Source organism: Panthera onca, chromosome D2, assembly GCF_046562875.1.
Source record: "Panthera onca isolate mPanOnc1 chromosome D2, mPanOnc1 haplotype 2, whole genome shotgun sequence".
Taxonomy (NCBI): Eukaryota; Metazoa; Chordata; class Mammalia; order Carnivora; family Felidae; genus Panthera; species Panthera onca.
Window position 1 is genome coordinate 44,635,462 of NC_138349.1, and position 266,967 is coordinate 44,902,428.

General features: G+C 37.9%; 1 protein-coding gene and 1 non-coding gene across 12 annotated transcripts; one reads left to right on the forward strand and one right to left on the reverse strand.

Annotated features, from left to right (window-relative positions):
- Nucleotides 1-55,124: 55,124 nt before the first annotated feature.
- Nucleotides 55,125-243,000, reverse strand: CCSER2 (coiled-coil serine rich protein 2). 11 transcript variants are annotated; one of them, XM_060642299.3, is made up of 12 exons: nucleotides 242,754-242,989; nucleotides 187,307-188,756; nucleotides 185,901-186,097; nucleotides 147,674-147,764; nucleotides 139,386-139,548; nucleotides 123,487-123,682; nucleotides 102,012-102,095; nucleotides 96,347-96,433; nucleotides 83,570-83,659; nucleotides 68,553-68,637; nucleotides 62,555-62,594; nucleotides 55,892-56,078 (listed from the first exon to the last, which is right to left on the reverse strand). In XM_060642299.3, exons 2-12 carry the CDS (start codon nucleotides 188,715-188,717, stop codon nucleotides 56,015-56,017), a joined length of 2,508 nt encoding a protein of 835 aa, XP_060498282.1. In that variant the 5' UTR covers nucleotides 188,718-188,756; nucleotides 242,754-242,989; the 3' UTR covers nucleotides 55,892-56,014. The 11 variants fall into 11 exon arrangements, 10 of the variants coding, with proteins under 10 accessions (XP_060498279.1, XP_060498285.1, XP_060498286.1 ...); XM_060642297.3 differs by having other exon boundaries at nucleotides 68,505-68,637; XM_060642300.3 differs by lacking the exon at nucleotides 62,555-62,594 and having other exon boundaries at nucleotides 55,876-56,078; nucleotides 242,754-242,988.
- A 20,804-nt stretch (nucleotides 243,001-263,804) lies between these two features.
- On the forward strand, nucleotides 263,805-263,911 carry LOC132685708 (U6 spliceosomal RNA). Its single transcript, XR_009613277.1, has one exon. It is a non-coding gene; the product is annotated as a U6 spliceosomal RNA (small nuclear RNA).
- Nucleotides 263,912-266,967: the final 3,056 nt, after the last annotated feature.

A 266,967-nucleotide genomic window follows, 5' to 3' on the forward strand; every position in this document is an offset into this window, starting at 1 on the left:
GCACGTTTCCGTGGGTTTAGTATATTCATAGAGTTGTACAGCCATCACCACTATCCAATATTAGAATATTGTCATCACCCCAAAAAAGAAACCCTGTATCCATTACCAGTCACTACCCAGTGAACCTTCCCCCAAGCTCCAGTAAACATTAATCTATCATTTTGTTTCAGTGGATTTGCCTCTTCTTGGTATTTCATCTAGATGGAATATACAATATGTGGTCTTTTGTGACTGCCTTCTGTCAATTAGAATAAGATTTTCAGGGTTCATCCATTTAAAGTGTATATTAGTACTTCTTTTTTTGCTAATAATATTCTGTTGTGTGGATATACAACGTTTTGTTTACCCATTCATCAATTCATTGCCGTTTGCTCTTTGCATATTATGAATAATGCTGCCATGAACACTCCTGTGCAAGGTTTTGTGTGGGCATATGTTTTCATTTCTCTTGAGTACATATGAGTGGAATTTGTGGATCATATGGGAACTCCATACTTAACTTTTTGAGGAACTTTTGAACTGTTTTCCAAAGTGATTGCACCATCTTACACTCTTACCAGCAATGTATGAGGGTGATAGCCAGGGGTGTGGCTGACTTAGCCACTCCCCCTCCAGCAGCAGTGTGAGAAGGTAGGTGATGAGCAGACAAAGGAGTCATCAGGTCACTAATGCTTATAGTGGAGTGAAGTGAAAAAATACAAACAATATTAAAGAATAAATAATCTTACTGAGCATCTCAGATTTGCCTCTTGACAAGTAAAGATATTTGTGTTTTAAAAAAGGGAGTGCAAGGAATGCCTGGATGGCTCAGTTGGTTAAGCATCTGACCTCACCTCAGGACATGATCTCACAGTTTGTGAGTTTGAGCCCCTCATCAGGTTCTGCACTGACAGTGTGAAGCCTGCTTCAGATCTTCTGTCTTCCTCTCTCTCTCTCTGCCCTTCCCCAGCTTGCTCTCTCTCTCTCTCTCAAAAATAAATAAACATGAAAAAAAGGGGGGGGGGGCATGCATGCATATTCATTACTGTTGAAGACAAAGACCAACCACATGCCAGCCCCCCTGCCTGGGCAAACACAGTCGTGGCTCTCCATGAAGTGTTTCCCCAACTGGAGTGGGACAATGTGCTGGACATTGTCAGTGGAGAACAAGTCCACTGAATAGTTCCTTCTTCTCCACCCTTTTCTCAGCTACCAAGTGGCATGAGAAAAATGGCCTCCACCTTCCTCCATATTCTTTCTAGTCATATGCTAGTTATAGCATAGTCTAGCATAGCATATTCTTTCTAGTCAAGTCTGTACCTTGCTCCACTTGGGTTTGCACTTTTGAATCTTAAAAGCCTATTTGGGGAATTATATAGTTGAAATTTGACTGTTTCTTGCTGGTTTTCTTCCTACTTATCTTATTCATCTTGAAGACCACTTGAGTGTCTTTACTGACTAGAGATGGGGACCAGGAAATGTGTACAAAGAAATGGCAGGGGAAAGCAATATGAATAATGTTTCAAATTATTATTATACACACAAAACAGGTACCTGAAAAATATTCATATGGAAAAAACCTGCAATAGACTTATGTGTATTTAAGTGTGGTTTGGGGCAGTTCCATCTTAGAGAGGAAAAATAAATATGTTAGGTAATCCCCAGTGACTTGTCTCAAAGACACAGTATCTTTGCCTCTGTTCCTTAAATTTGTTCTTCTCCTTCAGAGCCAAACTCACAGTCAGCTGGTTCAAGTCCATTGAGTATCTGATTCAGGTAAGAGATGTATTACTTTTGGCATGTCTAATGATTTCAGTCCTTGATTCTACTGTCTTAAATGTATGAAACCTACACTTCTTATCTGCATTTGCATTTTTCCCCATCTTCCCCTCATTTTTATATAAGAGGCGTAAAGGTACACTCAAGTACTTGCATAAAGCTATTTGCAAATAAAGTAGCTATTTGCTACTGCATAAAGAAGTTGTGCTGTGGTCAAAACTAGACCATTGGCAGGTGGGCCACAAGTACAGCTGAAAGGGTCATTTATCAGCTAGTGGGAAAATGTGTAAGTTCAATAATGCGAGGTTTCTTCCCTTTCTTAAATATCATAATAGAAATGTTTAATTGGCAGAGGTGGGCACCTGGATGGCTCAGTCGGTTAAGCAACTGACTCAATTTCAGCTCGGGTCATGATCTCACAGTTCGTGGGATCGAACCCTGCGTCAGGCTGTGCACTGAGAGCACACAGCCTGTTTGGGATTCTCTCTTTCTTCTCTCTCTGCCTCTTCTGCTGCTGTCTCTCTCTCTCTCTCTTTCTCTCAAACAAAATAAATAAACATTAAAAAAAGAAATGCTTAATTTTGTAGAAGTGCTATATGATCATTGTAAAAAGTTAAACAATAGAGTTGTATAAAGAAAACATTAATTCTCTTGCTCTCCCCCATGCCCCTTCACCTCCAGTGTCATATCTATAGATAACCAAGGTTAACTGCATGGTGTGTTTCCATCTTTATCTACACAAACAAAAATGCCTGTAAACATATGCATGCAAACATTATTTTATGCTTTGTTGTATTATTTTTAATCTCGATGGATTCATACTAAGGACATTATCTTGCAACCTGCTTTTTTAGCCAATAGGATACAATGGATTTCTTTCTAGACCTATCTCTGCATAGTGATGGAGTTAATTTTTACCTTATGCATAATATTTCATATTATGGATTTTTCAAAATTTATTTATCCATTCCCCAAGATGAACCTTCAGATTAGTTTCAGCTTTTTGACACCATAATAAATTTCCTTGAACATTTACAGAAAAATAAACAACCCTACAATTTCTGTAAGAAAGGTAGCCAAAATTGGTTTTACTAAGTCAAAGGATTTGTGTTATTTATATTACTAGATATCATCTTACTTTCCCTGAAGTTACAGAAATTCACACTCCCACCAGCAACGTTTAAAAGCATTTATTTCTATTAAGGTATGTCATCAATTGTTTTAACATTTGCCGATTAGATGAAGAATAGTATGTCGTTGCTTTCATTTACCTTTACCTGCTTCATTAGTAAGATTAAGCATCTCTTCAAATGTTAATTGGATAATTCTATGAACTGTCTATTCATATCCTTTGCTGTTTTTCTGTTGAACTATTTGTCTTTTTCTTACTGTATAGTTTTCGATTGCTGCCATAACAAATTACCACAAAACTGGTAATTACACAACACAAGCTCATTATCTTATAGTTATGGAGGTCAGGAGTGAAAAATGCGTCTCATTGAGCTAAAATCAAGATGGTGACCACATTGCGTTCCTCTGGAAGTTCGAGAACAGAATCTTTTCTTTGCCTTTTCCAACTTCTAGAGGTAATCCACATTTCTTGGCTTGTGGCCCTTCGTCTTCAAAGCTTCCAATGACAACCAAGTCCTTCTCACACTGCCATCTCCCTGGTTCTCTGCAGCTAGGAAAGATTCTTTGCTTTTAAGGATTCACTAGATCGAGTCCATCTGGATGATCCAGGCATAACTCTCCATCTCAAGGTTCATTAATCACATCTGCAAAGCCCTATCGTATTACTTTCCCTAAAGTTACAGAAATTCACACCCCCACCAGCAACATTTAAAAGCATTTATTTCTATTAAGGTGTGTCATCAATTGTTTTAACATTTGCCAATTGGAGGAGGAATGGTATGTCATTGTAAATAGCAAAGCTATTCACAGGTTCAGGGGATTACAGCATGGGTATCTTGGGGAGCCATGAGTGTGCCTACTACACTTAACAATGTAAGGAAGTACTGCACTTAACTATAGAGAACAAATTGATGGCTACCAGAGGGGAGGTGAATAGGGGGAATGGGTGAAATAGGTGATAGGGATTAAAAATACACTCATCATGATAAGCAATGAATAATGTATAGAATTGTTGAATCACATTGTACACCTGAAATTGATATAATACCCTATGTTAATTATACTGGAATTAAAATAAAAGTTTTTTTAATTGAAAAAAAAAGTATTAGCCATGGGTGCCTGGGTGGTTCAGTCAGTTGAGTATCTGACTCTTGATTTCGGTTCAGGTCATAATCTCACAGTTCGTGGGTTCAAGCCCAGCGTCAGGCTCCATACTGACAGTGCAGTGCCTACTTGGGATTCTCGCTCTCTCCCTTTCTGTCTGCCCCTCCCCTGCTTGTACTCTCTCTCTCAAAATGAACAAACAATAAAAAAATAAAAAGGTGCTAACCACTCTCAGAATAAATGTTGCACACATTCTTTAACCTACTGTTTGTTTTTTGATATTGTCTATGACTCTGCTCACCTCAGACTTACAAATAACTTCCCATGTCATCCAATTTAAGGCTGTGTAATTGTTCTGAGATAAGCAATAGTCTCCCACAGTTTCCTGATTCAAAGCATCAGAAGCTTGAAGAGCCAGAATCACAATGTAAGTTAAATTCACACCCTTACTAGGTCTCTTATGGGAAAGTCAGGGTACTAACAGTGGTGCACTAGAGTGCCTGGTGGCTCCGTTGGTTAAGCATCCGACTTCAGCCCAGGTCATGATCTTGTGGTTTGCGGGTTTGAGCCCCACATCAGGCTTTGTACTGACTGTGAGGAGCCCAGAGCCTGCTTCAGATTCTGTGTCTCCTTCTCTCTCTACCCCTCCCCAGCTCATGCTCCCCAAAATAAATAAATATTAAAAAATTAAAAAAAAGAAAAGAAAAGAAAAAAACAGTGATGCATCCTGAGACTGGGGTAATTTGGGTAGACTTGGATTCATCTGAACACCTGAAATTCCCAAATCCTTCCCAGTCATCCTTTGCCAAGAGAAGGCTTCCTTCTCCCCTCAATGACCATGCAGACTCTGCCTTGTTTAAAGACTCTTGACCTTACTTGGGATGAAGAGGATTCTAATTGCAAGTCTCATTCTCCTTAATATCTATTCCCCACCACTCCTTCTCATCTGAATACCCATTACTAGGATCAGATCCCAGCATAACCCAGGGGTATGCATCTAAATATGACAAAATGTGGAGTTCTAATGGTTTCAAACTCATAATTACAAAGGGAGACATTATTCTACCAGAGACAGCTGGAAATGGAGATTCCCACATGGCACTTTTGAGCTCCACGTGCCATTAAAGCAGCATGCAGTAAGGAGAACCAATTGTACAAACTGGGCTACCTGATTCTGATTAGCAAGGGGAAATAGGATTGCTGCTCCCCAGTGGGAACAAGAGGAGGATGTCCAAAATAATGAAATGATACATGTAAAGTACTAACGCAAGCTAACACTAAGAATTTTGCACCAGAATGAAAATCCTTTCTTTCAAAATAAAGACAAAATAAATTTTTTCAGATAATCAAGAACTAAACAAAGCTGCATTGGAGGAAACACTATAGGAAGTCATAATTCTAGGGATGCCTGAGTGGCTCAATTGGTTAAGCATCCAACTCTTTATTTTGGTTCAGGTCATGATCTCACGGTTCATGATATTGAGTCTTGCATCTCATGCTCTCAGTATGGAGCCTGCCTGGGATTCCCTCTCTCCCTCTTTCTCTGCCCCACCCTACTCTCAAAATAAATAAATAAACTTTTGAAAAAAGAAGAAAAATAATTCTAGATGGAAGCACAGATTTCCAGAAATAAATGAAGAGAATTACACACATACAGAAAGACAGCTCTCAGTGAATACTGACTGTATAAAATGACGATAATAATGATACCATGTGGGGTTATAAATATACATGCAGGGCACCTGGGTGGCTCCACCAGTGAGGCATCCCACTCTTGATTTTGGCTCAGTCATGATCTCACAGTTTGTGAGATTGAGCGTCATGTTGGGCTCTGCGCTGACAGCCCCAGCCTGCTTGGGATTCTCTCTCCCTCTCTTTGCTCCTCCCCCACCCCCACTCCCCCTCTCTTGCAAGAAAAATTAAAAACACTAAAAAAAGCCTTAAAATATGTGTATATATATATATATATATATATATATATGCAAAAAACACATGCAATTAAGACATAAAGAAAATGGTACAAAAGTCAAAAGGCATATTAAGGTAAAATACTCTAAAGCCCTTGACTAATTAGAACGTGAAAGACAATTTCTTAGACTTTAATAAATTAAGGATGCCGACTGTAATGTCTCTGGTAACAATTTAAAAAACTATAAAAGAGGGGTGCCTGGATGGCTCAGTTGGTTAAGCATCCGACTTCAGCTCAGGTCATAATCTCATCATTCGTGAGTTTAAGCCCCTCATCAGGTTGTCTTCTGTCAGCATGGAGCCTGCTTTAGATCCTCTGTCCCCCTCTCTCTGTGCCCCTCCCTCTCTGTCTCTCCCTCAAAATAAATAAACATTAAAAAAATAAAAATAAAAAACTGTAAAAGAATATAAAGACATCATGGGGTGCCTGGGTGGCCAGTCAGTTGAGTGTCCAACTCTTGATTTTGGCTCAGGTCATGATCTCCCAGTTTGTGGGTTTGAGCCCCACATCCAGCTCTGTGCTAACAGTGCAGAATCTGCTTGGGATTCTCTCTCTCTCTCTCTCTCTCTCTGCCCCTACCCTGCTCACACTCTCTAAATAAATGAATAAATAAATAAATAAATAAACATTTAAAAATATATATAAAGCCATCAAACTAATAGAAAAGAAGGAAAAAATAAAAACTTTGTGATGAATCTATAAGAAAGGACGAAAGGGAAGGAACACAGAATTGCTAGAATCAATAGAAAAATGCCACTAAGGTAAGAGATTTAAATCCAAATATATTACAATTATGTTAAAATAAATTAATTAAATACTCGGATTAAAAGATAAAGATTATCATATGAATTAAGATTCAACCATTTTATGCTTCTTACAAGACATATACTCAAACAATATGCATAGAGAAAGGATTAAAGTAAAAGGGAAAAAATGTACCATACAAACACTAACTGAAAGAAAGCTGGTGTAGCTATAGTAATATCAGAAAAAAATAAACTTCAGGGCTAACACATTATAAATGATAACGTGGGATATTTCATAATGATAAAAGAATAAACAATTAGTAAGATTGGAAAACGTCTAAAACTGTCTGCACCTACTGACGTAGCATCAAAATATATAATTCAATAATTGAAAAGCCTAATGGAAAAACCATGAATCCACTATTTTAGTGTGAAAAAGATTTTTTTATTTAAAGCTTTTTTTAGGCCTATTTATTTCTTTTGAGAGAGACAGAGATAGCGTAAGTGGGGAAGGGGCAGAGAGGGAGAGAGACAATCCCAGGCAGGCTCTGTGCTACAGCACAGAGCCTGACATGGGGTTCAAACCCACAAAACTGCAAGATCATGACCTGAGCTGAAACCAAGAGTCGGATGCTTAAATGACTGAGCCATCCAGGTGCCCCAGTATGAAAAATTTTAATACATCTCTCTCCATAACTGAAAGAATAAGTAGACAAAAATTCAGAAATAGAGAATACTTAACCTTCTTTAGCACACTTTACCTAATTGACATATTAAACACTATCACAAACCGCAAAATGTACGATTATTTTCAGGGACCGCCTGGGTAGCACAGTCAGGTAAGCATCCAACTCTTGATTTCGGCTCAGGTGATGATCCCTTTGTCCATGGGATCAAGCTCTGACTTGGGCTCTGCACTGACAGCATAGAGCCTTCTTGGGATTCTCTCTCTTCTGTCTCTGCCCCTCTCCCTGTTCATGCTTTTTCAAAATATATCAAAAAACATTTAAATATATATAATATATAATATATTAATATATTCACATATAGTAATGTATAATATTAATATATTATATATTAATATATTCACATATATTAATGTATAATATTAATATATTATATATTAATATATTCACATATATTAATGTATAATATTAATATATTATACATTAATATATAAAAATATAGTTATATATTATTATGTCATTATTTTCAAGTGCACATAGAAAATTTACCAAGATCAACCATATATTGTCATAAAGCAGGATTGACAAATTTTAAGAGATTAAAGGCTCAGAGTATATTCATTGAATATAATGAAAGTTAAGCTAAAACTCAGTAATGAAAAAATGACAAGAAATTTCTCAAATATTTAGGAATTAAGCAGTATACTTCTAAATAGTCCATAAGGGAAAGAAAAAGTTACAGTGGAAATTAGAAAATATTTGGAACTGAATGGCAGTGAGAACATGGCATATCAAAATGTATTGCAATTCAGTAGAAACTCTCAATAGAAGGAATTGCTTACCATTAAATGTACACATGAGACAAGATAAAATATCAAAAGACAAGGATCTAAACATCCATCTTAAGAAGCTAAAAAGAGGAACAGCAAATTAAACTCAAAGAATGTGGAAGAAAATAACAGAGCAGAAATTAATAAAAAAAAGAAACAAGGAACAGAGAAAAATCAACAAAGCTTAACACAAAGCTTTGATGGCTTTTGCTCTTTGAAGGCACTAATAAAATGTATCAATCCCTTGGAAGACTAAACATGAAGGAGAAAGAGAAGGCACAATAAATCGGTATCAGGAATTAAGAGGGGGTATGCCTACACATCTGCCCAGCATTAAAAAGAAAATAAGTGGAAATAATGAGAAAAAAATCTTCAGCCAATTAATTTAAATATTTAGATGCAAAGGATACATTTGTTTAAAAAAACACAACAAAATAGAAAATTTTAGTTGGACTATGCCTTTTTAAAGAAATTAAATCCATAAAGAAAAACCTTTCCTCAAAGAAAACTTTTGGCCCTGAGAGCTACACTGGTAAGGTCTTCTACACATTTAAAGAAGAAATAATGTCTGTCGCACCAAAAGTCTTCCAGAAAATAAATAGCAGATAGGAAACACTTCCCTATTGTTTTTTTTTTAACATTTATTTATTTTTGAGAGAGACAGAGACAGAGCATGAACGGAGGAGGGGCAACAAGAGAGGGAGACACAGAATCCAAAACAGGCTCCAGGCTCTGAGCTGTCAGCACAGAGCCCCACGCAGGGCTCGAACCCAGGAACCATGAGATGATGACCTGAGCCGAAGTCGGACACTTAACCGACTAAGCCACCCAAGCACCCTAACCTCCTTGTTCTATGTAGCAAGTACAGTCTTTGATTCCAAAATGTAACAAGGTCATTGCAGGAAAATCACAAATTAATCTCTCTTACATACACAGAATCAAAAACTGTACAAATCTAGCAATATATAAAAATAATAATACATCATAACCAAGATGTGTTTATTCCAGGAATAGGAGGAAATTGAACATTAGAAAACCAAGTAATATAATTTACCACATAAATGGAATAGGGGAGAAAAATCATGTAAGAATTTAATAAATAAAGATAAGTCAGTTGATAAATTCAATACCTACTAATAATAAAAACTCTCAGCAAACTGGAATTAACAGGGGATCTTCTTCATCTATTATAGGTACAAAAAAAACCTACAACTAACATTGCACTTAGTGGAATCCTAAAAGCTTTCCCTCTGAAGTTGGAAATGAGGCAAGAATGTTTGCTGTCACAACTCCTATTCAACATTATATGAGACATCTTAACAGTGCAATTAAGCAAGAACAATAAATCAAAGATTTAAGGATTGAAAAGAAAGCTGTAAAAGTCATAACAAACTACTACATAGACTACACAGTATATAATAGAATATACAAAAATCTATAAACAAACCAGTAAAATTAATAAATAAATTTAGCAAAAGCACTGGGTACAATATCCATACACAATGTACGATACACACACAACAAAAGTAGCTGTAGGAGCATCTGCATGGCTCAGTCGGTTAAGCGTCTGACTCTTGATTTCCACTCAGGTCATGATCTCACGTTTTGTGAGATCAAGCCCCTCATGGCGTTGGGCTCCAGGCTGACAGTGTGGAGCCTGTTTGGGATTCTCTCCCTTTCTCTCTGCCTCACCCCCACTTACGCTCTCTCTCTCTAAATAAATAAACTTTAAAAAAAAAGTAGCTGTAGCTTTATATTGCAATGAACAAGTAGAAAATGAAAGTGTAAAATATTCTAATTACAGTATTATAAAAACACAATAAAATATAAAAATAAAACAATAAATTTAAAAAAGAAGTTACAAGAACTCTATGCAGAAAACTACCAAATATTGTGAGAAAATAAAGATGACTTAAATTTATGGAAGGACGCACCATATATATGGACCACAAGACAATCTTATATAGATGTTAATTTCTCTTCAAATTAATCTATATATTCAATACAACTTCCATCAAAATTACAGCAGGATCTTCCAATTCAGTTTGGAAGTTGTTAAGCTGATTTTTAAATTTATATGGAAATGCAAAGGTCCTAGGAGAGTGAAAACCTCTTAAAGTAGAACTATGTGGGATAATATGAGCTACACAATATAAAACTTAGAATGTCAAATTAAGGCAGTAATTAAACCAGCAGAACAGAATATGGAGTCCAGAAACAGGCCCATTCAATGTGACTACTGGTTTAAAACAAAGTTTTAACATTCCTTTCTATGTCAGAGGGGAGAACGATGGCATTTTAATGAATGTGGTTCTGAGTAAGTTGGAAAAACACTTAGAAAAAATTGAATCTTGAACTCTACTTTACACCAGCCACAAAAATTCAACGTATTTGTTGTATATTTAAATACACATATAAAATAATAAAACATCTACTTAGTAATATGGAGAAATTTTGTCGCTATCTTGAGTAAAGAAAGATTTCTTAAACAGGACCCAAAGGCACCAACTTCAAAAGATGCAATTGCTGGGGTGCCTGGGTGGCTCCGTCAGTTAAGCCTCTAACTTCAGGTCATGAGCTCAGGGTTCCTGGGTTCAAGCCCTGGGTCGGGCTCTGTGCTGACAACGCAGATTGTGCTTCAGATCCTCCATCTCCCTCTCTCTCTCTGCCCCTCCTCTGCTTGTGTGTTCTCTTTCAAAAATAAATAAACATTTTTAAAAACTAAAAATAATAAAGGAAGTACTTGCTAAATTGGACCTGATTAAAATTGAGAACTCATTTTCCAAAAGATACTATTATGGAGGAGCCTGGGTGGCTCAGACGTTAAGCATCCGACTTCGGCTCAGGTCATGATCTCACGGTTCGTGGGTTCGAGCCCCGCATCGGGCTCTCTGCTGACAGCTTGGAGCTTGGAGCCTGAAGCCTGCTTCTAATTCTGTGTCTCCCTCTCTCTCTGCCCCTCCCCTACTCACGCTCTGTCTCTCTCTGTCTCTCAAATAAAAAAAAAATAAAATAAATGTAAAAAAAATTTTTTTTAAAGATACTCCTATGAGAATCAAAAACAAAAACAAACAAAAAATAAAATAAAAAATAGACCATAGAATGAGAGAACTTCTGCAATATACATACATTAGTAACAAAAGACTTTAATCCAGAATATATAAAGATCTAAACGAGTAAGTGGGAATAAGACAATGCAATAAAAAGGTACTTTATTAAAAAGTATAGAAAAATGCCCAATAAACAAATGAAAACTTACTCAACTTCATTAGTGATCAAGAAATTATACATTAAAACCACAATGAAATATGATTTCACACCCACCAGAATGACTAACTTAAAAAGATTAGCAATACCAAACATTGTCAGGTGTAGCAAATGGAACTCTCATATACATTCAAATAAATTATGGTTCAATAGATCCACACAATGAAATACTCAGTTTTTTAGAAAGAATGAGGTATTTATATGTACGTACATGGAAAGAACTTCAATTCATATTTTTAAAAGAGAAGACGGAAAGAAAAAACAGCATATTATCTTATATGTATTTAAAAAATGAAAGGATACAAGTATGTATATATATTTACATGTATTAATATACTTATAATGATGTAAACATTTTTGTAATGTTTATTTTTGAGAGAGAGAGACAGAGACAGAGTGAGAGTGGGGCGGGGCATAGAGAGAGGGAGACACAGAATCTGAAGCAGGCTCCAGGGTCTGAGCTGTCAGCACACAGCCCGACATGGGGCTCGAACTCACGAACTGTGAGATCATGACCTGAGCCAAAGTTGGACACTTAACCAACTAAGCCACCCAGGTGTTCCTATAAACTGTTATGTAAATATACACAAGAAAGTGTTAGTAGTAGTTTCTCTTAAGGAATAGGACTAAGGATAGAGGGAAGCTTTTATAATTCATAGTGTATGAATTTAACATATGCATATGTTTCTTCATGTGTGTTTGTGTATGTACATATTCATATACACAATACACACGTACACACACACATATTCATACAAACATTCTTTGCTTAAATATCTAAATCTTTTTTTAAAGTTACTATAAACTTTTAAATGTTGGCAGATGTTTTATTAAAGAAATAATTTGGGTTTTAGAATATCAATCTAATGCTCTAATTCTCGCAATGATTAGATAATAGCCCAATCTGCCTCTGAGGACAGGCTTAGTTCAGGGCAATAAAACATTTCATCCATTCAAAAGCATAGTCCGGCCACAAGCAGGTCACCAAGGTAACTGCACAGTGGAGAGTCAAAGCAGAAGTCTGGTCCTATAGAGGGAGTGAGGGTTCAGCTTAGTAAGCTTCTGGATGCCTATGATTTGCCCAAATAATTTGTACACTATTCTACTGATAGTTAATAGAAGTAATCCAGAAAAATTCCAGATCCATCATTTTCTATCACCTACTACTCCCTTGTTTTGATCTTAACCTTACTCATGATCTATCCCAGTCCTTCCTGGTTCCTCACTCTGGGTTCACTTCCTTAGCTTTATCTCTACTTTCACCTAACTTTTATTATTTCAACACTGTTTCTTTGGTTTTCCCTTTATTATATCTAAAGACTTTGGTTGCTTCAACTTTTAGCTGACTTGGGTAGGTAATCATTCTCTACTGTTTAAGACCCAAATTACAGTCCTGATGCCCTTGGCTACCACCAAGCTGTGTCTGCATAGCAACCACGAGGGAGTTTTAGTACTGATTATGTCTGGGCAAGAACTAGCTGTATCCTAGACCACAGCATCCCTACTCTGCTCACAGGACAACCTTGAGCAAAGGCATATGGAAGCGTAGGATTTGCAGCCAGTTCAGCAGACCTCAGGAATGTAACTGGGCTAATTCTACCACCTGTTCTTTCATTAACTGCATTACTTAGGGAAACCCCCAAAATTATCTAAATGTATATACAAAGTAACAGTATTCTTTGATAATCAAAAAACTTTATTTTTAAAATACTATTATGATGAACAGGTGGGTGTGATATGGTGACTAAATACAAGATAATTATAGAAAGATCAGTAGACTGTTTTGTTATGCTTTTTTTCCCCTGAAGCAGTCAGAATTCTTAAATGTACACAACCAACTTGGGCTACTTTAAACAGAAAAGAAATGTATTAAAAGATATGAAATCTCTTAGAGGGCAGAGAATCAAGCTTGGCATTTAGTCAGAGTCAAATTACTTCACAGAACTGGAGCAGTAGAGTCACCATTGCTAGAAAAACCATTACAGCTTGCATCATCAACCTCACGGATACGAGGCACAGTCTGTCACAACTAGAAAATCTGCTTCTGCAAACTTTGTGTAGCTGCTTTAAACCATGCCAGAATTCTTCAGTACATCTTTCTATGTCATGAGCTTCTGACTCAAAGTCTATGAAAGTATAACTCAGTGCCAAAGCCAGAGTCAAATGCCTGAGTCTTGGCTACAAGGGAGGCAGGGAAATTTCCGTATAGGAGATGGTCTGCCTCCCACCAAGACGCATGAAGCGGGAAGTTTCTCAAAGACAGAAAATATTTTCAGTGCTCCTAGGTAGCCAGAGAGAATGAGAAATGTCTGTTGTAGTCTACTCTTTAACTGTCCAACATCAACATATGACTTTCTTCCTTAATCTTCCAAATCACATCAACAATGGTCCCACCTAAAATGATAAAACTATCTGCCCTAGAAAAATGTACTCATGTTCTTCTCTAAAACAGAGATAATACAAAGTCTTATTAGATGCTTCACCAGACCCCTTATCTAGGCTTACAGAATGATGCCCATTCCTCCTCTAGTTCTGTGATCATCATGTATGGATATTCTGTAAATCATAGACTAAATGTCCTCCCAAGGCTAACCTCCCCAAAAAGGGATGACCCAAAGCCCATAAGTTACTGAATCCCTATTCAGGTTATATTTATTCATTATATTATTTCATCTCAATTCCTTTTTTTCTCTTCTGGGTAGCCCAAAACTATACGATTAACTCCAACTAACACACATAATACTAGTATGGAGAGAAGAGAGGGAAAATTGATCAATATATGAAAATATACACATACCAACATAAAGAGGAATATGTATGGACACTACAATCCTCAGTTCTACAACTAGATATGAGGCCATATGTAGTGATTACAATTTTCTGCTTCCACTATCCACCCTTCACTTTTAGCCAGTCTTTTAGCTCATCATAGTTTTTTTTCCCTAGGTATTTCCCAGCCCAGCCTAACTCTGTCCAGCAGTACTCAGCAAGTGCTTACAGAATGCTCTCTGGGAAAGAAGTCGTCAGCTTGTGGGGAAGTATGAGGCTGAGCAGGTAAGATGAGGGAGATCATCTCTGCCTCCTGCTTGCACCAGCCTTCTCAGGGCCCAGTCCTTCCTGTCTAAGGCCTACAAATACCTGGAAGGACCCACTGGCCTACGATGAGGTCTGGTGACAATATGTGACTGCACACAAGCTCTATGAAGCAGAAAACAGGTGTGCTTGGTCTGTTCCCAGAACCCAGTTCAATGTTGGAATCATTGTGAGAGGGCCAGATGAAGTTTGAGTCCAAAGCATAGGTCTAGGACCAGAGCTAGATGTGAAAACAATCTGGGAGTCTTGTTAGCTTTGTGAATTTGTGCAAAAGAATCTCTGAGCCTCAACTCTTTGTAAAATGATTAAGTGAGATAACGCACACAAATACTTAGCATGGCTATGGGACATAATGAACACTCAATATATTCAAGGTAATATATATTTTTTTGCCATAGAGGTACACAACAGATTTTTTTTACTCAACTCATGAACCTACATTCGGGGAGCCTGGGGTCCCTATAGGTCAGCCTGGTGTGCCAGGGCTATCCCCAGATCACTGACAATTATGTTTTGCTTCTAATAGGAGACCTGGGGCTGAAGAGGATCCTTCCCCAGAGCCCTGCCTATTTTCTTGGGCTCAGGCCACCTCCTCCAAGCTGTTGCAAGTCCCAGTCTTGGCAGTATCTGGGTCTGGCATCCTTCTAAGGATGCCTCCAGGAACAGAGAACCACTACTGACTTAATCATCAATCCTGCCATCACCCGGAAACTCAGCCTGTTGAGCCCTGATGCCCACCCCCAGGACTCCCTGCCCAACCCTAGCTGAGCTATAGATGCTACATTGAAAGCTTCCTCAGCCCCTTGTTCTCTATGGATGGATGGATGGATGGATGGCCTCTCCCAGTTGGCTCATCTCACTTGAGTCTCAGTGTACCTGAAGGCTAAGGCCATATTCAGGAAGAAGATAGACTAAGATAGACTAATCAGTTTGCCAAAGCCAATTTGTAAGTGATTGAGCCACCAACTTGTTAAGAATTGTTTTAGTTTCATCATAGCTTTCTTGCAGCCATTTAACCACAGGGCAGCGTGCTCAGGTCAAGTGAATATGAAATCCTCTTGGGTTTCACAGTTCAAAGGCAGAACACTACTTAAATGAAGGGCATCTAACTAGAAGCAGCTGGACGTTCCCTTTGGTTCAGGTTCCTATCTTCTTTGTTTGTTTTAAAATTGTTTAATGTTTATTTTTGAGAAAGAGAGACAGAGCATGAGCAGGAAAGGGGCAGAAAGCGAAGGAGACACAGAATCCGAAGCAGGCTCCAGGCTCTGAGCACAGAGCCCGATGTGGGGCTTGAACCCACAAACCGTGAGATCATGACCTGAGCTGAAGTCCAACACTTCACTGACTGAGCCACCCAGCTGCCCCTAAGTTCCTATCTTCTTTATTTTTAAGTATCTTTGCCTAACCCTTACCTTTACTTTTGAGTCTCCTCTCCAGGTGCTTCTTGCTCTGATAGCACAACGTCTGCAGCCAGTCATCCAAAACACAGTTGATGGTATTCAGTGAATTGGTTAGTAAGTTATTTAATGATTCAGCAAATTTATTTTCAGCAAAGAAACTTTTGGTGAATTGGCAATTAGCCATTCAATAAATTAGCTTTCATTGAGTTGACCTAGTTCCACTGGCAATCTAAATTCCCAAGTGGTATTTTAGAACAAAATGTCAACTGGTAGCAAAGAAAGAATCACATTTTTCTTACACTCTAAGAGAACTAGGGCTCGCTAACCTAATCAATGTGTGTGCCAAAATGTGGATGCACACACACACACACACACACACACACACACTCTTTTAACAATGGATGCAGTTGCCACATTACAGCAACTAGAGGCTATCTGAATGGATCTGGCAGTCCTCAAGAGAAAGGAGGTAAAGAGGATGGGATGAGGCCACTTGGCATGTTGCCACCCAGAAACAAGGGATTGTGGGAGCATGGATATATTCAAGAGTTGGTTGCTAAAAAGTAAACAAACTACCTGGTTGACAATCAAGTTCAGTGGCTTCGCCTTGATGACTGGGTCTGATGATTACAATAACCAACATATATTGAGTACATTATAAACACAGGCATCATCCTAGTCCTTCCATCAATTCTGAAAGGTAAGTATTCTTGTCATCCCCCAACACAGATGAGAAAACCAAAGAACAGAGAAGCGAAGAAACTGGCTCAATGTCACACAGCTAATGAGTGGTGGAACCTGCATTTAAATCCAGAGCTCAAAACACACTGTTTCTCTGGTGCTGGTCAAAGCTTTGTCTCAGCTCAGATGGAGTCTTGGGAAAGATGGCATCAGGGCCACAATCCAACAGTGTGGCACAAAGACATGACTCAGGAGTAGGAATAGGAGACCAGAAGGGGGAGAGAAGAGAGATAAGAGGAATGGAAAGGCACTGAGATGCAGCTCTGTGCTAGGAATTGTGGCCAGCACTTTCCTCCCCATAGCCCTGACCCTGAGGCTGTGTCCCTGTTGCACAGAGAAGGAAACACAAGTCCAGAGAATTGTTCAGGGCCCACAGCCTCAAAGTGGTGGAGTCAAGCTTAGCATTCAGATAGGTCTGACTCTAGAGCCAGAATTTCTTGAGCAGAAATTGGGCTCAAATTTGGGTCTGAGCAGGCTGAGGAGAGAAGACAGAAAATGGAAACATTACCTGTGTCTGAGGCAGGCAGAATCTGGTCCCATCAGAAGGACCACCTCTTTTCATAGAGGCCACATTCGAGGAAAACCCAAGACCAGAAAGTAATCACTTGACTCTTTGAAGTGTTTCCCAAGGAGTGGAAAGATGTTCTAAGGACAGCCCCTGCCTCCTGGAGGCCACCAGGCACTTGCTGTCCTTGTATAAACTCCCTCCAAGCTGTCACATGCAGCCCACCGAGCCATTTAATTTGGCAGAGCAAACATTGGTTATCAGTTAGAATGCTTATCAAATGTCAATTAGTACTTTGCGGTAATTGATGTCTAATTAACATACCGTCGCCTGTTGTTGGATGCCAATTAAATGCCTAAACAGTCCTTTCTATTTTATTGCACCAACAAGACAGTAATTGTACATTTCTCAGTTCAGTAACTTTGGAGTTAATTTTACTGTGAGCCTTTTGGAATATGGAAACCCAGAGAGAACTCTTAGGCAGATATTTAATTGATATGCTGCTCTGATATCGCTAAAGTCTACCTTACGTTCCTTACCTTCCTGAGAAATCAAATTATTCCTTTCTGTAAAGGTCAAACTCCACTGGAGGTGTCGGTGCCACGCTTGGGCGAACACATGTGACAGAAAGGAGCCAGACAGGCTGGGGAGGGGAGGGAGAAAAGCCTGGACTGGGCTTCCCTCCCTCCCCGCCCAGACCGGAAGTCTCCAGGAAGGGGCTTGTTAACTGCAGGGACTCAGCCGAACACAGGGTCTGGGGCACCCAGGAGTGCCAGGCTGTCTCGGCCCCTTCATGACCTCGGTTTGGAGAGAGATCTTGGCACTTGGCAATCTGCATCCCATGGAAGTGTAACAATGGCGATGTGGAAACTGAGGCATTGCAGGGCTCACTGCGGGGCACCGCAGCCGAGCAGAGCCCACCTGGGTAAGGGGCATGTCCTGAGGTGTGAGACAAGGCCTTAGCCTTGGCCATGAGATAATGTGGCAGTTATTAAGTACATGGTCTTTCAGCTCCAAGCCCACCCTTCTATCTCAGCTGTGTGATGCTGAAGCAGGAACCCTGAAAAGCCACATGCAGGCTTTTGACAGCATCCCCATTAGACTCTGCCAGTAGAGGGCGCTGGGGAGACCGTGAGGCTGAAGGAGGGAGGCTGGCTTGCTCCATCCTGTTTGCCTCCCTTTCCTGTGAGGGTCACCCCGGCGTGGGCATCGTGTCTTCACCCTGGCAGAGGCAGTTCCTTCCTGTACCAGGAGTTGAATTTGTCTGCAGGGTTTTCCCCCCAACTCTACCTGCCCCACCAGCCATGCAGGGACGCGGCTGTGCCCCCCCTCTGCAATCTGAGTTCCAGCTCCAAGATTTTTGAGTCTTAATAATTCCATTCTCTTCCTGTTTTATTATTTTTTTTTTCTAATTTTATTTGAGAGAGAGAGCACACGCGATCAGGGGAGGGGGCAGTGGGAGAGAGAGAATCCCAAGCAGCCTTCTGCTGTCAGCGCAGAGCCCAATGTGGGGCTCAATCCCATGATCCTGGGATCATGACCTGAGCCGAAATCAAGAGTCAGATGCTCAACATGCAGGAGCCCTTCCAGTCTCTTCCCTCATTGCTCCAACCCTAGGAATGGTGTGGCTTCTTTCGGTCACTTCCTCTGGGACCCCTTAGTGTCCTCTGGCCCTTTAAGTCATGCAGTGAACAACTTTCTACCCAGGGAGATTCCTTTGTATCCAATGCTCTCTGCTCCAGTGGCTGATGTGGTTTCTGTCTCCCAACAGGCTCCTGACTGATACAGAAGGATTGGACCAGAAGCAGAAGGAGGCCTTACACAGAGGCCTGTGAGAAACACCTGTACCAAGAGGAGAAGAACCTCATTTGAAGGGTGAGGGATGGGGGTTAGGGAGCCCACCTGCTCCGGTGTGGTGGGGAGGTTTTGCCTGTGGGGTTGAATCGGCTCCACCTCCTGTTCTCTGTGTGGCCTTGCACAAGTTGCTCTCTATGCCTCAGCTTACTCATCTGTAGGACAGAGGCAACAGCAGTCCCTGCCACATAAATTTGCTTTGCAGATTTAATGATATATTGAGTGAAAGCTTTTGGCAGAGCGCCTGGGATAGCGGTGTGCAGTCCTCGCTGCCTGTTATTGTGATGATGCTCCTCAGGATCCTCACCACAAGTCAGTTGGAAGGAGTGAGGCAAATGACGCGCGGATAGTACGACAGCTTGGCCAAGACCACACTGCCAGCACCTGCCAGCTCTTGCATTGAGAGGAAGCGATCTTCTCAGCTTGCCTGACCCTGAGGCCCGCTAGCAGGGGAGCATGCTGGGCCATGTCCGTGCATAGTCCTGGCAAGGGCTCCTAACGCCCCCACCCCCAACCTGGGAGGTTCCCTCTCGCTGCCCAGCTGAACTCCCTGTCCTGGGGGTGCAGGGCTGCGTCTGTGGCTCGCCCCCTCATCCTCAGGCTCCTCCAGCACACTTTCCACTTGGAACAGAGCCCTTGGGCAGAGACACCTCCTGAACACCCACCCGAAGAAGCTGAGGCGAGGGGACCACTCGGCTGGCCAACGTGGAAGTATATCCGGACAAAGGACAAGGACAAGTCTTTCAAATGCCTTGGAAGGGGCCACAAAGCGGTGGGGGCAGGGGGTCTGTGGACATGACCCCTGCAGGGGACCCCAGCTCTGGGCCATGTGGCTTCCAGTCAAGGGGAACCCTTGGCAAACAATGCCTAAGTGACCCGGGGAAGGGAGTGGGAGTGGTCGTGGATGGTTTCCTGTATGAAACCATGTGGGGACACATGAGCTCACGTAAGCAGCACAGCACCTGGCACGCATAACGGGTGAGCAGTTAGTAACTGGCAGCTCTCTTTCCCTGAACTTCTGGGCATCACCACCCTTCTGAGAAAAGCCTGCTCCTCCCTCCAGGGCCTGCTTGGTGGTTCTCAGCCTTGGCTGCACCTTACACTCACCTGGGAGTGAAAAAAACCACCTATGCCGTGCCTGATCTCAAAACTAAATTCGAACTTCTAGGGGCCAAGTCCAGGCTTTAATGCTCCGTCTCTGTCAGCACTCCCCTCCACCCCAAATAGTTGCATATTCAGCCAGGTCTGGGGGCCGTGGACACAGGGCTGTGATTTCCAATGCAGGCTGAAACATTAGAATCACCTGGAGAGCTTTACAAAAATCCTAGCTTCGGGGCGCCTGGGTGGCTCAGTCAGCTGAGCGTCTGACTTCAGCTCAGGTCACGATCTCATGGTTGGTTCCTGAGTTGCAGCCTGCATCGGGCTCTGTGCTGTCCAAGCCCGCTTTGGATCTTCTGTTCCCCTCTCTCTCAGCCCCTGCCCCCACCCTCAAAAACAAACAAACAATAAAAAAAATCCTAGCTTCTGGGTCCTCCTCACAGGATCTGCTCATACCCAGCTCCTCTGGCAAGGGAGGAGGTGGCCCCAGCTGCCTCAGCCACAGAACGTCCTGAGGGGGACTTGTTACATAAATTGGTCCAAGATGGACCCTGTGTATTGGCTTCTAGGTTGTTTCTTCACTGTAGGCTGAGACCTCTTACTTAGTTTGAAAGCCTGCAGGTGCCAAACTCAAATATGTACATGTCCAATTATCTTAAAAATAGTCCAAACAAGCCAATTTTTTAGCCGTTTAGAGATTGCTTGCTTTGCGTACCCCTCCTCACCCAACAGCTGTTACCTATTGATAAGATTCGGCTCGGCAGCTAGATGGCATCTGCACAGTTCAGACTCCCGGCCATGTCATGCTCCTCAGCACCTCACCAGACACGAGTGCCCCCTTTCGGACTTTCTCTCTCGCCTGCAGAGTCCCCTCTGAGTAGTGACCCCGAGCTACCACAGCCTCTAGCAGATTCCTGCTGCCGCAATGGGCTTCTTTCCAGATATGCAACCCTGTCAAAGCGTCACCCACAAAGCTCACTGTGTGCTACTGTATCCTTTTCCTTGATGAGTCCCCCACTCCCTCACACCCCGACAAGACTGCAGCCTCCTGAGCAGAAAGAGAGGTGTGGACCCCTGGAGGGACATCCATCCTTTCAGGCCGAGGAAGGGGGGACGGCTCAACACCCCTCTATCTAGAGGGCTGGAGGCGAGGAGCAATTTAGCCAGCCTGACTGGAATTGGAAATGCACTCTAGAAAAGATGCCCCCTGGGACTTGTAGCTTATTTTTGTGCATGGGATGAAGCCAAGATTTAAATGTTTTTGTTTTCAAAATATTTTGCCAGAGGTTGCAACATTACCAGTTAGATAATAGTTTTTCCCACTGTATTGAAATGCCATTTTTAGTATGAAGTAAATTCTGATATTGCTTGAGTAAATTTCTGCATTTTAATATTGCCCACGAATATATCCATTTCTCTACCAGTACCATATTCTTTCAATTATTGTCCCTTTATAATAGGTTTAATATTTGGAGAAAGCTTAATATCTGAAAAATTTTCATCTCAGAAGTTTCTTGGCTGGTCTGTGTTATTTTAAATGTTAAAAAATAAAAGAAGGCTCCAGTAATACTTTAATTGAACTGGGATTCTACCTATAGACCACTCTGGGAGAATTGCCACCTTTAGAGTGTCGAGTGTTCTGGCCCTTCATTCACTGACTGAATAAATTCATTACTGAGGCTCCTACGAGCCAGGTGTAATGTAGGTAGTGGGACACGGGGCAATGTCAGCTATGATTCCTGTCCCCCCAGAGCTTATTTTGGACATTATATTTATTTAAAGAATTAGCCACACATAGGAAAGAGTTGAATTCTGGCTGTGAGTACAAGTGGATCTGGGCTAATAAAGGACATGATCAGGACTCACAACTCCATTCCCCACTTCTCCTACGGTGAACACAGGAAGAGAGGGCTGTTAGCTTACGGTCCCTGAGGAGCACCCTGGAGCTGCCCTTCCTTGAGCGTGTGATCAAATGGAGAGAGCACAGAAGCCTGTTTAATGACTCCAAACAGTAGGAAGAAAGGAAGAAATTGGAAATGAAATGTCTAAATCTGAGTCCTGAGGGCCACTGCCAATGAGTTCACCTTGGGAAGGGGATTGAGATCCCGGCTTGTCCTGACACATTTCTTACTGCCTCCCAAAGCACATAGGGAGGCCTCTGGGACAGCCTGCAAACCCAGTCAGCAAGACCCAGAGACTCTTCATAGAGGGTTAAACTGTGAAGGGCCACTAGTTTCAGCAGCCTCCCCACCTCTTGTCTTGGCCTCTGGGAGCTGCGGCCTCATTTCTCGCCTCATTTCTCACCGGTGCAGCCCCTGCTCAGTCCCTCAGGCCTCTCCTCCCCCACCCGCTCCTCCAGGCTTTCTTTTTAACATTTATTTATTTTTGAGACAGAGAGAGACAGAGCATGAATGGGGGAGGGTCAGAGAGAGAGGGAGACACAGAATCTGAAACAGGCTCCAGGCTCTGAGCGGTCAGCACAGAGCCCGACGTGGGGCTCGAACTCGCACACCGCCAGATCGTGACCTGAGCCGAAGTCGGACGCTTAACTGACTGAGCCACCCAGGCACCCCTCCAGGCTTTCTTTAAAGCACAGCCTTTAACCCTTGGCCCAAATGCCTTCTTGGGGCATCCACTTTCATCCTCCTGCCATGTCTGGCTATTACCTCCTAGTATTTACTCAAATTCTAGTCCCTCCCCTGGTTTGCAGGCAGACCCACCTCCTAAGCAGGTCCTATGCGCATGCCTGCTACCCCTCCCCCCACACAGTGAGGCTATTAGCTTTTTGGGCCCAGGGTCTCACCTCTTTCATCTTTCCTGTGAAAATTAATAAAAGAAAACCTCATTGAAATAGAATCCAGAGGCTAGAAGGGGGAGCCAAACCACTCAATGTCAATTACAGGAAACACTGTCAATTTTAGACTCTAACAGAAGAATCCTCAACTGGAAAGAACCATCAATTTTAGGTCCCAGCAAGGAAGGATGTCCACTGCTTGTGCTGCATGAAATCGACAATCCTTGCAACCCAGCCGATGAGAAACTGTCATCACCCGCAAGACCCCTTTTCTACAATGGATTTCCATTCAAAACCACCCCTCCCAACTTCCTCCTTCTTTATAAAGTAACATTCTTCTCCTTTGTTCCTTGGACTTGTTTATGGTTTTGCCACAGCCTGCATGTTCCAAATTGAAATTACCTCCTATTCCCAAATAAATACATTTTTGCTGGTAAAATAACCATTTTAAAGGTTAGTATTCCTTTCCTAGCAGATATTAGCGAATGGCTGACCCTGTGTCTGGCACTGAGGGAGATGCGGGGGTGCAATGATGGATAAGATAGGGTTGTGTGTAACAGACAAAGGAGTCAGCTTCAGGAGATTCTTGGAACCACAAACAAGCCATTAGGAAAACCAGCAATTCACAGAAGACAACTCGAGTGACCGAGAAACATAAGAAAGAGACTCAGCTTTGTAAGTCATGAGGAAGTGCAAATGAAACAAAACATCATTGTCTTCTAGTCAGAGTGACAAAAATTTAAGTCTCACAACAGTATGTATTGGTGAGGTTTGAGGAACTAAAATCCCTTGGGATGCATATAAACAGGTAGAACACCCTGGCAAGGACTCAGGCAATGTTTATTAAAGTTGGGCATGCACAGACCCTACATAGGTACAAGCCAGCAATTCCACCCCTCCTGTATCTGGGGATGCCTTCTTGCCTATGAGCCCAGGAGACCATGCAAGAACATTCACTATAGCAGATTTGTAATGTTGAAATATCAAAGGCAAATCTATTCTTTGGGAAGAGAAAGGATAAGGAAACTCAGGTTTATCTTTAAAATCAAAAGCACTCAGAGGGTACCTAGGTGGCTCAGTCAGTTGGGCGTCCTACTTTGGCTTAGGTCATGATCTCACAGTCCTTGCATTCAAGCCCCGCATCAGGCTCTGTGCTGACAGCTCAGCGCCTGGAGCCTGCTTCGGATTCTGTGTCTCCCTCTCTCTCTGACCCTCCCATACTTATGCTCTCTCTCTCTCTCTGTCTCAAAAATAAATAAACATTTTTTAAAAAATTTTAAATCAAAAGCACTCTGTTGTTGTACAAAGGAACAAAACATTTACATAAATCAACACAGATAATTCTCAAGAGTGTGACGTTGAATGGAGGTTCCATCCAATTTTAGGAGCCTGGGAGCAGAGGGAAAAGGAGCAGGGGATTGGGGTTTTAGTTATATTTTCTAATTTTGATTTCTTCAAAGAGAAAGATAAAACAAATGTGGCAAGCTGTTGTTATCTATTAAATCTGGGTTGAGAATACATATTTGTTATTTTCTGTGGTTTCCTAATGTTTGAAATGTTTCATAATAAAACATTTAAAAGAATATTTTATAACACAGTCCTTAAGAAGTTTCCAGACTCCTGGGGACATGAGATAAGGAGGCAACTATTAAAACTGATAAATAAAGGGCCAGCACAGAGAGCCAGAGCACAGATAAGACAACTGCCTGGGATCACAGGCAAGGGGCATCACAGAAGGGGCAAGACAATTTGGGTCCTGAAGGATACGGAGAAGTTTTCTAGCTGGCGGGAGGTGGGGGGAAGGGATGGCTGAACACTTCGGGCAGATACAAGGGCAAAGCCCAAGCACGGGAAAAGCATGATGTTTAGGGGACCTAAGATTGGTCCAGGGAGACTGGAGATGGCAACAGAGGCCTAACTAAGAAGGCTCTGTTGACAGCCTAATGTCCTTGGGCCTCATCTTATGGAGTGGGAGCCACTGGGGTATCCAAAGGGGAGTGGAACGCTCAGATTTTGTGTTCCTCAAAGGTTTCTCAGACAACAATGATTCCAGAGGGAAATAAAAGAGGGGAGCCAAAATAGCAAGCAGAAGAGAGGACAAACCTGAGAGCTATATGGAAGGGAACCCCACATCTGTGGGATCCATGCTGCTGCCTTCCTAAAACACTCCAGTGGGTTCTGGGCCTGACCCTACTTCACCCAGCCTTCTTCCCTGTCATTGAGCATTGTCGGCAAGTACGATTCACCAGACTTCCAGCAGTGACTCATGGAGGACCGCCCTTTGGGAACCATGTGATTCAGGGGGAGTCTAAGGCCCCGGCCTGGCTAAGCACAGCAAGTATTTTGACTGGAACAGGGGTTGTTTCAGGGATGAGCACATGGCCCAATCAGTGTCAAAGGTAGGCAATGACACTTCTACTGGATGCTTAGAGAGGGAGGCTCTCTGTGACCCCAGAGTCTGACAGGATATGAGTGCATTGTCAGGGTTAGGAGCCTGACCAGGACAGGGAGCCAACATGGAACAAAAAGAAGTGCAAAAAAGGAAAAATGAGAACTGGCCCCCTCTGGCTTTCTGTAGGCTTAAATCAAGCCATGCCTGAAACCCTTCTTTTTAAGTCAGTTAGGATCTAGTTTTCTGCCATCTATTTGAGTGAATCCCATGACTTCATCCCTTACTCTGCCCAGAGTCAGCTTCTCTGTATTCGATGTCCAGGCCCTGGCTTGGCCCCTAAGGCCATGACCCATCTCCTCCTTGGCCTGATGGTGCCCAGACTGGTGACCTGTAGTTTGCGTCTCTCTAGGACCCTGCTTGGGTCATCGCCAGAAACCCTTGCCGCTACAGGCCTAGATGGCCAGACGCCTGCTGAGCGAAAACCAGAATGATTGCCTGAAAGACTCCAGGGGAAGGGACACAAAAGGGCACAAAGCCCCTCTTCTCCAGGAAACACACAAGTCATGTGCTGCCTGTTCACCTTATTGAATGGGCTTTCCACCATGGCTGCTTTCAACAGGCATATTTAACATCACCCCTTTCAATCTGTGACAGACGTTTCCGCATTCTCTTCTCATTGCCATTAACATAGAAATAGCTCTATAATGACACCAAGGCTTACTGAGTATCACTATCCGTTTATCTCATTATAAATGAAACTATCTTGTTATCTGGGTAAACTGGAAACAGAAACGTTCTGTGTTAGATGTCATGGGGCAATTGTCTCATTATCTCATTGTACCTAGAGAAGCTGGAGTGGCTGTGAAAATCTGCTCCTGTTTTTAAGTTTTAGAAGCAACATATCAAAGTAAAATCTTGGCCATCACATGCAGTGAATCTTATGGGGCCTCTGCATAAGGATACATTTTCTGATGACATCTCCCTGGTATTTATTGTCTTTGCACAGAACAATGCCCAAGGAAGACACGGTAGAGGGGTAAGGAGAGGCCTGGGGAGGGGTCCAGAGATGGCCAGAAATTCCCCCAAATCACCCACTGTGTCCAGGTTAGCAGTGAGGTTGAAGGGGAGCCCGCAGTGATGGCCAAAGGCCAGCTGTGAACAGCCCGCATGAAGCCTATGGAGGTCTACCGACCCATCAAACCAGAGGGAGGCATCTTAGGCACCGCCTTGCCTCCTGTTTTTTCTGCATTCTACCAGCAAATCTGCACAGGATGTGGCCTGTCCACCACACCTTGGCCCACTGCTCACGTAATGGCTTTTCCTGGCTGGTGGCTAATTGCCGTGGAATACTTGCACTAGGCCCTCAGGTCCCTGTCCACAGTGCTTTATGGCTATCAGAAAGGAAACCACTTACCTGGTATGTAAACTCAAGGCAAATTGGAATCTTTAGAACACAATGTTTATACTTAAATCACAGGAGTACCAGAAGTTCATAATACTTGGAAACACTGATCTAACTGGCAGCAGTAACTTCTGTGACCTCTGAATGGAGACAGGACTACTGCCCCACCTCCACCCAACAGAGGAAAGAAAACAAAATCAGAATCTCCCTACGGGGCCAATCATTCCATAAGTGGAAGGCTACAGGACTGAGAAAGGACTAATGCTGCTGCAGGACTCTGTAAAGTCCATGAGGGATCCCATGCCAGGTGATGTTGGGTAGGAACCTGGCTCCTCACCTTGGACTGGTGTATAGGCCATTTGCCTGAGCCCTAACTACCTAAACACACACACACACACACACACACACATCACACACATCACACACACACACACACATCATACATTCACACCATACACACTATAAACACCTGACATACTGCCCCCCAACACACACACACCACATATCACACATGCCACACATCACACATTCAGACCATACATGCCCCCCCCCACACATCACATACACACACACACCACACATATATACACACATCACATATACATGCTATACATACACACACATACACACACCAAATATACACAAACAAGGCTCCTCTCCTAGGTAGGACAACAGCAATGTGGCTTGCATAAGCTTTAAAGTATTATTGTCCCTGCAATGTCCTTTATATCATGAAATTGGACTGTAAAGCATTCAGGCCTGACCCAAAGAAGGACACTGGTCACTTGGCTTCACTTGGACAACCACCACTTGGACAACCCGGGGTGTTTGGCAATCAGAATCTATCCTCATGCTTATGAATGTGGCCCTCAGGCTTGCTGGCCACACTGGACTCAGCGGGTTAGCTCCACTGCAGGTGTCTCTCCCCATGGTAGGCTCAGGCCTGTTCTACTACATGTGCTCATTCTAGGGCCCAGCATCTACTTGGGGAAGCTAGTCTCATGTGTGATCCCCAGAGTGCAAGAGGGCAAAGCCATTCTGCCTAGCACATTACAAAGACTCTGCTAACCTTACTCCTGCTAACATTCCAAAGTCATATGGTCAAGGCCAAAGTCTCAGGCCAGGAAGTACAATGGAGTAACTTCTCAGGGATTTTATGGGTGAGATTTTCAGATTTCTAAGCACTTAGTTGGCAACTAAGTACTTTCACAAGAACACGGGAGTTTAAAGCTAGGAACAATGCAGAAAATCAACTCTTTAGTTGGGTACCTGTCTGGGGACTTGGGCTAAAGAACTCAGACCCAGGAAACCTTTTCCACAATGGGTCATGACAGGGCTATGGAGGGCATAGACGGCACAGGTTGTGAGTGAAGATGTGGGAGACAATAGAGATGCTCCGACCAGCCCTGGGAGTCTGGACACATACACACTCCCTCAGTCAACCTAAAAGAGGGAGGAGGGACTCAAGCAAGTCTAGCTTCCCCAGTTGTTGACTTGTGTGTCTGTGTGGAAGGGGAAGGGGCAGAGCAGGGTCTACCCTTGGTGGGGTGTGGACAGGCCTATCTAAATGGGGATCTGGGTCAGGTGGAGGCAAGGGAAGGAGTGAAGGGGTTAATCCAGACTTGCCTGATCCATCCAAGCTGACTGCAGACTGCTCAGGACTGCACCTTTAACCCCCAGTGAGGAACCTTAGTTGGGAGGTAAGGACATGGGATGAATGGGATGGACAGGGATGGATCCCAGCTCTGTTGCTGCTGTAACTGAATGCTTGTGTCCCCTTAAAATTACTTATGTTGAATCCTAAACCCTGATGGGACGGTATTTGGAGGGGGGGCCTTTGGGAGGTGATTACACTATGTGGCTAGAACCCTTGTGAATTGGATTTATGCCTCATAAAAGAGACCTCAGAGAGTGCCCCTGCCCCTTTGGCCAAGTGAGATTACAGGGAGAAGCCACCAGCATTCAGTGAGGAGCCCAGCTGTGCTGACTGGCACCCTCATCTCAGACTTCAGCCTCCAGACTGAAGGTGAGAGGTGAGAAGTAACCTTCTGTTGTTTACAAGCCAGTCTGCAGTCTGTGGCATTCTGTGATAGCTGCCCAAAGGGACTAGGTCACCCCATGTGAACCCCCCACCCCCAAAAAAGAAAAACATGGCTCAAGATGGTGAAACAGCAGGGAAGTTTTTTGTGTGTCTCATGTCCGTGAAATACAACCAGATCAACACTAAACCATCCTGCACACCTAGAAAACTGATCTGAGGATTAACACAACAATCTGCACAACCTGAACCACAGAACTCAACGGGTATGCAGCACGGAGGGGTGAACTGGGGGAGGGAGAAGCTGTGAAAAGCAGGGAGCTGTTTTTGTGGGCAGAGAGAGGATGGAGACAGGCGGGGTGGGGGGGAGAATACGGGAAAAGCACCCCCCCCAAAAGCAGCTGGAGAGAAAGTGGATAAGTGGAAACAGCCGCAGGGACTGAACTAAAAAGGGATAAAGGAGAAAGGAGAGGGTTCAAATTCCATTAAAACTCTATAAACAGGGGGAGTGCAGAGTGTGAAATGCTGCAGCTCGATACCTGGCAATGCGCTGGTGAGAAGGGCAAATCCCCAGGAGCAGAGTGAAGTTTGGGGTTCTTCAGGCCACACAGAAGAGGCAGTTCCCCTGCTGGGAGGACATCTGGTAGAAGCTGCCATAGGCAAAGGCCCCAGTGGAACCAGGAGAACAATCACATTCACTGGTGCTGAAACAAGGTCATTAAAGGTGAAGCCTGGTACCAGATGTGTGTTGTGATTTTCCATGATCCCTGAAATGCTGCTGCTACACGATCACACAAACTTTTTCTGGGGCGGGTTGGCACCCAGCTACAGTCTCTGGGCATCAGCAGCAGCACAGTCTCCCGAACGTTCCTGGGTGCAGCCAGCACCAGGCCATTGCTCGGTGAGACCCTCCCTCAAAAGGGCCGAACGGGTCAAAGCCACAGTCCCTCAGAAGTAAGGGGTTGGGGAAAACAGCCGCCTCTGAGATAAAACTTAGGAGGGAGGTGCTTAGGAGGGAGGCATGGTCACGGACAGTGTAAAAGCAGGGAGTGTACGGACACCGAAGACAAAGGAGGAGTGCTCAATTGCTGATCAGGGAAAACAGAGTTCTGATTCTAGAGACTGGGTAGCTGAGTGACACAATTTCACTGCTCCCCACGCATGCGCATACACACCTACAAGCCCCACAACAATCCACCCCAGTAAGCTAAGCAGCGCCATCTAGTGGAGAACAGAGCCATTACACTAAGCTCCGCCCAACTGGGCTAACCTTGTTCTTCAGGAACACAAGTCTCTTGGCCTGCTTAGTTTATGGGCTATAAAGTGCTTCATAGTTAGACTTCTGGGAGAAAACAAAGTAATTTCAATACTATTTCAGTCTGTTCGCCAGTCCATCTATTAAATTTTCTTTTTTTTTCTTTTTTTCCTCTTTTTCATTTCTTTTTTTTTCTTGAATACAAAAAGAGAAAAAATTTATTTTTATTTTCAATTTTTATTAAAAATATTTTCTTTAATTTTCTTCAACTATATTTTTTACTTTTGTGTAATTTTTTTTCAAATTCTATTTTACTTCCATCATTTCATTTTATTCTACTTGAGTGTATTCATTTTTTCAAATTTTCAAATGATTTCCTTTTTTTTCTTTCTTTCCCCTTTTTTCTCTAATCCGTCAAGCCCCTTTCAACATCCAGACCAAAACACACCGAGGATCTAGCATCATTTGATTTTGTGTGTGTGTGTGTGTTGTTTTTAATTTTATTTTTTTAATTTTAATTTTTTAAATTTTAATATTTTTTACCTCATTAATTTTTTTCTCCCTTCAAAATGATGAAATGAAGGAATTCACCCAAAAGAAAGAGCAGGAAGAAACGACAGCCAGGGACTTAACCAACACAGACATAAGCAAGATGTCTGAACCAGAATTTAGAATCACGATAATAAGAATACCAGCTGGAGTCAAAAATAGATTAGAATCCCTTTCTGTGGAGATAAAAGAAGTAAAACCTAGTCAGGATGAAATAAAAAATGTTATAACTGAGTTGCAATCTCAAAATGCCACAGCAGCAGGGATGGATGAGGCAGAACTGAGAATCAGTGATATAGAGGACAAACTTACAGAGAATAATGAAACAGAAAAAAAGAAGGAGACTAAGGCAAAAGAGCACGATTTAAGAATTAGAGACATCAGTGACTCATTAAAAAGGAACAACATCAGAATCCTAGGGGTCCCAGAAGATGAAGAGAGAGAAATAGGGGTAGAAGCATTATGTGAGCAAATCATAGCAGAAAACTTTCCTAACCTGGGAAAGACACAGACACCAAAATCCAGGAAGCACAGAGGACTCCCATTATATTCAACAAAAACAGACCATCAACAAGGCATATCATAGTCAAATTCACAAAATACTCAGGCAAGGAAAGAATCATGAGAACAGCAAGGGAAAAAAAAGTCCTTAGCCTAAAGGGAAGACAGATCAGGTTCACAGCAGATCTATCCACAGAAACTTGGCAGGCCAGGAAGGAGTGGCAGGATATATTCAATGTGCTCAATCAGAAAAATATGCAGCCAAGAATTCTTTATCCAGCAAGACTGTCATTCAAAATATGAGAGATTAAAAGTTTCCCAGACAAACAAAAATTAAAGGAGTTTGTGACCACTAAACCAGCCCTGAAAGAAATTTTAAGGGGAACTCTCTGAGAAGAGAAAAGATGAAAAAAATATATATATACATATATATATACACATCTGTATATATATATACACGTATGTATACACATATGTATATATAAATGTATATATATAATGTATAAATGTATATATATGTATATATATAAATGTATACACATATGTATATATATAAATAAATACCAAAAGCAACAAAGAGTAGAAAGGACCAGAGAACGCCACCAGAAACTCTAACTCTACAAGCAACATAATGGCAATAAATTCCTACCTTTCAGTACTCACGCTAAATATCAATGGACTAAATGCTCCAATCAAAAAACATAGGGTAACAGAATGGATAAGAAAACAAGATCCATCTATATGTTGTTTACAAGAGACCCACTTTAGATCTAAAGACACCTTCAGATTGAAAGTAAGGGGATGGAGAACCATCTATCATGCTAATGGTCAACAAAGAAAGCCAGAGGAGCCATAATTATATCAGACAATCTAGATTTTAAAATAAAGACTGTATCAAGAGATGAAGGGCATAATATCATAAATAAGGGGTCTATCCACCAAGAAGATCTAACAACTGTACACATTTATGCTCCAAATATGGAAGAACCCAAATATATAAATCAATTAATCACAAACATAAAGAAACTCATTGATAATAATACCATAATAGTAGGGGACTTCAGTACCCCACTTACAACAATGGACAAATCATCTAATCAGAAAATCAGCAAGGAAACAATGGCTTTGAATGACACACTGGACCAGATGGACTTAACAGATATATTCAGAACATTTCATCCTAAAGCAGCGAAATATACATTCTTCTCCAGTGCACATGGAATGTCTTCCAGAATAGACCACATACTGGGACACAAATCAGCCCTCAACAAGTACAAAAAGATCTAGATCATACCGTGCATATTTTCAGACCACAACACTATGAAACTCGAAATCAACCACAAGAAAAAACTTGGAAAGTAACAAATACTTGGAGACTAAAGAACATCCTACTAAAGAACGAATGGGCTAACCAAGCAGTTAAAGAGGAAATTAAAAAGTACATGGAAACCAATGAAAATGATAACACCACAACCCAAAACCTCTGGGACACAGCAAAGGCAGTCATAAGAGGAAAGTATATAGCAACTCAGGCCTTCCTAAAGAAGGAAGAAAGTTCTCAGATACACAACCTAACCTTACATCTTAAAGAGCTTGAAAAACAACAGCAAATAAAACCCAAAAACAGCAGAAGAGAAGAGAGGAAATAATAAAGATTAGAGCAGAAATTAATGCTATTGAAACCCAAAGAACAACAACAACAACAAAACCCAGTAGAACAGATCAATGAAACCAGAAGCTGGTTCTTGAAAGAATTAACAAAATTGATAAACCCCGAGCCAGTTTGATCAAAAAGAAAAAGGAAAGGAACCAAATAAATAAAATCAAGAATGAAAGAGGACAGATCACAACAAATACAGCAGAAATACAAACAATAATAACAGAATATTATGAGCAATTATATGCCAATAAATATGCCCAAATTCCTAGAAACATATACACAACCAAAACTGAAACAGGAAGAAATAGAAAATTTGAACAGACCCATAACCATGAAAGAAATCGAATTAGTAATCAAAAATCTCTCAAAAAAAAAAAAAAAAAAAAAACCAGTGTAAACAGTGTCCAGGGCCAGATGGCTTTCCAGGAGAATTCTACCAAACATTTAAGGAAGAGTTAACACCTATTCTCTTGACACTGTTCCAAAAAATAGAAATGGAAGGAAAACTTCCAAACTCTTTCTATGAGGCCAGTATTACCTTGATTCCAAAACCAGACAGGGACCCCACTAAAAAGGAGAACTATAGACCAATTTCCCTGATGAACATGGATGCAAAAATCCTTAACAAGATACTAGCCAACTGGATCCAACAATACATTAAAAAAATTATTCGCCACGACCTGGGATGCAGGGCTGGTTCAAGAACTGTACAACAATCAATGTGATTCATCACATCAATAAAAGAAAGGACAAGAATCATATGATCCTCTGAATAGATGCAGAGAAAGCATTTGACAAAATACAGCATCCTTTCTTGATAAAAACCCTCAAGAAAGTAGGGATAGAAGGATCATAAAAGCCATATATGAAAAAACCAATGCTAATATCATCCTCAATGGAGAAAAACTGAGAGTTTTCTCCCTAAGGTTAGGAACAAGACAGGGTTGTCCACTCTCACCACTGTTATTCAACGTAGTATTGTAAGTCTTAGCCTCAGCTATCAGACAACACAAAGAAATAAAAGGCATCCAAATTGGCCAGGAGGAGGTCAAACTTTCACTCTTCGCAGATGACATGATACCCTATATGGAAAACCCAAAACTTCCACCAAAAAACTGCTAGAACTGATCCATGAATTCAGCAATGTTGCAGGATATAAAATCAACGCACAGAAATCGGTTGTATTCCTATACACCAACAATGAAGCAACAGAAAGAGAAATCAAGGAATCGATCCCATTTACGATTGCACCAAAAACCATAAAATACCTAGGAATAAATCTCACCAAAGAGGTGAAAAATCTATACACTGAAAACTATAGAAAGCTTATGAAAGAAATTGAAGAAGACACAAAAAAATGGAAAAATGTTCCATGCTCCTGGATAGGAAGAACAAATATTATTAAAATGTCGATACTACCCAAAGCAATCTACATATTCAATGCAATCCCTATCAAAATAACACCAGCATTCTTCACAGAACTAGAACAAACAATCCTAAAATTTGTATGGAACCAGAAAAGACCACGAACAGCCAAATCGATCTTGCAAAAGAAAACAAAAGCAGGAGGCGTCACAATCCCAGACTTCAAGATGTATTACAAAGCTGCAATCATCAAGACAGTATGGTACTCAAAACCTAGCACTGTCTCCCTTCCAAGCTGGCACTCTGGCTGCCCAGACAGGCTTTGCCCCTGTCCTTAAGCCAACAGAAAATAAGACAAGGGCTATTCCTGACTGGGAGCGCTAAGGGCTGAGTGGCAGAAAGCCACCCAGACTAAGGGCCAGAGGAAGCCCAGAAGTTGCTGCATGGGACTAGATGTCCCAGTGCCAGGCTTAAGGGCCAGACCAGATCCTTGCCCCTTTATCCTACTTGGCACAGGGAGGGAGGGCTGGGGTGGGCTTAGGATTCTTTTCTCTCCTTTTGCTTCCAGCAGTGGACAAGTGGGTGCCGATGCCACACGAATGGGCACCAAAGTGGGTCAGCTTAGCCTGAGTGCTGGCTCTGTGTCCCACCCTTGCCCCCACCCTTCACATTGAGGTCCTGGAAAGGACAAAGCAGCCAGCAGCATTGGCACCGGGGCTGGGCACCCTCCACCCCTTTTAGTCCTCAGGCCAAGACAGGCAGGTGAGAACCCTGAGGCTGAGAAGCTCCTGACCTCAGGCAAAATGATGAACAGAGCCTGACACACTGTGCCCCTGCTGAGGGCCTAGGCTCATACATGCATGTATATCATGTATACACAGAGAGAACACAGGTGCATACACAATAACACTTAAAAATACACACACAGAAACATATGCATACACACAAAACGACACATGTACATGCATAAACACTCATACACAGAAACACATATGAATACTAACACAGAACACATACAGAAAACATGTAAACACACACAGAAAAAAAAACACACACGCACACACTCCCACATATACCCCAAGGCTCCATCTCCTAATCTTCACAGTCCAGAAGCCTTGGTCTGCTCACATCTAACAATATGCGTGGACCCCACAGGGCGCGTGAGTCCCCAGATGGGTGAAGCAGGCAGTCAGCATGGAGGAAGGGCCTTCTGGGCAGCTCAGAGGCCACCCGTGCTGATATCACACGGGTGAAGCTGGTTCCTGCTTATAAAAACCAGGCGCTATGCCCTCATTCCAGTGCTGCAGGCAGTGAGGTGGGGGAGGCCTTTGATGTCAGTCTGGGAAAGGAAAACATAGGAAGTTTCTGGAGCTTATAGAATTGGAGGAAAACGCCACAGGAACTTCACAATATGGACGCTGGAAAGTCCACCATGACGGGCTGGCCTACAGCCTGGCAGCTGGTCTGCCATGTGGCAGAGTGAGGCCGAGGGGAAGCCAGGGGCAGGCCCCGGCACTGGGTGCCCATCAGAGAGGGGGGCTTCCCCGAGCAGAGCCCTGGAATGAGAACTGGGAGGAGGAGGTTCTGGAGGAAGGGTAAAGGGTGAAAGTTACCTGCAGAGACACAGCGATGCAAGGCCCAGAGACATTGTCCGATAGTAGGGGAAAGGGAGGCAGATGGGGTCCAGGACATTTCCTGAGCTCTCCTTTCTGTTCACTTTATTCTTGTTACTATTACAGCACTATAGAGGCCCAGAGAGGTTAAGTAATTGCTCAAGGTCACACAATAGGTTTGAACTGGTCTTTCAGACCACATCACTCTAAATCACATACCCATGACTCCAGTCTGGAGTGAGGCTTGGGGGACCCTCCGAGCCTGGGGCCCAGGTTAGGCTGCCAGCCAAACGCTCAGCCTTTGTAGGAATGCAACTTCATTCCACAGGCCATCAGAGGTTGTCCAGGGGTCACAGATGGGGAGGCAGGCAGAGGCCCAGGAGGGTGGCAGGTCTCCCAAGGTCACTGGGCAGCACGGTGACCAACCTTCCAGGTTTTCCTGGGACTGAGGGGACCTCACTGGTGGTCAAACTGTCAGCCCTAGAGCTAGGCCAAATCAGGACAAGATGACCAACCTCTGGGTGGTCAACAGAGGACTGGACGCCTGGACTGTAGTCACACGTAGGGCTGGTGTAGCCACCTCTCAAGGAGATGGAGAGAACAGTGCTGGCAGGGAGACCTTTTGGGGCCACCACAGGCTGACCTCTTACAGGTGCATCCACCAGAGACCTAAAGAGTTCCTGAAGCAGGACCCTGGGGGCACACACCCCTGTCTGAGGGCCTCGTAGCTGCCTCCTCAGCACAATAGCTGGCAGAACTTCTAATGCTTTTAAATGAAACACTTTTTGAAGGTCAAATTCAAGCATCTCTGCCTGCTATGCAAAGTTTTAAATTCTGAGCATCAAAGAGTCAAATAAAACAATTATAGCCAGCTACTGGTCTCAAAAACATTCACTTTTTGTAGAGTTTCTTGTCTCCACATCCCTGGCCTTGTTTTTGCAAGAACTGCTGCCTGTGGGGCCTTCGAGATCGTGACCCATCATTTTCCTACAGATGCAGCACTGAGGATCCTGGGGACCCCTCCTTATGTATCCTGTACCAGGGCTAATAAACGGTGCTTCTCCAGCACCTGCAGCCTCGGGTCAGAGGATGCAGTCACTGGCTCACCACTGCACAGTCCTCGGGGATCAAGTAAAATGGCACCTTCTCAGTGGAGCCTTCCCTGACCTCCCAATCACACACATGTTCCTCTCCTGTCCTGCTTCTCCTCTGTAGCACACATCACCATGGAAAGGTCTATTTATTGTACTTGTTTTCTCTCTTTCCCACCAGAATGCAAGTTTCATGAAGGTAGGGATTTGTGTTTTTGCCCCCTGCCACGCTGGTGCACCCCTAACACCCAGAACTGGATCCAACATAAATACCTTATAAATATTTGTTGAATAAATGAACTCCAGAACTTTCACTTCTAAAACACAGAAAAATCCTCTGGGAGTTAAGAAACACCTCCCTGGAACTCCGTGCCCTGAGTCCGTGAGCTCTTGGCAAGCTGCCTGCGGGCTCACTGGAAAAACTACTTCCTGAAGGTCTACTCTGGGCTTGGACCTGCCCTATCTGACTGTCAAGAAACTCATTTCACCCCAACAGTGATGGAAGGTGTAGGCGGTGTTAGACAAGGATGCTGACCGCAGGTAGGAAAACTGAGTGGCTGCTGGCTACTGGGAGAACAGGGATTCAACCCTGGGGTGAGTCCCTGTCCTGAGAGGCACACTGCAGTGGTTAAGGTCCCTACAGCACCCGCTACAGTCGGGCAGCTGTGGGCAAGCGTTTTCAAAGCTCACGGTGCTTCTACTTCCTCAGCTGTGAAACGGGGACCGGGAGCGCCTACGTCCCTGGGCAATGGTGGGGTTAAGTGAGGTATCACTGCAGGCATAGAGTGCCAGCCTGTAGGAAGTACTGGGCGCCGGAGCTGTCGTTGTGTGGGCCCCAGGCTCTCCTGTGAGAGTCTGGGGGCAGATTCCCTACATCACTTGGGGCGGGACTGAAGCTCAGAAACCCTTGTTTCAGGTGTCAACTACTCAGCCAGCCCATTTGTCTCACCGTGGAGGCTCCCCAGCTACACAGCCTTGGGACCTGCGAACTTCACACAGACAGGTCCATGCCCTGGGGGGTGTGGCCAGCAGAGCCAAGACTGCAGAAGGTCCCTGATGGAGCCCCGTGCCTGGCTGTGGTTCTCGATCCTCGTCAGAGCCCAGCCCACGCCACCTCTGGAGGACCCCCTCCCCAGCTGGCAACTTCTGCTCTGAAGCAGACCCCTTGCATCCTCCCTGCACTAGAGAAGGACTAAGCATGTCTTATTAGCTAGTGCAACCGTTCATCTGTCAACAGCCCGGCAGGGAGGGTGCTGCCATCATGGTTTCTGGATTACAGGCCAGAATTCTGAGCTGCACTGCGGATCGGTGCCTGTAGAGGCCAAGGGCAGGCAGCCCAAAATGTACCCCAATGGCATAGTGATTATTTTGAATTGAAGCTACTTGGGAAACAGCAGATTCAAGGACACTGAATCCCTCCTCTGTTCCCCTGAAAGCAGGAAGCAAATCTTCCACATGAAAGGTACCCTCCCCATGCTAAGAAGTAAAAAGATATCCTTATCCTCAGATAGGAACTTTAAAAAAACTTTTTCAAGATTGTATTTTTTTTAAGACTTTATTTTTAAGCAACCTCTGACACTCCGTGTGGGGTTCCAACTCACAACCCTGAGGTTGCATCACATGCTCTTCTGACCGAGCCAGCCAGGAGCTCCCAGGTAGGAACTTTAAAGCCAAGAAAGCTGTAGAAACAAACCTTGTCACTTTTTACTAATCTGTTTACTACCTCAGCCCAAATTCCACCTAAAACTCCTCACTAATTAAAGCTCTCAAACACCTGTTTTCTTTCTCCTGTCAATCCCTCACAAATTTATTATCAATTGCTCTAAAAAGCATAAAAACTGCCTGCCTTGCTCATTTCTCTGGGTCCCAGTTTCATTACCAGGCCTCCATGCACACATATAAACCTGGTGGGGTTTTTTGTTTTTTTTTTCTCCAGTTAATGTTTCACGTAAATTTAATTCTTAATCCAGTTGGAAGACCTTGAAGGGTAAAGGAGGAATGTTCCACGCTCTGGCCGCAGAGCACTCCCCACCGGCGTGCGTTTGCCATCCTTGGAAACGAAGTCGGAAGAGAACTCCGGCGCAGTGACCTGGCCCCCTGGATGCTCAAGGAGAGATCCCGCCCTCAGACAGGGCTCCCGTGAACCTGGAACCCAACTCATCCTCTCCACCCCGCCTCCTCCAATCCTGCTACGCCTTTCTCCTTCCTCTCCCCATCCAGGCCTAAAATGAAGCTGCTCCTGAGAGGGAGCCTTGAGCCCCCTTGTGGCCATACCTGGGAACGCAGATCCCGGAAAGCCGCCACCCCTGGCTCAGGGCCCCTGGAGCCCCTCTCCAAGTGGAAGGCACTTGAAAGATCTCTTCAGATAGCCCCCGGCACCGTGAGGAGCGTTCCCCTGACGGCAGGGCTGCCGGGTGTCACAGCTCCCACCGCTGCGTCCCAAGGTTCCTCTGCCCCAAGGACATGACCTTCCCGTGACAGATTTAGCCTGGGCGAGGTACAGGCCCCCTCCAGGGCTTCCCTGAAAAGTTAAGGGCAGCTCAAAAGAAATGGCCCAGAGTAACAGGCAACAGGACAGAGGGCTTCCTTCATCCATCCGCGGGACGTACTGAGCACCCTCCTGGTCAAAAAGACATACTACAAGCTTTCAAATCTACCCACTGAAATTCTGACTCACCAGAGGGCCAAAGCCCCACCGTGAGTCCTGTGTGTCTCAGAGGGGGGCTTCTCATCGCTCCCTTCCCAGCTTTGAGCCCCAGGGGAAGGCCTCATGCACCTCTGATGTGGTGACTCATATTTAAGAAAGAGTTATGTGGGCGGCACACACAGCCCTCTGATCATTCGAACGGGTCCCATTCCTACGCAAATCTTCCTTAAGAGCTGATGTGCAACCTTAGATGCACAAGAAGTAAACCAGAAAGTTTGAAAAAGCCGTTGCAGACAAGTTGCCTTCACATGTTGGCCGGTGTGCTCAGGATACACAGAAGAGCCTGGTGCCATCCATCTTTTAGAATTTGCGAAAGAGTCCCACATCTGTGATCTGTTGTGCTCCAACAAGTCTCTAAAAGAATTTTGTTTCTTTTGCTAATTATGCAAACATAGTGCACTGGGATCTGTTGACATTCACTTGATGCGAATGTGAGAGTTTGCTTTTCACATAATTGGCGGGGACAGAGAAAAGCTACTAAACCTTCTGGGAAATTGACTCTTAATATTGTAACACATGATGCAGAAAAAGCTGGAATCACAGCAATGATGAGCTCATGACTGGGGACTTGCAGTTCCTGCATGGTTGAAAATGTCTCCACTTGGGACTTTGATAGTTTACAAAAGTTGTGTGCTGGAATCTGCTCACCTCCAGACTTTTTAAAATCCAAAGGAAATTTGCAGAGATTGGCCTCTGAAAGTTATAACTGATGTAATAGCAAATCCGAGCCTGCCTCAGCTGGTACTGTGCAAACCCTGGCCCCCCGAACTAGACCCTGCAGAGGACTGAGCAATATACACCTGGAGACTGGGGAACCAGTCTTTACAAAAGAGAGACCCACTTAAGGTACACAGGATTGTTCATTCTGGACTCTGGAAAAAACAAACCTGCTTTCCCCTTCCCCCTTTCTCATTGCTGGCAACACCCTCCACCCCCAGGACTGCGCAGGCACAGAGAACCAGATGCCCCAAATGACAGAGCAAAGGTGTGTGGAAGAACTGGACATTTTAGCCAGATTCTCTAACTCTAACCCAGCTTTGTTGTGGTTTCTATCAGGGTCTTGAAAATCCCCTTCTGGAACCACCTTGTGTTTGGAGGACAAGGACAAAGTTCCTCCCCTTGATGGCACAGAAAATTCTTAGGGGTCCTGGGCATTGCACAGGACAGCTCCAGTGCCTCGTCTGCCTGGCTTCTGGTAGGAGCCAGGAAGAGGAGGGTAAATGGTCTGGACCTGCTCTGTTTCACAGAAATACAATGCCAGCCACGTAGGTTAATTTAAAACTTTTTAGAAGCTACATTTAAAAATTTAAAAAGAAGTGAAATTAACTTTAACAGCATGTTTTATTTAACCCAATATGAAATAATTTATTTCAAAATGTAATGGGTATAAAATTATTAATATTTTATCTTTTTCAGTGTGAAATCTGGTGTGGATTTTATATTTACAGGACATCTCTGTTCAGTCTAACCACATTTCAAATGCTCAGCAGCTGTATGTGGCTCATGGCCACCTTACTGAACTGTGCAGCTTGGGAGTCCAACTCTGAGAGCCCAGGGCACAACTGAGCAACATCACTGCCCTCCTCCAAAGTCCTAACCAGGGTGTCAGGTCCACGGTGCTGCTTGAACATAACTAAGCCTAAAGTATTGAAATGTGGGAGACTGGAGCTGAAAGCCCCAGTGGATACAGTTTGCCTAAGCCTTCTCAGGGCATCCCCATCCTGGGAGCGATTGCCCAGGGCAGGGCTGCTATGTAAAAATCAGGCATGCCTGTTACACTGAGACTCTAGGTTAACTTTTCCAAGTGAATCAATGTTCACATGGAGGGTTTTTTTTTTTGTTGTTTTTTTTTTGTTTTTTTTTGAGAGAGAGAGAGAGAGAGTGAGCAGGGGAGGGGCAGAGAGAGATGGAGACACAGAATCCAAAGCAGACTCCAAGCTCTGGGCTGTCAGCACAGACCCTGATGTGGGGCTTGAACCCATGAACCACGAGATCATGACCTGAGCTGAAATTGGATGCTCAACTGACTGAGCCACTCAGGCACCCCACATGCAGGGTGGAGGGTGGTTTTTAGTACTGTTTTTGCTGAATTACTGATGAGGTCCAAGATAAATTTGTGATTGATCTACTTTTTTGGGCAGCAAGAGCAATGAAACACGTAAATTTCCTTCTTTGCCTTAGCTGCTAGGAAACTCAAAATCCAGTCTGTTCTCAGTGCAAAGATACTGCTTCAGTAATACCTCCATTATTATCTAGTTGTGTTTTCACTCTTATTTTAATACTTTGGGGATTTTGCAGGGTTTCTGTCTTCTGAAATTTTAAAGAAACCTTGACGTCCTTTGGAAATGGGTAGGGTATGAATGTGTAAGGAAGTTTCCATATTTTACCACTAGGTGGCAGCATTGTGCAATAGAAGATACTGGTTTCGGCCCCATCAGGGCCTATTCTGCCACTTAGTAACTGAATTCTGGCAAGTGACTTTTAATACCCCAAGTCTCAGTTTATCACATGAGAAGGGAGGGGCTATTGTGAAAATGAACTGCTGAGATGAAATAAAGCTTGAGAAGTGGCAATAGCCTCGTGATTAGTTGCATGAACTCTGAACCAGATGGCCTGCTTTCAAATTCTGTTGTGCCATTTAATAGCCGTGAGGTCTCAGGTAGGTTATTTAACTTCTCTGAGCCTCAGCTTCTTCTCTGTAAAACGGAGATACTATTGCCTGCTTGTTCTGAGAATTAAATGTCACTGTACAAGGTGCTTAGAACAATGGCACACACAAAACATCAGGGTTATTAACTATTATCATTGTAATTAACACATAAAGCAGCCATGCAAGTGCTTGGCACAGTGCAGATTTAGACACCAAGGTTTAGAATACTGTGCCTTTGAATATGTAAGATGTTTGAAATGGGGCCACCATTTGACCTACAGGCTCTTCTGTGTGCGAAGCTGTAGGATTGTCTCTACCAGCTGAACTGCAGAAGCCCCCGAATTCCATGTTTCCTTTGAGACTCAGTGTATCTTCTGCAGTTTTCAGTAACAAAGATGACTTTGTTGAATTTACTTTGTTTATATTGCAGCAAAAGAAGTTCACGTTTAGAAAACAAAATTCAATTTATAGAATTGAATATTCTTTCTTTAAAGTGTACTCCTGGGGCGCCTGCGTGGTTCATTGGTTCAGTGTCCGACTTAGGCTCAGGTCATGATCTCACAGTTCATGAGTTCGAGCCCTCACAGCCTGGAGCCTGCTTCAGATTCTGTGTCTCCCTCTCTCTCTGCCCCTCCCCCGCTCATGCTCTGTCTCTTTCTCAAAAATAAACATTAAAAAAATAATTAAAAAAAATAAAGTGCTCCCCTGTCAGACATTGTAATTTACCACCCTGAAGGCAGCTTAATCTTCTCTGAAGCTTCTTGGTTCCCATGAAAAGTAGTCTCCTTTGAGAGGACTAACCTCCTATTCCTCATCTCTATACATTTTGCTGTGCTAAAATACATACATATATATATCAGACCTGAGGCTCTACATTCAGTTTGGGGTGAATATATCTAAAACCAGAGGCCCTACAGTCTGGCACGCTCTGTTTCCCAAATTCCTCTATGCTTTATTTCTAAACATAAGCATAAGCATATTCAAAGCATAACCTTACTTCTAAGGTTCCTGATGTTTCAATAAGGGAAAATATAAAATGAATTTTATTAAAACAATTTAGGACCACCATTTGGGGCCTAGGCAGTCAGAACCTGCTGCCATGTGTGTTTGAAGGAATGATATAGAAATAAAATACTTAAAACCTTCAGTGGGGTCTCAGAACCAGGAGATCCCAAACTCGGGACTCTAGAGGCCCCACATACTTTATGTGCTTCCTGGCTACATAGGCCTATGTGACAGGCCTCTGACAAAATGAACATGGGCTTTACCCTCTGTGCCCCCTAAAGTTTAAAGGCTGTGTTGATTCACTGCTGCTATCCCCCAGGCCACTAAAAAGCACGGCAGTAGTTTGTGGCCACAAGGAGTCTCTCAACTGTGTCCCACATCAGCAGCATCAGCCTCAAGAGGGCCATGCAATCAGACAAGGAAAAGAAGGAAAAAGGAATCCACATTGGAAAGAAGTAAAACTGTATTTTTCTTGCAGATGACATGACCCTCTATGTAGAAAATCCCATGGACCCCACAAAAACTCTATTAGAACTAATACATAAGAACAGCAAGCTGCAGGGTACCAGATACAAAAATCAATTCTATTTCTATAGATGAACAATGAATGAATAATCTAAAGAATAAATTAAGAATATAATCCTTTTCACAATAGTATCAAAAAGAATAAAATACTTATGAATAAATTTAATAAAAGAAGTATAAGACATACACACTGTTAATTATAAAACCTTGCTGAGGGAAATTAAAAAAGATCTAAATAAATGAAGAGATATTTCGTGTTCATGGATTATAAGACTTGGTGGTGTTAAGATGATTATTCTACCCAAGTTGAATAGATTGCATGTAACCCCTATCAAAATGCCACATGCAGAATTTGCCAAAATGATCCTAAAATATATACGGAATTATAAAAGACCATGAATGGTCAAAATAATCCTAAAAAAAGGAGAACAAATTTGAAGCACTTTAACTTCCTAATTTCAAAACTTGCTATAAAGCTGTAATTAGTGAAAACAAGGTTCTCATAAAAGGACAGACATGTGGATCCATAGAACAGAGCTGACTGTCCAGAAAAAAAGCTCTTCACATTTATAGTCAATTTATTTTCAACAAAAGTGCCAAGACAAATCTACTGCTTTTAAACAAATGGTTCTGGGACAATTGGATATCCATATGTAAAGATGAACTTAAACCCTTAACTCACACCTCACTCAAAAATTAATGCAAAATGAATCACAGAATTAAATAGAAGAGCTAAAACAATAAAACTTTTAGAAGAAGACATAGGGAAAAACCTTCAAGCCTTTAAATTAGGCCAAGACTTCTTAGATATGATACCAAAAGTACAGTATATTTTTAAAAAATGACAACGTTGATCTCATCAAAATTAAAAACTTTCATGTTTCAAAAAACATTACTCTGAAATGAAGACAAGTAGCAGATTGGGAGAAAATATCTGCAAAACATGTTTCTGATAAATGACTTGTGTCTAGAATATAAATAGATTCCTTATATTTTAATAGTAAGACAAGGAAGCCCACCAAATAAAATGGACAAAAGATTTAAATTTGAAAGACATTTTACTAAAGAAGATCTGTGAATGGTGAATAAGTGCACAAAAAGATTCTCAGCATGGCAGTCTTTAGGAAACCACAAAGCAAAACCACAATGAGATACCAGTTCACATCCAGTAGAATGGCTATAAAAAAGACACATAATAACAGATGTTGTCAAGGATGTGGAGAAATAAGAAACTTGTCCGTTGTTGGTAGGGACATAAAATGTTATAGCAACTTTGAAAACACCTTGGCAGTTTAAACAAAAATTTGTCCTATGACCCAGCAATTCCACTGTTTAATAAAGATACCTACCAAAGAGAGAGGTTCCTGGGTGGCTCAGTCAGTTAAGTGTCTGTCTCTTGATTTCAGCTCAGGTCATGATCTCACAGTTTGTGGGATTGAGCCCCATGTTGGGCTCTGCACTGACAATGCAGAGCCTGCTTGGGATTCTCTCTCTCTCTCTCTCTCTCTCTCTCTCTCTGCCCCTACCCTGCATACACTCTGTCTCTCCCTTAAAATAAATAGATATTAAAAAAAAAAGTATCTACCAAAGAGAGATGAAAACATATGTCCACACAATGACTTACCCATGACTGTTGTTAGCAACATTATTCACAATAATCCCAAAATGGAAACAACCTAAATGTCTGTCAACTGCTGAATATGGTATTTCCATGCAATGGAGTATTGTTTAGCAATAAAAAGGAATGAACTGATTCATGCTAGGACTTGGATGAACGTTGGAACATTATGTATGCTAAGTGGAAGAAAATATACCCAAGAGACTACATCTTATTTGATTTCATTCATAGAAACAGTCCAGAAAAGGCAAATTTATAGAGACAGAAAGTAGAATAGTGATGCCTGGGACAGTTAAGGGGCCGGAAGTAATGTTAAATGAGCATATGGGATCTCACTGAGGAGAGGAAAATGTTCTAAAATTGATATATGCTGAGGGTTGCACAACCTGGTAGATGTAACTAAAAAATAAAAATCATTGAGTTGTATGATTGGAGTGGGTGGACTGTTCTTCAGCTCGCCCAAATTTGGCCAAGACAGGAGACAGCAGGGCCAGAGCTGAACAAACCGGATGAGTTCTTAAGTCTGTAACCAAAGGTTGCCCAGACAAAGCCCTGAGAATTGTCTGTTCTGGTTTCTAGCGTCACTGAGCCATACTTTAAAAATCTATACAATTTCATGATGCATTATGCCAGACCTGAATGTCCAGTGATATATATGAAGAGTTGACATTCCACAGCAAATGGCCCTAATGATGCAGCAGGACCCAGGAAAGGATCAATCAATCCATACAGATTTTCATTTATAGCACTTCCATTTGAGAGGTCGTAAATAAAACTAGTAAGGAAATACTCCAGGGAGAAGCGCTGGTGTAAGTTTAAGATGACTATCTCCAGGCCCAGTCAGTACATGCTAAGGGTGTATGGGAGAAATACATGTTGTCTCGGATGGTGGCCCTATCTCTCATGCAACCCCAATTACCTGAATGCAAAATGGAGTAAAACAATGATGCTGATAACAAATGACTACATTTGGTGTCAGGTAGATCTGCCATTAGCAGCATCTTTGCATAAGTGATTTAAAATTTGCTGACACGCCATCTTATAACAGGATATTGTGAACAAAGACCGGTCACTACTCAGTGTCTGTACCCCTGTACCCAGAGACTGCTGGGCCTGGGGACCCTGCAGGGAGATGAAGGAGACTCAGGACACATGTATTCCTGCTCCAGAGAAGAGCAGTAGAGCCCAGGAGACAGGGAACAAGCAATCATAGGAAGGATACAGGTGCAGGCAGGTAGATGTAAACAGGTTGGTGAGAAGGAATTGGCTCTAATGGATACTGATAGATATGCAGATAGGATACTGATGGTCATGTCTGCACAACAGGCCCAGAGGCTGGGAAAGGGAGGCTTCCAAAGCTCCTGCCATTTTCTTCTGTTTCTCTCTCTACATATAAGGATCATCGCTACCTGTCTCATCTTTTTTTTTTTTTTTTTTTAAATGTTTATGTATTTTTGAGAGACAGAGAGAGACAGCGCGTGAGCAGGGTGGGGCAGAGGGAGAGGGAGACACAGAATCCAAAGCAGGCGCCAGGCTCTGCGCTGTCAGCACAGTGTGGGCTTGAACTCACAAACCGCAAGATCATGACCGGAGCCGAAGTTGGACGCTTAACCAACTGAGCCACCCAGGCACCCCTCATCTGTCTTTTGAGTGCCTTCTTTTTGGGGGTTTTAACGTTTTGTTGAATGGGTCAACGTGGTTAATAAAGCTAACCATTAAAGAAAAGGCAACAATTTTTGTGTGCCACGGATTTTAATAACATTGCCAGTTCCTGTCAAATAGCCCCTAGGCATACGTCCTTGCTCCAGGTAAGTCTGGTGGGGCACAAGAATACAATTTTCCCGAGGCCAGTTTGACCCTGTTGTGACCTACTGGTGACATTTCACATCCTGTTATATAATGTTAGAAAGCCAAATATCTTCCATTTCAAATGTTTTAACTTGCTGGTGTGAGTTAATAAGAGAAATTTTATTTTTTAAAGTTTGAGAGAGAGAGAGAGAGAGAGAGGGAAGGAGACAGAGAGTGTGAGCAGGGGAAGGGCAGAGAGAGAGAGAGGGAGAGAGAGAATCCCCAGCTGGCTCTGCCCTGTCACCATGCAGCGTGATGTGGGGGCTCTATCACACAGTGAAATCATGGACCTGAGCTGAAATCAAGAGTTGGACGCTTAACTGACGGAGCCACCCAGGGGCCTCACTAAGAGAAATTTTAAAGATGTGAAGTGCTCCCACTGCATCCCTCACCCTCTTTCCCAACTTCAGCTTAATTGGTTAGGGGTTTTCAAATTCATGGTCACTTTTTCTGCAGGTCCTATCTTGACCTTCCATTTGTCCACTCATGTAACAATGTGCCAGTAACCAGACAGAGAGGTGTGAAGGTCAGTCCTAGAAGAGTGAGGTCTTGGTGGGGAGGACCAGCTCCCTCCAGGGTGTTGAGGGCTCCCACTGAGGAGGCTGCTTCCAGGTACTGTGCAAACCCAGTGGAACCAGAAAAAGCTGGACAAGAAGATGGAATCCTGAAGGACAAGTAAAAGTTCAAAGGCAGACAAGGCAGCACCAGGAACTTGGAGGAAGCCTGGCTGCACTGAAGGTTCCTGTGGCTTTACTGGCCATCCCCTTAAATTTTACTAAGTCATAGTCCAAGTCAGCTATGCTCAGGGAAGGCTCCAGGTCTACTTCTGGGTCCCAGACTTAAATGAAGGCTACAGGATTATGGTGATAGCCTTGAGTAAAGTCAGAAATCCCTAAGGACAAGGTGAGCCAACTCTCTCTTTCCATAGGCTCAAAATAGTGTAGTGTGTGTTCGAGAGGAAGTAGAGGTGTGGAGAAGGGGATCAATTATTGAATGCCTTTGTGCCAGGTACTTTACAAATGTTGCCTAGGCAACAGAAATGACCTTGCTATTTTAAACAAACAACACAACAACAAAAACAGCAAAAACAACAACAAAAAAACTCCAAACTCTTTTCCGATTATAAGAACACAGTCTCTTAATTTAGAAAAAATAGAAAAACATAATATGAAGATAAAAAATAAAACCACCCATAATTCTATCACCATTCTTAACTATTGCTCTTTGATCTAGGTATTTATAAGCACATACATATTGGGATTGGGTTGCATTCCCAGCTTTGTTATTTTGCTTTTGTCCCAGTTATGGGGTGAATACTTTGAGTTAATGCTGTTATGATGTGAACATTCTGGGTAAACAGTCTTAAGACATTGAGTGACTACAGAATAATTTTCATAATGGATTTTCATATGGGAATAATTTAATCATTCCCCTGTCAGCAATTTATTTTCCATTCTTTTAAATAGCTTTTTGCATACAAAAGTATATAAATGGCCTGTCATTCTCTACTACTACATTGCTCTACTAGCAAAGGTCAAGTTTTCATGTCTTATTGTACTTTTGTATGTCTGTGGTTGGTCCATTCTGCAACTTAATGCTTTTTGCAACATTCACAAATGATTATAAGTCCATGGTCTCCTCTGCTTCTTCCTGAAATTCCTGAGGAGATCTCATAGGCAAGGAGACCACTGTGCTCTACTCCTCTCCCCTCAGCCCAAGCCCCTTTTAGAATGAGAGCAGTCACACCAAGGTCTAGGCTTCTCAAGGGGTCCGGAGATGAGCTGTTCAGCTCAGGCCCAAACCCATTCTCAGACATTTCAAAGCTCTGTCTAGCCCTAGAACTTGGAACCTGACTGAGATAGCAAGGTGTTTGGAGTGCATGTCTTTGCATCTTAGCATTAGTCTAGAACAAAACTTAAGAAAAAGCATGAACTAATAATTTGTCAAAGATCCTAGTTTTTTTCATTACAATTCATATTTGCATTTAAACTACCTTCAGTTTGTATTACATAAATGCAACGTTTCAACTAAAACTTCTCATGAAAATCCCCTAGAACTCAAAAGTATTTTGAACTAACCACGTGCTTAAAAATGTCTCAGGTTGGTTGAATGTATCACTACCTACTACAGATTATGTGATAACGATCTAATTTTTGTTTAGTTGAAATTAAAAAAAAAATTCTAACACCAATACACATTTGCCAAGGGCGGATGGTTTTGGAGGTAACCCTCTCACAGTTTATTGTTTGGGGATCTGTCTGTCCTGCTGGAATTCTATCTGTTCCATGGCAGAAATGGTCTCATCTTCCCCTACCACAAGATCAAATCCAGGGTTTGGCACACAACATGCATTTTAACAATATTTATTGAGGAGTGAAAGAAAAACAGGTATCTTTAATTTTAGCAGATGAACATTTGAGAAGTACTTTTGCAGAAAATTATTGGTCACCTAAAGTATTACCAAAGAGGCATTATTCATACTCAAAATGAATGCCTGAATAAATTTATACATGGATTAGATCAGGTAACAGGTTATGTTCCAAAATCTGGAAAATAAGCAATACCGTTTTTACAGCTGGGAAATCAGAGAAATGTCTGTAACTGTTTCTTTCTCTCTTTTTAAAATGTGGATGCTAATTTGAGGGGTTCTTTTGGGGGGCGCAGGGGATTAATGAATGAGGAAAAGGCTCCTCCAGATGACTTGAATTTCTCATCACAGATTACGTAGCAAAAAATGGCAGGTAGCCAAAATTATCAAGTAGGCCATACTATATTAGAATGGGATAAAGAAAACAAAGCCTAGACATAAACTGAATGTTAAAGGGAGACTTCAGAAAATGAGATCTTATGGGTCAAGGTCTAAAAGGGAAGGTGACTTAGGATAGTTGAGAAGTCTCAAAATTAAACCCTGACTAATGACCTAAGAAAGAAAAGGCAGAGAATTTAAGAATATCCGACATGGCTAAAGAATTCTTGAATCATATCAGATTGTAAAAGGGAAATGAAGGCACGTAACCAATAATTTATACAGAAGCAAAGATGAGAATAGTAAAAGGCAGTTAAAGCCCAGAATGGAATGAAATGAGATGAAAAGGAGTTTTACTGTTATGTTCTAAACATGATGATGAAAAGGGCATTCCTAACTGGATGGCATGATGTTGAAACCACCCGCGGCTCCTTAAACTCCATGAGGCAGGGACCATGTCATGTGTTTTTCATCTCAGTACACCCAGCAGCTAGCACAGTGACTCACATCCATAAGACATCCACAAAAATTACTTAAGCCCCATTAACAGAAGTCTGTATCAACTTATACTTGTCTTTTCTGTGGGAAACAAAAAAGATTTTCAGAATAGAAAATACAGAATGAACATGAGAGACAAATGAAATTACTACACTTGATTACAGACTAAAGAAAAATTTGGAGTCAAGTCTAAGAAAATAACTTGCTATTAACGAGGGCCTTAAAACTGATACAGATGTCTTAAGAGGTGGTAAATGCCATTATCAAATTTAGTAGTAATGAAATTCCCTTCATTCTTTTTCCAGCATTTATATAACCATTTTGGATTAATAATCACTGTCGACTTTTTATATCCTATTATATAATGACTATCACAGACTGTTAAATTGGAAAATAAATTATAAATGCCCTGTTCCTTTTTGTCCTAAAAACTATGTACAATTTCATGAAATGCTTTGTTGCTTCAAGCTATTTTGTATAGGTGTTAAAAAAATAATTAAAATTACAATGTCTTCCTCTTGTAGGCAGCATTCTCACTCAGGGTGCTAATATTTTTTAAGTAAAAATTATCCATTATTGCAATATTTTCCTAAGATAAATCAGACATTTGATTAAAATGCAAACTGATATATCCGATAATTTACAGAGTCTGCGGTAGCACTCAACTATTTATTGTTCAACTCCTACTCAACCAGGGCTCGGAGTGTGATGTGAGTGTAGAGGGGAGTATTGTGAAATGACACAGAGTTTGAAAAAAAAAAAAAAAAACAACCAAAAGAACAGCATTTTGGATCTCTGTGGAAAAAAAGATATCTGAGACAAAGTACACTATGAAAGGCAGTGTTGAGAAGGACAAGAAAGATTTTATAATTATGAACTTTATTTTTATTTACTATGCCAACATTTTCAGGAAAGAGACTTTACATCCAGTTTTTATAATTCATTTTACAAGCAAATTCTAATATACAGTATTTACTCTGAACTTTGTTTTTAAAATCAACGGGAAAAACAATACTGCAGATATTCAAGACTGTGATGTTTTTGTTTTTAGTTAGCAATGACTTAGAGACTTTAAATTCTTAGGGTCAGTATTATCTTGTTATGGTGATGCTCTAACAAGGAGAAAGTGGGTAGCTTTTCCCCAAGACAGTTAAAATATATGATGTATCTTTAATTAATAGCATAGTTGTAGATTGGCGCCCACCATTAGAATCATTCATCCAAACGTATCCTTTCAAACTGCTGCAGCAGAAAAATTGAAGGGAGGTGTGGAAAGAAAATTAGAAAATATAATAATTCAAGCATCAGAATTAAGAAAAATAGCAATGCCATCATCCTCAAGGAAAAACATCAGGTATTTGTATTACAGCTATAATTAATTTTCAAATGTGTGCATTAGCATGCAAACATAACCACCCGAACTAATTTATAAACACGAAAACTATTGTGTAAGATGAAAAGTAAACTGAACTATGCTGCAGTCTTACTGAATTTCATTGTAGACCTAGTTGGTGACTCCAAATTACATCTTCAGTGCCCCAGAGACCAGGAAACCATCATGACAACTCTGCTCAGAACTGAAAAGTGCACTTCTGTGTCTGTAACAACCATCTGTGTTACAGGAAGACACAGAAGTGACAGCTATGGGTTGGGTGTTCTCTTTGATGTACTGAGTAAAATACTTAAGGGTACCATGAAACATTCAAAGAACTTAGTGCTTTAATGAGTAAAGTGACATGCTGAGGATATAATTCTGTGAAAGGCTGTACTTCAAACAGCAACAATTATAGAGAAATTCATTTCAACAAAGAAAGCCACGCCCAATAGGAGGCATTTCGATATTTCAGGCACAACTCCAAGCAATTAAGCTCATTTAAAGTGCAAATCTGATACTTTCTCTCATTATTCAGATTTTTACTTGTTAAAATACTTAGTAAGTTCCCTAACATCTATATAAATACAATGAACAGTAGTCTATATGCCTGAAAATATTGCACAAATTAAAATGAGACTCCAAAAGAAAATGCTAGAGGGTCTCAGTTATTAGAAACATTCTAAATGATATAACTATATAATCCTTTGTTTAATGCCTTAAAATCATCTGCACCTGTACTGATTAACTCCTTAGGCTAAGCTTTCTCTAAAGAATTTGATATGCATCCCATCAACAGCCAAATGTCTAATTCTACATGCTCTATTTTCTCTTTCACAAATGTGAAACTTAACCAACCCCCATAAAACTTTTTCTTTAGGATTTACAACTCATATACTGCAGCCATCTTCACCAAAATCGTAAGAACTCAGAGAAAAAGTAATCTGAGTTCCCACGGAGGAGGATTTGGCACAGAGCTGACTTAGAGAAGCACTAAACAGAGATCAAGCCAAATCTGAGAATGATCCCTGATTATTCAGGTGAGTTACATCCTCACCTCATTTCTGACTTAACATTTACCAATAAGGAGCAGTTTTTAAAGAAATATTCATGCAGTTTTTAAAAGAAAACTGCAGGCAAAACTTGTTTTGTACAAGCATCCTAGATTTTTTTCCTCTTAAATCTATTATGCTTCATAATGATATTGATGAGCCAAGACTGAGGCTCAACAAAAGTTCAGAGAAACTGATAAACGGATGGATTAATTTTTATGTATATTCATCAGAGAGAAAAAATAGAGCAGGAAAAAGACTGGAATTAACAAATTGCAGGAGTCAACACTTTTATGTAACAAAGAGATTTCCCTCAGACTAGGGGGTTAAAAATAAAGTGAAAGTTTTAAACTTTCCCCTTAAAGATAAAGGCCTACTTGTAAATGTTTCACAAGAGTCTACACCAACTTCTAAATAAACCAAAACCAATTCCTCAGTGTTTTACTTTAGAAAAATATAGTGTAATAACATCCTATTTGCAATATATGAGATCAGTTTTCTTTCCCCTTCAAGATAAAACACCACATGTACCTACTTACAGCTGTCAGCCATTGCTTCTCGTCTCTGTCAACAAAGAGCTTTGCTGATACCTCTAAGTACTTTACACTAACAATATCTGGACTATGTGAAAACCTTCCTGAACTTTAGTGCTTCTCTGACAGAAGTGCTGTCAAAGGCTGCTCACCTGTTACCAAGTTCAAGAATGGTTTTTGTATCCAGTGAACGGCAAATTCACTTGAATGGTCCTCTGATAGGTAAATGACAGTTAACAGCTCGTTTGAAATTTCCACTAAAGCACTTGCTGTTGTTTTTCTTAAAAAGGGCAATTTCACCAGTGTATGTTTTTTTAACAAAGTCCCCAGAACTTTGAGTGACTTTTTGATCATAATGCCTTGAGATACATTTTTGGTCAGCTGATCACAACAAAAATTGACTTTGTAAAAGTCTGTCTGAAAGACATTAATTCTAATTAAAGCAGCAATAGGTGAACAGCCTAAAGATGACATGATTTGGGAGAACAGAGGGCAAATTTACTGAGCCATCTGACGAGTAGCCCGCAGCATGATTAGGTTAGTGCATATGGTCCCTTGGCGGTTCCACAGCTACCTTCCTAGAACATTAAAAAAGCTTTTAACACCTTTTAGTAAAACACAGTGTCCCCTCTCCAATTCCATTTTTCATCCCAAATCTACTTTTCAAGAAACTGCCACTCAAACATGCCAACATAAAAGGGAAACCTGGAAAGCTCAGGAAAAAACAACAACAACAACAACAACAACAACAAAACTATTAAGAATTCCAGCTTTCTCAAGATAGTCTTACTTAAGTTTATAATTACTCTCAAAATATTTTAACTGTTTTGTTATAGAAAATAGTTTCAATCCCTATCTGTGGTGTATTTATATCTCATCAAAGGTTTGTGCAAACATTTCAAGTCCATTATTCCAGTCTTCAGATAATAGCAGAAAGTCAATAAATATAATTATTATAATAAAGACTTAATTTAAAATATAGACTGTGGAACCTTAAATCAGCTATCATGGATCCATAACCCTATAGGATTCAAAACTGAATTACCAGCAAAACTCTCTAGCACCAACACATGTTACAAAATGAATGTCTTTAGGTATAGGCTTCAAGATGTAACCCAAGCTTTCCAAAATTTACGAGTAGCAAAAACAAACACAAATGGTGTGTATGTGTATATGTGTGTATATGTAAAACAAGATGCTAATGCAAAATATAATTGATTTTTACAGCATATGAAACGTTTTTAACCAGGGGCATTTGGTAAATAAATAAATAATGAGACTAGCTGGCTGATCCTAGCAAGGAAAAATAAAACTTACATAGACTTTCCATTAAAAGCCTGATCTCTTTTATTCATCACAAAGCTTTTGCATAGACCTTTTGAATATACAAATCACTGGCCAGAATTTTACTTACAGACTACCATCTTCAGTTATCACTGTATCATTAGTTAAAACAGTAACCATATTCACAAGAGGGACAAATGAAAAAGGGTGAGGCTCCGAGAACCACAATTAATACAGACCTTAGAAGGACTAAATGAACAAAGCACATTTCTTGCCTGCTAAGTGGAATATTATGAACTTTCTGATGTGCAGAGGGATAGATAACATGATTAGAGCCTTCTGTAGGCCTCTGAAATGGGTAAGCAAACTTTTGTGTTTACCTGAGACAAATATGCTCAAATGCTGTGTACTTCAACCAGGACATAAAATGGAAGAGCCAAACTATTAGAAACTTCCACGTTTTAATTTTTTAAGATTTGCAAGCTTTCAATGGAACCTCCATCATAGTAGCAAATTACATGTAAAGCTATACAGAACAGATTGTTTTTAAAAACAAATTGGCAGGTGATGGCTATGCACTTAATGTATCTTTGGTTTAGGAAGACGGGAATATCGGTTAGAGGCCAAACAATCCCCAGAATTCAAACTGCCATTCAGATTCTGCATGATTTCTTTTCTTCTTGTTAGTGGCCTTGGGATGCTTGTCTTGGCCTGGAAGTTTTGAGGCTCTGGTTGGGAGTTGCTTATTTGTTTTTGTCTAAAAGAGCCGGAAGGGGGGCGGAGCTTAGATGCTTTTGGATTTGAATTACTTGCAAGATTTGTTTGACTAGATGTTGGCTGCAGTTTTGATGAATTGCATGGTGTGATTATTGGTGACTTTTTACAAGTGGGAGTTCTACTTGAAGATGATTCAGAAACTGGAGGAGGTACCAAAGAATTTGAGATGGACGGCTTAAAAAGCGGTAAGGACTTGGGCTGGGATGTGTAGCCCTCCAGTGAAGACAGATTTCTTCCAACTCTTGTAGCCTGGTCTACTGTACTTGACTGGGGAAGTGTCTGAAGAGAAGTGGGTACAGATTGCATGTCACTAATTTGATTATTGGTCGAATGATAAGGCTCTTGAGCATTCATGGTCATGTTCAAGTCTGCTTCAGAAGGTGTAATCTTAGCCACATCCTCAGTGAACTGTGGGCTTGACGAAAAAGGCCGGTCTTCCAGACTATAGTTGTTTTCTTGTTGTAAGCCATGTGTAAAGCTTTCATCCAGATGTGCAACAACCTGATGTATGCCCTGGCTTGTGCATTCACTGTGGGCCTCGATATGTTGCGGCTTTATTAGTTTTCCCTGGGCGTGGTCTGTGGGTCTGGGAAGGCTGCTGGAAGGCTGTAGTACTTGAGGCTATTAAAAGTAAAAACAACATTAAGCAACAATTCAATTTACAAATGCCACCCAGAATTAACAGAAGTTCCAATTAGACTGTGTTGATACTTATGTTTTAATATGAGAAGTATGTGGGTTTTTTAAATTGAAAAATAAATTGCAATATTCAAGTGAATTCATGAGACACATACAAGAGTGATAATGCAAACAAAAAATGATACAGGCAGTCAACACTAAACAAGATTTGAAGTCAAACAGGGGTAAAGAAAAATCTTAAAGTATGTATTTATTATAGAAAAAAGATTCCTGTCTTGATTCATTAGTATTTAAAACTTTATATGTAAGATAGCTCGACAGAATGATTTCTATAGCACTTTGTGATTATAGTCTATACAAATCAGAGGAAACATGTAATTTTTATTACTTTTGGGAAGAGCCTACTGGTCATGTCCTATTACAGGGGAGGTTATCATCAATGTATAAACACGATACACATAGCTTTCTATTAAATGATGTAGGCTGAAAATGAAAAAAAGTTTGCCAAAGGGCTATGAAACATATTTAAAGGATCAGTTTTTACAAATAAAATAACTTTTTTTTTTTAACTGCACTAATCCACGAATAAATCTACATAGTATGTCTAATTTCTCTGACAGAGCAGGGAAATCTATTTATACTGCATCATTTGTGTTTGGTCACTTTCTTCACATCCCTGACCAGTACTGGATGATGGCTGCCAGGGCCAGCAGTCAGGTAGATCACGGCAGGGTTACAGATGACTGAGAACAAAGTTCAATGACAAGTAGAGGGACGGTTGGCCAGGATGATATATGGCCAACTTTCTACTTAAAAAAGTAGTAAAACCAAGACAATGACTACCCCAAATTCATAGAGAACATGTTACATTAATCTCTTATTTTAGAATGTTTAAAACAAATAAGTCATCTCAGTTTCTGCTTCAAGCTAAATGCCCTAGACTTTAAGGTCACTGGGCATTTTCACAATAAATGACCACAGAGATGAAAACCGTCCTTCTAGAAGGAACGTACTAAAATCACCAGGTAATTACAATCAATTCAACAGACTCTCTTTGGGATTCCCTAGAAAAAAATGACCATGCCAAAGTGATCATACATTTTAAAAAGATTAGTAAAAATATAGAGGACCATATTAAGCAAACAAAAATCTACCAAAAGGGAAAAAAAGCAACCCAAGAAAGGTGCAGCATCAAATGGTTGATGGAAATGGGATGTGCCTTCCCTTTTCACTTCTTTTGACCTTCAAAAATATCAAAAGATATTTTCATCTTGAGTTAAAAATCTTAAAGCAACTTAAGACCTTTGAAAATTTAAATTTAAAAATTTTAAAATGACTTTATTGCAATATGCCTTTTGCTAGTAAGAAAAAAAGATATAACATATGAGATCAGCTCAAAGCATAAAAAAGTATGATTTCCTAAACATAAACTTGTATTTAAGATAACCAAACCTCCTGAAAAGGGGACCTGTAAACTGTAGATAATTACTCATTTGCTCTATTCTGATTATAGTAGGTTCCCTTATCCACAGGAATATATTCCAAGACCCCCAGTGGACGCCTGAAACCGCAGATAGTAACGAACCCTATATTTTCTATGATTTTCCCTAGACGTACATACCTATGATAAAGTTTAATTTGTAAGTCAGACACAATAAGAGATTAACAACAATAATAAAAGAGGACAATTATAACAATTACTTTGGTAAAAGTTATGTAGATGTGGTCTCTCTCTCAAAATACCTTATTGTACTGTGTTCACCCTTCTTCTTGTGATGTGAGAAAAAATGCCTACGTAATGAAATGAAGTGAGATGAATGATATTGGGATTGTGACATAGCATTAGACTACTATCCTCTAACAATACATCAAAAAGGACAATCATCTGCTTCCAGATGGCAGCCAACAGCAGGTAACTGAACATACAGGAAGCAAAACCATGGATAAGAAGGGACTACTGTACTTTTATTACCCAACTGACTACTGCTTATCAGAGAACTAAATGGAAGTAGAGCAGGAAGATGTGCTGCTTATATTAAATGCAATAAAGCTCCATACAAAATATTAAAGAATTAGAAATAATCAGGCTTTTAAGAATAATAAAATTTTGAGTCTTCTGAGAGGAATTAGATTGAACAATTACATAAAAGGTACCTATCACTTAATTTACAGTGAATAAATTAGTGGTTTCCAAATGCTTTATAAACAGATTTGTATTTTTATTCAAAGTTCATTTTAGTGGTGTGATCTAGTTTCCCTATCCCCAAATAAATGTCTTGTTTTATTATTTATTTGAAAACTAGTTTGGAAATCAATTCTACTACCATAATAAAAAAGTCTCTCTCGAAGATGTGACTACAGCGAGGACCAAGGAAATGACTTGCTCCTAAATGTGGAAGATTGTGTAGAACTGGTTACCCACTAAACTGTCATTAACTACCTACTGCTGAGTTAAACAAGCTGCCTCTTAACCTCAAGCAAACAGAGCAGAGATGTATTCTGACACTTATTGATGGCAGCACAACTTCCCCCAAATTCTAAACACTCAGTGGTATAGCATAAAGGCAAGATGTTAACAATTCATCCTGCCCACATTCATTACTGCTTCTATGCCCTCAGACATCTTTAGAATGAATTCTAAATATTAAAAAAAATCCCATATTCTAATGGATAATAAGACTGAATAAATAGGAACATCAAAGACCATTCTTTTTTTTAATGTCTGTGATATACATTGTACTAGGTATAGAAAAATACGGAGCTGAATACAATGCTGTTCCTATTGTTGAGAGACCTGGTGAGGGAGATAGGTAAACAAATGATGGGGCGCCTGGGTGGCTCAGTTGGTTAAGCATCCAACTTCAGCTCAGGTCATTATCCCAAGGCTTGTGGGTTCGGGCCCCGTGTCGGGCTCTGCGCTGATAGCTTGGAGCCTGGAGCCTGCTTCGGTTTCTGTGTCTCCCTCTCTCTCTGCCCCTCCCTCATGCACACTCTGTCTCTCTCTCCCTCAAGAATAAATGAACATTAAAAAATAAATAAACAAATGATGAGACCATGCCTCAAGCATAACAACATAGGAGAACAAAAGAAAAAAATATGCCTGATTATAGGGGTCATAGAATCCAAGAATCACAAACATCTCAACTGAATTTTACAAAGAGTAAGAGTTTGCCAAGTAGACAAGAAGGGAAGAACATTCAGGGTGGAGCGCCAGTACATGCTAAGCACCGAAGCAAAAAAAGAACATGGTATGTTCTAGTAACTTAAAATTGTTAGACTGAATTTGGAAAGCACAGTGCTGGTGGGAAAGCCACAGGCAAGGGCCAGCTCATGAAGAAACTCCTGTCAGGCTGTGGTTCCGACTTTATGCAACAGGTGATGGGAAACACTGATAAATTTTAAACAGAGGAATAGTAAGATACAATGTTTATTTTACAATGTCACTTTGGTGGAATTAGTGGGGAACATACAGAAGGACTGACTGTAAGCAGAACAGCCAGGTAGTATGCTACTGCTAATAGCCCAGGTGAGAAACTATAAGGGTCTAAAACTAATATACTGAAAGCAAAACTGGAAAAGATTTAAAGAGATTTTAAAGGTGGTCAGGTAAGCAGCTGTTTGGAAAAAAATTAAGATGAGTTCCAGGTTTCTGGCTTTGGTGATACATGATGAGGTACTACTAATCTGTATACAAAAAACAAAAACAAATAAATAAATAAAATGCCTCTGGGGAAGTTGCCCACCAGCCCATTCATTTCGTAGCTTCAGCAACCCAAAACTCAGAGGGCAGCCTTCACGAAACTCCCTGTTGTCACAAATAAGTAGAGCTTTTAGTACTTCATCCTTGCAACTTACAGAATGGTTGGTTACTGAAGCTTCAAAATGTGGAACCATCCCCAGACTTAAAGGGCTAGGTGCTTCTAACTAGACTCAGCAACTTCAAGTCTTACTTTAGTTAGATACATCTAACTTGGCATACCATCCTGAGAATTCTCAGAAGCAACGGTTACAGGTATCAAGGTCAAGAGTGCCAGAGCCACTACTAGATAACTACAAGGGATTGACAGTATCTTCAATGATCATCTTAAATGTTTAATTTGGGCTGCTTACAAAGATAACCAGAGATATGAGCTCCTTACAGGCACGTACCATGCTTTATTTGTTGTTGTTGCAGTTGGTATCCCTAGTACTTGGCACATAGTATGGATTAAATATATATTTTCTAGATAAATTAATAAATATTAGGAAGTGATATATTCCAGAATTGCTTCTTTGGTAATAAATAATCAAAATAGTTCCCTATTAGGTCAATGATACAGCACTAATAACCAAATAAACACAAGTTTAAAAAAAAAAAAACTGATGAAAAAGAAATCATAGAACAGAAAAAAAATGTTTTCCCTAAATGAACATAATGGCTAATGTCTAGAAGGACAGCAGGAAGAATTACAAGTTAATAGGAACTCAGCACGTCCCATAATGACCTACCAGCTAAGCCACAAGTATTTTTTACTTGTATATTTCTGAATGAAGTTAAGTACGGAAAACTGTCTTAACAAGCATTACATTATTTTCCATTTCTAATCCTAATAATTAAACATGATTATACATATAAAAACACCTAGCACAGGACCGCCTACCACATCAAAAGTGCTCAAAGAAACATCACCTATGATTATTAAAAGGTGTGAGAATGATGAATTCAAGCTATGGATCTTTTGTTAATGGGTTTTGGGGGGAAAAAGGCAAGTTTTTATAGCAGCATAATAAACTAGTTGCCATAGAATAAGAGGTTTCTAGGCTTCAAATAAATATTTTGGTAATGTCAGTTATATCTAAGTGTGTTAAATCCATAGCAGGCATATCTGATATGACACAGAAGTAAAGTTCCTTAAGTGCCTTCCTGAAGGTAAAATAGAGCTAGGAGATACAAGGCACTTTAAAGTATAGAAAGAATAGGGGCGCCTGGGTGGCTCAGTAAGTTGGGCGGCTGACTTTGGCTCACGTCATGATCTCATGGCTTGTGAGTTTGAGCCCCATGTCGGGCTTTGTGTGACAGCTCGGAGCCTGGAGACTGTTACAGATTCTGTGTCTCCCTTGCTCTCTGCCCTTCCCCTGCTCACACTCTGTCTCTCTCTCTCAAAAATAAACAAACATTAAAAACTAAAAAAAAAAAAAAAGTCTAGAAAGAATTTATATACAGCTATACAGAGGTCCTAATACAACACAATACTGAGTCATTTAGCTTTTGGAGTCAGACTGATCTAGGTTTGAGTTTCTGCCTCCATCACTTACTATCGGTGAGATATTGGGTAAATTATCTTACTATTCTGAGATGGAATTTCATAATTTATACAATGAGGATAATAATGGATTTTACACTTCATTGAATTATTGTAAATAATAAATGATAACAAGCATACAAAGTGCTTAGTATAGTGGTTGACACATTACAAATACCTGAGAAATGCTATATTCTGGGCTATGAGAGAACAGTTTCCCTTCTTTCCAGGGATAAATAATCAAACACTAAGTTTGCATGCATGATCTCTACTTATCACAAGACCATCAGTGGAAAGTACAGTCTTATTTTTGTAGATGAGTAAACTGAGGTTAAAAGAAATTAAGTAACACTGAAATTCACACATTTTAGCAAATGGCCAAGCCAGAATTTGAACCGAGGAAATTTAAAATGTAGCACTAAAACTGTATTATTCTGTTATTTGTGTAATTCCAATGAGTTCACAAACTTTCAGAATATGTGGTATAGCCAGAAGATTATTTAAAAAGTAGACAGAAGTTTATTTTAAAAACTTTATAGGCAAATTCAATACCGACATTCAGATACTAACTTTCCTGGGTAATGCCCTACTTTCTTTCTTAACTGATCTATCCTACACAGGAGACGTCTCAGACACCAAACTCAAGCCACACTATGTAGCAGTATTTTTGGAAAAAAGTGGTTGCAAGTGACCTACTGGTGGAAATAAACTGAATAAAAGGAAAGGCAAATTAGCATTCATCACAGAGAAAAACTTCACCTTCACTGTTTCATACCACTTCAAAGATTTCTAGCATTAGCATAAGAAAAAATACTCCTATCAGTTTCTGTAAACATTTTGTGCTAGAGTTACCAACGATAAGATGGCAGCTAGAAACATCAAGTCCTGACTGAGAAAAATATGTCCAGGTGTTATAAGGTAGAAAGCAGGAAGTGTTCTAAAGTGTAACAATGCATAGCAGACACAGGAATTACCTAAAATTATTTTCTTGTTACATACAAGTTTATTATTACTAAATACATTTTAAAGAATAAAAGGAAGATGGAAATGGACCCATCTGTAACATGCCTGTATTTTCATGCAGGCTCTGACATGCATCATGCAAACTGGAAAAAACAAAAACAAAAGAGTGACTATGAGGAAGGTGGTAGGAAAAAATCTGAAATTGTACTGTACCACGCTTTGTCAGAGAAGTAATGGACTAACTTCTCAACTCCTTGCCAATGGCATAATGGGAGAGCAGAGACAAGAAAAAGACAGGACAATGGTGTCAGAGACCACACATAACACCAAGGAATTGCCATGACTGGGTATAGCAGCCAACAGTATTTGCTTTGCTTTTGTTGTGTTTTCCTAGGCAGTATTATTTTACTTAGTATATTTGTATAAAATAAAAACATTTTTAATAAATTTATACTTTCTTGCTAAAGAGGTTTGCAAGTTAATGTAAATATTCATAACCACATAACAATATTATGTAAAACTTCTCACACTTAAAAGGAATCATTTGAAGAATCTTACCAGTTAAAATACAGATAGAATTTTGATACAACTTAATATTCATACTCCGTAGATCTAAAATGGTTCAGCCACATGTATCCCTTACAAAGCAAGTAGAAATTATTTCTTTAATAGTTTCAGAGTCTTGCACATTGTAAACTAAATACAATTCAATATTAGTTTTTTACTTTTATTACTGTTGCTACATTAAAGACCAATTCAAGTATAATCTGATCTTCATGTCTTAAATGTGATGTTCTAAATTAATAAGCAAGGTCTCCACACATCACTATAAAGATGGAAGACATGACCGGATTCCTAGCCTAACATAACTAGATTCAAAGAATTCTGTTCTATAATTCACATGAAACTTTCGAAAGTTTCTTGGGAACCAGGAATGCTCTTATTCATAACTCTAGATCTCATAATGGTGCCTCTAGATCTCAGAGAATTTAGAGTAGATAAGTGATTAATAAATAGAAATTATATATAAACAAATTCTGAGATAAGGAGTTCCATAGCTTTTGTAAGTTGATCAGTGAACTTCTTTAAAAACTATTAACTGATTATTGACTTAAGTAAGCATTTACTACACAGGCACAATCAATTTGAGATGCTTAATTTTCATGGGTCTTTATCTCTAAGACACAGAACCTATTAGCATTTACCTCTGGGATTCAGAGTTCAGAAAATAAAACTAAACATCATAATAGTACAAGTCCATTGGTGTGACCAGTAAGCATGGTATATTTATCCAGAGTAAGATACTGCAGGCATTATGATACAACAAATATGACTAACAAAACAATCCCACAATCTACAGAGCAGGTTGTTTTAAAAAGCTTATACAGAAAACAGCAATTGCTGGGTTTCTTCATACGGGAAAGTTCCCAGAGAAACTAGTTTATGGGACAGCCTCCTGGACCATGAGTTTGATGCACATTTCTAGTCAATTAACCAAAGACTAATCTAAACAGCACTTGAAAATAAATAAACAGCACTTGAAATTAGCTGCAAAAAAGGACAGAGTGCCATATTCTATTTGTTCAGTTTTTACTGAGTTACTCTAGTTACCAATTCACTGAAAAATATTTTATTTTTATGAAAAGTCACTCCCAGAGCTAATTTCTCATTAAAGCACTGAAGCTAACGCTGCACTTACATATAAAATTGATGACAGTCACATGGTAGAGCCAGATTAAGCCATGTTAATGTATACTCTATGAACACGTTTAGCAATTCAACAATATACATCAAGTGTTTCTACAAAGTGCACACACCCTTTGTTTAAGTAACACCCTTCCAGTAATCTACATAAGAGAGATGATGATATTGATCTATACACAAGAATAAACTGCACTGTAAGAATATATTTCATAGGGAAAATTGGAAACAACATCAGTGTTCAATAATATTAATTAAAATGATTAGTCATTAATTAAATTAATATTAATGAAAATTATAGTATATCCACATAATGTATTATCATGTATCCATTAAAATGATGTTTTCAAGAAATATTTACTATATGAAGAATGTTCATGTAATGATGCTATGTGAAAAAAAGCAAAACCAAAAATTGGGAGGAAAATGAGAATATTATATGTTCTAAGAGCAAGTACTATTTCATACAACTTTTATCTGAATTTTAAATACACACACGTGTGTTGGGTTGTAAATACATAATTTCATTTAGTAAATATATACTGGGTTGTTGATATAAAATGAATTTGTAAGTGTCATTTGTCAAAAAGGTTTGTGAAATATCCTCTGAGGGTTATAAAAGGAAGAAGAGGAGGAGGATATAAGACAATGTAATCATCATTATTAATGTTATTCTGGGCAGAATACAGTTAGTTATTATACTATAAATTTAGAAATCAGGCAATACTAACACTACATCAAGAAACTGCTGAGCTATGAAGACACATGTATATAAACTTACGTTATTTTTGTTATTTAAAATCAAATTTGCCTCATCTAAGTTATTGCATGTGGAAGGTTAGGTCGATAAGATTTGTAAATTCTTTCAAGCCAAGATATTACAGAGCTAATTCAACAGTCTTTTAAGGCATGACAATAAATAGACATTATTTCAAAACATACTTCTTGAAAAGCCAAGTATTCCTAAAAGCATATGCTCTGGCAAGAAGTGCTACTTGAGATTATCATTAAGGCTTTCTACTCGCTAAAAGCAATTTTTTAAATTAAATTTTCCTACTATGAGGTGGGTTATTTATCATTTTAATTTTACACAATTGGCAATTAAAAAGACTAAACCAGTATTAGTTAAAATATTTGGACAAAAGCTGAATGAAGTTAAGACAATAAGAAGACCCCTTCTATGTCTAAGTGTAGATATCTTCTACTAACCCAGAGAAAAATTTAATTTGAAATTGGAAGAGAAGCATCATCCAGTTGAGATTAGTAATATACTCAAGAAAAGAAATAGAAGTCAAAATTTCCTGAGAAAGAAAATATATATATATATATGTGTGTGTGTGTGTGTATGTATATATATATATATATATATATATATATATATATATATATATATACCAGGATTTTCTTAGACTTATCCTTAAATTCAGCAAGAACATCCTTGGCCAATGCAGCTCTCTGGAGTCACCAGAGCTAAACATTCCCTGTAAACATTAATTATTTCACTCTCCACATATCCAGAACAGGTTATCTCATTATGCTGGAAGGTCTACTATTCTTAATTAAAAACAAAAAGAAAACCAGTTTGTCCTTCCTGAGACTAACAGCCAAGCTTGCCTTGCTTCTGCATTTAGAAAAAAAGGCAGTTTACTTATATTGATGCTCAAGAGGGCCTTGGAAAGAACTTGCTAATGAAAGAGATTATAATAAAGGAGAACTCTCTCAACTATCTACCATCACTTACAGAATTAGTCTCTTCAAAATTCAGCCCTAGGAATCATATACTGACTGACACAGAGACAAACATTATTTCAATAAATGTAAGTTTAGTGAAGGAAGGGGGAGATCTATTCCAAAACCTGATAAAAACCACTGTATTCCATACCCTTCTCCTTTTCTATATTAAAAAAAGAATTTAATATTCTAAAATTTCTAAAAAAATTTAAAATTCTGTATTTTATCATTTATAATTTACATAATTCTATATTTCATATTCTACAGAAATTCTATACTTTAAAGACATTTAAAATATTCTTAAAATTTTAAATTAATAATATTTTATTAATAAGCTGCTTTAGTTTTCAGAGGAAATCCAAAACAGTGTAGTAGTTTAGAACATATTTTTCCTCTAAAGGAACCTTCCCAGCTCAGTAAGAAATATCGAAAAGCCATGAACAAGTCCTCTAATTATTACTTTCCACAAATAGGGTCTTACAAGTCTCAATGATCAAGTTTCAGGGCTAGTTCTCTTAGCTATGTAAGCTGTGAGAACTTACCCAAGAAAAAACTCCAATATTGGTGTATTATCCTCTAGGTGGCTAACCAAAACTTTCTTCTTACTAATTTGAAGATGCAGAGAAAGAAGGTTTGATCTAGAAAAGGCAGAAAGACAGAATTTTGATAGTGTTGATAGACAGTGCTGCTTCATAGTCAGAAAATAAAAGGTAGCTTTTGACCCAAGAGGAAAGGAAGAAGCATTTGAAAACGGAGGACTAATAAATGACTCAACAGAGGGACAAGAAAATTCTAAAGCTATACAAGTAAGAAACTAGTGAAATGAGTGTTTCTGAGAAACATGTTTTGAAAACAAATGTAAACCTCTGTTTGCAATACAGAATAATTAACCTTAAATTTCAATTCCATATTATAGCTAGTTGAAGGGAAGGAGAATGAGGGAGAAAAATGGTGGGAGGAAAGGAGAACTACAAGGGGTTAAATTCAAGGCAGAAATGTTAATCTGAGGTAAATCTGTCAAAGCATGCAATTTACTGGCTGCAGGCCTAAAAATATATTATCATGTTATAGTTGCCCTTTGAAATTCAGATTCGTTTACTAGCATTTTAATGTAATTTCTTATGTGCTAGTGGTATCAAAATAGAGGAGAGAGGAAAGGAAAGTACTTAAAGAGAAGAAAAAGGAGGGCTACAGAGGTGGTGGGAGATGGAAAAGGAGGAAGATGAGGAGGAGGAAAAATCCCTTTTCTTGGTGCTTCAATTAAACAAATTAACTTGGTAATAAATAATTTGATATAAAAGCCTATTTTTCTACATGCTCATTTTAATTTTTATTTATTTATTTTTTTAAGTATGCTCCACACCAGCACGGAGCCCAAGGCAGGGCTGGAACTCACAACCCTGGGACCAAGAACGAGATCAAGAGTTGCACACTCAACCCACTGAGCCACCCACAAGTTCCAATCCTATTTTTCTTTAAAACAGAAAGCACAGGGGCGCCTGGGTGGTTCAGTCAGTTAAGCTTCCGACTTCGGCTCAGGTCATGATCTCACGGTTCATGGGTTCGAGCCCACATCAGGCTCTGTGCTGACAGCTCAGAGCCTGGACCCTGCTTCAGATAATGTGTCTCCCTCTGTCTCTGCCCTTCCCCTGTTCACGCTCTGTCTCTCGAAAGTAAATAAATGTAAAAAAAAATTAAAAAGAAATAAGTAAAATAAAACAGAAAACACAGAAGGGAGGGCGATGTTAATAGCCAAAAAATAAGCTTCAAACTTTGCCTCAAATTCATGCTGATACCTCATAATTTTCCAAATTCCCATAAATGAATTTTTATTTGAATAAATCCCATTTCCTAATTTTAACTGCTTAAAATTTCTCCCTTTTGGACCTTTCATACTTCGCATGGATAAAGATAATTTATGAAAAAATTGATGTGAATCAAAAATCAGGGCAAATCCATGGAGAAGGCATAAAAGTGACTGATTGACAATATTATTATCTCTTTTTCATTAATATTAGCTTTTTTTGGGTGACTTTTCAAAAAAGATAAAATATAACCAACTTACCAGGTGTACTTAAGTACATAATATAACATAAACACTGTTTAGGAAAGCAGATTTAATGTAAACAAAAATTTTCTTAAGTCAATTACTAAATCATTAGAAATGTTAGTAAATCATGCATATTCAAAAGCCATTTTCTTCTGTACTGTAAAGCAATTGGATGAATTATAAAACCATATTAGTTGTTAAAAAATACCCTTGAAGAATGATTAAAAAGACTTCTTTTAGATGACAGTGAAATGCAATCAAAGTTTTTTGATTAGGAAATATTTAAAGAAATGTGCAATGGTCTAGTAAGCCTGCTCCCTCAATAGTATGCATCTGGCCATATCACTGTAGGAACTGTGTACTTTTTTTTTTTTAACATAACTAGATTAAAAAAATTGTTATTCATATATCTCAAGGTCACTAAAAAAGAAAATACATTAAAGGCAGATGCATGTCAGCAGGTCTAGGGTCACTGGCAATAGGTTTAAACAGTATTAGAATGAAATTAACTTCAGGTAGTTTTCCTAAGGCTCTAAGTAGATGTCTATTCACATGCAGTCAAAGGAAAAGTTAATTAAGAGAAGAGAGCCCAGGGAGTGCTGATTTAGCACATGCCTGCAGGTCACTCTGGACAGGAGAGAGGGTGCTGGGGAAGGGATAGGTCATGCAGAAGGGCAATACCATGAAGGGGAAGCCAGAGCAGGATAGGAGTGAGAGACACAGACTCACTCTGTCTGCGGTGCGGCGGAACAGTCCGTGGGATCCCCTGGAAGGAGCCCTGCCAAGGAGAGAAGGAGGGAGCAGAATACCCACCCTGTGCAGAGAGAGATGGGGTGGGGAGGTATAATAAAAAAGGGAACCGAAAAATAGAGAAACCAAAGTCATACTTTAAAAAAAAAAAATAACAATAGTGTTAATAAGAAGACAGATTTCATTTTTTTAAATATAGGTAGTTCAAATGATTAAAATACATCATAATCGAAAATTAGGTATTTTTCATATATTAAAAAATTATTTTCCCCTAATATTTATAGTTAACACATAAGAAATAAAAAATATATATTCTTCCTGGTATACATTACATTTATCATTATAGCTTTTTTTACAACAGCAGATTCCAGTCTTTTGCAAAATTTGAAAGCATTTAAAAGGGGAGATACACTTTTAAGTATTAAACACAGAAATTGCATCAATTATATAAATCAGGCAGCAAAAAAAACTATCATACAAAAAATGTTTACTTCTTTTTAAATCATAGGTTTTCAGAAGATTAACAGGTAAAATAAAGAACACTGGTTGAAGATAGCAGAACCAACACAGCATTAAAAAGACTGAGAATGTTTTGAGAGTGAGTACCGTCAAGAATGTGACATACAGGCCACAGGTTAAACATGCATGCTTTTTTTTTTTTTAATTTATTTTTTCAAATTTACATTCCAGTTAGTTATCATATAGTGCAACAATGATTTCAGGAGAGGATTCCTTAAAGCCCCTTACCCATTTAGCCCATCCCCCCCTCCCACAACCCCTCCAGCAACCCTCTGTTCTCCATATTTAAGAGTCTCTTCTGTTTTGTCCCCCTCCCTGTTTTTATATTATTTTTGCTCCCCTTCCCTTATGTTCATCTGTTTTCCATCTTAAAGTCCTCATATAAGTGAAGTCATATGATATTTGTCTTTCTCTGACTAATTTCACTTAGCATAATACCCTCTAGTTCCATCCACATAGTTACAAATGGCAAGATTTCATTCTTTTTGATTGCCTAGTAATACTCCATTGTATATATATATACCATATCTTCTTTATCCATTCATCCATCGATGGACATTTGGGCTCTTTCCATACTTTGGCTATTGTTGATAGTGCTGCTATAAACATGGTGGGGAGCATGTGTCCCTTCGAAACAGCATACCTGTATTCCTTGGATAAATACCTAGTAGTGCAATTGCTGGGTTGTAGGGTAGTTCTATTTTTAATCTTTTCAGGAACCTCCATACTGTTTTCTAGAGTGCAGGCATGCTTTTTAAAATGAATAATTTATGGCTTCTTAGATTTACTTAATAACAGATTATCAGAATTGGAATACACCTGCAATGGCATTTACTTCAGTCTCCTCACTTGGGTCATCAAGCAAGAAAAAATTTATTCAATGTCCCACAAATAGGACAAAATTGGGTCTCAGGTCTGTTCCTGGCCTCCTCACCAACTGAAATACATCCACAAATAAAACTATTAAAACACTAACAAATCATCAAGGAAAATGAGCTGTAAATCATTATACCCAGTTCAATTTGCAAAAGAAAGTATACATAATTTTTAGACCAATTAATTGGACAGAGAAATAATTTATTAGAAGATTACTAACATAGTTTATTGGTGTTCACAGTTTTCATAAACACTAGTCCAAATAAATTTTTTCCCACTTGTTTATCAATATTTCTTGGCTCAGTTCAATATAATCAGGTATTCCTTTAAATTTAAGAGTAATCGTAACTACACTGCTCATATAAAACAAAAACAAAATGATCCACTTTCTATGTTAATGAAGAGGAAAAACAGCTCCAAGGAACCACATGGAATTAATGATCTTTAGAATATCCTAGTTAAATAAGATCCTACCTTTTGAAATTATCTTTTCTCCACTAACTTGGCCATAGATGTTTGCAAAAATAGCTTACAAACTATTTAATAGGGTGATGATCCCCAGTGCTCTCCAAAAATATTACCTGATACAATTCTATTTTGCTGTTTCAGAAATGTTTTGGTTCAAAACCTTTACACAAAACAAGTCCTCAACCAAGAAGGGACATGCACTTTTCCTATGAGTATCACCAAGGCCAGCCACTGCTCTGGGTAAAGACACTTTCAGATAGGGATTTTGTACATAAGCTAAACTAGCAGTCAGGGATTCCTTTTCAAAGAAATAAATTCTCTCTGGGGTTCTGTGAATATAGTACTAACTGGGAGCCAGGGGAACTGTGTTTTTCTTTGGATCTTCCTTAAGTCCTGCAACCTTGAAAAAGTCACTGATTTTTCTGAGCCTCAGTTTCATCATTTGTAAGATGAAAGACTGGAATGTGCTATAGAATGAATTATTTGTGTTCCCCCAAAATTTGATGTTGAGATGTATTTCCCCAGTGTGACGGTATTTGGAGGTAGGGACTTTGGGAGGTGATTAAGGCATGGGGGTGGAACCCTCATGAATGGAATTAGTGCCCTTATTAAAAAAAACAACAGCAGCAGCAACAACAACAACACAGAAAGCTCCCTAGTCCCATCTACCATGAGAAGACATGATGAGATGACTGTCTATTATGAAGGCCCTCACCAGAAACTGAATCTGCCAGTGTCTTTGATCCTCGGCCTCTCAGCCCCCAAATCCATGGGAGATGGATTTCTATTGTTTATAAGCCACCCAATCTATGGTATTCTGTTATAGCTTCCCAAGCAGACTAAGACAGAATAGTTTATCTCTAAGAAACTTCTCACTTTTAGTTCTTATCAGTTACTCACATACCTGTCCTAATCCCTACTCCAGTCATTTTTATCCTTTAATTGTATAATTCTACATATATGGCATTTGAAACAACTTTGTATCAAATGGTCTCTCATGATAATTATTTCTTTGAAATACTTTTAGTGTAAGTATCTGTCATGATACCTAAAAATCTGACAGGAGTTTTTTTGGTTTTTTGTTTTTAATTTTTTAATGTTTCTTTATTTTTTGAGAGAGAGACAGACAGACAGAGCATGAGCCAGGGAAAGGCACAGAGAGAGGGAGACATAGAATCCAAAGCAAGCTCCAGGCTCCGAGCTGTTATGACAGTACAGTGCCCCATGAGGGGCTTGATCCATGGACCATGAGATCATGGACTGAGCCCAAGTCAGAAGCTTAACTGACTGAGCCACCCCGGCACCCCAAACCTGGCAGGAGTTTTAAAGGATGTTAAATGTCCTACCTTCTTTACCTGGCACACAGCAGGCTCTTAGTAACTGTTTATGGATTTAAACTGCATTAAATGAAGTTACTGTATTTACCTAGAGATGAAGCTATAATATTAGGCCTGAATGCATATTACAAGCACCTAAGAATCTTAGAAATAAAACTGATGACACCCATCTTCACTCACCCAAGAGAAACAAACCATCATCTATGGGGCAAGGTTTGAGCATGAGAGGGAAAGAGAGACAACCTTGTGAAATAAACACATAAATAGCTCTGCCTGCTACTGCCAAGGGGCACCCATTTAATAAACTGTTTGAACAGTTGTCATTTGAATTTATGACTAGAAAGGCAAAAAATATTACTCATTTTACTTACTTCACTTTTCCACTTTTCCACCTCCATCTGCCCAATTCCTATCCAGCCTTCCAAGCCCATTTCAAATCCATTCTCTAGAAGCTTTTCCGGATTCTACCTAAATTAACTATGATCACTCTCGTTTATAAACACCCACATCATTTGGTGGTACTTGTCTCAGGGAATTTTTCTTCTGCTTTTCATTATATTGATTTGAATATTTCTATTATTCTTCTATTAAATATAAGCATCTTGAGAGTAATAATAGCTTTCTTACTTTCCTTGGTGTCAATCATAGTTTCATTAAGAGATGTTCACAGAAAAAGCAAGAGTGGCTATATTAATATCAAATAAAGGAAGATTCAGGGAAAACTTCCAGGCATAAAAAATTACCTTATAAAATGATAAAAGGGTCAATCTACCAAAAAGACATAGTGATCCTAAACATATATGCACCAAACTACAGAACTGTGTAACACATGAAACAAAAACTGACGGCCAAATCCACAATTACAGCTGGAGAATCTAACACCCCTCTCTTAATAATTGATAAAACAACTAGACAATAAAATCGACAGTGATACCGAGGACTCAAGGACATCATCAACAATCAGGATCTAATCAATGTTTATAGAATACTCCATCCAGCAACAGCAAAATATGCATTCTTTTTAAGAGTCCATAGATCACTTATCACCTTTACCAGTCTAGGCGATAAAACAAACCACAACAACTAAAAGACAAACTGCACAAAAGGTGTTTTTTTAATATAAAGGGGATATTTAAAAAAAAGTTTATTAATATATTTATTTAGAGAGAAAGAGCATGAAAGTGAGTGGAGGAGGAGCAGAGAGAGAGAGCAAATCTCAAGCAGGCTCCGTGCTATCAGTGCCAGCACAGAACCTGTCATGGAGCTCGAACCCATGAACCATGAGATCATGACCTGAGCTGAAATCAAGAGTCAGATGCTTAACGGACTGATCAACTCAGGTGTCCCACACAGAATGTGTGTGTGTTTTAAAGGAATGAAGTTCTTTGTTTTTTAAAGTTTATATACTCATTTTCAGAGAGACAGAGAGAGAGAGAGAGACTGAGAGACAGAGAAAAAATGGAGAAGGGGTAGAAAGAGAGGGAGGAGAGAATCCTAAGCAGGCTCCATGCTCAGCATGGAGCCCAACGTGGGGCTCAATCCCACCACCCTGGGATCGTGACCTGAGCTGAAATCAAGAGTCAGATGCTTAACTGATTGAGCCACCCAGGCGCCTCCAGAATGTGTTTTTGACCACCATGGAATCAAATTAGAAATCCAAAACAGAAAAATGACAGAAAAACTTCTGAACACTTGGTTACTCAACAATTCATGGATTAAAGAAATCTCAAGGGAAATTAAACACACATGCGTGCGCACATGCACACACGCTGAATACAAAAGAAACACATACTGAAAGTTATGGAACACAGCTACAGTAGTGACAGAAAAGAGAAAAAAAAAACCCACAAATCAACAAGCTGCACTGCCACCTTAAGAAACTGGGGGAAAAAAAAAAACAAAATAAACCAAAAATGAGTAGAAAGAAGGGGGCGCCTGGGTGGCTCAGTCGGTTAAGTGTCCGACTTCAGCTCAGGTCACGATCTCGCAGTCCGTGAGTTCGAGCCCCGCGTGGGGCTCTGGGCTAATGGCTCAGAGCCTGGAGCCTGTTTCAGATTCTGTGTTTCCCTCTCTTTCTGCCCCTCCCCCGTTCATGCTCTGTCTCTCTCTGTCTCAAAAATAAATAAACGTTAAAAAAAAAAAAAAAGAAAAAAATGAGTAGAAAGAAGGATACAATGAAGAGCAGAAACTACTGAAACTGAACACAGAAAAACAGAGGTAATCAAAGATAAAAAGTTGGTTCTTTGAAAAGTTCAACAAAATTGACAGATCACTGCAAATGATAAAGAATATTGAAGAGAAGACTTAAATTAGCAAAATTAGGAATGAAACAGGGTATCAATACAGATCCTCCAGCCATTAAAAAGATGGCAAGACAATACTATGAACAACTTTATAGTCATAAATTTGACAAAAGAAGATATGAATGAATTCATCAAAACCACAAACTATGAAAACTCATCTGAGTTGAAAGAAATCACTTGAATAGGTCTATAACAATTAAAAAACTCCCCCAGGGGCACCTGGGTGGCTCAGTCAGTTGAGCATTTGTTCGACTCTTGATCTCACCTTAGGTCATGATCTGACAGCTTGTGATATCGAGCCTGCTTGGGATTCTCTCTCTCCCTCTCTTTCTGCCCCTTCCCAGCTCATGCTCTTTTTCTCTCTCTCTCTCAAAATAAATAATAAATAAACTTAAACCCTGCCCTCCGCAAAAGAAATCTCCAGGCCTAGGTGGTTCACTGGATAATTCCACCAAGTGTTTAAACAATTAATACCAATTCTACACAATCTCTTCCAGAAAACGTAACTAGAGGAAAAAATACTTTCCCACTCATTTATGAGGCTAGAATTAACCTAAAACAAAGCCAGACAAAGATAGTACACCCCCACCCCAAAACAACAATTACTCCTCACAAATATAAACGTAAACAATCCTTAATACCACTGAATAATTCAGAAATACATAAAAGAATTATATACCATGACTAAATGGGGTTTAGGTCCACAAGATTGATTCAAAAACAATGAATGCAATCAGTAGGCTAAAGCAAAAAACAAACAAACAAACAACAAAACATATGTTCGTATATATTAGTATAGCAAAAGCATTTAACAACATCAACACACATTCATGATGAAAACTCTCAGCAAACGAAGAATAGAAAGGAAGTTCCTCAACTAGCATCTTTCAAATATCTATAGCTAACATTCATTTAACGGTGAAAGACTGAATGCTTTTCCCCGTAAATCAGGAACATGGCAAGAATGCCCACCTTCATAATTCTTATTCAACTTACTACTGGAAGTTCTAACCAGTGGCATAATGCAAGCAAAGAAAAGATATATAGATCAAAAAGTAAAAACACTGTTCATATTTGCAGATGACAGGATAGTCCATGTAGAAAATCCAGATTTACAGGAAAAACGCCCAGAACTTGTGGGTTTAATAAGTTCATAGGATACAAGATCCATATACAAAAATCAATTGTATTTCTAAATACCAGCAATGAACACATGAAACTTAAATTTAAAAGACAATGCCATTTATAATAACTCAAATTGATGAAATACATAATAAATCTAAGCATATGAAGAACTTGTATTCTAAAAACTAGAAAATGTTGGTTAAAGAAATAAAAAATGATTTAAATTAATGGGGAGCTATACCTTATTCATGGATGGGAAGACTCAACATATATTAAAGATGTTAACTCCAAAATGATATTTAAGTATAACATATTTTCTGTCAAAATCCTGGCAAGAATTTTTGTAGATAAACACACGCTAATTCTAAAATTATGTGGAAAAGCAAATTAGAATATATAAACGATTATGAAAAAGAAAAAGTAGGAGGAATCACTCAAGACTTTTTATATAGTTACAGCAATCAAGACAGTGAGGTATTGGTGGAGGGGTAGATACATAGATAAATGGAACAGAGAAATCAGAAGCAGATCCCCACAAGTATATAGTTCACTGATTTTTGACAAAAACACAAAAGTAATCCAACAGAGAAAGGGCAGTATGCATGTATGTACGTATGTATGTGTGAATGTATTTATTTATTTTAGGTAGGCTTCATACCCAGTGCAGAGTTCAATGCAAGTTCAAACTCAGGACCCCAAGATCAAGACTTGAGCTGAGATCAAGAGTTGGATGCTTAACTGACTGAACCACCCAGGTGCCCCATAGAAAGTATAGTCTTTTTTAACAAATGGTGCAAAGCAACTGGATACTGGAAGGAAAATAATGAACCTTGACCTAAACCTCATATCCTACATAAAAATTAAGTCAAGATGGATCACAGATTCAAATGTAGAATGTAGAAGTATAAACATCCTCGACGGAAACAAACTTTTCAACGTCTTGGCCTTGGTGAAACATTTAGGCATAACACAAAAAGCACAATCCATAAAAGACAAAAAATATTCATAAATTGGACTTCATCAAAATTAAGATATTTTACTCTTGAATTACTAGGTGAGGAAGATTTCCCCAATAAGGGGAAAATTCTTGCAAACCACATACTTTACTCTTATGTAAGGACTTGGATAATATATCAAGAACTCTCAAAATTCAACATTAAAAAAATTAAAAATCGAGTTACAAAATGGGAAGACAGGAAGATGTATTTCAAGAAGAAAATGGCAAGTTAAATACACAAAAGACATTAGCGCCATTAGCCATTATGGAAATAGAAATTAAAACCACACTGATATATCACTAGACACTTAGCCGAATGGCTAAAATTAAAAAAATAACACTACTAAATACTAATAAAGATGTAGAGAAACCAGGGGCACCTGGGAGGCTGTCAGTTAAGTGTCTGACTCTTGATTTTGGCTCAGGTCATGATCCCACAGTTTCGTGAGTTCAAGCCCCATGTTGGGCTCTGCACAGACAGTGCAGAGCCTGCTTGGGATTCTCTCTCTCCCTTTCTCTGCCCCTCCCCCACTCGTACTGTCTCTCTCTCAAAAATAAATAGATAAATTTAAAAAAATATGCAGAGAAACTGTATCTCTCATACAATGTTGATGAGAATCTGTTCCAGCAGTTGTTCTGATAAGCAGTTTGGGAGTTTCTTTGAGAACTAAATACAGAGTTACCATGTGACCCAGAATGCACACTCTGGGCATTTATCCCAGAGAAATGAAAATTTCCTCTACACAAATACTCGCAGCAGCTTTATTTGTAATAGCCCAAAACTGGAAATGATCAAAATGTCTTTCAATAGATAAAGTGGTTAAACAAACTATAGAACATCCATATCATGGAATACTACTTGGCAATAAAAAGGAGCAAATTACTGATAGACACAACTTCTTGGATGAATTTCCTTATGCTGAGTGAAAAAAGTCAATCTCAGGGTGCCTGGGTGGCTCAGCTGGTTGAGCATCTGACTTTGGCTCAGTTCATGATCTTCATGGGTTCAAGCCCCATATCAGGCTCTGTGCTGACAGCTCAGAGCCTGAAGTCTGCTTTGAATTCTGTGTTTCCCCCTTTCTCTGCCCCTCCCCTACTCGTGCTCTGTCTCTCAAAAAATAAAATAATATGTTTAAAAAATTTTTTAAAAATCCAATCTCAAAAGGTCACACACTATATAATATCACTTACATAAAATTCTTGAAATCACCAAATTAAAGGTATGGAAAAACAGATAGTGGCTGCCAGGAGTTAGGAATGGTAGAGGAAGGGAATGGTCCTGACTCTTAAAAGGTAGCACACAAGGCAAAACTTCATAGTGGCACAATAATTCTGTATCTTAAATATGGTGGTTGTTGCTGGAATCTAAGCAGTAATAAAATGGCATAGAACTACAAAAATACTAATGTCAGTTTCCTGGGTTTGATATTGTATTGTAACTACATAAAGTGTAACCATTGTGGGATAATGGGTGAACCATACAAGGGATCTTTCTGTACTATTTTTGCAACTTTTTATAATCTGTGAGTATTTAAAATAAAAAGTAAAAAAAAAGAGAAGAATGAAACCATAATGCACTTTAGAGTAATACAGAGGAAAACTATTTAAAATGCTGATTACATTGGTAGGGAGAGAAAGAAAACATGTTTAAAGATATTCTCATCTCTATAAAGGTAATTTCCCTGAGTATGAAAATAAGAAAGACTATGTACTCCTTTTAACAGTAAACAACTGAATTAGCTATAAAATAAATACACGACTAACTAAACCTTGAGATCAGGCAACTTCAGAAACAACAGATATCTGAGCAACACTAAGCAGCAGTACTAAGAGTAGGCACTGGCTCCCCATGATTCTATATCTATTAGTAGTGTTTCCACAACAAAAGAGAACTTGTAGAGAAGAACCTAACTTAGAAACTTAGAAGATTTAGGATTTATAAGATGTAAGGAAAGGGTGAGAGACCTGATCTTCAGCAAAAAGACAGCAGAAGCAAAGCAAGTTCCCAAATGCATGGAGCTGTTCCAGCAGTGAGTGCTGGAACACACTACATCCCTGAACTGAAGTCTGCCGTTAGTCATGGCAATTCTATGATGGAGTTGAAAGCCAGAAGGTCTAGTCCCCAAATCTGGAACACATGTCCACCATCCTCTGGTCCAGAAAGAAGAGCCTCATTCTCCTGTCCTCTTAGGTGTCCTTTGCTATCTGCTCACGAATATCATAAACTAAGAATCAGGCAATGTCTTTGATTTAGCATCCAAAACCCTTAGCACACTGGGACTGAAATACAGAACAAACTAATCAAAGTTCACTGAATGAATGAATAAATGGCTCTATGGTTTAAAAGCTGAAGGAATGTACTATTTATTTATTTATTTATTTATTTATTTGGTCAATTCCTGCTACTTAGTTCAGGTTTAAAGCCTAATCCAATGACCTCCACACAGAACTGAATTATGGCTGGTCTGAAAGGAAATGTACTCTAAATGCAAAATACCCCCCAAATGTCAAAGACTTAGTACCAGTAAAAAATAAAAAATCAGAATGTAAAATATCTCAATATCTTCTTTATATTGCTTTCATGCTCAAATAGTACTCTTGGGTTAATAAAATGTTTTATTAAAGTTAATTCCACAGGGGGCCTGGGTGGCTCAGTTGGTTAGGTGTATGACTCTTGATTTCAGCTCAGGTCATGATCTCACAGTTTTGTGAGGTTGAACCCCGCATTAATAGCGTCCCTGTGGCAGTGTGGAGTCTGCTTGGGATTGTCTCTCTCTCCTCTCTCTGCCCTTCCCCTCATGCCTCTCATGTGTGCGCTCTCTCTCTCTCTCTCAAAATAAATAAATAAACTTAAAAAAATTAAATCTGCTTGTCCCGTTTTCACTCTAATTTGGATACTAGGACATTTACAAATGTAGGTCACAGTATATTTCTACTGGAGCACTAATCTAGAAGGCAGCAAGTGCATAATTCTGTCTTAGTTGATGCCATGAAGTCATGAAGTTCCCTAAGCTCTAACCAAGAAAGTACCTTTTGCTCATCGAAATCTACTTTAAATCTGCTGATGACTTTTAAGATGAAATGGTAGATATGAGATGCTTTCTGCTAGAGAAACCACAATGGTTGTGTATAAAAACTAAGAGCAGTAGGTATGCATATGAATATATTCAATCCAAAGGGAAAAATAAAATCTACTTATAGAAAAACATGCCTGGGATATCTGACAAATAGTTTAATAATATGCATGATATTCTAATTACACTTTAAAATTGGTGGGACATAAAAAAAACAGAAACAAAAACAAAATAAGGGAAAAAAAACCCTGAAAAACAGAAGTGTCTGAACTCAGGGTTTTAGAGGCAACTTCATTTTTCTCAAGATAAAGTCTACTGAGACCAAGTCTTCACATAAAAACATTTGTGTGAGGGCCGCATGAGTGGCTCAGTTGGCTGGACGTCCGACTCTTGATTTTGGCTCAGATCATGATCTCACCGTTGGTGAGATTGAGCCCCATGTCTAGCTCGGTGACAGCGCGAAGCCTGCTTGGAATCCTCTCCTCACCCTCCGTCCCTTCCTTTGCTCTCTCTCTCTCAATAAATAGATAAACTTAAAAAACAGAACAACCATTTGTGTGAACTCTGTGTGGGATAAGGCAAGGAACTGTGAGCCAATTCTGTCAGAACACTTGTAGCTCTCCCATCAAACAGCTTTTTCTTAATGCAGAGGTGAGAACACACAAGAGTTTCCACCTGAAGTTAAGAGTGTGGGGGATTTTTATCTTAGCAATGAGGAGATAAAACTTTTCCTGATTCATGATTAGTTTGCTTATTTCTCCCTCTTCTGGGAGAGCTTAGGAAACTTCCTTAGGAAACTTCCTTGCTCCCAAAGGATTTGTGGCACTTGGCACTGCAACAGTGAGCTTTCCTAGTAGATAAAGCTTTATCAGTAAAGATTTCTGTCCATACACTCAAGTCTCCCCTATGCTCTTAATCTACATCTCTAGCTAATTTCTCCTGATTGATTTCATCTGAAAGACTGATTTGATCAAGATGCTTCTTTTTTGTTTTTTGAGAGAGAGAGAGAGAGAGAGAGAGAGAGTAGGAGAAAGGGGCAGAGAAGACCAAAGAGAGAGAATCTTCAGCAGGCTCCACATTCAGTGTGGAGCCTAATGTGGGGCTCGATCCCATGATGCTGGGATCAGATGCCACCCAGATGCCCTGATCATTTGCTTCGAGAAACCTAATAGGATCATCCATTTCTCACTAATTGCTATCATTAAATTTCTAAGAGCAAAATCTCTTTATGTCCTGCCTACACCCTTGATGTACAAGTCAGTAAATTAAAATTCTATATCACACAAATGAAATGGATCCCAGTAGTAGAAAACTTTGGTGGTATCATTTGTTTTTTTAACTATAGTATAGGTAAACTTTGCTTCTGTCAGTGGATACTTTAAACAAAGTTTTAAAACTTCCTTTTATAATTCTGGCATTTGGTACTGGAGGGCACAGATTTAGATACCCTTAAATTTACAACTAGATAAGTCACTCAGTCGCTAAGATAGTCATATTTAATTTGTTCTTAGCCTTGAAAAACAATTCTATTTTTCAGTTAATGGTTTCAGATGTGTCCACAAAAGTTATAGTGTAACTGTTTAAAAATCAGTGTAAAGATACACATAATAGAATTCTTATTGTGTTGCCATAAATACATGCAGCTAGAATGTGATGTCTCAGCTATACAGGTGGCTCCTGTTAGCATTTGGGTCACAGGAACACAGGCCATATTCAATGGTCAATATCTAAAAATGACTAACATTAACAATTTAAAAATAGTTATATGATCACATTGTAATTATTTGTTTAAAAATTTTTTTAATGTTTATTTATTTTTGAGACAGAGAGAGAGAGCATGAACGGGGGAGGGTCAGAGAGAGGGAGACACAGAATCTAAAACAGGCTCCAGGCTCTGAGCTGTCAGCACAGAGCCCGACACGGGGCTGGAACTCATGTACCGCGAGATCGTGACCTGAGCCAAAGTCGGACGCTCAACCGAACGAGCCACCCAGGCGCCCCTAATTATTTGTTTAAACATCAAAGTATATGTATATTTCACTTAAAATACTTCTAGTGGCATATGTTATATATAAGCAATTAGTGAATATAAATAAATAAAAGAACTCTACAAAGAAACAAATCCTTTAATTCCCTTCAGAAATATATAGGAGTAATAATATAACACTTATCCAATTGGGAGAAAATGGCATACCAAAGTATAAAATCAGGTCATTATTCTCACGTAAAAATTAACTAATAATTATGCTGCCCACTCCCAAATCAGGAAGGCATAGCGTAAAAGAAAAAGGACTTAGGAGAGTGTCCTCTTAAGACAAACCTTTAGGTTGTAATGTTCCTTTCATTTAGTATTTCATCTTCTCTCCCAAGCAAGACAAAAAAGGGAGGGAGTGGAGTTCTCTAATAGTTACATATATCATGCTGCTAGGAACTAGACAAACTACTTTTCCTTTGAAAATTATAAACGGTTGACATGACTTTTGTGATGGGTCTGTGATAAAGATCTCCAATTTTATCTTTTCTATTTTATAAATAGTTATGATAGGAACAACCCAAGGTAATGCTATTCATAAGAATATACTTGTATACAATAATGTCCTACTATCTTTAAAAATAAACTTTTGTCAAGTTTAGGGATTTAAAATTAATCTTGGTTTCTAACATAATCACTATTTCCTAGTATTTCTAGTCCTCAACGACTTTTGTGTAAGTGATTAGATACCTTCCACATTGTTGTTCTTTCCACATTACCCGTTTCACCACTTTATCTGGGTATTTTGTCCCTCAGATGAGAATATTTCAGCAAAAGCAGACTTTTGTCTGACTAATAGCCAGTTTTCAGAACAGTAAGATCAAAAAAGACAGAGGTTGTATAAAGACTCCCATGAGGATGAGAAAATGGAACTTCTTACACTTAATGAAATCACCAAACTACTTAGTAACAGTGTCAGAAAGCACAAATATCTGTGAGGAAACTGGAGAAACCTGGAAAGCCCAAATCTCCATCTAGAAGCAAGAGGCATAATCTTATTTTCCAATTTCCTCCATCAGGTAAGGTTCCACACCCTTTGACGTTAAAGAAATATGATATCATCTCTGCCTACTGGCATCTTTTACTTTCTATGATTTCAACTACAACCTTGGCCTTCTTCACCAAGCTCCTTGATTCTTCCAACTGGTCTTTCCCAATCTTTGGAACCTTATAGAACTCACTACACTTTATATCATATCACCAGTTCCTTTAATAAGCACTTGCTAATGGAGGAAGGAATCCTTATTTGTCTGTGTATTTCCTTCCCCAATTCCCTACTTCTACTGCAAGAGCCTAATAACTGAGATGAGAGGCTCACAAATTTTTGTTGAATAAACTAATTATTAGCATCATACCTTATATACAGCACACACAAAAAATTACTTGTTAGATGAAATGGAAAAAAGCATCTTGTAAGCTTTAAAGCCAATAGCTAAACTTTAAAAATTGGACTATTGATCATATTAACCACTATGGTTCCTTGTTCATTTGTTAATAGGATTCCACTGCTAAAGTAAGGCAAAAGAAGCGTCAAAGGTGGCTTTCTAAGGCATTCCCTTAACAAAAAAAATATTTATTAGCTGGCACCCTACAACAGGATCATGATGACTAGATGGCCATGTGATGATTCTCTGGCACAGGCATACCCTGAACTGAGTTTTAGAACTCAGATTAAATTATGGTCAGTATATTTTAGACTAAATATATTTTGAAAAACAAGAAGCACGGAACACGTGGCTACTTTCTACTGTTCAGAAGAAACCATTCCCTAACTATGCCTACATATCTGCATCTTAATAAATTTATACTTCTTAATAACCTCAACATTTAAGTAATTATAATGATAGAATATATTTGAAAAGTTTCAACAACAAAATAAAATGCTACATCATATATTTTCAAAGGGCTATATGCTGCTAAAGAGGGAAGATTGCATTTTTTGGATTTCTATTTCTTTTAGGGCATGAGGAAATACTACTCTCATAAATACATGCAATGAGAGGAGACTAGACACTCAAATAAAACGGGCTATAGTGTGAAGAATGGAAAAGCTATTAAATGCACATTCATTACATAAGACACACAAGAGAAGCTTTAGAAAGCACATAAACACCTAAGAGACAAGAAAACTCAACTTACCTAAAAAAAAAAAAAAAAAATACAGCCATGGCAGATTCAAAATTATTAGATTAGAGTAAAAAAGAGTGGAACAAACATCAAAAGAATAAATGACATGAGAAGAGGTTCAGGGCATATGTTACTTACAGGAATTCTTCTCCAGGGTGTTTGAGTATATTTTTCAGCATATGTGCATTTTTCCTCTTTAAATTTTTGGTGGCAGTTACACCGAGTTGCCTGAATAAAACCACAAATTTTTATACTAGTATAATTCTCTACATACATATACATACAAAGTATAGGCTCACTTAAAGGGTAAAAGACCAGTACCACAAAAAAAGGGGCAAACATCCACATCTATTCAGAAGTTTCCCAACTTATTCAGAGACTGGGTTCTACAGTTAGTCAGTAAAGCTAAAATTCTGAATAGTAAAAATTAACCTTGGGAACCTCTTACATTATCCATAAACACATTATCTATGATCTTATGTATATAAACATAGTACTATGTATATAAATGTATAATATATACAGCAATATACAGTTTATAAAGAATACAATTGCAAAATCTAATTTATTTCTCTAAACTACAATGGTACTATTAGTCACCACCACAGTTTCTTAAATTCATTTTTGATACAACTCTACTAGATACTAAATACCACCAGTCCACAAGTAAGGTTATCTATTCATATGTGTAGTGCTTTTTTAAGCCTCCTTAATAATGTGTTAACCTTATTGGACTAAACAATTTGAAGGATCTCTGCCTTTTGACAAGATCCATCTGACCATTTCAGTTCACAAATGAATTCTCTACATATGATTCTACTCACAGCATACTCATTTAGTCATTTATACAACCCAAAGCAATGTACCTATTGTATAAACTTTGGTCTCTCAAATAAATAAATACCGAATTTTTAAAAAGAATGAAAAAACCGATAATAAGAGTTTCTCCCTAGTGTGAAGTTGGATGATGCCCATATTATTTATTAAACAACCCCACTGGAGGTAAACATATTATCTTGTAGGAAAATCTACATAGTAAATTCTTGATTACTGCATCAAGTTAAAATTATGTGCCTACTTTAAAAATATTTTAAATATTTTGTAATTTTTCTTAATTGTAATCAGATCATTCCATTTTTCATATATAAAACAAGATCTAATTGCAAGCAAAAATCTCTATAGTAAAGACATTTTTCCATTCCTAAGAAATGGGATAGTCACAGAAATAAAATTCAATATATAAGCAGGCAACTTAAGAGTCTTGTGGAATGCACTGTAATAGGATGAAACTTTTAATATATATGGGAGGCATGTAAAGAAAAGATAAAGCATTTATTTTAATGCAAGCACATTATGTATAACCTATCCTGATTAGTGCAATTCCAGAAGTAATTTTCTTTTTGTAGCCTATGTGCTATCATATTAAGAATAGTATTTGGCAAATGTTTGAACTTTCCAATAATTTTCAGAATTATTTGTGACGCTTCAATAGATCTAAAACAACTACCCAAAGCATTTCCTGTCCATGTGCTCATGTTCTATGTAGTCCCATATTTCAGGAAAGTACATCCTATCTTTTGACCCAATGATAGATTTTGATTAGTTTGAACCAATCAGATTAATCCCATTCCACTATGCTTAGGAGGGACAAAGAACCCAAATGTAGCCAATACAATGTGAGAAAAGTCTGCGTTATTTCTGGGAAAGTGCTCTTGATTTTTAAAATAGGCATGCAAAAAAAAAAAAAAACAAAAAAACCCACAAAAAAACCCCCAGGCCCTTTTCCTACTTTTGGGGACTAATATGCAAGTATGTGACATATAGAACTAAAGAAGACATCTTGTAATCATCAAAGGTCAGCTAAAAGGATTCCAGAAAAGCCAACTGAGAACTTCACCGTTACCCAAATGACCATTTAAGTAACCATGAAAATTGGTGGGATCTGTATTATTTTGTTACTTGACTTTGCAAATGTTCTAATCTTTAAGTTACTTTTAATTTAGCGATTTTTACTTGGAACTTATCATAAGAGATGCACTGATTTACAAGCTGGGTGATCTGGGACAAGTCATTAAATAAGAGTTAATATTTATCATGCATCCATGGTCCAGGTTATAGCATTAGGTAGTTTACATAATATAGTTCTTTAAATTATCATAATCTTTTTTTTTTAATTTTTTTTTAACGTTTATTTATTTTTGAGACAGAGAGAGACAGAGCATGAACAGGGGAGGAGCAGAGAGAGAGGGAGACACAGAATCTGAAACAGGCTCCAGGCTCTGAGCTGTCAGCACAGAGCCCGACGCGGGGCTTGAACTCACGGACCGCGAGATCATGACCTGAGCCGAAGTTGGACGCTTAACCGACTGAGCCACCCAGGCGCCCCTAAATTATCATAATCTTATACGGCATTATTTTTATTATCCTCACGTATAGAAAAGGCTTAGGAGAAATTAAGTAACTTCCCCAAGAGAACATTGCCATTAAGTTTCTGAACAAGGATTTGAACCCAGGTCTATCCAGCTTTTCACAGCTGATCACAGTTTTTCAAATATATGATCTAGTCATATATAAGTGTTAGTCTGCTTAAGCTGAGTTCTACTTCCTATGACTCTATAAAGAAAATTCCACACGATTATTCTGAGGGTTCACTGAGAAAATGTATCTAAATTAACTATTACTTAACTAGTGTAGTGAGGGAAAATTAAAGGGCATTCTTAGCATTTTAAATAAGGTTTAAATTGTTGAGCGTCTATACTTTCCAGTTAAATTCTTGAAGCATTGCAATTTGATTTTACAACTGGACATTTCACACAAAATATGAATTCTATGTTTTATAGCTGTCACTTTACTTTTCTGAAACTCTAGATACAAACACAGGTTGGGGTGACTGCATATATATTTTTTTAAAAGATAAGATGCATTGAAGTTCGAACTAGAAAGGGACTTTGAAATCCCCCAGAAAATCCTTCACATTTTTTCCCTTAAATTCCAGTGTTGTTAACATACAATGCTATGTTAGTTTCAGCTGTATGACACAGACCATATACCAATTCCATACATTACTGTGTTCATCAAGTGCACTCCTAATCCTCTACACCTATTTCACCCATTCCCCTACCCACCTCCCCTCTGGTAATCTGTTCTTTCTAGTTAAGAGTTTGCTTTTGGTTTATTTTTTTCTCCATTATTCATTTGTTTTGTTTCTTAAATTCCACATATGAATGAAATCCTTTGGTATTTGTCTTTCTCTAACTGGCTTATTTCACTTAGCATTATATTCTCTATATCCATTAATGTTGTTGCAAATGGCAAGATTTCATTCTTTTTATATGGTTGAAAAATATTCCATTACATACACACACATTCATATATATGAATCACATCTTCTTTATACATTCTTCTATCAATGGACACTTGGGCTGCTTCCATAGTTTGGCTATTATAAACGATGCATAAATAAACATGGGGTGCATGTATCCCTTCAAAGTAGTGGTTTTGTACTCTTTGAGTAAATATCCAGTAGTGCATTTAATGGATTGTAGGGTGCTTCTATTTTTAACTTTTTGAGGAACCTACATATTGTCTTCCACAGTGGCTGCACCAGTTTGGATTCCCACCAACAGTGCACAAGGGTTCCTTTTTCTACACATCCTTGCCAACACTGGTTATTTCTTGAATTTTTGATTTTAGCTATTCTGACACGTGTGAGGTAATAGAGCAGTGTAGTTGTGATTTGCATTTCCCTGATGATAAATGATAGGGAGTGTTGTATCATGTGTCTGTTGGCCATCTGCAGGTCTTCTTTGAAGAAATGTCTGTTCATGTCTCCTGCCCATTTAATTGGATTATCCTTTTGGTATTGGGTTGTATAAGTTCTTTATATATTTTGGATATTGTTTCTTGAATATGTCATGTGCAAACATCTTCTCCCATTCAGCAGGTTGTCATTTAGTTTTGTTGGTTGTTTCCTTTGCTGTGCAGAAGATTTTTATCTTTATGTAGTCCCAATAGTTTATTTTTGCTTTTGTTTCCCATGCCTCAGGAGACATATCTAGAAAAATGTTGCTAGGACTGGGGCGCCTGGGTGGCGCAGTCGGTTAAGCGTCCGACTTCAGCCAGGTCACGATCTCGCGGTCCGTGAGTTTGAGCCCCGCGTCAGGTTCTGGGCTGATGGCTCGGAGCCTGGAGCCTGTTTCCGATTCTGTGTCTCCCTCTCTCTCTGCCCCTCCCCCGTTAATGCTCTGTCTCTCTCTGTCCCAAAAATAAATAAAAAACGTTGAAAAAAAATTTTTTAAAAAAAAAAAGAAAAATGTTGCTAGGACCAAAGTCAGAGACATTACTGACTGTGCTCTTCTAGGATTTTTATAGTTTCAGGTCTCACATCTAGGTCTTTAATCCATCTTGAGTTTATTTTTGTGTGTAGAGTGATAAAGTCATCCAGTTTCCTTCTTCTGCATGTAGCAGTTTAGTTCTCCCAACACCATTTGATGAAGAGACTACCTTTTTCCCATTGTGAATTCCTGCTTCCTTTGTTGATCAACTGACCGTATCATTGTGGGTTTATTTCTGGGCTTCTCATTCTATTCCATTGATCTGTGTGTTTATTTGTGCCAGGGCCATACTGTTTTTGATTACTACAGCTTTGCAGTACAACCTGAAGTCTAAAATACCTTCAGTTTTGTTTCTAAGATTGCTTTGGCTATTTGGGATCTTTTGTGGTTCCACACAAATTTTAGGATTGCTTGTTCTAGTTCTGTGAAAAATGCTGTTGGTATGTTGTTAGCAATTGCATTAAATCTGTGGATTCCTTTGGGTAGTATAGATATCTTGACATTATTTGTTCTTTCAATCAGTGAGTATGGAATGTCTTTTCATTTCTTTGTGTTGTATTCAATTTCTTTCATCCTTGTTTTATGGTTTTCAGAATATTAAGAATTTCACCTCTTTGGGTAAGTTTATTCCTAGCTATTTTACTATTTTTGGTGCAATGGCAAATTGGATTGTTTTATTAATTTCTTATTCTGCTGCTTCATTATTAGTACATAGAAATGCAACAGATTTCTGTACATTGTTTTTATATCCTGCAAATTTACTGAATTCATTTATCAGCTTTAGTACTTTTTTGGTGGAGTTTTTTGGCTTCTCTATAGAGTATCATGTCATCTGCAAATAGTGGAAGTTTTACTTCTTTCTTAGCCAATATGGATGTCTTTTATTTCTTTTTGTCTGATTGCTGTTGCTAGGATTTCCAGTACTATGTTGAATAAAAGTGGTGAGAGTAGACATCCTTGTCTTACTCCTGACCTTAGGGGGAAAGCTCTCAGTTTTTCCCCACTGAGTATGATGTTAGCTGTGGGTTTTTCATATGTGGCCTTTATTATGTTGAGGTATGTTCCCTCTAAACCTGCCTTGTTGGCGGTTTTTATCATGAATGATGTTGTACTTTATTGAATGCTTTTTCTGAACTTATTGAAATGATCATATCATTCTTATCCTTTCTCTTATTGATGTGATGTATCATGTTGATTGATTTGCGAATACTGAACCATCCTTGCATCCAAGCAATAAATCCCACTTGATAATGATGATGGTTTTAATGTACTGTTGGATTTGATTTGCTAATATTTTGTTGAGGATCTCTGCATCTATCTTCATCAGAGATATATTGGGCTATAGTTCTTTTTGTGATATCTTTATCTGATTTTGTTTGTTGGGAGTTTTTTGATTACTGACACAATTTTCATTGCTGGTAATCACTTTGTTCAAATTTCCTATCTCTTCCCTGCTTCAGTTTTGGGAGGTGATATGTTTTTAGGAATTTACTAATTCCTCTAGGTTGTCCAATTTGTTGGCACATAGTTTTTCAAAATATTCTCTTAAAATTGAGTTTCTGTACTGTTGGTTGTTATTTCTCCTCTTTCACTTGTGACTTTGAGTCCTCTTTTTATTTTTTTTTAAATGAGCCTGGATCAGAGGTTTATCAATTTTGGTGATCTTTTCAAAGAGCCAGCCCCTGGTGTAACTGATCTGTTATATTGTTTTTTAAGTTTCTGTATTATTTATATCTGCTCTAATCTTTATTATTTCCTTCCTTCTGCTGGTTTGGGGTTTTGTTTGTTATTTTCCTAGCTCCTTTAGATGTAAGGTTAGGTTATTTATTTGAGATTTTTCTTGCTTTTTGAGGGAGCAATTTTCATTTCCCTCCATGTAATTTTTTATTTCTTCTTTGATTTCTTGGTTGACCAATTCATTGTTTAGTAGTATGTTATTTAACCTCCATGCATTTTTGCTCTTCCCAGATTTTTTTCTTGTGGTTTATTTCTAGTTTCACAGTGTTGTGGTCATAAAAGATGCATGGTATGACTTTGATCTTTTTGAACTTGTTGAGACTTGTTTTGTGGCCTAATATGTGCTATTCTTGAGGATGTGCCATGTACACTTGAAAAGAATGTATATTGGGCTGTTTTAGGATAGATAGAATGTTCTGATTATATCTGTTAAATCCATCTGGTCCAGTGTGTCATTCAAAGCCACCGTTTCTTTGATTTTGTTTAGATGATCTGTCCATTGATGTAAGTAAGGTGTTCAAGCCCCCTACTATTATTGTATTACTATTCATTAGTTCCTTTATATTTGTTATTAACTGTTTTATGTATTTGGGTGCTCCCGTGTTGGATGCATAAATATTTATAATTGTTATATTTTCTTATTGGATTCTCCCCTTAATGATTATATAGTGTCCTTCTTTGTCTCGTTATAGTCTTTAACATCTATTTTGTCTGACATAAGTACACTGCTACCCCAGCTTTCTTTTCACATTCAGTTGCATGATAAATATTTCTGCATCCCCTCACTTTCAATCTGCAGGTTTCTTTTGGTCTGAAATGAGTCTCTTGTAGGCAGGACAGAGACAATTTTTTTTTTAATCTATTTTGAGAAAGAGAAAGCATGAGCAGGACAGGCACAGAGAGAGGAGGAGACAGAGAATTCCAAGCAGGCTCCATGCTGTCAGCATGGAGCCCAATGCGGGGTTCAACCTCATGAACTGTGAGATCATGACCTGAGCCAAAATCTAGAGTCTGAAGATTAACTGACTGAGACTCCCAGGTGCCCCATGGGTCTTGTTTTGTTTTATTTTTTAATCCATTTTGTCACCCTATGTCTTTTGCTTGGAGCATTTAGTCCATTTACATTCAAAGTAAGTAATGACAGATATGTTACTTGCCTTTTTACTTGTTTTGTGGTTGTTTTTGTAGTTTTTCTCTGATCCTTTCTTCTCTTGCTCTCTTTCATGGTTTGTTGGTTTTCTTTAGTGATATAACTTAGATTCCTTTCTCTTTATCTTTTGCTTTTCTATTTAACTGGGTTTTGATTTGTGGTTACCATTAGGTTTGCATATAACATCTCCTGTATATATCAGTGTATATTATGTTGATGGTCGCTTAAGTTTGAACACATTCTTTATTCCTCTTCGTTTTAGGTATATGGTGTCATATTTTACATCCTTTTATTTTGTGAATCCATTAACTGATTTTTACAGATATACTTATCTTTACTGCTTTTGTGTGTCCTACTTTTCTTACTCTTAGTCTTTTCTTCCTGCTCAAAGAGTTCTCTTTAATATTTCTTGTAGGGCTTGTTTAGTGGTAAATAACTCTTAGATTTTGCTTGCCTGAAAAACTCTTTCTCTCTCTTTCTGTTCTGAATGATAGCCTTGCTGATAAAGTATTCTTGGCTACAGATTGTTCCTTTCAGCACCCTGAATATATCATGCCACTCCATTTTGGCCTGCAAAGTTTCTACTGAAAAATCTGCTGATAGCCTTAGGGAGTTTCCCCTTGTATATAATTATCTTCTTTTCTCTTGCTGCTTTAAAATTTTTCTCTTTATCACTACTTTTTGCCATTCTAATTACTACGTGTCTTGGTGTGGACCTTCCTGGGTTAATTTTGTTGGGGGATCTCTGTGTCTTCTGGATCTGGATATCTGTTTCCTTCCCCAGATTTGGGAAGTTTTTAGCTAATATTTTTTCAAATAAATTTTCTGCCCCCTTTACTCTGTTTTCTTCTTCTGGAATCCTTATAATGTAAATGTTATTATGCCCGATGGAGTCTCTGAGTTCCCTAAATCTATTCTCATTTTGTATAAATTTTTTTCTCTCTTGATTAACTTCCATTATTATTCTGTCTTCCAGGTCACTAATTCATCCTTCTGCTTCCTCTAGACTGCTATTTATTCCATCTAGTTGTAATTTTAATTTCATTTATTGTGTTCTTTATTTCTGATTGGTTCTTTTTCATCTCTTTGTTAAGGGTCTCACCGATGTCTTCTACTGTTTTCTCAAGTCCAGTGAGTATCTTTATCATCATTACTTTAAATTCTCTATCAGGCATATTACTTATATCCATCTCACTTAGGTCTCTTAGTGTGGTTTTGTCCTATGCTTTCGTTTGGGGCATATTCCTCTGTCTCCTTATTTTCTCTAATTCCCTGTGTCTGTTTCTGTGTGTTAGGAAAGTCAGCTTTGTCTCCTACCCTTGAAAAGTAATGCCTTTATGAAGAAGACGTCCTGTAGTGCTCTGCAGTTTCCCCTGTCCCCCAGGTGTTTGGTGGTGGTGGTGGTGGTGGTGTGTGCTGGGGGGGGGGGGGGGGGTCGTGGAGGGGTTCTTATGCATGTTGTGCATGCCCTGCTGTTGTGTCTTGGTCATTTTTTCTTTTAGTCTGGTTGTCTTCAGAGGCTCTCTCTGCCTGTTGTGGGCAGTGTTTAGTCTCTGGCTGGGGTGCAACACACAATTTTGATACCTTGGACTTCCACAGGGCCTGCTGCCAGTTGGCCCGAGGCACCTGCCATCCCCTTTGTTCCTGTAGAAGTCCCTCAGTGATCCCTGCCCCTCCAGGACATGTTTCAAAATGAGTAAACTATTCTCCCTTACATATGTCCCAGGTGTTTCTTCCAGCTGCTGCTTCTATGCTATATCTCCATGGGCCGTTTGTGATGTTGTCTCTTTAAGGGCATGAACTCAGCTTCCTCTCACCCTTCAGGCTCTCCCAGATCCAAGCTTGCTGATTTTTAAAATTCTAGACTTTAAATCTCCGTTGTAAGAGCTCATAAAACTCATCCCCACTTGCTTTCAAAGTCAAATGTTAAATGGGGATTTGTCTTTCCCATGAAGGCTTCTCAGTGTAATAGTCTGTTTCTCTCCCTTCTCTGTACCCAGGGCTCCCTCCCCTCTGCAGATGGCTGCAGTTTCTCTCCCAACCATGTCTCTGCCCTTTCTACCCACTTCAGTGTGGCTTCTTTTCTAACTTTAGTTATGGAGTTTGTTCTGCCTGTCTTTGGGTTGTTTTCTGTGTTTACACTGATTTGAGTGTTATCTAGTTGTATCTGTGGGATGTGCTGAGCTTAGGGTTCTCTTACTCCGCCATCTTCCCAGCCTCCAAAGCATTCACATTTTTGATAAGGAAATCACTAGAGAGTGGTGGAAATTGTCAATGTCATTCAGCTAGTTAATACTTAAGACAAAAAAAAAAAAAAGTCCTCTAATACCTAGTTTATGATAATGTTTTGCCATTTTAAAAAAGTAGTTAGTGGGGCGCCTGGGTGGCTCAGCCGGTTGAGCATCCGACTTTGGCACAGGTCACGATCTCGCAGTCCGTTAGTTCGAGCCCCGCGTCGGGCTCTGTGCTGACTGCTCAGAGCCTGGAGCCTGTTTCACATTCTGTGTCTCCCTCTCTCTCTGCCCCTCCCCCGTTCATGCTCTGTCTCTCTCTGTCTCAAAAATAAATAAATAAAAAAGTAGTTAGAGATGTAAGGAAAGAAAAAGTATTTTAAATAGACAGATAATTTTAATTTTCATAATGTGGAAAATGTTTACTGATCTCTACTTACAATGGTTCATATCTTTTTAAATTCTCTTGATTTAATTAAACAAGTGACTTCCTAGAATTCCATTACTAATCTAAAGATAGACGATGATCTCTTCCAAAATAAATATGATTTCTAGGTTTAATATAGCAAATACAGAGAACTTCAAAACACCTATTGCTGAAAAGTCATGCTTTCACTTTTCTTTTTTCTTTCTTTAGGATTCTCTTAGATATATATATATTTTTAATGTTTATTTGCTTTTGAGAGAGAGAGACAGAATGCTAGTGGGGGAGAGGCAGAGAGAAAAGGAGATGAAGAATCTGAAGCAGGTGCCAGGCTCTGAGCTGCCAGCACAGAGTCCGAAGCAGGGCTTGATCTCATAGACCATGAGATCATGACCTAAGCCAAAGTCGGATGCTTAACCGACTGAGCCACCCAGGCGCCCTTCCCTTAGATATTTCTAAAAACTTTCTAAAAATTATTTCTAAGATGAGATTTTGTTCTGGACAACTGGGCGAGTCTCTTCAACAAGTTAGTATAGCAACAATAAAAAAGAATGGTCCTAAATTGAAAGAGACTTAAAAGATGTAACTAGATGTAATGTACAAATACACAGGATATTTTTAGAACTAGGAAAATCTGAAGATGGATGGATATTAGAAGACATTAAGGATTTACTATTAATTGGTTAAAGATGGTAATATTTCAGCTATGAAATGTTCTTATTTTTAAAAGAAACATATTGAGGTTAATAGAACAGTATTAAAACTTTTCAGCATAAAAAGCTTTACCATTTCATTACTTAATAATCATATATCAACATAAAGTGACCTCTTTTCACAATTCTTTCAGTCTTGATTTTTCTAATTTATAATTGTAACCCCAGCTTTTTTGATGAGAATAATTTCATTCTGTCTCACTCAACCATTTTGTTCAGCTTTACTATACCATTTTATGAGCTAAATTTTCTTTGTACAAAGAAAATTAATGAATTTTGCATTAAATCCCCAATGAAACTATATGAGATAAAGCTATTTTCATTTACTATTATATTTATTACATTCGATCTAATTTCTGTCACCTCAGTTCTGCTGTTTTTAGATATCCTTGGGTCTTTTTCTACTTTCTAGGTCTTTTTTTAATTTTATTTTTTGCAAGATCCATTATTCTAACCTAACAGTTATCTGAAAGCATTTCATAAATGTTTTATGATTTATGTAATATATAAAAATAATTTAAAAAATAATTTTAGATACCCATTTGTATAAGATAAAAACTTCAACTTCAGTACTTCTCACTTCTTCAGTGTATTCCTTATTTCCTTCCTCAAACCTGTATTTCACTTAATGTAAACATTTTCAAGGGGTGCTTGGGTGGCTCAGTCAGTTAAGCATCTGACTTCAACTCGTGTCATGATCTCATGGTTCAAGGGTTCGAGTTCCACATCAGGCTCTGTGGTGACAGCTCAGAGCCTGGAGCCTGATTCGGATTCTGCGTCTCTCTTGCTCTCTGCCCCTCCCCACTTGCACTCGGTTTCTCTCTCTCAAAAATAAACATTAAAAAAAAAAAAACCAAATTCATTTTCAAGAATTTAATAGCAATTTAAAATTTTACAAACTAAAAACTTCATTTCAAGAAAATAAAAATGTATAAATTCAAAAAATCTAACATTCAAATGATCTAGGAGATAAAATAATCAGCAATAAGTTTTCTCCCATTACTTATTGGGAGGTTTATCTCATCTAGTCTCCCTAAAAATAGTTTTCATTTCATCACTCACTCATTTTAATCTTTACTTCCTTACTCTTGAGTTATTTTTTAATGTCTCCCCCAGGTATCTGGAATGCATTATTAGGACATTTTACAAAGATAACTGGGTGGCACATTTTTCAAGACATTAAAGGTCTGAAAATTTACCTTGGTATAGAAATAAAAATGTGTTTAAATATAAAATATGGGGTCATAACTTTTTTTTTTGAAGTGCACTAGACACAATTTTTGTTCTCTGTAATATATTTTTGTAAAATCTGAAGCTTAATTTCCTAATGCTGTTTTTCTTCTCCCTGAAAATTAGTTGGGTTGGCTAGGTTCTTTAGTCTTGAAATACAAACATTAGATCTTATTATTTTTTTAATTTTATACTTGATAGGCCCTCAATTTGTAATAGTCATTCATTCATTTTTCAGATTTGTAAGTTTTCTTTGTGCTCTTAAATCAGAATATCTGATCCATCAGTCCTTACTATTTATTCATGAGTTGGATCTCTGTGATCTGAACCCAGTGGCTCAGAGTTCAGTATATATTATATCCTTTACATTCTAAATGAGGTTAATAATTCAAATTGCTGAATTGCTTTGCTATACCAAAATATGCTTTTGAATTCCAACAGATTTTCCTTGGCCTATTGTCATTTTTATGCCATTATGTTGTTATACTGGACTTTTTATGAATTAAATTATAATTAAGTTCAAGACACTGCACATATTTTCATATGAGACTAACATTTGAAATTCTAACAATTATAAAATCACAAAGTTCCAAACATGGCTCTGAGGGATCACTCAACATCATCGATGGGGGAAGAAGCATTTTCTTAGAATACTGTTCACTCTAACAGTCTTACCTACAGAAACGTAAGCCTCACATCCAGTTTAATTTCTGTTCTGAGAAAAAAAATATGTCCTATTCTCAACTCACCAGTACTCGTTTCTTTAAATACACAAAGGAAGTCATTTTACCCTTCATCAATAAAATGAATGTAAACTAGTGATTTCAAAACCCCCAAGAGAAGACCACTGAAAATGTACTCACAAAGACATTCTTTTCACCTTGAATACTTAATATTTAGATTAAAATTTCTTAAATATTTAGAATGAGGTAAATCACATACTTTCAGAATGCATACAATCTAAATGTAATACAATAGTGCAACTTTGCAAGCCAAAAATAAAGTCAAATTTCAATTCTGGTCAGACTTTTATAAAAAAAACAATACTGCCTAGTTTGAAAAGCCTCTACTTTATGCACTACACTATAATACTTACAAGCTGATGTTCTAATAGTTGAATTTTTTCATCTTTTTTCTTTATTTCCTCTTTAAGTTGTTTTATTTCATTTAATAAATCTTCATTCTGAAATATTTTAAAAAATTAACATGAAGTATTTAAAACACCTTAATGAGAAGCATTAAATCAACAGTGAAGACTGAATAATGAATGGTTTATTCATTTAAGTGGAAAACTCTTCTTAAAGATGCCAGGTATTAACCTATGAATAAACAAAAACCCATTTTGGTTCCTCCAAACGTTCATAGTGTAACGGAGTCTAACATGTAAAAAATGAATAATAGCAACAGCAGCTAACATTCATTAAGTACAAGTGCTAAGAGCTAAGTACTTTTAGATATCTAAGCATTTGATCCTGAGTACAACCCTGAGGCTGATACTATTATCCCCTTTTTACAGATAAGGAAACTGGGACATGGGCCATACACTAAATTAAATTACATATAAAACAGTAATTTCAGCTAGATTTCAAGGGATGCATGAGAGTTGCCTTTCAGAAAAAATGAAGGGCCCAACAAACAGAAGGAACAACATAATTAAAGGCAGAGAGTCATTTCACAGCTGGTTCAGAAATCAGCAGAAAGAAAAATATGCCTAGAAGGATAACAGGGAGATTCTTTTTTCATGAGCCACTTTCCTGAGAACTGCCTGACTCAAAGACAAAATACCCTGTCAATTTAGTCTTTAAGAAATTCCTAACAGTATTAAAAGGAAACCTATCATCAAGTTTAGCAGAAATCCAGCTACATTTCAAAGAGTAAAGTATCATTACCTTTTGTTAGTCCATTGTGTTTACTACTATTCAATTAATCAGAAATATATACCGAGAAAACAGTACAAGCAAGGAAATTAGAATATATACGTGAATGACATATCTTGTAAAGGAGAAAACTGTGTAAGCAATTATAATTATAAAATGCTATTACTGAGCAAAGTATGCCATCCCTTGCAGATACATTGGGAACGAACACAAAACAGTGCAGTCTCTTTAACAAGAGATCAGAAACAGACATTTTGCAAAGGCTTTAACATATCATATAAGCATCACAAACAATGGAAAAGAAAAGATCTTTGTTAATGATATTATATACACTGCAATTGGGCAAGACTGTTTATTGTATATAAAAAATGATTTCTAGTTGAATTTAAAGAGTTTATTTTTTTTTTTAAATCATAAGTCAGGGCAAAAGAGGGGCGCCTGGGTGGCTCAGTCGCTTAAGCATCCGACTTCGGCTCAGGTCATGATCTCATGGCTTGTGAGTTCGAGCTCCACGTTGGGCTCTGTACTGACAGCTCAGAGCCTGGAGCCTGCTTCAGATTCCATCTCTGTCTCTCTCTGCCCCTTTCCTGCTCACACACTGTCTGTCTGTCTGTCTGTCTGTCTCTCTCTCAGATATAAACATTAAAAAATTTTTTAATAAAATAAAATAAAAAGACAAAGATAGATTGCAGATCATGAAGGATACATTTTTTAAGCTATGTGGCAAATGAAGTTATTAAGAAATAATAAGTATATTTGATTACTTATAATTTAAAGCACCTATACAATTAACACTAACATTAAAAGCTGGTGAAAACCTATGCAAATATGACAGAGGACTTATATTCAAGTATATTAAGAGCCTGTTCAAACATACAGGATAATTTTCTAGGCCCCAAAAGACAAATAAACCAATTCCCACAAATATATATATATATATATACGTATATATATATATACGTATATATATATATACGTATATATATGCGTGTGTGTGTGTATATATATATCTATATCTATATATATATAGATATAGATATATATATATATCTGGCAAAATGTTCTGACTTCTTGGAGAAATATAAATTCAAGTACTAAAGGTATTGTTTTATAGACATTAAATTGGGGGAAGAAATAATGTTATGAACAAAATTGCAGAAAAAAAATGGTACATCATCAGACATCAAAACTGGCCTTTCTGTAGAAACACATGGCTATACATAGAAGAGTCATAAAAATGCTTGCACTCTAATTCAGTCATCCCACTCCTAAGAAACTATGCCAAAGAAATAATCATAAGTATGAAAAAAACCTACAAAAAGGTATTATTTAAAAGTTTACAAATTTACAACCGCCCTAAAAGGAGACAACTGAAATACAATGTTGCAATCTAATGGAATACTATATATACTATACTATATGTTATCATTTGGTCACTGCTAGGTTCTGCCAGTGTTAGAGGAAATGGACCTGAAAAAAATCCAAATACAATGTGATAACATTAATAGCCAACATGTATACAGTATTTAACTTTATGACAGTCACTGCTGTAAGGATTTTACACATAAAGATGGGCAAAGGGGAACACATATCAGTAAATAGGTAATTCCAGTGAAGTCTTAAAGGATGAGTAAAAAGCTCTGAAGATACAGAAACCTGTCAGGCTTTGGATTTGAGGAAGAGATTCTAGTATCGTACAATACAGAGATGAAGATAAGCATAGCATATGTGGAGAATTAGAAGCAGTGACTCTATCACACAAAGGCTGTAGTGAACAGTGGAAACCAACGTGGTTAGTAAACCAGGCAAGAGCCAAATCATAGAGAGTCATGAATATCAAGCATGGCCTAAGCGAGGGGAGTGACAGTGCATGTGAGATGGCTATTTAGAGGACAAATATGACAATGACAACAACAAATTAGGCTAGGGAATTTGTTACCAAAATGTTATAATACTCCAGATGACATTAGGAGCCTGACCCAAGAGAGTGAAGGGAGAAGTAGTAAGAAGAGCAGGAATCAAAATTAGGAGATTTTGGCAATTATCTCTCCATGTGAAAGAGCACAAAGGGACAGTCAAGAGTGATACCTATATTTCTAGTGTGGGTGATAATGGTTGTGCCTCCAAAAGAAATGAAGACTAAATGAGGAGAAATATGTCAAAGAGGAAAAATGGTGAGTCTCAGATATATTATTAGAGGTGCCTGGGGCTGGGACACAGTGGAAATGTCCAGAGGGCAACTGGATGACCCGGTATGAAAGAGCAATTTCTGGGGCACCTGGGTGGCTCAGTCAGTTAAGCGTCTGACTCTTGATTTTGGCTGAGATCATGATCTCAACGGTTGTGGGACTGAGCCTTCCGTTGGGCTTCACTGGGTGTGGAGCCTGCTTAAAATTCTCCCTCTCTCCCCCCACCAACTCCCCTCCTCACCTGTGCTCTCTCTTTTGCTCACTCTCTCAAAAAAAAGAGAAATTTCATGTTATCAACACATATGGTCTATATGACACCATGACAGTAAAAAGTTCAAAGAGAACTGGACTAAAGATATAAATCTATATTCTGAATAAGAGGAGGAACCTACAAAGGAAATGGGAAAATGTTGAAGAGTGTAATGGATTTCAGAGAGAAGTGACATAAAAATCAAGGACAAAGCTTTTAAGATAACTGTCATTCCAAATGTCTATAGCATTAAAACCAGTAGCTGCTTTCATTTTTCCAGGTTTCCATGTTAACTAGAAAGAGGTTTAAGGAGAGTCAAGGAAAGGTTTATCTGGTTTACTGAATTTATGATAGGTAAGATACAGAAATTTATAAACTGAGGATTAAGAAAAAGTAGTGAAGACACACTGAAGAGAGATAAGAGAGGAGGATGTGTAGTTAGCAGCAGAACTAACAGCAGCAGAAGATAAGAGTCCAGAATCTAAGAAAGGGTGGTCTTCCACAGCACAGTGGCCATTTTTGCCCTGTAACTGAAACAACGTGAATGAGAATGATAACAGATACAGGTAAGTCAGAAGGCAGGAGGGCAGGTAGCAGATCTTGCTTGATGAACACAAGGCCACTTGCAGAAATTGAGAAGAATGGCTGAGAATGAGGCTTGAGGGCGGAGGCAATGTTGAGACTAGCTCATCAAGGGAATGGGAGAGAGAGCTGTTCTGACTGATACAAAAGACAGATTAGGGACATGGCAGGTCCAGAGCAGATTGCAGACCCTGAATTTGCAATGACACAAGTCAGTTATATCATTTGAAGCTGTACTGCTAAACCAGATGAGAAGGGGACATAACTGGGGATCTGACAATGAAAGTGCAAAGGAGTCCAGTGTACTGGAAACAGTATCAGCCACAGCATCTCACCTTGGATAAGAAGGAAGACTAGGAATGATCTGCTTGGAAGGAAATGGAGTAGGGACAAGAAATAAATACTGTGTAGCAATATGTCTATCATGTAACATTAAATATATAGACACACTAGAAAGGAACAAAGAAAAATTAAAAATATCAGTTGTGTAAAAAAGTTGGAATTAAAATTTTTTCTTGAAAATTATTTCTTCATATGTAAAAACTTTTCACAAAAAAAATGCAGGAAAAACTCACCTTCACTTTAAAAATGTCGGTCACAAAACTTAAAACTGAGAGATGATTTAGAAACCATCTAAGTCAATGGTTCTCAATTATTGTGTATGTAAAAGTATTTTGAAAAAAGATATCCTACTGCAGACCTGCTGATTTAGAGTACTGTACTCTTAATAGGATGGAAGCCCAGAGATGGGAAGAAATTTGTGCAATAATAGGTAAGGTAACACATCAAAAAACCAAGACTAGATAACAAAATAACTACAAAACTACAAATAACAAAATAACTATAGAATAATCCTATATTCTTTTGGTTTTGGTGGTTTTAGATGCAATCTTGTTCCAGTAAGTCACCCCACATTCTATGAGAAAATTATGCTGCTTTGACCTCTAATTCCAGGGTTGACTACTTGACTTTATTTGGAGAAGGTAATATTTGCAACATCCATGCAGAATCCACATGTGGTTCTGCCAATGCTTTTTTCCCTTAAGTTCAAAAACATGTTCTAGGACAGGGGCTGATCCTCCAGACTGGCTCTCAGGATGAAGAAGCAGCAGAAAGCAGAGTCCCAGCTGATCTACAGACAATATGTAACATATTGAAAAATAACAAGTCGAGAAATACATTTTTGTCACTGCAAGACACCAATATTTCAAGATTGTTTGTTGACTAGAAAACACTGACTAGCATGCCCTGAAGATAGAATGTGAAAGAAAACAATAATTTTACTTGGAAACATTAAATCAAGAAAACGTTTGTGTGCTTAAGAAATATGAACTTCAGAAATAACTGTAAAAGGAAAAAGCTTTTCTCAATAAAAAGAGAACTAAAAATTACCATTATAAAAAATATACTTTCAAACACTAAAGTGCATCTGTATTCTATAATTATATTTTTAAACATGAAAAAAAGATAAATTAATCTCATTTTCAGTATATTTCTTCAATGTTGTTATTATATAGAAGTACCTGTTAATCACCATAACTGGTATATTTTTAAAACTGTTTTCATAATTATAAAAAAGAAATTAAAAATTTCATAATTTATTGATTTAAGAAAAACAATCCTGTACCAGTAGTTAATACAGGGACAAATACTTATCCAACTAATAAAATAAATTCAAATTAAAACACCAGAGTGATATCATTTTAACTTATTAAGGTAGCAAAAGTTAAAAGCAGACCCGATTAAAACTTAACACAGCAAAGCTGCACGTTTTAATACATTTATTATTAAATGTTTTGTTACTGCTTTATAATTTTAGTAATAAAGAATTTTTAAAAATTTAGCATGAGTACCTAGTCATACCTTATATATTTGATCACCATCTTCTGGTTCTGGACTGGATGACAATGATAGCTGAATATCATGCAATGAACCACTTCCATCATGCTGTCAGAGAGAAGAGAAGGAAAACATGAGATTAATACAATAACTGCAAACACTCCTTTCAACCTGAATTCACCCAGACCAAATTGCTAGCATGGCAAAGGACAAACAGGATATAAGATTTTAGAAATCTCCTTTTCATTGTACACATTTGTAGAAGAAAATGTGGAACGGGTAAAAATAAAGCGAGGGCAAGAATAATTTGTGGAACTAAACAACAGATAGTACATGAATGGATGAAGCACAAAGCCATTGAAAGTTTTACAGTGGGAAAAGGAATATGGAAAATTTCCTAAAGAATTTGAAGATTATCTCACCCACAAAAAAATGCAAAATAAAAGTCAAATTACATCTGCTTTGTTTAGACATGGCTTTTAGAGTATGATTTAAAAAAATTTTTTTTGGGGGAGGGGGGGCGCCTGGGTGGCTTGGTCAGTTAAGCGTCCGACTTTGGCTCAGGTCATGATCTCACGGTCTGTGAGTTCGAGCCCCGTGTCGGGCTCTGTGCTGACAGCTCAGAGCCTGGAGCCTGTTTCAGATTCTGTGTCTCCCTCTCTCTCTGCCCCTGCTCTCTCTCTGTCTCAAAAATAAATAAACGTTAAAAAAAAATTTTTTTTTAAATAAAAAAATTTTTTTCAATGTTTACATATTTTTGAGAGAGAAAGAGACAGAGCATGAGCAGGGGAGGGGCAGAGAGAGAGGGAGACACAGAATCCAAAGCAGGCTCCAGGCTCTGTCAGCACAGAGCTCGATGCGGCTCGAACCACAACCATGAGATCATGACCTGAGCCGAAGTCAGACGCTTAACCAACTGAACCACTGAGACACCCTTGAGTATGTATTTTTTGTTTTTGTTTCTGAGTCAGAAACAATAATATTAAATAATTCAAGAAGGCATAGCCATAAGAATCATTTGATTAAAAATATTAGACCAGAGTATACATATTGCATGACTATTTTTTTTAAGTTTATTTGTTTATTTTGAGAGAGACAGCATGAGCAAGCAAAGGGTAGAAAGAGAGGGGGGGAAAAGAGAGAGAATTCCAAGCAGGCTCTACACTGCCAGCACAGAACCCAACGTGGGGTTCAAACTCATGAACCGTTGACATCATGACCTGAACCGACATCAAGAGTCAGACACTTAACTAACTGAGCCACCCAGGTACCCCCGCATGACTTGATTTATGTGAAGCCTAAGAGAAGGAAAAACTAATTTATTGTGCTAGAGATCAGAACAGGGGTTGACTTAAGGGAAAGGGGATGTTGGAAATGTTCTATGTCTTGACTGTATGTATGGATGGTACATACAGGACGTATGGTGGTACAGACATATGAAAAGTTTAAGTTATACACTTAAGATTGGTATACCTTAAACACCTACTGGATGTATGCTATATCTCAATAGAAGTTGAAAAAGTTAAACTTTTTGTCCTTAAATGCAATAAAGAAAATGACAAAAATTACGTCCTACCCCTTGCTGAATTGGTTAGGAATAACCAAGAAATGGCATATTAAATGATTCACAGACAACCTCAAGAAAGATGAATAAGTATAGAATATGCCTAGGGTGATGGTGAAGGACTGGGCCCCTACCAAGGGTGGTTTGACACCTGGTTTGTTCAGATGCCTTGAGACACCCACTGAATCAACAACATTCAAGGAGTGCTACTATCATCATCTTCCTCAGACCTATCTGTCCTGAGGAAATCTCTTAGACTGCAGAAATGTCCTGTATTAAAACAAGAATGTTAAAGTAGAAGACATAAGCATGTAGGCCATTTTCTTCTTTACTGAATCAGAATCTCTGGGTATAGGGCCTATGAATGTGTATTTAGATTCATAGCAAAAAATAAGCATTTGTCAAATTTCTAACATAAATTATATCTTTATTGGTGAAATCAAATGGAGATACAGAATTCGACCTGAGAGGGGAGGCAATGTCCTAATGAATGCCTTCAGAACACTATGTTAAATGTTTAAAATAAAAAAAGAAATTTTACAAGACTCATCTCAGTTAAAAGTTCACCTCTGCTGTAAATGCCTTGACGTATAAAAACAGTACTACATATAAGTATATATTTGAGAAAAGAGAAACTGTATAATCTGACTTATTTTCAAACATCTCTATCTTCTTCCTGCAAATTGCAAGCAGGAACTCCAAAGAATAGGAGACAACACAAGTATACACTGCTTTTGCCTTAGATGTGGGTATAGCTGTGGAAAGTAAGCAGCAGAATGAGAAAAATAAAACATCAGCTTTCAGGGAGAAGAGACAAAAAGGGGAGCCCTAGGTAAAGAGAAAATACCAGTGAGACCAGCTCAGGACTCCAGGAAGCTGTATGTAAATTTCTAGGTTCAACCCTGAATAGCACTTGCTTGAATCTGATCCTAATATCAAAGACTTTGAGAAATAAACTAAGACCACTGCCCAGGCCCAATCTAGCCACTGAAAGGTGTATACTAAGGACAGATCTGATGAGCATGGCAAAGGCTTTGAAATAGAAATGACATTACAGCCACAATCCAAAGGTGGCTGGCTAGTTTGAACTTCTAGCCTGAATCTAACCAGAGCATTTGCCTGCTTTAAAATTAAAACAGGAGTGCCTGGGTGGCTCAGTCAGTTAAGCGTCCGACTTCTGCTCAGGTCATGCATGATCTTGCGGTTTATGAGTTTGAGCCCCATGTTGGGCTCTGTGCTGTCAGATCAGAGCCTGGAGCCCGCTTCAGATTCTGTGTCTCCCTCTCTCTCTCTCTGCCCTTTCCCCACTCGCATGCTCTCTCACTCTCTCAAAAATAAACATTACCAAAAAAAAAATTATTTTAAGAAAATTAAAACAAAAACCAAAACTACAAAAAACCCCAAGAAACCCCACAATATTCTCCATAACATTTAAACAAAATTAAGTGTCTCCTAACAAAACACACAAAGATACAAGATATACAATCCAAAATTACTCAACACACAAACAACAAGGAACATCTCAACTCACACAGGAAAAGACAATCAACAAACACCAATGCCAAAACAAGACAGAGGTTGGAATTAATTGAAAGAGATTTTAATAGGGCCATTATAAAAATTCTCCAAAAGTAAAAGAGAACTCTTAAAGGGAATGGAAAGAGAAAATCTCAGCAAAGAAATAGAACAAAGTGGAAATGTGCAAATTCTAGAACTGAAAAGATTCAAAAATTAAATTTCAAAATGCACTAGCTGGACTGAATACCAGCATTTGAGATAACACAGTGAACTTGAAGACGCATCAACAGAAATCATGCAATTTGAACCATGAAGAGAAAAGAGATGGGGGGTGGGGGGCGGCGTGGAAAAAGAATAGAATCTGCTGAGGGGAAGTATGGGACAAGAACGAAGGATCTAATATAATATTCATAGCATTAGAGTCACAGAAGGAAGGGTAGAGGGCAGAAAAAAGTATTTGAAGAAATAACAGACAAATACACCCCAAACTTGGTGAAAGACATAAACCTGCAGATTTGGGAAGCTCAGTTTAAAAAGAATAGAAAATAGACAAAGTGTGGTCTCTGAACATAAGGGAATTAAACTAGAAATCAGTAACAGAAGGATAATGTTCAAACTGTTAGAAAGTAAACAACGAACTTTAAATCATCCATGGGTCAAAGAAGAAACCTGAAGGCAAATAAGAAAATATTTTGATTTGAAGAAAAGTGAAGATACCACATTATCAAAATCTGTGGAATTCAACTAAAGCAGTGCTTAGTGGGAAAATTATTATAAGAGAGACTCATATTAAAACAAAGGTGTCAAATCTACAACCGGAGCAAAATAAACCCAGAGCAAGCAGAAAGAAGAAAATAATAAAGAGCAGAAATTAATGAAATTGAAAATCAAGAAATAGAAAGAAAGCAATGAAACCAAAAACAGGTTATTCGGCAACTATAAAACATCTAGCAAAACTGCCAAAGAACAAAGATAGAAGGCACAAATCAGATACATATCAGGACAGAGAAAACAGGTATCAGGAATGAAAGCAGGGATATCATGAAGATGTTTCAGGCATTAAAAGTACATAAGGCAATAATACTATGAGTGACTCTATGCACACAAATTTGACAACTTACATGAAATGGAGAAATTACTCAAAACCACAAATTATCGAAACTCACCCCAAATGAAACAGACAACTTGAGTAGATGTGATTATTAATAAAATTATTTCATAATTTAAACCTTCCATAAAAGAAATATTAAAGGCTAGATGTTTGTCTATAAAATTCTTCCAAAATTTAAAGGAATAGTATCAGTTCTATGTAATCTCTTAGAGAAAACATAAATCAAATTAAGTTAGAAAATTAAATCAGTTAAATGAGGCTAGCACTTACCTGAACCAAAGACAGTATAAGAAGACTTAAAGATCAAGATCCTTTGTGAATACACAAAAGTCCTTGAAAAAATATCTCTAAATCAAATTCAATAATATATAAAAAGGAAAAAAGATTATGAACAAGTGGAGTTGATCCCTGGAATGTAAAGCTGGCTCAATAGTTAAAAAGCAATGTGATTCAGCATATCAAGAAATATCTATATGATTATTACAACAGACACAGAAAAAGTTTCTTCCAAAATTCAACATCCATTCATGACAAAAACACAGCAAACTAGCAAGAGAAGGGAACTTGTTCAACCTGATAAAATCCATCTAAAAAAAGCCTCAAAATTAACATCATATTTAACAGTGAAAGACTGAATGCTTTACCCCCAAAGCCAGGAACAAGGTACTCTATTATACTGGAGTTCCTACCCAGTGCAATAAAGCAAGTAAAATGAAATTTTAAAGGACAAGTAGAAACTAAAAAAGGAATAAAACCATCTCCATTCAAGTAATATAATTTTAGCTGTATCATTTCCCAAAGTATCTGCAATACTACTACTAGAACTAACACATGAATTTAGGAAAGTCACAAAATACAAGGTTGATATATAAAAATCTACTATTTCTATGGCAAAGAACTGAAAATTGACATTTAAAAAAATTTACATTAAACCAAAATCCAACAAAACCAAGAAAAAAAATCAAAATCCCCAAATAGAAATATTTAGGTACAAATCTAACAAAATATAGACAAACTTCAAAAGCAAACAAACAAAAAAATCGGGGCACCTGGGTGGCTCAGTCAGTTGAGTGACTTCGGCTCAGGTCATGATCTCGCGGTCTGTGAGTTCAAGCCCCGCATCCGGCTCTGGGCGGACAGCTCAGAGCCTGGTGCCTGCTTCAGATTCTGTGTCTCCCTACCTCTCTGCCCCTCCCCCACTTGCACTCTGTCTCTGTCTCTCAAAACTGAATAAACGTTAAAAAAAAATTTAAAAACCAAAAAAAAAAAAAAAAAAAAAAGAAATCAGAGATGACTTACATAATGGAGAGGTATACTCTTTAATGAATTTAAAGACTCAATATTGTTGAAATATCAACTCTCTTCCAAATTCAACTACGTATCAGTGCCCACTCAACCAAATGTCCAGCAGAATTTTCGCAGAAATAGAAAAGCTGCTTCTAAAATTTATATAGTAAGGCAAGAGAACTAAAACAGTCAAATAATTTTGAAAAGATAAAGTTGGAAGATATAATACTACTTTGAGACTTACTATAAAAGCTATCGTAATCTAGAGAATCTGATATTGGCAAAAGGACATTGGTCAAAGGAATGAAAGAGTCCAGAAACAGACACATTTATGTTCAAAGGCATTTTTGACAAAAGTACCAAGGCAATTCAATAAAGAAAGGATAGTCTTTTCAACAAATGGTACCAGAACATCCATATGCAAGAAAATTAATTTCACTCATACCTCATGCCATATACAAAAATTCTCAAAACAGACTGCAGACTTAAAACTATATGCCAAACTTAAAACTATAAAAACCCTCCAAATAAACAGAAAATCTCTGTAACTTTGGGTTGGACCAAGATTTCTTAAATATGATACCACAAATATGACAATAAAAAATAGTGATAAATTTGACTTCAAGAGAAGAACTTCTGCTCTTTAAAATACTATTAACAGATTAAGAAGAGAAGCTATGGACTGGGAGAAAATATTTGCAATAATCCAGGTAACATACTGAGCACAGTATCTAACTCATTGACAGCACTTATAAATTGTTAGCTATTTTTAAACAATATTGACAATAAAAAAAATGATAATGTGCTTCAGGGTTTTTAACAGTTCATTAACTCACAATTGTACATAGCTGCCTAAAAAGCAACTTTCATTTTTTTCAATATTCATTTGTTTCATTTACCTGCCTGCTAAATGTACTATTATAAATATATAAAGAACTTTCAAAAATCAATAAAACAGACATTTTTGTTCATGGGCAAAATAATAAAAACCAAAGAAGATATACAAAGAGTAAATAAGCACATGGAAATATGCTCAAAATGATTAGTCATTAGGCAAATGCAAATTAAAACCACAGTAAGATACCACTGCACATCTACTTGAAAAGCTTCTGAAAAACACAATACCAGGCAGATGCAAAGATGCAAAATAACTGAAGCTTTCATTAATTGCTGATGGGAATACAAAATCATACAGACACTTTGGAAAACATCTTAGCAGTTTCTTAAGTTAAATATATACTCACCATACAACTCCGCAATTTTAACCCAAGGTACTAACCCAAGAGAAATGAAAACATGTGCACATGAAAATCTATGCACAAATGTTTATATTTATAGTAGCTTTATTCACAATTGCCAGAAACTGGAAAGTGAAACAAATAACCTTCAACTGGTAAACGGATAAACAAACATGCATACATACAATGGAATACTACTCAGCAATAAGCAGGGACAAATTAGTGATACAAGGACAGCATGAATGAATTTGAAATGACTTATGGTAAGGGAAAAAAGCCAGACTCAGAAAACCATATATGGTTCCATTTATGTGACAGTCTTGAAAAGGCAGAACTACAGAGACATAAAAAAGATCAGTGGTTAAAAAATCAGTGGTTGCCAGGAGCTAGCAGGGGGTGTAGGGATTGATTATAAAAGTTAAAAAAAAAAAAAGGAATTTTGGGGGTGATTGTAATAGCTAGCTGCACAACTGTATGGATTTGTCAAGCTCACAGAACTTTGCAACAAAAAGGGCTAGATTTTAGAGCATGAAAATTATACCTCAAAAAAGCTGTATTAGATTGAATTCTGTCTCCCCTAGAAATTCATGCCAATTCAAAACTTGTGAATAGAACTTCATCTGGAAATAGGGTTTTTACAAATGTAATCAAATTGAGGTCATAATGGAATAGGGCCGAGCCTAAAATCCAATATGACCAGTATCTTTATAAATAAGAAGAGAGAAATTTGGACACACAAACACACAGGTCATGTGAAGGTCATGTGAAGACAGAGGCAGAGACGGGAGTGATGCATCTACAAGGCAAAGAATGCCCAGGATTGCCAGGACCACCAGAAGCTAAAGAGGCAGGGAAGATTCCTCTCCTAGAGCCTTCAGAGAGCACATGGCCCTGACAACACCTTGATTTCAGATTTCAAGCCTCCAGAACTGTGGAAGAATAAATTTCTGTTGTTATATGCCACCCAGTTTATATCTTATATTGTGGCAGCCTCAGAAAATTAATTAAAAAAAAAAAAAAAAGAAAAAACTAAAAGCAAACAAAAGGAGAGAGGAACACCAGATAAATCTCAATAATCACAAGAAAATTAAAATTGATATATTAATATGACTATAACACAAGTGGCAAGGTAAAATTAAAGATAAAAAGCATTAATGAGGATAAACAAAGCTTTAGTGATCAAAGAAACACTCCAAGATGATGTCCCAATCAAAAACATTTATATACGTAATAAAATAGAGCATTAAAAGAAGAAATGGAAAAATCTATAATTATAGCAGGAAATTAATACTACTCTCAGAAACTCATAGAGCAAAGAGAAAAATTTAGTAAGGATAAATATAAATAACACAATAAAAAGGTCAATATAATAGACATACTGCTACCTAAAATATAGAGAATATATGCTTTCAAACAAACATAGGAAAATCACAAAAATCAAGCATATTCTAAGCCAGGAAATTATAAACCATGGTCCACAGGACAAATCCAGCCAGATGTCTATTTTTATCATAGTCCATGAGCTAAGAATGGCTTTTACATTTTTAAATGATTGCATTTTAAATGATTTTATAAATATCTACATAAGAACCACGATTTTGCTTCTTGCCCAGAAAAGCTAAAATATTTACTATGTAGCCTTCTAAGGAAAAGTTTTCCACCCCTGCTTTAAGACACAAAGCAAATATCAACACATTCCAAAGAATTTATATCACATAGATATTCTTTATTATTAATCTAGATTAGAAATCAATAAAGGATGAAAGCCCATCCTCAAACAAATATTTTTGAAAATTGAAATAATATTATTCTAAATAAAACAAATTTATAGTATAGCCCAAGACAATTGAAGAGTTACTAATGTTTAAGCTATTGGTGTACCTCAAAAAAAACCACTTTCCAACTTTTTTTGACAGCCTAGCAGTCTAGACTTAGCCAATCAAAGAGGGAAAAACCTATTATTTCCATCAAAGCACAGGAGCTTAAAGATCATGAATAAAATCTCCAACTGAATCAATTAATAAATCACCTCTTCTCCAAATAACTCTGACACTAACCAATAGTAAGTAAACTTCAACTCAAATGAAAAGTGTCCCAAACCAAAATTAGAAAAGCTTCTTTAAGCATTACAGGAGGAAGAAAAACATAAAATGGACAGAAAACCTTTTCTTTTAAAAAAAAAAAAAAATTAAAAACAATCGCGCATGCAATGTTCATATTTCATATCACATATACTAAGAAGCTAACATTTACTGAATAATGCTGGCACTGTTCTAAGGATTTTGCATAAATCTATTTAATAAATGCATAGATGCAGAAATACATAAAAACTACAACACCCTGCTGCACAAAAAATAAGCAATTCATAGTTAACTGATTATCCCAACTATGGTGGGCTGCTTTACTGAATGAAGTGTCTCAACAGTCTCTATAATTTCTAATTAGGATTTCTGAACTCTAAATACAATTATCTTTACTTAACTCTTATGCCAGTAGCATTTTATTAAAGATTGAAAAAGAGACAGAGACTTTCCTTTATCCTAAGAGCACTAGGAGACTACTGTCATCAAGCCATCTTCCACTTTTCTCTTTTGACATAGCATCAAGGTAAACTCTTGTTCACATATGAACTTATTGGAAAACCCTGTAACAAACTCCATCTTACCCAGGTGGTTCTTCCATGAGTTTGCAAAAACTGGGATCTTCCTATGAGTTCCAGAGCAGCTGCAATGGACACAGACACTTGAAATGACTAACAAAAAAGTTTGGCAGCGTTGACCAATCTCTGCTGACAAGCATCATCAGTGATGTCAACAAAGCTGCCTTGTGTTTCAGATATGCTACAACACAATCACAAGAGGCATCCTAGGAAAGGGAGTAGAGGAAGAGGAGACGTGGATTTTTTTCATTTTCTTTTTAAAAAGTCATTAAAAAAAAAAGCATATGGATGAACAATCACATCACCTCACATAGACTCTATAATGTACACTGAAAATAATTTTTGAGTAATGCTGTAATTCACCTATTGGGTTTAACATCTAATGATTCAAGCTATATTTGAGAGGATTTCTGAAATACAAACTTATAAAGCCTGATTTTAAATAAGCGCTTCAGAGAGGTGATCCTAACAAATGGTTGGGATAAATATATTTTTAAAATAGAAAAATCTAGTATTCAAATTGACTAGAACATTGTTATATAAGGATAGATTCTGTAATATTTTAAGCAACTGTTATTTATAAATTTTTTCTGTTTAGATTTTTTTATTGAACCTAATTGTATATATCTGAGTCAGGATATCCTTTTTTATAGATTTCTTCTGTCACTTGAAAATATTAGTTGTAAATTTCTTATAAAATTTTAATTAAAAAATATTTAATTTCTTCTAAAATTTTAATTAAAAAAATATTTAATTCTTCAAACCATCTGTTTACTATAGTATAAACTAAATAATTGCCTCCATACTACTGAGTTTTTCCTCAGTCATTTACTTTAAAATCCTTCTGTGTCCAATTGTTTAGTAGATACTTCAGCACATATGTCTGGGTTTTCTATTCTTTTCCACTGCTTTATGTTTCTATTTGTGTCAGTATTATATCTTGCTCTAAAGAGTTTCCTCCCACCCTTTCTCTTTTTGTCTTTCTTATTCTTTGGTGTTAATAATTTTGGAGTCATTTTGATGAATACCACAAATAAAGGTGTTTTGATTTTGGGTGAAATGTATTACATCTATAAACAGTACTGGGAAGAACTACAGGTTTCAATCATACATTCAGTTTGCATCTTTGCCCTTTGTAACACATCATTTTTATAATTATTTAATGCTTATATGTTCTCCTAGACTATAAAGTAGTTGGCTTGGTTACTACATTAACATCCCTGGAGTAAATTAATTTTTATAACATTTAGACTTCCTATAGAACATAAGTATTTTCTTCAAATCTTTTATATAAAAATTTTCAGGTTTCTTTATAAAACATCACAAACATCATTCAGCACATTGACTGATGATTTAATGCTTTATTAATGCAGTGATCGTTTCATTATTTCCAATTTAAATCTATGATTTATTATCTTGGAATTCTGAGCATAGCACTGTTTATATACTAGAAAAGGTTTATTTTGGGGGGAACCACGGCCCACAATAAGAAATACATTTATATCACAACCAAGTATATATATTCATGAATATGTGTGCATATATGTGTGTGTGTATGTGTGTGCATATATCTAAATAAGCATGGATGAATAGATGATGGATATTCAGATACAGATAACATATCAAAAATGTTCCACAAATCAGTATTTGTCTTTTTTACATGTAATGCCCCCTGATAGTTCCTATACTATTCTACTTTATTAGGAAAAAATTCTAGTTATAATGGTCAAAATTTATTTCAAATCCCACTAGCCAGTTGTAATGTATAGTTTTAAGAACAATGCACTACATACAAGAATTGTGTCTTCTTTCTTTTTATCTTCATTATTATCACAATCTTAGTACTCAATATTTAATAAAATATACTGAATGATGAAATAAGACTAATTTAATGAGTATTAAAGTAAATTGGAATTAGCTTTTTGAGCAGCCACATAAAATTTTGAGCAATGCAAGCAATTAAAAACCCCTGACCTTCATATTTTTATTGTTGTTATTGCCATTATTGTAATACCTAACATTTATTAATTGCTTTCTAGGCATCAGACATTATGCTTAGCACTTGATCTGAATTTCCTCATACATTCTTTATAACAGTCCTCAGATAGGAGCTATTATAATCTCTGCATCTTTTATGGGGAACTTACCCAAGACCATGGAAGAAGTGGTCTAAATTCAAATTCTAATTTTTTAAATTACATTCATTCTTATTAACTTTCATCATTAATATATGTGACAGCAGAGTCAAACCTGAGTAGAACATGAAGGGCACATGCACAAACAGGCAGCCTGGTGTGGGCTATCAGAGTCTAAGCAGATTGAGGTGGGTATCCACACATGGATGGCCTGGAGAGGGCTACCAGAGCTCAAGCAGCATAAAGAGAGCATCTATACAAGAAAAGAACTAGTGCCAGATGAAAGAATCAATTATGGCAAGGATGGTATCCATGTGTAGGCATTAACTGACATGTAGTATCAAGCCCAAGCACAGTAAGGAGGCATCGTACAGACAGGGAGATTGGTGTGGGGTGTCAGAGCCCAGGGGACTGGCTGACAAGGATTCAGAGCCCAAGTAGGGTGAGGAAGGTGTACACAGAGGATGAGAAGAAGCTATGCATGGGGAACCTCACTAAGATGCAGAATCTTAATGGCGTGAGGAGAGCAACTACACAGGGCAGGTAGTAACAGCGGTGGCAGGAAACAGGTTGCACTGAAGAAGACTGATGAAATGAATAAATATATTAAGGAAAACAGAAACCAATTTTCTCACTGTTGGAGGAGAGAATTATAAATACAGAAAAGGAGAAACGCTGTATTTAGAGTGGAATTAAAATTATAAGCATAAACCCACAGTTTTCAATATACAGAGATATAGAAATACAGTCACTAGTATGCATACAAAATCCCACAAATACACGCATGCACACTCACACGCCTTGGGAGGGCTTAAGGGCACTGACAACCCAATCGCAATAAGCACATCTAGCCCCCAGATCTTGGCTTCTAAATACCATTCTCCACTAGAAGTTAACCAGGGTTCCTTGAAAAAATGGCTGTTCCCAGACAGGAATAAGGAAAACACTAAATAATAAGGATGGGACATCTTGCATTGCCACAGATCCCTTCAAATAGTATTTTTAAAATACCAATTTGGCCACGTCACTCATCTGGCTTACTAGTGCCTAAAGAATAACACTCAAGCTCCTTTTGTGGCACAAAGGGCCTTTATAATCTGCCCTAAGCCTATCACTGCTGCCTCTTCTCTAACATCCTACATTTTCACTATATCCCATTATGAACTGATGTTTGAATAAGACATGTACTTTTTCAATAACCTTTTATTTTTTCCCAAAATAGTAAATACATATTATAGAAAATGAGAAATCAGAATATGTAGATTAAGGGAGCCTGGGTACCTCAGTTGGTTAAGCATCCAACTGACTCTTGGTTTCGGCTCAGGTCATGATCTCACATTTCAAGAGTGCAAGTCCTGCAACAGACTTTGCATTGGCAGTGTGGAGCCTGCTTGAGATTCTCTCTCTCCCTCTCTTTCTGTCCCTCCCCCATTCATGCTGTCTCTCTCTCAAAATAAATTTTAAAAACTTTAAAAAAAAAGGAAATCTACATTTTCTTTAATGTAGATTAAAGAAAAAAAGACATCACATTCTCACCATCCAGTGAGAATCCACTATTAACACCTTAGTGCATTTCCTTCTGGAGATACACATATATAGATGTATGTAAAGATATATGATTATAATGTAAATAGTATTCTATAACCAGCCAACAATATCTATCTTTCCATTTTGGCAAATTTTTATCTCATCTAATATAGAAGTCATATTCAAATTTCCCCCCAATTGGCCAAATATATCCTCTATAGTTGATCTGTCAACCAATATCCAGGTCAGAATTTCACATTACATCTAGTTGTCCCTTAAATTTCTTTTAATGTAGCACTTTCACCTCCCTTCATCAACTTTTTAGGAAACTAACAAGCTAAAGGGATATTACAATTTTTTCTACAGAACTTCCAACCATATGAATTTGTCCTTCCTCTCTTATTCTTCTATCATCTGTTTATTCTGTAAAAAGAAATCTGTGAGCAGTAACTTGAGGAATTAAGATTAAATGTTTTGGGCTAGAATATATTATGCACAATTATGTGTATCACATGAGCAGATACACACTATCTGGCTAACTCAACTCATTACTAATGGGAAAACTATCTCTGGATTAGGGTGAGGACAGTTTGGTCTCCCCAATGAACAAGTACGGTTTTCTCTTGCCACTATAAGTAATTATGGTGTTACTTTGGCACTATGTGAACGGACTATTCACCTCACAGTTATAACAATAATTAATAATCCTGGCATAAGGCAGAAATTTCTTCAGAAAATTTTTTTAGAGGGGCGCCTGAGTGGCTCAGTCAATTAAGCATCCGACTTCGGCTTAGGTCATGATCCCACGGCTCATAGCTTCGAGCCTCACGTCAGGCTCTGTGCTGATAGCTCAGAGCCTGCAGCCTGCTTTGGATTCTGTGTCTCCCTCTCTCTGCCCCTCCGCTGCTCATGCGCTCTCTCTCAGTCTCTCTCTCTCCTTCAAAAATAAACATTAAAAAAAATTTTAAAGAAAAATTCATTGGAAATTTCTTTGTTGTTTGTACAATAACGTTTCCCTAATTTTATCACACTTTCTACATTTATTTGATGGCACTCTTCAGCAAAATTCAATCATATTTCATTAAGGATTTAGTTATTGAAATATAGATGTCGCTTTAGTTACTGAAATATAGTCCCACCATAAATGCAGCATAAATGCTTAATTTTTCTTGTTAATAAACATTTTTAAAGTAAGAAGTAGTATTAATAGTTACTTCAAAGTGTACCAAGTGAGCACTGGTTTTTCTGGCTTTCTCTTTATTGAGTATCTTAGGTACTCATGGGTTTTCCTACAGTCATTATGACAAATGAGCTCATACTCTCAAGAACCTATACCTTTGTTCATGTTGAATCCACTGATTTCCTCCACAAATTCTTCACCTGATAAACTCAACTCGCAGTTTCACATCTTCTCTATGATGGCAGAGAGTGAATTTCTTCATCTCCATTCCCAGAGCAATTGTTCTATTTCACATACTACATAAGGATACTTCTAATGTAATATTTGGTTGCATATCTTTTCCCTTCCCTGACTTGTCTTTCACAAGTAAGAATAGTATCTTTCACCAGTGTTATTTACAGTTTGATTCACAGATTTGTTTTGGCACAGACTATTTTCTGTCTGCAACACAATAAAATAAAAAGCTTGCACCAGACTATAAATCAACTGGTCATTAAACACAGTTTGGTTTTGGCTCAGTCTTTTTTTTTTTTTTTTTTAATTTTTTTTTTTAACGTTTATTTATTTTTGAGACAGAGAGAGACAGAGCATGAATGGGGGAGGGGCAGAGAGAGAGGGAGACACAGAATCAGAAGCAGGCTCTAGGCTCCGAGCCATCAGCCCAGAGCCCGACGCGGGGCTCGAACTCACGGACCGTGAGATCGTGACCTGAGCTGAAGTCGGACGCTTAACCGACTGAGCCACCCAGGCGCCCCTCAGTCTTTTTTTTTTTGATAGCAAATATTTCTGAAAGGATGAAATGTGTTGATTTCTATTATGGAAAGAGCTACTTTAACTCTCCAAGGACTAGTAACAAACACTTTTACAAGCTACTTTGAAAAGCACTGTCCAATCATCAATTTACCCTCACTGCCAGGAACAAAAAACGGAATATGAAAACAACTGTTTGCAGAAAAAGACAGTGTGCAGGAGTGAGGACCATGGGCATGTCAAAATACCCCTTCTAACGTGAAGAGTAAGTCACTGCATCTGGATCTTCCTACAACCAAAGAGATGTACAGCACCTAATGGGCACCTTTGAGTTTTGGAGGCAACATATTTCTCATCTGGGTGTGTTTTTCTGGCCCATTTACCAAGTGACCCAAATAGCTGCTAGATTTGAGTAGAGTCCAGAAGGTTCTGCAATAAGTCCAGGCTGTTGTGCAAGCTGTTCTGCCCCTTGGGTGATATGATCCAACAGATTCCATGGGGTGGAAGTGTCAGTGACAAACAGGGATACTGTCTGGAGGCCTTTGTAGACCCTTGTACATGCAGGCCCTTATGATTTTGGAGCAAAGCCTTGCCATCCTCTGCAGATAACTACTGTTCTTTTGAGATACAGCTTTTGGTCTGCTACTGGGTCTTAGTAGTGACTGAATGCTTAATCTTGGGCCACCGAGTTACCATGCTACCTGAGCTGCCCATCATGAATAGGATATTATCTAACACACAAAGTCATAAAGTTGGGGGTACACAGAAACATTCTATCATCAAATAGAAGTGGTAATAGTTGTGATCGGGCCTGAAGAGGCCAAAGATAAAAGTAAAGTACATGAAGAAGTGGCTCAAATGCCATGGTCCCCCCACCTTCCTGCTATACTGCCTTCTCTCTCTGAAACTATACTATGGCCTCATGGGGAGTTCCCTAAAATTAGTTGAAAGAGGAAGAGAAGACGCAGTTTTGGTTTCCAGATGGTTTCATATAATATGCAGACAACACCTGCAAGTGGACAGCTGTAGCACTACGGTTCCTTTCTGGTACATCCTGGAAGGGTAGCAGAGGAAAGAAATCCTCCCAGTGGCAGAACTTCAAGTACTGCATGTGGCTATTCACTTTGCTTAGAAGAAAAAATGTCCAGACATATGATTATATACCAATTCATGGACCAATGGTCAGGGACTTACAAGAAACATGATTGAAAAACTGGTGAAAAAGAAATTTGGGGAAGAGGTGTATGGATAGACCCTCTGTGAATGGGCAAAAAATATGAAGATATTTGTATCATGTGAATGCTCACCAAAAGGTGATCTCAGCAGAAGAGGATTTAAAAATTTAAGTGGATAGTCTGATCCATTCCACAGATACCAGTCAGCGTCTTTCCCTAGCTACCTCTGTCATCCAAAATGGCTCATGAACAAAATGGCAATGGTGGCAGGGATACAAATTATGCACAGACTCAGCAACATAGCCACATTGGCTATGGTCATTGTTTAGTGCCTAACTTGCCAGCAGCAGAGATCAACACTGAGTCCCTGATATGGCACCACTCCCTGGATGATCAGCCATCTACCTGGTGGCTGGTTGATTAAACTAGACCACTTTCATCATGGAAAAGATGATGTTTTGTCCTTACTGTAATAGACGCTTACTCTGTATATGGATTTGCTTCTCTGCTCACAATGCTTCTACCAAAACTACCTTCCATGGACTTACGGAATGCCTCCCCAATGTAAGTTGGTCTCATCCAATCTGCTGAAGGCCTGAATAGAGGAAAAGGTGGAGTAAGGGAAAATTCACTCTCTTTTAGTCTGTCTTCAAACCAGAGACATTGGTATTTTGCTGCCTTTGAACCCAGACTCATGCTGAAACTTACACTGTTGGCTCTCCTAGCTCCCAGGCCTTCAGACTCAGACTCAGACTTTAGACTCAAACTAGAACTCAGATTCAGACTAGAACAAGCTTGCCAACTGCTGATCTTGGGATTCCTCAACTTCCATAACGACATGAGTCAATTCCTTATAATAAACATCTTTGTTCTCTCTCTCTCTCTCTCTCTCTCTCTCTCTCTCTCTCTCAGTTCTTTTTCTTTGTATAACTAAGACCAGTTTTAAAGGCAATTCCTTCAAAATGGTAATAGACACTAAGGGAATCTAGACAATACAAATGTTGTTTCTCATTTGTCCTTATCAAGTAGGGCCTCTTAATCAGGTCCTGAAGACTAAGAAAATAAAGACAGCAATGAAGGGCCACTAGATTAAGGAATCACCAGGAACTAAGGCAGGTAAGGCATTTATAAAACTGTCTGATTAAAATCAATCTAACACACATTTACTAAGTACTAGGTAATAGAAGTTTTACATATTTATATGTAAAGTCCCCTGGAGTTTTATAAAATTCTATTGTTTCCTCTAAGAAGTAGGCTATAGAAATGATTTTTATGCTATTTATATTTTCATTAATCATTTCTTAGTTTCCTTTTGTGAATTTAATTTAATCTTATAAGGGAAATAGTTTAAACTGCTGAAAACAATCAAGGAAAATATTTCTTTCTGAATTTAAGGAACATTGCCTTGGGGTAAGCCATCTGGAGGAGAGAACACCAAAGTAAGAGAACCAAAGAGATGATGCAACTACCTCTTTCTTTGTGGACATTCTTCTTCATGAGCTAGTACTCAGTCAAATCTTTCAGGGCTCGGTCAAAATATGAGAACTCCGGTGACTCCTCCCTATAATAATCAATCTCATATGAGTAGCCCCAAGTAGATACCGGTTACTAGTGCTTTTAAATTTAAGTTCTTATGTTTGCAAATGAGTGCAAAACTCCACCTCTCTAACAGCAATTCCACCAATATGTATGTACATCAATATGTAAAACAAAAAAGAACCAATTTGCCCTGCAAAACCCCAATGAGGGCCAAATGCTAGATACAGAAAAAGAATATGACCCATCAGGGTTAAAGATGCTGGAAATTAATTTTAAGTCTGTATAAGGCAAGAACAGACTCCCAGTCTTCTAGCTCTATTCCAAGCAAAAACAAAACAAAACAAAACTTAGTGGTTTCTTCTCAGGAGAAAATACAACAACCTAAGAAGGAAAAATCCTCCACTTAGTAGATATTGTGGGTCCTCCAATATCTATGCAGTCCTGGAAAATCAAGCCAGCCAGCTGACCAGCCTAGCTAATGTACAAAGAGTCCTGAATCAACTTTTTAGTTCCTCACTCCTAAATATTAATGAACAATAAATAATCATCAGATATTTGAAGAAATATTCCAATAGAAAGAGAAACCAAAGTAAACATAAACAAAATGACTCTTTGGAAAGAGAAATAATGCAAGGAACCTGAGAAACCTTAACAAAACCTAATAAAAACACTCTATTTAATATACTTACTGACAAAACAAAAATTGAATGATATGACTAAGGAATGGTATATTATAAAGAGTTCTTGAAAACTAAGAATACAATTGCCAAGATAAATAATTCAACAGAAAAGGAGAGCTGGAATATGATGTTGAGGAAATATACCAGAAAAGATAATCAAATCCAAAGGAAAATATGAAATAAAAAGATAAAAGATTGAGAATCAATTCAGAAGTTCTAGTTTGTAATTACCAAGAATTCCAGAAAGATAGAGACAATGGGGCAAAAATAAAATCATGGAAATAGCTTACAAAAATTTCACACTACATGAATCTCCAAAGACTCTACCCAGACATTAAGTGGGAAACATACAAACAACTACAACAAAACTCAAATCCCAGGACATCACTTTGAAACTGCAGAATGCCAGAAATAAAAGATTAGAGTGCCAGGGGAAAAAAAAAAAAAGATTACAAATCTCTCAGAGAAATAAAAACAGGAAACATAAAATGTAAACGGGATCAGAATGTAGACTTTTCCCAGTGGCTAACCTGAATCCTAGAAAAGCAATGCATTCAGATTTCTAAGGAAAAACTCACTTCCACCCCAGGCAAATCATTAATATGCTATAGTAGAGTAGATGAAAGAAATTTTCAGTAATGTACTAACTAAAAAAACCTTACCATCCATTTACCCCCTCTTAGAAAGTAAATGAAAGATATACTCTAGCAAAATGAGGGAGTAAACTTATTAAAAAAATTTTTTTTTAAATAAGAAGAAGATATACAGGAAATAGTGGACCCAATCCCAGAATATGACAAAAGGAAGTCCCTGCATGATAGCTCTAGAGAAATCTTCAGACGGTAATCTGTTCAGATTAGAAAAAGGTTGATGCCTGGGTGGCTCAGTCAGTTAAATGTCTGACTCTTGATTTCAGTTTAAGTCATGATCCCACAGTTCATGAATTTGAGCCACACATCAGGCTCTGCACTGACAGTGCAGACCTTGCCTGGGATCCTCTCTCTCTCCCTTTCTCCAACTCGCGCATGCTGTCTCTCTCAAAATAAATAAACAAACAAAAACAACAACAACAACAAAAAGGTTGACTGAGGTGGAGTGCAGGACAGAAATTCTGCATTTTCATTAAGCCTGGATACTATGTGAATTTTTCAAACTATGTGTATGTATCACACTGAACTTCTTTAAATTGAGTAGTAGTATTACATGGGGAAGAAATTAAGAGGCAGTTATATGAAATTTTAGACTCATTCAGCTTTTAACTTCTATTAGCATTTTGTGAAATTTAAAAGATGTACTAAAAAGATTCTGCAATTTTTCTTCTCATAATTTTGTCTTCAATGCATAAATAAAAAGGTAAAGTTAATTTGATCAGTGTTCATTTAAAAATTTCAGAGGTCGTAACGACAGAAAAGAACCATTAAGAGAGTCACAGTTTTTCTTTTAAGTGTCTTATCAATCACGTATTCTCTCCTGAAGTATGTTACTTCTGTCATTATTAGACATGGCCTGGTCTGATTAGCTGATATTTATCATGCTTCATATTTCAGGCCAATAAACCCAGAAACAAAAGAGGGTACACAGTATAGCTAGTACAATGACTGATTCAAAATAGATATCTAACATATTTTGGCTATTCCCCACCCCTTCTACCTCCTCTTTCCTTTGACCCTGAAGCTCCTGATGAGAAAATCTCCCCAGAGTAGTAAACAGAGAAACACTATAAACCAGACTCTATCTTCTAGTTAGAGTTAAAAACGTAAGCTCTATCTATGTCTGGAGAGTTCAATCATGGAATCTCTGCCTTGAGACAAGTCCAAGGATCTCAGATCTGAAAAAGATTCTCTACTTTCTTGTTCCTAGTTGTAGCATGGAAAAGCTTCTTTCAAATGGGTAGTCCAAAATCCACAAGAATAGAGAAGAGCAGTCTGGAGAATCCATAATCAAATACTTATAAAACAATTTACGTGACTTTAACTGGGTATTTACACTAATCATCATTATTAACACAGGAGCCATATTTCACTTCAACTAACTTTTACTGAGCATATATCATGAGTCTGGTTTTGATAAACACCAGGAATTCTAAGAAATGGTCCCTGCTCATAAGACGTTACAACATATGATGCTGAGGAAAGTAATCCAGAAAATAAATTCAGGAGAGAAGCGAGACAATTCTTTCTCAACCATAATTTTAAGCAAAAATTGGCTAGCCTACAAAAACAAACAAACAAACAAAGCTTTAAAATTAACCAAAAGACATTCATGATTTAAAATTAATATTGTTAGGGGCAGCTGGGTGGCTCAGTAGGTTGAGCATCCAACTTCGGCTTAGGTCATGATCTCACGGGTTTGTGAGTCTGAGCTCCGCATCCCGCTCTGTGCTGACAGCTCAGAGCCTGGAGCCTGCTCCAGATTCTGTGTGTCTCTTTCTCTGCCCCTCCCCTGCTCATGCTCGGTCCCTCTCTCAAATATAAACATTAAAAAAATAAAGTAAAATAAAATCAGTATTTTATTCCCTACTTTTCTGCTATGCATCTGACCTTGTCTGTAAATTCAAGCAAAAAAAAAAAAAAAAAAAAAAAGTACTATTGAACAAGAAGCCAGGTTCTACCATCAGCTCATCCTGTGTCTTTGGACAAGTCACATCACTGTTGAGTCTAGATTTTCTAGAATAAAGAAATGAAAGGACTGAGGAAGATTAAACTTGAAGGTTTCAAACAAAAGTTAAATTACGTGACTATGTAAGTAAAAAACTGCTGTTGATTTCCTAGTTAGCTGAAATTATAATAACAGCTACTGATGACTATATGCCTGAATACCATACGTCAGGTATTAGATCTCTAAATTTACAACTACTATTTCTAATTGTGTCAACAACCTTATAAAATAAAAATGAGGAAATAGGAGAAAAACTGGCTTACCAAATATCACACAGCTCATAAATGTTGGGGACCATACTGAGAACATCACACAAAATCCCATGTTTTTTTTTCTCCCACAGAAGTTTGTTATGTACTGTTTATAAGCATTATTTCTACAGAAATCTAAATAGACATTAGAAACCCAATTAACTTTAAAAAGTCAATTCATTTTGCAATTCACAATATCAGAGCTAAAAATGTTCATATGAACTCACCTGATGCAGCAGACGCTTCAGTTTAAGTAACTGAGTTTTTACAGCAGTGCAATCTTGGACCATGTGCCGGAGCGTCATCTCATCCAGTATCACTGTATTTTCGGGTACATCTACAAATATCTTCTGAGCCTGGAAAAAGGGGGTCCCTCCATAGCTTTCAAAATGACCCAAAGGAGATTCTCTATAGGGAGAGCCTCTGGAAGGGCAGGGGAAGAAGTTGGAGGGAAAAGATATACAATATAATTTCAGAAAAAAACAAGGTAATGAAATTATTCCAGTGATTATTACATATCAGTTACCATTATCACAAAGCCTTTGACTTTTGCTTACCTCAGACACTGAATTTGTTTCCACCAAAAGTTCCAATCAGTTCTAGTTCTCCTTAATACAATTATCTTCTGCACTCCCTCCCCTTTTTATGTATTTTACACATTGGTTGAATAAACCTTATTCCTTAGTAAATGGAAGAGAAAGAAAAAACTCTAGGGAAAGGCCTTGTCCCCCCCCCCCCCCCCAAATTACACTTATTTTCTTTGCCTGAATGGATTGTTTGCTTTTTAGCTCTTGATTTTAACTGGTCTCTTGAACGTCACATCTTTTTTTAGCCCTATAACTATGCTATCTATCTTCATTCCCAGTTTGGTCACACACGCCTGGATTCCTATTTCTTGTAAGTCCCAGCAAACAGTTAAGACAGACAAACTGTTACTACTTTGTTTTTACATTATTGGTAAGTCTTCTTTTCTAATAAAGATTAAACTTGATTTTATAAAAGTCTTATATACACCACATATTTCCCAATCTTAAAATATATTTTAAAAAGTGTACTCTAAGAAAATTTAAACTTCCCTTTAGTTTCATACAATATACGTGCTTGAAAAAGCAGACCAAAAAAACCAAAAAACAAAAAACAAAAAGCCACAAAAACTGGGGCTGATGTGTTTTATAGATTGTGAAGAACACAATGCTTTGATCAGAAGTCATTAGCTAAAGCAATTTTAAATTACTACAGTCATGTAATACATGATTCCAGCTGGTTCTTAAGACATAAACTTGTTACATATGTGAGACCTCAATATATTAAATAACACACTGAACGAGTACTTGCTCCAATATAATGGCCATATTAACATAGCAGAATTCAAGTTAAATTCATGACCCATTAAATTTGCCAAAGTCACAACACATTAAATTTTAACCACACAGAAAAAGTAGAAACACTAAATTTTTTTTTAATGTTTATTAATTTTTGAGAGAGAGAGAGAGAGAACAGGGGAGGAGCAGAGAGAAAGGGAGACAGAATCAGAAGCAGGCTCCAGGCTCCCAGCTGTCAGCACAGAGCCCGACGCGGGGCTCAAACTAACAAGCTGCAAGATCATGACCTGAGCTGAAGTCGGACACTCAACCAACTGAGCCACCTAGGCGCCCTGAAACACTAGATTTTCTAATTTATAACAAATATTCCCAAATTTCTAAACTCTTAAATATTCAACATGGGCTTGGTTTTCACAAAATTATTTTTCTCTGAAACTATTTTTTCGTATTTTATTTCAGGCCTGATTTTTGTTTTAACCCAAGAAAAAAAATTTTAAGAACTTAAAAATTTTTGATCTATAGTTAAGACTCTAATATGTTTACATATACTTCTGCCTTATACTTGTTGGTTCAAAATATAGTTTAATGATTAAATTTCAACTACTGATTAATTAATATGATTTCACCATCCATTACTGAATAGATGGGCAATGTATACATGGAATGATGAAAAATATATAATAATAAAAAGTTAGCAAAGTAGTAAAACAAAAACATAGACTCATCTAGCATATGAAGAGTAGAGATAAGAGCTATGTTTTCAGAGAAAAAAGTTGACATACTTTGGAAGGTTTTCTTGCCCCCCCCCCCCCCCGCAAATTACACTTATTTTCTTTGCCTGAATGGATTGTTTGCTCATACACAATTTCTCATAAAGTATGAGGTTTAAGTATGACTGAAATGAAAGAGAAGTTAAGTATGACTGAAATGAAAGAGAAGGCTTTCTGGAACAAGAAAATAAAAAACAACCGCACAAAATGCAAGGCATGTTTTTCAGGGACAAGGAGACTCAAATCTGGTTTATGAGGCCACAGATAGCCTAAATCAAATTTATTCTTCAACTTCATCCCTCAACACATCTTAATCCATAGCCAATTACCTGAGATTGCCAAAGCACACTATAATCTCCCTCATCTCCAAACCTATGTCAACCTCTCCATACTCGTGGCTAGGCTATTTACCCTGCCCTCCACTGCCCACTTGATCTGAAGAATGACAACTCCTCTTCATCTTAAATTAGTTGGCATTTCCTCAGGGAAAGCTTCCTTAATCCCTTCCTAAAGCAGGGCTTGGTACTTCTACAGGTGTCCTTATAGAGTCCTCTAGTGTGCCCCACTATGATACTTAACACAGTATATTGTGTTCATGTGCAATCTGTGCCAAATCATGAACTCCATGAAGACAAAGACTGTGTATTCTTTTCCTCTATATCAAGAACAGTTAGCTTTTAATTTGTTTATTTTTGTTGTTGTTGCTGCTTTCACTGTATGATTAAGGAACATAGATTTTAACTACTAGATTGTTTCTTTTCAAGCTTCCATCTCTGAGATTCTAAAGTTCTTTGGTTGTGACATTAAAACAAAGCACTACTTTAAAATTGTAATCTGGAAGCAGTCACATTAAAAAGTACCAGTTAATAATCAAATTAAACTTTACTTCCTAGTTTACCAAATGAATAAAATAAAAATTAGAGAGGGAAGGTACTGAGAATAAGGCTTATTTTAGGTTGACTAAATATGAACCACATGCAAGGAACTAATGAATTAAAAGCATTTCAAAGGAAGAGTCACAACAAGTCTTTACCACTAACAATACAGGGTAAAAGATATGGTATCCAGAAAACCACAATGGTGTAAAAGAACTGCCTCTTGCCTAGGATTAAGGTTTAAATCCTGGCTGATAGTAACTAGCTACTGAAAATACTTAATATCTTTGGGCCACAGTTTCTTTAATTCTCAATGTTTGCCAGTGCACACCAAATGAAGTTCATATACCTTAGCTTGCATTTCAAATACCTCCACCATGAGATCCCAAATGAAACATATCTTCTCCTAGTACTAAAATGCTACTTCCTCCAAAAGCCCTTCCTGATGCCCTCAACTAGATAAAACTAGCACTTTAGGATCCTTAATTTATTAAGCATAAATTAAAGAAATCTATATAGCTATCGCCTCTAATTACATTGCAAGCCCTTTGAAAATAGGGCCATATCTTATTCATTTTTATATTACCTGCATAGATTACCTGAGTTCAAATCTCATCTCTGTCACTTATTAGCTAGTAACAGGACAAGTTACTTTCTCTATCCTTCATTTTCTTGATCTATAAATTAAGGATAATAAGAGTACTTACTTCATTAGGTTGCTGTAAGTCTCATACGAAGTAATACATGTTAAAGTGCTTAGAACAGTTCCTGATATACAGTAAATGTTAAATAAAAACTAATTGCTATTATATTATTTATTATAAATAATTTCCAACTTGTTTATGTTGAGAAAATTTTCTAACATAAATGTCAAAAGAATACTAGAATGCCATATAACCTTTCACTTATATTCCTCAAATGGTAAATTTTAACACAATTTGTTTAAACTTACGTATTTGGTACTAAACTATCTGACAAACCATTGGAAGTAACATAACACCTTACTGCAGTTTGCTGGGAAAAAAAATGAAGATAACTGAGATGCAAAAGAAGACAAAGATGGAACAGAAAACAAATACATAACAAGGGTTATTTCAGAAAATAGAAGGACACAATTAAAGACAGGAAAGGAAAAAAAATGAGAGATAATGAAGATTCTGAGATTTCACATTCTGAGAAGATGATGAAGTTCACATATGGGAATCTGAACCTTTGAAACTTTTGAAAATGAGAGGTAAAATCACTTTCTAAGAGCGCAAGCACAAACCCAGGGATGAAGACGTAAAAAAGGTAAAGAAAAATAAACATGAGATAATAGAGGAATTACTGAAAACACCACCTCATATTAAATTGACAGGCATAAATCTGTATTTGTATACAGATTTTAACAACTGTGGATTTCTGGTAGAGAAATTAGATGGTGGAAGCAACAAAAGACGGCATGCTGTTTTGGGGAATACACTGTAAGGCTGGCAGTGTGTTAGCAAAGCCAGAATCTATGTAGCTGACCACAGGCCAGGTAGTTGACTGAATATGAAGAACTAAACCAATATGGGTATTGGGGGAGGGCAAAAATGAGTTCAGTAGTTACAGAAGCACAAGAAAGAAATGTCCACCATCACCAATATTATTTAACACTGTTCTATAAATATAGCAAATAAAATCATCTCCCCCAAAATAAGATCAGGATAAATACAAAAATTAATCTTTAAGAGATAAGCTTTTTTTAACCCATTTAAATTGAATCCATACAATAGTACCTGATAGTCAATCCAAACACCTAATAATCACATCACTACATAATTATTATTGCCGTTTTAAAGGAATCTCCCTAAACTATGTGGCTGTACCTATATATTTATGTTCTTCTCTACTTCGACCCAAGCTTTTTGATTACTAATATGTGTGATTCTGTACTAAAGTTTGTGATTCACACATTAGACTAGCCAGTAGAGATGCATGTGTAAGAGGCAAGGAGAGACAGAATTTTTCTTCTTATTTTCTAATCTCAGTTGCACTTTGACTTCACAAAACCTTTAATGTTTCTTTTTTTCATCATTAAGAAAAAGTTAAACATATGTATTTTTATGTTCACAGTTATTACAGTTTTTTAATGGTAGATTCAACAGTCTCAATCAAAATCCCACCAAATTATTTTGTGAATATCAACAAAGTGATTCTAAAGTTTATATGAACAGGAAAAAGAGCCAGAATAACCAATACTTCAGAGGAAGAAAGTCAGAATACTGACAGTGATATCCAGACTTACCACATAAAGCGACAGTAATCAAGACTGCGGTACTGATTAAAGAATAAACAGATCAGTGGAACAAAACAGAGAATCCAAAAATAATCCACAAATACAGTCAACTGATCTTTGACAAAGAAGCAAAGGTATTTCAAAGAAGACAGACTAACAGAAATACCATATGATCTAGTAATTCCACTACTGAATATTTACCCAATGAGAACAAAACCACTAATTCAAAAAGATATTTGTACCCTTATGTTTATTCCAGCATTATTTATAATAGCCAAGATATGGAAGCAACCTGAGTGTCCACTGATAGACAAATAGGTAAAAAAGATGTGGTATGTGTGTATATATACACACACGTACACAAATATTGAATATTACTTAGTCGTTAAAAAAAAAAAAAGATCTTGCCATCTGCAATAACATCAATGGAGCTAGAAGGTATTATCCTAGATGAAATAAATCAGAGAGAAAAGATAAATACCATGATTTCACTTATATGTGGAATTAAAAAAAATTTCTTTAATGTTTATTTATTTTTGAGAGAGAGAGTGAGACAGAGCATGAGTGGGGGAGGGCCAGAGAGGGGGAGACACAGAATCAGAAGCAGACTCCAGGCTCTGAGCTGGCAGCACAGAGCCCGACACGGGGCTCGAACCACGAACCGTGAGAACATGACCTGAGCCGCAGTAGGACACCCAACTGACTGAGCCACCCAGGCGCCCGATAGGTGGAATTTAAAAAAGAAATGAACAAATAAAGAAACAAACAAAGAAACAAAAAGACTCTTAAATACAGAGAACAAATGAATGGTTGCCAGGGGGATCCAGGTTGGGGGATGGGTGAAATGAATAAAGAGTATTAACAGGTACAAACTTCCAGTTATAAAATAAGTAAGTCACAGAGATGAAAAGTATAGCACAAGGAATATAGTCAATAATACGTAATGAAGTTTTGGTGACAGATGGGGACTCTATTTACAATGATGAGTACTGAGTAATGTAGAAAAATGTTGTATCACGCAATCCTAAAATTCATATGGAACCACAAAAGACCCCAAATAGCCAAAGTAATTTTGAAGAAGAAGACCAAAGCAGGAGGCATCACAATCCCAGACTTTAGCCTCTACTACAAAGCTGTCATCATCAAGACAGCATGGTATTGGCACAAAAACAGACACATAGACCAATGGAATAGAATAGAAACCCCAGAACTAGACCCACAAACGTATGGCCAACTAATCTTTGACAAAGCAGGAAAGAATATCCAATGGAAAAAAGACAGTCTATTTAACAAATGGTGCTGGGAGAACTGGACAGCAACATGCAGAAGACTGAAACTAGACCACTTTCTCACACCATTCACAAATATAAACGCAAAATGGATAAAGGACCTGAATGTGAGATGGGAAACCATCAAAACCCTAGAGGAGAAAGCAGGAAAAGACCTCTCTGACCTCAGCCGTAGCAATTTCTTACTTGACACATCCCCAAAGGCAAGGGAATTAAAAGCAAAAATGAACTATTGGGACCTTATGAAGATAAAAAGCTTCTGCACAGCAAAGGAAACAACCGACAAAACTAAAAGGCAACCAACGGAATGGGAAAAGATATTTGCAAATGACATATCAGACAAAGGGCTAGTATCCAAAATCTATAAAGAGCTCACCAAACTCCACACCCGAAAAACAAATAATCCAGTGAAGAAATGGGCAGAAAACATGAACAGACACTTCTCTAAAGAAGACATCCGGATGGCCAACAGGCACATGAAAAGATGCTCAACGTCGCTCCTCATTAGGGAAATACAAATCAAAACCACACTCAGATATCACCTCATGCCAGTCAGAGTGGCCAAAATGAACAAATCAGGAGACTATAGATGCTGGAGAGGATGTGGAGAAACGGGAACTCTCTTGCACTGTTGGTGGGAATGCAAATTGGTGCAGCCACTCTGGAAAACAGTGTGGAGGTTCCTCAAAAAATTAAAAATAGACCTACCCTATGACCCAGCAATAGCAAGCACTGCTAGGAATTTACCCAAGGGATACAGGAGTACTGATGCATAGGGGCACTTGTACCCCAATGTTTATAGCAGCACTCTCAACAATAGCCAAATTATGGAAAGAGCCTAAATGTCCATCAACTGACAAATGGATAAAGAAACTGTGGTTTATATACACAATGGAGTACTACGTGGCAATGAGAAAGAATGAAATATGGCCCTTTGTAGCAATGTGGATGGAACTGGACAGTGTGATGCTAAGTGAAATAAGCCATACAGAGAAAGACAGATACCATATGGTTTCACTCTTATGTGGATCCTGAGAAACTTAACAGAAACCCATGGGGGAGGGGAAGGAAAAAATAAAAAAAGAGGTTAGAGTGGAAGAGAGCCAAAGCATAAGAGACTCTTAAAAACTGAGAACAAACTGAGGGTTGATGGGGGGTGGGAGGGAGGAGAGGGTGGGTGATGGGTATTGAGGAGGGCACCTTTTGGGATGAGCACTGGTGTTGTATGGAAACCAATTTGACAATAAACTTCATATATTGAAAAAAATAATAAAAATTTAAAAAATGTGGTATCAATATGTTTTACACCTGAAACTAATATAACATTGTTAATTATACTAAAAAAAAAAAAGAAAAGAAAAAAGAAAGAAAACCTAGCGAAAAACCCCCCAAAAAACAAAAACAAAGGATACTAGATAGTCTTTTCAACAAGAGATACTAGAAAAACTAGATATCCATATGCAAAAAAAAATGACCTTTCACACTGTTCACAAAAATTAATTCAACATGTACCAAAGACCTAAATATGAAATGTAAAACCACAAGATAATAAGGAAGAAACTTCAGGTGATGCTGAGTTTCTACCTTCTTAGAAACAACACAAAAAATACAATCATGAAAGAACAATTATAAACTGGACTGCATGAAATTTAAAACACCTGTTCTTTGAAAATCACCATTAGGAGACTGAAAAGGCAAGTCACAGACTGGGACAAAATATTTGTAAAATATATGACAAAGAACTGATATCTAAAATATGCAAAGTACTCTTAAAATTCAACAAGAAAACAAACAACCAAATTTAAAAATGAGCAAAAGTGGAGTACCTGGGGTGGCTTACTCGGTTGAGTGTCGGACTTTGGCTCACATCATGATCTCATAGTTCATGAGTTCGAACCCTGCATCGGGCTCTGTGCTGACAGCTCAGAGCCTAGAGCCTGCTTCAGATTTTGTGTCTCCCTCTCTTTCTGCCCCTCCCCCACTCATGCTGGCTCTCTCTCCCTCTCTCTCTCAAAAATTATTAAATGTTAAAAAAAAATGTTTTTAATGAGTAAAGTTCTAAACAGACATCTCACTGAAGATATACAAATGGCAAATAACTTGTGAACAAATGTTCAACATTATATATCTTTTGGCAACTGCAAATGGTTATTAGAATGGTTAAAATCCAAAACAACACCAAATGCTGGTGAGGATGTGTAACAACAGGAGCTTTCACTCACCGCTGGAGAAAACGCAAAATGTACAGCCAATTTGGCAGTTTCTTACTAACCTAAATATCTTACTATATAATTCAGCAAACATGCTTGATATTTACCAAAATGAGTTCAAAACTTACACATGTAAATGGTTAGAGCACCTTTATTCGTAGTTGTCAAATTTTGGAAGCAATCAAGATATCTTTCAGGAAATGAATGGATAAACAACTGTAGTACATCCAAACAATGGACTATTATTTAGTGATAAAAAGAAATGAGCTATCAAGCCATGAAAAGGCATGGAGGAAATGTAAATGGATATTGCTGAGTGAAAGAAACCAATCTGAAAACACTACATACAACTATATGGCATTCTGGAAAAGGCAAAGCTATGGAGACAGTAAAAAGATCAGTGTTTGCCTTGGTGGGAGTGGGCGGAGAAGAAAGGGATAATACACAGAGAACATGAGAATTTAAGCAAAGTGAATTATTCTGTATGATAAGGTAATGGTAGATACATATCATTATGCATTTGTCAAAGGTCATAGAATGTATACACAAAGAGTGAACCCTAATGTAAACTATGGATTTTAGTTAGTATATCAATATCGGTTCATGAACTTTAACAATTAATGCAAGATGTTAATTATAGAGCAAATTGTATAAAAGAAGGTGAGGGAGTAAATGAAAATTCTCTGTGCTTTCTGCTCAATATTTCTAAACCTAATACTTCTCTAAAAAATGAAATCTATTAATTAAAAGACAGAAGGAAATATGTGCAGAATGGCAGAATAAATATCTCCAAAAACTCCACTCCTCCATAAAAGCACTGAGAACACTGGCAAATTGGTTAAAATCAACTTTTCCAGTAATATAGAAATGCTTGCCACAACCAAGGAGCACTTATTTAAAAGAGAAAAGAAAAAAAAAACCCAGTTGAATCTTGGTAAGAACAAGCCTGTGGCATTTTAATTTATTCTATTACTATGCCTATCTGCCCAGTTCTGTGGTAACTTGGAAAATAAGAGCCTTACAAGCATAATAGCAGTGAAATTCAGCAATCACTGGGAGGAAGAAGTGGGTGGTAAACTGGGTTTGGAATTCTTTCAAAAGCACCATTTCCAGAAAATAGTTACTATTTGACCTAACACCCTCCTAGACAAGGCTCATTCTCAGCTGTTGTTTCATTTGAACTAATTTGGAGACTCTCAGTGGGAACAGCCTTATCTCTAACACATTTGTTGAAAAAAATCAGTGCCACTGCTTAAAATTTCAACCTGCCTGAAATGGCAATGATCAAAAAAACTTTAAAGAAAAACCTGAGGAATGAGATGTCCACAGGAGGCTCTGAAATACCCCCAACATATTCTTGGACATAGAGAAGGCCATACACCTGTGTAGGGCTCTGTGCATGCCAAGGAAATACCTGAGAAGAACTTAACCTCTCATCTTTGGCTCTCCTTGAGTCTCTGAGCAAAAAGAAGGAAATGAAGGTTAAGGCAGAGCTACAAACTGCTTACCAGGTTGTTGAAAGCATCCTTACACACACACACACACACACACACACACACACACACACCCCATTGTAAAAGGCTGGGATACTTAATGGTTCAGGGCATTAAAAAAAATGCTTCTAATCATTAGCTTGACAAACTCCAAAATATAATAAAGAGACACATCATAAACTGTCAAAAACTAGAAAAAAAAAGAAAAAAAGTGAGAATCCTAAACAAAGCAAGAAAAATAAAAATAGGATTCATCATGTAGAAGACAAGCTCAGTAAGATTAACAGCTGATTTTTCATCAGAAAGCATGAGAGTCAAAATGTTAAAAGATTATCAACCAAGAATTCTATATCCAGCAAAATTAGCCTTCAAAATTCAGGAGAAATTAAAACATCATCATATAAACAAAAACTGAGAAAATGTGTTGCTATTAGACCTTCCCTACAAGATAAATTCAAGTTGGACTTTAATTACTTCCTCCTTATTAATGAACAGAAGAAAAAGTCAGCAAAGAAATAGAAGACTTGAATACTACATACTAACAAAATTCAATAGATGTCTATAGAACATCTATAGAAATTAAATTCATAGTCAAAAACCTTCCACAAGGAAAATCCCAAGCCCAAAATACAAATCAAAACCACAATGAAATACCACCTCACACCAGTCAAATGGCTAAAATTAACAACTCAGGCAACGAGATGTTGGCGAGGACTCAGAGAAAGAGGAACCCTTTTGCACTGCTTGTGGGAATAAATACTGGTGCAGCCACTCTGGAAAACAGTATGGAGGTTCTTCAAAAAATTAAAAATAGAATTACCCTACAACCCAGCAACTGCCCTACTAGGTACATATCCAAAGGATACAGGTGTGTTGTTTCAAAAGGCACACATGCACCTCAATATTTATAGCAGTGCTATTGACAACAACCAAAGTATGGAAAGAGCCCAAATGTCCATCAACAGATGAATGAATAAAGATGTCGTATACACACACACACATGCACGCGCGCGCGCACACACACACACACACACACACACACAATATTACTTGGAGATCAAAAGAATGAAATCTTGGCATTTGCAACAACATGGATGGAACCTGAGTATATTATGCTAAGCAAAATTTGTCAGAGAAAGACAAATATCATATGATTTCACTAATATGTGGAATTTAAGATAAAAAACAGATGAACATGGGGAAGGGAAACAAAAATAATATAAAAACAGGGAGGGGGACAAAACATAAAAGACTCTTCAATATAGAAAACAAACTGAGGGTTGCTGGAGGGGTTGCAGGTGGGGGCATGGGCTAAATAAGCAAGGGGCATTAAGGAGGACACTTTTTGGGATGAGCACTGGGTGTCATATGTAGGGGATGAATCACTGGATTCTATGCCTGAAATCATTATTGCAGTATATGTTAACTAATTTAGATGTAAATTTAAAAATAAATAGTAAAAAAGAAAGAAGAGAAGAGCCCAAGCCCAAATAACTGCACAGGTGAATCCTACAAGTTCTTCCAAAAATAGAAATTAAAGAAACACTTCCCTTTTCAATCTATGTGACCATAATACCAAAACCAGACAAAGACATTTTAAAAAAAGAAAGAAAGAAAACTATAGACTGATATTTATTATGAATATACGCATAAAAATCTTCAACACAATACTAGCAAATTGAATCTAGCAACACATAAAATGATTACATACCATGACCAAGTAGGATTTATCCAAGAAAGGTAAAGTTGGTTCAACATATGTAAATCAGTCAATGTCATACACCACATTAAGAGAATGAGGGCCAAAAAATTATCTCAATACTCACAGAAATAGTATTTGACAAAATCTAACACCCTTTCATGATAAAAACACTCAACAAAATATGATTAGAAGTTCCTCAACCTGATAAAGACTGTGAAAAAGCAGAGCTAACATCATACATAACAGTGAAAGGCTGAATGCTTTATCCTGAATATTAGAAAGGCACAAATGTTTGCTCTCACCAGTCCTATTCAACACTGCATTGTAGGTTCTAGCCATAGAAATTATGCAGGAGGAAAAAAAAAAAAAAAAAAAAAGAAAGTACCTAGATGGAAAGAAAAATATCTATCTCTGATGACATGATCTTATACAGAGAGAATCCTAAGGAACTAAGGATTCAGGGGGTTATATGAACCATATACATGAACACTGGAAACAGTCAGGATTGTAGCAAAGCTTACAATGAAGAGGGAAAATGAGCCAATGGCCAAGATTTTGTGAGGCAGGGGTAGGGACCAATAAGGAGGGGTTGATACAGCCAAATGCTCTAAATCTCAAAATAATAACAGTGAAGAATACTTTATTTAGAAACAAATGAGGAGTGAAGACAAAGACCCCACTTCTAAACAGTAAAGTACTAGAGTGACTGGAAAATAAGAATTCTTCATATAAAAACACTACTAGGGAATTAGTACATTTAGGAAAGAGTTAGATTTCAGTTACAATCAGAATGTGAGCAAAGAGGTCAAGAATGTGAGTTGGTTAGGATGTGAAAGAATTCCATATAGCATAGTGGAAGGTGTAGGCAAAGAAGGAGGTTGGGGAGAAACAGTAGTGAAAGCTTCGGCCAGATAAGGAGAGGAGAGCATAGTATTATGAAAAAAAAAAAAAAAAAAACATAAAGGAAACTGGTCAGTGGTTCTGAACCACTGAATTGCAGATAAGACAATTCCTATAATTACAGTCCCCTGTAAAGCAGATTAAGGCATAATTAAAAAAAAAAAAAAAAAGACAATGAGGAGAATTAAAGGAAAGACAGGAAAAGGAATCCTCAAGAAGTTATGGAATGGTAGAGACACTTTTACACATGTAATGTTAAAAAGGCCCTGGGGTTAGGTACATCCAAACTTTTTCAAATCAAGGCATAGAGAGAAAATAATAGTTTTAAGATATGCTGGAGAGTCAGGCTTGTCTTGAGTGAGGTTTCTCTCTTTACCACCCATCTCCTAACGAGCTCTAGGGGATCTAGATGTCCCAAACCCACACAGCCACTCTAAAACCTGGAGGGATCAATAAACTATAACTATTTATGACAAACCAGGGTGCCCACTTCTTGGGAAGTTCTGTGCTAAATGAGTCAAGTTAGCAACCCCCAAGAATATGGTGCATTTCTCTCTCCTCCCTGAGAATCACCAGTGTGGATGATCCACAAATCACTACTCCCTCCAAATACACTGTATAAAAGGGATCTGTGGTCATATGTTTTGGGAAATGGCTACATATTCTTTTACCACATTTTGCAAAATCATAGTACTGTATTTATATATTTAAGGCGCTGTGGAGCAAACTATTTTTTAAAAAACTTTAATTTATTCATTTCCTACTCATTTGATCAGAGAATCGCTTTTCTATGCCTATTAATATCCAGGAATATTGTTTTTGGAAAACGATATCTTTTCTGAAAGATGACTAATCAGCCTCAGTTTGATCATTCCCAGGGACACAGATTACTACTTCCATCCAGGTAATTCATTCCATTTGGGACAGTCTGATTAATAATCCCGTTTCAAGCTAAAATTTGCCATCTTTTACCTTAAAATAAAGAATTTTGCCTTTAGAGTTAGAGATCACATCTATCCATTCCTACAAATGACCTAGAAACAAACTCATAGTAGTTCTCTGAAAATGCCACATTACTCACACATGGTTTTACACATGCTATTTTTTCCATCTGAACACTCATCTTTCTCCTATAGAAACCACTCCTCTGCAATCTCTATAGTCAATAGTACCAGTTCAATAGTAACTTCCTTTTACACACAACTCCCTAGACAAAAACCAGTTGCTACATGCTTCTGGAATCCTATATAAATCACTTTCTTAAAGCAACCATCATCCTTGTACTGCACAAATACTATTATAACAAGTACAAATATCATAACTGCCTACATACCTGTCTCTCCCACAGACTCAACATCTAGGAAGTTTTTACTAACTAAACTTTGTGTGGGATGGAGGAGGCACAGGAACCTTCTACCTAACCAATAACTAACTGCAATGACTCCAAATAAGCTCATGTACTGCATAATGGTTTTTACCATCCCCAAAACAATGCTCCAAGAAGCCATTACCAATCCACAGCTATCACCTCTCACACTCTCTCCAAATTCATCCCCCAGCTTGAGAATTTAGCACAGAATTCAACATAGGTTCTCGATGAATATTTATTAAATGAATGAATAAATCTTATCAGAAGTATAAGCAATGGTTCACATTTTAGTTAGGCTTCTAAATTTTCATAAGATGGCCTTAACTTTACCTTCTTTTAAACGAACCATCAAAGATGAGGGAAGCATAATCTTACCAACCATGACTGTCTTTACATCATATTCTTGCCTGACAATAATAACTCTCCAATGTCCATTCCTTATCAAAAGCCTAGCTATAAGAAACAACAGCCAAAATAATGCCTGGAAAGATACATACTCCATGCATTCTTCTAGATCTTCTAAATTTTATCCTTGCATTTAATCATACCAACAGAAGAATCTTTGGTTAAACTTCATTATTTCATGACCCACTGAAGAACTCCCTTTTCTCACTTGGTCTAGACTTATTTGCAGCTTACAATGAAGAACATAAGTAAGAAAGGGACTTAAGGAATTTGTCATTACTTTTATTTGGGAAGCTGTCTGAGACCTGTCCTCTATATCACAAGGTACTTCCCTTATAAGAACTCATGCAAAGCAACTTCTTTCAGGTTTGTGTCTCACGAAAGCAAGTCAATTCAGGAGAAATGCATCCTTTATCTTATGTATACTGTAAATCTTGCAATGGATAAAGTTATGTTCTTTGCTTTTGCTGCCTTCTTTTTTTAAATTTTTTAATGTTTATTTATTTTGAGAGAGAGAGACAAGAGCGTGAGCAGGGGAGGGGCAGAGAGACAGGGAGATACAGAATCAGAAGCAGGCCCCAGGCTCTGAGCCATCAGCATAGAGCCCAACATGGTGCTCAAACCAACGAGGGAGATCATGACCTGAGCTGAAGTCAGATGCTCAACTGACTGAGCCACCCAGGTGCTCCAGCTTTTGCTGCTTCTTAAAGCCAAATTTTTTTTGTTCAAGAACTATATGGGGCCATACATTTTCCTTCCATAGTTTCTTCATCCAATTTTACTATCTGTATTGTAAATGCACCCCAAAATGATCTCAAATCCCTAGTGGAATGAGATGGGAAAGTGAAAAGAGAAAAAATAATAACTACCATCACTGGGTGTCTACCGTAAACCATATACTGCTCAAAGCACTTTTGTGCCTAATCCTTGAACACTGAGAGAAAGGTATTATCAGCTGTTTTACAGATGATAAACTGGAGTGGAGAAGGTTTAAATAAATTACCTAAACTCACAAAGCTAATTTGTGTCAGGCCAGAGTTTGATCCCAGGTTTGACTGACTACAAAAGCCATATTATATATAAACTCTGATCAAATTAAAGATTATACTATGCTTCAAAAAGAAAAAGAACTTTAGCACTGTACAGTATCTTCCTCTGCTTCTAACAGTACTTGAGGAATTTTTAAGTTTTAATTTATTATGTAAGCAAAAGTAACAAATCACTTGGCACTAACTTTAAACATTATTTTTAAAATAATTAACTTAAAATTTTCAACATTTAATCATTCCCAAATGAGAAATAGAAAATAACATCAAACAAAGTCCAAATAGCAGACATTAAGTAAAATATTTTTATATACAGTAAAGCTAATGAAAGAATTAAGACATATTATTCCAATTAGTACCACATATAACTTGAAATATTTTTTGGTGCCTCTAAAAACCAGATTAAAAAATAGTTTTTGGGGCAGGGGGAAATTATGATTCAAAATTAATCAAAAGATAGGAAATGTAATCTAAATTAGACTCACCTGCTCAAGTCACTTTTTCCATGGTGATGATAGTGGTCAGGATGGCTGAGATGATAATGCTCCTGTCCACTCCACCTCTGGGGTGGCCTTTTCCAAAATCCTTCCTGAGACTGCCGAACATTTCTGTCTGACCGGTCAAAACGGTTCATATTGTCACACTCCACTAGATAGATTCAAAAGCAAAACACTATAAACATGTACACATTCTGTAAAAGTTAACTACTTATGACTTGATAATTAAATGCTGCTGAGAATATAAAAATGATATTCTAAAAATACCAGCCATTTATATTATCTAATCACAAAATCAAGATTTCCAGAAGAAAAATAACCAGTTCTTTTGATGAAAACTTTATAGTATTCAAATTGAAGTGCATTATAAAACTTTCGTATCACAGGCAGTTAAGTAACAGTGTTTTCAAACAAGCATATTATCCTTGTTATCAACATTATACATTTTAAACACCAGTAATCAGTTTTAAGAGGTTTTTCATCATTATCACTGGCTGGTTCTGACTTCAGAATGAAAATGGTCAGACAAAGTAAATTTCTAGTAGAGAATTCATTCTCAAAAATGAATGCCACAATTAACTTTCACTGGTTTCAAGAAGCACAAATTAAGTTTTTATCACAAATGAATAGTATTTTTTTAAATTAGCTCACAATTTTAGAAAGTAAGACACTTCAATCTGCCTACAGTAGAGATTGTTCAAAAAGTCTAAAATGCCACTGAAAACAAAGCCAGCACTTTGCAGCAACAAATAGCACACTCCCTGAAATCCAGATGCCAAAAAACACGAAAAGAATCTCCTTGAAATACCCCAAGCTTCTCCTTCACTTACCCAAAACACTTTTTCCTCACATATCTGAGCACTCACTAGAAGAGTTACTTTGTACAAGGGAGACATTGTGTCGCCGGCTGCCTACTCAGACATAGTTGCATACAAGGCACTGACAAACAGGCCTTCCTTCCTGCTCAACTCCCAGCCCTCCCTGTGGGAAGCAAGCCCAGTTTGCCCTGTGACTCCATCTTCGCTCAGTGGTTACATAGCTACTGAGTTAGGACTGTTACTAAAAATACAACTGAACACTAACCCAAGCCAGGCGATGGAAGGCTGCAAATTATTACATGAGAAAGTTCAAATCCTGAATGCTCAGAATTACTTCATAAAGAAGCTGTAGAAATCAATGGAATCCTCAATTTTAAAAAACTCATTCTTTAAATGATTATTTTCACTTAACTCAAACTTGAATTTGAAATATGGAAAGTGTTTCATTACAGTATACCAGATAAGAACAAACTTTCCCACTCCAAAATAAGTAGTTAAAATAAAGTATAGATGTTCAATTCTCATACACACTAAATTTACTGTTAACATATTTCTTCTAAATGCATAATAATTTTGTACAACTTTTTAAAAGACTTTGAAATTTTGTTTATAATGGTTAGAAAAATCAATTTGGGGGAAAAACTACATATTTTATAGTTTAAAAAAATTTTAAGAAAAAATTTGTGAAAGAAGCCTTACATTTGAAATTATTTCAAACAATTTCTTGTCATTTTATTGATGTAAATTACAATCTACTTTTTTAAGTTCAATTATAGAAAACTTGACAATTAGATAAATAAAGGCATTGGCGACCATTATAATTAAAAAATCAGGAGTAGAAAATGAGATCAGAAAGGAAAAATTAATTTAAAAATAATCCTAAAAAGGCTCAAAACTGATTTTAGTTCACATTTGTATTATACTCTGAGACTCAGTTAAGCTCATCAAGAATTTCTACATGGCATTAAAATGTTACTTTAGTTGCAGCAATTCTATATAGCTGAGGGATAATCTGTATCTATTTTTAAATGCCCTGAATTCATACTTAATTCAGGCAGATAAAATTCCACTTACTCCCCAAACAAGAAATTCTGTCATAATAAGAACCTGATATGTAATTAGGATATCATCAACAGTGTGCACACACAGTAACAAGAAGCAAAGGAACGAAGCAAACAGGTGAGGAGATGGTGTTAAATACTGTGGGAAATTAAAATGCATAAAATTGATATGCCGTTTTTGTGTCTACTAAAGAGGTTCTTGGTTCAACACACAGACTACAAATGAAAGAACCTTTATTGAATGAAACAAGAACTCAACACAGGCACAATGGCAAATAAACACTGGAAACAAATATTTGCCACAACCATAAAAGAGTATTGGTAGAAACTGAGACAGAAGGGCCTAAATTCTCAGATAAATGACTGCTCCAAGACTCTAAGATCCTGCTTATACAGCTGCCCCCTGAACAATGTGTTAGAGGTGCAGGACCCCCTGCACAGTCAAAAATCCATGCATAACTTTTGATTCCCCAAAAACTAAACTACTAATAGCCTACGGTGCATCAGAAGCCTTACCAATAGCACAGTCAATTAACACGTATTTTGTACATTATATGTATTATATACTGTATTCTTACAATACAGTAAGCTAGAAAAAATAAAATGTAAATAAGAAAATCTTAGAAAAAATACATTTACAGTACTGCACTGTATCGAAAAAAGAAAGTTATTAAGAAAATCATAAGGAAGATAAACACATTTGTAGTACTGTACTATTTTTATTGAAAAAAACCACATATAAATGAGCCTGTGCATTTCAAACCTGTGTTGTTCAAGGGTCAACTGTACTCCCATCTGAGGCACTCGTCAAACATACGTTTATATACTTTAAAATGTTACTAAGAAGATAATGTGAAATAATATTAGTGATGGTTTCTTAGAGAAGATTAGAGATTCTGACAGAATGAAAGAAATAATATAGCAAAGGAAATGGAAAGCAAACAAAATTATAAGATGGAGATAAATCAAAACCACCTCCATAGCCAATGAGGGAACAGGACCCAAAGAAAGAAAATAAATCTCTCTGAACATGAAATACCATAGGGTATGATGAGGTAAACCGAAAGGTATCCAACTTTGAAAAATTTTAATCCAGTATGGCAATCACAACTATCCTACACACCAGATTTCACCGTAACTCTGAATTGAGGTCTAGAAAATAAAAAAAGGCCTTGTGAAAGGGGGTTTCCAGCTCCAGAAGTAAAAGGCAGAAGATTTTAGTTCTTTTACTGTGAGTAGGAGACAGATAACATCAGGACCTTTACCCTTTGGAGAGGGAAAGAGGATCTAGTATAGATAGCTAAATGAAACATATGGGACGTGGGGATGCCTAGCTCAACTACTCATCATACTCATTTCTTCTGATTTTATAAAAGGAACAAAATATAACACCAAAAGCAACCTAGATTATTTCTCTGATTACTTAAAGTCATAATGGATGACACAAATAGTATTTGTACCTGTAACAAGTGGCTATGAAGATGGCAGGAAGAAATTACACATTACAAAAGCTAGAAAGAATGTGCTTTGCAGGAGGTTTTACAATCTGATCAGAAAAGCTCTGAATCTGAAAGAAGAAAAGCTCATGTAAAAAAAAAAAAAAATCACGAACCTTGTTATTACTAAACACAATTACTACTGAAAAAGAAAGATAAATCTCCAGAAGAAAATATGGTAATTGGAAAGTGATCAAGGACAATACTCTAGAACTCATATGACTATATCTTTTAGGAAATATAACATGGAATAAGTGCAATTTAATAGGCACCGTAACTCGGTGGAGTGGGGTTCAGGAAGTAATTAGAGAGGCATCTTTTTCAACAGAGAAAAGTTTAAAAACAGAAGCACACGGAACAAGATATACACTATGGGAATGTCACAAACCTGAGGGTTTATACTATAACTGTGCCAAATGCTAGGCTTTAATCTGTAGACAATGTGTGACCATCAGATGTTCCAGAGCGAAATAATAAAGCAACACGAATGTGTTTTTGATACAACCTGAATGGTTAATTTAAAAAACACTTTAGGGGGCGCCTGGGTGGCTCGGTCGGTTGGGCATCCGACTTCGGCTCACGTCATGATCTCACAGTTTGTGAGTTCGAGCCCCGTGTCAGGCTCTGTGCTGACAGCTCAGAGCTTGGAGCCCGCTTCGAATTCTGTGTCTCCCCCTCTCTCTGCCCCCTCCCCTGCTCACACTCTATGTCTCTCTGTCTCTCAATAATAAATAAATGTTAAAAATTTAAAAAAAAAAAGAAAAGAAACACTTTTGAACAAAAAAAAGCACGTCTCAAATACTCAGTGGTCTGCCAAAAGAAAGTCAGATCCAAATTGTTTCCTTAAGAGATCCTTGATGAAGGTAAAATAAAAATGCAAAACAATTAAAACAATTCTTTTAGATCCTTCCTAACTGCAACTGAAACCTAAAGTCCTTTCTCATTTTATTCCTCTTCTCTCATTCTATGCTCCTCCTCTGACCCATCTCTCCCTTGACCTGCTTCCCTACCCTGAAGCTGGCCAGAAACCTCAAAGGCTCAACACCTCTTAAAGTTTAAATCTCCTTCAGAAGAGGGAAAATCCCATAAGGCTGATTTTAAACCAGGTCAGGTCCCTAAGCTGAAAGTCATGGCTGGATGTTTTCTAAGGTCTAAACAAGATTGGGAGAAATTTGCAGAGGAATTTAGAAAAGTTTTAGAATTGATAATCTAGGGCTCCTAGATCTATTACCCATTAGTTCATACATTAAAGGGAACCCCAGTTGCAAAAATAGAATGGAAAAGGCACAGCGTGAAAAATCTGAAAGTCACGTGATTTAAGAACCCATGACTGTGTAGAAAACAGTTTTCATTGACTCTCTTAGGATCTGAAAGTTAAACTGACCAGACAGATTAATGGAAGGAAAGCATACAAATGTATTTAATATAATATGTGACACGGCAGGCTTCAGAAGGAAAGACAGACCCAAAGAAACAGGTCTGTGTTGATGTAGAGTGGACAGTCATGGAGGAATATGACAGTTAAAGAGTATGAGGTAGGGGCACCTGGGTGGCGCAGTCGGTTAAGCGTCCGACTTCAGCCAGGTCACGATCTCGCGGTCCGTGAGTTCGAGCCCCGCGTCAGGCTCTGGGCTGATGGCTCGGAGCCTGGAGCCTGTTTCCGATTCTGTGTCTCCCTCTCTCTCTGCCCCTCCCCCGTTCATGCTCTGTCTCTCTCCGTCCCAAAAATAAATAAAAAACGTTGAAAAAAAAAAAATAATAAAAAATAAAGAGTATGAGGTAACTGTAGTAAACTGGGGGAAACTTGGGCAAGTCCTATTTGTTAGGATTCTTCTTGGCATCCCTAGAATTAAGAATGGTGCCTTTTCTCTGGTACAGGGGAGCACCTCTCACATGAAGGTTTTATGACCTGTTTCAGGGAAGGAGGATGAGGGGCAGAAATGGGGAGAGGGACTTCCCTGCCTCTGCCATTTACTCAAACTCCTTGGGCTTAAAATGTTCAGTATGCCAAGGTGCCATATTTTGGGGTACTGTGTAACTGAACTCCATCAAGTACACAGAAAACCAGAAGAGGTTACAAGAGGCCTTGCAGAGGCTGTCAACAAAGTCTTCTCTGTGAACACAGATTGGGCTCTGATTCAATTCTGTAAGGAAATAAAGGATAAATCCACTGCCGACTTCAAGAATAGACTAACACCTTTAGATAGCATTTGGAGATAGTTTCTGAAAGAGATATAACCCAGTCTCTCTTCTTACTATCTGTGAAAAAAAGGCAGAAATAGGATAAGTATAGCCTCATTGCCAGGCGTCTAATGCTTAGAAAGAGCCCTGGAAAAAAGCAGAATAAGACTCAGAATAAAATTATGTCCTTCATATATAACAACTAGATGCTTCCACCACAGCCAACTAAACACTAGAGGAAGAAGTCTCTTAGTACACTTATAGATACTATTAACAGCAGGGCATTGGAAAAACAAGTATCCTGCATCACCTAAGAAACAAAAGAGGAAAAATAAAATGGGTGATTAATCAAAGTGTTCTGAAGGGAAAATCAAGTACCCAATTTCCAGTTTTACCCTTGAACTCAAAAGATAATTTTCTCTAAATATTAAAAGAAAATCTTGCAGATGTTTTATTGCTACAGGCACTACAATATCAACCTTAAACCCTACTATTGTTATATCATCTCCCCCTCATTGTCACCAAAAAACTCAGGTGTGGATATTTCCAATACCTCTCAGGTCCCAAATCCTAGCCCATAACTATCCAAGAAACACTGGACCAACAAGCATTCTTCCTCCTCTGTGTTATCACATATGACACCTAATAGGTCATGATTTACTACACAAGTGTAATTGCCAGATAAATATTTTCCTCATGGCCTCTTCCTTGAAATCCCAGAAGATCCCTTATTCATAATACAGTAATAGCAAGCTTGTGTCCAAAATCAAACCCAAAGTAAAGATCTCAACAAGGTCTCAGTCTTTTTGTTGGTAAAAATTCCAATGATATTGGCAGAATTAGCGATGCTGAACTCACCAGGCTTCAGAGTGACCCATTCATACATGTAAATTCATACACCCAAATCTGCATAACAGCCACAAAACCCAGAAGCTAAAGGGAATAAAAATCAATAGTCAAAAGTATATTAGAAGACTCCTTTATACCTTATACCAGTCCTTATAACATTCCTATCCTCTTCCCAATCAAAAAAACTCAGGTGGGTGGGTATAGTCATCCAGGAACTCAGAACTATAAAGAGAACAGTCATTCCTCAATACCTAGGAGTACCAAATGGAATATTATTTTATGTTTAGCGCCTTTGAAGGCTACATATTTTAGACCTATATTCTGTTTCTTCAGTGTTCCGTTAGCTCAAAACACTCAATACCTGTTTGCCATCTCCTGGAAAATCTACAATATGAGATGTTATACCTCAGAAGTTCCCTCCTACTTTTCACAAGTCCCCAACCCAAGACTTCAAAGACTTTAAATTTCCCTGTGATTCTAATTTTACCTAATATGAAGATAACTTTGTTGTCCTCTAAAGATGAAGGAGGCTCTAAGACTGATTCCTTTAGCTCAGAGAGGATATAAAGTTTTCAAAGAAAAGTTGTTAAAATTCTGTCAAAAAATGCATTATCTAGGATGTGATTTACTCCAAGGAAGTATATCACTCACTCCTCACAACAAGCCTTTAAAACTTCACATGAAATCTCCTGGATCATTGTCTCAGTTCTCCCCCATAATTTTCAATGGTTTGTCAAGACCCTAAGAGATATTACATGCACATTTCTGCTCGGCCTGTTGTCCTTCTGCCATGTGCCACGAGAGCAACCTGCTCCAGGTAATCCTGGTCTTGAAGAAACAAGGAGTAGACGCGAACTCAGTCCCACAGTCTGAATTGTCCCAGCTAACCCATGAATAAGAAAAACAAATGTTTATTTTGAAAGTCACCAAAATTCTGAGATTGTTACACAGCATCCTGGGAGCATGGGGGGGGGGGGGGGGGAGGAGTCTGAACAATGTGACAACTGTGAGCTCCTAGTGCCCTCAATAGCACCATATCCCTGCACTTTTCTAGCATCACATATAAAAAGGACTTCACCACCGTGTTTGGTTCATCTCTGGCCTCTGGGAGGCCTGAGAGACTATGCAAATGTTGACTGACAGGGAATCCACAGATCTTCTGGAGCCATTCCTCCATCCAGAAGGAGTATTCCCATTTCAACCCTTGCCCCAGGAGCTTTCTTAGGCTCATCTCTGATTCTAGATCAGACCTTAAGATAGAAAATCCTAAGATATTAAGTCAGTGGGAGCAAGAGTACCCAGGCCTCTCTTGCATATGGATTGTCTAAATCCCCACATTAGCAGTTGGGATCCAGAGAGGAAGAGTGTGGATTTGAGAGTAAAAAAGGTGGAATGATTCATCTGGAAGGTCACCATTTGCCCACAATTAATCTTTCTAAAATTTTCAGAATTGATGTTTTAAAAATATTTACCAACTTAATGAGTTTTACCGCTATTTCACAAGGCAAATGATATCTGTTTCTCTAAATGTAATTCTTCTTAAAATTAAAATGAAACTAAAGGGAAAAAAGCTAGATATGTACACAAGGAAAAAAAGGACAAATCCTATCTACCACTTAGTTCATGGTATATACATACAATTTTATTGGATCATACAGAATTATATCTAAGATGTACAAAATCAGGTTTCAAAGAATAAAATAAATTTGCAAATTAATCAATCTATTTAACATCACTTAAGAATGATTCTCAGTCTGAAAAGTCTTCCTCCATTGGGATTAGGAAGTCCGTATATAACAAATATTAAATTGGCCAAAGTCAAGCAGCTCAACTACATATGCCTCTGGAAGTTGAATATTGTTCCTACTTACCATTTTCAAGAGGTGCATCCTCAGGCAGGTCCACATCAAGCATAAGGTCATCATCCTCAAGGTCACATGATTCAAGATTATTCAGAATATCCTGTGAATAAAAGCAATAAAAAAATGCTATAACCTAGCTCAAAAAATGTATGTCATCATTAGTTTGGGAAACAACACTCTCTGATAGTCTGAATTTACTCAGTGTTTGTGTTGTAAAAATAAATTTTTTAAATAAAATCTAATAAAAAAGATTTAACTGGTTTACTTGTGAAGCTATTTGTAATATCCTTCTCTTACTCTTCCTCCCACCAATAATTTTTTTAATTTATTTTTTAAAACTTACACAATGCTCACTATCTGCAAGATATTGTTCTAAGTACTTTACAAATATTAATTAATTTATTTAATCTTCAAAATAACCTTATGATTTAGTGACTAGTACAATTACAGGAAATAAATGCACAAAGCCAAAATAGGATGCAAACACAGAAGGTCTATTTCCTGAGTCCGTGCTTTTACCAATTTCCCTGATAACATGAATAATCAAAGATGGTAAAGAATCTTCCAAATGTCATTCATATTTGGTGTGCAGGGTTATGTTTTATTATATCTAGGAATTGGACCACTGATGTAAAATAATGAAAGCCTTTAACAACATGATCATTCCGTTTCCTTTCTTGTGCCAAACCCACCTACTACTACCTTTGGCACCACTATCTCCTCAGTTTGCCTTAATTTGTTCGTTTTCTATAAAAGACTAAAAGGACTGGACCAGTCCAATTGGTATAAGCAACCACTCCTGGGTTCTACGTGCAACCTTGCTAGCTATCACCTATCCTGAGAAAAGTAATGTTTTGCTTTCAAGGACTCTTATTCTGAAGTCTAGTTTAGGAAATAAAGTTTAAAGTTAGGAACTCAGTTTGACCTGTAACCCACTAGCAGATCCTTCCAATCCAAGAATTGATTCAATACTGTAAGAACTTTTGTTAGTATAAATAAATAAAAAGACTAAAAATCTACAGAATTTTAAATAACTTAGAGATTATGGACTTGAAAAGCTCTTATAGAATGGGGATGTATATTTTATTACAGATGATATAAACAAAATTAGCATTTGTTCCCTATGTCACGTATTCCATCCAAATCTTTCCAATTTTGTGTTGTTGGCCTTTCTTCCAAGATACACTGAGAACTAAAAGCAAATGGAATAATTGTTACTAAAAAAGTAGAAACAAACAAACAAAACCACCTCTGGATAATTATTTAACCTTGACAGAAAAAGGGATATTTCACAGAACCTATTTCCATCATGAACTAACTGCTGTCCTTAGTATTTAAGTCTACTTAAAAGTCAAAAAATAAAAACTAAAAATAAATAAATAAATAAATAAACAAATACATAAATAAAAATTAAAATGTTGGACATGGAAAGAAACTGACAAAGGCCATAATAGTTAATTCACAAAATAGAAAATAAACAGCCAATAAATATAATGTAGGAAAGAATGCTAATACCAATGGTGATTTACCACAATTGAAAAGAATCTAGTACTCATTAATACTCCAGATGGGATTCGATTCATAAACTTTCTGGAAGCAATTTGTCAAAATTTAGCTAAAACCTTTTTTAAAAAATGTTTATTTATTTTGAGAGAGATTGTGTGAAAGGGGGTAGGGTGGAGAGAGAGGGAGAGAGAAGATCTAAAATGGGCTCTATGCTGACAGCAGAGAGATCGATGTGGGACCTCTAACCTACGAACTGTGAGATCATAACCTGAGCCGAAGTCAGACGGTTCACCGACTGGGCCACCCAGGTGTCCCTAGCTAAAACCTTTTTTAAAAAGGCAAATTTTTCCTTTCTAAGAATTTATCACCCAGCAATAGACAAATGCAGAAAATGTATGTGTAAGTATGGCTATTGCAGCATTATTCAGAAAGGCAAAAAAAGAGAAACGTCCAAGAATGGAAAAATAGCTAAACACAAAGTATGATACAGTTATACAACAGAATATTATGTTTTCTTCCAAAAGAATAATGAAAAGGGGAGTCTGGGTGGCTCAGTCGGTTAAGCATCTGACTTCAGCTCAGGTCATGATCTCATGGTCCATGGGTTTGAGCCCAGCGTCACGCTCTGTGCTGACAGCTCAGTGTCAGGAGCTGCTTTGGATTCTGTCTCTCCCTCTCTCTCTGCCCTCCCCCCACTCACGCCCAGTCTCTCTCTCTCTTTCTGTCAAAAATAAACATTAAAAAAAATAATAATAATGTAAATGTATTTATAGACATGAAAAGATGTCAATTGGGGAAAAAACAGACTGTGTTGTTTCCAATCTTTTGCTCTTACAAATAATATTTCAATGAATCCTTATAAAACAAAAGTAAATTAAAATGAATGAGTCTAACGGTGTATCAAGTTGATAGTATTACACTCAGAAACTATTTCAAGTGAGGAAAAATTCTCCAACTATTTTCAGTAATTATATTATGGTTGGTAGTAGTGGTGTTATTATTCTGAGATGATTGTGAATACATGGATATAAATGAAAATAGCTATACTGGTGTTTGTTGAAAAGTGGATTCTCAGTCAGTTAAGCATCCAACTCTTGATTTCAACTCAGGTCATGATCTCTTGGTTTGTGAGTTGGGAGTCCCACACTGGACACCGCAATGTCAGTGCTTGGGATTCTCCCTCCCTCTCTTTTTGTCCCACCCTTGCTTGCTCTCTCTCTCTCTCAAGATATATAAATAAACTTAAAAAGATAAAAAAGAAAAAACATGGAAATTTAATAAAAACTCTTATGTTCCTAAATGTAAGTGCAAAGTATTGGTGTAAACACAAAATGTTTTTCATCTTAAATGAAAAAATACATTTTTTCCACTGAAAAGGCCTAGATGTTAACTAAAAAAAAAAACTAGGTCTCTACAACAGCATGTACAGAATTATCCATTTTATGGGGAAAAACCCACTGTATAGTATGCAAAGAAAAAAGTTGAAAGGAAACCAAAACATTGGTTATGGAGTTTTTCTTTTCTTTCTGTTTCTCTTTGTTAGAGTACCTGTAATTTCTCATTTTCTGCAATAAGTATTGACTTATGTAATTTTACTAAAAAAAAATCACATCCTCTATAAAAACATTTGGCTGTTTGTATATGTACGAGTATATGTGAAACAAAATGAGGTGGGGTGCCTTCAGCCAGATCTGGTAATGAAAGACACAGAAGCGATTCAAAGGCAATAGAACCTCATTTTCTAAGTCCAGAGCAGACCTTGCTGAGACACATCAATCAGCAAAAGCATCACTGCCACCACCGACCACTGCCAAAAAGATGTTCAACGTTCTAACTAAACCCTACATTTGTTTTGTGGGGTTGTCTGTAGGTTTCATTTTATAATGAAAGGTTTAAAAAATTAGTCTTAAAGAGTAAGAATGAGCCTGCTCTAATGAATATAAAAGTGATGGAACAATTATGATATCACTCTGAGAAGGTACTAAGAAAACCCAATGGAAAGGAAGCAGAATCAGTTATCAATAATTACAGGGAGGAAGAGAGGGAGGAAAAGCCATCCATATTTATGCCCCAAAGTTAACACTCACCAATAAAAAATTGCATATAATGTTTCACAAATTTATCTATTCACATGTGAGTATCTATTCCTATGTGAATGGGGTGGGGGGAAGATTACATATGTGTAATGTGACTCCATCTATAATGCTAAAAAATACATTTAAACTTCAGGATGGTAATAAGCCAAAACACTGTTATCCTTTTCCATTATGTGAGATAATATGTAGTTACTTATGCTTTATATTTTTTATTTTTCTGTAGTAAGCTTTTATATAATATGCATAACTTCATGTTGGAAAATGTCTACTTCTCGGCATTAGCAGAGAAGTTCAAACCACAGAAACCTAGCCTGAGTGTGGGAACCCATTAATCTGGCCCATTCCCTAACCATAATAAAAACCAGAGCTGTCTGCCCCTCTTACCTTCACTCAAACTATTCCAGACCACTTTGGGTGCGGGCCCTGCTCTCCCCAGAAAGTCTCATTATGTGAGTAATAAATCTTTTCACACCCTCTTAGTGCACATGTGGCCTCATCAGTCTTGACATCTAAACAAATGTTGGAGGAGGGAAATTGACCCTGCCCCTCCACATAGCAAATATAAGACACACTCTCAATAATTCAATACATATAAAAACAATATATGCAAGGCACAACTCCAGGCACATGATATACCCATGCTAAACTACACTATGATATCACTGCTCAGTATCTATTTTGTATAGCCAAGGGACCAGCAGGGGCCTTGAATTGAAACTAACCCTCCCATAAGTGCATGCCCTAGAAAACAGCCCCAGTGTCAAAAGCAAATATAAGTTCTTGATATGACTTCCCCAATAGCCCTCATGAGCAACAATCACCCCACCTCCCAGGGCCTTTTCTTTGGGCACCTCTTAGATAGCCCATCGCAGGGCTTACCAAAATTCTGGTTTGAATTGACCAATCCTGCCTTAGCTTAAGAATCTCAAAGCATTCTAGCCATTGAACTTAATAAAGTCACACACCCCAGGTCCTGTGACTCTCCCGGTCTGCACTTGTATGGCCCTTTCAGACATGCCGAGTACTTCTCCAGAACTTGTTAATAATAAACTTCTCTATTTCAATTTCCCTTGTGGTCTTTAATTGAACTGGGGTTCACCATCCAACACCCCAGGGCTCTACATATAAAATGTCAATTTAACAAAGTCACAACAGCCCTCCAAGGCTACTTGTTTTCCCTCAAACAGACAGTTCCTTTACACGTGGTAATGGCTCAAGTACCTTGAAAGCACAATGGATGGATATCTAAGACTTGGCATGTCAGAGACAACCTAAAACAAAGTCAAGTCACAAAAATCCAAAGAACAAACAAATATGGCCTCTAGAACATGAAAGAGAATATCTTCTGCATAAACAGTATGCTAAGAGCACAGAAGCAAAAAAGCATAATCTATCCTAGGTGTTAGCAAATTTGTTTTTAAGACAAAAAGTAGGGGAGCCTGAGTGGCTCAGTCAGTTGAGCAGTCAACTTTGGCTCAGGTCATGATCTCACAGCTCATGGGTTCGAGCCCCACATTGGGCTCTATGCTGACAGCTCAGAGCCTGGAGGCTGCTTTGGATTCTGTGTCTCCATTTCTCTTTGCCCCTCCCAACTTATGCTCTGTCTCCATCTGTCTGTCTCTCTCTCTTTCTCAATAACAAATAAACATTAAAAAAAAAAAAAAGACAAAAAGTAAACACCTTAGATTTTGCAGACCCACAGACAAAATTGGTATATTATGTAGGTACTTAGATAACTAAAGTGTGACCACCTGAAATGTAAAAAACATTCTTATTTTGCAGGCTCTGAAAAACAAGGTAGTTGGTCAAATGTAGCTAACATGACACAGTTTACTGACATGCTCAATGTAAATAACTGTAAGTAGTTTGCTAATACTTGTTATGGACTGAATGTATGTACTTTCCCAAAATTCTTATGTTGAAGCCCTAACTCACAATATGAAGGTATTTGGAGGTAGGGCCTTCAGGAGGTAATTAGGTTTAGACAGAGTCAGGATGCTAGGAACCCCCACAATGGGATAAGTGTCATTAAAAGAAGAGAAAGAGACCAGAGCATACACACTCTCTCTCCCTGCCATGTTGAGGATATAGTAAGGTGGCTGTCTGCATGCCAGGATGAGGGTCTTCACCAGGGAATGAATTTCCTAACACCATGATCTTGAACTTCTAGCCTCCAAAAATGTGAAATTTATTTAAGCCACTCAGTCTACTGTATTTTGTTATAGTAGTCTTAGGTGACTAAGACAACACGCAAACACAGAGTATAAAGGGAAAATACAGAGATCTATATCATGAACCACTATTTAGGCTATATTAAGGAGCTTGGACTTTATGTCAATGACTGATAAGTCTTCTCAAGTGGTAAATTGAGATCTGCACTAAAGAATATTATTCTGGCTGCTGTGTACAAAATGGACTTAAGTAGGAAAGAAAAACCAGTTTTTGGCACAAAACCAGACACTCAGATCAATGTAACAGAATAGAGAACCCAGAAATGGACCCACAAACGTATGGTCAACTAATCTTTGATAAAGCAAGAAAAAATATCCAATGGAATAAAGACAGTCTCTTCAGCAAATGGTGCTGGGAAAACTGGACAGTGACATGCAGAAGAATGAACCTGGACCACTTTCTTACACCATACACAAAAATAAACTCCAAATGGATCAAAGACCTAAATGTAAGACAGGGAGCCATCAAAATCCTTGGAGGAGAAAGCAGACAAAAACCTCTTTGATCTTGGCTGCAGCAACTTCTTACTCAACATGTCTCTGGAGGCAAGGGAAACAAAAGCAAAAAAGAACTATTGGGATCTCATCAAAATAAAAAGCTTCAGCACAGCAAGGAAACAATCAGCGAAACTAAAAGGCAACCAATGGAATGGGAGAAGATATGTGCAAATGACTTACCAAAGGGTTAGTATCCAAAATCTATAAAGAATTTATCAAACTCAACACCCAAAAAACCAAATAATCCAGTAAAGAAATGGACAAAAGACATGAATAGACACTTCTCCAAAGAAGACATCGAGATGGCCAACTGGCACATGAAAAAATGCTCCACATCACTCATCATCAAGGAAATACAAATCAAAACCGCAATGAGATACCACTTCACTTCTGTCAGAGTGGTTAACATTAACAACTTAGGCAACAACAGATGTTGGCAAGGATGCAGAGAAAGAGGTTCACTTTTGCACTGCTGGTGGGAATGCAAACTGGCGCAGTCACTCTGGAAAACAGTATGCAGGTTCCTCAAAAAATTAAAAATAGAACTACCCTATGACCCAGCAATTGCACTACTAAGTATCTATCCAAGGGATACAGGTGTACTGTTTTGAAGGGGCACATACACTCCAATGTTTACAGCAGCACTATCAACAATAGCCAAAGTATGGAAAGAGCCCAAATGTCCATTGATAGATGAATGGATAAAGAAAATGTGATATGTATATATACAATGGAGTATTACTCAGCAATCAAAAGAATGAAATCTTGCCATTTGCAACCATGTGGATGAAACTGGAGGGTATTATGCTAAGCAAAATTAGTCAGAGAAAGACAAATATCATATGACTACACTCATATGAGAAATTTAAGATACAAAACAGATGAACACAAGGGAAGGGAAGCAAAAATAATATAAAAACAAGGACGGGGACAAAACGTAAGAGACTCTTAAATACAGAGAACAAACAGAGAGTTGCTGGAGGGGGGATGGGCTAAATGGGTAAGGGGCACTAAGAAGACATTGTTCAGTAAATGACAATATATGAGTGTGGAGTGGGGTAAAGAGATTTGAGGTGAAGGAGTCACCACCACACAGAAGACAAATGAAGGATGCTGAATAAGGAGTTTGACAAAAGAGATAGTACAGAGTCAAAGACTGGATTCTAACAGCAAACTCAGACAATTTTCCCCTATTCATCTTTATAAGAGGACTATGTTTCTCAGAATTATATCGAAGATATTATTAAGACTTTTCAGTAAGGATCTCAGCAAAGAGAGGAAGAAAAAAACTTAAATCTATTGCAATTTTCTTCACCAGCTTAGAAATCTGTCATTCTGCACAGGTTAGGAACTACATTATTATACAAAGAAAGAAAACCATGTAACATGGAGACTAGTTAATGTGGGAAAGAGGTTTTGTTCCCATGTTTGTTATGCCAGGCTCCTCTAACTGGCAAGCCTGTACTTATTTAGAGCCAACATCCACATATACCTATTTTACTTGGGAGATCATCTAGTACAACTATAAGCTGGGAGTATGACAATGAGAACCTGAATCTGTATACTCTGGCTCCTAGAGGCTTCCCACAAGCCTCATTGGAATTAAAACTCTGAGTACATATTAGCAAAATCATCATACAATTTCCTTGGCTCTGAGAATACTTTTCCATTCAAATAGAGCAAGCTATGAGACGGTGGGCCAGTTCCTCTTTCCATGAGTTCCTCCTTCACTAAGAAATTAAAGAAAGCCTCCAAGTTTTTGACAAATGAATAGCACCATTACTGTCTATTGTAAATATAATGCAGTAAAATTAATTTTTTCTTATTGTATATAGTTTATGAATTTTAAAACACATATAAACACCAATACCACCAGGACACAGAACAGTGTCTTCACATGAAAATCTCCCGTCCAATCACAGTTACACCCTCCTCCTACCCATAACACCTGACAAACAATGATCTGTTCTCCAACACTACAGATTTGTCTTTCAAGAATGTCATATAAATGGAATCACACCGTATGTAACCTTTTCAAAGTTTATTTATTTTTGAGAGAGAGACAGAGCACAAGCAGGGGAGGAGCAGAGAGAGAGAGGGAGACACAGAATCTGAAGCAAGCCCCAGGCTCCGAGCTGTCAGCACAGAGCCCAACGCGAAGCTTGAACCCACAATCTATGAGATCATGACCTGAGCTGAAGCTAGACGCTTAACCAACAGAGTCACCCAGGAGCCTCCATATGTAACCCTTTCAGACCGGCTTCTTTTACTCAACAAAATGCCTTCAAGATTCACCTAAGCTATGAATATATCAATAATTCATTACTTTTTTATGGCTGAGTAGTTATCCATTGCATGGATGTACCAGTTTGTGTATCCATTTACTCATTGAAGGACATTTTTTTTTTCCAGTTTTTAGCTATTATGAATAAAACTATTATGAACATTCATGTATAGGTTTTAGTATGAATATAAACTTTCCTCTCTCTAGGGTAAATAGGCAAGAGTAGGATTGCTGGGTGGACATAGTAAGTACATGATTGACTTCTTAAGAAACTTCTAAACCATGTCCCAGAGTTGCTCTAAGATTCTGCATTCCAGTTATCAATGAGACTGGCCTTTCCAATATGCCCCTCCCCAGCTTGACTACATATCTTAAGACAGCAGATCTTTTTCCCATTTTAGGACCTTGGTCCCTGTTTCCAAGGAGCTTAGTGGAGACCTTATTCACAAAAAATTGTGTTTCTTTGTTCTAACCTGTCTGGGGTTACCTGAATGTCTGACACAAAGTGCTTGTCTTTGTTTTGCTTAACTTGGAATTCACACAGGGTAGAAAAACAATGGGCATTTCTCAAAACTACTGTAAGGCAAACAATCCATAATCACCCTGGAGCAAAATATGACTGTTGATACATATAATTGAATACTGAAAGACTGAGAGGAAGACTGGCGAGAGTGTGTCCTTGGGAAATTAGACAATCCAAAGGTGCCAAGAATAATGGGGAATTTAGAAAGCTCCAAAATAGCCCAGGGCAGGATACATTCTCAGTAAAGACCTAAGAGGACCCAAAACTTTCAACTCCAGCTGATCTCTAGGCTTGAAAAAGTAGTAAGTGAAGGTTAAGGCAGAGTTATAAAAGGTCAGCCTAAGCACTGAAGAAGTACCCCAACAAAGAACCAGAGTGCAAAGATGAAAGAAAAGGAGGTGTTTTTTTTTTTAATTTTGACTTTGTGATTTTCATTTTCCTGCTTTGAATTATTTTTTTTCTGCCTCCCTTCCTCCTCCTGTTCTGTCTTACTCTCCTTCTCTCCTCCTTTTCTCTTTCTTTCCTTTTTTTGTTTCTGGCATTCAAGGAAATGTCTGCATAAAACACTAAATAAACACAGATTAAAGTAACACAAACTTCTTAGATCAAGCATGACAAGAGAGATTTTACAAAAATAGTTTAGAAAAGTTACTTAAAAAGCAAACAAAGCGAGTAGCAAAACAAACCCTAAAGAAGGTGAAGAATATGATTTCCAGTGTTGTCACATTAAAATATTCAAAATGCCCAGTTTTCAACAAAAACTTGGAGTCATGCAAAAAAGTATCATCCATTCATAGAAAAAAAATGAACAGAAATGATCCCTGAAGAAGCCCAAGGACTGATTGAACTTTTTCTATTGACAGACTTAAAAAAAAAGTCTTCAATATGATCAAAGAACTCAAGAAAACCATAGGCAAAGTATATCTAACCAAGAGAACATCAGTGAAGAGACAAAAAACAACAATTCTGGAGTTAAAGTGTAACCTAAATGAAAAATTCACTAAAACTCCTGGGTATATATCCACAATAAGTAAAAGCAGGATCTCAAAGAGATATGTATACATCCACATCAACTGCCGTATTATTCCCGACAGTCATGAGATGGAAGAATCCAAATGTCCATCAAAAAATGAATGGATAAATGTGGTATATACATAATATAATGGAATATTATTCTTCTTTAAAAAGAAGGAGAGCTTATCACATACAACAACACAGATGAACCTTGAGGACACTATGCTAAGTGAAATAGGCCAGTCACAAAATGATAAATATTGCATGGTTCCACATATATGAAGTAATTAGAATAGTTAAATTCACAGACACAGTAAGTAAAATGGTGGTTACCAGGGACTGGAGGGGAGAAGGGAAAGGAGAGCTTGTTGTTCAATGGATACAGTTTCAATTGTGCAAGATAAAAAAGTTCTAGAGATCTGTTGCATAACAATATGAATGTAGTTAATGCTACTGAACTGTACTTTAAAATAGCTGAGGGGCACCTGGGTGGCTCAGTTGGTTAAGCAGCCGACTTCGGCTCAGGTCAAGATCTCGCGGTCCGTGAGTTCGAGCCCCGCGTCGGGCTCTGTGCTGACAGCTCAGAGCCTGGAGCCTGTTTTAGATTCTGTGACTCCCTCTCTCTGACCCTTCCCTGTTCATGCTTTGTCTCTCTCTGTCTCAAAAATAAATAAACGTTAAAAAATAATAATAATAAAAAATAAAATAAATAAAATAAAATAAAATAGCTGAAATGATCAATTTTATGTAATTTTTTTACCACAATTAAAAATTAAGAAAGTAGAATTAACTGACAACTGTTAAGAATGAAGAGATTATACAATTGTAAACTTACATTTTTTGCATACCTACTTGATGCCAGGTATTGTGGTAATCATTTCAAATAAATTATTTCATTTAGTCCTCATGAAAAAAAAAGAACAAAAAATCACTAGAGAGTTTCAATAGCAGATTTGAGCAGGGAGACAAAAAAGTCAACAAAACTGAAGTTCTGTCCATTGCAATTATTCAGGCTAAGTAAAAGAAAGAAAAAAAAATGAATACAAATAAAAAGATTGAGAGATTTCTGAAGATACATACAGTCAGGCATTCCAACATACGCATGGTAAGAACTTCAGAAGGAGAAGAAAATGAAAAACAGGCAGAAAACATATCTGAAAAAATAATGGCCAAAAACTTCTCAAATTTAAAAAAAGACAAGAATTTACACTCTGAGGAAGCAAATTGAATTACAAAAAGAATAAAAGCAGATAGCACACCAAGGCACATTATATTCAATTTGTCAAAAGACAAAGACAAAGTTAAAATCTGTAAAGCACCTTGCATTATATGCAAGAAATCCACAGTAAAATTAAGTGTCAAGTTCTCACCACAAAGCATGGAGGGCAGAAGCCAATGGGATAACATTCTGAAAGTGCTGAAAGAAAACTCAAACAAGAATTCTCACCCAAGAAAACTATCCTTCAAAAATGAAGGAGAACTTCAGAGATTACAAAATAAAAACAAAAGGAGAAAACAAAACAAAGAAAATGAGTTTGTAACTAGTATAATTGCCTTACCAAAAAATGGTAAGGGGGTCATTCAGGCCCTATATAAATAAGAATTATAAATCCATGTTAACAGGTATACAATGTATTAAGATATAACCTGTGACAATAACATAAATAAAAAGGGAACAAAATTATATAGGAGCTGAGTTTTTATATACTATTGAAGCTAAATTTGTATCAATTCAAACTAGATTGTTATAAATTTAGGATTTTCATTATAATTCCTAGGTAACCAAAGAAATATTTTAGATACACACATTTCTGCATCCATGTGCATCAGAGAAGTTGGTCTGTAATTCTTTTTAGTGGGGTCTTTGTCTGGTTTTGGAATCAAGGTAATGCTGGACTTGTAGAGTGATTTTGGAAGTCTTCCTTCCATTTCTATTTTTTGGAACAGCTTCAAAAGACTAAGTATTAACTTTTCTTTAAATGTTTGGTAGAATTCCCCTGGGAAGCCATCCAGCCCTGGACTCGTTTGTTGGGTGATTTTTAATTATTGATTCAATTTCTTTACTGGTTATGGGTCTGTCCAAATTTTGTATTTCATCCTGTTTCGGTTTTGGTAGTTCAATATGTTTCTAAAAATTTATCCATTTCTTCCAGATTGCCCAATCTGTTGGCATATAATTGCTCATAATTCGCTTATTGTTTGTATTTCTGTGGTGTTCATTGTGATCTCTCCTCTTTCATTCATGATCTTATTTACTTGGGTCCTTTCCCAGATACACACATTTTAAAAATTAGAAGAGAATCAAAAATGTATACTTCAAAAAAAAAATCAATTAATTTCAAAAAGTAGGAGTGCCTGGGTGGCTTGGTCAGTTGAGGGTCGACTTCCACTCAGGTCATGATCTTGCATTTCACAAGTTCAAGCACCTCGTTGGGGTCTGTGCTGACAGCTCAGAGCCTAGACCCTGCTTTGGATTCTGTGTCTCCCTCTCCCTCTGCCCCTCCCCTGTTTGTGCTCTGTCTCTCTCTCTCAAAAATAAACATTAATATATATATATATTATATATTTATATTATATATTATATTGCATATAATATATATTTATTTGTTCTATATATTTAATATTGTTTATTTATAATTTAATATATAATAAAATAATTATATATTTATAATTTAATATATTTATAATATATTTTATATAATATGTAATATTTAATAATATAATATTTATATATATATACTACCCTGATACAAATGCCAGACAAAAACACTACAAGAAAAAAAAAATTCAAATATCCTTGCACTATGGATATAAAAATATCCACATGTACTAGAATATATACTAATAAATTCAACCAATCAGCATATCAAAAGGATTATATAACTGGGATTTACCTAAGAATATAAGCACAGTTCCACATATGAAAATCAATGTAATACACCACATTAATAGAACAAAAAAAACACAGCACTTCAATTAATACAGAAATAACATTCAACAAAACTGATCATTCTTTCATAACAAAAACATTCAGAAATATGGAAATGTAATGGAACTTTCTCAACATTATAAAAGGCCTATATAAAAAAAAAAAGAAAAAAACACATACTTAACATACTCAGTAGTGAAAGACTGAAAAGTTTTTTCCCTAAAATCAGAAGCAATACGAGGATGCATGCTTTCACCAATGCTAGTCAACAATTATCCAAGAAAATTAAATAAAAAGGCATCTGAATTGGAAGAGAAGTAAAACTATCTCTTTTCAAGGATGACGATTTTATTTATACATGATCATATATATACATATATGTGTATACATATATATGTATGTATACATATGTGTATACATATATATGTATACACATATATGATCATATATATACATATATACATAGATACATATATACATATATCATCCCAAAGAATCCACGAATTACTAGAGCTAATAATAAATTCAGCAAAGTTGCAGAGTACAAAGTCAACACTGAAAAATCAGTTATTTTTTTTCCTATACACCAAAAGGAACAATCCAAAAAAAAAAATTAAAAAAACAATATTAACCATGGCATCCAAAAACAAAAAGCCTAGAATAAATTTAACCAAGGAGGTAAAAGACTTACATGCTGAAAAAGACCTCTAGATAAATGAAAAGACATTTTGTGCTCATAAATTATAAGAATTATGTTGTTAAGATGGCTACTACCCAAAGCAATCTATATTTTCAATGACATCTCTTTTAAAATTCTAATGGTCTTTGTTGAAGAAATGGAAAAACTGATTCTAAAATTCAAATGAAAATGTGAAGGGTCCCAAATACCAGAACAGTATTAAAAAAGTACAAGTTTGGAAGACTCATACTTCCTGATTTCAAAACTTATCATGGGGCGCCTGGGTGGCTCAGTCAGTTAAGCATCCGACTTCAGCTCGGGTCACGATCTCGCGGTCCGTGAGTTCGAGCCCCACGTCGGCCTCTGGGCTGATGGCTCGGAGCCTGGAGCCTGCTTCAGATTCTGTGTCTCCCTCTCTCTCTGCCCCTCCCCCATTCATGCTGTCTCTCTTTGTCTCAAAAGTAAACGTTAAAAAAAAATTTTTTTTTGAAAAAAAAAAACATCATTATGATAGAGTAATCAAAACATGTAATTACAGATTACTACAGTATTCAAAACAGTGTGTTACTGACAAAATGACAGAGATACAGATCAAAAGAACAGAACTGAGAGAACAGAAATAAATGTATACACCTCTGGCCAACTAATTTTTGACAAGGGTGACAATATGCACTCAATAAGGAGAGAATCATCTCTTCAACAAATGGTGCTGAGAGAGTTGAATATCCACATGCAAAAGAATGAAGTTGGACCATTTCTTCACACCATAGAACTGCAGAGAAAAACTAAATGGATCAACAATCTAAACATAAGAACTAAAACCATAAAACTTCAGAGGAAAACACAGAGTTAAATCTCCATAACTTTAGATGTTGCAATGAATTCTTAAGATATGACATGAAGAGGGGTGCCTGAGTGGTTCAATCAGTTAAACGTCCAACTCTTGATCTTGGCTCAGATCATGATCTCATGGTTCATTAGACTTAGCTCCAAGTCAGGCTCTGTGCTGATGGCATGGAGCCTGCTTGGGATTCTCTCTCCCTCTCGCTCTCTGCCCCTTCTCCACTCGTGCTTTCTCTCTCTTTCTCTCAAAATAAACATTAAAAACGAGATACTACATCAAGAGCATAATGAAAGAAAATATAAATTGGACTTCATCAAAATTAAATTTGCACTTCATCAAAATTGTGGATCATAGGATATTATCAACAAAGTAGAAAGACAACCTACAGAATAGGAGAAAATGTTTGCAAATCATGTGTCTGATAAGTGTCTAGTATCCAAAATATATGAAAATACAAACCAAAATTTTAAAAAGGGGGTAAAGGACTGAATAGACATTTCTCTGAAAAAGATATACAAATAGCCAGGAAGCACAAGAAAAATGAACAACATCACTATTCATTTGGGAAATGTAAATCAAAGCCAAATAAAATATCATTTAACACCTAGTAGGATGGCTGTATTTTAAAAAAAAAAAAAATTAAGGTTAAAAAAAATTAAATGAAAAAAACAAAACTGTTATCAAGGATATAGAAAACCTAAAGACTTATACATTGCTAGTGGTTTGTAAAATGATTCAGCCGTAAGGTGAATATATCCATATTTGCTTACTTTTTCTAAAAGCATTTGAGTAACAAAAAATACATAAAAATTTTTTAAACTATAATAGATATATTCATATTTCTTTCCCTGCTTAGCCTCAGTAATATTATATTCTTATGAAATATAGATATTGCTTGGATATTTGGGTGGTTTCCAATCTTATTATTACAAACAATGTTTAAATGAATCCCTAAAAATCAAAAGTAAAATTATACACACAAAACCAACTATATATCAAGTTCATGGAATAACCATTCAGGGAGAAACTATTTCAAGTAGAAAAAAAAAAGAAACAAAAACCCTCAAGCTGTTTTTAGTAATTATATTTTCTATGGTAGTATTATTATTCAGAAACCTTCATAGAACAAGATAATCCCATCAACCATTGCATTCCCTACATTAAGACATCACCAAGCAGTTCTGGTTTTACAATACTAGGTAAGGCATAATATTATTCTCCATAAAACATTCAGGTAAAGGAAACCAATCATTTCACATAAAGCCTATTTAAACATTCCAGTTTTCATCTGAACTTTTATTTTAATCCCATCAATCCATAAACATAACTATATTCTCTCAGTCTAAAAGTAGCCCTAGTTAGGACATCATCAACAGGTTTTGATACCAAAACCTGGGGGTTCCTGTGGTAAGGAGTCTCAGAAAGGTCTCGTTTACACCCAGTCACCATTTTACCCACTGGCATACGTTAAGGCCTTAGGTCCTCAGAGGGGAAGAAGTAAGAGCCAAGAGACCTTGATCCTTCTTCAATCTTCATTTTGACTTATCTACCAGATCACAGTGTCAGGTGATTCCAGGTCAGGTTTCTCATTTCCATCTTTGCCTTTCACCTTTTAAATTCCTCCAAACTGGGATAAATAGGGTGGAGTCATAGGGGCCCTGTAAGGTTGTGGAGCCAGCACTAGCTCCCATTGGTACACTCAATCTTCAATAGCCCTATATTAATACCTCTGCTTCAACCTCATTAATGTTCAATACATTCATCCCATGTCTAATAAACATTGAGCCCTGAAAGAACAAGTCCCTAGGCACTCCCCTTCTGTCTTTCTCCTTTACCTTGTTAATGATTCTATTTTTTCTTAAACATCTTTAATACCTCTAAGGGAAACCGAAACAGTAAATATGACAAAGTTTTTTGAACAGTTGCTTGGTTTTACAGCATGGTTACATGGGGTACCCATTTAAAAGGGCCCCCCTGGGCACCTAGGTGGCTCAGCTGGTTCAGTGCGCCGACTCTTGATTTCAGGTCAGGTTGTGATCCCAGGGGGGTAGGACTGAGCCCTGCACTGGGCTCCACACTGAACATGAAACTTGCTTAAGATTCTTTCTCCAGAGACACCTGGGTGGCTCAGTCAGTTAAGCAACCGACTTTAGCTCCGGTCATGATCTCACAGTTTGTGGGTTCAAGTCCTGCATCAGGCTCTGTGCTGACAACTTGGAGCCTGGAGCCTGCTTTGGATTCTGCATCTCCCTCTCTCTCTGCCCCTACCCTGCTCATGCTCTGACTCTGTCTCAAAAATAAATAAACATTAAAAAAAATTTAAAAAAGAAAAGATTCTCTTTCTCCAGTGTGGAGGTTCTTCAAAAAATTAAAAATAGAATTACCCTGTGACCTAGTAATTGCACTACTAGAAATTTATCCAAAGGGTACAGGAGTGCTGATGCATAGGGGCACATGTACCCAATGTTTACAGCAGCGCTATCAACAATAGCCAAATTATGGAAAGAGCCCAAATGTTCATCAACTGATGAATGGATAAAGATGTGGTATATATATACAATGGAATATTCCTTGGCAATGAGGAAGAATGAAATCTTGCCATTTGCAACAACATGGATGGAACTGGAGGGTATTATGCTAAATGAAATAAGTCAGTCAGAGAAAGAGACATCATATGTTCTCACTCATATGTGGAATTTGAGAAACTTAACAGAAGACCATGGGGGAAAGAAAAGGGGAAAAATAGTTTCAAACACAAAGAGAGGCAAACCATAAGAGACTCTTAAATACAGAGAACAAACTGAAGGTAGATGGGGAGAGGGCGGTGGGAGGGAGGGGGAAATGGGTGATGGGCACTGAGGAGGGCACTTCTTGGGAGGAGCACTGGATGTTGCATGTAAGTGATGAACCATGGGAATCTACTCCCAAAGCGAAGAGCACACTGTATACACTGTATGTTAGCTAACTTGACAATAAATTTTATTAAAAAAAAAAAACAGATTCTGTTTCTCTTTCCCTCTGCTTCTCTCTCTGGCGCGCTCTCTCTCTCTCTCTCTCTCTCTCAAATAAAAAGAAATGAAAAATAAAAAAAATAAAAGGGGCCTCCTTAATCACAGCAGTTATCATGATCTGGTTAAGGGGCATATTCCATAGATGACTATCCCAATGACCATAAACCCTCTCCAGTATGGCTTGCTAAAAGGTATATAGCCACTTCATCTGGGGCTTTCCACTACACGTTTATAGAAGAAAGATACTTTCTCTTCTCAGGAAACAAACTTTACAGCAGCTTTTATCCAGTCCACCAGGCTACCTGTTCCCACTGCATTATAGCCATTTGTGACTGTTACATAGTGAGCTGTGCATTCTGTGTCAACCAAACACTCTCTTCCAGTCTGCAGCATTCAAAACCAAAGATATTGACCCTAAATTAGTCACTCTTACAATCCATTTCAGTAAAAGTTCTTCAAGAAACTAATGATGTACACATTCATAATATGAGACAACTCCTTGGCACTATAACCCCTGGTGTCAGAAGTTTCTTGGTTTTGCCTTCCTTCCAACTGGACTATCTTCCTAGTAACCAGAGGTCATAATAATACTCTCTGTTGTCCCAGAATAATCTTTCCCATTGCTGGTGGCTTTAAGACTATTGGGTTGTAGTTCAGACTGACTGAAATCTAAGCTTGGCTCAGTATCAAAATCCACTCCAGAACTCTATATTACTTTCATTTTAGCTATGCACATAACAATAATCAAGGAATTGTATATTTAGGTGGTTTCTCATGTATATATCCAGTGAGCCATCTCATTGGGAGTTGAATCCACCAACACTTCTAAATTCCATTCCATACTTTTACTTATGGATCACAGTATAGGTGCACTTTCATATCATGAGTGAATATACAGCAATCCCAAAATTAAAAATTCATTATCCCTTTGCCCCCTCATCCCTTCTCTTCTCAAACCACCTGTTGCAGTCAGTCAGGGTTGATATAGCAAATTTCACTTTTTATGACACAAACTGCAGTGACCTTTCATGCTAACTATCCAGAGTTAAAACAAACTCCAAAGGTTAAAAGTAGAGCCTTCCAAAGACTGACCTTAATTCAGATACCACCAGCTAAAATTCAGGGGCTCCTAGGCCCTAAACAAATCCAGAGGTTCCTGCTACTCCCTCCCTCGGGTTCAATAATTCATTAGAACAACTCACAAAACTCAGGAGGGCAATATAGTTTACAATTACAATTTTGTTATGGCAAAAAGTATATTAATCATGACCGGCTAAAAGAACAGATACAGAGGGCAAGGTCTAGGATTACCCCAAATGCAAAGCTTCTGTATTCTCTCTCTGTGGAATCAAAATAGGTCACCTCCTTGGTATAGTGATGAGTAGCAATATGCACAGAGTACTGTTAACCAGGGATGCTCATCTGTGATTCACTGTCTAGAGATTTTATTGGAGTATCCTTACATAGGCAATTGATCAAATCATTGGCTATATACTGAACTCAATCTCCATCCCACTTCCTCTGTTCCCCAGAGGTCAGACTAATATCATATGGCTCAATGCCCCAACTCTATAAATCACAGGTTTGGTTGTTCTTTCTCCCCATCCTGAGTCATCTCATTAGCATTAACTATTAAGGTCACTGTGAACAAAAACACTCCCATCACTTCAGAAATTCCAGAGATGGAGATGTTCTCATGCACACACTAGATACAAAAGCCAGCTGAATTCTTTGTTATACAACACAGGGCTTACTATAAGACAAAACAAGACAACAACACAGCATGTTATTGGCTAAATAGACACATAGATCAATAGAACAGAACAAAGCTCAGAAGTAGATCAACACAAATATACTCAACTGATTCTGACAAAGGAGAAAAGGCAATTCAATATAGAAAGGATAGTCTTTTCAACAAATAGTGCTGCAACTCTTAGACAAAATTATATACAAAAAAATTAACACAAATACAAGTATATACAAAAATTAACTCAAAATGGATCATAGACCAAAATGTAAAATACAAGACTATAAAACTTTTTGAAGTAAACAAAGTAGAAAACCTACATGACCGTGGGTTTAATGATTTTTTTAACTATACTATGAATAGCATTAACTGTGAAAGAAAACATTGATAATTTGGAATTTATTAAAACTTCTGCTCTGTGAAAGATGCTTTTAAGAGAATGAAAAGACAAGGCATAGACTAGGAGAAAATATTTGTAAAACACATATCTGATAAAAGATTTATATCCAATATATACAGAGAACACTTAAAACTCAACAAGAAAACAAATCAATTAAAAAAAAATGGGCAACAGATCTAAACTGACATTTCACCCAAGATACACAGATGACAAATAAGCATATTAAAAGATGTTCAGCATTATTTGTCATTAGGGAATCGCAAATTTAAAACAACGAGATACCACTGTACACCTATTAAAATGCCTAAAATCCAAAACACTGACAATATCAACTGCTGGTGAGAATGAAGAGCAACTGGAACTCTCACTCACTGCTAGTGGGGATGCAAAATTGTAGTTACTTTACACAACAGTTTGGCAGTTTCCTACAAGGCTAAACATAACCTTACCATATGATCAAGCAACTGCACTCTTTGGTATTTCCCAAAATAATTAAAAACAACAACAACAATGACATCTGTCCACAGAAATACCTGCATGTGGATATTTATGGCAGCCTTATTGATAATGACCCAAAATTGGAAGCAACCAAGATTTCCTTTGATAAATGGATGGATAAACAAACTGTGGTAAATCCATGCAATGTAATACTATTTATCAATTTAAAAAATGAGGTATCTGGGGCGCCTGGGTGGCTCAGTCGATTAAGCGTCCAACTTCGGCTCAGGTCAAGATCTCACAGTCCATGAGTTCAAGTCCCACACCGGGCTCTGCGCTGACAGCTCACCCTGGAGCCTGCTTCAGATTGTGTCTTCCTTTCTCTCTGCCCCTCCCCCTCTCATGCTCTGTCTCCCTCTCTCAAAAATAAGTCAACATTAAAAAAAAATTTTTTTTAATAAAAAATAAATTAAAAATGAGGTATCAAGTCACAAAAAAGACATGGATGAATCTCTAATGCATATTGCTAAATGAAAGAAGCCAGTATGAAAAAGCTATATACACTGTATGATTTCAATTACATGACATTCTTAAAAAGGCAAAACTATAGAGATATATCAGTGTTTGCCAGTGGTTCACTGGGGAGAGGGATAAATAGATGAAGTGTAGGGAATATTTTTAGGATGGTGAAAGTATTCTTTATGATACTGTAATGGTGAACACAAAACATAAGCATGTCAAAATCCACTGAACTTTACAGCACAAGGAGTAAACCTTAATGTATGCAAATTTAAAAAATATTTTAGGAAATAAGGGTCCCTGGAGGGAGTGCAGAATGTGACAGAAGTCTAAATGTATTACAAATATATGAAACCACCTCACTGAAAGGGATGAGTGGTATAAGGTTGACCTAAGTAACTTCAGAAATGAAAGGAGTCTTAAGACTAAAAGCTAAGAAATTCCATAAGCACTAGTTAATAAAGGTGTTTCCTGTCAGAGTACAAAGTGACAATCTGATAGGACTATATATGTGTACTGGAACTGAACAATTACATACATGGATGGCTGACGGTAAGCACCTTTCTCCCTGTTGGAGTGGGGGTTACAAACAAACAAGGGGTAGAAGCAAGAATTATGCACAAGGTAATGGGTTAGAATTGGACATATCAATTTGTGAACTCATATTTAGCTCAAAATACGAATGTTAACATACAGAAATATTTATAGATAGGTGTATATACACAGGTTAGTACACACACACACATCTCTGCTTTCAGCTGACAAAATCCAGAACCAAAACTCTGGTTGCCACACCCCTCACATGCAAATTTTGGTTTCTAATACAATTCTCCAATTAGAAACGAAGGCTCTTTGGAGAAAAGGGCTGATTCTAAGACTGAGGCAGGAAATATACAAGATGAGGTTGGGGCATCTTGTAGTGCTAGAAAGCTTAAAACAAACAAACAAAAAAAGGTACTCAAAACAAAATAACAAAAAATATAATGATAGGGGTATGAATTAGAACCAAAAGTATAAAATATATAAGCCCACACTGATATAAAGAAATGACTAAATAAATAAACAAATACATGAGGAAGAAAAGACAAATCCCTTTCCATCTTGCAGTAGAAATCCAAATAATTTACACAGACATACTCCACCCTTACGGAGGTAGAGCATAACTAGCTACTCCATAAGTGTAGACTGCCCAAAGTGATGTTTCCCAAAGACTACACTATGGAAAGAGAGAAGAAAAGAACAACTTTACTGTGGATAAACCTGAAAAACACTATCTCAAGTCAGGTAATCATGGTCAACAGCAACAATGGTTAAGTTACATTGACAGTATGCATCTTTGCAATGATATGATAAGAATGCACTTTTTAACTCTGTGGCCTTTTGTCCAAAAACAAAATTTCCCCAGTCTAATCATAAGGAAAACATGAGACAAATCCCATTTGGGAAACATTCTACAAAACATTTGCCTAGTAGTATTCCTCAAAACTGTCCAGGCCATCAAAAACAAGGAAAGTCTGAGACACTGTCACAACCTAGAGGAGTCTAAGGAGACAGGACTGCTAATTGTAAGACAGTATCCTGGACAGAATTCTAGAACAGAAAAAGAAGGGGAAAACTGAGAATATCTAAATAATATGGACTCTAAATAATAAGATATAAATATTGGTTCATTAATATGACAAATATACTAATAATATAGTGATTTGCTAATAATAGAGGAAACTGGATGTAGGATATACAGGAACTCTCTATATTATCTTTGCAATAATTTTTAAATCTACAACTCAAGTTTACCAAAGACTGAACATTTACTGGGATTTTAATCATAAGAAGTGATTGTTCATTTTTTTAGAGGAACAATAGTGAAATTTAGCTATGTCTGAACAAGAATACTTATCTTAGTAAAACATTCAGAAATAACTAATTAGTAATACAGAAATATCTACACATAAATATACAAGTATACACTTACATATATGTTAATACCATTCTAAAAATTATATTCATATAATTTTATATTATATCACATAAATCACATAAATCATGATGATGTCTAAGACTCACTTAAATTAAGCCCATTTGGAGGAGAGGAGTGGATGAATAGGGTTATAAATGGGAAAAGGCCATGATTTTGAACATTCTTTAAGTTGAATAACTGATATAGTGAGCCCCCTTACTCTTCTCACCAGGTTTGAGTATGTCTGAAATTTTTTATAAAAAATTAAGTAATTGCCTGATCTAGAAACAGTAAGGGCCAGGGGTGCCTGGGTGGCTCAGTCAGTTAAACATGTGATTCTTAATTTCAGCTCAGGTCATGATCTCACGGTTTGTGAGTTTGAGCCTTGTGTTGGCTCTGAGTTGACAGCGCAGAGGCTACTTGGAATTCTCTTTTTCCCTCTCTCTTCGTCTCCCTCTCTCTTTCTCAAAATAAATAAATAAACATAAGAAAAAAAGGGGGCCAGAAAACAGACTCCAGGAAAAAAAAAAGGTTAAAAAAATTAAAAAATGAACAGAAATAGGAAAATAGAGAAAAGCGCATAAACTCATGTGACATATAATAACCAATCATTCGAACTCTAGGAAAAGGGCACAGAAACAATGGAGGTGATAAAAAAAAATTCAGATTTGAAAAGGATAATGGATCAAACTCCTCATTTAAGAATGCTTCAAAAATTCTTGTTTATAATTATTATCTTGCAGAGACCCAAACATATTTAGTGAGTGAAAATAAATAAATCCAGACTAACATTCTGCTCCAGTAACTTTTTTTTTTAATGTTTATTTTTGAGAGAGAGAGACGGAGAGACAGAGTGCAAGCTAGGGAGGGGCAGAGACAGGGAGATAACAGAATCCAAAGCTGGCTCCAGGCTCTAAGCTGTCAGCACAGAGTCAGATGCAACCTGAGCTGAAGTTGAACGCTCAACAGACTGAACCATCCAGGTGCCCCAGTAACTTCTAATCAGTGTTCTTCCTTGTCTCTCACTTCCATCATGACATTGAAAAATCCCTGCTCAGAGAAATTTCAGATGTAGTTTTGCTACAAGACTCTTCCTGAAATAAAGCTAAGGCAGTTAGTCTAACTGTAAAGAAAACTCAAATAAATGGCCAGATGTGATGAGAGTGACCAAGTTTAAATAAGCTTATAAAATATCCCTACAATGCATGCATTTTACAGAAGAAATTTCCTTACTATAGAGATGGTTCCCAGACCAAGAGAACAGAACTCTATTAACATGTCTACATAAATTCTTTACAAAGAATACCCTATGCTTAAATAAATAAATAACTGTTCATCATTGTATTCTCTGTGAATTATGTAAATAAAAAGAGAAGACTTCAACTATAGCTCGCTATTTCTCTTTTGCTCTCATGAAATGATGATCTTAGATTTTCCTCCATTCTTCCCAGGAACAAACATAAACACATTTTAATACCCAGGAATACCTTAAAAAAATAAACACAGTATATAAATTTCCAAATCTAAGAGCTCCAGAGGAAGAAAGGACTACTCACTGTTTCATTTTGAGATCTCCATGCTGAAATTATGATTGTCACAACATACTTGAAGAATTCTACTGCAACAAAAATAGAAATTCCAGAGAAATGAAGTATCTTCTTGATAAAGAAAATAATGCCTGGAATAATACCTGTGAATAGGTTAGGTTACACGGCAAAAGAGGAATTAAGGTTGCCAGGGGAATTATGACTGCCAATCAGCTGACCTTAAAATAGGGATTTTATCCTGGATTATCGAGGTGGGTCCAGTGTAATCACTCCTTAGAGTACAAGAGAGAGGCAGGAGAGAGGCAGAGGAAGAATGGTCAAAGAGATGCAGCGTTGCTGGCTTTAAAGATGGAGGAAGGGAGGAGGGCATGATTCAAGGGCAGCTGCTTAAAACTGGAAAAGGTAAAGAAATGGATTCTTCCCTAGAGTCTCCAAAATGAATACAGCCCTGCTGACACCTTGATTTCATCCCACTGAGACCTGTGTCTGACTTCTAACCTACAGAACTATAATAAACGAGTGTTGTTTTAAGACATTAGGTTTGTGCTAATTTGTTACAACAGCAAGAGAAAGCAAATACAGTACATTGTCTCTTTAAATTTTGTAATTAGACTTATTTGCTTCTTCTGTTTTAAATCCAACTCTATTCCTATTGCTTGCAAAGTTTAGAGTATAAGTATCTGTTCCCTCCTTTCTGCAGTACTTCCCAGTGGGCTGAAAGAGAGAAAGCCCAACACATAAGCACAATAGCAGCTGAAAAGGAAGGAGAGAAGAGTCAGTGTGTGATCTTGTATGGAACTTCCAGTCAATGTAGGTAAACTTTCTCTGCCCTGCCAGCCTTGTAATACGTTGTGGAGTTCAGCAAAAAGTCCAAGTCAAGTTCTGCTTGACTTGACTTAAACCTTTTTTAAATTTACTTTAGCCTTTACAGGTTTTAGATGAATAATTTTAGCCACATTGGTTATAATGGTGGGTGGCAGATTTCAGTTAACATGTATGTTTGTTGAAAGTTTAGCTGAGCTACTCCATCACATTGCTGCCTCAGCATGCATTTTTTGGCTAAGGTGCCTGAGAGGGTCTGAAATTGACACTAATCCCTTGCGCAAATGTAAGCCCTAGATGACAGCCCACAGTTACAAGTAAATGTAAGTACCTTGCCTTCAACACCTTCCCCTGGGGGCCCTCAGGTAAAATCGCTGTGAAGCTTACCAAAACCCTTGCTCTTTATAGTCTGACTGGACAATCCACCTTGGCCTAGGAACCCCAAAACACTCCACCCACATACCCTAAAAAGGCATACCTAGATCATCACTCTTTCTGTTTGTATCTTGCCTTTAACCTTCCTGTGTGGCCCCTTGGGAACGGGATATACTTCTTCCAAGGCCTGTGAGTAATAAACTTCTCTATCTCTGCTCACTATCCAGCATCCTGGGGGCTCTACTTAACAAATGTTGATTTAACAAAATCATAACAATGTTTAATAAATTGAAATGCCAAAATGCATTGGTGATTTAGTGTAGTACTCTTGTTGGATGATGGAAAGATGAATGTATTTAATGATCCCAAATCCTTCAGTGGTCTGAATTTCCTTCTTTGAGATTCAATTTTCTTTCTTTAAACCAGTCCATTTCCAGTGCATCAGTGAGTGCCAATAATGGCTGAGTATCAGACTTACTGCATATTACATAAAATGGAGTTTATTATGCTGTTTCCTATGCCTAAAATGAATGCTCATCCTCTCTCTTCCTTGGCCAATTGGTTAACTTTGTATTCATTTTTTGAAACAACTCAGATGTCACTTCCTCTTCGAAACCTTCTGAACACACACACACACACACACACACACACACAGTTAAACCTCCCTTCTGCATTATTTTGAGACCACATGCATACTAACCATATAATGCATAAAATTACACTATGATAATTTATTTATAGTATATCTGCCAACCATACTAGTCTTTGTATTCATCAAGAACAAAGACAACCTTATCCATATCAGTATCTTCAGCACTTAACAGTATGCCTGGAACTACAGTAGAAGCTAAGTAAATAATTACTAAATTAAACTTCCTATTATAATAGTCTATAATAAAATATATAGAGTGAAGAAAAATATTATGTTTAAAGGGTTACCAGTTATATTTGATAAATTTAAACTTTTTTTCATACATAAAAGTTACATTAACAGGCCAAAAGAACCTATAATAATAATCAAATGCATGTAGAAGATTCACTAGTTTGGGGGAAAAAATTAATTAAAACAAAATTTAGTTTCATCTTATTTTGTCCCCTTATCTGTAAAAAACAAAACAAAACAAAACAAAAAAATAACTGAGTTGGATTAGATCCTTCTATGTGTTCAAGTTCTGTATTCTGTACCACAGCATAGCTGAATGTATCAATATCAGTTTGAGGTTTTCATTTACCTATATTAAGACGGTCTCAACTTTCTGAAAGCTGTCCCTCCACTATGACATCCATGCTAATGTCACATTTTTAGTTCCTTGCACCTTGCTATTATGACACGTGGTACCTTAGAAACTTACTTTGTAAATAGGTTATGTCACAATGTAAAAGGAAAAGTACTGAATAGTATTAAATGGTAACTTTAAGTTTTCTGTTTATCTCAAATTAAATCATTAACACACATTTCAACAAGTATATATTAAGCCCTTACTTAGTGCCAGAAACCTAAAAGAGGTGATAAGAGAGATAATGAAGTATCACGTATATTTAAAATAAGTAGTAGTAGATTAAAAGCAATCAGGCAAGATGTCTGGGTGGCTCAGTCGGTTAAGCGTCCAACTCTTTATTTGGGCTCAGGTCATGATCTCACGGTCATGAGATCAAGCCCCACATTGGGCTCTGTGCTCAGCGTGGAGCCTGCGTGGGATTCTCTCTCTCTCCCCCTATCTGCCCCTCCCCCACATGCACACGTGCGCTCTCTCTTTCAAAATAAATAAACAAATAAACATTAAGGGGGGAAAAAAAGGCAACCAGACAGACCAGTATAAGATGACAACACTCCACAAAGGAGTTTAGACTTGACACTACAAGGAATGAGAAAAACAACAAATACCGAATTAAACCAGGAATTTAGGATGATTTTGGCAGAATGAATAGAACCAACAGTATCAGTCATAACTTTTTTTTAACGCAATTTTTTTAGTTTTTTTTTTTAATGCTTATTTTTGGGAGAGAGAGAGAGAGAGAGAGAGAGAAAGACAGAGAGTGAGTGGGGGAGGGGAAGAGAGCAAGGGAGACACAGAATCTGAAGCAGGCTCCAGACTCAGCTGTCAGCACAGAGACCGATGCAGGGCTCAACCCATGAACCATCAGATCATGACCTGAGCCAATGTCAGAAGCTTAACTGACTGAGCCACCCAGGCACTCCTCAGTCATAGCTTCTAATAGTAAGGAGGTGACACCTGACTTCTCTACAGTCAGCAAGTAATGGAATTTTGCCAAGTGTACCCTCTAAACCTGTTTTCAAAATCACCCACACCTCTAATCTTCACTCTGCCACCACTTTAGCCCAAGCCACTAGCATCCTTCAGGAAACAGTAGTAGCTTCCAGCATCTTGCCTTGTTCCTTTCTAATTCAATCTTTATACAGAGCCTTCTTTTTTAATTTTTTGCAACTTTTTTTTTTATTATTGAGAGAGAGAGCGTGCACACACACATGCGCAAGCTGGGGAGGGGCAGAGAGAGAGAGGGAGACACAGAATCCGAAGCAGGCTCCAGGCTCTGAGCTGTTAGCCCAGAACCTGACTCCGGGCTCAAACCCATGAACCATGAGTTCATGACCTAAGCTGAAATCGCTCAACCAACTGAGCCACCAAGGCACCCCCATACAGAGCACTTTTTTAATGTAAATGTAAATTGAGTAATGTCCCTTTCAGGCTTAAAATCCTCCAACAATTCCCTTTCAATTTTTAGGACAAACATCCAAATCCTCTGAACTCTATAAAAGCTCTATACTCACAGCCTCCTTTCCTGCCACTCCACCCTTCTGTGTCACTGCTCAAGCTATACTAGCCTTCTCTTGGTTCCTCAAATATTCCATAATCCCTTCCTGCCTTAAGGCCTTCCCATATGCTGTTTACTAAAACACATAACATTCTTGCAACTATTATACCCTTTTTACCCTAGGACAACTTAGCTCAAATATCATTTCCAAAAAATGCCTTACCTAACACCCACACTAGACCAGGTTTTCCAATAACATACTTTCATACTTAGTAATTCTCCTCTGCAGCACTTTCCCCTCTAATTACCTGAAGATAGTTAATGAGTTCGCTAAATATTTCAATGACATCTGCCTCATTAAAACACAAACACCACTAAAACAAAAGCTGTAGCTGCCTTGATCAATGTATCCTCAATATCTTGCACATAACAGTCAGTCAAATATACTGAATGGATTCATAGATGACTGGTGGCCAGAGAAAAAAATGGTACTACGAATGAGAACAAAAAGAAAAGTGAATGCCTAAGAGTTTACACAGACTTACATTTAGCTTGAAAAATTAATTTCTGAACCTTTAAAATTATTTGTAGTATTCTAATGCAAGAGTCAGCAAACTTTTTTTAACGACGAAATAGTAAATATTTTAGTTTGTGGGCAAATACAGTCTTGTTGCAACTATTCATTCCTGCCACAGCAGCATGAAAGCAGCCAAAGACTATACATAAAGGGCATGGTTGTGTTCCAATAAAGCTTTATTGACAAAAACACACTGGCAGCCTGCAGGCTACAGCTTGCTGGCCCCTAATACTATATCCCAAAGAAACAGGAGGCAGAAATTAAACAAATGCAAACAAATAAAACTGTTCTCTTTTCATTTTAAACTCATAAAGAAGCTTTTGTTGAAATGCCATACCAATGTCCCCAAACTCTGAACTCAAAATGGGTTAGCATGTATTAGTTGAAAGCAAACATGGAATACTCCTTTAACGGTCAGAATTAAGTATATCTCCTCTCTTAATCTGGATCATGAGTTTTTTGCTCAGGCAGCAACTGTCTCTTTACTCATATATATTTCTCAGTAATTAGAGTTCAGAAGCACAGAATGGAAATTTAAAACACATGCTGAACAAATTAACGATCCAACCATATATTAGCCTTTCCCCTTTCATTCTTCTAGTCTATGCAGAGACAAGAGGAGAAGCAATTAATCTGAATGTTTTGATTTTCAAGAAAGGCATTCTTCAGTAAGACTGGTATGCTAGGCCAACCTGTGCATGGATGCTCTTTTCATATTACTTGGGTTCTAATTCCCCATGTTCACTGTCCCTCCTTATGTGTGCCTTTGTTACCTTGCTCAGTCTCTGACTCCTCATGCCTCACTCCTCCACCCCAATTCTACCTGCCAATTTGAAGGAAGATGCTTTCTTGGACATCTTAATCTTAATAATATAGGTGTGGTATAAACATCCCCAGACCTGTACATGTATCTGCTGTATTATCAAAGTGAATGACAAAAACTTCATAAAAATCATGACAAATGCTTCTTTTTAAATTTTTGAGACAGAGAGAGAAAGAAAGAGAGAGAACAAGTGGGGGAGGGGCAGAGAGAGAGGGAGATGAAGAATCCAAAGCAGGCTCCACAGTGCCAGTGCAGAGGCCAACATAGGGCTTGAACTCCTGAACTGTGAGATCATGACCTGAGTTGAAGCTGGACGCTTAGCTGACTTGAGTCACCCAGGTGCCTCCCAAAATCCTTCTTTTTGTAGTAAATTTTATGGGATATGTATTATTTTATATGATTAATATGGATGCTTGGGTCTAGAAGTATCCAAAGAGCTAAAAGCTTCATTTTTCAAACAGTGGCTAATTTCAAAGTTTGATGTGAACTAGTCCGATTTTTAGGAAATGTGAATTATATTATCACAATGGTCAGTGAAATTAATTATAATCAATGAGGAAAGTGCAGCGTCTTATGTTGGAAGGATTTATAAGAATGTGAGATCAGTTCAATCCTAAAGATTCAAGAGGCATCTACTGGAAAACTGTTTGAAGGAGGGAAAATATTATTTATTTGGAAAAAATATAGCACATATAATACCATCTTTGTTGTGCATTTATAGCAAGAAGAACTACATAATTATTATTCTTTAAAAGAGTCTCATTAAGGATGTTAGGCATTCTGACTTTTATTGTTGTTTTGTAATCAGATTGACTTTAATGAAAAACACATTTATAAATATATAGGTGTATTAGTTTGTTCTTGTTGTAACAAATTGCCACAAAGTTTAATAGCTTAAAACAATACAAACTTATCTATTTACAACAGTCAAGATATGGAAGCAACCCTAGTGTCCATCCATAGATGAATGGATTAAGATATAATACATAGTAGCCATAAAAAAGAATGAAGACTTGCCATTTGCAACAACATGGATGGAACTAGTGGGTATAGTGCTAAGTGAAATAAGTCAGAGAAAGACAAATACCATATGGTTTCACTCATGTGATATTTAAGAAACAAAATAAATGAATGAACAAAGAAAAAAAGAGACAAATTAAAAAAACAGACTCTTCAATACAAGAACAAATTGGTGGTTGCCAGAGGAAGGATGGGTAGGGGAATGGGTAAAACAGATAAAGGGAATTAAGAGTACAGTTACCTTGATGAGCACTGAGTAATGTATGGAATTGCTGAACCATCATATTGCACACCTGAAACTACTATAACACTATACTAATTATACTTCAGAAAAAAAAAAAAATATATATATATATACATATATATGGTCATTCAGTGAACAAAGATAACTTTGAATCAGTAGCTGTGTCGGAGTCCTCAATACCACCCCCAGGTTAGATAATTCATGAGGATTCACAGGACATAGCATATAATCATATTCACAGCTAAGATGTGTTCTAGAAAAAGGATGCAATGCAAAAGAAGCAAACATGGGGCAAAGTTGAAGGAAAAAGTCCTCTCCCAGTGCAGTCACACAGGATGTGCTTAATTTCTCAATGCCCAAAAGTTATGACAACAAATTAAAAGAGTTGTCTAGGGGTGTCTGGGTGGCTCAGTTGGTTAAGCATCTAACTCTTGGTTTTGGCTCAGGTCATGATCTCTTGGTTCATGAGTTTGAGAACTCACGAGAGTTCAGCTCTGTGTGGCAGTGTAGAGCTTGCTTGGGATTCTCTCCCTCTCCCCCTCCCCATCTTGTCCCTCCCCTGCTTGTCTTTCTTTCAAATAAATAAACTTAAATAAATAAATAAATAAATAGATAAATAAATAAATAAATAAATAAATGTGTTGTCTATTATGAATGTTCCTAAGAAATGAGGTGATTTAAATTGGGAGTTGGTCACATAGGCATCCTCTGCCCAGCATGTATACAACTCCAGAATCTCTGAACAAAAGCAAGTGTCCAGTATAAACTACATTATTTGTACAAACACTTCAGGTACAATGAGCCACTTTTATTTAGGGAAAGATTTTTATCACTGTAGGAAACTGTTTGAGGAAACAGCCTGCCTTTCTAAGGATAGGCAGTATTAGGGCTACAATGTTAACCCCCCCCCCCAACTTTTTTTTTTAACATTTATTTGAGAGAGAGAGAGGGAGAGGGAGACAGAGAGAGAGAGGGGAATGAGTTGGGGAGGGGCAGAACAAGGGAAACAGAAGATCCGAAGCAGGCTCCATGCTGTAAGTGCAGAGCCCAAGGTGAGGCTTGAACTCAAGAACCCTGAGATCATGACCTGAGTCAAAACTAAGAGTTGGCCGCTTAACTGACTGAGCCACCCAGGAGCCCCATCAACCTTTTTCTCCACAGTACCCCAAGTATATTATGAAGATGTATTAATAAGGATAAATTATTATGCCTCATACCAACTTCAAATGGAGCAAAGTCTTAAATGTGGAACAATTAAAATAACTAGAAGATAATAAAATAATAAATAGCTAACATGTACTGAGCTCTTGCTATATTCCTGGCACTAAGTATATGTATGACCTTATTTAATGTTTACAGCAACCACATGAGACAGTCAGAGATGATACTCAAAATACTCAACTACCAGTATCACATGGCTACTACACTATTTAGGCATGTCATTCCTAAAATCAGCCTGAGAGGTAGGTACTATTATTATCTCCACTTTATAAAAAAAGGAGTGAACATAGAGAATCCAAGGATCCACAGCTAATACATGACAGAAATGAGATTTTTAATTTAGCTTGTTCCAGAGCCCTGGCTCTTAATCACTGTGCTATATTGCCTCTCAATATGCAAAATACCCGTATGGTCCTAGGATGGGAAAGAATGTCTTACACAAAGACACACACACACACACACACACACACAGAGGCACGGTAAAAACCATAAAGAAAGAACTGCTAAATTCAATTTCATGAAAATTTAAAACTAGAAATAGTAAAAGGCACAAAAAACAAAGTTAAAAGCCACTGGCTGAGACACTGTGATACATTTAAGAATTAAAGTCAGACAACATAAAATTTCCTTTATCAATAAGAACAAGACAAAGGAACACAACAGAAAAATCAGCAAAGTAACTAAGTAATTCACATAAAATGAAACCAAACAGCCAGGAAATATATGGGAAAAATGATAAATAATAATATAAATGCAAATTACATGACATACACTTCCATACTCACCAGACTGGCTAAAATTTTAGTCAGATAATAGCAAGTGCGGTGAATATGAGGAACAATAGAAATCTTTCTTCATTGATGGGAAGGATAAATTGACAAAACCATTTTAGGAAGATATTTGGCAGCATCTAATAAAGTTGAAGATCCATATATGCTCTGATCCAGTAATGTTATTTTTAAGGTTTATATCCTAAAGAAACCCTAACATATATGATCAGAGACATGAGTAAGAATGTTTGCTGCTGCACTATTTAAATATTATTATTATTATTATTATTATTATTATTATTATTTAGTGAGGAATAGCTCAAATGTTCAATAGCAAGGGAACAGAGAGAAAAAAACTAGTATATTTAAGACATATTATACAGCATATTATACATATTATATGGCAGTAAAAATGAATTAACTTACACTTATAATACACATGTATCACAAAAACATAAAACTAAGGGGAAAAAAAGTTGCAGACCATCATGTATCACTTACATAAGTTGTAAAAACACATAAAAAACAATATTATTTATTGTTCACAAATACACAAATGTATTAAAGATTAAAAAAAAGGAAAGAAAAAATAAGATGGCCTATATAACATGACTTAGAATTCATTGTTTTTTTTTAATATTTATTTGAGAAAGCACATGTGCACACAGTGGGGGAGGGGCAGAGAGAAAGGGAGAGAAGAGAGAGAATCCCAAGCAGGCTCTGCACTACCAGTGCAGAACCTGACGTGGGGCTTGAACTCACAAACCATGAGATCATGACCTGAGCTGAAATCCAGGCAGATGCTCAACCAACTGAGCCACCCAAGTGCTTCAGAATTCACTGTTTTAAAGCAAGGCACATTAGAAGAAACTTGCTATTATATTTACTATTAAGGTGCTATTCAATGCATTATTTACTATATAATAAAGCGTTCTCTTTATAAAAACCAATGCATAGGGGTGCCTGGGTGGCTCAGTCAGTTGGGCGTCCGACTTCGGCTCAGGTCATAATCTCACGATTTGTGAGTTTGAGCCCCACGTTCGGGCTCTGTTGCTGCCAGCTCAGAGTCAGGAGCCTGCTTCAGGCTCTCTCCCCTCTCTCTGCTCCTCCCATGCTCATGCTCTGTCTCTCTCTGTCTCTCAATAATAAATAAACGTTAAAAAAAAATTTTTTTTAAGAAAATCAATGTATATAATAATAGTAAAACAAAGGCTGAAAATCAATGCTCTAATTTCCATGTTAAGAATTTTGGGTGAAAAAAAGAAATAAAATTGGGGTGCCTGGGTGGCTCAGTGGGTTAAGTGTCCAACTTTGGCTCAGGTCATGATCTCACGGTGAGTTTGAGCCCCACATCAGACTCTGTGCTGATGGCTCAGAACCTGGAGCCTGTTTTGGATCCTGTGTCTCCCTCTCTCTATGCCCCTCCCCCGCTCATGCTCTGTCTCTCTTGCTCTCAAAAATAAATAAAACATAAAAAAAATTTTTTTTAAACATGGAAGGAAGGAAAGAAAGATATGACCTAAAAATCAGTAAAACAGGAAAAAAAGTAAACAAAAGAGAGAAATCAGGAAAACCCAAATTTTGCTCTTTGAAATGAACAAAAAGAGAGGAAACACCAATTACCAATATCAGGAATGAAAGAGTAGACATCACTATAAGACTGTAAAGATGTTAAAAGATAAGATAATCTTGAGTAACTTTTACCAATAAATGACAACTTAGACAAAATAGACAAATTCTCAAAAAGCAACACAAGAAGAAATATACAGACAAATCCTTTTTTTTTCTTTCCTTTAAGTAGGCTTCGTGCCCAGCCTGGAGCCCAACGCAGGGCTTGAACTCACCACCCTGAGATCAAGACCTGAGCTGAGACCAAGAGTCGGACACTTAACCTACTGAGCCACCCAGAAGTCTCAGCAGATAAAATGTTTTAAGTAGATATGCTCATTAAGATTTATATGTACATTTCTGGGACACCTGGGTGGCTCAGTAAGTTAAGCATCGGACTCTTGATCTCAGCTCAGGCCTTGATCTCGGGATGGTGAGTTCAAGCCCTGCACTGGGCTTGGTCCTAGGAAAGAAGCCTACTTAAAAAAAAAAAACAAAAAACCAAAACCATTATATGTCATTAAAAAACCCTCACAAAGAAAACTCCAGGTCCAAAAGGCTTCATTTGGTGAATTGTAGACATTTAAGAAAGAGGTAACATCAATTATACATAAATTCCCTGAAAGGGCAAAAAAACAGGAAAGACTTCTCAACTCATTCATGAAGCTAGCACAACCCAGATACCACATGTGAAAAGAAAACTAAAGAAAAATAAAGCCATCTTGCTCATAAACATAAATGCAAAAAAATATAAATAAACTATTAGAATGTCAAGTCCAACAACATTTAAAATAATAACACATCATAACCAAGTGAATTTATTCCTGGAATGGAAAGAAAATATTTGAATATCAATATTCAAAATCAAGAAATGTAATATTTGCAAATCAAGAAATGTAATCTATTACACCAACAGAAAATATATAACATATAACAGGAAAATATTTTTATCATTTTAATAGATGAAGAGAAAAATTAGCATCTACTCACAAAAAAAATCAGTAAATGAAATAGAAGGGAACTTCCTTAATCTGATTAAAGATATCTATAATCATCCCCCCATACACATATACACCCACACACACAGAAATTTTAATGGTGGACTATTAAAACTTTGCTGAAATTCTATCACCATTTCAACTCGACATTATGTTGGAGGTCCTAACAAGTGCAATAAAGGGGAGGATGGGAGATGGAGACTGTGCAAATGGTTATGACTGCATAGTATATGTAGAAATTTCAAAAACATCCATAGGCAAATTATTAAAATAAGTGAATTCACCAAGATCACTGGAAAAACAGCTCAAAATACAAAAATTAAGTATATTTGCACATACAACAAAAACTTAGAAAATAAAATTTTAAAAGCGGTGCCATTTCTAACAATGAAATAAAATACTTTTTAAAAAGCCAATATGTATAGAGTTCCTTGTCTCGACCTAGACTGGAATGAACACTTGTAAGGAACAACCATGATGGTGGTTGGGGAATCGGGGGGAGGGAAGGACATGGGCTTAGATGAGAGGGATGGGGAGACCAAGAAAAATGAGAATATGTTAAAGCTCCTTGTGGATTAAGTTATAAATATTTATTTGAACTATTTTAGGGGAAAAAGGAGAAAAAGAAAAAGTTTCAGATGGCAGAATGAAGTCCAAGTATATCAATAACTACAAACACAAAAAGATTAAATTCACTGGTTAAAAGAAAAAGAGATATTGTAATTTTAAAAAAAAAATTATAACTTATTTGCTATGTATCAAAAAGGTTCATGGTAAAAGGATGAAAAATACATAAATAAAACTGATATAATATACAATATCTGGGGGGGAAAGGCTTTAAGACAAAAAGCATGAGTAATAGAGAAGATCACTAAATTATGACTTTAAGTCCTATTTCACAAAGAAAACAATTCTGAACAAGTACACACCTAACAAAATACATTAAAAATATAAAAAGCAAAAAATTGATAGAATTTTGGAACAAAAATGGTAAATCCACTGTCACAACAAGATCTTAACACTGTTTCAACATTTGCCATCAATCCTCCAAACTATCTCAGACTTTTTTCCTTTTAGATCAGAAGAAGATTTATGAACTTAAAGACGAATGGTCAATTCAAGTGCATTCTGAACTCTTTTAGAGGCTATTTCATCATTAAGTTACAGGAACAGTTAACTGAAAATAGTGAGAATCTCTAAAAAATGTCCGGTACTAAAGTGGATTATTGCTGCCATCTGCTGGAAACAATTTTTATCCCCATTTCGATCATATTTGCTTTAAAAAGTCCTTGTAAGAAAGCACATGCGGCCCAAACTGTAATCTTTTCTTTTCTTTTAATGTTCATTTATTTATTTTGAGAGAGAGAGAGAGACAGCACATGCCAGAGCGTGCGCACATGCGGGGAATGATTAAGGGAGAGAGGAAAGACAGAATCCCAAGCAGGCTCTATGTAGTCAGCACAGAGCTGGACACGGGTCTTGATCCCACAAACTGTGAGATCATGACCTTAGCCCAAACCAAGAGTCAGATGCTTAACTGACTGAGCCACCCAGGTGCCCCTGTAATCTTTTCTAAGTTTCCTTTATCTAGTGAGATAGAGATACTCTCTCTATATTAAAATGTGTGTCCTCCCTATGTGCAATTTAACAAGCCTCTGGTAACAATTTTTGTTTTTCCGAAGTCACAGGTTTACGACAGTGTTGAAAATTACACTGCCTGAAATCCACTTGGAACTTAATATATCCAAAAGACTACCAAGTTTCCCATACAACTACTGTAAAATCATTTTATATAATGAATAATTACAGTGAATCACTGCAACCACACAAACCACACTTTACTCCTACAGCATATGAGCCACATTACTTGCAATGTCTCTTAAAATACACACATAAAAATATATGGTAGGTCTTCTAGTGCTCCCTCAAATCTGGTTCCCTTGCCTTCCAGGCACACAGGAAAATTACACTTCTGCGGAGTTAGTACCTAAAATTAGTCAGGATCAACAGGTTGTGTGTGAAAGTACCATGTGCCATCTGCAGGCCAAGGCAAGTAATTGCATTTATCAGACCAGCAGCACTCTTCCTCTATACCAGTGAAAACATGTGGCCTCAAAAGGAGATGGTGAAGCCACCTTCTTTTGGTGATGATGAAGATGAAAGCAGCTGAAAACACTGAAGACAGTTACCCTATAGAGTTTTCCAGACCTATGAAAGACTTTGAAATAGTAAAAAAAAATAAGCTTTTATTAGGTTAAGCCACTGAGTTGGCACTTAAATATTACCTCAGCATAGTCTAGTCCAGGATTTCTCAACAGTGGCACTACTGACATCTTGGGATGAATAACCCTTTGCTGTGGGTGTTGTCTTATGCCACTTTAGGACATTAAGCAGCATTCCTGGCATCTACCCACTATTTGTCAGTAGCACCCCTCAATATAACCACCAAAATTAGCTCCAGACCAGACACTGCCTTCCTCCCTGACTTTGAGAACCAGTAGCTTAGCTTAACCTGAATACAGTATATCTATCTACCTATATATGTGTATATATTACAAATATGTATGAGAGTATATTTAACTTAATTGTCATGTGACACAAATATATGCTTTATTATGTATTAAGGTCAGATGTTTCATAGGCCCTTAACAGATACAAATTTCATTTTCTTAAACTAGGAGAGCTAATTCATAAACTTAAAAAAATCTAGTCAGTATTACAAGTCTTTACATAGTAAGGTAAAGAAAATCTTTCAAAAGGATATATAAATCCATACATACTATGCTGTTCATTTCCGAGGACTCATAGCTCCCAACTGGATGTACATTTCCAATGGGCTCCAAGCCCTCTTCATCCCACATGTATGTTCCATCAGAGCTATCAGATGGAGAGAGCTCAAATGAAGAACCAGCTCTGTAATCTGTATCTGGTGAAATCAAGTTATTCCCAGAAGTATGTTTTGTACATTCACTCCTGTCTTCAATTGATTTTTTAAAAGAGAAAGAAAAAAAGTTATTAATTCACAAAAATATATTTCTCAGGTTCTAAAAATATAAGCTCTAATAATTCGTTATAACAAAAAAGTTGGCAAAAAGGTATCAGTAACTATAGAATTTTCTAAGTTCTAAAAAACAAAAAAATCAGGAGGCAAAATCTTAAATAACTTACTGAAATGTTTCCCAATACACATGAAGAAAATTCACTGAGCCATCTTTCACTTCTCCAACATTTCTAGAATTATAAATAAAGCCTTATTTCTTTTACTATTTCCTAAGATATTTACTTTTACACACTGGCCAGGAAACTCCTTACTAAGTATATATCATTCAAGTTCAGGGTTGCCTCCTTGTAAGGGAAATACTTGTTCTGGCAATCACTTCTAACTAGAAGACCCTCAAATAGGAGGGTTTATGCCTATCTTTAGGCATGGCCCAGGCCCTTGACCAGATCACAAGTCTATCCCCAATCCCTTCAGTTTGCTCTTTATTCAGGTCAGAGGCAGAGATACATTTTACACAGGGCAGAGATACATTTACACAGGGCAGAGATACATTTTCTCCAGACTTTCAGTGCCAGTATAACCAAGTACAAGCAGAAATGTTTAACAGGTGCTAATCTCACTTTCTTCAGTTAAAAAATTAAATAAAGCTCCTCTGAAAGTATAACAATAATATTTTGCTAAACAAGAAATATAAGTCCTCCTTTAAAAAAATGAAAATTTCCAAGGATAAAAATATGCATTACATTGGACATAACCTATATTAAAACATTAGCTCATTTACCCTTTGGTATAGCTTTACTCTAAACAAATAGGATCTATTCCTGTAAAGGAAGAGATGGTTTAAAATGGCATGCCACTGTTGAGGGAAGTGGGGAAAAAGAAAAAAACTTTGAAGCAAGTAAGAAAAGTTGCATGACATGCAGGACATGTCTATGCATGACAGTCAATGAAGAAAAAGGTAAGATACATTAGGGGAAGAGTGTTTTTATTGACATTGTTTTAAATAGTGAAAAATAGGACCAGAAGCAAAAGTCACAAGGAAGATAAATGTTGCCCTGCCCCAATTTTATCTAGATCCATCCCTCCATGAAACTGACAGTATCCTGGAATTATTCAAAAGCTAATCCTAAGTTCAGTTATATTATCTAGGAGAAACCAAACAAATTTAAGGATATTAATATTTACCAGAGACACTTATATCTATCCACTCATCAGTTTTACTTTTTTCATTTTCCTTTGGGGAATCAAATATATCCTTCGGTGGTACGTTTTCATGCTTTTCTTCTTTGAGAGAAATTTCCTCTGGAGTTATTCTAGTTCTGTTGGAGTCTTCTATATCTATAAAATCATCACTAAAGTCTTCACTTAAATCATTTTTATCAGAAGACGACAAAGAAGACAAAGAAATATCATCCACATCATCACTCAGGTATCTAATTTTAGTATCATGCTTCATGGTCTGGTCATTTTCTGTTCTGTAACTATCATTTTCAATTAGTTCTTGGTCTTTACTAGTAGCTCTGTCCTTAGCCATAAGTGCAGCACTTTCCTCTACACATGTATCAGCAGGTGAATTTTTATTACCATCAACTGTGATAGTCCCAGAAAATGGAGGTCGGCTAGATTTCAGTAGAGAGGGATGAACCATCCTATAACCCAACGTGGATGTTACACCTGGGCCATTTGGTAAAGCCAGCTTCTTTCCACCAGCAGCATAAGGCCTATTAAATCCATACCCTAAATGATCATTCCCATTGAGTACTTCTGACTGCCGGGAATTTCTTGTTAGCATACTGGACCTCAGAGGCACTCTAATGGGTAGCTGTTGGTTCTGATAAGGCTTTGTAAGATCTGCAGCTCTATTGAAGGAATGTGATCTGGTTATAGATGAAGGTGGAAGGAATGAGTTTTGAATGGAATGTGAAAAACTTTGTGACCTTACCATTTTTTCACAAGTAAGAGATTTAATATTGTCTAGGGATTGTGCTAAGCCTTCTCCAGAAGTGCTTCTGGTGGCACAGGAGTTTGCTCTAGGCCTTTGTATGCTACCAGATGAACGGTTTCCATACAGTCCATTCAACTGCGATTTTGGAGCATTGACTGAAGAATATGAAGTCCTTCCTAATAATGTGCCTTTGGTGAATTTACCCAAACTAGATGGTCCAGACAAAGACTTTTGGTTTAACTCCTCTGTAGATGACACAAACATAGTGGATGGCTTTGCTAACTTTGATGTAAGTAAAGAAATACTTTTCAAGCCTCCCTTTATCCCATTTTTATCAAACATTACTTGAGTAGGTACATGTTTTTCAGGATCAATCACTTTATCATGTGAAGTTTGAGTACTATTACGCTCTTCAGCACTTTGTGCACTAAGCTGGTATTTAGTTGTCGTTCTCCAATTAAATGAATGGGATGATGGGCAATCAGAGCCATTATTTTTGATGTAACTTTTGACGTTGCCACTCTTGGAAGTTCCCAATAAATTAACAGGTGTCCCACTGGGCATTGGCTGTAGTGTACTTCTCACAGATTTTGTTCCATACTTTGGCAACTTGGAACCCAAAAATGACTTGATTTGTGTTTTTTCTTCCATGAGCTATAAGGTGCATTTGTTCTTAAAATTTGACAGAATCTGAGGAGACAAAAAAAATAGATTAAACATTCCTAAATAAGCACAATTACATGGGGTATTACATAATAAGAATATATATTCTTAGACAATTAAATGATCAAAGCACAAAAGCTACTTATGATTCCTAAAAAATTCTTTATAAATATTGAATGCGCTAATTAAATTAATAAATTAATGTTAGGAGAAAGCAAAGAACATTTTTATAAACACTTTTATAAACTTGGGCTATGCATAGTGATAGCAAAATCCAGAAATAATAAAATTAGACTACCGATGTTGACTGTGTTTTTAAAAAAATAAATACTTCTATAGCACACCTTCCAATTTCAATCCAAATTATTTTTTCACTTTGGACAATATTATCGCCTTTAAAAATAAGAAAATGCCAGAATGGATAAAAAAACAAGATCCATCTATTTGCTGTCTACAAGAGACTCGTTTTAGACCTGAGGACACCTTCAGATTGGAAGTGAGGGGATGGAGAACTATCATGCTACTGGAAGTCAAAAGAAAGCTGGGGTAGCCATACTTATATCAGACAAACTAGACTTTAAATTAAAGGCTGTAACAAGAGATGAAGAAGGGCATTATATAATAATTACAGGGTCTATCCATCAGGAAGAGCTAACAATTATAAATGTCTATGCACCGAATACGGGAGCCCCCAAATATATAAAACAAATTAATCACAAACATTAATCACATAAGCAACCCTATTGATAAGAATGTGGTAATTGCAGGGGACTTTAATACTCCACTTACAACAACGGATAGATCATCTAGACACAGGATCAATAAAGAAACAAGGGCCCTGAATGATACATTGGATCAGATGGACTTGACAGATATACTTAGAACTCTGCATCCCAAAGCAACAGAATACACTTTCTTCTCGAGTGCACATGGAACATTTTCCAAGACAGATCACATACTGGGTCACAAAACAGCCCTTAATAAGTATAAAAGAACTGAGATCATACCATGCACACTTTCAGACCACAATGCTATGAAGCTTGAAATTAACCACAGGAAAAAGTCTGGAAAACCTCCAAAAGCCTTAAAGAACACCCTACTAAAGAATGAATGGGTCAACCAGGCAATTAGAGAAGAAATTTAAAAATATATGGAAACAAATGAAAATGAAAATACAACAATCCAAATGCTTTGGGATGCAGCGAAGGCAGTCCTGAGAGGAAAATACATGGCAATCCAGGCCTATCTCAAGAAACAAGAAAAGTCCTTGGGGTGCCTGGGTGGCTCAGTCGGTTAAGCGTCCGACTTCGGCTCAGGTCATGATCTCACGGTCAGTGAGTTCAAGCCCTGCGTCGGGCTCTGTGCTGACAGCTCAGAGCCTGGAGCCTGCTTCAGATTCTGTGTCTCCCTCTCTCTCTGACCCTCCCCCGTTCATGCTCTGTCTCTCTCTGTCTCAAAAGTAAATAAACATTAAAAAAAAAAAAAATTAAAAAAAAAAAAAAAAAAAAAAAAGAAACAAGAAAAGTCCCAAATACAAAATCTAACAGCATACCTAAAGGAACTAGAATCAGAATAGCAAAGATACCCCAAACCTAGCAGAAGAAGAGAAATAATAAAGATCAGAGCAAAAATAAACAATACAGAATCTAAAAAAACTGTAGCAGATCAATGAAACCAAGAGTTGGTTTTTTGAAAAACTAAACAAAATTGATAAACTTCTAGCCAGGCTTCTCAAAAAGAAAAGGGAGATGACCCAAATAGATAAAATCATGAATAAAAATGGAATTATTACAAAAATAAGAAAATGTGATTTTGTTCATTTTTTTTTTTTTATTTATCTTGAGAGAGAGAGAGAGATTAAGAGACAGAGAGAGCAGGGGAGGGGCAGAGAGAGGAGAGAGAGAATCCCAAACAGGCTCTGCACTCTCAGTGCAGAGCCCGATGCAGGGAGCAGGCTCACCAACTGTGAGATCATGACCTGAGCTGAAATCAAGAGTCAGACACTTAACCAACTGAGCCATCAGGTGCCCCATGATTTTGTTAATTTTTAAAGCATACGTGATCTTATAAAAACTGGAATACATTTTTAAAATTCATTACTAAAATCATGGTAGGATGGGGCGCCTGGGTGACACAGTCAATTGGCATCAGACTTCAGTTCAGGTCATGATCTCACAGTCCGTGAGCTCGAGCCCCCCGCCGGGCTCTGTGTTGACAGCTCAGAGCCTGGATCCTGTTTCGGATTCTGTGTCTCCCTCTCTCTGTACCCCTCCCCCACTCACACTCTGTCTCTCTCTCTCTCAAAAATAAATATTAAAAAAAAAATTTAGTGGGGCGTCTGGGTGGCTCAGTCGGTTGAGCGTCCGACTTCGGCTCAGGTCATGATCTCGCGGTCCGTGAGTTCGAGCCCCGTGTCAGGCTCTGTGCTGACAGCTCAGAGCCTGGAGCCTGTTTTGGATTCTGTGTCTCCCTCTCTCTGACCCTCCCCCATTCATGCTCTGTCTCTCTCTGTCTCAAAAACAAATAAACGTTAAAAAAAAAAATTTAGGGGCGCCTGGGTGGCTCAGTCGGTTAAGCATCCGACTTCAGCTCAGGTCATGATCTCACAGTCCGTGAGCTTGAGCCCTGCATCGGGCTCTGTGCTGACAGCTCAGAGCCTGGAGCCTTCTTCAGATTCTGTGTCTCCCCCTCTCTCTGCCCTTCCCTTGCGCATGCTCTGTCTCTGTCTCAAAAATAAATAAAAACATAAAAAAAAATTTTTTTTTAATAAGATCATGGTAGGATGTAGGAAAAGAATACAATAGCATACAAAAAAGTCTGACATTAAGGGTGGAGCTATCAGCTATAATTTTAAGCAACTAGTAATATAAACGGTCTGCACAGGTAGTGCCACGGTTAAAAGTATGATTTAATAAAGTTAATTAGTCCACTAATCTCAACCTCCCAAATTTATTTTAAAGGTAACACAAAACAAACTTACAAAGGTTCAATGTACATAAAAGGGCATATAACTAAAAACAACTAGTGTCCTTTATTTGAGGAACTGTTTAATAAGGTATGACATATCATTGCCACATGATGAGATTACAAAGATGAGATAAAAATTAAAGTGTTTACCCTAACATTTGCAGAAATATAATATGCTATATGCTTACTGCTCACTAGATACTCTGTGATTATATAAAAATCTGTAAAAGCATACACAAGCATAGAATGTGAATAAAAGAAAAACACATGCCTAGGGTCTCTGATGGTTTTTAAAATTATCTTACAACACTGTCTTTAATTTGTTTTATTTTTTAATTAAAAAAATTTATTCCAACCCACCCCTATACCTTAAAAATTAAGAGTTTCTAAAGTACATCTGTATTATTAATCATGTCGAAAGCAAATATTAAGGAAATCATACAGATTTTCAAGTAAAGATGGTAGGGTAAAGCAAAATTATAGAACTTCCCATCTCCCATAACTAATAAAAGAGAAAGAATATATATACGTGTATGTATGTATAATTTTTACCCAAAAACCCACCAGCTAGCTGCAGTCAAACAAAAATTATTTAAAACTAAGTGCCTCTAAACTTTTAAAAGTGCTAGCCAGAAAAAGATTTCTGCACAATGTGGTCTGGTTCCTAGCCTGATGACACTGCCTGAAAGCATCAATGGGAAAAATAGGTGAGATGCTAAAACTTCAAAGTTTTAATAAACATCCTCCAGTTTGGATAGAAATATCTGGTTTGACAGTCCCTAGAAAAGTCCAGAAAAACATCTTCAGCACAGAAGCTCTGAAACCCCAGCTGAGGCCCAGTGGCACCAGAACCCATCAACTTCCAAGGCACTAATCTGATTTGAAGGAAGGATCTGAAGCCCCTAAAATTATATTACACCCTCAGCAGGATGGAGTGAGACCAGTACAGAACACTTAAGGAGACAGAGGAGCCTGGGGCACCAGAAAAGTTCTCTCCACAACACCACCTTACGCCCTTCAACCACAGAGAAGCAGACAGAGAACAACATACAACTGCTCCAAAAGTGTACTGAAAAAAAAGTGTGCAGTAAAAAAAGGAGACAAAGTCACAGTTCAAGTGACAAAGGCATCAGTGGGAATTCACCTATGTTATATCAGAGCAAATACAAAGTCTTGATCTAGCTAGTCAAGTCTTTACCTAGAGAGACAAAAAGAAGTGGCCACACAACTACATAAACAAGGGAGTAGAAGGAAGGAGAGAAACAAATAACAGCTATAGCAAACAGACAAAGGAAGAATCCAGAAAGAAGAAAAATGTAACAAGGAAATAAGAAAATCCCCAGTGAGTTCTTTGTAACAGAGAACAACTTAATAAGAACACACATTTAATAAAACAAGAATTCAAAGATAAAAAGGCAAAATAGGTAAGTTGAAAAGAAGCTATAGAGCTAAGGAAATCAATTAAGAAGTAAAGAACCAAAGACTGAAAATCAAACTAATTGGCAAGGAGAAAAATCTTAAAATAACCTGAGTAGTCAGGAAAAAAAAAGACAAAAGTATCAAAGCACTTAGATAGAAGATGTAAGGCAGAGATTGAACAGAAAGATAAATAGTATCCCTGAAGTAGAATAACTAAATAGAAGAGAAAAAGCAAGTAGACATAACAGAAAATATCCCTAAAATAAAGGAGAAAAAAAATCCACAGAACAGAAGGAAAAATAAAATCAACCATAGATCTAAGTACATATCTAGATTAAGTTAATAAAGCATCGAGGACAAAGAAACAATTCTCCAGGAATGCAGGCAGAAAAAAAAAAAACACTTTGTAACAATTGAGAGTTTGATGTCATGGACTGCCATTTACTGATCCCTGATGGTTGACATAGACCTATTCTGTGTTGGGTGAAAGAAAAAGGAGAATTTGATTCATTAGTCATTTATTCATTTATCTCTTCTGCTTACTCTTCTGAGCTCAAGTCAATTAAGAATTTCATGCTGACCAGAAAGGACAATCACTCTATGGTACATGGACAGTCAGGTTTTATGTTTGTGTTAACTCTGTAGCCACAGCTAAAACTGTAGAATTGGAAACGATAAAAACTCTCTCACTGCCTGTGTATCTACTATAACTCAGGTAGGTTATTTACCTCTCATTCCAAGTACATATTACTTTCCTACCCCTACAGGGTATTAATAAATTAGATTATAAGCGGCACTGTTCTGATTAGCTTATAGAGATAAATATGCATTTATATAAATTGAACAAGACCAAAACTCTCAAAAACTACGAAAATTGATCTTCAAATATTTTAAATATGTTACACTTTTAAAAATTATTTGTACAGAAATTCAGAAAGGTTTTGAGAACGAAGTTCACATAACTAAGGTAAGTATCTGGCAAAACAAAACTTGTTTTAATAAAACAAGTCTATTTTCTGATTTTTTTATCAGTATTAAAGGTAACATAAGCATATATTTTTATTCAAGTAAAGTAACTTTAATGAAACACATAAACTTAGTGATCAAATAAACCATTCTTACTCATACAACATTTAAGTTTATGAAAATACAAATCTGTGTTTAAATTGAGTGATTCTGACAAATCTTTTTATAGCAACAGTAATTATGTTATATAGTGTTAGATTACAGATAATTTTCAAGAACTTTAAAGATAACTTAAAACCTTAGACTAATACTAAATTAAATTAACTAATGAATAATCATTGGCTCCCTAGATCATTTCTAAGGAAGACAGAATGCTAAAACATTGATTACTAAGCATAATTTCAAGTTTTTATGCTTTTGATTCTTGTTATTGTATGCTACAGACAGATGACAGCTTGGGACATGTAAATGAACACACTAATTTTTGCTATGTTAAGAAACTGTATATTGGATCCCACTTTTATAAAAATAACATGATAGAAATCACATAAAGTTGTATGTGCACATATTTATTTATTTAATTATTTATTTATTTAAACGTTTATTTATTTTTGAGACAGAGAGAGACAGAGCATGAACAGGGAGGGGCAGAGAGAGAGGGAGACACAGAACCTATTAATAGTGGTCACCATTAGGGAAGAGAGAATTAGGTAACATGAAGATTTCTTTTTACCTTTAAATTCTTATTTAAATATTTTAAACATGCCCATATTTTTGTAATTTAAAAAGTTTTAACTAAAAAACTTTAGTTTTTTAAATCTTAAAAATAAAAATATCTTAAAAATAAAAAACAATTGGGGCGTCTGGGTGGCTCAGTCGGTTGAGCGTCCGACTTCGGCTCAGGTCATGATCTCACGGTCCGTGAGTTCGAGCCCCGCGTCAGACTCTGTGCTGACAGCTCAGAGCCTGGAGCCTGTTTCAGATTCTGTGTCTCCCTATCTCTGATCCTCCCCCGTTCATGCTCTCTCTCTCTCTGTCTCAAAAATAAATAAACGTTAAAAAAAAATTAAAATAAATAAATAAAAACAATTTATTCAATACCAAAACAGATTAATAGTTAATCTAACTAAAAATGTGTTCAAAATTAAGTTTAATATTATATAAAATATACTTAAAAACATAAAAATAAAAGATGTTTGGATAAAAATAAAGGATTTTTTTTATTCAACAAATGTAACTTCTTCATAAATACCATTTCAATTTCACCAGACCTCAACCTCAATTTAATATTTCACTTGTCAACTTTATCTTTAAAAATCTATTCTAAACTCACAATTCCCAGTTCTTACCCTCATTATCTCTTTCTATATTGCTACAAAGGCTTCTATATTATTAAGTCTCCCATCTCACTTCACATCCAAACTATCAACAGTTACTCTCTTAAAGCACAGATCTGATATCATTCCGATTAAAAATTATGCATGGCACAGGAACAACAAAATAAAACCCAAAATCCACTATAGAGATCAAGCTTCTCTATTTGGTTCTACACTATCTTTGCAGTACTGTACATTTTAGCCAAAGGTGCATTGTTGGTCATTCCCCAAAATCTATCCCTTATTTTCTACCTTCTTTGCCTTTGCTATTGTAAAGATCACCTTGAAGGCCCCACACTCAAAGTTCAAAATCCCTAACACCCAGAAACCTTTCCAGTTAAAACTGATTTTACATCCTTCTCTATTCCCTTTGCACCGATAATATAGTTGAGTCTGTCCAATTAGTCTGTCTAATTGCGTGGTGCATGTCTATTTGACCCATAAGAAAGTAAACCTGTTAAGAGTTATACACTTTGGGAACCACAAATTTGAAAGATCCTCAACTTTTTTTTTTTTTTTTTTTTTACATTTTATTTATTTTTAAGAGAGAGAGACAGACAGAGCCCAAGCAGGGGAGAGGCAGAGAGAGGGAGACACAGAATCTGAAGCAGGCTACAGGCTCTGAGCTGTCAGCACAGAGCCCGACGTGGGGCTCGAACCCGCCAACTGCGAGATCATGACCCAAGCCGAAGTAGGATGCTCAACTGACTGAGCCATCCAGGGGCCCCCAAAAGATCCTCAACTTTTTAAGTACATTCATAATCTCTTAGTGCAAGCTAATTTAATAAATGATAAGTCAAGACTGAAAAATAACTTGGTTTTAGGGGCCTGTAATTAACTGGTAGGAGCTACCTCAAGCAATATGTTGAAAAAGATTCAGAAGTCAAACTCAGACTCTATGATAAATTATCATAATCAAACAACAGTAGCTGACATGACCAGAAAAAGGACAGGGGCAATATCCATTCCAGACGACCTCCATGCCATTATTTTTTATAACAGTCTTTACCACAAAACATACTCCCACACCTACAATCACATTCAGGATAACCCTAAGAAAACTAGTAATGATATTCTATATAAGGGTCATTTTGCAAATCACTAAGTAACACACATTAAAGATTCTGCCCTCTGGTGAGTCAGTCTGTGAATCAGAAAGGCTTTAATATTTCCTTGTCTATCAGAAGTAGACTAAGGACAGCACATTCTATTCCTTCACTTCTCTATTCCTCTATTTTACTGCCTAAAATGAGAGTAATGCATATTATCTCCCAAGAACACCAGGATATTAATAACTTAGAGGCATAAGTTAAGCCCACAAGAAAGATGCACTATTACTACAAAGTGTTTGGGGTGTCATCACTCAGAAAAATGTACTATTCCTATCAAAAATATTTTTGATTTCTAAATGCACAAATGCTTATAACATAAATAAAATTAATCATCATGGGCTGTGGTTTCAGTATAAACTAATCTGATAGTTCAACTGTAAAGCTTCCATATCTGCCTATATTATGAATATTGTCACTTTATTAGTTAATGAGCTACCTATCATCTTTAAATATTCATGAAATTTTCTTCCACATTTGCTTGTATAACTATGAAATAAAATAAAACATACATTGTGAGTCTGCCTCATTTTAGTAGCTATGCTACCTCTGATGTACTTTCCCTGATATGCAGTCTGTTAAGTGATTAAAAGATGCAGTCATAACAATTTGAAAAAGTACATGTTGGCTACAAAATCTAATGATATCATCTTCTCTGAAACACTTCAATATTGTCTGTGAGCTTTAATTTAATGCTGAACTAAAAATAATACCTGGCATAGGGCCTGGGAATGTCTGAGATTTTCTGATTTAATTTCTGTAAAATGATTTTTTTTTAAGTATAGCACATTTACACTATTAGTATTTCACATCTGAATTTTCAAAACTACATATAAATTTCTCTCTCTCTCTCTCTCTCTCTCTATATATATATATATATATATATAATTTATTGTCAAATGGGCTAACATACAGTGTGTGTTCTAGGTTTTGGGGGTAGATTCCCGTGGTTCATTGCTTACAGACAACCCCCAGTGCTCATCCCAACAAGTGCCCTCCTCAATGCCCATTACCCCTTTTCCCCTCTCCCCTGCCCTCCCATCCACTCTCAGTTTGTTCTCTGTATTTAAGAGTCTCTTACGGTTTGTTTCCCTCCTTTTCTGTTTGAAATTATTTTTTCTCCTTCCCTTCCCCCATGGTCTTCTATTAAGTTTCTCAAGTTCTACATATGAGTGAAAACATATGTCTTTCTCTGACTAACTTATTTCACTTAGCATAATACCTTTCAGTTCCATCCACATTGCTGCAAATGGCATGATTTCATCCTTTCTCATTGCCAAGTAGTATTCTATTGTGTATATAAACCACATCTTCTTTATCCATTCATCAATTGATGGACATTTAGACTCCTTCCATAATTTGACTATACTACATATAAATTTCTAATAAATCAAAGTTTTTTTGGGGGGGTTGGTTTTGGTTTGTTTGTTGCTTTTAAAAAGAATCCACAACAAGGGGCGTCTGGGTGGCTCAGTCGGTTACTTGTCAGGTGACTGGATGTCATCTCAGGTCATGATCTTGCGGTTCTTGAGTTAGAGCCCCTCATTTGCCTCCATGCTGACAGTGTGGAGCCTGCTTGGGATTCGGTCTCTCTCCTTTTCTCTCTGCCCTGCCTACACACTCTTTCTCTGTCAAAATAAATAAACTTAACAAAAATAAATAAATAAAATAAAAGGAATCCACAATTGGATGGGAAGGGAAGACAAAAAGCAAACTTTACTTTTACATATGATTATGTATGTATGTATGTATGTATGTATGTATGTATGTATCCTGCTTACCACTCTATCCTTATTTAATATTCACGTTACTTGTAGATTTCCTCCCATTTTAAATAGATAAACCAAGATTCAGAAAGGCTAAAATAAAATACTTGTCTAAAAATTCATAAACTACTGAAAAGGATCAGGTTCAAGTCCACCTGATTACAGAGTCCACAAACACTGCCTTCCTGGGAAAGGTATGAAATATTCTGAGAGGCTTACTGAGAGTTAGGGACACGAGTGAAGGAAAGGACTGGATACTAAGGTTAGGGAAGGATAAATACTACAAAGAACCTTTGTATAATTAAATGAGAAGTTTTACAGAGCACTAGAAGTTTTCACTTTTTCAAATTCCTTTCATATCCATTACCTTATCATCTGAGGAAACACCCCCTCACATTCTTTTTTTAGTTTTTCAAATAGCTTGTTAGAAGGTATGAACTGCCTACATTTGGGGGATGTACATAGGCATAAATTTACTAACGAGACCAAGAGCAATGAACTGAACAGCAATATTGATGACTGCATACCCATAACCACATTTTTTTAAATTTTTATGTTCGTTTATTTATTTTGAGAGAGACAGAGACAGCATGAGTGGGGGAGGGGCAGAGAGAGAAAGGGAGACATAGAATCCTAACCATGCTCCACACTCTCAGCACAAAGCCAAATTCAGGGCTCCAACTCAATAAACTGTGAGATCATGACCTCAGTCAAAATCAAGAGTCAGATGCTTTACCGACTGAGCACCCAGGTGCCCCACCAGTCACTTCTTAATATGTGCTTTCACATTCAAATAACTATATCTTAATTTCTTTTTTTACCTTTTGTTACTCAACCACTTCCCCCAAATCCCTTCCACCCTGTTTCTCTTAGCTTTCATCTGTGGCATAAACTGATTCAAGGCTTGATTACAACAATTAAATAAACAAAATTGACATCTTCAGCCAAAAGTAAAGGTTTAAAACAGTACTTTATTCCAGAGTGTTCATAGTTTTAAAAAGAGCACATCAAGCTCAACACAAAGTCCCATTATTGTATCAAGCTGACCTTTCTGTCCTCCAGTTACAACTTTTTACTCAAGCAGATAGGTATCAAAACAATTTGTGAAAGAGAAGCTTTAAATTAGTCTGTGGCTTAGGAACATTAAATGTTATTAAATGTAGATTCAAGGCATATTACTTTGTGAAATTTTAATTTAAGGAACAAGGAGAATACTGGCAGATAAAGAGAAACCAGAAGTTGCCCTTGGCCAAACCACAAAACTCTCCCTCCAAATTTTATCATTTAGTTCCGGTAAAACTCAACTGTGTGGGGCATGCAAACGACATTAAGGTGCTGAGGGCTAAGTAAAGATGACAGATGTCAAGCTGCTTGAATAATGGCCAAGCCTAACACCTGAGTGGTTGCACTGCCTTTTAAAATAGTATGTAGGCATAACAATTAACCATAGACATTTTATAAAACACTGGGTATAGAAAAATCATGGCATGCAATCCTTCAGTATTTTGGACCTGCTCAAGCAAAGTTCCTAAATTAAATAGGCAATGAGGACAGGGCTATAGATGATCAAGTATCAGGGAGAAGAGTGACAGGTGTAACATGAACACAGATTGCTACGCTATAAATTCACATATGGTACAGACTAAATTTGATACACCTGAACACATTACCCAACCCTAAGCTTGTTCAGTATACAGCAGACAATAAATGAAATCCCAAAATGAAATATTTTGTTAAGATTTAGCTGTACTGAAAGAATAATATCGTAGAAAAATAAATTTTAGTAGTAACTTTGACCTAATAGAATATAACATGGTAATTTTTTAAAAGAGCTAACTATTGGGGCGCCTGGGTGGCGCAGTCGGTTAAGCGTCCGACTTCAGCCAGGTCACGATCTCACGGTCCGTGAGTTCGAGCCCCGCGTCAGGCTCTGGGCTGATGGCTCGGAGCCTGGAGCCTGTTTCCGATTCTGTGTCTCCCTCTCTCTCTGCCCCTCCCCTGTTCATGCTCTGTCTCTCTCTGTCCCAAAAATAAATAAAAAACGTTGAAAAAAAAAAAAATTTAAAAAAAAAGAGCTAACTATTGGTTACATGCAACAATACAGATGAATCTAGCAAGATCCTTTAAACAAAAGAATCCAGATATTTAAGAGTACATATAGTGTGGTTCCATTTATAAAGATCAGAATGTCACTTCCACTTAGGCTGTAGAAAGCTGCAACGAATGTCACTACTACCTAACAACCTGGAACAGCCAGATAATCTTCAAAATCCTAACTTTTCTTGAGCCAATCAGAGAGCCAACATCAGAAGGCAACCAAATAATTTGGAATAATCCCAAATTCCAAAGGGGGCTAAGATCCTCCAAGAAGAGACAAGGCATTTTAACAGTTTCACTTTTAGCAGAGCATATGAGAAGGAGGTGATCACCATAAGGAGTAATAAGCTAACATTTTCATGGATACTTAAAAGCCAAATGTGGAGTAAAATGTCAGTTTGGAATAGCAAGCTCTCTTTCGAGGGCTTCAACCTACTGTTCAAGGCATTAGAGAGCCTCCTCTCAATGGCACAAGCATACAGGAGATAAGAGGCTAAGCTTGGACAAGGACAAAGCCCCACTGGCTTCTATGCATCCTTCTATCTTATGAAGCAAAACCTTAAATAGCTGGGGAAGGGGCAGCAAACCCTCTCACCTCTAGGACACAGAGAAAGATCCATTGCACCTGGGGAAATAGAATGGAACATAAAAAATGCTCAGTTAACCAACAAGCCAAACTAATGATGGTAAAAAAGATGAGAACAAAGCAGTGGTTCACCAATGTTGGTGTGCATCAGAATCACCTGGAAGGGCTTATTAAACAAGATTACTGCCCCACTGCCACCCCAGAGTTTCCAAGTCAACATGTCTAAAATGGGCCTTAAAACATGTATTTCTACATGTTACATCTTGGAACAAAGATTACCTCTATGAGAAGAGGTTGACTGAGGTGTTGGTAACAGTCTATAACTTAATCTGGATGGTGTTTCTCAGGTGAACAATTATGTAAAAATTCACCAAAAGGTACATCATTTAAGATTTATGCACTTGATTGTTTGTATGTTATAACTCAATGTAAAAAACGTTTCTCTAAGATTTAAAAATCTTCACACTAATACTTCCTATATTTCAAGGCAATCAAATAACTGCTGATGAAAATTTTCTTCATAGTAGAATCATAACTAACGAATGCAGAAAACAAACACGGAATCACAAAATAAGAAAATCAGATATACTTGGTGTTGGTTAGCAAGCAGCCCCTAATGAATTAATATATCCAGGTAGCAATCATTAATAACTGTTAAATCCATTAATTGAAAAAGACACCTGAATCTGAATCAATCTTAATGTCCTATTATGAAACAAGAGGACATACATACACTGGACCATCCATGAAATATTCTTGCCCAAACAAACTCAATTTGAATCTACTCAAGCCTCTAGATCTACAAATGTACAAGACAAGGAACAGATAAATGTTAAAAACATAAAGACATAATCAGCCAAATCTGGAGTGTGAAAAGGCTACAAGAGGAAGGATTCAGTTTCTTTCCTCAGCAAATAGAAAGAGAATGTTACAAGTTTAAGAGATATGTTAATTAATTAATCCTTCACATGGATTCTAATGTAATCAACCCCCAGTAATAAAAATTGTTTTTGAGACAATTCAGGAAAATTGATCATGAAATGGGTACCGAATCATATAACAGATGTTATTTTGTTGTTGTTGGGAGTGTTAAGAGTATAATGCTCATACTTTTAAAATAAGTGTTCTACATAAAACAATACTGATAACTGCTAAAAGCTGAGTGATAACTCACAGGCAGGGTGGGGGATCACCATACTGTAGAGAAGTATGTTTAAGGTCTCTATATACTTTTTCCCTTAAAAAAGTAAACCTCAAATAAGGACATTTCCATAAGAGGAAGAGAGGTGTAATAAAGTACAGCACATTTGACATGCTCCCCCCTTCCTCTTAGCATTCATTCTCTTTCTCTCCTTCTCTCTCTCTCTCTCTCTCTCTCCACTCTCCCCCTCTTTCTTCCTCCCTTCCTCCCCAGTCCCTTCAGGAGTACTTCTCTTTTTCCCTCAATAGGTCTCAGCTTATACTTCCATTCAGAGAACTCCCAATGTCTAGATCTCTACATTTAACTCCTCCCACAGAAGTCTCTTGATTTAACAGTACCATAAGGCATAAACTGCTTTAATCAAGGCTTGAGAAGTTTCAAGAGAAAAACTACCTTGGAAAATGGTAAAGGGTAATTAATGGTTAAGAGGGTTGTGAAGCTGCCCAGATTAGAATGTTATACTCACCACTTCCTAGGAGTATGGCATAGAACGAATTACTTGGTCTCTCATTAAAATTCAGTTTTTCATATGTAAATAATGGATAAGTAATAGTACCTAATCATGGCTTTGATCTTTTAGGCCATGCTGTTTGCAGATTACTATAACAATCTAATCTGATGAAGCTAATCTGGACCTCTTTTAACATTTGCAAAGGGATTTTTCATGAAAACACTATCAAGTAATAAGAACAACAGGCATCCTTGACCCCTACCACATCAGAATGCTACCATAATACAAAGCTCAGAAATGATGCAAAAATTGCTATGTCCCACATTACTTTATGGTTTACCTAAGTGAGATACTTAATAATTTACTTTTTAAGTAAAACAAAATGTTTCCACCAAAATGTCCAAGTCACAATACATTGTATCCAAACAAGTCACAATGCAAATACATCCATTTTCAATTTATTAATATATATATTTTTTTTTTTTCATTATCAGCATAGGAATCAAATTTCATTATCAGCATGGCACAGACCTCTCTAATACTCCCAGCTCCCCCCCCTTCCCATATTTAAACTTTAAAAACACAGTATTTAATACAAAACACTATATTAAATCACAAAACTCATTTTAATATATCTCAAATACAACCGAACAACTAATATTTAAATAATAAACCAACCTGATAAAATTAGGTAACAAATCGTTCTGACAACCAAATACTGAGTAATACACAGAATTCAATAGTATACACTTGGTGCAAGACCGATTGGGACACCTAATATAAGCTTTCTCTGATAATTCAAGAGGCACCTCAAGACCACAGGATCTGTCCCAGAGCTATCATAACAACTCAGTTATTTCATTAAAATAGAGATTTCATGGATTAGAGATTTCTAGCTGAAAGAATAGCTGGATTGCAGCCCTCCATTCTTACAGAATTTCAAAGAATGGACATTCAATGTTTTCTATCTAGTTCCTTCAAGGTGCAAGTGCCCATAAAGCAGACAAACCAATTTCCAGTCAGTTCTTGAATTATATACAATAATATTAGTAATAACCGAATCAACTAAACCTTTGGGAATACGGCTCTTAAAAAAAAAAAAAAGGTCTACCTATAGCTGAGAGTTAGAGGTTTCCATCACTTGAGTCAATAATAGTAGGAGAAGGTTGCAGGAGTCCTTTTGAGGAGCAAACTTCACAAAACCAATCAGGGTCCTGGGACCATGAGGAAAAAATAAATGCTGGAGGTTCATATATCCTACATACAAAGGTTCCTCTACTCACTTCCAACTCATAAGCTTTTGTACTTGTAAAGGAAGCAAGTAAACATATGAGAGAAGATAGGAATCTCTTTTTTCCTCAATAGGTCTCAGTTTGTACATGCCTATCAGCATGAGCATGTTACCAAGAATGTGATACTATCTGAAGTATCTATCTGAAGGTAGATTTTTCTTGCATAAGCCAACTACTTGAACGAATGCTCAGGCAAAGCTGCAAGAAAGAACGAAGTTGACCTTAGGTCACTATCTGATTTTTCAAGGGTAACTGTGATTTTACAAGATTTTTAACCTACATGCTAACTAACTAGAACCTAACCTCAAACAAGATGTCCTTTGTGGTTATATATGTCTTCCGAATCACCATAAGCAGAAGAAACATAGATAAGCAATTTAAGATACATACATGTAGACCTTCTCTACAAAGTCTAAAGGGCTAACTACAGCCAGCAGGTAAGGAAAGAAATCTGTCCTGAAATTAAAAGGAAAAGAACCCATAGCTAAAAACATGCATTAAATCACACTCTCTTCTCCAATAAAACTATTACTGTATGCTTTCCACCACACTAATACAATGTCATCTTTAATACCATTTATTTGTTGACTAAATATTTACTGAGCATTCATTATAAGCCAGTCACTGGACAAGTTCCCAGGGATTTAGTTGTGACTAAAACAGATATCAAACCTTGCATTCACACAGCAAAGACTGGACATGCGTGTAAAAACAGTAAAACATGCACAAAAATATAATTAGTCTTATAAAAGATGGTATCAGGACATACACTGGGGACCAAGTTCTATTTCCAAGGTTTCTATGATAGTATAGGTAGTCATCAGCCCAGGATTATTCCACTAATTACTTATAAAGGCTCATGGTTGATTTATTAAGGTGTTTCAGGATTCACAGCTCGCACAACATACCATGGTCTACCACTAACGTATGTTTGCACATAGAGTTTCTTCTGCCTGGCAGGCACAATCCCTCACCCTTCACGTGTTCTATATAATATCAAGCAACCTTTACAGACCCCAGCATACCAGGGTAAGTTGTGGGCTCCTATTTTTTGTCAACAAACCAAAAAGTGCTCTTCAGACCACTTCAGGTTTATGTTCTCCCCACTGGAGGCCAAGTTCTTTGAGAACCCAGACTATCCTTTCACTCATCTGTTTCCTCACTCTGGTCCTCAGACATAGCCTGGCACAAAACTGGTGTTTCATAAACGTAGGTGATTTATAAATGAAGAGCATATCCCTTAACACTGTCTTGCTGAGAACTGTCAGTTTTACCTCAAATCCACAGTATCAACATTTCTGTATAAAAATCGTAACACAGCTTGACACAAAATAGGCAGTATATTTCAACTAATACCTGAGGTCCTACAAAACTAGTTTATAAATTTCTGTATAATCTCTTTTCCTAGGCAAAACAAGTACTCAAATTCATGATATTGGTTTTTTCTCACCCCTCCACAAACTATACTGGGTTATGAAACCCAACAAGCAAATAAATCTCTTCCCTGACAGCTTCCTTCTTACTTAATAATTTATTCTAATTTAGAATCTCAGTCCCTACACATATCCATGATATCAAACTCTTTAGTCTTTTTGAAGAAGAAATTAAAACTTCTGGCATAAAACATCATTAAAAAAAAAAAGAAATTACAAAAGAAATGGGACATGACCCACTCAGTCTCAGTCTGTGCTCTTTATATGCTGACTCCTTGTGTCATTGAATTACAAACTATTTTAGGTAATTACCCCACAACTTTTAACAGCAACAAGGACACCCACACTTTAACATTTTTAAAAAGTAAAACTTCTCAAACTAGTTAACAGCATTTAATCAATCTCCAGAGTTCTGACACTGAGAATCTTCTTGACTTGGCAAGTATCAAAAGTTAGGTACAATGTTTCCATCTCCAAATTAATTGTGAAGTATGGATAAAACATAAGGACCATTAAATATAAGAACATTCTTACTGTGCTTAAGACCAACACAATTCAACTTCCTCCTCTGTAGGGAAGCCCAGTTTAAGCCACTGCATACCTCTACCTCAGATTACTGCAACACTTTTTTATTAAGCACCTATGAGACAAGATCCTGAAAAATAAACAAGGTAAGATATAATACCTTCTAGGTGAAGCTTAAGATCTGGCAAAGGAACTCCTACCTAAGGAAGGAATATCTCATTACAGTAACAACTTACATTCATTCAGTCATCCAACATTTACTGCAAGCCTACTAAAAGTCAGGCTCTGTGCCTGAGGGTGTGGATACAGTAAGATATTCCACATACAGAAAAAGACATATAGACAAGAAAAGGGCAATGAAGTGCTATAATGGCTACAGGAGAAGTGTATAGAGTAGTACATGGGGACACACACTCAAAGAGTCCTTAATTGGGAGAAGAGGATATCATAAAAAGCTTCATAAAGGAGGCAATGTTCAAGCTGGGTCTCAAATGATAAATAGCAAACAATAATAAAGACACTGCATGTGAGGAGCAACACAGCCTAAGAGCCTAAACAGAAGCACAGAACCAGCATGGCATATTCAGCAAACAGTTATTAACTGTTATTAAACAAGAGCAGATAATAGGGTTCAAAGAAATGGAACAGGAAAAGAGAACACTGGAAAGAAAACACAGCCTGTGGAAGGCCTCACGTGCCATACTAAGAATTGTGGACTTTACTATGGGCAGTAAGGAAGTCAAGGGTTTTAAGCCAGAAAAAACAATAATCTGACCTCAATGCTGAAATGTCTGAAATTCTGAAATTTTGACATGATTTCAGTACGGAGGATGGACTAGAGGAAGAATGGGAGATAGACTGGCAAGAGAAAGATGGCAAGAACTGTACAAAAAAGTTAGAGAAAAGGTTCAAATACAAAAGGTATTAGCACTATTGAATCTTAGGAATTTTATCACAGGGCACCTGGGTGGCTCAGTCAGGTATGAGTGTCTAATTCTTGATTTCGGTTAGGGTCATGATCTCATGAGTTCATGAGTTTGAGCCCCCCATTGAGCTCTGTGCTGGCAGTGTGGAGACTGCTTGGATTTTCTCTCTCTCTGCCCCTCCCTGTTTGTGCTTGCTCTCTCTCTCTCTCTCTCCCTCCCTCAAAATAAATAAATTTAAAATTTAAAAAAAAAAAAAAGAATTTCGGGGTGCCTGAGTGGTTCAGTTGGTTAAGTGTCCAACTTCAGTTCAGGTCATGATCTCACAGTTTATGGGTTCAAGGCCCACATTGGGTTCTGTGCTGACAGCTCAGCCTGAAACCTGCTTAAGATTCTGTGTGTGTCTCTATCTCTCTGCCCCTCCTCCTCTCTCTCTCTCTCTCTCTCTCTCTCTCAGAAATAAACATTAAAATTTTTTTTAAAAAAAGAATTTTATCACAATAGTGAACACAAAATGAGAACACAATATTTAATGAGTAAATAGATCAGTAATTGACTGATTAAATGTAAGAGATGAAAGAAAAAATAAGCTTCCAGATTTCAGGCTGTCTGACCTGACAGAGGATAGTATCTTTTTTTTTTTTTTTTTAATTTTTTTTTTTCAACGTTTTTTATTTATTTTTTTGGAACAGAGAGAGACAGAGCATGAACGGGGGAGGGGCAAAGAGAGAGGGAGACACAGAATCGGAAACAGGCTCCAGGCTCCGAGCCATCAGCCCAGAGCCTGACGCGGGGCTCGAACTCACGGACCGCGAGATCGTGACCTGGCTGAAGTCGGACGCTTAACCGACTGCGCCACCCAGGCGCCCCGATAGTATCTTTAACTAAGGGCAAACATTATGTCTAGAGAAAGAGATCATGAACTTAGCATGTCAACCTGACTTTGAAGTACTTATAGGAGGTAGAGGTGGGGGTGTTTACTGTCATGTAAGAGAGTCTGAAATGCAAGGACAACATCTGAATGGAGATGATGATTTGGGAATCATTAGCATAGAGATAATGGTCAAATGTTCCACCAAAATCAGGAGAGGCCACCTAGAGAAGATGTAGTACAAGGAGGAAAAGGCTACGGGCACTGTCCAGGGGATCACCAACATTTAAGGGATAACCAAAAGAAAAAAAAAAAAAAGTAACAAAGAAGGCCAAGAATGTATGATCCAAGAGGGAAGAAAAGAACTGGAAGAGAATTTTTAAATGGTAATAGTAGTGTCAAATTCCACAGATAAGGAAAGAAAACTAAAAAGAATGATTTGACTTAGTAGTTTACAAATTTGGTCACTTTTGCCAAAGCAGTTTCAGGAGACAAGATGAGGCACAGAAAAATTACCCTGGTGAGTTCAAGAGTAAAAAAATAAAGAAATGGAGTCAGGAAACAGTCTTTTAAAGACAAGAAAAAAGCCAGTAACTTAAGACAATACAAATGCAATCGTTTCATTTTTTTCTAATTTTGTGCCCTCTTTTCTGGGCACCTGGGTGGCTCTAAGATGCAGGGAAAGAGCTAAAAGAGAAAGTTAAAATTTTAAAACAGTGGGAACAGTACCTAGAGCAAGCACCCATAGGATACAAGTTCAAGATGGGCTTCTACTCCCATTATGAGATTAGACAAGAAAATAAGGCAGAGGTTCTAATTTATAGCTAAGTTGTGAAAAAGGTGGCAGCTTGTCCAGGGCTCTAGCCCCAGGAACACTGAACACTGCAACTATAGTAGCCACACTAATTGTGGGCCCCATTAGTCCACCTTAGTCAGGAGTGGCTCAACCTGCAGAGTATGGGAATTGGGCTTGCAGCTGAATGGGGCTACAAAAGCTAGGGACTTACTAAATGGTTGTGAGCACATAGGAAAATTGTGCAATACAAATAATTTCAAGGGGCACCTGGGTCTGACTCTTGATTTCAGCTCAGATCATGATCCCAAATTCATGGGATGGAGCCCCACATGGGGCTCTGCACTGAGTGTGGAGCCTGCTTAAGATTCTCTCTCTCTCTCTCTCTCTCTCTCTCTCTCTCTGTCTCGCTCTCTCAGGGCACCTGGGTGGCTCAGTCAGTTAAGCATCTGACTTTAGCTCAGGTCACGATCTCACAGTTTGTCAGTTCGAGCCCTGCATCGGGCTCTCTGCTATCAGCACAGAGCCCGTTTCAGATCCTCTGTCACCCTTTCTCTCTGCCCCTTCCCTGCTGGTTCTTGCGCGCGCTCTCTCTCTCTCTCTCTCTCTCTCTCATTCTCTCTTTGCCCCCACCCCTGCTTGCATACTCTCTCTCTAAAATTTTTTAATTAAAAAAAATTTTTTAAAAAGCATAATGAAAGTGCATACAACATATACTCAGTAATTTAATTAAAAGACTCGTTTTTAGAAGCACCTAGGTGGCTCAGTTGGTCAGGCGGCCAAGTCTTGATTTCTGCTCAGGTCATGATTTCACAGTTTGTGAGTTTGAGCCCCACATCGGGTCTGCGCTGACAGCACAGAGCCTACTTGGGATTCTCTATCTTCCTCTCTCTCTGCCCTTCCCCTGTTCACTGTCTCTCAAAAACAAAAAAAAACAAAAAAACAAAGAAGAAAGAAAGAAAAGACTCATTTTTAAAATTCTCAGCATCCAGGGGCGCTTGGGTGGCTCAGTCAGTTAAGCATTTGACTTCAGCTCAGGTCATGATCTCACAGTTCGTGAGTTTGAGCCCCGCATCAGGCTCTGTGCTGACAGCTCAGAGCCTGGAGCCTGCTTTGGATTCTGTGTCTCCCTCTCTCTCTGTTGCTCCCCTGCTCATGCTCTCTCTCTCCCTCTCAAAAATAAATAAATACTTAAAATAAAAATAAAAATAAGATTCTCAGCATTCAGCAGAGTCAGACACATAAAAGATATCAGTGCATACAAATGAATGATGTTCTGGGGCTAACTCAGGCCTAAATCCCAAGAGACAGGAAATTCTTTTTTTTTTTTTTTCCTTTAGTTACAAATGTTTAACTTTATTTGCACCAGTTGACCTAAGAGCATCATTGTTGGATTTGGTTGTGCAATAGTTTGCTGATATCTGGTCTAAATTTTTTTTATATGAAATTTATTGTCAAATTGGTTTCCATACAACACCCAGTGCTCATCCCAAAAGATGCCCTCTTCAATACCCATTACCCACCCTCCCCTCCCTCCCACCCCACAATCAACCCTCAGTTTGTTCTCAGTTTTTAAGAGTCTCTTATGCTTTGGCTCTCTCCCACTCTAACCTCTTTTTTTTTTTTTTTCTTCCTTCCCCTCCCCCATGGGTTTCTGTTAACTTTCTCAGGATCCACATAAGAGTGAAAACATATGGTATCTGTCTTTCCCAAGAGACAGGAAATTCTGTAGAAGGTAGACTCTGCAGTGTCTCTATAACTTGGAACAAAAAACTCTTCTTTCTATGGGACCAAGAGGGTGGAAAGACCTAACTGTCCCTGCTGAAGACAAGAGAGGACAACATGACTGTGAGAGGCCTTAATGATTATAGCTAATTGTTATCAAGAATGGTATATGCATGGCACTGTTTTAAGCAGTTTATAAGAACTATTGTATCTTAACCACACTGTAATAAAACAAAAGTACATTTATTCTCATCTGAGAGCTGGAGAAACTGAAGTTTGCAGACATTAAATAACTTGTCCAAGTTCATACAGATAAGATACAAAGACCACTGAACCCAAGTCAGTGGCACTCAATATGGAGTGTAGTGGTAGGAGGAGTAGCAACAGTAATAGCATCTCTAACACTTTTATAGCTCTTACTATGTGTTAGGCAATGTTCTAAGGATTTCACATATATTAATCTATTTAATCTCCACTTTACAAAGTAAATATGATCTCTACTTTACAAACAAGGAAATTAAACGGAGAGGGGTTAAGCAGTTTTCTCAAGGTCACAAAGCTAGTTAGTAGTGGGGCTAGGATTCAAATTTAATTACCCTATATAGCTTCTCTCCAATTCATTTTCTTAACCTAACACTCAATATACCTGCGTTTTCCAAACTGCTGATCATGACATAAATTTATTGGTTTATGACAAGCAAGTTTTGTTGTAAATGAAAGGACTACAATAGAATGGACTCCCCCATTCTTTTCCCAGTGCGTTCTCTAGTGCCACACAAGGTGGCTGAGATCCTGGAGGTGGCAAACTACAGGAAAAGCATAAGTAATTGATGTGTTTAGTTCCATAACAGCTGGGGAAGGAAGTTTTAACAGTCAAAAAGCATTCAAAAATTTATTCATGGAGCACAAATCGGAAAATCTGTTTCTTCTTCTATAAGTGTAAAAGCTTTGTAGAATAGGTAAGAGAAAATATTGAAGGATTATTCAAAGTAACTGTAAAAAATACAAAAAATAACCTTTTTCTAAAATATCAACACTTCAGGGAAACTTCTAGAAGAATATGAACAAAAGGGTGCAGAACTGAAAACATAAATTAAAGATGTTCAATTTAACTCTAATAAGAAAAAAAAAAAAAGTAGCCACTGAACACAAGTATGTAAAATTAAAAGAAAGAAAAAAAAGAACCAGTTACCAGAGTCTCCTGAAGAACTGAAAACAATACACAAACTGCAATTTTTTTCAAGAATATCGGAGTATGAAAAAAATCATTTTTTAACAATGAATTGTAACATGAGTAAGAACTGTATCTTATAATAACTTTTTTTTTCAGGTTTACTTATTTGTTTTTTTAGTAATCTCTATACCCAATGTGGAGCTCATCGAGTCATATGCTCTTCCAACTGAGCCAGCCAGGCACCCTATGTATCTTAAAATAACTCCATATAGCTAAAGCTAAAAAAATGAAATGTGAATTATGAGTCAGACAAACACTACAAACAAAAAAAGAATTAAAGTTTCTTCTACATTAAGCCAAGGAAGATACTCTCATCACCTAAAGAAATTAGAGATGGCTAAGAAGTCAGCAGAGGAAAATGAAAAGCAATGTTCTAAATAGGAAGATGACCCCAAAAGAATACAAAAACACGAATTTGAAAGGACATATGCACCCCTATGTTTACTGCAGCAACATAACCAAATTATGGAAGCAGCCCAAGTGTCCATCATTAGATGAATGGATAAAGAAGATGTGGTATATATACTCAATGGCATATTATTCAGCCATAAAAAAGAATAAAATCTTGCCATTTCCAACAACACAAATGGAGGTAAAGAGTATAAATGCTAAGAAAAATAAGTCAACCAGAGAAAGACAAATACTGTATAATTTCACTCATATGTGGAATTTAAGAAACAAAACAAATGAACAAAGGGAAAAGAGAGAGAAAGAAACCAAAAACCAGACTTTTAACTATGGAGAACAAACTGATGGCTACCAGAAGGGGGTGGGGGGAGAAGATGGATGAAATGGGTGAAGGGGATTAAGAGGGGATCTTGATGAGCACGGAGTAATATATAGAGTGATATATTGTTGAATCACTATATTGTACACCTGAAACTAACATAACACTGTATGTTAATTATACTGGCATTAAAATAAAAATAATATTAAAAAATAATAAATAGGAAGATGACAAAAAGAGCACTGGAAGCAGAACTGGCTGATCCAGATGATCCAGAGAGAAGTTTTGAAAAGCAGTTTGAGAAAGAAATCTTAAGTAAAAGGAGCAATACTGAACTGGAAGCTAGTCAGCTTCATCATTTTAAGGAAGTTAAGGAACAAATAAGGGAAAATGTAGCTATAAAATGACAACTGGAAAATTTTTCAGTAAGACAAGACAGATGAAGGAAGACTTATTTTTGAAAAGAGAAAACAGGTGAAGTTCAGAGTAATCTAAAACTTCTGATTAAAGAACAAAAAGAAGGCAACGAGATGTAAGAAGAGTATACAAATAGATGTAGGCATTGATTGAAAGAGAAAAACGTTAAATGGAAACTCTGATTGATATAACTGAAAAATCAAAATCAAAACTGTCTGAAGATAAAAAAGAATTCATTATCTTATTTGAGGTGAATTACAAAATAATACTGGAATGAGCCACCATGAGGGAAAATACCAGCAAAGGAGAATAGAAGTTCTGGATTGCCTTAAAAGGCTTTATCTGAATTCTATAATCAAACTGTCAATGAAAGATTAAAGTAGATAAAAGTGGTGACAGACTCAGTTCCTTTACATGGAGTGATTCTATTTGTGTGTGGTACTGTTCTTATTGTCAGATCAAAAAACCAAGGCATGTCACATTCAGTGGACTTAGAGTAAGAAACTTGCCTGCAGTGTTCCTTAAAACCTGAAAAAGTACTATAAAATTATTTTATGTAAACACCTTTGCTTTTCTAAGTGTCTCTTATAAGGAAAACCAATACAGAACCTAAAATGGTTATAGCTTTCGCAGTTTCTATAATGATCAGTTAGATTTTCAAAATTAATTTTGCAACATTTCACAGAGTAATTTTATATATTGGAAATTAGATTTATTGTAGTAATATCCTAAAGCAGACTTTTCCTATTTGTAATGAATCAATATTCCTGCTATACATACAAGAACAGAGCAATAAAAAATATCAAAAGCCATCATGCATAGTATTCCATGGCACTTCAGTTTGTTATGTGTGCATATGTGTGTGTAGCACATAAAATGTTCCAAACATCACACAATGTAAAATACAATGTATTTTATGTAATGTGTAAGAAATTTTTTCTGCATTGGTATTCCTTAAAATATAAAGACCCTATCAACAAACTTTTACATATACAGAAATCTTGCACATTGGCCACTATTCATCCAGAGGACTGCTTCCTTCCTTCTTCCTCCTTCCCCAGTGCTTCTCCTATAATCAGCTGACCTGAGTGGACACTGCCATCTTATGGCCAGTGCAAAGAAATGTATGTCTTGGGGCCTTGCTCATATCCCTCCTTTCCCACATTGTACCTTCAAGATTAAGACTCTTTTGCCTTTAAAGGATTGTGAAGATAAGTCATCATTTTGTCTGTCTTTACTCTTATAAGTAATCCTATCCTATAAAATTTCTTATTCTGGTACTGTCTATAGAACTTTCTGTGATAATGGAAATATTCTGTATCTGCCCTGTCCAATAATGTAGACACTAGCCACATGTGGCTACTGAGCACTTGGGAGTGTGGCTACAATGACTAAGGAAATGAATTTTTATTTTTATTTAATTTTACCTCATTTAACCTTAAATAGCTATATGTGACTAGTGGCTACCATAATGTAAAGCCTAGTATTATACACAAACATAAAAACAAGTATTATTTATCCTTCTCTACTGTCATTTCAAATTCTTGCCCAGTTATCATGTCAGAAGAAAAAACCTCTTATTTATTTTTATTCCACTTATGAATCACAAAATGTAAGTGTGGGAGACAAAGCTTGAAAAATAGATAAATCACACCTGTCAAAATGGCTAAAATCAACAACACAAGAAACAACAGGTGTTAGTGAGGATGTGGAGAAAAAGAAACTCTCTTATATTGGGGTGCAAATTGGTGCAGCCACTGTGGAAAACAGTATGGAGGTTCCTCAAAAAGTTAAAAATAGAACTACCTTATGATCCAGCAAATGCACTACTGGGTTATTTACGCAAAGAATATAGGAACACTAATTCAAAGGGATACAGTCACCCCTATGTTTAGAACAGCATTATTTCCAATAGTCAAAATATGGAAGCAGCCTAAGTGTCCGTTGATACATGAATGGATAAAGAGGATGTAGCATACATATACAATGGAGTATTATTCAGCCATAAAAAAATAAAATCTTGCCATTTGCAAAAACATAAATGAAGCTAGAATATAATGCTAAGCAAAATAGATCAGTCTGAGAAAGACAATTACCATATGATTTCACTCATATGTAAAATTAAAGAAACAAAACAAACAATAGGATGCCTGGGTGGCTCAGCTGGTTGAGCACCCAACTCTCAATTTTGACTAAGGTCATGGTCCTGGGGTTGTAGGATGGAGTCCTGTGTCAGGCTCTGCACTGACAGTGAAGCCTGCTGTGAGACAGTGAAGAGGGATTTTCTCTCCCTCCCTCTGACCCTCTCTCCTGCTTAGGCTTTCTCTCTCTAAACAAAAAGAGAAAGAAGGAGAGAAAGAGAGAGAGAAAGAGAGAGAGAAAGAAAGAAAGAAAGAAAGAAAAGGAAAAGGAACAAACAAAACAAACAAAAGGAAAAAATAAGAGACAGAGAAACAAATCAAGAAACAGACTCTTAGGAAGAGTTAAGATGGCGGAGAAGCAGAGAAACCCTCGTCTTTCTGCATCCCTCAAACATGGCTGTATTGAGGTCAGAACACTTGGAATACCCAGAAAATCAATCTGCACACTGGCAGAAGGATCTCCATGGTTGGAGCGAGACAGCGTGGCAAGTGGAAGGTATATGGAAGTGAACTGGGGAAGAGAAAAATGGCAGTGCCGTGGAAGGGAGGGTATACTTTCTGCTGAGAGACAACAGGTAGAGAAAAAGGGGTTGAAAGAGGGTGGCATTGGGTTCCCACAAGAGGAAAACATCTCTGGACCACAGATTGGGTAGTGAGAAGTACTGAGTGTCACAGGTTTTTTTGCAGACAGCATGTGGAGCTCAAACTCAGAGGTTTTGGAAGTGCACAACTTTCTCCAGAGGAGAGCTATGGCATGCTCCTCTGGGGAAAAGCATGGAGCTGGCCCCAGAGTACATAGTGTGGTGTAGGGATCTCCAGGGTGCACTGGGAGAGAACATTCCCCTTCCTGGAGTACTTCTGGAAGAGGGTATATTGCCTCTCCAAGGACAAAAGACCCTGTAGGTGCCAGCAAAAGGCCTTTCACCAGCAGGGGACAGAGGCATGCCCAGAGGGTATATAACCTTATTGCTGCTTTTAGCAGTGCTACACCATAGATTCCATGCACTGCACAGGTGTGGGACTGTTTTTCTGGGACAAAGGACATCAGACACAGCATGGAGGGGCTCTGCTCCAGAGGAGGAGGCCAGGTCTGCAGGGTGCTGTGTCCTCTAAGACTTCGAGATGTGAATCCAAGCTGCGTGCCAAAGAGAAAATGTAGTAAAGCTGTGGCGGGCGAGCTGACTGCTCTCACTATTCTGTAAGGGCTGCATGAACAGCAGGGGGGGCGGGGGGGGAGTGAGATCCCCTGTTTGGGACAAGAGAGTGGGGTGGTGCTATTTACCCCCAAAACCACCAGGTGGGACTTCAGAGAGCAACACAGAGGCCCCCAGTGGAAGAGGGACTCACATACACCAAACCCTGCCAGGTTGAGACTGGCAACTGCTTATTTACCAGGGCAAGACTGACTCTGAGCCAGCAGAGCAGGCTTCTTCTCCAAAGGACCAGCACAGCCAGGATCCCGCATGCACCAAATGTACTGATTACAGAGTGCTTCAAAATGACGCCTGCAGTTCTGGTGGAAAGAGGAGCAGGCTTACTTTTTTTTTTTTTTTTCCTTTTGGAACCAGGTGCATAGTATTTTGTTTGTTTGTTTCATTTCCTTTTCTCTTTTTAATTGTATGCAGCTTCTTTCTTTATTTATTTATTTTTTCTTTTTTTCCTTTCTTTTTCTTTGGAATAAGTCTTACAGTTTTTTGATTGCTTGGTTTTTATTGTTCCCTTTCATTTTCTCTTTTTTTCAAATCAGGCTTTTCACCCCCACCCTTTTTTTTCCAGACTTATTTTAACAAACAAATCAATGCACACCTAGTTAAAGGTCCAAAGACTCCACACTGCAACCAAGAAGCACTACAGAGGACTGACCATTGGGAAAGAGCAGCCAAAATGCAACAGCAGAGTTCACACAGCAAATACCAGAAACACTTTCTTTAGTGCCAGGCCTTGGACAATGTATGACTCCTTTTTAATATAACAGTATTCTTGGGGGCAGGAAACATAACAAACTTTCAAAACATACAAATGACGGAAACTTAGCCAAAATTACAAGATGGGGTAATTCTCCCCCCAAAAAAAGGTCAAGAAGAAATCACAGCCAGGGACTTGCTCAAAACAGATAAAAGCAGTATACTGGAATAAGAATTTAGAACAAGTTAGTTATAAGACTACCAGCTGGGCTTGAAAAAAGCACAGGAGACACCAGAGAAACTCTTGTTGCAGAGATTAAAGAACAAAAAACTAGTCAGGATGAAATTAAAAATGCTATAACCAAGATGCAAAACTGACTGGAAACAATCACAATGAGGACCAAAGCAGCAGAGGAGAGAATAGGTGATGCAGAAGATATATTTATGCCCCCAACTTAGAAGCATCCAAATATATAAATCAATTAATAACAAACATAAACTCATTGATAATAATACAATAATAGTAGGAGACTTTAATACCCCATTTACAACAATGGACAGATCATCTAAACAGAAAATTCACAAGGAAACAATGGCTTTGAATGACACACTGGACCAAATGGACTTAAAAGATATATTCAGAACATTCTATCCTAACACAGCAGAATACACATTCTTTCCGAGTGCACACGGAACATTCTCCAGAACAGATCACATACTGGGCCACAATTCAGCCCTCAACAGGTACAAAAAGATCAAGATCATACCATGCATATTTTCAGATCAACACACTATTAAACTTGAAGTCAAGCAAAAGAAAAAAATTGTAAAGCCCTCAAATACATGGAGGTTAAAAAACATCCTACTAAAGAATGGGTTAACCCGGAAATTAAAGAAATAAAAAAATACATGGAAGCAAATGAAAATGAAAACACGACAGTCCAAACTCTTTGGAGTGCAGCAAAGGCAGTCCTAAGAGAAAAGTATATTGCAATTCAGGCCTATCTCAAGAAGAAAGAAAGGTCCCAAATACACAGTCTAACCTTACACCTAAAGGAGCTAGAAAAGGAACATCAAATAAAGCCTAAAGCCAGCAGAAGAAGAGAAATAATAAAGATTAAAACAGAAATTAACTTTATAGAAACAAACAAAAACAAACAAACAAAACAGAGTAGAGCAGATCAATGAAACTAAGAGCTGGTTCTTTGCAAGAATAAACAAAATTGATAAACTCCTAGCCAGACTTACCAAAAAGAAAAAAGAAAGGACCCAAGTAGATAAAATCACGAATGAAAGAGGAGAGATCACAATCAATACCACAGAAATACAAACACTATTAAAAGATACTACGAAAAATTATATGCCAAGAAACTGGGTAACCTGGAAGAAATGGACAAATTCCTAGAAACTCACAAACTACCAAAACTGAAATAGGAAGAAAGAAAATTTGAACAGACCCATAACCAGCAAAGAAACTGAATCAGTCATCAAAAATCTCTCAACAAACAAGAATCTTAGGCCAGATGACTGGCTTCCCAGGGGAATTCTACAAGACATTTAAAGAAGAGTTAATACCGGGGCACCTGGGTGGCTCAGTCGGTTAAGCGTCCGACTTCGGCTCAGGTCATGATCTGACAGTTTGTGGGTTTGAGCCCTATGTCAGGCTCTGTGCTGACAGCCCAGAGCCTGGATCCTGCTTCTGATTCTGTGTGTCTCTCTCTGCCCCTCCCCCCCTCTCACTCTGTCTCTCAACATTACATTAAAAGAATTATTCACCATGATCAAGTGGGATTTATTCCTGGACCACAGGGCTGGTTCAATATTTGCAAATCAAGGGGGTATAGCTCAGTGGTAGAGCATCTGACTGCAATATTTGGAAATCAAAAATATGATTCACCACATTAACAGAATGGTAAAGACCATATGACCCTGTCAATAGATGCAGAAAAAGCACTTGACAAAATATAGCATCCGTTCTTGATTAAAACCCTCAATAAAGTAGGGTCAGATGGAAAATACATTAACATCATAAAGGCCATATACAAAAGACCCACAGCTAATATCATCTTCAATGGGGAAAAACTGAGAGCCTTTCCCTATGGTCAGGAACAAGACAAAGGATGCCCACTCTCACCATTACTATTTAACATAGTACTGGAAGTCTTAGGCTCAGCAATCAGACAACAAAAAGAAATAAAGGGTAGGCTCAGTGGGTTAAACATCCGACTTCGGCTCAGGTAATGATCTTGCAGTTCATGGGTTCAATCCCCACATCAGGCTCTATGCTGATAGCTCAGAGGCTGGAGCCTGCTTCCAATTCTGTGTCTCCCTCTCTCTCTGCCCCTCCCATACTCATGCTCTCTCTCTCTCAAAAATAAACATTAAAAAATAAATAAATGACAGACAAATCAGCAAGGAAGAAGTCAAACTTTCATCATTTGCAAATGACCTGATACTATATGTAGAAAACCCAAAAGTTTCTACCAAAAAATTCATAATTAATACATGAATTCAGCAAAGTTGCAGCATGTAAAATAAATGCGAAGAAATCTGTTGCATTTCTATACACCGATAACAAAGAAGCAGAAAAAGAAATCAAGGAATCAATCCCATGTACAATTGCACCAAACACAATTAAGATACCTAGGAATAAAGCTAACTAATAAGGTAAAAGATCTGTACTCTGAAAACTATAGAAGAGTTATAAAAGAAACTGAAGAGGACACAAAGAAATGGAAAAGCATTCTACACCCATGGATTGAAAGAACAAACATTGTTAAAATGTCTATACTACCCAAAGTAATCTACAGATTTAATGCAATTCCCATGAAAATACCACCAGCAGTTTTTACAGAGCTACCTCAAACAATCCTAAAATTTGTACGGAACCACAAAAGACCCCAATCGCCAAAGCAATACTGAAAGAGAAAAACAAAACTGGAGGCCTCACAATTCCAGATTTCAAGCTATATTACAAAGCTGTAGTCATTAAGACAGTATGGTACTGGCACAAAAACAGACATATAGATCAATGAAACAGAACAGAAAACTCAGAAATGGACCCACAACTATATGGGCAACTCATCTTCAACATACAGGAAAGAATATCCAATAGAAAAAAGTCTCTTCAACAAATGGTGTTGGGAAAACTGGACACTGACATGCAGAAAAATGACTAGACCACTTTCGAACACCATATACAAAAATAAATTCAAAATGGATTGAAGACCTAAACATGAAACAGGAAACCATCAAAATCCTGGTAGAGAACACAAGCAGCAACCTCTTTGACCTCGGCCAGAGCAACTTCTTACTAAACACATTGCCAAAGGCAAGGGAAAATGAAAGCAAACGTGAATTATTGGGACTTCATCAAGATAAAAAGCTTCTGCACAGAAAAGGAAACAATCAACAAAATTAAAGGGTAGCCTACAGAATGGGAGAAGATATTTGCAAATGACAAATCTGATAAAGGGTTAGTATCCAAAATCCGTAAAGAACTTACAAATTCAACACTCAAAAAAACGCAAACCCAATTAAGAAATGGGCAAAAGACATGAATAGACATCCAAAGACATCCAGATGGCTAACAGACACATGAAAAGATGCTCAACAACTCATCATCAGGGAAATACAAATCAAAACCATGATGAGGGGTGCCTGGGTGGCTCAGTTAGTTGAGTGTCTGACTTCAGCTCAGGTCATGATCTCACGGTTCATGAGTTTGAGCTCTGCATCGCGCTCTCTGCTGTCAGCTGCACAGCCCACTTCAGATCCTCTGTCCCCCTCTCTCTCTGCACATCCCCTCCTCACTTTCTCTCTCAAAAATAAATATTTAAAAATAAAATAAAATACATTAAAGAAAAAAACATGATGAAATACCACCTTACACCAACTGAAATGGCTAAAATTAACAACACAAGAAACAACAGGTGTTGGTGAGGATATGGAGAAAGGTGAATCCCTTTGGCAAGCACTGGTGGTGGGAATGCAAAGTGGTACGGCCACTCTGGAGGAATAATATGGAGGTTCCTCAAAAAACTAAAAATAGAACTACCCTACAACCCACCAATTGCACTACTAGGTATTTACCCAAAGAATACAAAAATACAGATTCAAAGGGGCACATGCACCCCAATGTTTATAGCAGCATTATCAACAATAGCCAAACTATGGAGAGAGCCCAAATGTCCATCAACTGATGAATGGATAAAGAAGACATATACAATGGAATATTACTCAGCCATCAAAAAGAGTGAAATTCTGCCATTTGCAACAACATGGATGGTGCTAGAATGTATTATGCTAAGCAAAATAAGTCAATTAGAGAAAGACAAATATCATATGATTTCACTCATATGTGGAATTTGAGAAACAAAACAGATGAGCATAAGGGAAGGGGTGGGGGAAGAGGAGAAAGGGAAACAAACCACAAGAGACACTTAATAGAGAACAAACTAAGAGTTGATGGAGGCCTGTGGGTGGGAGATGGGCTAGATGGGTGATGGGTATTAAAGAGGATACTTGCGATGAGCACACGATGTTGCATGTAAGTGCTGACTCACTGAATTCTACTTCTGAAACCCATATTGCACTGCATATTAACTAATTAAAATTTAAACTAAAAAGAAAAAAAGAGAGAAACTGACTCTTAATTATGGAGAACAAACTGATGGTTACCAGAGGGGAGGTAGGTGGGGGGGATGGGTTAAATAGGTGATGGAGATTAAAGAGTGCCCTTGTCCTGATGAGTAGATGGTGATGTATGTAAGTGGTGAATCACTACAGTGTACACCTGAAATTAATATAACACTGTATGTTAACTGGAATTAAAATAAAAAACCTTAAAAAGTTAAAAAAATAAAAACGTAAAAAAAAGATAATAAATAAACAAATAAATAAATTTTGCCTGTCATGGTTATTTATTATTAGAAGGAGTGTTGGCTAAAAATGACCCAGCTCATCAGAACAACAAACAGAGTCTCCTCTTACACCTTTTAAAAAACTGAAACCTTTCCACACAAACTTATTAGATACTCTCTCCACATGGAAAATACAAAAGGGACATAAAAAAAAAAAATGAGATAAAAATAACTTCTTAGCAAGAAAAATACTTTGAAGTGAAATTAGATGGAATAAATAAAAGTGCTAATAACTTCTATACCTTGAAAATGCCACTCTGTCATATAGTATACTTCAATAAACCAGAGTTTTAGAATTGGGAAATCACAGCTCATATAGGAAACTGAGTCCAGAGAAGTTAAGACAATTGCCATTCACAGAGTTTGCTGGCTACAAAGCCAACTCTTCTGTCACAGGATGGGCCGAGCAATTCTTTCAGAATTCACTCAACAACCACTTACAACAAATAACTAGACACAAACAACAAGAAAGAAACCTACTCTCATTCTAAGTGTCCTCCTATCTCCTTAATGTTCATCTAATAAAACCTGATTTTCTTCACATATCAATTAGAACAATAATTTTCATCAATTTTTTTCTAGATTTAATTACTAATATCCAATGGTGTTGTTTTCAATTCTTTTAGGTTAACAAAAAGTGATGTTTTTACAAGAAAAAAAAGCCTTCCAAATACTAAATAAACATCTGTAAATTTGGACATTATTAAATAATTCAGTTCTAAAGACATTTTTCTGTAAAAATAAAGTATGAATTTTTAAGTTTGCTTTTATTTTTTTTTATTTTTTTTTTTATTTTTATTTTTTTTTTTTTTCAACATTTATTTATTTTTGGGACAGAGAGAGACAGAGCATGAACGGGGGAGGGGCAGAGAGAGAGGGAGACACAGAATTGGAAACAGGCTCCAGGCTCTGAGCCATCAGCCCAGAGCCTGACGCGGGGCTCGAACTCACGGACCGCGAGATCGTGACCTGGCTGAAGTCGGACGCCCAACCGACTGCGCCACCCAGGCGCCCCTTAAGTTTGCTTTTAAATATGCTACCATCACATATTAAGTAAGCTTTTTCTCAAAAATAACTGTCTAAACAGTAGTTATAATTACAACTTAATTATTAGTTTTGATTAAAAATACTATTAAAATATTAGCCTATTTCAGGACAATAACATTATAGTATTGGGACAGAATATTCAAATAATATACCAGCAGTCCACAGTACCTTCAAGAAATAATTTAGATAGCAAAGAACGCCCTGAACAATCCCTCAGCCATTCAGTACATCTCAGTCTCTAACCCAATTTGATACGTCATCGTGAAAAATTCAAATGTGTTTACATCTCAAGGAAACAAATTTTGCTCCATGGTTTAGCTTGAGCAATTTTAGCTGATGAGTTCAAATGGGTTAACAGTGAGGTAAAGCCACAAAACAAGTAATTCTAGACTACAATAAAAGAAAGACAGTATCTAAGTCAAGAAGAATTAATGCAGACTATTAAAGTCTCCCTTACCTCTCACTGGAATGATAACAGTCGTAAGCATTACATTTACCCCTTATCAAACTAGCTATAAGCTACTCAGTTGGCTATAATAACTAGATACAATTTAACATTCTACTTTGTTAATTATTTTACAAGCATTTCCCACATTTCTATAGAAATGTTACATTTATTATTTTGATGGCTACAATATATTACATTGGATTAATATGCTTAAATCATTTAACCACAAATTACGAGACCAAAGATCATGAACATCTTTATTCTTCAATATACCACTTTAAGAGTTAACCTGACAAAATGGATTTTTACAGACAGGGTAAGGGTGAAGAACCATATTACATAATGAAAAGTAAAGCATTTACAAATGTTTTAGCCTAACCAACAGAATATATGATTATTACTGTCAAATAGTTTAAGGTGTCAAGAGAGGGGCAGAATGAGGATCAAAGGGCAAAAATACAGAAAGACAGTTTTCAGCTCAAAGTAAAGAACATCTTTCAAACTATCAGAATTACTGAAAAAGGTAATGGACTACCACATAAAACACTAAGCAGTGCATCTGAAATCATTCAAAAACAAGTTGAATAATACTTGCCAGAGAGTGCAGACTCTTACACTGGATGAGCAATAGGAGTACATAACCTCTTTGTTTCCTTTCACTAAGCATGTTTAAATATTTAATCTCCTGCCATGTTCCCAGAAATGCACTAGGTGCTAAGTATACAAAAGTTGACAAAACAGACATGGCCCCTATGGTTTCTGCAATTAGTCTAGTAACAACAAACAACAAAACAGGCAAACAAGTAACTACAAATCAAAGTCCTGTGAAGGAAAACAACAAAAACAGAAGACTGGGCATCAAGGTAAGCATCTCAGAGGAAGAATATTTAAGTTATAACCTAAAGAAAGAAGAGCTATTTAGACAAAGAGTGCTCTGGCACAATGGAAAGCCACGGAAGGTTATGAGGAAAATGACATGATCTGATTTTCATTCCTAAAAAATCATTCTGGCTGCTTTGTGGAGAATGAATTGGAAGGGAGAAAACACAAAAGCAGGGAAATTAGTTAAGAAGGTAGGTAGGAAGGAGCCCCATTGAGAAATGATGACACACTGGGCAGGGTGAAGTAGATGGATAGAAAGGAGGAGAAGAGTTCAAGATGTAGGCAGGGGGAAACAGGAGCTATAGCACTTGGGTGACAGATTAAATGCAAGGAATGAGGAAAAAGGGAAAGAGAGAAATCAAGGATGACTCTCAGTTTTCCAGCCTGAACAACTAATCAAATGGTGCCACCATTTTCTGAAATGGAAAAACTGGGGGAGAGACGGATTTGGAGTAAAAGGGAAATTAAACTTTAAGTTTCTATGATTTTCTTTAGATCCTTAAAGAAAAAAATTTCTACCAAATATCACTCATTCTCCATTCTCTGCTCTTAAAAAGCAGTTTGTGTAAGGGGAGAAATACTATAAAGGAGACTTGGCCAATGAAAAAAAAATTGGAATACAAATGGAAGATTATTTATCAATGTTAAGTTTAGTGAAGTCCATAATCGTACAGTGGTTAGTTTTTTCTTTTTTAAGCCCTATTCTTAGGAAATACATGTGGATGTACTCAGGGGAAAGTGTCATGACATATGCAACTTATTCTCAAATGCTTGGTGTGTGCAGTGTGTGTGTGTGTGTACAAGAGACCATATATACGTACACAGAGGTATATGTACATATGTATATATGCAAGAGAAGAAATAATAAATAGCACAAAATTTTGATAATAGGTGAATCTGGATAAAGATTATTTGGATATTCTTTGTACTATTCTCATTCTTGCAAACTTTCTGTGAGTATGAAAGTATTTCCAAATTTAAAAAATGTAAGCAGTCAATACTATACTTATCTCATTCATGCTAAAGAATTCTAGTTATTTTCAACCTATTTTATATATATTTCCCCCCAAACCAGCCATCTAGACTTTTCCATTACCAAGAATAGTGTCCCCATCAGGGAGACAAGAAGCATACACGACAGCTCCACAAGGAGAGAGCATGACAAGAAGTGAGGGCTATAACAACAGTGAGGGCTATAACAACAGGCTTACTGCAATTTGCCATCTCCCATGACCTACAATGTCTATATCTCTCTGGAATGTACTAGTTCCTATGACCTGATCTGTATCAGGCTGCTAGATGACAACTCTTTAGTTTTGTATTTCTATTCTCATGTAATATATAGCAATAAAGCTCACCATAGAATCAGCATGTTCATGTGACACCTGCCTTGGTTAAGTGCTCCTCCTGTATGCTCCCATACATCTCTGGGTATAGCAATTATCACATCATTTTTAAGACCATATCCACAAGTATTCCACTTTAATGTGCAGAAAAAACACTCAATGAAAGCTACTAAGTGAAGAAATGAAAGTTACTGAAAAATCTAAATATGTATAACTGCAGTTTTACTAGAAGGTATTTTCTTTCTTTGCCTTGGACACAGCAGCATGTAGAAAGAGTCTTACTCTAATTCCACAGCAAAGGAGACATAATATCTGGGTATTGCTGATAAAAAACTGAAAATGCCTACTCCTGAAACCAATACTACACTGTATGTTAACTAACTTGAACTAAAAAAAAATAAATTTATAAAAGAAATAAAAATAAAAAAATAAAATTGGCATCACACTTAAAAAAAAAAAGAACTGAAAATGCCAATAACAGTACGCACAATCCCCAAATCTTGTCTACTTCAAATAACACAATTATAATTTCATAAAATATGATTAACAAAAGGAAAAAAGTATTGTAGGCTGAGGCCTAAGTATCAACCACACCTTAAAATCAAAGTACATTTATATTTTAGCTATACTCGCTACTGGTCAATCAATGCAGGAACACTTCACTGACAACAAAATACACGTCATAATATTCTAGACAGAACTTTGTTCTCTATTATCATAATCTTTAAGTAAAATTATGTAACGTAAGAATATTCAACTTAATAAACAAATTGAAAACTAATCATTTTACTGTAAAAGGCAGTTTTTCAAATGCTACAATTAAACTTGCCAAAGAATATATGATTAAATGATAATATACATAAAGTGTTCCAAAAACAAAATCATAAAGCAGATATGCATCTTTTAACAAAATGACTGTATGTTAACATTTCTCTTTTTTTTTTTTTCAGTTTATTTTTTTGAGAGACACAGAAAGAGAGAACCAGCAGAGGAGGGGCAGAGAGACAGAGGGACAGAGGATCCGAATCAGGTTCCATGTTGACAGCAGAGAGCCCAATGTGGGGCTCAAACTCACAAACTGTGAGATCATGACCTGAGCTGAAATTGGACGCTTAACCCACTGAGCCACCCAGGCACCCGGACTGTATGTTAACATTTCAAAATGTCCCAATTATCAAATGCTAAAATACCATTATGAACTCAGCTTGTGAGCTCAAGCCCCGTGTCAGGCTCTGCGCTGATAGCTCCTTTCTCTCTGCCCCTCCCTTGCTTGTGCTCCCTCTCAAAAATAAACAAACATAAAAAAAAAAAAAATACTTCTGAGCTTGTAAAATCAACAAAACTTAGGTGAGTCCTGGAGGGCTTGATCTTTTAGCACTTAGAGAAGAACTCAGAGATTCAAATCCAAATACAATTTAAACTGTCAGTTTGGGGGGGTGGGAGGGAGGGGAGGGTGGGTAATGGGTATTGAGGAGGGCACCTTTTGGGATGAGCACTGGGTGTTATATGAAAACCAATTTGACAATAAACTTCATATATTGGAAAAATAAAAAATAAAAAAAAAATAAAACTGTCAGTTTGTCTTTCCAGTCCCTTAGGAATTAGCTCTTCCTCTGTTTCAAGCCTGGTACCGTTTAGGTCTATTTGTGGTTGTGTCATGTCTCTCCTGCACTCATGAGAGCTTCCTGATATTTAGCACATTATGCCTATGTGCTGCCCAAAGTCACTGCTCTGGACTCATCTAGAGATGCCCAAATGCTCCAGTCCAATGTAAAGAATGGTAGGCAGCCCAGCTCAGCCATTAGACCCTTGGCAATGGTGAATATGTGCCTCTAACCATCCTCTTCTGCCCTCTCCCATTAACGAATGAGAGAATACAATATATTCTACTCAGCTGAGTACTCTGTCTACATTCTTGCTATTTTCCTAGTTCCCTTTAGATTTTCCCAACTCATAGAATATAATGCACATCAATTTTTGATAATTCTCAAATCCATCCTGTCTTCTCCAACACCACATTTCTTAATCTAGATTCTTACCATCGCTAGCCAGTATTCTACTAACATAAGTTTCCTTAATTCCCTACCTTCAGCTTTTTCCCTTTAATGCATCCTTTATACTTTTCCCAGACTTAATATTCAAAATTATAAATCTGATTATGTCACTCTTCAGTTTAAAATCCTTCAAGGGCACCTGCCTGCCTCAGTCAAAGGAGAATGTGACTCCTGATCTTGGAGAGTCATGGGTTCAAGCCCCATGTTGGGTATAGAGTTTACTTAAATAAACTTAAAAAAATTAAAAAAAATAAAATCTTTCAATGGCTCTCCAAAGAACAAATGCCATAAAACAGTACTAACAACAGTGGCTGGTACCTACTGAGAACTTGTGTACCAGGTATTTATTTGCATTACCTCATTTAAATCCTACAACAATCCTAAATTAGATATCTTTTATTCTTTTTCTAATGTTTATTTGTTTATTTTTTAAGAAAGACAGAGCATGGGTGGGAGGGGCAGAGAGAGAGGAAGACACAGACTCTGAAGCAGGCTCCAGACTCCGAGCTGTCAGCACAAAGCCTGACGTGGGGCTCGAACTCACAAACTGGGAGATCATGACCTGAGCCAAAGTTGGACACTCAACCGACTGAGCCACCGAGGTGCCCCAGATATCTTTATTATTCTCATTCTGCATATTTAAGGAGATTGAAACTTGGAGAGGGGCACCTGGGTGGCTCAGCTGGTGAAGCATCTGACTCTTGATTTCAGCTCCGGTAATCATCACGGTCTTGGGATTGAACCTTGTGTTGGACTCCACGACCAGCATTAAAAAACAAACAACAACAAAAACCAACTTGGAGAAATCACATAATCTGTCCATAGATACACAGATAGTAAGCAAGTGTTTCTTTGCAGCTGCTCTCTCCTACCACTACCCACCAAACCCTGCCTTCCACTCACACCAAACCACCCAAGGATCCATTCCCATACTATGATCTTTCAGGACTCCTTACCAGAGTACACACTACTCCCTCAGCTCAAAATACCACTCTGGTCTACTTTGGGGACTCTCTATGAAGCCTTTTTCCTTTTCTCCTCCAGAGAGGAACTCCTAGGCAGAACATTATAAGCCAAAATGATACACACCCCATGTTCAACTTCAAAATGCTACAATACAGAATGCTCAAATACATTTTCCAAGGTAATTTCCAAGTGAGAATCTAGTATCAGCCTGATAAACCTTAAATTTATGGAAAATTAACAAAAATCAACAATACAGCAACAGCAAAAGCCAAAAAAATGTACACAATAATCTTGCAAAATATTCACAATATGTACATATTCAATTATTCTGAAATATATGCTAACTAATTCAGTATATAAGCCACTCAAGTTTTAAAGTAATTTCTTCTGTTAATTTGACTTTTTAAAATGTTACAAGCAAGACAAATTCTATCTAAAATCAAAGAAAGAAAACCAAGAAAAAATCAAAAAACTGAAGAGCTCTTCTTTGACTATACCTGAATTCAGAAAATAATGCTTCAATACGAGAGGACTTGTGCTTATGAAACATATTAGATGATACAGAGGTGGTGACCATGGTACCACCTCTGTAGCATCAGCACATTAGGCCAGTATCTGCCAGAACATGCAATAATGCTATCAGGAGTCTGACCTGATTATGAACTGATGGTTAAAAACATCTCTTCAAAGTACTATTCAAATCTATTAGCTTACAATTCCCCACACTAAAGCTCTCAGTTTTGTCTACTCATAGTCTGAAGCTCCTTCTGTAGTTATCTGCTCTTTAACTGGCATTTGGACACAAAGCACCTAGTGTTACTTTCAAATTTATAATCTCTTCTAGTTCATTAAGAAAATATCCTAAAAGATCATTTCTGGCACTTATCCCAGCAGCAAGACCTCTGCTTCCCTCTATCTTTTCTTGCTTTCCCTTTTGTCTTTAGAAATAACATTCTTAATCCTTAAGAAAATTTATTTTACAAAGCATAAATTATATCTTAACAATATCATCTTATAGAAATACTTAGGAAATTGACCTTTAATGGATACACAAAGATTAGTCCATGGTTCAGGTGCTATTCTAGAGTGGCAGACCTAAAACTATTTTGCCATTGGCATTCCTACAGGATACAACCAACATGAATTTCCTATACAATATTCAGGATTGAGCAGAAGACTTACTTTAAAGGAGCTTTTACAGTGGTTACCAAGGATATCAGAACCTGGCCCAAGGAAACAGTAAAGGGAATGGAGAGGGAAAAGCTCCAACAGCAGGACTTGCCAGCTAATGGAAAATAAGGGATGGGAGAACAAAAGTCAGGATGATTCGCAGGTTTATAATATGAGTAACTAAGTGACTGACAGCATCATTAACCAAGATAGGAAAATGAGGTGAACACAAGGTTCTGGAGAAAAACATGTACTTAATTTTTGATGTTGTAACTTTCAGGTTTTCTGCTAGACAATCAGGTGGACATTTTCAGTAGCAAACCTAAGGACTGGAGTGTTCAAGAGAAAAACAGGGCTGGGGAAATGAACACAAAAGAGATAATGAAAAATGACATGTGTTCCAAGAAAGCACAACAGAATAAAGAAAAAAGAGGTCAGATTGAAAACCCTGGGAAATGAACATTTAGGGATAGGAGTCAGTAAAGACAGCTGAGAAAGAATAGGTTAAGAAAAACAGAAAATAGTGGTGTCATGAAGGCAAAGGATGAAAGGGTGTTATAAATATGGGCATGATCATCAAAAAGGTTCACACTAGACTTAACAAGTGGGAACTACATCCAAGAACAGATACAATTTCAGTAAGTAGAGGAACCAAGAGTAAAAACACTGTTTTTACAGTGGTGGAATGGCTCAAACAAGCAAGGCAAAAAAGGAAAAGTATGAACTGTGTTTGGAACAGAATGTAGAGAGTTTTGCTATAGTGAACAGTTCATGTAGCACAAGAGAAGAAAGGAAGTCTGGTCCAAACACTTGGCATTCCAGATTGCATTCTATTTTGGATTTTATTCCATGAACAGGAAAAAGAAAGACTTGTACTTTTTTTCTTCTTTCAAAGACAACGAATCGAATCTGCTGGCAGTATTCATGATGAACTGGAATGACAAGAGAGTTAAGGCAAGACAGCTACTAAATAAAGAGTCTAAAATTATCTAGGGCCTGAAAGAGGTTAGTAGTAGCCAAAGTAAGAATTAAGGAGTACATGAAAGACAGAACTCCCAAGGTGTCCTAGATATTCCACTATTACTATACTCATCATATATCACAATAATTCATGGACTGAGACCTTATCTTATTCAGCCTCTCATCACTAGTACTAACAAATCAGGTACATGGGAAGTGACCAAAAAAATGTTTGTTGAATTATAATAAAACTCAGTAATGATAAGATACAAAAGTGAGACTTAAGGATACTATAGAGAAACCAAAGATGGTGCTACAGAAAACACTAACATAGAAGTCAAAATCTGGCTAGAGAATGAGTTTAAGATACATTTAGGGTAGGGGCACCTGGATGGTTCAGTTAGTTAAGCATCCACCTCTTGATTTCAGCTCAGGTCATGATCTCAGTTTATGGGTTCGCCCCTCATTGGGCTCTGCACTGATTGTGCGGAGCCTGCTTGGGATTGGGTCTCTCCTTCTCTCTGCCCCTCCTCTACTTGTTCTCTCTCTCTCTCTCTCTCTCTCAAAATAAATAAATAAATATTAAAATTTTTAGTTAAAATTTTTTTTAAAAAGTAGGTAAATGGTTTAAAAAGCATATGCCTGTGTGGCTGAGTTAGTTAAGTGCCCAACTTTGCCTCAGGTCATGATCTCACAGTTTGTGGGTTCAAGCCCCACATTGGGCTCTGTGCTAGCAGTGCGGACCCTGCTTTGGAGTCTCTCTCTCTCTCCCTCTCTCTGCCCCTCCCCCACTTGTGCACGCACATGCCCTCTCTCTCAAAAATACATAAATAAACTTAAAAAAAAGGTGGGTCAATGTTGAATAATCGTTTGCTTTACTCAAACATTTATTCAACAAAAATTTCTTGAGTGACTATAAGTTTAATGGTGAGGCAAGGGAGACCAGCCATGAAAGCAAATAGAGGAAAATACAGCAAATACTAAAACAAAATAACTGCAAAATGTTGCAGGAACACAGGTAACAGAGAATATAATGAAGGTGGGTTAGAAGAGACATGATGAAAATATGCCTAGAAGTTTTCCTAGAAGAGGAGACTTTTATTTGGGTTTCTAAAAAGATGAAGTGATTTAACAAGGTAGCTAAGTAGTTACATGGCATTCGGGGGGAGGGGGGGGAGAGGAATATTATGTGCAAAAGCACAGAGATGTCAAAGAGTTTCTCATATTCATAGAACCATGATAAAAGATGAAGACCACAACACATGGAGGACTTTCTTCTGTACACTGACAGCAAATTTGACCATTATCCTGTGGTAAGAAACATCAAATGTGCATTAGAACCTAGCAAGGAGCACTCCAAATCCCCTAAAGCAGAATGCAGGTACAGGCTGGAGGTGGGCAAGAAGCAAAAGAAGAAGAAAAAAAAAAAAAAAAAAAAAAAGGTGTCTAACTTCCATAGACAACAGAAAGCCACAGAAGACTTTTAAAGCAACAATAAAACATGATCAGATGTGTGTTTCAGAAACTCAAGTCAGAAGTATGGATAAGCGGCTAATGGAAGAAAATCTGGAGGAAGACCAATGAAGAAGATTTAAAAGCAACTGCAGTAATGCTTCAGCACTAAATATTGACAACTACTTACTCAAACATAAATGAACCACAAAAAGAGGCACATAAAATAATGTAACTGTAATATGGGCTTCCAACCTAAGTTTCTAAACTCATCTCAAACATCAACTCAATAATCAGAAGCAATTACAGTAAAAGTGCAGTCAGGTACATTAGAAAAAAAGGAAAAAGAATGGCCATCAAATTTTTCCCTTAAAAGTACTTAAGAAAATTTTTTTAATTAATTTTTTCCCTTTTTTAAAAAGGTATTTCACAGTAAAACTACTATAACAGAGATTACCAAACCAAAATTTAGAACCACAGGGCAAGCACTGTGCAAAACTGCTGAAGACAATAAACAGGAAGAAGTTACCAAACAAAAAAAGGTTAGCAAAAAAAATAATAAAAAATAAAAAAAGACCATTTAACCCATTTCCTAATAATCTATTAAAAATTTTGTTACTCACATATAAAAACTATAGTTTTGAACTGATAAAAAATTCAACAAATTGGAGGTATGGGGATGTTCTTTAACACCTCTCCCCACTAGCCACTGTCTTAATTTGAAAGAAATAGGTTAATACATAAGGACATATATATGATAATGATAGACTCTGGGTTCACAGATTAGGATTGAATTAATTTCATTTATTTTTCAAAGAAATCGCTCCTTTAATTCTTCTTTATTAGGTCATTCCATAAACTATAAATATTTTTGTATTTATACAAATATACTAGAAAAGCACTCATCTTTTAAGGAAATAACAATTCCTTGACTCCACATCCCCTCTAGTTATCACCCTGTTTTTTCCTCATCTTCAATTTACAGCAAACTCCTTGAAACCAACTCCCTTCCTACAGTTCTCTCTTAAAACTCACTCCAATAAAGTTTTCATGACCACCAAGAACTTGTTACAGTCACCAATGATTTTCATATTGCTAAATCTAACAGTCACATCCTTGTCCTGGATCTAATAAAATCTGCCATAGCTGTTCACTTACTCCCTCCTTAAAACATTTACTTGGCTTCAGGAATACCATTCACTCTTTTTTTTTTTTTTTTTTTTTTTTTTTAATATTTTTTTTTCAACGTTTTTTATTTATTTTTGGGACAGAGAGAGACATAGCATGAACGGGGAAGGGGCAGAGAGAGAGGGAGACACAGAATCGGAAACAGGCTCCAGGCTCTGAGCCATCAGCCCAGAGCCTGACGCGGGGCTCGAACTCACGGACCGCGAGATCGTGACCTGGCTGAAGTCGGACGCTTAACCGACTGCGCCACCCAGGCGCCCCACCATTCACTCTTAATTCCCCTCCTTCCTCATGGAATGCTTCTTAGTTTCCTTTGCTAGCTCTGGCTGTCCTTCTCTCTCTCTCTCTTTCCCTGTCAACATTACAGGACCCTAAAGCAAAATCTTTGGGCTTCTTCTACAGCCACACTCTCTCCCTAGATTATCTTAATCAGTTCTCAGGGTATTAAATACTATCTCCATGTCCATGACTTAAAATTTCTATCTCCAGGGGCTCCTGGGTGGCTCAGTCCGTTAAGAGTCCGACTCTTGATTTTGGCTCAGGTCATGGTCTCGTGGTTCACAGGTTCAAGCCCCACATCGGGCTCTGCATTGACAGTGTGGGGCCTGCTTGGGATTCTCTTTCTCCCTCTCTCTCTGCCCCTCTCTGCCTCCCACCCTCCTTCCCTCCCTCACTCCCTCCCTCCCTCTCTAAATAAATAAATAAATAAATAAATAAATAAATACTTTTTATCTCCAGCCCAGACCTCTGCCCTGAACTGCAGACTCATGTATACCTTGTACCTTGTCTGGACAGTATCTCCACTTGGATTGCTAACTTAACATAACCAAAATTAAACTATTTCCCATCTGCTTCTCCTGAAGTCTTCACCAACTTGGCAAATGGCAGCTCCATTTTTTCCAGTTAGTCAGGAAAAAAACAATGAACAGACACATCCAATTCACCATCAAATTCTGTTGGCTTTGATTTCAAAATGTATACAGACTGTAAGCACTTCTCTCAATTCCTGCCTAAAATCGCTATCATCTCCCACTCTGGATTGCTGCTGGAGCCTGCTGAATGATCTCATTATACCCACCTTCAGACATTCTCTACATAACTGTTGAGAGGTCTATTTATTTATTTATTTATTTTTTATTTTTTTTTTTTTTAATATATGAAATTTACTGTCAAATTGGTTTCCATACAACAGAGAGGTCTATTTAAAACAAGTCAAAACTCTTTAAATGCTTCCCACCTTCAGAGTAAAAGCCAAAGTCCTACTGGCCTACGAGGCCATATATCATCTATCATGCACACCTCTCCCAGCACCCTCTATGGCCCCCCACCTCATCTTTCACCAATCATCCCCCCCAATGCCTCCGCTGATCTACTTGCCACTCCTCAAACAAGACAAGCATGCTTCAGACACGAGACATCTGCACTTGCTTCGTCTTCCTCAACTACTCTCTCCCCTAATAGCTGCACAGATTAGATCATCACAATCTCACTTCTTCCATGTTTCTGCTCAAATACCATTCATCACTGCAGCCTTCTCTAACCATCTTACATAAAATAGCAGCATCCTGGGGCTCCTTGATGGCTCAGTCGGTTAAGCCTCCCACTCTTGATTTCAGCTTAGGTCATGATCTCAGTTTGTGGGATCGAGCCCCATGTCAGGCTCTGTGCTAACAGTATGGAGCTTGCTTGGGATTCTCTCTCCCCATCTCCCCCGCTCACCTCCCCCTCAAATAAATAAACATTAAAAAAAATTTTTAATTAAAAAAAAAACAGCAGCATCCTCCTTACATGGTCTCTCTGCCTTATTCTGCTTTGCTTTTCTCCACAGTAGTATAATAGCTGACATATTACATATACACTTGTTTATTTTCTGTATCTTGTCATTAGAATGAAAGTTGCACAAGGGCAGAAAAGGCATTTTCTTCACTGCACTATTATTACCAAGTGCTCAGTGGGTATTTCTTGAATGGATGGATGGCATGAATCAGGAAAATCTAGACTGGTCTCAAAGATTGGGTTGAGCAAATTTACAGTGTGGAACTTCTCAAGTCTTGGAAAAATGTTGACTGCAAAAGTGACTATGAAATGAAGAAAATAAACCCTAGAAAAAAATTTAAAATAAGAATAAAAGGAAGAATAAGGAAAAAAAAATGGCCATCTCTGCCTCCCCACTCTCTGTAAAGAAATATTACCAGGCTATGTTTCCTATAACCTGGCCTATCAACTCAGATCAAAGTATCACCAGACCCATCCTACACTTAAACAGCTGTTACGAATAGTTCCTGCTTTTCTAAACTATGGTTGTCAGAGAAAAGTGTAACTGCCAACCATAACACTGTCTGCCAAGACATAATGGTCAGTGAAAGCTCTCAAATCTCCCCAAAGCACTCAGGCTGCAACCAAATATCATTAATATGATGACAACAACAATTCAAAGTACCTTCTGGTGTCTGCCTATCTTAGTTGTCCCTAGTGTATTCACTAGGGGGTCAGTCATCAAAGACTGTGTTATCTTGATATGGTGGGGAGAAGGGTATGGGGGAGGAAGGAAGGGGGGAAGGGAGAGAAGGAAACAGAGAGAAAAGGAGGAGAGGGAGAGAGAGAGAGGGAATGAATGAGAATTAATTCAAAGAAACATGACCTACATTTATTTTTTGTATTTTACAGAGATGTAGATTGCCAGGGAATAAAAAGCATCTACTAAGCTACAAAGGTATCACCATTACAGAAGGACCAAAACCCTGAGACATCCAGCATTCCTTAGCTAAAGAGCTGTCTTGCATTTCCCATCCCCACACACAGAACTGAAGATATAGGGCAGGAGGCCATGCCAAATTGGACAGTTGGGAACAGTGATTGTGGAGAGGAGGACAGTAACAACTAAAGTAAGGCAGGGAAGAGAAAAGTAATTAGCCATTTTTTTTCTCTTTTCCCCTTCCCATCGTACTTACCAAGTATAAAAACCAGCCAGATGAAAACTGGGAAGAAAAAGGCAGCAAGTTAAGAATAAGGATGCTTTGAAGCAAATAATAGCAGAAGAAATCAAGTACAAATTCCTTTCCTAAGCGGCTCTTTGAAAACCAATCATATGAAATGTTAGGAAATGACCAAGGAAATTTAAAACAAGCCCCCACACCTTAGATAACTATAAAACAGTACAAAGAGAACAAAGATTATTAATTATTTGGAATGATGATCCTGGAGCATTTTTAAGATCAACAATCCTCAAAGATGGTCCAACGATCAAACTGATCAACATGGAAAAGTAAACAGGTTAAAACTTCAGCTTTCATGAATCCAGTCTTTAAGAATCCTCTGGCTTCTCTGGGGCGCCTGGGTGGCTCAGTTGGTTGGGCGATCAACTTTGGCTCAGGTCATGATCTCGCAGTGAGTTGAGCCCTGTGTCAGCTCTGTGCTGACAGCTCAGAGCCTGGAGCCTACTTCAGATTCTGTGTCTCCCCCTCTCTCTACCGCTGCTCATGCTCTGTGTCTGTCTGTCTATCAATAACATACAAATGTTAAAAAAAAATTTTTAATAAAAATAAAAATCCTCTGGCTTCTCGAGGGGAAAGTAGGCAATGGGTATTGAGCAGGGCACTTGTTAGGATGAGAAAGAAAGAAAGAAAGAAAGAAAGAAAGAAAGAAAGAAAAGAAAAGAAAAGAAAAGAAAAGAAAATCCTCTGGCTTCTCAATGGTTTCAAATCTCAAAACAACCAATCAGAAGTCTTGAAAGTCAGAGGAGTAACTCTGGGGGCATGCAAAAAAAGCAATCAACTCAGCAGAGAAGATTTGTCAATCGACTTAAAAGAAAGGAGGGTTCGGATTGGTTGCTCTCAATAGGCTGAGTCATGTCCCAGCATCAGCACCAGTAGCAGGCAGATGTTAAGCTAAAAGAAGCAGGAGACCATAGGATACTCTGAGAAAGTGTGGAAGGAAAAAGTGGGTAGCAAAGTAAAGACAACTTAGCTCTATATAACCGCTGGTCATCAGCGTATCACAGTGGGACACAACAACCAGAATTGTTTGTAGCCTGAAGTGGCACTTTGTATTTACTTTTGTGCTAATACTTCCCTCTCCGTAACACTCCTCCCCCATCTGGCACTGATGGGTCTCCCTGCTCCTCCCTGGCAGTTGTCACTTTCTAGAGCTCCTCTTCCTCCATCCATTCTTTGATGTGGGTGATTTGGTGTTTCCCACCCCCACTTCAGTCTCCTGCCCTCTTCCTGTATTAGTTCATCCTGTATTAGTTCATGCCTTCTACTCAGTCCCTGCCCTTGAAAAGCACACAATCCAGTGGGGGAGGTAGATGTGTCACTAGATTAGATGCAAATACATCACAGTCAATGCCATAAAAGAAATATGACAAAGTGTTTGAAGCACATATTCATCTGTCATTACCCTACTGCATATCTTCCAAATCAACACTCCAGCTTCCTATTCTCTTGTAAATCAGTTACTAAGTCCTGTATCTTTCCATAAAATCCCCTGATCTCCAAATCCACTTTGCAGTTCAGGCTTTATTTCTCATATGACCTATTGCAACCACTTCCTATCAGAAACACAATTCAATATATTTCCACACCACCACATCAGCCAACTCCCTAAAAGACAAACCCTATCATCCCCTTACTTTGAAACATCTAATATCATTCCAATGCCTACGAGATAAAGTTCGAATCCTTAGCACAAAAAATAAGATAATACACTTCTCAAACACACCATTTTAAAAGTAGACAGACTAAGCTCTAGTTCCACTGCTTACTAGCTGTGTTACCTTTGGCAGGTCACTTTACCTCTCTAAGCTTCCTCATTTGCAAAGTGAGGATATGTAGAACCTACCTCTTACAGTTGTTACGGGAATCAAGAAAGCAACTCCAAGCCAAGTACCACAACAGTACCCAGCATTCAACCAATGTTAACTATTACCCTGGGATATCTCATCTATCTAGCATGTCTCACTCCCCAAAGGACGCAGATAACCGAAGTTTTACTCTCATATATTTTACAATGATTAACAAACAGTAAGAGTTAAATCAGAAATGACCTTCTGGTTAACCATGACCTAACAGGAACTTCATTTAACCAAAATACGCTTTCCTCAAAATTTACTATAACTTATTTAGAAACAAGTACCCATTTACAAAAAACAAAACAAAATAAAAAACTAGCTTTGTTTTGTTTCCTATTCAAGTTCAGGAAGAAAAAAAAGCTGCAACTTACCAACAGAAACTCACTTAGAGATTTTTAAGAATGTGATTCTCTATAGTATTAAACCACATAAACTAAATTCAATCTCAACTGCATATATAATTTTCTAAAGATATACACATGTAACAAAACAAACTCAAGAAGCTTAAAAAAATACAAGTGTGCATCAGATGATGGAGTGACATTCATTCTCACACTTCACAATCAAAAGATGAAATCACGAAAATTTTTTGTAAGTCAGTGATTTTTAATAATTTTCAAAACTGCTGGGATGCCTGGGTGGCTCAGTCGGTTGGGCATACGATTTCGGCTCAGGTCATGATCTTGCAATTTGTGAGTTTGAGCCCCACATCGGACTCTGTGCTGACAGCTCAGAGCCTGGAGCCTGCTTCGGATTCTGTGTCTCCCCCTCTCTCTGCCCCTCCCATGTTCTTGCTCTGTCTCTCTATAATAAATAAATGTTAAAAAAAATTTTTTTTAATAATAATAATTTTAAAAACTGCCAAATTCACAATAACAAAACAGATCAGAAACATTTTAGGAGATTCATATTTATGATGTTAAGTGATAATGAAAATCGGTAAAAAGATTCCAATAAACTTATGGGCAAAGGACAAACAATTCATACACTTGATCTTAGCCAAAAGGCCGAGAAGCGATTCAAACAATTCATACAAAGGAGAAAGTAAAACCAGAAAAATACTGCATTTGCTTTTCTATTGTGAATAGTTATGTTAGGCAGTAGACAGATGTTAGGCAGTAGATAGTCTTACACCTATTTAAAAAAAAAAAAAAACTTTTAAAACAAAAACCTATAAAAGTATGACAAAACTGGTCAACTAAACAGCAAGAGGCAATGTAAATCAATTAAAAAAAAAAAAAAACCTTTCACGGCACTTGGGTGGCTCAGTCTCTTAAGCATCTGACTTTGGCTCAGGTCATTATCTCAGGGTTTGTGAGTTCGAGCCCCATGTTGGGCTCCATGCTGATAGTGCTTCATGTTGACAGTGTAGGGCCTGCTTGGGATTCTCTCTCTCCCTCTCTCTCTGCCTCTCCCCCATCTTCTCTCTTTCTTTCTCTCTCTCTCTCAAAATAAATAAACTTTTAAAAAGTAAAAATAATAAATAAATAAATCTTTCAGAAATAAATTCGGCAATATTTTCCAAAAGTGACAAAAACTTTCAGACCCTCTGACCTTGTAATTCCCCCTCCTGGGTCTTTAGCCTAAAGGAAAGAAGCAAAACATAGCACAGCTATATGATAACTGTTTTACTTGCAAAGCAAGAAATAACTTGGATGTCCAACTATTATAAATAAGTAACTCAATTCACTGCAACATTGTAAAATTTAAATGTGCAAAAATTATAGCAAAAATAAAACATTAAATATGAAAGCAATATTAAACATTACGCTTTGATTATAGTATAAAATCACATATATACGGTGAAAAATAAAAAATAAACATTTATTTTCTTTATTTCTTTCATCATTAAGTTGTTTGTAAAATAAAAATCCTATTGGAATTGATCAGGCCCACTACAGTAAGTACACATTTCAGAAGCATAAAACCACAAGCATCAATTTTTTTCCCAAAAAACCTATCACATAGACAAGTAATCAGATAGGCTCTTCTCACATACAGACTAGCCACACATGTAATTTTAGCCATGCTATTAGCCATCTGTAACCTTACTATATTAAAATCTCATTTTACCATCAAAACGTAACTGTATGAGGGATCTCCATATGGTGAGCAGAAGCCACTTGTTATGGGGCATCTGGAGAGAGAGCCCCAAGCACTGAGGTTAAAAACTATCCAGCCAAGCAGAGTAGTGAAGGTTAGGTTTCTCCCCTATCCCCAAATGAATTATCATGTTTCTCACCACTCAAGGGCTCTAAGTTTCTAAGAGTGGCAGCTAAGCATTCAAGGAGGGAGAAAATATAAGCCGATTTGTTCTCCTTCTGAAAAATTGGCAGCTTCCTCATTTTCCCCCTAAAGCACCATGAAGGAATGAAAAATACACAAGCATGAGGTCTGAAGATGTGGGGTCCCAGGGACTCTAAACAACCTAAATAAGACACTTGCCCTTTCAAGCATCAGTTAATGGGTAAAATTTTTTAAGCTAAACCGAATAATTCGTTAATTCTTTCAAGTTCAACATTCTATTAATAGACCCCCTTTACTAATACATGTCTACGCCTCTCAAAACCTTCCACTCAAAATTGCAGAATAATTATTAAGACTTATCATTAGGAAACTGAGAGCAAAGGTAAAATACACAAATAGTCAAAAGGCTTGAATTGTATCCCAGCTCTGTCCCTTTCTACCTGCAAGACCTGGGGCAAATCACTTTGCCTCAAAATAAACTCTTAAAATCAAAGAAGCAGGAATCCTTACTGGCCATGCCTTTTTTAGTCTTGCATTATAAAATGTATTATTTTTTTGCTGTCATCACTAGGATTTCATTCCCAATCAGCAACAATTTTGACTGTCTTCATGGAAATTTAAAGGTACCTTATGCATTCATCTTTTCCATGTTTTCCGATATTGAAAGAGATCGTTCACAAAGTCTGCCTATCTTAAACTTACATTTAAGATCAAGAGCATTCCTCAAAAATGTAATCAATAAATCGTTTTTGAGTACCTGTGCCACATAACAGTAAATGTTAGCATTGAAGGAACCCAAAGGTCTGATGGAGACAGACATATAAACAAATCATTACTAACTGACAGATGCTAAACGAAGAATGCATGATGTAGTACTGGATCAGTCAAGACAAGGGGGATAAGATTTCTGGACCATTTTCAGAGGTGATGTTTTCGGTAGATCTTGAAGAGCAAATTGTTTACTAAGTAGAGAAGAAGTCTCAATAGAGAGAACAGTGTAAAACCACAAAGGAAGATGTCATCTTCAGAGAACTCTTAAGTAGTGTCTGTATGGAGAGGAGAGCAAAATGGCAGAAATGAAATTAGAAACGTTCACAAGTTATCAGAAATCTCAAAGGACTTTGACTTTTATCAAATACAGATTATGTACAGTCACTGACGGACTTTTACACGGGGAATCAAAGTCCCCTTCTATTTAGCATACAAAGGAGTTGAGTTGGCAACAAACAAAAAAATGCAGGTCTCGATATGGAAATACAGAATAAATGGTTGTTGTTTTAAATGAAGAGTGCCTGCTCTCAGGATGGCTTCTAGCGGTTTCTTACCATGAAGTTTCTTTACACGGAAGTAAAAGAATATGAATTATGGCTAAAAGGTTCTTAAGAAAGTGTGTGTGTTTTGCCTAAAGAGAATACTAAAGAAAATAACCAAATAACACTAAAGAGCTTTAATAAATCTCAAGAGGCAAACCGTAATAATGTCTGAGAAGACTAAGTACAGGCAAAACATTCAAGAATGTTTAAATCTTTATCTTATACTGATTGCAGATAAAACCAAGTTTTGTGCAGGAGGAGGGTATCTTAAATTCCTTTTGGTTAAAGAGCTGTCCCCACCAAAATCTTTAGTCTACAAGAGGATTTTTTTTTTTTTTTTTTTTTGTGACTGGCAAAATTAGTTCCATTATATTTTAATCCTCAGGAGAAAAAGAGAAAAGGAATGCTTTTTCAAATGACTATTCTGAAAGGACTGAAGCTCAATTCAGCTCACCAATGAGAGTGAAATATCCACATTTCAATCTGTGACCACGAAGAGTCCCTGCATCAGTAATTGCCACACGGCTAAGGCCTAGTGCTGGAACAGCAAGCCTAATTGGCTGGGTAGCCTACAAAGATGAATTTGCAATTATTGAAATTCAAACTCAAGCTTAGCCACTAACGACTACCTCAAAGGAGTCATTCTTCCTTTTACTTTGATAAAAAAAAAAAATAGGTACATAAAAAAATATACATATATATATATGTATATGTATGTATGTATAAAAACAGCAGATGTCAAAAGGAGAGAGAAGCAGCATCTGAACCCATGGCAATGGTGTGGTCCATCAAAGTTTGATCTAAGGATGTGTTTTAAGGTGTGTCTTTGTTTTGGCCCAGCAATTAAAAAAACAAACAACAACAACAACAAAAAAACCCCAACAGTCATTCGGGGCACCCGGGTACTTTCCCCCTGTCAACCCTCGCAAGCATCCTGGCTCTGAAATCACTGGGTAACTTGGCCTCGCCCTGATTTCTCCTAAGAGAAAGGCGCACCCCCAGCGCCTGAGGCCCCCTGCGCGCCTGTCACAGCCCGCGGGGTGGGGGGCGTCCGGCCTCTAGCCTCCACGCTCGCCCCTCCTCAGGCGGCTTGCGGGGACCTCGAGACGATGCCGGGAGGGCGGGAGGCCTGAGAGCGTCACAGCCTCACCCTAGGTGCCTGGGCCCGAGACCCGCCGCGCCCCCCGCCCAGGGCTGTCGCAGACGCCCGCCCCGCCCCGACTCCGGTCCCGGCTCCCGCCCGACCCTGACTCTCACCGTGCGGAGGTCACGCTGCCTCCCCGGCCGCGGCCCGGCTGCGGGTCGCCCAGTGACCTACGGGCCCAAGGACCGCAGGTGAGGCGAGGGACCGCCCGTCACATCCCCGCCGGCCGCGCAGCCAAACCTGCAGCAGCCAGCATCGCGTCCGCGGCCTGAGGGAGCGCCTGACTCGAGAGACACCGCGCCCCCTCCCTTGGCCGGCACCCGCCTGGACTCCGCCCTCCAGGGCCCGCGCACCGCGCGCGCGCAGCCCCGCCCCCCGGGACCCGCGTGCGCAGGCGCGAGCCTCACGGGCCAGGCCCCGCCTTCAGATCCGCCCCCTCGCCCGACTCCGGCCTCAGCCCACCCCCTAGCCCCGCCTCCACCCCGCGCCAGAAATCCCCAGGCTCCGCCTTCACTTCGGGACCGCCCCTCTCCACTGACCTTGCTTTTCTGCACCCTGACTCAGGTGTCCGCTAGACTGAACCCGTGATGCCAGCCCTGCAGCTGACCGCTTTAGCCGGGGCCTCGGACTAACATTTGCTGCTTGACCGCGGTCAGACCTGTCAACTCCACTTCCTGACCATGAGAAGTTAGTAGTCTGAGCTTTGGGACTGACATGGGCTCCGCTCCCACCTTTCAGCGGTGTGGACGCTTCCAGCATTTGTGTCCATCCCGATTCCCTGCCCTCCCATGCTCTGGCGCATGCCTGAACCATACACCCAACCTACCACACCAAAACAGGGGATCTTGCTGAGGCTGAGCGGAAGGAAGGGGCAACCCCAAGTGCTGAGATTTGCGGCATCTCCATGGCGCAATCTGGGTTCCTTTTGCCAGGAACCGCCTTAGAATTCCCATCACCCACAGGCCTGTTCCTTTCCTTTCTTTCTCAGCAGCTGGGCCTGCCTTGAATATCCTGGAGGTCTCCGAGGTCTGGCTGAGTGTTAAAGTCCTGCAAGCTGCACATATGTGACAAATAGACTAGCAGCTCACTGAAATCCTTGTGGGCCAACACTTACCAACAGCTCGACTGCAATAAGTAACATTTAAGGAGAATTCTAATGTTTATTGATTGCTTTTAAAATATAATATACATAGGGAAAAACTATAAATATATATCCCTTACGTATCTTAAAGTTCTGTAACTCCTTTCATCTCTACTTTTTCTCATGGTCAGAACTGTCCAACATTTTAATTAGCTCTGGATTTTTTTCCTCCAGACTTAGACATTATCATTAGTTTTATACAGTAAACATTTTTTTATAATTACATGTTTACCATTTTTCTTTCTTATTATTTATTGCATTTCATATTTGCTTGGGGATTATACTCCATTTTCTGGAGGTACATCCTTTAGAAGTTATTTTAGTGAAGTCTGCTAATGGTAAATTCTATTAATTTTTTTAGTATGAAACATTGCATTTTATTCTTGAATTAACATGAAGCTAAGGGTAAAATTTAGTATGAGAATCCCCTTCTCCCTTAAATGTTTGATGTTCTACTGTATTCTAGCTTTTGCTGTTGCTGCTGATAATTTTTGTATTGATTTCTTGTTATTTTGGGTAAAGTATACACTCTGGATGTTTTAAGATAACTTTGATTTTAACATTCTATAGTTGTATTATTATGTGGCTTACAATGGATTTCATTTTATCTATATTGTGCAGGGTCGCCTGAGTGGCTCAGTCAGTTAAGCATCCAACTCTTGATTTCAGCTCAGGTCATGATCTCACACTTGGTGAGATCGAGCCTCACATCAGGCCCTGTGCTGACAGTGCAGAGTCTGCTTGAGATTCTCTCTCCCTTTCTCTTCTCTTCCCCACTCGTGCTCTCTCTCTCTCAAAATAAATAAATGAAAGTAAAAAAAAAAACATTTATTATTTATATTGTGCAGTGTTTAATGTGCTTCCTGAAACTATAAGTGGAAGTCTATCATTTCTGGCGGAAAGGGGGGGAATTTTTAAATTCCATCATTTCCTTGCTGATTTTGATGTGATTTGATGTTGGGTCTGAGAGTAATTGGATAAGAAAGTAATCCTGAGACGTTTTCAGTGCAAAATGGTGGCTTTATTAAAGCACTGGGACAGGAACCGGGGGCAGAAAAAGCTGCATTACAAAAGTGAAGACTTAATTCTCTAATTTTTTTAATTCTCCAGGTGTTAAAGAGAACAGGCCATCCTCTTTTTTAGTAAGAAGTAAGTTTATACATCAAGTCTTGTCCAAGTAATGAAGTGGGACAAGATGGAAGGACTAGAAAAACATGAGTAACTGACTTCTATGTTTACAAGTTAAAGGCATTGTCTGGTGGCTTGTTTTAATTTCTCCTTCTATGTCAACAATTTTATGGTTAGACAAGTAGGGCCAGAGGGCTGAATAAGAACAGAGTAAGTGGCTCCTGTATCAATAACAAAATTGATAAATGAAACTTCCACATCCAGGGTAACCCAGGGCTCCCTTATCTTGATGTCAAAGGAAGCCAGACCAGGCCCGTCGTGCCAGATCCTCTGCTCTGGTTCCTGCACTCTGGCAGGAAAGTGAGTTCCTGTCTTCCTCTCTCTCTCTCTGGAGATGAGGATAGTCTCTATTCCAATGTCCTTTTTTCTTACAGACAGGACATGGCCCTGGTGAAGAGCATATGTTTGGACATTCTTTGCTTCAATGTCTGATTTAGCCACACCATACCATGTTCTTTTGTCTGATACTGGCTTTTTCTTTGGCCCCTGGTTAGTCTGGTATTGTGGGGAATCTGTAATAGCAGCAGTCAATGTTTGAGCCTGTACTTTACCCTGCAATTTAACTCTCCAGTCCTTTTCCTACCTAAAGGCCATATCTATTGATAGACTCCAGTAGCTACCTCTAGTAGGCACTGGGTGGGGGGGTTGAGGACCTAAAACCATTTTAGTCAGTTTTTAAAGATGTCAGGTGCCAACTGACTTATAAAACGTATGTTTAGTATAGTTGTTCCCTCAGGTGAGATTGGGTCCAGATTTGTATATTTACAGATGGCTTCTCTCAAACGACTTTGAAATAGAGCTGGATTCTCTCGTCAGCTCCTTGAGTAAGTTCATGAATTTTATCAAAGTTTACAGGTTTAGAGAATTTTTTTTCATTCTTTCTATTAAACATGTTATCTTATGGTCTCATCTTTTCCCTTCCCTGTCTATCTTCTTGGTAATTCCATGGTCCTAAAAAAGCAAAGAAGCTCCATTACCAAGAAATAATCCTCCCTGACTCCCAGTGGTGTCCCATGCAGGATATGTCAGAGGTTCCTGGTTTCAAAGAGACCCAAGTGGTCTCTCCAATGAAATAACTATGATCAACATCCTGCCTTGTAGAAAGGGATGCCATCATTCCCCACTTCCCCATTGCATCCTAGGCTACAAATGGGTGCCAGTGAATGGGCCAAAATGCCATGCCATGCCATGAAGAACTCATGTTTAACTCATGGTAAACACACAAAAAAAGTATTACAAGGGACAATTACCCAATTTTGTAATTTAAGTAGTTAGTAGGGGACATTGAAGAAAAAACAGTAAAGACAGAAATCTACCATAATCTAAGCAACCTTCTAATACATGTAGTTCTTATCACTGACTTCCTTGGAAACGGTCCCCGGTTGAGTAAGGTAACTAACTTCTAGCCAGGGTACTAACTTCCAGCCAAAAGGCACAGGTGGCAGATTGAACCTGAGCAATCAACATGAAAGTGTTCCAATAAGACCGTACTCCTTGAAAAGCCCCTGAAATGAAAGTAAAGGAAGAGAAGTACTCACCAAGTTTGCACCGAGGCTCAGAGTCCAGATGAGTAGACTTGAGCCCCACGTTGGAAACCAAAATGATGCGATTTGATGTTTGGGTACGAGAGCAAAAGGTCAAAAAGGAATTCTTGAAATGTTTTTGGTGCAAAATGTTTGTTTTATGAAAGCACTGGGACTGGACCCATGCAGAAAAAGCTGCATTATAAAGGTGAGGAGTGACTAATTATATGGGGTGTTTTAACTTATGGAGGGGGAAGGTGACTTTAGGGCTCCTGGAAATTGAGTCTGTAGATTCCTGGAGGTCTGACTATTACTGTGTTTTTCTTGTAAATCATTAAGACAGTAACAGACTGATGGAGTTTCGTGTCCTGCATGACTGTGATCTTTATCAGTTGACCATTTGCTTTTCCTTTCTTTGTTCTCAGGCAATCATAAGTGCCTGGGGAATGTCACACATATCCCACTCTCACCTTGGGGGAGGGTAGGTATGTGGAGTGTCAGTCTGCCTTTTGCACTCAGCTTACCTTTTGTTATCTCCTCAATTTAAAATGCTGCCTTTGTCATATATTACCTTTTCAAATGCAATTGAGTCTATTTCTGGATTTTTAAATTCTGTTTTATTGATCTTTCTTCATATTAATGGACCATTACCAAAATGTTTTAAATATAAAAGCTAGCTCCAACTCTTTCCACTGCTCCCTTGTTTTCAGAGGTTTTCTGACTAATTTTGCTCCTCTGTTCCTCAAATTTTACAATCCACTTATGTGGTTTCAGGAAAAAAAAACCCATAATATTTTTATTGGAATTTGTCTGCGTTTACAAATAAGGGAGAATTGACATTTCTATGAGATTGTATCTTCCTATCCAGTAACTTAATGTCTTTCCATTTTTTTGCATTCAATTTTATAATTTCTTAATTATTTCATAGCTTTCCTTCTTTGGGTATTATGTGTTATATTTATGCCTTGGTATTTTATGTACTGTAATAAATGAGGATTTCTTTTCTATTATGTCTTCCATTTCTTGTTTGCATGTATGAGGGTCTTTGGGTTTCATATGTTAATTTGATGACTTTGTTACTTTACTAAATTATCTTGTTTGTACTACTTTTCTCATTAATTCTTTGGGACTTTCCTCATATATAATTTGTTCTCTGTAAATAACCCTGGTTAATGCCTCCAATTCTATATAATAGAGGACATAATGACATTATTATTTTGTTCATTACTTTAGCAGAAAAGCTAGTAAGGTGCTAACTTTTGAGGTATGGCATATATATGTGTATATATATGATATATAGATCAATGTTTAGTTTACTGAGTGTTTTGACTTGAAAAAAAAATACAAATGGATGTGGGATCCTGTCAAATGCCTTCACTATATCTCTAGAAATGTTTACATATTAGTAGATTTTCTAATATTGCTTTCTTTTGCATTCTTGAAATAAACCACACTGGATCACAATGTATCTTTTAAATTTGCTGTTAGAGTCTATATTAAGTTTTTTGCATTGACATTTTTAAATGGTCTATGGTTTCCTTTTAGTAGAATAAAAACCTTTGGAACTTATTCCAAATAAATTTGAAGCTTATTGGGATAAAAATCTGGCAATCTTTGTCAGGTTTGTGATTAATATTATATGTGCTTCCTAAAATGAAATACTCTAAAATAATTTCAGTAACAATGGCATTATCTGATCCTTAAAGATTATATAGAATTCCTTCGTGAAATTCCTTTGTATATTCTTTATGATTCTTTGTGTATTTCTTTCTGTAGAATAACCCATAAGCCTTTTGATTTCTTTTACACTAACTAGTTTTTTAGACTTTCTATCTCTCTATTAGGATAAATTTTGGTAAGTTGTGTTTGCCTAAAAGTATACCTATTTCTCCCAAGTTTTTAAATTTATTTGCACAGAGTTATATAAAATATTTTCTTCTTAAAAATTGTTATTTCTGTTTTTATGCTATTTCCCCGTTCTCACTTCTATTTTTGTATATTTGTGCTCTCTCCCTTTTTTAAAGCTTATGTTAGCTAGTGGTTTCTGTATTTTATTGTGTTTTTCAAATAACCAAGTTTTGCATTTATTCTACTCTTTTCTGTTTTCCAAGTTATTATTGGTAAGTTTATCTTTATTAATTCCTTTCTTCTTTCTTTCAATTTACTTTATTTTATTCTAGCTTTCCATTTTGGATATTAAATTCATTTATATTTATTTTTTCATCTTAATTGCCCTGGTATTTAAAGCTATAAGTTTTCCTGTGATAACTGCTTTAGCAGTATACAGAGATTTTGTGTCGTGTTTTCATTACTATCTTCGAGAAATTCTGCTATTTTATTTTTTATTTTTCCCTTTATCCCAGTAGCTGTTTAAGAGAGTGTTTTAACTTAACAGGAAAAGGAAAATTAAAACATTTTAAGAAATTCTGTCATTAATTTCTAAAAGTTTTCTTACATTATGATCAGAGAATGTTATTCATATATTCCTGTTCTTTGGAATTTCTTGAGATTTTCTTGGTGGCCTAATATTTGTTCAATTTTCATGAATGTTCCACATGCACTTGCAAAAATAAAATATATTTTCTTCTTCTAGGTACAGAATACAGTATAGTTTTATAGGATATATTAGTTCCCCTTTCTCACTTAACAATGGGCAGAAACCAAAAATTGTAAGACATTGGAGGACAACCTTTAACATAGAAGCCAGAGACCCAAACAAATAGACCTAAAAGGAACCAGAAACACTGCAGGAAGAAGAAACTGCCTCCATACTCTCCCCTCCCAAAAACTATAAACAATATGTTCAGAGAAATAAGAAGTCCATATTACATCCATGACGCAACAATAGGTGTTATAAAAAAGAAATGTTCTGAAAACACAAAAGAGCTCTTGAAAATGAAAAAGATACAGCAGCAATGAAAACTCAAGGGATTGAAAATAAAATTGAAAAAATCTCCCAGAAACTGACACAAACAGAAAAATATATTGAGAATAAGACATAAAATGATTTAATTAGATCTCCTAAAAATTTTCCAAAGTCCTCGGATACTAAGGGGAAGCTCCTCCCTGCAGATGGTTCACTGTGGGATAAGGGCTTGATAGGCTCTCTCTGAGGCTGCGCAGACAGGGCAAGTGCCTGCCTGTAGTTCCTTTCCCCACTGTACAGCTTGCCCTGGCTATTTGCCTCTGGGATCAGGACAGCACTTCTCTGGTCTGGTATCCTTCCTGGGCACTCCAACAGAACCCCCTATGGACCTCTGCCCCCCATTCACACTAGATCTGACCCTTTCCAGTCTATACACCACAGGTGGGATCATTCACAGATGGGCCAGGCACTGGACCCCAGGACCCAAAGGCCTTCTTCCTGTGTCCTACCCTCAGCCATTTCTTAGGGTGCTGGCTCCAAATCCATCTCTCCTAAAAAACACTCATTTTGCTTCTTCTGTCACAACATGGCTTAAAGTCCTTTCAGGCAAAGCTTCTCACAAAGGAGTTCTGTTAGCAATGCAGAAGTGTCTGCTAAATTAAGGAGAGCCTATCAAGCCTTAGAAACACAATGGTCCCTCTGCTCCTGCAGTGGGGAGAGGAAATGACTTAATTCTTTCTGGATGAATCATTGTTCCAGACAGTGGGTACAAAGCTACCTATGCTTAAGTACCAAAGATCACAATACAGGCTTAATTTTTATACCCTGGAATAAAACACAAATCCACAGGGCTCTGAAAACAAATGAGGTAAGTATATATGTACTGATACAGAAAACTACTGGGAAATAAGTTTAAGTGAAAAACCAAGTTTCCCTGTGCTGATGGAGTGCGTGTCTCCAGAGCGTGAACACCTGGCTCTGAATTCTAACTTTGTCACTTGTCATTTATGCTTTGTGAGGCTTTGGGCAAGTTACTTTCTCTGTCCTTCAGTGTTCATACCGGCAAGTGGGGATTAAATGAGGTTGTTATAAAAATAAAATGAGTTGACACATGTAAGCCCTAAGAACAATGCCTGGCATATAGGAAGTGTTAAATAACTAGATATTATCATAATATCTAGATATTATAATAATAACACGCCCCAATGTATGTAGAAGAAGATGGAAATGAAGATGAAAGAGAAGAGAAAAGGGAGAGGAAGAGGAGAGGAAGAAGGACAAGAAGAACAAGAAGAAAAACAAGAAGTAGTAATGAAGTTGTAAATTTATTTAAACCATTATTCAGGTATGCAGATATATTAGTTTGCTATGGCTGCCATAAGCACCACAGACTGTGCAGCTTATACAACAGAATGTGTTTTCCCACAATTCTGGGGGCCGAAAGCCCAACATCAAGGTGTCGGCAGTGTTGGTTTCTTCTGAAGCCTCTCTCCTTGGCTTGTACAGGGCGGTCTTCTCCCTGTGTCTTCACATGGTCATCCTCTGTGTCTGTGTCCTAATATCCTCTTTTTATAAGCACACACATTATATTGGATTAGGGCCCACAGTAATGGTTCCATGTTAACTTAATCACCACTTGAAATACCCTGTCTCCAAATACAGTCACGTTCTGAGGTCTTGAGGGTTAGGAATTCGACATATGAATTTTAAGGGGACACAATTCAGCCAATAATAGAAGAGAAATTTAAATTCCTTTATTTGACTATAACTACACTGCCTTTTTTTTCCTGAGTCCTTACCTGATGATTTTGGGGGGGGGGGGGGGGAGTGCTAAAATATCAATCTGTTTAAAACATAGACAAGGCTGATCTCTTAAACAATACCTTTGAAGAAGTCTGATAATTTCTGGGTAAAAAGTCCTAATATCTCAATCGCTTTCTCCATTCCCTGCTTGTCTCTCTAAGAAGATACCTTAGAAGGTATGGGGAGCAGGGAGAGGACTATAGCTTTCAAGACTTCTTGGTGGTAGGGGAGAGTTGGAGTCCTCAAACATGATGTCTCCTGCCTATTCTGCCCCCTGTCTATTCTTCCCCACAGAAGACTCTAGGGGAGGTAGCAGGATAGAATGTTCTCTTGACTTATATAGGGCTCCCTAGTTCTCTCTGAATGACTTCGCCTCACTTTAGCTCCTGCAAACACAATAGACCCTCTGAAGTCTGTCTGTGATCCTGGGCAGTTGGTTAAACAATGGGCCAGGGAGAAAAAGGATGGTGGGTGATTCGTGTCACTGAAGACATTGTAGAGAGGACTTCTAATAGAAGAGGCAAGGATTCTAAATTAGCATGCAGGGCACATAGCAAATATGAGTTACATAATGAGCAGGCTTGCACTTTAGTCTGCTGTGGTGGATGGAGCCCAGTAGCAGCTTCTCCAAGCAATATGGACACTCCAAGTCAGTTGGCAGCAGCTGAGCACTTCCAAGTGACCCATCCAATTTAGAGATGGGTGAGGTGCAGGCAGCCAGGCATCAGCAACCCAGAGAGGCTTCCCTCAGAAACTACGCACGTTGCCCTAGACTTCTAAGCTGGATAAATATGTCCATGCACCACCAGCCAACAGTGGTGTCAGTGATAGGAAACCATCTGCTTAATGACCCACAGGATGCCTTTCTCACTTCTTCCCAACTGGATCCCATGCCAAATCTTTGCTTCCAGTTTCCCTGGTTCTCGAGATCAGTTAGGGAGAGGATATCCATCCCAGACCATTGACCAGTAGCCAGTTCTTCTGACAAAGGATGTGTGCCCTTGAGAAGAAAGTGACCCACTCATGTCAGAGAGGCAAGAAGTCTGTTTCTGACACTATGGGTCAGGCAGGTGTTGAGCTGATGGTCTATGGGTAGGTAGGTGTCCAGGGTATCACCTCAGTAAAAGCAGGCATGTTGGAATCCAACCTCCCAAAAGAATAATTTCAAGCTGCTCTGTAACCCTCTGCCCTGCTCCACATACACACTACATGCGCGTAGTTGGCTTACCCACCGACTACGGCTGAGATTTCAAGCTAGGATTTACTATATAGGCAGGAAAGGCAGGGGCTAAGAATGGCTGATAGCTTTTAAATCAACATCCACAAATTAACCATTGCCATTATTAGCAGCAGAAATTTAAAAATAAACATTGAAATCTATTTCTTGAAACTTCTTTTTTTTTTAATTTTTTCAGAGAGAGTGAGCGAGCACAAGTAAGGGAGGTGTAGAAAGAGAGGGAGAAGGAGAATCCCAAGCAGGCTCTGGCTGTCAGCCTCAGCACAGAGCCAGATGCAGGGCTCTAACTCACAAACCGTGAGATCACGACCTGAGCTGAATTCAAGAGTCAGATGCTTAAACGACTGAGCCTCCCAGTGCCCCCTCTTGACAATGCTGAGAGGATGGTAGTTTATTAGTGAGGGTAGAGATGAAAAAAATAAATGTCAGCAAAATCCAACCTGACAGAGGTTACAAGTGGACTAAAACATATTCCTTCCTCATGGAAAAGTCCCAGGTGTATGTAGTCCCAGGTATATGGGGGTGGGGTGGGTGTGTGGCTCCATCAGGTCTCTTGGAAGTCTCTCTACCATCCCTACATCCCTAGGGTATGGCCTTCATCGCCAAGATTTAAGTCAGCACCTCTGTTCTAGAGAGCAGGATGAAGAAAGAAATGAAGAAAGGGCGCAAAGCATAGTCCAGCAGGCTCTTAAGGAGGGTTCCTGAAGGTGGCCAAGGGACACTTCCTCTTTCCTCAGCCAAACTTTAGATCATAATCACAACTAGTTATAGGGAGGCTGGCAAACCTGTTCTTTCTTCTCTGCAGCTCTGTGCTCAGATACAAAATCTACAGCTACTGAAGGAAAGGAGTGTGTACTGGGGACAGTTTCTGCTACAGATGACTTCAGTCCAGTGTCTGGTTCCTTTCCCCCTCATTTTCCTCCTTTGCATTATCTTGAGCACGAGGGCACAAAGTCAGGGGAGACAGGAGACTCTGTTTTCCCCTGCTCTATGGAATCACTAGCGGAAGGAACAGGAACCGAAAGCAAGCAGGAAAATTAAACACTTTCCCATCTTTCCGATCAAGTTTCTCTCCAATGGAAACATTATACAAGGCAGGTTTTAGAGCATATGGGAAGAAAGATTAGAGAAGGTAAAACCATAAGCTAGATTGAGGACCGGGACCATGCTTTCCTGTATAATTTTATTCTTGGTGCCTAGAATACAGCTTGTAATGAATGCAGTAAGCATTCAAAAATATTAGTTGAATTAGGGAGGGAAAGGCTCACTTTTTAGGAAGTGACGATGCAAAAAACATGCATGATCAAGGAGTAGGGAAATTGAGATATCTTGCAGCCTGGCCCAGCCCTGAGAAGGATGCTGTTTCTCATGGAAAGTGACCCCTTGTTTATCTTACAGGATAAACACTCCGATAAAGCAGAAAGGATTGCTGATTTGATATTGCTGAGCCTTGCCCTCACTGTATAAATGCCATTTGTCTGCTATGGCTGGGGAGGTTTTGTGTCTCTGGGCTCCTTGCCAGGCGTCAGCATGTCATTGTTGAAGGTCCGCAGACTCCCTTCCAGAAAAAGCCATTTCCCTTTTCAGCTCAGCTGATCTGGGAGAAATTAAAGTGCTGCGGCTAGAACTGCTTCATTCCTGTCCACCACTGTCAGGGAAGCGGGGAGAGCTACAGGGAGGATGCCAGCTGCTGAGTGGGGGGTATGGCAGGTTTGTGGGGGTGGGGGGGTGGAGCAACTGCAGCGGGTACCTCTTACTAGAAGCTACAATGTGGGGAGCAGAGGGCAGGGTGGTGGTGGGTTCCTCAGGATGACCCCAGACATTTTTCCAGAAGTCAAAGTCAAAGAAATGTAATGGCATGAACAGGAATGAGCAGCTCTCTATGTGCTAAAACAGAGCTCTCTCCAAGTCATGAACTAAGGAGGGAGAAGCCAGGCACAGAATAGTATGTATAGCATGCTACAACTTGCATAGGGAAAAAGAAATACATGCATATACACAAATATGTGTAAATTCAAAGGCCATCTCTCAGAAGATACTAAAGAAACTGTTAACAGTGGTTGCTTTCACAAAGGGGGATTCCATTACTAAGAGATGTGGAATGAAAGATTTTATTTCATCCTATACCCTTATGTAGTTTTTCAAAGTTGTATCATGTACCAAAAAAAATCACACAAAATAGTAAATAAATAAAAATTATATAATAATAATAATACACAACGGAAAAAGAAATGATGAGAATCACTTGTCGAAACAAGGAAGATTGAAGGAGGAAATGGCAGACAGGATTAGGAGTCAGAGCTATGAAATGCAGAAAAGCCAGGAGCCAGGATAGTGTGATGTGAGCAACCCAGCCAGAAGGAGAGCAGGAGCAGGAGAACATCAGAGATGGGGAGCCATTCTCAGGGGCTGGGCATTCATGGTGTAGGGGGGTAGGAGCAGACTCATGTATATTATATCCCACAGTAAAACCACCATAATTCACTTAGAAGGGTCCAAAATATTCGATTTGATAAAACGCACAGGGGTATGTTACTGCAAGTTTAATGAGAGGACAGGAAGAGGAACAAGTCTTTTTAGCTGGTGCTTTATCATGTCTCTACCCAGGTCCTGGCTGCATTTGGTGCTACTTGCTAACAGATGGTGTCCCAACCTATATACTCACAGGAGTGATTTTGGGTTCTGTGGCTTATACAGACATCCAAGAAAGAAGGGGCAACGCCAGGAACTCTTAGCTGGTTCGTAACCAGTTGACCTGGGGTGAACGAGCCAGGGAAATTCCAGGAAGTTGGAGGCCATATTCTCTTAACTTCACTGCCCAATCTGATATTTTCTTTTTTTTTTTTTTTCAATGTTTATTTATTTTTGACAGAGAGAGAGAGAGAGAGACAGAGCATGAGCAGGGGAGGGGCAGAGAGAGAGGGAGACACAGAGAGAGGGAGAGGGAGACACAGGCTCCAGGCTTCAAGCTGTCAGCACAGAGCCCGACGTGGGGCTCGAACTCACAGACCGTGAGATCATGCCCTAAGCCAAAGTCAGACACTCAACCAACTGAGCCACCCAGGGGCCCCACCAATCTGACATTTTCTAACATCCCCCTTCCCTTGAGGAAGATCAGAATTTTAGCTTGTCCCTTTGAAAAGGAAGAGGAGGGCTGAGAGATGGTACAAAGGAAGTACCAATCTCCATAGATCAAAACAGGCATTATGTCCAAATTTACATCACCTATGGCAGAATTTTAATGTCTATCGAAATTAAAGACAGTGAGAATGCTCCATGTTGAACCAATGGAATCCAGCCAAATGATATAAAAAGATAAACTGCTCAGGTGCCTAGGTGGGCCAGTCAGTTGAGCATCTCTTGATTTTGGCTCAGGTTATGATCTCATGGTTGTAAGATCAAGCCCTGTGTCAGCCGCGGGCTTGCAAAGGTGTCTGCAATAAAAACAGTACATATGACACGATTCCGTTTATGTAAAATTACAGATTTATATGTGATTGTGAAATATACCTTTAATGCTGATGAAAACAAACTAAGCTTTCTGTCTGAGATGTTAGGAAAAAATAACAAAGAAATCTAAAAATGAAGAGCATCATAAAGGTAACAAAATTATTCAATCTGAAAATAGGAAAGAGTAGAATTAATAAATAAACCCAAATCAAGAAGCATAAACAAATAGAAAACTGTCCAGCAAATGTAATAAAGAAAAAAGATAACATAATTACTACATGTTCTGGGGACAATATTTTGAAAACATTGAACTATGTATTTTTTTTTAAGTTTATTCATTTATTTTAAGAGAGAGAGAGAGAGGAAAAGCAGGGGAGGGGCAGAGAGAGAGGGAGAAAGAATCCCAAGCAGGCTCCGCACTGTCAGCACAGAGTTCAACGTGGGGAGTTCAAACTGTGAGATCATGACCTGAGCCGAAATCAAGAGTCAGACACTTAACCAACTGAGCCACCCAGGTGCCCCTGAACTATGTATTTCTTAATATTCTCTAAATCATGTTCCCCAGAAGACACCCTGCCATTATGGCCCAGGGGAAGGTGGCCAAATGTTCACCACAGGAAGAAGGAGGCATTAAATGGAGAAGCAACGTTCAGACAAAAAAGGATATCAAAGAAAGCCTTTCCGGTTCTGGGGGGAGAAAAGAGAGGACATAAAGAGATACATACAATATCATATGCCACTGTCCTTGTGTTTTACCAGTCTCCACATTTGGATTCCAATGTCAAAGTGGGGGAAGATAGTAGGGTAAAATTACCCCTTCACCTAGAAAGCCTAAAGCGAAGGGAGCTTGTATTTCTCTTCTCCTGGGTACTTTACAAGGATGCCTCTCACAGGGAGCTCCCACGTCCTTTTAGGGGACAGGAGGAGGAGGCATGGAATGCTCACCAGAGGGACAGCTAGAGTAAGTGCTCCCCCACCCTGACCCTTGTTTCTCTTGTGGAATACAAGGATTCCAGAAGTTCTCTTGAGCTCCCTGTAATGTGTGAGGTAGGCAGCTGAGTTGAGAACCAGTGAGCCAGCCATAGGACCACCAACCACAGTGACAACAAAGTGACCCCAAAGTAGAGGCAGCAGGAGAGATGTGGACTAGGGCTCCACAAAATACAGCCTTTGGACCTGCCTCACCTGGTCGTCTGTTAGAATTGCAAAGTCTCAGCTCCACCCCAGAACCTACTAATCAGAGCCTACTAATCAGAGTCTCTGGGTGTGGTGCACAGGAATCTGTTTTGATGAGCTTTCCAGGTCATTCGTCTGCACGCAGAAATTTGAAAAGCGCTGGTGAGGACATCCTGGCCAGGAGGTTGATGGAGAAAGGTCTAGACGAGTTGGAGGTAGGAGAGAGACTCAGTTGGCAGAGAGGGGCTCGCAGAGACTTCAAGTGCCTGCTAGACCCCACGGCCAGATGTGACAAAGTACGCATACAGGAGACCTGTCCGAGGACCCGCCCCTCCGCATCCCTAGTACAGGCTGTGCTCTGTCAATCCGCATACCTAATCAGGGGTAGAAGGCCGACTATTGATGGATATTTTATCTCCAATAAGAAACATAAGCCAGGGGCCACCTGGTTGGCTCAGTCGGTTAAGCGTCCGACTTCGGCTCAGGTCATGATCTCACCGTTCTCATGGTTCGTGAATTCGAGCCAAACGTAGGGCACTGTGCTGGCGGCTTGGAGCCTGGAGCCTGCTTCAGATTCTGTGTCTCCCTCTCTCTGTCTCTCCCCGGCTTGCGCTCTGTCTCTCTCTCTCTCTCTCAAAAATAAATAAACATTTAAAAATTAAAAAAAGAAAGAAAAAGAAAAAGAAACATAAGCCAGAAGAGATAGCTAAACCTTTAAATGGCAGGTCTAACTTGCTGCCAGGTCACCCAGGTCCTGGCTGCTGCTTGTCATCCAGGACAGCACAGAGATGGTGGGGTCTTTTGGAGGCCCCTCTCCTACACACCTAGAGTCCCCAGGACCTCCTGTCCCAACCCCAGCCATACAAGCAGACACACTTCCATTTTCTAAATAACTTCCTAGATTTAACAGCTTTTATACAAGTCATCCACAAACATGGCTAAGAATGCTAAGAGGATGATAATGATAGTAATAAAGCAATACGTTCTTCGGACCATTCCCCAGCTCTCCCCAGACAGCCACTTCTAATAACAACATTAGTTTTAGACATTCTCTCTTTACTTCCTATAGATTTTAGCTCTTACGTCACTTTCTCTTCCCTCCATTTTCCCAATATAGCTACTATTTTTGGTTAAATCAATACACAGAGGTTACATTATTATATCTACGTTGACAATGTCCTTTGTAGAGCTAGGGAGTGTGTTACAACTACATATCCTTTCTTGTATAGCTTTGTGTCTTTCTCTCCTGGAGTCCTAACATGATTTCTTTCATTAAATAATAACCACAAAAACAAGGCCTCGTGGTACCAGGTATGGTGTTATCTCCTTTTATTCCAGGAGACAGAGCCCCCTGCCAGTGCATCTGTCTGCCTACTCTGACCTAGGCGTGCTGTCCTGGTGTTGTTCAGAGGCTTTGATTAGGCAGTAGAGGAAGAAAATTTGTCTTGTAGAAGGTGGTAATTAGCACTTCTCCCCAGAATCCATTTATTACCCCTCAGGGCACAACCCATGTGCTAATCTTGCTGTGGGCCTCCTGCCTGCACCTGCGTCACGGTGTCTTTCTTGAGACCTCTACCCACCTTTTGAGCAACAAGATCTGAGGAACAAGATCTCATTTCCCACACCCATCATTTTATACTCCTGTTACATGGCTCTAGTACCTTTCCCCAAGCCTGGGTCTTTCAACCCAAACAGTCCCCTGGGCTTCGGGAAGATGATGGAGAACTCCTACCCCATAACTGAGTCCCCTAGTCCTGGGCAGGGAAGGGCTTTGGCCTTCAGACACCAGTGGTGGAGCTGCGTGCTGCCACCAGGTCAGCTTTCCTTTGCTGTGTTCCCACTGATGTGACCTTGGGCTCCTTGCTTCCTCAAATGATGCACCTATTAAATCCAGCACCAACACCCACACGTTCCATGGACAAACACCAATGCTAATTGTCAGGGACAGTGCCCCAAACCTACAATGAGGAAAGAGCTCTTCCCTGACCGGTCTTGTAATTAGTAGCACACCTGTCTTTTTCCTGGGAGTCAGTACGCTGCCTTATTATGGGATGTTCTATTTGGTTCATTTCCTGCCTTTCCTTGGGTCTAGCCTAAAAAAATAAAGAAGCCACGGTAAGTGTTGGAGGAGGCCTCCTTGGTCACCCCTAGAGGGGCAGTGAAATGACCCAACTATGCCTTCATTTCATTCTCAGCCAAGAGCCTTTGGTTCCCCCAAGTCCTTCTGAAGGAAAGGGACATAATGGTCAATTCTTCCCATTACAGGGATGTGTACTATGTTTCCAATTTTACATATCCTGGGAGAAAAGAAAGTGGAAGGAATTGTACCTGTATGTTAGCAACTGTTATCTCTGGGTAATGGACATAGAAGAGACTATTTTTCTTTTCTATACTTTTCCGCATTTTCTTATTTTAAAAACAATATCTGCCATGAGATGCTATTTAACAAATGCTTATAAAATATTAAAAATTATCTATCTACCTACCTATCTACAAAGTAGCAGGGGTAAAAGAGCCTATCTTGAGTCTGAATTGAAAGTAGGTCTATTTGAACACATCTGACCATTGGGTTGATGGAAGCAGAGGTCACTTTGCAAGAATGGGCACTCCAGGTGTCCTGGGTGGCTCAGTTGGTTAAGCGTCCGACTTCGGCTCAGGTCACGATCTCACGGTTTGAGCCCCTGCATTGGGCTCTATGCTGAGGGCTCAGAGCCAGGAGTCTGATTCAGATTCTGTGTCTCCCTGTCTCTCTCCCCCTCCCCTGCTCGTTCTCTCTCTCTCTCTCTCTCTCTCTCAAAAGTAAATAAACATTAAAAAAAAAAAAAAAGAATGAGCACTCCAGGATGGCAGATAGTGTGGTTACTGTAGAACCCCCAGCACCTAAAGCAGTGCCTGGTGCATAATGGGCACTCAAAATATGTTTTCAAAATGCACTGGTGAGTGAATGAGAGGGGAGGGATTCCCACAGGTGGAGGCTGATCCAATCAGGAACTTGGTCATCAGGGAGGAGCCAAACTGGGCATCTCTCAGCTTTGTCTCTCAGCCTAGTTTTTCATGTCCAAGTGCCAGGAGAACAGGATGTAAGTAAAACTAAGAGACTTCTAGAGACAAACACCTTGCCTTAAGACTCCACCAAGAAAATGCATTACAGAAGGTAGGAAAAGGATATTCCTCCCCTGCTTCTTCAAAGACCACACACAATCTCTGGCAAGAGGGAGTTCCTTGTGAAACCCAGGCAAAGCCCTTGCCAGTGGAGCTGGGTGCTTGGTGAAGCAGCCAGTGGTATGAATGATTCTGAGCTGCATAGCTTTCACTGCATGGGATACTGTTATTCAAATTCAGCAGAATAACAGGATGCTCTCTTAAAATTTCCTATGTGGGGGCAGGATAGTGGCAGTTTTTATCTGTGTTTTCCCCACCTTGCCGAGTCTAATAGTGCATTCTTGAGGGTCAGAAGACACAAACATAATGATAAGTGGAATTTCCCACTTCAGGCATCCCTGATTATTAGGTATGTGGCCTAATTTGTCCTTGTTCTTACCTCCAAATAGCTTTGTGATACCTCTACAGGTATTCTTATCATTTTTGCCAAACATCATTTCTCAATAGTCAGTGTGATGGCTGCAGATGTTCCTGGACCAGTGGGTCTCTGGATATAAGATGTTCATTTGAGGTCAAGAAGAAAATACTTTCTGCCTCATTTTTATCTCTAGGTTATAAAGAGAGGTGTTATAGAGGGAAGGAGTCCTCTGAATTGTTTTCTCTTAAAAATGGGATCAGGAGGGGGCACCTGGGTGGCTCGGTCAGTAAAGTGTCTGACTTTAGCTCAGGTCATGATCTCCCACTTCTTGAGTTCAAGCCCCACGTTGGGCTCTGTGATGACAGCTCAGAACCTGGAGCCTGTTTCAGATTCTGTGTCTCCCTCTCTCTCTGTCCCTCCCCCGTCCATACTCTGTCTCTCTCTCAAAAATGAACATTAAACATTTTTTTAAAATGGGATCAGGAGACTGGTGAGCACCCCTCAGAAGTCAAAGTGGACTGAACATGTCAGCTGGGCTTCCACATACTTTCTTGGGGCCCTGTGATGGTTAATTTTATGTCAACATGGCTAAGCAATGGTTCCAGTTGTCTGGTTGAATGTTAGTCTAGATGTGAAGGTATTTGGTCAGTGTGATTGACATTTACAGACAGTTGACTTCAAGTAAAGTAGATTACCCTCCAAAATGTGAGTAGGCCTCATCCCATCCATTGAAGGCCTTAAGATATCAAATATCTGAGGTTTCCAGAGAAGACTTTCTGCCTTGGGACTGTAACATAGAAATTCAGCCTGCGTTTCCAGCCAGCTGGTCTGCCCTATGGATTTCTGACTGGCCAGACTTCACAATTAAATGAGTTGATTCCTTAAAATAAATCTTTCTCTCTCTTTCTTTCCTTCTTCCTTCCCACTTTTCCTTTCTCTTTCTACCCCCTCCACATCCATCCTCCTTTCTCTCTCTCCACATACATACATCCTATTGGTCTGTTTCTCTGGAGAGTTCTGATACTGGCAAAGACTCCCTCCTTCACCAACTGTAGTCAGGCTTCTTTGAGTCCTCTCCTTGACTAGCTCTCATCCTTCACCTGCTGAGCCCAGTTTTGCCAAAGAATCCACCCACCACCCCCATATCCAATTACATTCTTCTTCCTCCACCCTTGATATCTAATCAAACTCCTCTTCCTCCACTCTTGATACCTAACCAAGTTTCTCTTAGTAAGTTTCTTAGTAAATCCTCACTTGCTCCTGTTTGTATTTGGAATTGAGTTTAGTCTCTTGTATTGCAATGGTCTCTCTCCTGTTCCCATAGTCTTGAATAAACTCTGTCTTTCATTAAAATTTTATTTATTTATTTATTTATTGAGAGAGAGACAGAGAGAACAAGTGGGGAAAAGGCAGAGACAGAGAGGGAGAGAGAGAATCTCAAGCAGGTTCTGTGTTGCCAGTGCAGAGCCCAAGGCAGGACTTAAACTCACAAACTGTGAGATCATGACCTGAGCCAAAACTAAGAGTCAGGCACTTAACCAGGTGAGCCACCCAGGCTCTCCTCTGCATGGTCATTTTTAACAAGCATCCACTGAGTAATTTCTCTGTAATAGTACAGACCCCCAAATCTAATGCTGGTTATAGAAATTTTATAATTTTGGAAAATCAAACTTAGTTTCTCATATGGCTGCTATTTCCTGTGTTCCTACAGCAGTCAGAAGTGCTAAAAGCAAGAACAGCACATAGGCTTGCCTGAGGTGCAGCAAGCAGGGGGAGGGGAGAGACTACGTTTTACTGCCTCCACTCCGGTGTGGTACAGAATGGAAGGTGGTAGCTCTAACAGATGGGAACACTTCTGAATCCTTCTGGCTCATGTGGGTAAATCAGACAGCTGGCTGTGATCTGGTGTGAGGTAGGGCCCAGGAACTGAAGAGCAGTACTGTCTACTTACAACAAGCTTCTTTTGTGTCTAGATGTCCTTTGTGAGGACATATACAAGACCCACAGGGACTTCAGCAATATCAAATTGTGAGGAAGATTAGGATGCCAGATTAGGTTATCACAAGACTGGAGAGCCTCTCTAGAAAGCAGCTGCTGATCCACAGTGGTGGGTAGCAAGTGCTCGTCTGGGTGAGAGAGGCACAGTGACAGCTGACACATTAAACAGATAATGCCATCCTTCTGACAGTCAGTACCCACATAGGAGTGAGCTCAGCTGTCATCTCAGGGTATAAGAGCCTCTTCCCCTAACCGACAGACAAAGACCACAAGATCCAGGTGGGGATCCAGCCCCAGACAAGTGCCAGCAGAAAAAGTGAGTTGGGAACCAGGTCAGATAGACAAGGACAAGAGGAGGGGTGGCCTGGGATTCGGTGGGCACCTGACAAGAGGCTCAACTGTGGCACAGCTGGTGGTTGAGGACATGATGTCCTTCTGTGCTAGTTGGAAATATTTCAGGATGTGGGTGGGGCTGCCTCTGCAGAGGAGTGTCACTGACACTTCAATGGGGAGGATGCAGGGCAGGGAAGCCCAATCCATCCTGTCTTTCCAGCTCTACTTTGGGGAATATGGAGACATGCTAGGGAGTGTCTCCTTTTTATTATCAAAACTTTGCAACTTTGCCTTCAGTGACCTGCATCACTGCATAGTAATGATAATAATAATGCTACTAATAGCCAGATTTTATTGAATACTTTCCATAGGCCAAGCACATAACATTCATGATTGTATACAATCAGCCCTATTATTCTCATTTTACAGATGGGAAAGGTGAGGCTTATAAAATTAAGTAAATGCCCCCAAATTACACAGCTAGTGGAAACAATGTGAATGCAAACAATCTAAGTTGACACTTAACCACCATGCTATTATCTTATCAGAAAAGGATCTTCTCTAAGTCTGTGTATTGCTGAACGACCATATCTCAGGCTTCAAGGTGAGCTTCTATTCTTAGTTTGTGAAGCCCATTCTATTCACTAGGGACCTAACCACATGCCAGAAGATCGCTAGATTGCTGTTAAGCACTGGCACTCTTAAGTCACTGTCCTTGGGGTGCCTATGTCGGTTATGCGTTCAACCTGGCTCAGATCATGATCTCATGGGTCGTGGGTTCGAGCCCCGCGTTGGGCTCTGTGCTGACAGCTCAGAGCCTGGAGCCTGCTTCCAATTCTGTGTCTCCCTCTCTCTCTACTCCTCCCCCTCTCTCTCCCTCTCTCTATCTCTCTCTCAAAAAATAATAAATATTTAAAAAAAAAGATGCTGTGCTCGCTTCGGCAGCACATATACTAAAATTGGAACGATACAGAGAAGATTAGCATGGCCCCTGCGCAAGGATGACACACAAATTCGTGAAGCGTTCCATATTTTTAATGGATAAAGGACCTGAATGTGAGACGGGAAACCATCAAAACCCTAGAGGGGAAAGCAGGAAAAGACCTCTCTGACCTCAGCCGTAGCAATTTCTTACTTGACACATCCCCAAAGGCAAGGGAATTAAAAGCAAAAATGAACTACTGGGACCTTATGAAGATAAAAAGCTTCTGCACAGCAAAGGAAACAACCAACAAAACTCAAAGGCAACCAACGGAATGGGAAAAGATATTTGCAAATGACATATCGGATAAAGGGCTAGTATCCAAAATCTATAAAGAGCTCACCAAACTCCACACCCGAAAAACAAATAACCCAGTGAAGAAATGGGCAGAAAACATGAATAGACACTTCTCTAAAGAAGACATCCGGATGGCCAACAGGCACATGAAAAGATGTTCAACGTCGCTCCTCATCAGGGAAATACAAATCAAAACCACACTCAGATATCACCTCACGCCAGTCAGAGTGGCCAAAACGAACAGATCAGGAGACTATAGATGCTGGAGAGGATATGGAGAAACGGGAACCCTCTTGCACTGTTGGTGGGAATGCAAATTGGTGCAGCCACTCTGGAAAACAGTGTGGAGGTTCCTCAAAAAATTAAAAATAGACCTACCCTATGACCCAGCAATAGCACTGCTAGGAATTTACCCAAGGGATACAGGAGTACTGATGCATAGGGGCACTTGTACCCCAATGTACCCCAATGTTTATAGCAGCACTCTCAACAATAGCCAAATCATGGAAAGAGCCTAAATGTCCATCAACTGATGAATGGATAAAGAAATTGTGGTTTATATACACAATGGAGTACTACGTGGCAATGAGAAAGAATGAAATATGGCCCTTTGTAGCAACATGGATGGAACTGGAGAGTGTGATGCTAAGTGAAATAAACCATACAAAGACAGATACCGTATGGTTTCACTCTTATGTGGATCCTGAGAAACTTAACAGAAACCCATGGGGGAGGGGAAGGAAAAAAAAAAAAAGAGGTTAGAGTGGAAGAGAGCCAAAGCATAAGACACTCTTAAAAACTGAGAACAAACTGAGGGTTGATGGGGGGTGGGAGGGAGGGGAGGGTGGGTGATGGGTAGTGAGGAGGGCACCTTTTGGGATGAGCACTGGGTGTTGTATGGAAACCAATTTGACAATAAACTTCATATATTGAAAAAAGAAATAAATAAAATAAAAAATAAAAATTAAAAATTAAAAAAAGATGTTTAGGTCACTGTCCTAGGACATTGTCAATCCACATCTTCAGGGATGATGTTTCTCCCACTGAATAGGCATGTAGCTACTTGCTGGCTCTCTCTAGCATGAAGAGGAGCTCCCCCTGAAGGCTGAGGAAGTGCGTATGGGGGGGACCAGCATCTCCTGGCTTCAATCAGAGCACTATAATAATAAATAATCAAAACTATGATCTAATCAAATACTCTTTAGTTCTTCACAGGTAGACCAAGGGTCTGAAGTACTATTGAATTTTTGGAATAGCAGCATCCGGACCATAAGGAGCTGGAGCTTTGGACTGAAAGAGACCTGGAAATAAATTCTTTCTCTACTGCTGGAGCTGACTCACAGGGGTTTGAGAGAGCCAACTGTGTACAACCTTTCCCAACTGTGGTGGTAGCATGAGCTTAACCATGAAGGGAATATTTACCCCATAGAACTAGGTAAATACTAAAAATCAGGGCTTTCAAAATTGTTCTAGAAATAAGGCTTATGAGCACACCACCTGCCCAGGCTGTCAGAACAAGACATAGGCAATGTCAAAGGCTCTCATTTACGTGTCTGGTTTTTAGTCTGTGGTTCTCTGGCTACTTCTATACCATCCAGGGGAAATGGGAATTAACATGATTGGTATGTCAGTTATCTATGACTGCATAACCAATTGCCCTGAAATTTATTGGCTTAATGCAATAGTATCTCTCATAGTTTCTTTGGGCCAGCAATTTGGGAGAGACTTGGCTGCATGGTGCTGGCTTGGGGTCTCTAATAAAAGTGCAGGCAAGACGTCAGCTGGACTTCCAGTTGTCTGCAGCCAGAGCTGGAGGATCTGGGCAAAGTTTATTCACTCACATGGCCAGCAATTTCATTCTGGCGATTGGCGGGAGGCCTCAGTTCCTGGTCCCATGGACTTTATCATAGGATTGCTTGAATGTTTTCACTGTATGAGAGCTGGATTCCTTCAGAATGAATCCAAGAAGGCAAGATAAAAGCTACGATGTGTTTTAATAACTTAGCTTTGAAAGATTCAAATTCTGCATTTCCACAATATCCTGTTGGTCACACCGCAGCCCTATTCAGTGCAAAAGAGGAGTACACTCTTTTGGGTGTAAATATCAGTAGGCAAGAATCATTTAAGGATCTTGAAGGCTGCCTCCCAAAATTTGTATAGAGAAATTGTAATTTTCTCATGCAGGAGGACTGATAGCACATAATTTTCTCCTAAATCTCACAGCCACCTGCCTGATATCTGCAGCAAATAGGGTTTTATTCTGCACAATAAAAAAGGGCGAGGGCCGTTGGATGGGCAAACAAATGACAGTGTCTGCTACACTATACACTCTCCAGACAAGAAACCCTTCTTGTGCCCACCATACAATTGGCCTCTGCATGTTTTCTCTTAGCTTATTAACCAGAATAAATTGCTCTTCTGTCTTTTACACTTGGTTTGCACAAGCCAACTTTGTGTCTCTCTGATCAAATAGACAGCCTTTTCATGGGGTGGGGCTGGATCTCTGAACAGAGAGCAAAGGAAAAAAAAAAGGCTGATGTGCAAAACAGAGTTTCTTTGCCTCTGAGGAGACAAGGGTAAATGCTTCTGCCACATTTGGCCTGATCACAGGTGTATAATTCCAAAGCTGCTGCTTGCTCGGTTAATATCCAGGTTGAAGGAAAATGTTCTGTGACTGATCCCTAGACAGTTGTCTTTGGAAGTATTGGAAACATTTTCAGGGCAGTGTACAAGGAAGGCAGGAGAGGTATTTTCTATAGCAAAGTATCTGTGATTATTAACATTTGATTCCTTTATAGTATAAATGGCATAAA

Excerpts from the sequence above, each read along its gene's own strand:
- CCSER2 (XM_060642296.3), bottom strand. The coding sequence starts at position 188,717 with ATGGAAGAAAAAACACAAATCAAGTCATTTTTGGGTTCCAAGTTGCCA. Across the intron at positions 102,096-123,486 it reads TGAAGCGTCTGCTGCATCAG|CATGATGGAAGTGGTTCATT; the intron begins GTGAGTTCATAT and ends TCTCTCTGACAG. Across the intron at positions 83,660-96,346 it reads AACTATTAGAACATCAGCTT|GCAACTCGGTGTAACTGCCA; the intron begins GTAAGTATTATA and ends GGTTTTATTCAG.